At 33.4% G+C, this 279,144-nt stretch overlaps 7 protein-coding genes across 9 annotated transcripts; 4 read left to right on the top strand and 3 right to left on the bottom strand.

Annotated features, from left to right (window-relative positions):
• Positions 1-3,678: 3,678 nt before the first annotated feature.
• Positions 3,679-19,007, bottom strand: LOC114331103 (zinc finger protein OZF-like). The gene is made up of 4 exons (XM_028280571.2): positions 18,735-19,007; positions 13,002-13,127; positions 9,521-9,637; positions 3,679-5,956 (listed from the first exon to the last, which is right to left on the bottom strand). Exons 1-4 carry the CDS (start codon positions 18,847-18,849, stop codon positions 4,767-4,769), a joined length of 1,548 nt encoding a protein of 515 aa, XP_028136372.1. The 5' UTR covers positions 18,850-19,007; the 3' UTR covers positions 3,679-4,766.
• Positions 19,008-19,072: 65 nt separating this feature from the next.
• LOC114331104 (histone acetyltransferase type B catalytic subunit) lies at positions 19,073-21,538 on the top strand. Its single transcript, XM_028280573.2, has 2 exons — positions 19,073-19,319; positions 19,445-21,538. Exon 2 carries the CDS (start codon positions 19,445-19,447, stop codon positions 20,684-20,686), a length of 1,242 nt encoding a protein of 413 aa, XP_028136374.1. The 5' UTR covers positions 19,073-19,319; the 3' UTR covers positions 20,687-21,538.
• A 2,465-nt stretch (positions 21,539-24,003) lies between these two features.
• On the top strand, positions 24,004-44,196 carry LOC114331105 (probable serine hydrolase). 2 transcript variants are annotated; one of them, XM_050650915.1, is made up of 4 exons: positions 24,005-24,030; positions 24,121-24,292; positions 35,522-36,011; positions 43,579-44,196. In XM_050650915.1, exons 1-4 carry the CDS (start codon positions 24,020-24,022, stop codon positions 43,941-43,943), a joined length of 1,038 nt encoding a protein of 345 aa, XP_050506872.1. In that variant the 5' UTR covers positions 24,005-24,019; the 3' UTR covers positions 43,944-44,196. The 2 variants fall into 2 exon arrangements, with proteins under 2 accessions (XP_028136375.1, XP_050506872.1); XM_028280574.2 differs by having other exon boundaries at positions 24,004-24,292.
• A 2,114-nt stretch (positions 44,197-46,310) lies between these two features.
• LOC114331102 (major facilitator superfamily domain-containing protein 6-like) lies at positions 46,311-147,780 on the bottom strand. 2 transcript variants are annotated; one of them, XM_028280570.2, is made up of 7 exons: positions 147,645-147,780; positions 76,298-76,644; positions 69,862-70,201; positions 63,796-63,983; positions 56,162-56,377; positions 53,242-53,499; positions 46,311-47,640 (listed from the first exon to the last, which is right to left on the bottom strand). In XM_028280570.2, the coding sequence occupies exons 1-7, from the start codon at positions 147,655-147,657 to the stop codon at positions 47,458-47,460; spliced, it is 1,545 nt and encodes a 514-aa protein (XP_028136371.1). In that variant the 5' UTR covers positions 147,658-147,780; the 3' UTR covers positions 46,311-47,457. The 2 variants fall into 2 exon arrangements, with proteins under 2 accessions (XP_028136371.1, XP_028136370.1); XM_028280569.2 differs by lacking the exon at positions 147,645-147,780 and adding an exon at positions 91,763-91,915.
• LOC114331100 (neprilysin-1-like) lies at positions 108,905-152,290 on the top strand. Its single transcript, XM_028280568.1, has 14 exons — positions 108,905-109,204; positions 114,231-114,516; positions 114,576-114,620; positions 121,241-121,402; positions 128,566-128,649; positions 128,717-128,922; positions 129,461-129,640; positions 137,386-137,597; positions 142,353-142,569; positions 146,906-147,088; positions 148,061-148,223; positions 148,395-148,514; positions 150,551-150,747; positions 151,936-152,290. The coding sequence occupies exons 2-14, from the start codon at positions 114,249-114,251 to the stop codon at positions 152,206-152,208; spliced, it is 2,310 nt and encodes a 769-aa protein (XP_028136369.1). The 5' UTR covers positions 108,905-109,204; positions 114,231-114,248; the 3' UTR covers positions 152,209-152,290.
• A 1,773-nt stretch (positions 152,291-154,063) lies between these two features.
• LOC114331099 (actin-like protein 6B) lies at positions 154,064-166,537 on the top strand. Its single transcript, XM_028280567.2, has 7 exons — positions 154,064-154,390; positions 158,355-158,488; positions 158,544-158,733; positions 159,694-159,980; positions 161,621-161,774; positions 161,887-161,975; positions 166,184-166,537. Exons 1-7 carry the CDS (start codon positions 154,183-154,185, stop codon positions 166,397-166,399), a joined length of 1,278 nt encoding a protein of 425 aa, XP_028136368.1. The 5' UTR covers positions 154,064-154,182; the 3' UTR covers positions 166,400-166,537.
• Positions 166,538-168,277: 1,740 nt separating this feature from the next.
• On the bottom strand, positions 168,278-217,109 carry LOC114331098 (AP-2 complex subunit mu). Its single transcript, XM_028280566.2, has 8 exons — positions 216,955-217,109; positions 189,598-189,786; positions 184,455-184,617; positions 182,122-182,340; positions 181,382-181,507; positions 181,154-181,304; positions 180,743-180,976; positions 168,278-178,335 (listed from the first exon to the last, which is right to left on the bottom strand). Exons 2-8 carry the CDS (start codon positions 189,772-189,774, stop codon positions 178,089-178,091), a joined length of 1,317 nt encoding a protein of 438 aa, XP_028136367.1. The 5' UTR covers positions 189,775-189,786; positions 216,955-217,109; the 3' UTR covers positions 168,278-178,088.
• Between the last annotated feature and the right edge of the window lie 62,035 nt (positions 217,110-279,144).

Genomic DNA, 279,144 nt, shown 5'->3' with positions numbered 1-279,144 from the left:
TTTTGTCCTAAGTATATATATATATTCTTCAACTTTTTCTATAACTTTGTCGTTTATTATTGTCACGGTTTCTTCGGAGTGCATGACTTCTGTTTTGTTTAAATTCATTTTCAGTCCTATTTTAGAAGATTCTGTGTGTAGTTCTGAAAGCATGGTTTGCAGTTCTTGTAGGTCAGTAGGTAGCTATATCGGGATTATGTCATCCGCAAATCGTAGATTACTGAGGTAGCGGCCATTGATGTTTATTCCATTATATTTCCAATTTAGATTTTTAAAGACGTCCTCCAAAACTAAATTGAACAGTTTGGGTGACTGAGTGTCTCCCTGTTTAATGGTACAGGATTCGTGTACTCATTTTCATTTAGGTAGTATGTAGCTTGGTTCATAGTTTCTTTTATTAAGTTAATATATCTGCTGTCTATTCTACAACTTTGCATTGCGTTTATTACGGCCGTGTGTTCTATAGTGTCGAAAAAGCTTTTTCGTAGTCTACAAATGCTATAAAAACTGGAAACTTGTATTCGTTACATTTTTCTATTAATATTTTTGTGGTTAACAGGTGATCGGAAGTTGAATAATAGCCTTTTCTAAAACCTGCCTTTTCATATGGCTGGTATATTCATCTAATTTCCTTGTAGTCGGGTAGTTATGACTTTGGTGACTATTCTAAACGGGTGTGACAGTAGACTGATTGGCCTGTAGTTTTCCAACTTTCGATTATCACCTTTCTTATGTAATAAGATTACTTTAGAGTTGTTCCAGCGCTTAGGGACTTTGTCCTGGTGTAAACAACTGTCTATAAGCTTTGTTACAATTGCAATGAGTTCCTTACCTCCTTCTAATATCATATCTGTGGTAATCCTATCTTCCCATGCAGCGTTATTTCTCTTCATGTTTTCCAATGCTGTAGTTACCTCTGAAATTGTTAAAAGCGTCAATATTCTAAAAGTTTCTTTCTACATGACAAATATACCCGCCATGAATTAGAAATCTGTTGTAGCCGTACAACCTAAAATTCTTTTGAACCGATACCGTTAAACAGATGTTGTAATCGAAACGAACGTCGCTGATGCATTCTCTACGACTCCCTTATTGATGTCTAAAACCTATTCCCAGAAATCAGTTCAAGTTTCATTGCAAATCTGTTGCCCGGTCGTCCCGCAAAGTATGTATATTGAATTAATGCGGCGGCGCTGGAATCGAAACCGATGCCGTAGACGTTTTGTCACTAATGCGTGGAATAGACGATTAAAACCTATTCCGAGATACTCGCTTCAGTTCCATCATACCATCTCTGGCCAGTGTGACCTTTCGTATGCCTAACCAAAAAACTTTAAGTGTGCCAGTCTTCATTAATTTTAGTGTGTCGCCCCAGGTTTTTCTCCACTGTGCAATCTCAATATGTCTTTTTAAATTACTCGAATAAGTGAACTGCTTAAAACATATTTCACATTTGTAAGGGTTTTTGCCAGTGTGAACGTTCGTATGTATATCCAAAGAATGTTTATGAGCAAACTCCTTTAAACAAATTTTGCACTTGAATGGTTTTTCCCCTGTATGTAATCTCATATGTGCTTTTAAATTGTTCGAAAGAGTAAACGACTTAAAACAAATTTCACACTTATAAGGTTTTTACCCGGTATGCAATCTCAAATGTCTTATTAAATACACCGAATGACTAAACTCCTTAAAACAAATTTCACACTTGTAAGGTTTTTCTCCAGTGTACGATGTCAAATGTGTTTTTAAATTACTCGAATGATTAAACTGCTTAAGAAAAATTTCGCACTTGTGAGGTTTATCGCTAGTGTGAACCTTAGTATGTTGATCCAATGAACTTTTATAACTAAACTGCTTGGAACAGATTCCACACTTGTAATGTTGCTCTCCAGTGTGCAGTTTCAAATGTGTTTTCAAATTATTTTTTAGAGAAAACTGCTTAAAACAAATTTCGCTTTTGTAATGTTTTTCTCCACTGTGTGACTGAATATGAATTTTCAAATTATCTGCACGAGTGAACTGCTTTAAACAAGTTTCACACTTGTAAGGTTTTTCGCCAGTGTGTAACATCATATGCAATTTTAAATTTCTTAAATGAATAAACGACTTAAAACAGATTTCGCACTTGTGTGGTTTTTCGCCTGTATGAAGTCTCGTATGGTTATTCAAATTTCTTTCATCATAAAAATGCTTGAAACAAATCTCACACTTGTAAGGTTTTTCACCAGTGTGAACTTTTGTATGTCTAACCAAAAGACTTTTATAAATAAACAGTTTTAAACAAATTTCGCACTTATAAGGTTTTTCCCTTATAACCTTCGTATGGTTATTCAAATTTCTTTCTTCAGTAAACTGCTTTTCGCGCTTGTAAGGTTTTTCCCCGGAGTGCAATCTCAAATGCCTTTTTAAATTACTCAAACAAGTAAACTCCTTAAAACAAATTTCGCACTTGTAAGAGTTTTTGCCAGTGTGAACGTTCGTATGTACATCCAAAGAACTTTTATAAGAAAACTCCTTTAAACAAATTTCGCACTTATGTATAAGGTTTTTTCTCAGTGTGCAACCTCATATGTCCTTTTAAACTGCTCAAATGAGTAAACGACTTCATGCAAGTTTCGCACTTGTAAGGTTTTTCCCCGGTATGCAATCTCAAATGACTTTTTAAATACACCAAATGACTAAACTCCTTAAAGCAAATTTCACACTTGTAAGGTTTTTCACCAGTGTGCAATATCAAATGTGTTTTTAGATTACTCGAATGATTAAACTGCTTAAAACAAATTTCACACTTGTGAGATTTTTCGCCAGTGTGAACCTTAGTATGTTGATCCAATGAACTTTTATAAGTAAAGTGCTTGGAACACATTCCACACTTGTAATGTTGCTCTCCAGTATGTAGTTTCAAATGTGTTTTTAAATTATTTTTTAGAGAAAATTGCTTAAAACAAATTTCACACTTGTAATGTTTTTGTCCAGTATGTGACTTAATATGAATTTTCAAATTATCTGCACGAGTGAACTGCTTTAAACAAATTTCACACTTATAAGGTTTTTCGCCAGTGTGGAGCATCATATGCAATTTTAAATTTCTTAAATGAATAAACGCCTTAAAACAGATTTCGCTCTTGTGAGGTTTTTCGCCTGTATGAAGTCTCATATGGTTATTCAAATTTCTTTTATCATAAAAATTGAAACAAATCTCACACTTGTAAGGTTTTTCACCAGTGTGAACTTTCGTATGTCTAACCAAGACTTTTATAAATAAACCGTTTTAAACAAATTTCGCACTTATAAGGTGTTTTCATTATAACCTTCGTATGATTATTCAAATTTCTTTCTTCAGTAAACTGCTTTTCGCGCTTGTAAGGTTTTCCCCCGAGTGCAATCTCAAATGTCTTTTTAAATTACACGAACAAGTAAACTCCTTAAAACAAATTTCGCACTTGTAAGAGATTTTGCCAGTGTGAACGTTCGTATGTACATCCAAAGAACTTTTATAAGCAAACTCCTTTAAACAAATTTCGCACTTATGTATAAGGTTTTTTCTCAGTGTGCAACCTCATATGTCCTTTTAAACTGCTCAAATGAGTAAACGACTTTATGCAAGTTTCGCACTTATAAGGTTTTTCCCCGGTATGCAATCTCAAATGTCTTTTTAAATACACTGAATGACTAAACTCCTTTTTTTTTTTTTATTTATTAATGGCTTTGACATAGCCGATTAGCCAGACTATTTGTTTTTTTTGTATGGTATTACAATAACAATTTTAAGTTAATATCTAAGCCTACTTATTATCTAAATTTACAGGGTGTTATAATATATTAATGAATACATTTTTCAATTTTGTGTGATATTTTTACAATTTTTAATTTTATTATCTAATCCTATTTAAAATTTAAATTTACAGGACGTTACATATTCGTAAAGACATTTTAACGTCTGCTTATTTTTTGGAAAAAGAATTTCGTTTAAATTGACAGGTAAAGGACAATTTAGATCAATTAACTTTTCATACATCACTTTAATATTTTGTTAAAGTATTTTAATAGTTAATATTTTGACTAAACTCCTTAAAGCAAATTTCACACTTATAAGGTTTCTCACCAGTGTGCAATATCAAATGTGTTTTTAGATTACTCGTATGATTAAACTGCTTAAAACAAATTTCACACTTGTGAGGTTTTTCGCCAGTGTGAACTTTAGTATGTTGATTCAATGAACTTTTATAAGTAAACTGCTTGGAACAGATTCCACACTTGTAATGTTGCTCTCCAGTGTGCAGTTTCAAATGTGTTTTCAAATTATTTTTTAGAGAAAACTGCTTAAAACAAATTTCACACTTGTACTGTTTTTCTCCAGTGTGCGACTTAATATGAATTTTCAAATTATGTGCACGAGTGAACTGCTTTAAACAAATTTCACATTTATAAGGTTTTTCGCCAGTGTGGAATATCATATGCAATTTTAAATTTCTTAAATGAACAAACGCCTTAAAACAGATTTCGCACTTGTGAGGATTTTCGCCTGTATGAAGTCTCGTATGGTTATTCAAATTTCTTTTATCATAAAAATGCTTGAAACAAATCTCACACTTGTAAGGTTTTTCACCAGTGTGAACTTTCGTATGTCTAACCAAAAGACTTTTATAAATAAACCGTTTTAATCAAATTTCGCACTTATAAGGTTTTTCCCTTATAACCTTCGTATGATTATTCAAATTTCTTTCTTCAGTATACTGCTTTTCGCGCTTGTAAGGTTTTTCCCCTTAGTGCAATCTCAAATGTCTTTTTAAATTACTCGAACAAGTAAACTCCTTAAAACAAATTTCGCACTTGTAAGAGATTTTGCCAGTGTGAACGTTCGTATGTACATCCAAAGAACTTTTATGAGCAAACTCCTTTAAACAAATTTCGCACTTATAAGGTTTTTCCTCAGTGTGCAACCTCATATGTACTTTTAAAGTACTCAGATGAGTAAACGACTTTATACAAGATTCGCACTTATAAGGTTTTTCCCCTGTATGTAATCTTATATGTGCTTTTAAAGTGTTTAAAAGTGTAAACGACTTTAAGCAAATTTCGCACTTATGAGGTTTTTCCCCAGTGTGCAATGTCAAATGTGTTTTTAAATTACTCGAGTGAATAAATTGCTTGAAACAAATTTCACACTTGTGAGGTTTTTCGCCAGTGTGAACTTTGGTATGGTTATTCAAATTTCTTTTTTCAATAAACTGCTTGAAACAAATTTCACATTGATAAGGTCTTTCCCCAGTATGAACCATTGTGTGTTTAGCCAAAAAATTCTTATGAACAAACCGCTTTAAACAAATTTCACACTTGTAAGGTTTTTCGCCAGTGTGAACCATGGTATGTTTAACCAAAAAACTTTTATATATAAACCCCTTAAAACATATTTGGCACTTGTGAGGTTTTTCTCCAGTGTGCGACGTTAAATGTGTTTTTAAATTACTCAATTGAGTAAATTGCTTGAAACAAATTTCACACTTGTGAGGTTTTTCGCCAACGTGAATTTTCGTATGGTTACTCAAGTTTCTTTTATCAGTGAACTGCTTGAAACAAATCTCGCACTTGTAAGGTTTTTCGTCTGTATGCAAGTTCCTATGGTAATTCAAGTTTCTTTTATTAGTGAACTGCTTGAAACAAATTTCACACATGTAAGGTTTTTCACCAGTGTGAACTTTCATATGGGTGTTCACACTGCTTTTATTAGTAAACTGCTTTAGACAAATTTCACACTTGTAAGGCTTTTGTCCTGTGTGAACTAGCATGTGTTTGTTTAATGAACTTCTATTGGCAAGCTGCTTAAAACAAATATTACAATTTACTGTTTTTTCTTCTATGGGTTGGTTCGGTTGTCGGCACATAGGTTGTTCTGTATCACATGAGTGAACAATTGTTTTCGTAATTTCCGATGTGTTTTCCTCTTCAAGAAAGCCTAAAAAAATAAACTAGAATATATTTTTTTATTTCAGAAAAATTTAATGTAATAGAAAAGAAAGTTTGACTACTCATTATTAGGAGCAAACAACAACTGAGTGTGTTAAAGCCAAAGTGGTGTAAGTTATATTTTTTAAATATGTGTTATGTTTAAATATATGTATATGTAAGTGTTACTTTATAATCTCATTATCGATGCCTCAGAAGCCAATCGGTGTAAGTCAATAAATGTTTGAAATGAGATAATAAGATGTTTGTAAAAATAGTTGCGGAAAAATGACGAGCCATTAAAAATAAATTAATCGTCTTTATTGATCATAGTATTGTATTCATAAATATTCAAAAAACAAGGACAAGCTATTAGTCGGTGGTGGATTCTTTGGTGTTACACTTCATAATTCATTTTTAGGGAGAACTAGACTACTAGACTTACACTGTTTGACTTCTGAAGCATCCATATATTTATAGATTTCTTGCCATCGGGAAAATCAGGAAAAGTGGTGTAAGTTTTTACAGTAATACAGTAGGTAATTTAGTAAAAACTTACACCACTTTTACTATTAATCAGTCTATATATCAAGATTTTATAAAGCAAGACTTACATCACTTTGGTTTTAACACCCTCCCTCAACTAATGGAAGTCTTCAACAAAATTAATTCTGGGGCACTTACAAGAGGGCTTAAAATAAGCGAAACACAGCTAAGTAAGAGACAGAAAGAAAAAATCAGGCTTTGATATATCACGCTATGAGATGCACAGTGGCCTAATACACAATTTTACCAAAACGCGTTTATTACATTAAAGTTATCCTGTATTTAAAATTACATTATAACCTCTAATATTAACAGTGTAATTCCAGTTTGAAAATAGCAAAATTTCAAATCCGTTTTTCTCATTTGTTGCATTTTGGGCTTAGGCCACTTTGCATCTTATAGCGTCATATATGAAATACATTAAACTATTGAAAATTAATTGTGGAATACACAAAAGCTAAAAAACAAAAAGCATAGCACTTGCGGAGTGCCGACAGAAGTAAATTCTTCTTATATATTTCATTATATTCAATTCGATTTGTTTTATCTAATTTTATTTTCTATAATTTTATTTAATTATATTTAATTTTATACAGGGTGTCCCGAAAAGATTGGTGATAAATTATACCAAAATCACCATTGGTGATTCTGGGGTCAAAAATGGGTTGATTGAACCTCACTTACGTATGTACAATAGTTCACACAAAAAAAAGTTACAGCCCTTGGAAGTTACAAAATGAAAATCGATTTTTTTTTCATATATCGAAGACTCTTTAAGAGATTTTTTATTGAAAATGGACATGTGGCATTCTTATAGCATCAACACCTTATAAAAAAAATTAAAGTGAAATTTGTGCACCCCATAAAAATTTTATGGGGGTTTTGTTCCCTTAAACCCCCCAAACTTTTGTGTACGTTCCAATTAAATTATTATTGTGGCACCATTAGTTAAACACCATGTTTTTAAAACTTATTTGCCTCTTAGTACTATTTCTATAAGCCAGTGTGTATCGAGATATTTTGAATATTTGTCGAATCCAACACATATTTGTATATGGTTAAGTACGATTATAGAGACCTGTTAATAATCTGAAAATTTATTTGTAATTTACATTTTTAGGTATATTTTGAAAAAGAAGCCACATCTCGATAAAAGATGACTTATCAAAAAAAGATTAAGAGGAAAAAAATTTTTAAAACACTGTTTAACTAATGGTACCACAATAATAGTTTAATTGAAACGTACACAAACATTTGGGGGGTTTAAAGGAACAAAACCCCCATAAAATTTTTATGTAAACATATTAAAAAAGAAGCCGGATCTCGATAAAAACTGGCTTATGGAAAAAATACTAAGAGGCAAAAAAGTTTTAAAAACGTTGTGTTTAACTAATGGTACCACAATAATGAATTAATTGGAACATACAAGTCTGGGGGGGGGGGTTTAAGGGAACAAAACCCCCATAAAATTTTTATGGGGTGGAGAAATTTCACTATAATTTTGTTTTAAGATGTTCTTGCCATAAGAATGATACATGTTCATGTTCAATAAAAAATCGCTATTAGTTTTCGATATATTGAAAAAAATCGATTTTCATTTTGTAACTTGAAAGGCCTGTAACTTTTTTTATGAGCACATTTGTACTAATCGAATTATTTTTGACCCCAGAATGTGTGGTATAATTTATGATCAATCTTTTCGGGACACCCTGTATAATTTTATTTAGTGCCGGGACTTTATGTCCCGGTTAAACCTCGGTTAGTTAACCGGGGTTTACTGGGGACAGAAAAGTACCTCTTAGGGCCTCTTGCGTTGTAATAAATGCAATTATAATTATTATAATTATTTATGATTATAATAGGTAATAAGTATAATTGCGTTTATGTCTATGTTATGGTTATGCATATATTTCTGTCCCGATTAAACCCCGGTTAGCTAACCGAGGTTTAACCGGGACATAAAGTACAGGCCCTTAATCTTATCTAAGTTTATTTTTTTTATTGAATTTTATTTAATTTTACATATTTTAATTTTATTTTATACACATTTTATTTAATTTTGATTAATTGTATGTAATTTTGTTTAATTTATTTTTACTTAATTTTATTGAACTTGATTTAATTTTAATTTAATTTAATCAACACCTATAGGGTTAAAATCACCCCCTAAACCCAGTCAATAATAGAAATTTCGGCAATTACATTATATCTAATTTTATTACTTATAGAAAAATGTGTCACACTATATTTTTCGGAAAAACTGAACAAATCAATCCCTATATAGGGTTAAAATCAACCCCTATGTAGGGTTAAAATCACCCCGAACCCAGTCAATAATATCAAATTCAGGAGTCATACTTTATTTTAATAAAAACATTTGTCCCACTATTTTTTTTTAAATTGAACAAATCACACCTATTGGGTTCCAAACATCCTGAAGCCAGTCAATAATTTATAATTCGGGATTAATACTTGAAATCACCCTGAAACCAGTCAAACAATAGATATTTAATCAAACCGATTTGGGCTTCGAAACGTTAATAAAATTATTTTTTCAATTTAATTGTGGCTTGTTTCCCATCTAAATGGTTGATCATAAACAATAGATAATTCAGGATCTGTATTAAATACGATAGTAAAATAACTAGACTTCGATTTACCCAAGGTATTTAATAATAAATCAATTGGTTACAAGTTAGATTACAATGTGGGTAGATTCTAGGTTACCCCCTTGCTTGCAACTGTTCCCTGTCAATGCTGTCTTGACACCCTGTGAAGTTAGTTACATCAAGTTATAGGCAGTCTCTACCTAAATAAGATATACAATACAGGATCTGTACTTAGTTTACTAAGAAAGTTAAAATAAGTATATAAATATGTATATTATGGTATACCGCAAGGATACCACTCGTGTCACGATTTTTGAATGATGCCAAATACGATTTTAGTCCTGCTAAAATTTCATACCGAGTGATAAGAAGTATTCACTCAATAAATTTAACCTAAATATATTTATTTTTTATATCACCTGAGGTGTCTTCATCCTTGAAGTCTACCAGATCAAGGGAGGTGGATAGCTGACTCTCTGTATATCTTGGATCATCTTCAACCAACTCTTTCTTAATTTCTGCTTTTACTGCCCGATCTTAAAAAAATTTCAGTTACATCAAAGGGTTTAGTACTAACAAGCTGAAAATGCGAGCATTGTCATAACGAAAACTTTGTATATTTACGTATTTTAATTCATAATATGGAAAATTTCTATTATGAAAAGTAGTTTAGAATTAATAATTATGTTTTAATGTGCAATTATATCATTCTAATTTAAATGTTATGAACTATAAAGGTAGTTTACTCTTGATCGAAATTCATATTTTTTATATAACTCATATAAAATTAATAAAATTTTATACAAGGTGTCCCAAAAGTAGTGGAACGGTCGAATATTTCGCGAACTAAACATCGGATCGAAAAACTGAAAAATACGTGTTCAATCATTTTCAAAAATCTATCCAATGACATCAAACACCAACCTCCACTACACCCCCTGGAGGTGGGGTGGGGGGTAACTTTAAAATCTCAAATGGAAACCCCTATATTTTTTTGCAGATTTGGATTCGTTACGTAAAAGTAAGCAACTTTTATTCAAGACATTTTTTCGAACTGTGGATAGATGGCGCTATAATTGGGAAAAACGATTTATCCTGATACCATGGGTAAGTTATAGAAACGGTCTAATATCTCGAGAAATACACTTCCAAATGAGAAACCAAACAAATTTTTTTAATACTTTTCGAAAACCTATCGCATAACACTAAACAACCCTCCAACCCACCCCCTGGAGGTGGGGTGGGGGTATCTTTAAAATATTAAATAGCAACCCCCACTTTTTATTACAGATTCCAATTTGTCATGAAAAACTAAGCAACATTTATTCGAAACATTTTTTAGAATTGTTAATAGATGGCGCTTTAATTGGAAAAATACGATTTATTAGCGCCATCTATCAGCATTTTTAAAAAATGTTTCGAATAAATGTTGCTTAATTTTTCATGACGAATTCGAATCTGCAATAAAAAGTGGGGGTTGCTATTTAAGATTTTAAAGTTACCCCCCACCCCACCTCCAGGAGGTGGTTTGGAGGGTCATGTTTAGTGTTTATCGATAGGTTTTCGAAAAATATTAAAAACCTGTTTTTTGGTTTCTTATTTGGAAGTGTATTTCTCGATATATTAGACCGTTTCTATAATTTACCTATGGTATCAGGATAAATCGTTTTTCCCAATTATAGCGCCATCTATCCACAGTTCGAAAAAATGTCTTGGATAAAAGTTGCTTACTTTTACGTAACAAATGCAAATCTGCAAGAAAAACTAGGGGTTTCCATTTAAGATTTTAAAGTTACCCCCACCCCACCTCCAGGGGGTGTAGTGGGAGTTGGTGTTTCCAAATATTCGACCGTTCCCCTACTTTTGGGACACCCTATATATGATGGTTGCATCATAAATCTTACATGAAGAGCTTTTTATGAAGAATAACTTTTATTTGTCAAATTAAAAATAAAAGAGTTATAAATGAAAATGTTCTTGGTATCCATAATTTGAGAAAAATTTTCAAATATTTTTTTCCATTATAGGTCTGGATCCAGCGTATGAAAAAAAAGTTGATTAATAGCAAGCTGAAAATTTGTTAAAAGCTTAAGGGTGTCTAGTCGAATAAACTTTGATATGTGTGAACACTGGAACAGGGGTAGTTTTAATTGTGGAACAGGTTAAAAATTTGGAACGGTCACAGCACGAAAACGGCACATTTATTTTGTCCGACAGAACAGACTTAAACTCTCCGAACAGAGATTAAACTCTCATGAAAAAATCAGACTGCTATTTATTACCTGTCATAATTCCTGTCATTTGACATATTCTACATGTTCCACTCATTAAAACGCCCATTTGGTGATAAATAGCAGTCTGATTTTTGCATGAGAGTTTAATCTCTGTTCGAAGAGTTTAAGTCTGTTCTGTCGGACAAAATAAATGTACCGTTTTCGTGCTGTGGCCGTTCCAAATTTTTAACCTGTTCCACAATTAAAACTACCCCTGTTCCAGTGTTCACACATATCAAAGTTTATTCGACTAGACACCCTTAAGCTATTAACAAATTTTCAGCTTGCTATTAATCAACTTTTTTTTCATACGCGGGATCCAGACCTATTAGAAGGATGTACACAGACACAATACTGGCTAGTGATTTTAGTCAATAATTTTGCCAATTCGACAAAAAAATAATTTCTAAATAGTTAATAATTATTACTAAATAATTAGTAATTTTGCCAATTTCGGCAAAATTCTCAAAAAACAAAAAAATTACCTTCTACAATCACTAGCCAGTTGTGTCGAGTTTAGGGAAGGACTAGGTATACATATTTTAATTTTATAGCAAATGGAACAGTCCATTTATCATAAAGGGGAAGCCGTACTTATACTTTTATAAACCTATTTAAAACTGTTATAGTATATTAATAAATTATTGCTTTTAACATATTTATACTCAAATTGTATTTTTGAACATCTTATTTATTTTATATAATAATTAAATTCACTATCAAATGTCATTGATGGTTTATTAATACTTAATTTAAAATTTAGTTTGTCATTCACGAAGTGTCAAACTCAAATGTAAATAACCTATGCTTGGCAAATCGAGATTTAAAAAAAGTAGCCTACTTCCTAATCAACCATTTGAGCTGACGTTTAGTGCGTCTGTGGGAGATAACCGGATTGTGACGTCACATTTTAGACTTTGAGGTCGATTATCTCGAAGACGGTTAGATATATCGAAATGCCGTTTTCAGATTTGGATTCAGAAGGCAAAACTACATAAGAATCCATCGATACACCTGCTCTAAGTATTGCAGGAGCGGCAACGCAATAACACACAGACTTTTGCAAATTTATAAACGAAAAGTTTTCGTTGAAAATAATTATTACTTGTGCTAAAAAGTATGTGGCCTACCGTCGCGTTTATAAATCCATAAATAAGAAAAATACTTATTTTAATTTTACAAATAATTCTTTGTTATATCTCTATTTACTATTTTCGTTGGGAATAAACCATTTTTGTGGCTTATTCCCAATTAAAATAATAAATTGATATGACAAAGTATGAGTTTGTAGAAGTAAAATGGTAATTCTTCTGATTTACGCGTTTTATTCACTATGTAAAGATTTTCATTACAGGGTGCAAACCCTTCTGAGAAAAGATTTAAAAAATTATAGTATTGTTTAGCCACACTGGTAGGTATAGAGTGCCAGCAAAAAATCTTTACAAAGTGAATAAGGTGCATAAATCAGAAAAATTATTGTTTTAATTTGGCAAATTGATAAGTACTTTGTAATAACAATTTATTATTTTAGTTGGAAATAAGCCACAAAATTAGCTTATTTTGCACACTATGATAGATAGGGACAGGTAGACAGCATACTATAGTAGCATTTTATTACTTAACTTACCTGAGTTATACTCATCTGGCTCATCCTTTAAATGTCTCACATCAAGTAAGGTGGATACCTGACCCTCTATATATCTTGGATTACTTTCAAGGAACTCTTCCTTAAATTCGGCTTTTACTGCCCTAGCTAATAAAAGATAAGAATTACATTTCACTGTTTAGTATTATTTATTAGGGGAGAGGCTTGTACCTTGGTCCAGCTTGTACCATGGGCCACCCCATTTTTCTTTTGTTTTGCGCGCGAAGTGTCTATTTTTTTATCTTAAATTCTTCTACAATCCTCGTCATTTTTTAGTTAGTTGTTGAACGTGACTAGAAATCGTTTGCGGCTATCGTAAAAATATAGTGTTTTATTTCGTGAAAAGTAACTATTTATAGAATAGAGACAATTTTCTTTTCTAATTTTTGTGTTAACAGATATCGTAAATTAAATCACAAGGTGTGTATGTCTATACTAATAGGTAGTTAAACAACATGGTGAGAAATATAACATAACCGTTTTATTAGGTTAAATTCACATTTGTTTACTTTTTGACTGAGTCTTGTAGTCCGCTATCACGTAATCACGTCTTGTACGTTGGGTCGTACAAAACTAATGGGAAAAAAGGAAACACATTTTAATGTTGCACAAGTAACTGCTGTAAGTCACTATTTAACGGTCCAGTACCTGAAGAAAATTCTTAACAACAAATATTCTGGCCTAAGTGGTCAAACAATTTGACATTGACATTGAAGATGTGCTCAAACTTAAACCACCAAGTCAGGCTGGGTTGTCTGAAAGGCAAAAAGGAGTACATGTGTTTGACTTAGATTTTGAGAGGTTCAGTGTTGAATAACACCATTTTTTTGTATATATTTTTAAAGGTTTACAGGTGGATCAACGTACAAAACTATGTGGTTCAAGGTACAGTACCGGATTGTACCTTGGACCAAATTAGCTCTAATAAATAAAATTCTAAAAAATGTGTTTGGTTTTGTTTTATTAAAATGACCTTTTAATATACAGAGAGAGTCTGTAATTTGGAATAAATTCAATATCTCAAATACTAATTGTTTTTTTGAAAAATGCTCAGACCCGTGGATTAGTATTTAAAATTGTCGTTTTTGACATACAATAATAATGTATACAGGGTGTCCCAATTTAGAGATATGACGTCATCATTGATTTTCTTAAATGGCAACACTGTCATTTTGATAGCTATTTTGATAGGGTGTGTAAAGTTATATACAACTGCAAAATATCAAATTTTCATTCTCTACCATTTACAAGATAATAGAAAATAACAAAGTTATTTCTGTAATTTGGAATAAATTCAATAATTATAATACTAATTGTTTTTTTGAAAAATGCTTAGACCCGTCGATTAGTATTTCAAATTGTCATTTTTGACGTACAATAATAATGTATACAGGGTGTCCCAATTTAGAGATATGACGTCATCGTTGATTTTCATAAATGGCAACACTGTCATTTTAATAGCTATTTTGATAGGGTGTGTAAAGTTATACACAACTGCAAAATTTCAAATTTTTATTCCTTACCATATACAAGATAATAAAAAATAACAAAGTTATGAAAAACAAGTAATCAAATAGTAATTGAATTTAATTATTTCGAATAAGCAAATGCTCATAACGTTGCACATTGACAATCTGACAATAATTGAGGGCAACATTCTGAGTATTTGCTTAATTGAAATAATTAAATTCAATTATTATTTGATTACTTGTTTTTCATAACTTTGTTATTTTTTATTATCTTGGAAGTGGTAGGGAATAAAAATTTGCAACTTTGCAGTTGTATATAACTTTACACACCCTATTAAAATAGCTATCAAAATGATAGTGTTGCCATTTAAGAAAATCAACGATGACGTCATATCGCTAAATTGGGACACCCTGTATACATTATTATTGTAATGTAAAAAATGACAATTTGAAATAATAATCGACGCCTCTGAGCATTTTTCAAAAAAACAATTAGTATTTTAATTATTGAATTTATTCCAAATTACAGACATAAATATGTTATTTTCTATTATCTTGTAAATGGTAGAGAATAAAAATTTGATATTTTGCAGTTGTGTATAACTCTTCACACCCTATCAAAATAGCTATCAAAATGACAGTGTTGCCATTTAAGAAAATCAACGATGACGTCATATCTCTAAATTGGCACACCCTGTATACATTATTATTGTATGTCAAAAAGGATAATTTGAAATACTAATCGAAGGGTCTAAGCATTTAAAAAAAAACAATTAGTATTCGAGATATTGAATTTATTCCAAATTACAGACTCTCTCTGTAGTATACTATGGAGTGTAAACTAAACGTGGGTCCAAAAATTTTTCCTTAAAATTTAAAAACTTAAAAATAATTGAGCTTTGAAAAAATCCGATTCAAGGTACAAGCCTCTCCCCTACTCGAATTGGTCATTTCAGATACAATCTGAGTGAGAAATTATAGCTTGGAGTAAATTACAAAAAACGGTTTTTAAACCGCTGTAGAAAAAAACGCTTTTAAATAATTTTTAAATACACATTTTTTTGTAAAATTTTCTTTTCTTAACTCTTTAGCTGCGGATGAATCAAAAGATGCCGTTTGCCCATCTAAACCAAAATATCCGATAATCAATTCGGCTATATGCAGGGCAGATCGACAACAGATGCAATTTTCATTATAAAACAGATGATGGAAAAACACAGGCATAAAGAAACAAATAATCATATGATATTCATTGATCTTGAGATATAATTTGATCTTTTTTTTTCAAAAATCATTCATTTTAAACCCGTCCAACTTTTTGAACATAGAAATAACACTATAACAAAAGGTATTGTGGAAGGAAAACGATGCAGTTTTGTTTGCAGGATATCTCGCTTAGTTTTAACTTAATGGACCTTTAATACAGCTCATTTTAAAGGTCTTTTCAAGCACTGCAAAAGGTATTGATAGCATTATACACCTAAAATCGACCGTTTCTCTGTTATTTCAAGTTGAATACAGCAATCTGAGAATGTACCAAAAAACAAACTATTTTCACCTACCATATCTCTTTTTGTATTATAACTAGAAGATTTATGAAGGCAAGTGTCTCTTTGTTTTTTTATAACCTACAAAAATGTTTAATATAGTTTTTTTAGTTAGATGCATAGTTTTTAAGGTATTTGCAAAAAACCATTCGAAAAGGTATTATGTTTCAATGAAAATGGATAATTTTCAACCACGAATATCTCAAAAAGTATTTAGTTTTCAAAAAAAAATTATAGAACAGTTTTAGCTTAGAATTAGGTTCTCTAGCGAATTCCGTGGTAATTTTATCCAAAAAATTGTCCACCCCTAAGAACGGGTGGGAACCACCCCCAAGATAAAAGCACACATCAGCATAGGGTAGACTTTGAATTAGGAGATAAGTAGAGACTAGGCCCAAAATTTCATTAAAATCCATGCAGTAGGATAGAATTCGGAGGTAATATTATATTCTTGCTCCCATTGACTGGCGTACAAGGCTCAGTACTCAGTCCTTAATTATTTTCATTAGTTTTGGTACAGGTAATAGCGAAATTACAGGGTACCATTCCCTAGTGCTTAATGTATGCTGATAATGTGGTGTTGTTGGGAAATAGTGAAGGTGACTTCAAAATAGGTGAAGGTGAAAAAAAATTAGAATAGTGGGGACAAGCTCTTGAACAAAAAGTTTAACACTTATAGGACAGAGACAGAGTATTTGGACTATTAGTTTAAAGATGGAGTTACTACAAATATACAATGATATCTTTGGTTGGTCATATGATTATGAAAAAAAAAGAGTTATAAGTACCTAGGATCGATATTACAAAGTAATGGGGAACTAGATGGGAGATACATGCAATAGAATAATTCTATTATAACTAGGGTTACCATAATTTAGTAAGGGCAAATCCGGACAAAGGTAGTCCAAGGGGTTGTAGAAAATGTAAAATGTGAATTTGACTGTGTTGCTAACTCTACATTGTACCTACATATAGGCGAAATGCATATGGCACAATTAAAAGTACAGCTGTTTCGCTACAATATGCAACTAACATACTTGTTTTACTTGTACTATGTTTTAACATACTTTAGACTTAGACCTACAAAATAATATTTTACCTAGACCAACTTAACTAGGCGCTTCGCAAAATGAAATTTTCCACCGTTAAGCCAAGTGTTTTCCATTTTTTTTAGTAAAGAAAAAAATCCGGACGTTTCTCATATCCGGACATGTCCTTCAAATTAAGACTGCCGGACGAAATCCGGATGTATGGTAACCCTAATTATTAGGGTTTGATGGACGAAATGGAAGGAAGCAAGTGGTGTGGTGTGTGACAGAAAAATTCCAATAAAGCTGAAGGGAAAATTCTATAAAACAGCCATAAGACCAGCTATGATATCTGGAACTGAATGTTGGGCAGTTAAAAAAGAAGAGGAACAATGAATGCAGATGGCAGAAATGAGAATGCTTAGATGCATGAGTGGAGTAACAGAAAAGGATAAAATTGGGAATGAGTATATTCAAATACTATTGACTGTAATACATCCAACTCCCACAGAAATCTGGAAGCATGTTGCCACTATACTGGAGTCGCTTAAAAGATGGAATCCAAGGTCGCGTGCAAGCACCGACCGGTCGTTCGAAGCCAGACCTTCTAAGAACTGTTTACACTGTACTGTCACCGTTTGTGTTTCGCACTTCCGATGGTGAATTTCGCTAGGCAGTGCTTAAAATTCGGTTTTGTTTAACTGTGTAAACGTGGGAACAGTGGTGACATCGGGAAAGGAACGTTTAAGAGTGTGTGCTGTTCACGTGATCAGTCCATCTTTTCAGCGGCTAGACTATAGTACGCTAGCGTCACTGTTGGCTTGAAGTGTAACTACGTTTTAAAAATGTAAAATTTGACGTAAACATTCAAATTTAATTTTATAAATTTTTGAATAACGAGCTAATTTTGCTAAATTGAATTAAAATAATAATAGTTCAAACACTTATACAAAAACAATAATAAAGCAATTTTATAAATGTAAGGTTAGATTGCTCTGGTTATCACCGCACACCACTAGACGGCGCTGTATTGTTTGCTTCCTCAAATGTAATGGGAAATGTCAAGAGTTGTATGTATTACAGTCAATAGTATTTTTGGTATATTAGGGGAAGTCTAGGGGTGACACCAATGTTGATGTCAAAATGACGGAGCATAGGTGAAGATTGTTTGGTCATGTTCAATGTCATGACTTTAATCAACCAATAACAAGAATTGCTGAACTGTGGATTCCTGGCACTGGCGGATCCAGGGGGTGTCATGGGGGTCATAACCCCGCCCCCCCCCCCCAAAATTGTAAACCCACCTATCCTAGGGTTGGTAAGACTAAGTGACCTTGCATTAGAGACAAGTAATTAAATCTGGTTCCTGGAAGAAGTGGGAGAGAAAGACCAATGAAGATCTGGGGGAAATGCTTAGGCAGGGCATGTGGGTAAAGGGGATTGATGTTGATATAACCCAAGATAGAAACTTATGGAGAAATGCAATTAGGGAAGCTGACCATGCATAGGGATAATAGCAAAGGAAATGATGATGATAAACTGCAATTTATTACAAGTGGAGTCTGATGTTGTTTCTGCTTGGAGTCCGATTTATGAAGAAATTTCAACATTGACAAAAATTGACTCATGTTGTTTCTGAAATGAGGGATTCATTTGCCTTACTTAAATTACCTGCTGGTCCATTCTCTATGCCCTCAAGATCGGTTGATGTCAATAGCTGATGCTCTATGTAACTTTGGCCACATTCAACAGACTCTTCTTTAATTATTTCTATGTTAGATTCCATAGCTAACAAATAAAAAATAAACTGAACACTCAAAGACAAAATCACTGGGACTGGCCGGGGCGAAAAATACAAACTACAAAATTACAAAATACAAATAAATATCAAAAATCAAAATACAAACACAAAACAAAGCAAAAACCCAAAACAAACAAAACAAACGTCACTGAAACGTCAAAAAAAACTCTCCACTCCTCACTCCACCATTCTTGGGTGACAGAAATTATTTCGTATTCTGTGTTTCCCTTAATTTGATTTAACAGCTATTTGTGATTGGTGTTGTAAATTTACGGATTTTCAAACATCCAATCAAAGGATACAGTTCTGAAAAACATGGCGGAAAAGAATTCCTTGTAGCAGCAGATTAAAATTATCCCGCTTGAAAGTAAATTTTTAGGTTATAGTTTTGTATACTGAGAAGTTTTGTATTTAAAAATATTCAGTATTAATCATAATTAACTATTGTACTAAAGGTAAGTAACCGGCGTATTAATTACTAAATGAACAGACGTTCATAAAAAACAAAACACTGATTCTAAAATAAATCACTTCTTGCAATAATAAATATGACAAATCTTAAAGAATCTTTATTTTTTAGATGGCCGGTACAAGCAGTTCCAACGGGCATTTAGAATGTGAAGATGAAGAAATGAGTGTATACAGGAAGGATTCCAATGCTGTAGTCACCTTCAACATAGTTTTTAACGAGAGACACCTGACTGAACCCTGTTTAACATTTAAACCTATTATGTCTCATCAAGTATTCGAAAATGAATGTATATTTGGCTACAAATCTTTGGCCATTAAGCTTACTTATTTGCATAATTCAGCCAAGTGTTATGTAGATGTGGTCTCCTCAGGAATCATTGAAAGAGATGGTCATAAGCCAGATGATGTAATGGAATGCTTGAATCCTTGGTTGCCAGAAAACTACACGACAGATAGAGATGAGTTTACTCAATGGATAAGTAAAGAACAACATGATGTGATTTTTGGACATATCATACACGAACATGTTTTTAAAGGTGAATTTTTTGAAGATCCTTCAGTCGAAGTGCAATATACTTATAAAATCACTCAGTGTGACATTGCGGATGAGGATTTCAAGAAGTTTCATCAAGCATTTGAAACGTATGTAATTTGGTTCATAGATGGTGCAACTTTTATTGATCTCGATGATGAAAAGTGGGAAATATTTTACGTTTACGAAGAAGTTAAGCATCCCAAAACAGGTGAGATGTGCATTACTCCAGTTGGTTTTTGTACGGTATACAAATTTTATTCGTACCCAGCAAATATCAGAAGCCGAATTAGCCAGTTTTTCATTTTACCAACACACCAAAAAAGGGGTCTCGGAACAGCTCTCTATCAAGCAGTATTTAAAACGTTACAAAGTCTTAGTTCAGTAACTGACATTACAGTTGAGGAACCAACGCCTATTTTCCAAAAGATAAGAGATCGAAGTGATTGTCGATTAGTAAAGGAATCCTTAGAAAAAAATAAACTTGATATATCGTCTACACACATAAAAAAGATATTCGCACATCTCAAGGATCTTAAATTTGGTAAAAAGCAGATTCAACGTATTTATGATATTTTATGTGGATGTGAAGCATCGTTAGATAAATTTACTTACAATCAGTTTTTCAAAAATATTAATAAGCGAATTGAGTCGGAAGTAAACAATAGGATGAAGGTAGGAATGAAGAAAATGCGTCTTGTCACGGAGGGAAATGCAACACATGCTTTAGTAGATGAAGAAGCAGTGGCAAAGGCAGAATTTCAAAAGTATAAAGAAGATCTTGAATCGGCAGTTAATTATGTGAAAAATAAGTTATGAAAAGAAACTTAAGTAGGTTGTGTTTAATTTTGATACGTTTTTGTATTACTTTTATGAACTATTTATGGTAAAAATAAAATATTTTAAAATGTGGTACATGCAACAATTTTGAAAACATACTTAAGAGCATCAGCACAAAATTTCGGGCCAATGCTTTTTAAATGCATTAATTTTTTTCAAATCCTGAGAAAACTGATATGTATTTTTGAAATATTTAAATGCAGAATGAAAGATTACATCTTTACTGAGGTAGAAAGTCCCTTAGAATAAACAAAAAGTTTCTTTTGAATAAGATATTCAAAATTAAAAATCACACTCAATTCTCTTTTTTTGTCCCTGTAAGTTATTAAAATAAACATAGAAGTTTTCAGGTTTTCTTGGCCCTCAGTAATAATATAATCTTTCATTCTGCAATTAAATTTTTCAAAAATACTTATTAGTTTTCTCAGAATTCGAAAAAATAATGCATTTTAAGGCATTGGCCTGAAATTTTTTGACTACGCTCTTAAGAGTGACTGTGCCATTTATGAAATTTTTTTTATTGTAATCATTTATAAATTTGATTAACGTTTCTCTGATATCATGTTTCATGCACTCCTAAAATTAATTTGTGATGCATTTAGGAGATATTTACGTTTTATGTAACATGAGTTGCAGCTCCTAGAATGAACCATGACCGATGACAAACGCTGTCGTCGGTCATACACCCACCTAACCTTTACGCAGACAGGATTTCTCTCACCAGCCATAGTTCGGTCAGGGAGCTGTACCTAGATGTGTAAGATGAACAATATTTAAAGTAGAATTATTGTATAATTCAATGTTTTAAAAATAAATATACATTTATTCTTAGTGTTTTTATCTTTTAGTCAATACAAAATGCCATTGATAGTATTTCAGAGGAATTTAATTGAGCCAGGTAGTAGAATATAACCCAAAAAACATTTGATGTCAGGGAAAATCTTAGAATTAGTGGAAAAAAGAAGAGTTATGCTACAAAATATGTACTATAACAAGAAGCAACACTCACGAAATAGTGGAGCTAAGCAGGAAAATAAAATGTAGCAGCATCAAACATAGAAACAACCATATAAATAAAAATAACGTGTGTTAAGAATGATAAAAGATGCACAATAACTACTTTTTAAAACCCACCAAATTTCATTACAATGTTGCCAGTAGTTTCGGCAAAATCATAAAAAATGTGTAAAATGTTTTGTTCTTCAATGCCATGTATCTTCAAAACGGATGGTGTTACAAACGTTTTTTCTCAGCAAACCCCAATTATTTTTCAGTTTTTTACCTATCCTAGAGACAGCCTTTATTCCTTTAGATTTACCTTTTTCCGAAACACCCTGTTTAGATACATTTCAAGAGATGCATACCTAAGTCTCATAAGACAAGAAACTTGGTAGTCAGAGACAACAAATAATTTTAATAGCAGAAGTAGAGAGAGAACAGAGCGACACAGTAAAAGTAGAAGAAGAACTAACTGACTCAATTGAAGCTGGCAATGGGATAAGACGGAGATGCCCTGAGTCATTTATTGTTCAACTATTCATGGATGAAATAATAAAAAAAGTAAGAACCAAAAAAGGATACCAAATGGTACAAAAACAACTAAAAATAATCTGCTATGCAAACGATCGCTACGTTTTGAAGAACAAAATAATTTGTTTTTCAGGATGCGATCTGTGTAGCAATGTGCATGGCGAGGTGCGATGCTCCACTATATTTCTACGTTTTAAGTCTCATGACACATTCTCTTATAAAATTATGACATCATATCTCAGGTCTATTTCCACATTGAAATTAAATGTTGCTTGATTTTTGAAGTTATACTTTTTTAGGCGCGATTGAGAGTAAAATTTCATAATACTGCGCGCATGTGCACACAGACAGTATGGCGTTTAGTTGCTGAATCTTTCAAGTTATGTATAAATATATCAGTGCAAGAAAAGGTGTGAAAAGAATATATTAGTGTTTTTAGTAAATATATATTTATTATAATTTTTGTGTCTTTGGATTTGTCTTCCTCAGGAGTAAGATGAGTATTATTAAAACATTTTATTGTATATATATTTATTATTCTTGTCTGTTTGTTACCGTAAATTGTCATTAAGTACGTCATCCGAACCGATACAGACACAGTCCTCGTAGCGTATTTGGTACAGCATTCGGCCAGAGCTCGAGAGGTCTTGAGTTCGAGTCCGGAGCAATCCTATACTTTTTTTTATTTTTTTGAAAGCGGTAAGCACAAAATTAGTTTGGTGTTTAAAAAAATTAAAACAAACTGTTTTATAAAAGTATATTTATTTTTAAGAAATCATATAATAGAAGTATAACTTTTTACGTGCATACAAAGTACACACACATTCTTGTTTTTCTTTTATGAGACAAAAATCTCATTGTAGATTCGCACCTATGAATAATAATTATGAATAGGGCTTTTCATTCACAGTCATTTGTTTCGAGCTTCTGTCATATGTTATAGTTATATACGACATTTGACAGAAGCGCGAAACAAATGACAATCGATGAAAAGCCCTATAGATGGTAAAAAAAGCTCACCGGCCCGAGGGCCAGTCTGGGCTTGATACCTACTGCGTTTATAAAATTTAATAGATTGGTATAAATTATAACCGAAAGTTTTTTAATAAAAATGTCAAATATTAAAAACAAAATTTTATTGGGACCAATTTTCAGGTATAGTCCGGTTATAGATAAATGAGAAATTTAAAGAGATAGACGATAGACCAATTGGTGTATTACCACTTTAAATACACCAATTGGTCTATCTCTTTAAATTTTTCATTTATCTGTATTGGCCGGTTACAGATAAAAGATAAATTTAAAGAGATAGACCAATTGGTGTATTTAAAGTGGTAATACACTATTTGGTCTATCTCTTTAAATATCTCATTTATCTGTAACCAGACAATAACACCTTCCTGGTTTTTAAAATTTGCAAACCAATGAATTGCTGGAGCAAAGAAGGATGAGAGAGATCTAAGAGTTGCATCTGACTTCTAGCATGTCCAACGGGGTAAAATTCCAACGAAAAATTATTATTTTATTTATGGTAAATTATAGTTTTTTGCAAATATTAGGTACATACATTGTATAAACATGATAAAATATATTAGATGCATATAATTCTGACCTGACCAAAGTCCAGGTCCAGGGTTTATAGTGTGTCTAGACCTTGACCCTGTTTGAAGTTTTTAGAAAAAAACTTTGTAGTAATAGGTATTAGATAACATTAGTCATTTCGTCAATTATTGATACCACTTCATTTACGATTTAAGTAATATATTAACAAAGGTACATAAAATGTGCTCTATGTATGAATTACATTAAAAACTATTTCGTCACCTGACAGCAGTTATCAGTTCTTTTTTAAAAGTTAGGTTATAAGAAATGTTTTCTTCCAGATCTGCAGCAAGGCTGTTTAAAGTAAATAAATTTGGAAACATACATCGATATTCTTCATCGACGAAAAGGGAGTTCAAAGAAATAAAGATCAAGGTGCCGTGGGGATATGTAGCTGGAAAATGGTGGGAGCCCTATGATATACGACCTGTATTAACCATCCATGGCTGGCAAGTAAGTCACAGTCACTCATCTATGAAGTAAGTTGAATATTATGGAATTATTAAACAATGTTGTCATGAGAAATATACACAAAAAACGTTTAATAAATAGTAAATATTTTTAAAATCTACACAAACAAAAAACATTCTTATATACTCGTACATTGTAATTTATTCAGTACATAACTTTTTTTGAATGTTTGTGCTTTTTTGCTCATTATAGTTTGAACATTCAATTCTGAGAATTACAGATAATACACACAAAACAATAAATAATAATTACAAAAACCAAAAACACATTTTAATCAATATTTTAATTTAGTCTGGTTATAATAGGCAACTAACAATACAAAATTAAACATTTTCTACTCCTGCATAATGTTCATTAAAAAATTCTGTAGGTTATTTCTATATCGATTTAAAGTTAATTATTGTAAAATAAAATATAACAAAAGTGCAAAGAAACATTTTTTGTACATTTAAATCCATAATTAACTGTATAATCAAATATTTTTTAATAATCTATGCATAATAGGCAACTAACAGTACAATATAAAAAAGTATTGACTATACCCTGTTTTTAAACCAGGAGGAGTTAATTTAAAAGACAGATAAGAGACCCAATAATGTACAGACTTGTACAGACAATAATGTACATGCAAAGAAACATTTTTTGTACATTTAAATCCATAATTAACTGTATAATCAAATATTTTTTAATAATCTATGCATAATAGGCAACTAACAGTACAATATAAAAAAGTATTGACTATACCCTGTTTTTAAACCAGGAGGAGTTAATTTAAAAGACAGATAAGAGACCCAATAATGTACAGACTTGGCTAGGGATATGCCACTCAATGCATCAGGGTTTAACGTCGACATAGGATTGAGTGGTCTAGCCATCCTTGTCAGTAACATGCGCGGGATCGTTTGGTTAAAAGAGATAGATAGACCACCGATCGACTGTTTCCATGCTGTTTCCGCGTTACGCTTTTTTGGTGAGTATGCCGAGTCTACGCTTAATATGTCGATGGTAGACCGCTTTACAGCTTGCAAGAAAACTTGCTGCAATTTTTTGCATGCAAGACTTGCATGCAAGTCTATTGCATGGTCTTTTACAGCTTGCAACCCGGCTTGCATGCAATTTGAAAGTTTTACCCTTAACCTAACTTATAAACTTTTGTTTTTTTTAATTACTTTATTGCTGTTTATTTAACTTGGTAAATTTCGAAATGCCAAGACTATCAGAAATAATCAAATATAAAAGGAAAAAGGCGGTAGCAGCAACTTTAAGTATTATTATTGCTGCAGCCAGCCTTTTAGTCACTAATTTAGAACGCCGAGATCGGAGATGGTGAGTAAGATCTTAGTTGAACAAGAAGAGGGGTAATAATGTATCTCCAACAGAAGAATTTATCCAAGTAGATGATGAAAATGACTCTAATTTTCTAGGAATGAATGTACATTTTAATAAACCCTTGGGAAAAATTGAACAATTATAAAGAAATCTATATTTCGAAATACTATTTCTGCGAAACACAAATTAATTATTATCCTAAGGTACTTAGCTAGAGGAGAGAGAGCTTCCGTAACTTAATATACAATTTACAATAATTATAGAAAAGTGCATAATTATAGAAAAATGGCACTTTCTCAGAAAGTGCCATTTCATTATTCATTCATTTCCATCGTTGATATATTTCACAAACAGAAAACAGCTGATCGGCATGTATTCGTGAATCCGTGTCGTCAATGACATTTGATATTGTGGAAAAATCAAATTCACCTATTTAGACTTGCATGAAAACTTGCAGAAAAAATGGCACCAAACCGATTATCGCTCAATTGCAAGAAGTTGCATGCAATAATCAACTGACGACATACTGCGCATGCCTTTAGGCAACTTTCTTGCGTCTTGCAGGTAGAATTGCAAGCTGTAAAGCGCCCTAGGTAACATCTGACGGTTCTCTAAGTGTAGGGCTTTTCATTCACAGTCATTTGTTTCGAGCTTCTGTCATATGTCGTATAATATTAATATTCAGTCGTGTGATGGATGACCGAAGTTAAGTTTTAATAATATGAGTTAAAGTTAAGATAACTCTCAGGAATAACGTGCCCATAACTATATAGGTAAAATTTGGTGTGATGTATCGCTCGCAGTTATGAGATATATCATCAACGTTATATTAGAAAGAAGTTTTGAGGAACAAATTTTGAAGTAACAAAGAGAACCTATGTACAAATAGTACAAGTTGGAGTGAGCGCGAGAGATTGTTCCGAACATACCCGTCGTCGGCTACCGCCGATGACCGAACAGCAAACAGCTGTTTGGGTTCCTTGGTGTTTCTAAGTTGCTTTCAAACGGTAGATAGAAACAGGGTTGCCAGATTGGTGTATTTTCGAAAAATTTTGGGTTAAATTGAAAGCGTCTATTGAAATTTTTCTAAGCAGAAATTGTAGTGGGATTTTTTGGGGGCGGAAAATTATGGATGATTTTAAGGGGTCGTGGTAAATTAAATTTGCGAATGTACATAGAACTGTATATTATACTCCCATATAATCGAAGACGATAGGAACTATGAATTATTTCCATGGCCCTCGTTGATATTGTAGTATGAATTTTGCTTTACTGTTCTCTTCATTTGACTAATAATTTATTAAAATGCGGCAACAATTTAAATTTGGGGACTTTGGGGTATTTGAGCTTCAATTTCAGGGAATTTCAGTTTCTAAGTGGCGGATTTATAAAATATCATCTGGCAACTCTGGATAGAAAGCTCAGTAGGTACTATCCGACAAGCCAGAGGTGGCGCGTGACCTTGAGCGAAAATACACGGCGACAAATGCAGAATACGAGAAGGTCAGCCGCCAGTACTCGCTTGTCGCATTGTACTTAAAATAAAATTTCAACTTATATCGCTCGATTTGATTTTTGTATAATTTTTAAAATTGTATTACCCTTCTATTCTTAATTATTAAATTACTAGCTTCTAAATTCACTTGATTTCTGTCTAAAAACAAGTCAAAATATGAACCTAATCTTGCATAACTACAGAGTTATCTCATAACTTGAGGTTTAACGTCGCGTTATAAAGTGACCAGATAACTCAAGAACTGTCAAGAAATAACGCAAATAGTTAAGTTAAGTATGATACATCACACCAATTCGATGGTTATAACATAACTACAGGATAACTTTACGTTAACGATAACTTCGGTCATCCATCACAGGGCTGATTATATACAGAGTATACAACATATGACTGAAGCTCGAAACAAATGACAATCGATGAAAAGCCCTATTATTATGGTAGGCCGTCTGGCCATATTCTGTTCAGTCTTCTTTCAGCAAGTGGTTGGGTAAATAAACTATTTATCAATATGTTGGTGTGGTCAGTGGTGCGATTTTTATATTTTATTGAACGATTATGTTCTTGATTAGTGGGATGTCCAGCCAGACTCCAGACCATTGTGAAGTAATCTGGTTGGATACGTACCATGGAGCTTTACTTACCATACGGAGTATTTTGGATTGGAATGTTTGGAGTATCTTCGTATTTGAAGGTTTACTGCAGACCCATAATTCTATTCCGTATGACCAAACTGGCATGAAAATATCGCTTAGTAAAAGAGATAGATAGACCACCGATCGATGATTACCTGGTAATCATAGATATAATAAGGATAGACAGAGTGTCATGTTGAACGAAGTGACATCATCATTTTTTGGCTCAGTGCTGTTTCACTCTTACGCATAGTAAAGCTGCGACAGCAGGCCTCCGCTTCCGTGCTTATACCCCACTTAGTTTCATGTTAGTTTCTCGATACAATGTGCTAGAAAGAGAAACCGCAAACCTGTCCAAGAGATCTTGTCGTCAGGAAACGCGGAGTCTATGTTAATATACAGTATGGTGCAAATAGGGATTTTCATCGATTGTCATTTGTTTCGAGCTTGTGTCATGTGTCACATAATATTAATATATCTACGCCATACGTCTTTGGTTTGTATCATTGTTATATAGGGGTATATACCCATATACCCATAACGTATGATGTAGATATATTAATATTGTGTGACACATGACAGAGCTCGAAACAAATGACTGTGAATGAAAAACCCTATTAAAGGAATAAATTCGTTATTTTGTAAACTGGCGACTTTAAGGAAAAATCCCGAAACAGGCCGATTATTATTTTTTCCGTCGACCGTCCATTTATGATCAATAATTTTAACACCCTCAAAATCATTGATTAATGACCCCTATTAATGAATGATTTTCTTTTAATGAACGATTTCATTATAGGCAACACAACATACATTGCTTGCATAAATTAATTAAACGCTCTGTGATTGGCAGTGACCTGTGGTGTAGGCAACCAAACATATACCTATTTATATTCCCACTAAAAAATTTAAAATCAAGTAGCCGCTGTTAGTACTATCTGTCATTGTATGCCATTATTTACTTTATTGTTTAAAATTCTGTGTATTTGAAAAATCAAAAGATGGATATATCTTTGGCTTCGGAACTGAGAGTCATGGACCTAAAGAACAGTCGTCAACTGAAGTATTTCTGTCAGCAATGCTTGGAGGGCATGGCAGCTGTACCTAAATTATACAAAATCGTCAGCGAGTTACGCCTAGAGGTGAAACATCTTCAGGAAAGTATTGAAGCCAAACACACTTCTATACCACAATTAACTACTACACCGTCAATTTCGAATGATGAATCTATAATTAATGAAATTCAAGAGCGTAATGCTAGAGCTAGGAACATTATGATCTTTAATTTGCCAGAATCCCCAAATGACACTGCAACTGTGCGTTCAATCGTAAGTGAAGCCTCCAGTGATGAAATAAGTATTGTTAAGATAACCAGATTTGACAAGAAAAATAAAAATGGACATCGTTCTGTAAAGGTGGAGCTCTCAAGACCCCAGGATGTATTTGATGTGTTAAAAAATAAATATAATGTAAGCCGTGATAGACATATTTTCATAAGTGCCGACCTCACGCGTCTTCAACAAAACATCTTAAATAAGTTAAAAACTGAATTGGCAGAAAGGAAATCTAAAGGTGAGAAAGATCTAGTTATAAGGTATATTAATGGTGAGCCTAAAATAACCAAATATAATCAGCAAAAAAACTCGAAATGATCATTCCACAAGTTTCCAATACACTGAAAATCTACTGTCATAATGTAGGAGGTTTAAGGACAAAATTATCTGATTTCTCTGCAGCAGTTAATTGTTCTTGCTTTGATATATTTGTCATTATTGAAAGTTGGTTGAACGATGATTTCCTAGATAAGGAACTTTATTTGGTTAATTATCAGATATTCAGATGTGATAGATCTAATCTTTCAAGTACTCAAAGTAGAGGTGGAGGGATTTTGATACTTATTCATAGAAAAATAAAAGCTTTTAGAATGAGCCTCATAAACAATTCAGTGGACCAGTTATTTATATCTTGTTCTGTTTTAAATTTTAATTTTATCATTGGTGGCGTGTATATTCCTCCTAACAGTCCAAATAATTGCTATCTATCACATGTTGAAACGATCGAAGATTTGAGAATTCAGTATAATAAATGCAACTTTTATATTTTTGGTGATTTTAACTTGCCTAATATAACTTCCGATTTAAATAATATATCACCATCTCAGATGAATGAAAACATTTCTAGTGTAGCACAATGTTATGCTTTTCTTGATTTTAAACAGCATATTACTATTCCTAACTCTAATAATAAGTTTTTAAATCTACTATTTTCGAATGTGGATAGTATTCTAGTTTCATCTGCAATAGATCCTATTTTTTCTGAATCTAGCCATCACAAACCATACTCCTTTGATTTACCTATATCGGGCATTACAAATAATTTACTGTGCCAAGAATTTTACTATGATTTCAGAAACGCTGATTATATTAGCTTACAGAATTATTTGGGACCTATCAATTGGCACAAGTATTTAAATTTAAATGACATAAATACTGCAGTACACAATTTCTATCATATTCTGAGTATGGCATTAAATCTTTTTGTGCCCAAAAAGAAAAGTAAGGTATCAACTTTCCCAAAGTGGTTCAATGCTGAGTTGAGAAATTTAATCATCCAAAAGAAAATAGCTCACAAAAATTGCAAGAATACTGGCAATCGCTGTTATTACATAGAATTTTCAAAGTTACGTAGTCAATGTAATATTTTATCTAAAGAATGTTTTGTGAATTACAAAAAAGACCTTGAAAATAATTTTAATAACCGATCCCAGGTCATTTTGGAGATTTTTTAGCCGAAAAAATAATCTATAATGATGTTCCTAATAATATGTATCTAGCTGATAAAAAAGCTGTGAATGGTGATCAGATAAGTGAACTTTTTGCTGTTTACTTCTCTGAAGTTTATGTTTCTTCCCTGGATGTAAGTTATCATGACACATTTAATAATTATTCATCTATAAAGTGTGATTCTTTGACAGCGGAAGTTATTTTTGACGGTTTGTCAAAACTTTCTAATAATGTAACAGCTGGACCGGATGGTCTTCCCGATTTTTTCTTGAAAAACTGTGCTTACAGTCTAACTCAACCATTGTTTGTTCTATATAACTTATCCTTGAAATTAGGCATTCTTCCTGATAAATGGAAAACTAGCCATTTAATTTTAATTTTTAAATCTGGCGACAGAGAAAATATAGAAAATTACAGAGGTATATCTAAACAATCGACCATTCCTAAACTACTTGATAAGTTGATTTATAACCATATTAGTTTTACTTGTCAACAATTAATAAATAATTATCAACATGGCTTTATGCACAAGAAATCCACAACTACAAACTTACTATCTTATGAAACATCTATTATCAGAGATCTGGAAAGAAAATGTCAGGTAGATTGTGTATACACAGACTTTTCAAAAGCCTTTGATAGGATTGACCACTACTTACTGCTACATAAACTTAAGGCATATGGTTTCAGCGATCAGCTTTTAAAGTGGTTTGATAGCTATTTAATAGGTCGCACACAAAAAGTCAAACTGGGTTCATTTATGTCAGATGCAATACAAATAAAATCTGGAGTTCCACAAGGTGCTCATTGCTCGCCCCTTCTGTTCAATCTATTTATTAACGACATAGGTGAATGTTTTAATCACTCTAAGTACTTGCTATTTGCTGATGATTTGAAGATTTACAGATCTATCAAAGATCATGAAGATTGTAGTCTCCTTTAAAACGATCTCAATAATTTAGTTGAGTGGTGTAACAAAAACAGACTCTTTTTAAACATTAATAAATGTCATTTCATTAGCTTCCACAAAGTTGCAAAAAAATATCAATCATCATATGTCATCGACAGTAAAGCGCTCTCTTATGTTAAAACAGTAAAGGATTTAGGAGTAATATTCGATGAAAACTTAACGTTTGTGGATCACATTAACTATGTGACAGCAAAGGCTTCAAAAGTACTGGGTTATATACTTCGCAGTTGTGCTGATCTTTCCCTTAATACAATAAAGGCTGTTTACTCATCATTGGTTATATCTATATTAGAATTCTCCTCTATTGTCTGGTCACCATTTTATAATGTTCATGTTGTTTGTCTCGAGAGAGTTCAAAATAAGTTTTTAAGATTTGCAGCATACAGATTGGGATATAATGTTACTGAACTAAACCACAACTATACCATCATCCGTAGTGATCTCAATTTGCACTCCTTAAAAGACCGTAGAATTATAAATGATCTAGCTTTTATTTATAAACTATTAAATTAAATAGTGAAATCAATTGTCCTGATTTATTAAAATTAATAAACTTTAATATTCCAAACCATAATCTGAGAAATAATAACTTGTTCCATGTACCTCATCATTCAACAAACTATGGTCTTAACTCACCAATAGATAGAACTTTAAGTCGCCCGAATGATTTGGACATCGATTTATTCTCTTCTTCCAGTCGAGTATTTAAAAACCGACTAAAATCAATTTTTCCGTTCAGCACTTATGTTTAATATTTAATATTATATTTTCAGTGGATTTGTTAATTTTTGCCATGGATAATGCTTTTGTATTATGTAATGTGTTAATTTTTTATTGTCTGTAGTTAGTTGATTAATGTCAGTTTATATTATATTATTATGTATTGTCACTGCATAACGTGGATTGTGTGTATGTTAAATTTAGTTTTATTGTAATGTACTTACTACAGTTTTATGCTGTCACACTTTCATTTAATTCATTTAATTTTGTTTTTAGTTTTTTACTGTTTTACTGGACTTTACTAATACTACTTTTACTTCTACTTATTGTTTATATATGTATATTTTTTTTAAATTGGGGAAACCCGTAAATAAATAAATAAATAAATAAATAAATAAATAAATCTTTATTTCTGAAAAGTACGGTCGACGGAAAAGTTTTGTAACGAACTCGTGAATTAAAATGGCGATTAACAATCTCGAACATTAACGCGTGAGAGCGGAGCGAGCAGTATCTCAATTGTTAATCTCCCTTATTAATACACTTGTTGGTTAAATAACTATTAAATTACGATATTTTGGCATATATTTAAAACCAGTGACGTCATCCACCTGGGCGTGATGACGTAGTCGATGATTTTTTTTAAACAAGAATAGGGGTCGTGTGCTAGCTCATTTGAAAGGTTATTAATTCTCTATTCAGTAGTATAACCATTTACATAATTATTTATACAGCGTGTCCAAAAATGTTTTTAATTAAATTATTTGACAAAAAGAAGAAGAATATAATGTAATTTATTTAATTCAGAATACATTTTATTGCTGTCAGAAATCAGAAAAATATGTTTATTTCAGAAATAAACATTGCTTTTTGCTTATATTAAATGCTCAAACTTCCAAGAAGGAAGTTGCTAACGGGAGCTGGCTTGAACATTGAATTTAATCGAAAAGCAATGTTTATTTGTGAAATAAACAATTTTTTCTGTTTTGGGGCAACAGTAAAATGTATTTTGAATTAAATAAATAACATATTATTCTTCTAATTTTTGTCAAAAAATTTACTTAAAAATTATTTTCTGGACACCCTGTATAAATAATTATGTAAATATTTATATTAATGAATAGAGAATTGAATAACCTTTCAAATGAGCCAGCGCACGACCGCTATTCCTAGTTAAAAAAATCATCGATTACGTCATCTCGCCCAGATGGATGTCACTAGTATGACATATATGCCAAAAAATCCTAATTTAATCGACCTGTTGGTGACGTCACTAGTGTACTATATATGCCACAATATCATAACTTAAAAATAAAAACCGACCTGTTTTGGGATTTTTCCTTGTAGTCGCCGGTTTACGAAATAACGAATTTATTCCTTTCATTTGCACCATACTGTATATTGTTTATGGTAAGGATAGACACGATAGACAAGGCACACTGAGCAAAATACCGTAACGCGCGGGCAGTCGATCGGTGGTCTCTCTATCTCCTTTAACCAAGCGATCCCGCGCATGTGGCAGACAAAGATGGCTAGACCACTCCAAGTGAATATTGACCAATGACGTCCTTGATAAATATCGGCGTTACACCTCGATGCACAGAGCGGTCCATACCTTACCTAGTCTATTTTTATTATGTCTATGGGAGTAAACTTGCCTGATGTTGGACCAATTACGCGGTAAATTTGAATTACTCCTTCTTCTTCTTCTTCTTCTTCATGTGCCTTGTCCGTTGCGACGTTGGCTATCATCATAGCAATTTTAATTTTGTTTGCGGCGTTTCTTAGTCCAAACCATTGTCGTAAGTTTTAAAGGCATGAGTGTCTTCTTCTTCCGGGCCCGCGTTTGCTTTCTATTTTACCCTGTATTATCAGTTGAAGTATATGATATTTTATGTCTCATAATATGTCCCAGGTATTCAAGTTTCCGTTTCTTAATTGTGAAAGAGATTTCTTTTTGTTTTCCCATTCGGCGCAATACCTCCACGTTGGTGGTGTGAGTCGTCCAGGATCTTTTGAGGATACGTCGATACACCCACATACACCCCATAGTAGGAATAACTCCTACTAGTTTAAAAACAGGGTATTTATACAGGGTTCAAATGAAAACTAATGAGTTTACAATAGAATCGAATCGATGTACTTATAATATACAGTGAGCACGTAAAGGTTGGAATAAATTCATTTTCTCGAGAATGGACGATTTTGGAAAAATATCCCGAAACAGGTCAATTTTTATTTTTAAATTGCGACTTTTTGGCATATGTATCATACTAGTGACGTGACCCATCTGGGCGTGATAAAGTCATTTATATTTTTTTTAATGAGAATAGGGGCCGTGTGATAGCTCATTTGAAAGGTAATTCAATTCTCTATTCAGTAATATAAACATTAACATAATTATTTATACAAGGTGCCCAAAAATTTTTTTTTTAAATTAAATTCATTGACATAAAATGGAGACTGTGTGTAATTTATTTAACTCAAAATACATTTTACTGCTATCAGAAAACAGGAAATATTAGGTTTGTTCTAGCAAACAGTCAAACTAGTCAGAAACCGTCAGCAAACAGTTGGTCAGTGAGAGAACATAATACAGTCAGCAGTGCTATCCCCTCTACTCGCGCTGGTCCACTATTCGCTGATGGTTTCAAACCGTTTGAAACTGATGCTAGAACAAACCTAATGTTTAATTGACAAATAAATATTGTTTTTTGCTTAAATTAAATATTAAAGGCGCCACCCACCTTCCTCTTGACAGTTTGGACGTTTAATTTAGGCGAAAAGCAATGACTATTTTTCAAATAAACATTTTTTTTCTGTTTTCTGAGAGCAGTAAAATGTATTTTGAACTAAATAAATTACATGCATTCTTCTTTTTATGTCAATAAATTTAATTAAAAAAAATTTTTTTTGGACACTCGGTATAAATTATTATGTAAATGTTTATATTCCTGAATAGAGAATTAAATTACTTTTTAAATGAGCTATCACACAACACCTATTCCCATCTAAAAAAATCATCGATAACGTCATCACGCCCAGATGGGTGACGTCACTAGTATGATATTTATGCCAAAAAGTCGTAATTTAAAAATAAAAATTGACCTGTTTTGGGATTTTTTTCCAAAATCGTCCATTCTCGAGAAAATGAATTTATTCCAACCTTTACGTGCTCATTGTATATTTTGGAAGTGGTTTGCCGAATAAAATTTGATTTTTCTTTTCAATTAAGTGTTAGTTTATATAAATTAATTTTAGGATAATTGCCAGTCCTTCGACAGACTAATACCTCTGCTTAACAAAAATGTAGGCTTCTTAGCCATAGATTTACCAGGACATGGCTACTCATCAAAATTTCCGAACGGAATGCTTTATCATCTCGCAAATTACTTACTGATCATTAAAAGCCTATCAAAAACCTTTGAATGGCCGAACACATCATTGATGGGACACTCACTCGGTGCTGTCACGTCATACATCTATTCAATGCTCTACCCTTCGGAAGTAGACTATTTGATATGTTTAGATGCAGTTAAACCTATGGTCAGTAAAAAACAACACCAGCATTATGCGGCAGCACTCGAAAAATTTTTCAAATATAATAATTTCTTAACTAGTGGAGAACCCCCCAGTTATACCATAGAAGAAATATCGAAATTAGTTTCAACAGCCCATAGACATTCTATTTTGCCCGAAAATGCGAAATATATCTATGAAAGAAATATAGCTCCTTCTGAAGTCCATCCAGGTAAGATATAGGTGTACGTAGTATAGGTTTTTTTGTTTAAAGTGTTAGGTTCTTCTATATTATCAATAATAAAATGCATGATCTTCACTTTATGCACTGAGTCTTAGAAATAATTACGTGGTGCTAACTGCATTTTAGCAGCTAGGTATATACTCTTACCCAATGGCGCTACAGCGTTAAAGAGCAACGACCTGCCTCACGATATCTCTCCATGCTTCCCCGTTATTAATTCGCTACTCCACCATCATCGAGTTTCCAATCTCTTTAGGTCATTCTGTATGAGGTCTTCTATCTATCTGAGTAGGGATATTCTTCGTGGGTGTATTCCAAAGGGCAACTGCGGTTCCTTAACGTAAAATTGCTGAAAATTATCCACGCCAGAATACACTCTAAACTGGAGCTGGATATTAGTGACACTCAATATGGGTTCCGCGCAATGGTATGGGTACCAGAGAGGCATTATTCTCCTTCAACGTGCTGGCACAGAGATGTTTGGATGTTAACCGTCCTCTTTACTTCTGTTTTATAGACTACAATAAAGCGTTTGATAAAGTAAAACATGATCGACTCATGGAAATTCTGAAAACTATAAACGTAGATGAAAGAGATTTAAGACTAATAACACACCTCTATTGCAATCAGCGAGCAATAGTAAGAATTGAAAAAGAATCATCTGAAGAAATGGAAATAAAGAGAGGAGTCAGGCAAGGCTGCATACTATCACCTCTATTATTTAACGCTTAATCTGAAGAGGTAATGCGAGAAACTCTGGAAGATGAAACAGTCGGCATAAGAGTAAATGGAGTCTTAGTTAACAACATCAGATATGCAGATGATACAGTAATAATAGCCGATAGTTTACAAGACCTGCAAAGACTCATGAGTCATGAGTAAAATAGTAAGGTGTAGTAGGGAGTACGGACTCTCTCTTAATATCAAAAAGACGAAGTTTATGAAAATTAGTAAAAACAACCATAATACTAACGAAATCTTAATAGTAGAGGGCCAACAGATCGAAAGAGTAAAAAAGTACACTACCTAGGAACACTTATAACAGAAAATAATGATTACACTGCAGAAATCAAAGTCAGAATCGAAAAAGCACGTTCTAATTTTCTGAAAATGAAAAAGGTCCTATGTAGCCTAACAAAATGTTGCGTATACAGTGTACTATACTATGGAGTGGAATGATGGACATTAAATGTAGAGACAATGAGACGACTTAACGCCTTTGAAATGTGGACCTATAGAAGAATTATGAGGGTTTCCTGGGTAGATAGAGTTACGAACAACGAAGTACTGAGAAGAATAGGTAAAGAGAAGGAAGTTGAACTTACAATTAAAGAAAGAAAACTACAGTATCTCGGACATGTGATGCGGGGCGAGAAGTATGGCATCCTGCGAGTCATAATGCAAGGAAAGATAGATGGCAGAAGAAGCATAGGAAGAAGACGAATTTCATGGCTGAAGAACCTGAGAGAATGGTTTGGATGCAGCTCAAAACAACTATTTGGAGCTACTGCCTCAAAAATTAAACTAGCTATGATGATTTCCAACCTCCGTAGCGGAGATGGCGCCTGAAGAAGAAGAAGAAGAAGAACGTAAAATTAGGTATTCCGATGACATAGCGATAGTGGCAGATAATATCGGAGATGTCTTTTAAATCTAAATCATATCTCTCTCTCTCTCTCTCTCTCTCTCTCTCTCTCTCTCTCTCTCTCTCTCTCTCTCTCTCTTACAAGTGAAACTTTGGGTTTGAAAATAAATATCAAGGAGACAAAAACAATGATTATAGGTAAGAATAATTACCCAAAAGCAAATATATATGTAGCTGGAGAAGAAATTGAACAAGACAGGCAGTTTAAATACTTGGATTGTCTGCTAAACGATCGTTGGGACCCTGAGACTGCAATAAAGTTTAGAGTAGAACAAGCTAGACATGTTTTCTTGAAACTTCGTAAATTTGTAACTGTTGGATTGCAAGTTGGATTTCAACCTGAGATAAAAGATGCTATATTCTGTGTTAGGTTTACTCTGTTCTCTTGTAGGGAATGGAACATGGACGTTAAAGACCAGATCCATTAACAAACTTGAAGTTTTTGAAATGTGGTGTCTGTGTCGAATGCTTAAAATTTCATGGAAGGAGAGAGTCAGAAATGAGGAAGTATGAAGAAAAGCGGTCTCCAAATGATTGACTCACTCTTTTGTCTGGAGTATCCTGAGGTGATCTCCTGGTATATGATCTGTGAGAGTTTGAAGTAGGTATCAGTAATCACAAACTCTTGTTCTGCTGCAAATTCAGCCAGTTGGTCTGCTATCACCTATAGTCAAAGTTAGATCTTTTTTGGGGAGGTTATTAAGGTGACATTTCTCTACAGAATGCTTAATCTGGATCTGAATGCTTTAAACATTTGACCTGTTGATGACCGAAAAGATATTTCCGTCTCGTAGTTGTTCTTCTCAGTTAGATCTTGGTATACGATTCCTGTGATCAGTAACATCTTCTCTATGATCTGTCCCAGAATTTTACTGTGGGTACTTTTCTTCTTAAAGTGCCCTCTTCTCAATGGAGGTGGCTATTGCATGTGCAAACTCTTCTCTGTCTTCAGATGTTCTTATTATCTGTTCAAAATTTAGCCCTGTCCATTGTCGGATGTTTCTGAGCCACAATAGTCTTTTCCTTCCTAGTCCTCTTTTCCCTCGATTTTCCCTTTTACTATAAGTTGAGCACTTTCACTGTGTTGAAAAGTTCTCTTTCCTTGCCTATTTATTCTATGCAGCACTTCTTCGTTTGGTGTATGCGATGTCCATGAAATTTTGAGGATTTTCCGGTAGATCCACATTTTAAACGCCTCCAATTTATTTACGGCTGATGTTTTAACGGTCCATGTCTCAACTGCATAGAGAAGAGTCGACCAGACGTAGCATTTTGATAAACGTAGTCGAATTTCCAGTTTTATTCGAGAATCACAAAGCAGTTTTTTGATTTTTTCAACAAATTTTCTGGCCTGTTTTATTCTCGATTTTATTTCTAGATCAGGATTTAGGCTGCTATCGATCCAACATCCCAGGTACTTAAATCTATTGACCTGTTCTAAAATGTGCCCATTTATTGTGAAAGGTACATTTTGGTTTTTTAATGTTTATTTTCATACCAAATTGCTCACAGGTCGAGTTAGTCTTGTCGAGGAGCCGTTATAGACCCAAGTCGAAATCCGCAATCAACACCATATCATCGGCGTATCTGATGCTGTTGCTATTTACGCCATTCACCTTGACTCCATCTTTGGAATCCTCCAGTGCCTCTTTAAATACAAACTCGGAGTAAAGATTAAACAGCAGGGGCGACAGAACACATCCTTGTCTAACTCCCCTCCCAATTTCTACTTCTGCGGATGTGGAACCTTCGATCCTCACTCTGGCGTTGTGGTTCCAGTACCTACAAGTTTTTAAGTAATTTGATGTCTTTTCCATCTAAATCCACTTCTTGCAATCGTTCTAATAGTAGGTCGTGTCTTACTCTATCAAATGCTTTTTCGAAGTCTATAAAGCATATAAATATATCTTTCTGTTGATCGTAGCATTTCTGGGCGAGAACTAGTAAACTGAAGAGGGCTTCTCTCGTTCACATGCCGGCTCTGAATCCAAACTGATCGTCTCAGATGATTGTTTCGCACTTTCTATAGATTTGATTATGCTTATGCGCGACTTTTAATAGGACTTTTACTGCATGACTCATAAAGCTTATCAGACGTAACTCATTGCAGTGTAGTGGGTTTGCTGTGGAGTGAGTACTCTACGAGTCTTTAATGCAATGGTTTTCTGTGGTGGTCTTTGCATCCTTTTTTGAATTGTCAGTCTAAGCAGGGCCGCGTTTAGGTCAATTGCCGCCCTAGGCAATTCTCTAGTAGCCGCCCTTCAAAAATGTACCATTTTTGCGAAAAAAAAATGCAAGCAGAATTGTTTATTTAGGGAGCATTCAAGTATTACGTATCGCGATTTTTGAAGATTTTTGACGCCCCCTCCCCCCTACGTATCGCAATTTTTGAAGATTTTTGCCCCCCCCCCCAACCTGCGTTACGTAATACTTGAACGGGCCCTTAAATAAGAAATGTATTGCTTGGAAATGTATTAAAAATATTCTTTATTTTACATCAAGCGTAATGTTACATATTACTATTGTAAAAAGACGTCATGCATTTATTTTGACAATATTACTATATGACATGACAGTTCTTACAAAGGACAGAAACTTGTCACTCACTGCTGCCAACACAACATTTCAAAGGTTTGTTCCCACAGTTCAGTGTACTCTAACACCCTTCCTCAAACCTGTAAAATGCTTGCGGTGGTAAAATAAAAATATCGTTTGCTAAAAAGAAGTGTTTCAGGAATTCAATTCGGACTTTGCGGTTTGTTTTAGTTAAACGATAAAGTACCTTCGGTCTAATTACTGGACTGCGTACTCTCAATAGCTTTGGTATTAATTACTGGACTACACATATTTAAACCTTTTGTTTTGTTGAAAACTCGGAAGTGATTTAGTGCCAATTTGTTTCAAGGTTATATTTAATACAGTGTCTGCAGAAACTAAAGTCTTGGATGTATTTTATTTAAATTTGGACATACCAGCAACTTGGCAAGTATTTTCCAATTTTACTGCATGCAAAACCATTCGTATAATTTTCACTCTACGCAAAATAGAGACTTATAGAGACCTTCATGAACATTTGATGTCGACAAATAATTTCGAGTACCTAATCGAAATATTCCTCCCCACTTTTTTTAACACGCCCTGTATATACATATTATAATCATTTTATTTTGATACAGTAAAATCCAATATTTTCACCGAACATAAAATACAGGAAATTAAATATTTTTACTTTTCAAGCAATCGGAATTAAATATTAACGCCCCACTGTTGCACTGTTTGAGGTCCACTGATCATATCTTAATTACATATCGGCCGACATAGGGTAAAAGGACTTTAGTATAAATATAGGATAGGAATGTGTTGCGATAACAGTAGCCGTTATTTTTTAACTGTTATTTAACTGAAGCTGTTTCACACTGTTACATCATTTTCATAATAACTGAAATATTCAGGTATAGTCCGTTCGCTAAACTCAGACACAACTAGCTAGTGATTTTTGTACCTAACTTTGTCAATTTAGTAAAATTGGCAAAAAATAATTACTAAATAGTTAGTAACTTTGCCAATTTTGGCAAAATTGGCCAAAAAAAAATATGTACTAAAATAACTAGCCAGTTGTGTCTGAGTTTAGCGAACCGACTATAACTGACTACTTTTTTAGTTATTGTAGCCCTATAGGAAGAAAACCTACCCGTGTCCTGTCTAGAGTTCACCTCCGTTTTTTAATTATTAACAATTTAATTTGTATGTAATTTCTACATAGATTACATAAATATGCAATTTTATTATAAATGTATTAATTAATAAAGGGTTTACTTTGTTTAAACATTCCTTGAAAAAATTATTTTTTTCCAAATATCTATTTTCTTAATCATATCATTAATGATCATAGGAAAAGTTAAAGTATATTTTAATAAATAAATTATTTTTATTAAATAATAATTTATTGAACATAATTTACTAATTTATTCATTAAAATATACCTTAACTTTTTCTGTGATTAATAATGATAGTATCATTACCAAAAATGAATTTTTGAGATAAAGATTATTTTTTCAAAAATTGTTTAAAAAAATTAGACTGTTTATTAATTAATAATTGTCTAGACAAATTGCATATTTGTAATGTACACAAAAGTACATACAAATTGAAAGAAGAAATATCAAAATCCATTGAGTAGATCCCAAGATATAGAAAATGGTAGTAGTTTCAAGTTGCTTTTTTAGTTTTTGAACTCGTGCATTTTTCGGCTCCCGCCAGGTAGCTGACAACTGTTTTAATTTTTGACCTATAGGATGAAAACCTACATGTTTCCTGCCTAGAGTTTGCGTTCGTTTTTTAATTATTAACAATTTAGTGCAATCAACGCAGAAGCTCCCCCTTCACTTACTACGACTAGTCATCATTTGAACTACATTTTTAAAAATTCGAGTAAAATATCATCTTTCCGAATACCTATCTAAGAAGATGTTTTCTACGGACAAAGTTTTTAATGTTATTGTAAATGTTTATAAACTAATATTTTTTACTACATTAGATAATTTTTTATCTTTTGTTAATACATTTTGATAGTATCACTTTTCTACTTTCATTTGGCATACGCATCTTCATTATTTTCTGTCATTTGTTATTGCAAAATAAAGGTCTCTGGGATAAACAAATAGAATACCTAACTTTTAAACTAATTAATGGATCGGTTTCAAGTTTTGGGAGTTTGTTATGTACCCCAATACCCAACTTTGAGTAAAGTGAAACACTACAGTTCTAAGTTAGTTTTAGTCAAAGTTATTAATAAATAACGATTTTCAGTTATTTTGCAGTTTAGGAAGCAAGAAATTAACTTTTTGACTTTCAAAATCGTCATTTTGAAGGTTTTTCAATGTTATAAAAAAATAAATTTTGTAATTTTATGTCAACTATTTAGCTTTTTAATTGAGTGCAAAAAATGAAAAAAATCGCGTTGATTGCACTAAATTGTTAATAATTAAAAAACACGAACTCAGGAAAGGACACATGTAGGTTTTCATCCTATAGGTCAAGTCAACAATAACTAAAAAAGTCAGCTACCTTGATATTTCATTGTCCCGAACATGGTCTATTTCTTGCGTATTTCCCTGGCTGGAGTATTATATCAGTGCGACGACACGAATGTAATGTTATGTACTTGTAATAATACAGTTTGAAAATCCCAACTCTAACTCGATTTCCTACATAAATCTTTAGTTTCTGCAAATGTGTAATATTGCTGTGTTCTGTTCACTGTTCAGTCAATCATCGTCTTTGCCGAGCTTTTGGCGGCCCAATAATCACTAAATTTATGACTTCCGTTTTTTTGGATGAATAGTGTTAGGTTTAAGATAACATAATGCTATGTTTGTTTTATTTTTGATATGAATGCAATTTCTTTTATTTAAAAACGAATGCCCACTTCTATTTCATTGATGGATGAATGATGAATATACATATTTATTTGGTATTCGATTTTAATTTTTAAATACAAATATATTTTTGTACAGTATTTTTGCCGCCCCAGGGGCGTCATTTGATAGGGTTAGGGGAGGCAGTTGCCCCCCCTGAAACTGAAAATTACTGAAATTTACAAAAAATACTTTCAGTTTTTTTTTAACATTACATCATATCTAATGTATTGTATGACGCCCCTGTGCCGCCCCCTCACAATTTGCCGCCCTAGGCAGCTGCCTATATTGCCTAATGGATAAAGCAGCCCTGAGTCTAAGGACAAAAGAGTACCCTTAATAATTCGTTCTCCCGGCACATATTTGATTTTCATTTGTGTAGAAGATTGCTTGTTTTCTAAATGGCAAGGTTAACTATATTTATTATTACTCGTAATTTGTTATATTTTATATTATTCTTTGTATCTATTAACAGTAATTTATCGTTTTTAAGGCAAATACTATTTCACCAGAGATCCGAGACTGAAGACTGGTTCATTTACCACATATTGCCAAAGAGATTTGGTTGAATTAGCCCAACATATCACTATGCCTATTTTTATAGCAAAAGCTAAGGATTCAATCTATTACGAGGACAAGGAGAACTTTTATGAAGTCATCGATGTCATAAAAAGATCAAGTTCCGATTGTGATTTTCATTATGTTCCTGGTAGTCACCATGTGCATCTAAACCATCCAGAAAATGTTTCTGATTTAATCAATAATTTTATTAGGAAAAATAGTGTAAAAGATAGGACTAAGGGTGGCATTACTGAAGACATAATCGTGAATAATGAAAAAAGGATGGAGGGTACCTAGAAACACGATGTCAGAGATGCAGTTCCAAAAATGATACGCATGCAAAAATTATTTATCAACGAGACCATAAAAAGCTTCAACCGCCAATTTAAAAAGACATGATATCCTTCTTTAGTTGTTTTTGATTGGAAGAATGGTGTTAAATAACTAAAGAACAAGAAAAAATAAGAGACCATAATTTGTAAATAGTGAAAAAATAAATATAATTTATTAATAAACTATGTATTTTGAATTTATTAAATTTTTTGTTAAATCGGTTGTTTATTTTTGATAGTTTAATTACATAATTTCAATCAGAAAAAAAATTGAAGACCTATTTACAAAAACAACATAACTGTATTTTTAAGATTTCTTTAATTTGTTAGTGTAAAAGCCTAATTTCTATGAAAGAATTTGGAAATTTTAATGATAATTATTTATAATTATGATAGATATAATATCTATAAATAATATGTATAAATATTATCATTAAAATTTTCAACTGTTTCATAGAAATTGTATTTTTACACAAAAAATTACAGAAATCTTAAAAATGCAGTTATGTTGTTTTTGTAAATAGGTCTTCAATTGTCATTATAGGGGATTATAGGGGATTTATAATCTTTTCCATATATACGTTCAGTCCAGAACTTGCTGGTCTCTCCCATTCGAATTGAATAGGTATGTATATTAAGACAATACAAAGAAATATGCAAGTAGACTGTAGTAAACTCTACTTATAGAAATTGAAATAAAACAGAGATAATAAATCATATATACTGTTATGATCTGCTTCTTATTAATTTTATATTAATTATTATTTATTTGATTAATTATTTAATTGTCGCAAATCATACATAAAAAATGAATAAAAAATCTCAGGGTGCCTTTTTATAATATTAAAAAAATGTCTAAATTATCTTACGTTATACTTATCTTCTCTTGTGGTTTCAGTATCTCTTAGTTGATCCTAATCGGGATAAAATAGGAAAAATAAATAAAGCAAAAATATAAAATAAACATACAGAATTGTCTTTTATTTATCAAAATCAATACTCTAAAAATCTATCAAATCTAAAACCTGTGGACACAGATGTCCGAATGAAATTTTTACCACTTAAATTTATTCTAGTTAAAAAAAAACAATTTATTGGTTTGTTCCCGATGACTTTGGTAAAACAAACTAAACAAAACAAATTTATGTAATTGCAAAATTACCTAGACTTCCTATTTACCTTTTGAAATATTGGAATTTTAATTCATATGCTTTTTACTCAAACTTTTAGTTTCCGAACATAAAAATATCTTTCACATAAATTGACTTACCTTTTTCTTCACTCACTATGATGTCTTCTCGTGACCCAAAACAGCTCTCCCTCGTTGACTATGTTAAAGGCTACTCATCAAAGCCCTATCCGTTCTCCAGCTTCAAAACTATCAGCATACCAGCACCAATTCTCCAACGAGCCAAAGCCTCTTTTGACCAGTACTCGATTCACACAAACTCCAAAAATTCTCTGCTCTCCTTCTCACAATAATACAGAACCAAAGAGGTATTTCGTCTCAATTTGATCTGTCTCTCGTTCCACTTTTCAGCACTATTCTCCACTATCAAACAACCACTGGTACTTGCTAACTACTTATCCACGAAAACGTCGAACTGCTCCTCAGCCATGCCAATAACATACTGCCTTCTTTTTCAAATTCACTCAACATTCAAACCACTTTTCCCCTTCCAAATTGCCAAGAATCAGAAACATTTCTCTTTTCCATTCGACAAACAAACAGTCAATTTCAAAATTATTCTGACCCTCCTAATTACTTTCGGGGAACCCTACAACATTTACTCGGGTTGAAACAAAGATATTAAAATTCCAAACTTTCTTTTAAACCATTTTTCTAGAAAATGATAATTACCTCTACCTGTAGATTCTATAGTTCCCGTAATAAACAATCTTTTTCCATTTTAAAACTAAATACATCGTCCTTTTCACTTTAATTATTCACAAAAGTCTTTAATGGTTCATCGGAAAGCTCATTAAAAGAGAAATCTACTTACATCCAAACTAAATTCTAATAAATATTTACAGATCAATATACAGGGTATATCAAATTTATGTGCCCGCGTTATTTAAAAAAAATTTAATTTAATTTTCATTTTGCCTTTGATTGATAAATTGAAAACACAATAATACATTTAATTTTAAATCATTAATATCTACAAAATCAAAAAATATGTGACGTGACCCGTGCTAGAAATATTTATTTAAAGTTAAGGAAAGAGCTCAATGGAAAGAGGAAAACAAAAGATAGATAAGAACAAGTTTTATATGTTCCTTTTATATTTTTGATTAAACATCTAGGTAAAGGGATAAGAAAACTAAAAAATCCACGGATATACAGGGTGTCCCGAAAAGATTGGTCATAAATTATACCGCACATTCTGGGGTCAAAAATAGTTCGATTGAACCTAACTTACCTTAGTACAAATGTGCTCATAAAAAAGTTACAGCCCTTTGAAGTTACAAAATGAAAATCGATTTTTTTCAATATATCAAAAACTATTAGAGATGTTTTATTGAAAACGGACATGTATGATTCTTATGTCAGAAACATGTTAAAACAAAATTATAGTGAAATTTGTCCACCCCTTAAAAATTTTATGGGGGTTTTGTTCCCTTAAACCGCCCAAACTTTTGTGTACGTCCCAATTAATTCATTATTGTAGTACCATTAGTTAAACACAACGTTTTTAAAACTTTTTTGTCTCTTAATATTTTTTCGATAAGCCAGTTTTTATCGAGATGCGGCTTCTTTTTTAATATATTTACATAAACATTTTCTGTGGGTTTTGTTCCTTTAAACCCTCCAAATGTTTGTGTACGTTCCAATTAAACTATTATTGTGGCACCATTAGTTAAACACAGTGTTTTTAAAACTTTTTTGTCTCTTAGTCTTTTTTTGATAAGTCACCTTTTATCGAGATGTGGCTTCTTTTTCAAAATATACATAAAAATGTAAATTATAAATAAATTTTCAGATTATTAACAGGTCTCTATAATCGTACTTAACCATATACAAATATGTGGTGGATTCGACAAATATTCAAAATATCTCGATAAACACTAGCTTATCGAAAAAGTACTAAGAGGCAAAAAAGTTTTAAAAACATTGTTTTTAACTAATAGTAATACAATATTAATTTAATTCGAATGTACACAAAAGTTCGGGCGGGTTTAAGGGAACAAAACCCCCATAAAATTTTAATTTGTGCACAAATTTCACTTTAATTTTTTTTAAGATGTAGCTGCCATAATAATGCTACATGTCCACTTTCAATAAAAAATCTTTAAGAGTTTTTGATAATATGAAAAAAAATCGATTTTCATTTTGTAACTTCAAAGGGCTGTAACTTTTTTTGTGTGCACTATTGTATATAGGTAAGTGAGGTTCAATCAACCTATTTTTGACCCCAGAATCTGTAGTATAATTTATGACAAATCTCTTCGGGACACCCTGTATAAAGTTTTTTTATTTATTTACGTTTTTGAAAACATACTATAAAACATTGTACGAACATGTGACAAACTGTAACAGTAAGAGCAAAATAAGAAAAATATTTAAACGTGTTGATACCCCCGTAGTTTTTATAGAATATTCCACCAACTAAGCTACCCATTGATAGCCCGATTCCATCGTAAACGGCACCAACCAAGCCCTGGTGAAAAAAAAATAATAATAATGAAATGAGTGTCGATAACGATTCAAGTAAACTGTTTACCCAGGTATGAAAATACCAAACGAGCGACGCCTAGGAAAATATTCCACCAACGAGTCTCAGTTTACCCATCTGAATCGTTATCATTGTGTACTCTAATGTTCTATACTCTGTAGGTATTATACCAATGCGTCTCAGTTTACCCATCTGAATCGATATCATTGTGTACTCTAATATTAGGGTACACAACGATTCAGATGGGTAAACTGATACACGTTGGTGGAATATTTTCCTAAGAGTTGCCCGTTTGGTATTTTCAACCGACGCACGGAAGCGTTCCAGATTCTGTGAAGCGTTAGACAAAGATGTATACTTTCACCTATAATATTTAATCCGTATTCAGAGGAAATATTTAGTGAAGCCTAGGAAAATTGCAAACATGGAATACTGTTAAATGGAGAACGCCTAAACAACATCCGCTATGCAGACGACAACGTTATTTTTGCAGACAGTTTGAACAGTTTACAACAACTAATATCCGTACCTCAGAACAAAAGTGTATTAAGTCACAAAATGTAAATTTTACAGGAGAGCGAAAATAAAAATTATTTTTAGTTTTTTGTAACATTTTCCATTTAATACATTAAATTATATTTAACAAATTCTTATAAATGTGAATCATGATCATTGTTCTTTTTACCACTAAAAAGAAAATTTTTTGAAAATTACTGTTTTTGGAAAAAATGGACTTAACACATTTTCGCTCTGAAAAATAAATTTTAACTGTGACTTAATATTAATTTTGCTACCTATCCTATGGCAAAGATTGAGCTCTATTACGAAAAATATCATACCTATTTTACAAAATTAAGGAAATGTTTGGATATAGGTAAAGAACTAAAAATATTATACGGACGTATTTGTAACAAAACCATCAATACGAGTACCTACTAAAAAAGCTACTTAAAAATAAAAAGATGAATTAAAAAAAACAGAATTGGTTGTAACGGAACTGAATTTTTATTAACTAAAAAACTAAAAACAACTTTTTGAAGTACATTAAAAAATAATTAAAAACTTAACAAATGCAGGGCTACTGCCGCTATATCAGTAATTTGAATTGGGTCTTTATGCACTAGAGTCTGAAAAAAATCGTGAATCCTCGCTGGAACCCACTTTAGCAGAAGATCATTGAATTTTTTAGTACTTATCGGATTTAAGGTATCTCTCAACGAAATCAGAGAATCTTATACAGATTGATGATTTCTTCTACTAACTCTTCGGTTAAGTATACACTCTTAAATTCCAAATCGAAGTCTGTTTTAAAGTACAGAATCCCAGGATTTTCTTGTCTAAATTCTGAATTAAATACATACTGTTTGTGAAATTAAATTTTTTTCATTATTCTCAGTTTTATTTTGAAATGGAGAATCGTAAGAACTGCACAGTTTATTAAAGTCTTTAAGATTAGAAATTGTCATTTCATACACTTTAAAATATTTGTTTTTTTCTGAAAATTGTATCCAACTCTAACCAATCATATGGAGTAGATAATAATTTGAACATTAGGGCATTTTGTAGCCTCTTGTTCTATAACTGAGTGTATACTGTACACCTCCATGTGCGTATGCCCTCGAAAAAGGAATTTGTGAGTGATTTCTTTTATACGTGGATATCTCGAAAGTAGATAAAAGTAGCACATAATTTGTAAGTTCCGGTTTTGGGATGAGCAATTATTGGTCCAAATAACAATAGAAGTTGTGTTTTGAGGTAATGAATGAATGTACTGGACCAAGCATGAGTCCCATTTTGTTTCCACCTCAACCAGCAATTGATTCATCTCACATTAGACAGTTCGCCTGTTTTTCCGTTGAATCCTAAATTGTATAATTAAGACACCAGAGTTTTAGACTGTAAAAACTTTGAGGAACAGTTAGCTTTGGGCAAGGAAGACATTTTTGTAAATGTATCATTAAAACTTTTTGTCCAGGGCTATTGATGGACATCTCCCTGTCTATTTGTTTCCATTTGTACCATCACTTGTAATGTTTCTCACTCAGCTTCAGACGTTGACTGTCTTAGATTGATTGGAAATTCATCACATTTATCACAAGTGTCTTTTGAAGGAACAGCTAATGATAAATTCTGTATTACAAATGTGATTGTAAAGCCATTCTTTGTCTACTTCGTCTGAAGGAATGTTTTTCAAATCTCATTCTTCCTTAAACATCCTAAACATTGTAGAAATATTTTCGTGACCTCCTAAATATTTGTTCGCCGTCCTTCTTCGACTATAATGTGATTCTTCATATGGATATGGATAGGCCATTATAAGCTCATGAATCCTATCCTTTACCTCATTCTTTACTTTATTTTTAGATAGCTGCTTTCCTCTTTTGTCACATTCTGAAACTCCACTAGTTTGCATTTTTTCAAGTGAACATCTAACAATAGATTAAGAAATATCTAGAATCTAGAGTCTAGGTCTCTTTTCTTCAATGGTAAAAAAAATAGTTCCAGTTACAATGGCTAGCTTGAGCACCTGTTCGTTCTCTTTTTCTTTTGATACACGTTTTTTCAAGATAAGAACATAAAAAACTGTCTTTGTGGATCTACGGTTGTCTCATGATTCCAAAATTGTCAGTGAATTTGTGCTCTCTGAGGCACAAACTTGCCAAATTTTAAAAGGTTGTGGACTTAATGCTTTGCCTGAATTGCATTAAGTGGGACATAATACTTTTTGTTGGACATAATATGGTTTTGCTCTAGGAAACGTATACACCATTTTGGATCTAATGCATTTGAAGTGCAGAAGATACTGTTTTGCTCTAAGCGAAGTGTGGACTTAATACTGTTCATACAAGGCTATTTTGGCCAATTTCAGTCGAAACAGCGAATAAGAAACACCAGTGAATAGAGCGGAAAATTTTAAGCCCAGTGAGCTAAAAAGGTAGAAAACTGAAATTTTGGACTTAATACAGTTTTGCTCTGAGGTACGGATATAGTCCAAGTAATGAAGCTTAATAGGAAAAAACCTCGCAATTTTTAAGGAATGGATCGATTTGCTTGAAAATTTGAGAATAAGTAGTAGATCGTCCAAGGATCAAAATCTATATGACGCCGAAAGGCGCTTTTAGCATGGGGGTGGTTGCCACCCCATCTCGGGGTGGAAATTTTTTATTATATTTTGACTACAAAAGTTGGTAAAAACATTCATTCTAAGCAAAAACGTCCTATACATTTTTTTGGTAAAATTAATAGTTTTCGATTTATTCGCTATCGAAAGTGTTAGTTTTATATCGAAAAAATCAATGTTTTTAATCAGTTTTCTGATAACTCAAAAAGATTTCGTTGTATCAAAACAACTTTGCTTAACAAAAATGTACCTTTTGAAAAAATAAACAAAATCGTTTTCTTTAAGACCAATAGTAATCGATATATACTTTATTATCTATATGTTAGTTCTTTTTCGTCAAATGTTAAATATCGTAGTTTCAAAGTCAAAAGACGGGAAAACTATGTACTTTTCGAGGATAACTTGTTCAATCTAGTTTAAAGCATTTAAAAATATCTATCTGCAGAAATAAAAGAAGTATCTAGATCAAAAATTAAGTGACTTATAATGAAAATAATGTCAGTCCCTATTTTTATCAGTGAAAAAGTGATTGGAAGCAACCCCCTAATCACCACCCTAATTAAAATTAGTCATTGACCTTATTTGGTCTTCTTTATTTATGTATTACTAATAGGTTCTAGAAGTTTGACAGGCTTAGAATGATTAGTTTAAAAAAAATGGAGTTAAAAGCGAATAACGAATTTTTGGAGTTGGTAAAAAATGCCCTCTTCTTCAGAATATAAAGATTAGCATCAGAGATACGAAAAAATGTTTAAATATGAAATTGTAGTAGCTTAATTAATTCCCAAAAGCTCGTTTTGCAAAAATTTTTTCTACGGCAAAAATTGAGTAAGCTATTGACAATTAAAATTTGTAATAACAATCAAAAACTACCTTTACCAACCCTTTGAAAGTCACCACTTTTTGCGACTGAGGATTTTAAAAGAATTTAATATTAAAAGCCCTATAGATCTTGTAAAAACCTACAAAATTCTGTTTTACCAAGCTTTCTAAGATAAAAAATAAAAAAGTTACGGTTAAAAAATCAATATTTTTTTTTGAAAAAAAAGCGGTGTTTTTAGTCATTGGCCTTATTTATTCTTCTTTATTTATGTATTATTAATAGATTCTAGAAGTTTGATTGGCTTAGAATAATTATTAGTTTTTAAAAAACTGGAGATAAAAGCGAATAACGAATTTTTGTAGTTTGGTAAAAAATGCCATTTTCTTCAGAATAGAAAGATTAGCATCAGATATACGAAACAATATTTAAATATGAAATTGTAGGTTATTTAGTTCCCAAAAACTTGGTTTAACAAAAATTTTTCTATGGCAAAAATTGAGTGAATAGTAAATGAGTATATATCGAAAAACATTGATTTTTTCGATATAAAACTAACACTTTCGATAGCGAATAAATCGAAAACTATTAATTTTATCAAAAAAATCTGTAGAACATTTTTTGCTTAGAATGAATGTTTTTTCAACTTTTGCGGTCAAAATATAATAAAAAATTTCCACCCTAGAGACGGGGTGGAAACCACTACCATGGTAAAAGCGCCTTTCGGCATCATATAGATTTTGATCCTTGGAATATCCACTACTTATTCTCAAATTTTCACGCAAATCGATCCATTCTGTAAAAATTGCGAGGTGAAAAGCTTCTGTTCCTGGACTAATATACGAAGTAAATAAAGTAAGTGAAAGATTTGGACTATAAGTAGGTAAACATATCATAAATTAAATTTATGGTCATCAGCAAAAATAAAACTAGAGACGTCTAACTGCTTATCAAGGATTACACCAGTGGACCGAGTAAAAGGCTATACCAGTATATCTTGGAGCAATATTAAACGAACAATGGGATCACTCACAAGTAAATTGTAGAATAGAGAAGGATAGGAGTATATTCAACAACAGGGCCAAACTCTTTAAAAGTTACAACATTAATCTGGAGATAAAAGTAAGGCTCCTACGATGTTATATCTTCTAAATATTATTCCACGCAGTTGAATCCTGGACACTCACTGAAGCGATGGGGAAACACTTGAGGCCGTCGAGATGTGGCTATACAGGCGGATCCTAAGGATCTCATGGACGGACAAGATAACCAATGAAACCGTAGGTACTACGAATAATGGGGAAAGAAAGAGAAGTGATGTATACGATTAAAAGGAGAAAGTTAGAATATCTCGGACGCATAATGAGAAACGGCACTAAATACAGATTACTGAAAATAATCCTTCAGGGCAAAGTATTTGGAAAGCTAGGAATTTGGAAAAGAAGAATATCATGGTTAAAGAACCTGAGGAAATGGTTCTCTACAACTACAAATAATCTATTTAAAGCATCAGTTAATAAAATATTAATAGCCAGAATGATCGCCACTATTCGAAACGAATAGGCCCCAAAAGAAGAAGAAGATACAATAAAATAATTTCCAATTCTCTTAACTTCTTAGTTTATCGTAATAAATTAACACTTACTTGCATAGTAGCTTGAGTACCAGGTGGAGCTATAAAGCTAGCATAGGACGCCATGCATGCAAAACTTAATCCAACATCTATCCCATTGAACAGTTCAACAGGCAGGAACCACCAAGGGTTTGAGATCACCGTGTATAGGGTAAATCGTATTGCTATGCCCAATATAATCAACGACATAGCGTTGTTATGGCCTATAGAAGCGAAAATCTTTCCTGATATAAAGAAAAATGGAATCTCACCTAAGATGGTCTCGAATGTCTAAAAATGATAAAATTAGAAAATTATTTTCAAAATAAATGGTATTTATGTAATGAAATATTTACTTATTACAGTCGAACCCGCTTATTAGAATCCCTGTTATAGGAATATCCCGGTTTATGGAATATAAATTCAAGTTCCCGAAACGTTTCCATTTACTCCTTAATAAATTTATCCGTTTATTGGAATAGGATCTAACTAGACAATACCGCTTATTAGCATATTTTGCAGGTCAACGAATATTTTTTTTACAATTTACTAAAAATTTAAATTATGTTTGGTATTATGGTTTGTCGTCAACGGCTTGCAGTGCTGGATTAGATATTATTAGGGTAATAAATATTTATTACTTTGTTACTAGTACCAATTCGATCTTTAGCCGACAAATGCATGGGTCATAAAATAATTTTTATTTGTCTACACAGAGGCACTGTTGCCTGTTATAAAATTGTTAAAAGCAGTTTATTTGGAATTCACTCAGAGAGTACCTACTTGTTTGCAAGATGTGAATTATGGCTTTGTTAAATTCGAAAAGAACAGAAAAGAACAAGAATGTAACAATCCATTTCTTGACGCCAATAAAACTTCTATTCAACCAATAGATTAAGGATGACCACAAGGATTAACAACGAAAAAGCTATAATTACCAATAATTTCTAAAGAAAAAATAAGTAATTTTGTTATATATGCATTTTAATAAGAAAATATTTACATATCTACATATTGCATACATTTCATATTAATTACCTACTGTATTCATTCACATACATGTACCTAATGTAATTTGGTATTTAACACAAACATAGATAAGTAGTAGTTACACTACTGTATTATTGACGTAAAAAGACCTAAAACCATTTACATACACTGATTATGTAGGTACATATATGAAATACATATTGGCATAGTATGTAATAAAACTACATATTGGCATAGTATGTTAAACCACACATTGGCATAGTATGTTAAACCACACATTGGCATAGTATCTAAATAATATTATTACGTATATTCGGTAACACTTATTTCGACTAGCCACCAATGATCGGTTATTAGAATATCCCGGTTATAAGAATATTTTTGCCTTGCACAAAGGTTATTCCAATAAGCGGGTTCGACTGTATTTATTAAGCTCAACAGGCCTTGTAGGCCTATTGCTAAAACGTTTACATTTCTGATTACATTGTATTTTAGTCTTATACATTTTATTTAATTTCATTTCAGTCTTTTTATACTAAATGGTACTTTTCTTCAGGTCCATATACAGGTAATCAAATATGTATAGGGTGCAACAAAAAATGCAGGTCATAAATTAAATCACATATTCTGGGATCAAAAATAGTTCGATTGAACGTAACTTAACTTAGTACAATTGTGCATATAAAAAAAGTTACAGCCCTTTGAAGTTACAAAATGAAAATCAATGTTTTCCAATATATCCGAGGGCCGGAGTAGCTCAGGCGGTAGTATGTCTGACTTCTATGGAGGTAGTCCGGGATTCAAATCCCAGCGCCAGCGAGAATAGACATTTTAAAAATGCCTATAGGCCTTAGGTCGACTCAGCCTGAATAACATGAGTACCTTGGGTAAAACCAGGGGTAATAATAGGCGGTTGAAGCGTATAGCTTCTAGGCCCTATTACTTTCCTTGTATACCGTAGAGCCTAGATATATAGCAGACTACCTGCTATAATCCCAAAACCTCGTTAGCGGTATAAAACGGGAGACTATTATATCGAAAACTATTATTTTTTTAGATATTTTTTATTGAAAATGGACATGTGGCTTTCCAAGGGTGGATCAAGGACCGACCAAGGCATGACATTTTTGGAGGGAGAAGATACTGGGGGGTCTGTGGGAAAATAAAAAAATAGTGGGTTTTTAAGGCACTTAAAGTGGGTTCTCACACACTTTTGAGAGCCATAAAGAGCATTCAGTCTCGAAGCTATTAGACTTTTAAAAAAGGGTCAGGCTAGAGAATGTTATCTAGGTCTAGAGGACCACAACAGATATGAAAAATTCGCAGTGGGATAGACCAGAAGGCCACCTCTTAAATCCAGCTATCTATTCGTCTAGCAACGAAAAATCAGCAACACGGTGGTATGGCTTCCATGGCCCCCCTTTGGATCTGCCCTTGATGCTTTCTTATGACAGGAATTAATTTAAATAAATAATAGTTAAATTTGTGCACCCCATAAAAAATTTATGGCGATTTTTGTTCCCTTAAATCCCGCAAATATTTGTGTACGTTCCAATTAAATTATTGTAGTGGTCCCATTAGTTAAGTATATATAGTCGCTTCGCTAAACTAAGACACAATTGGCTAGTGATTGTATTAAATAATTTGGCCAATTTCGTAAAATTTTCAAAAAATTAATTACTAAATAGTTAATAATTAGGTACTAAATAGTTAGTAATTTTGCCAATTTTGGCAAAATTGGCCAGAAACAAAAACATTATCTACTAAAGTCACTAGCCAGTTGTGTCTGAGTTTAGCGAACCGACTATACCTATGTTGAATGTTTTTAAAACTTTTTGCCTTTTAGTACTTTTTCGATAAGCCAGTTTTTATTAAGATATTTTCAACATTCGTAAAATCCACCGCATATTTTTTGTAAATCGTTAAGTAAGATTATAGAATATCAAAATATATGTATCATTACCTGGACTAGTCCTTCTAGTGTCTTTACGTAATACTTCAAGTCACATTTTGTATTTACCAATAATAAATCTTCTATTAGCCAGTAAAGAAACTGCCAGATTACTGCTGAGTTAGCTCCCATGCATATGCACCATATGAAAAAGACGATTACTTTTATATCGAGAAATACTTCAGCTACATCTTTCAATAATTGTTTTGATGAGAGTGGTTGAACGTACTGAAATTTGTGTTAAAAGTTGTGTTAAAAGTGTTATAATAATAATGTGTTAAAAGAAAAGGAACCTTAAATATTCGGTGAATGTAGAAATACATGGTCTTATTTTTTAAACATCTGTGGGTTTATAACTATAATTTTGAGCGCGTTAGAGAATTTAAGTATCTTGGAACAACAATCTTCTTCTTCTTCAGGTGCCATCTCCGCTACGGAGGTTGGAAATCATCATAGCTATTTTAATTTTTGAGGCAGTAGCTCTAAATAGTTGTTTTGAGCTGCATCCAAACTATTCTGTAGGTCTTCTAACCAAATATTCTATAGGTCCACATTTCAAAGGCGTTAAGTCATCTCATTGTCTCTACATTTAACGTCGATGCTTCCACTCCATAGTATAGTACACTGTATACGTAACATTGTGTTAGGCGTACTTTAAGAGCTAATGTTAAATCTTTGCTACATAGGACCTTTTTCATTTTCATAAAATTAGAAGGTGCTTTTTCGATTCTGACTTGGACTTCTGCAGTGTAGTCATTATTTTCTGTTATAAGTGTTCCTAGGTAAGTGTACTTTTTTACTCTTTCGATCTGCTGGCCCTCTACTATCAAGATTTCGTTATTATTATGGCTGTTTTTACTAATTTTCATAAACTTCGTCTTTTTGATATTGAGAGAGAGTAGTACTCCCTACTACACCTTACTATTTTACTCATGAGTCTTTGCAGGTCTTGTAAACTATCGGCTATTATTACTGTATCATCTGCATATCTGATGTTGTTAACTAAGACTCCATTTACTTTTATGCCGGACTCATCTCTTTATTTCCATTTCTTCAGTGATGTTTCATTTTCAATTCTTACTACCGATCGCTGAGGTGTGTTATTAGTCTTAAAGCTCTTTCATCTAGGTTTTTAGTTTTCGGAATTTCCATGAGTCGATTATGTTTTACTTTATCAAACGCTTTATTGTAGTCTATAAAACAGACGTAAAGAGGACGGTTAACATCCAAACATCTCTGTATCAGCACGTTGAAGGAGAATAATGCCTCTCTGGTACCCATACCATTGCGGAACCCATATTGCGTGTCACTAATATCCAGCTCCAGTTTAGAGTGTATTCTGGCGTGGATAATTTTCAGCAGAATTTTCAAGGTATGTGACATTAAGCTTATGGTTCGGTAGTCACTGCATTCTTTGGCATTCACTTTCTTTGGCAAACACACAAATGCTGATGTCAATATGTCTCTAGGGATGATTCCCGTGGTATAGATAGCGTTGAACAGTTCTACTATTATGTCCAGGTTTTTCTCGTTGACCAACTTTATCAGATCGCTAGGTTATTCATCTGGACCTGCAGATTTATTGGTTTTCATAGAGTCTATTGCCTCTGATTTGGTTATCTCTGGGCCCACATCTCCGGTTTGACTATCTACGGATGTACTAGCTTCTCTCTGATCATGAAATAGTTCCTCGATGAACTCTTTCCATCGTCGTAGTTTTAATTCTGTCTCCATTTAGCCAAATAAACGACCGTTTTGTAGTGTAATTTCCAGGGGCAACTCCGAATTGCATGAAAATTTGGATTTAGGTTCTACTTACCCTCCACTTCAAAGTTGAATTTGTGCCGTTGGTTGCTTTTACTTGGGGGGTGACATTTACCCCTTCTCGGGGGGTGAAACACGCGTGTTTAAAGTAAGGTCGGAAATGGATAAACTGACTTATTTTAAGCACCTTTTGTTCTATAAAGTTTTTTACGTAAGTCAATACTTTTCGAGTTATTCGTGATTTAAAATGTTGATTTTTCGACAAAAAAACTAGGTTTTCAGACAGTTTTTCCCAAATAACTCAAAAAGTAAATATTTTATCGAAAAAGATATTTTTAGCAAAAGTGTAGCCTAAAAAAAACGAAAAATGGTGTACCAGTAAAGTCTACAAATTGAGTAGAAGCAAAGTTGTAGCTCATGAAAAATACATTCTTATTCGTCTAATTCCAAATCGAATAATTCAACGCGAAATCACCGAAGAAAGAAGCGTTTTTCGGGAAAACCTTATTAACATTTTTAAAGTATCGAAAAAAGCTTATTATTTGTTTTTTACAAAAGTTTACAGCATCAAAAATAAACGAGTTACACTGAAAAAAAAGTTGGCCCCTTTTTTTGGTAAAAAAAATCCTGAAAACCTCCCTCTATTTAGCACCCTAAATGAAATTAATCGTTTGGCTTTACCATTTATTTTAACTGTATGTGTATTGTTTATATGATCTGTAAGTTTGGTTGGTTTGAAGGGCTTATTTTTGAAAACATTTGGTTTTATAGTAAAATAAAATTTTCTAAAAATTTTTGAAAAATTTCATTTTTTCAAAATAACTTAAAAAGTATTAGTGATAAGAAAAATGTTAAAGAGTAAAAAAATGTAGATTTTACTATTATAAATATGCTAGTTTTATTTTGTTTCTCCGTAAGACAAAAATTGGTTAAGATATGGCTGTTCAAAATTTGCATACACTCGTGATTAGTGACCCATTCAAGCTATCTCAATTTAAACCCTTTCAAAAATAAACACTTTTAACCGGTGAGACTGAGAGACCATATAAAAAAGAGGTAGTTAAGTAAATTGTTTGTAAAGCGATAGCGATTAATTTCATTTGGGGAGCTAAACACGGCGAGATTTTCATGATGTTTTACAAAAAAAGAGGCCCAACTTTATTTTGAGCGTAACTCGCTTATTTTTAATGCTAAAACTTTTGTTTAAAAATTAAAACAAAGCTTTTTATAAACACTTTAAAAAAGTTTAAATGGGTTTTTCCCGAAAAGTGCTTAATTTTTCGGTGATTTCACCTTGAAATATTCGATTTGGAATTAGACGAATAAGAACGTATTTTTCATGAGCTACAACTTTGTTTTTATTCGATTGATAGACTTTACTTGTACACCATTTTTTGGAGTTTTTTATAAGCTACACTTTTGCTAAGGATATTTTTTCGATAAAATATTTACTTTTTGAGTTATTTGCGAAAAACCGTCTGAAAACGTAGTTCTTTTGTCGAAAAATCAACATTTTCAATGGCAAATAACTCGAGAAGTATTGACTTAAGTAAAAAACTCTATAGAACAAAATTTGCTTAAAATCAGTCAATTTATCAATTTCCGGTCTTATCTTGAACGTATGTTTTTTCACCCCCGAGAAGGGGTGACTATCACCCCCCAAGTAAAAGCAACCAACGGCAGAATTTCAACTTTGAAGTGGAGGGTAAGTAGAACCTAAATCCAAATTTTCATGCAATTCGGAGTTGCCCCTGAAAATTACACGGTATCGCCGAATTTCCCGTTCATTTACTGGTTTTGTCGAGTAATATATTTGAGGTTCTTTTATTTCCTATTCCGGCTAGTTCTTTGACTTTTTGATGTAGGTTGAAGTTGTCATATCTTGGAACAACAATGACTGAAGATAATGACGGATCATAAGAAACGAACAATAGGACACAAGCCGGCAACAGATATCTTTATGCCTTTTAAAACTTTATAAAATCGAAACAACTAACAAGACATACAAAGATAAATTATATAGATGAATCATATGACCCGTGATGTAAATCAGCGAAACGTGGACGATAACAAAGGCAAACGAAGGGAGACTACGTCTTTAGGAAAGAAAAATCCTAAGGAAGATCTTTAGGCCTGTGCTTGATGAAGCAGCAGGACAATATATGATAAGAACTAATAAGGAGCTGGAAGAACTATATGTAGACGCCAACATAATAAAGGAAGTAGCTAAAACCCAGAAGACTACAATGGGTAGAACACCTCAGAAGAAATTCTGACGAAAGAACAGTAAGGCTGGCATGGGAAGAAATCCCAACTGAAAGAATACCACATGGCTGCCCTCGACTCCCGTGACGAGATAATATAGCATGAGACTTGTAAGCTATGGGTGTGGAGAACTGGATGAAGATTGCTCAATACAGAGAAAAATGGAGACGTTGCCGAGTCGGCTAAAACCCACGAAGGGTTGTAACGCCACGGAGAAACTAAGTTAGTAAGGTCTATAAAGAAACCGTACACGAAGTCACAAAAGATAATGGAGGAAAAATCTGCAACTTAGCATCTGCAATAAACATATACCTATACAGCAGGGGTGGGCAAAAGCCGGCCCGCGGGCCACATCCGGCCCTTTAGCTTACTTTATGCGGCCCGTTGAAAAATCCCGCAAGCAATTTTTTTAACTCTTTTATGCGATTTGGTTGAAATCAACAGTATTGGTGTGCGTAGTGTTCATATAAATATTGAAATATACAAATAATGGAGAGTATTATAATTCTGAACAGCTGTAACCATATCCCTACTATACTACATATAATTTATTGAACATGCACTTTTCTCACTCTTCGAGGCAGTGATGTGTTGGTTTCAGCCAGCATATTTGTCGTCTACCAGGACCCCTGTTTCCTTTGATTTTACACTTCATAATCAGCAGCAACAACTTGTACTTATGGTGGTCAAAAGTTCTCTATCTCTTCCCATGCTATGCAACACTATTTCGTTCGTAATATGATCGGTCCATGGTATTTTCAAAATTCTCCTAAAAAGCCTCATCTCAAGAGCTTTCAGCTTTCTTATTAAGTCAACATTAACAGTCCCTGCTTCGGCACCATAAAGAAGAATAGAGTGGGTATAACATTTTACCATGGGATATCGGATTTGCAGATTGAGTCTTTGGTTACTTTGGAAATTTCCTCATCTTCAAAAAGGCTGCTCTTGATTTCCGAAATGATTTCCCTATTCTTGATCGAATTTCTGATTTCGGATTTAGCTCTTCCGTAATCCAGAATCCTTTTGTCCACTTGTTCAATATTGGATTTTGGGATTTGTGGACCAACTGAGTTGGTTCATGTGGCTTGACAATGACTACGGTATTTTCAAGGGACAAATAAACGTGACCATCTGTTCCATTCTTTGATCAGTCATATATTCATCATATATTCTTTGATAGTAGTAAGGACGGCGAGAGACGGTTCCCCAATAAGAAGACAACGAAAACGATGGAATGACAACTTACTGGAGGCACATTGAAAAAACAGAGTCATGTCTATACAAAAAGAAGAAGTATTTTTGTCAAAACAATTTTTGGGCAGAGAAAAAATTCTACCAAAAATATTCGCGTGTGCACAGCGCAGCGTACACGTACGTGATATAGTGTGATATAGTCCTCCGGCCCGGGAAACATTTTGAAAACTCCATTTGGCCCGCGCTTAAAAGTATTTGCCCACCCCTGCTATACAGGGTGTTTCATTAATAATTGTCCATATAGTAACTGTAGAAACCTTAGCACACAATACGAAGATTTAACCTAAAACACTTAAATAAAATGTGGTTCCTTATTGAGTTACAGGGTGTTTTATCTAAAAATTTAAAAATTATTTTTGCTCAGAATTTTAGAACTATTCGACGTATCCTTTTCATACTTGTCAGGAAGTATAGGTATTGTACAAACTACTAAATTATGTTAAACAAACGTTTCTGGCTATTACCAGAGGCGTACAACGGGGGAAAGTGAATGGTTGACCCTTTCCAAATTCTACGCCACTGGCGGAATTGCTATTTTAGTTCAATTTTTGGATTCTCCAATACTTTCTATGAAAATAATATAACCTTCATTCGTAACGATAAAGTCATTAATTTTCGAGATATTTGAAGTTAAAAATGAAACGTCACGGTTATTTTGATTAATGTATTGTGTCTCTTCATTTTTAATTTCAAATATCTCGAAAACTAATCATTTTATGGTTACGAATGAAGAGTATATTATTTCTATAAAAAGTATTGAAAAATCAAAAAATTACACTAAAATAGCAATTTCGTCAGTGGCGTAGAATTTGGGAAAGGTCAACCAGCCACTACCCCCTGTCGTACGCCTCTGGAAGTAGCTAGAAACGTTTGTTTATCTTAATTTAGTAGGGTGTACAGTACCTACACTTTCTACCAAGTATGATAAGGATACGCCAAATGGTTTTAAAGTACTGGGTACAAATAATTTTTAAATTTTAATCATATGAATCATAATATCGTAAATTAATCTAAATAACTGGGCCGTTTCATACTTAACTTCAAATATCTCGAAAATTAATGACTTTATCGTTACGAATGAAGAGTATATTATGTACGTAGAAAGTATTGGAGAATCTAAAAATGGCAATAAAATAGTAATTCCTCCAGTGGCGTAGAATTTGAAAAGAGTCAACCATTCACTATCCCCTGTCGTACGCCTCTGGTAGTAGCTATAAACGTTTGTTTATAATAATTTAGTAGTTTGTACAGTACCTATACTTCCTGTCAAGTATGAAAAGGATACGTCGAATAGTTTTAAAATGCTGAGCAAAAATAGTTTTTAAATTTTTAGATAAAACACCCTGTAACTCAGTAAGTAACCACATTTTATTTAAGTGTTTTAGGTTAAATCTTCGTATTTTGTGCTAAGGTTTCTCCAGTTACTATATGGACAATTATTAATGAAACACCCTGTATATGTAGTCAGTCAGTACAAAAAAACACAAAATAGAACACGAAATATCGTGGATGATAGCGGGAAGAACAGGTACACGACAATAATTAGACCGAAAGCAGTAGACCAAACTCATTAGACCGAAAAGCACTTTACCGAAACCCCACTAGACCGAACAGCATTAGACCGAAATGGTAAAGAAATTTAAAAAGTTTGCAGTAAATTATGCTAAGATTTTGTATATCTGTCTTTTTGTTTATTGTATTTTTTTGTATTATTTTATATACTGTGTATAGACGGTGTAAATTGTTACTCTGTACAGTCTGATATGAAATAATTTTCATCCGTTAAACAAATTAGAGAAGGTAAAAATAAATTAAGGGTAGAGTGACGTTAACACCATTTTAACTGTTTATAATAACCATCCAAATAACATTTAGTTGTAATTACATTAGTCTTATCTCTTTTACTTCGACAAGTAAAAAGAACTGCTTTTCGGTCTTCTGCTGTTCGGTCTAGTGAGGTTTCGGTAAAGTGCTTTTCGGTCTAATGAGTTCGGTCTACTGCTTTCGGTCTAATGATTTCGGTCTCTTTACAGTAAACCGGAAGAACAGATGACATTCAAATAGATCATGTGTTAATTTAGAAAAAGTGGACACAAATAGTATACTGAGTGGCCATTGATCACATACTACTAATAGCAAAATTAAAGATGAAAATAATCAAAACAAATATTAACAAGGGTACAAGGAAAGAAAAAGAAAAAATGGAACATATTTATATAAACTTAAGATATAAGAAATAAAACAACAGTACGCAGAAGAATTGGGACAAAAACTAAGAAGATACAACACTAAGGATATAGAAATGAATGAAACAATATAAAAAAAACAGCATAATAGAAATGCATCTTTAGATAATAACTTACCTCTATTCTATAACACACAATCAAATTGACGATAAATAAACTTATAGCTAAGAAAAATATAAAATAGTAATTTTTAACTAAACTTCCGCCTGTCAAAACGTCAGTTACATATCCTGACACTGCAGAAAATATTCCCCATCCTAGAGCACCGAACATTCTCTGTTCTCCATATTTTTCATGTTCGTCTTCTAAAACAGAAAAGTAAATATCAAAATATCTATTATTAATACCTTTTCATACTAGATAGGAAGTAATAATAGTAGAACACAATAATAGTACAAAACTAAGGGTATTTTAAAAGAAAATTGTAAGCAAATTAGTCCATGTCCAGCAGTGAATTTAAAAGAGGTAATGATGTAAAAGAAATGATGTAAAAATGAACTGACAGAGTCAGATTCGACGTGGGGTGCGTCACGGGTGTATTTTTTATTACAATTGTTGTTTAATTTATTCAGTGAAACCATTTCAAAATAAGCGTTGGCCGAAGTCAGTGAGGATCTAATAATAAACGGAAAGTCACTTAATAACATAAGATATACTGATAATTCCATCCTTCTGGCGGAAACACTAGAAGAACTGCAACACATTGTTCAACAACTAAATATACATTGCAGCGATTATGGACAAAAATAAATTTGAAGGAAACCAAGTTCAAGGCATTTAAAAAAGCACAAAATATCAATTTTAGGCTAGTACTAGGTATTACAGAAATTGATCAAATATCTTCGTAGAAATACCTTGGATCATGGATCACAGAAGAAATTGATCAGACAAAACAAATAAGACGTCCCATTAAAACTTCATTGTCGTATATAATATCACAAGAGAGAAAATTTTGCCGGCAATATTTTCGACTGGTATGAAAGTTTGTTGCCTGGCAATTTTCGCGAATTAAATTTTGACTTAAATCACGAGACGTCAGTCGAGTGATTTTGTCAAAATTTCATAAGCGAAAATTACCAAAAGGCAACGAATTTGAATGGAACCAGGAGAAAATTTTGCCGGTAAATAATTTTCTCTCGAATGATATTCGACAAGACTATTTCACGAGACAATTAATGCACCATATCAACGAAATATAATCTTTATTTCTTTATTTATTTATTTATCTTTATTTATTATCTGTCATAATTTTGTCGCTGAGATTTCACGTCGTTAAGGAGTTTTGTCAAAAGGAAACGAAGCGTTGCTATGCCGTTTTATCAGTTAAAAACAGTCTAGTGAAATAGTCAATTTTAAACAGAATGATAAAGTTTTCTGTAATGGCAATATCAATATACCGCTCCGGATAAGATGCTTCGATGTTATAATTTCTCCATCCTTTTGTATAGGGCTGAGGCCTGGACATTGAAACAATCCAAAATTAAAAACCTGGAAGCATTCGAAATGTGGTGTTTCCAACGTGTTCTAAAAATATCATGGATGGATCTCAAAACAAACGCACAAGTTCTCGAACAACTAGGGAAACAATGTGAAGTTTTAAATTCCATAAAAATCAGGAAGTTGGGACACGTTATGAGAGGTGAACAATATGAACTATTATAAGAATGTATGGCAAAATCAAAGGCAGAGGAAGCGTAGAAAGACGTAAAATATTTTGGCTATACGATTTCCGTGAATGGTTTGAATGCAGTTCAATTGAACTATCCAGGCGCGTAACCAACAAAATTATGATTACCAAGATAAGTCCAGGGCGCATCTGTTTTGAGATGGACGTTGAGAGGTGACTCAAATTTTTTTGCAGAAATTGCTTGAAAATAACTCAAATAATAATATTTGAGTTATCCTCCAACACAAAATGGTCCGGAACATTGTTTAAATAATCAAAATGTCAAAATATGAAGGAAAAATTCGATTTTTTTATTGGTTTTTTAATTATAACTTTAAAACCATTTATTTCTGAGAAAAGTTGTACTGACATAAAAGTTGCGTAATTAAATCTCCTATAACATAGAATTGTTTAAAAATTTAAAAAATAGTCACCCTTGTTGCAAAATAGCAATAATTGCGAAAAAAACCATGCAAAAACAAGTATTCGCATTTTACGTTTTTCAACCATTTATGCTACACTTAGAAGCTTTATATTTTACCCAGAAAAACTTTATGATATAGTAAAATAATACTGTATATTTCTTCAGATCGGTTTAACAGATTTTGCAAAATAAATTTTGAAATCCAGCTTCCGCAAAAAAAATTATTTTTTTAAAATGTTGCAGGACTAAAAATAAAGCAGATAGCAAGTTGAATTTTTTTTTGATTATAGAAGTGTACTGTACCTTTTATTTGCAATTTGTAAAATTAAAATCGATTAATTACTACGGCGTCAGGAAATTTTTTAAGTAAACATTAATTTTTGGTGCTACGCGCAGGACAGCGGTGTTCAATTCACACAAGTTGATTTCCACCAAAATTTCTTTCAATCTTTATCTAATATATTATTTTCTTACTCTATATTTTGTTGTACTTTAATATTTTAATTTCAAAAAAATCAAACTAATTTTATTATTGTTTATGAAATATTGTTTAAACAATTGTATATGTTTAAAAATAATAAACTTTTATTCTCTAAGTTAAAATATATGAACAAAGAAAGTTTTTGCTAAAAAAAGTGTTATTTCAAAGGATAGAGTATATGTGTTTTTATTTTGCAATAAACAAATTTATTTATTTATACCGAAATGTAATAAAAAATAAAATGTATCAATCATTATCAAAGGTCATTGGAATGCCCAATCAGAGCAAACTATCCGCTGTCCTGCGCGTAGCATCAATAATTAATGTTTATTTAAAAAAATTCCTGACGCCGTGGTGGTTAATCGATTTTAGTTTTGCAAATTGCAAATGAAAGGTACAATACACTTCTATCAGTAAAAAAAGAAACTCAACTTTCTATCTGCTTTATTTTCAGTCCTGAAACATTTTGAAAAAATGAATTTTTTTTACGAAAGCTGGATTGCAAAATTTATTTTGCAAAATCTGTTAAACCGATCTTAATGAAATTTACAGTACTATTTTACTGTATCATAAAGTTTTTCTGAGTGAAACATGAAGGTCCTAAGTGTAGCATAAATGGTTGAAAAACGTAAAATGCGAATACTTGTTTTTGTATGGTTTTTTCGAAATTATTGCTATTTTGCAACAAGGGTGACTATTTTTTAAAATTTTAAGCAATTCTATATTATAGGAAATTTAATTATGCAACTTTTATGTCAGTACAACTTTTCTCGCAAATGAATACTTTTAAAGTTATAATCAAGGAACGAAGAAAAAAATCGAATTTTTCCTTCATTTTTTGATATTTTGATTATTTAAACAATGTTCCGGACCTTTTTGAGAGGGACGATAACTCAAATATTATTATTTGAGCTATTTTCAAGCAATTTCTGCAAAAAAATTTGAGTCACCTCTCAACGTCCAAATGTACTAATATTTTTACAGATGCGCCCTGGTCTAGATGATTTCCAATCTTCGATAAGAGTGGAACTTGAAGTAAGATGATGTCCTAAAATGTACAAAAATGGTTGAATGATAATAATGACCATAATATAATTAACGGTAATAACATAATATGGTTCCGAAACCATAACTTTCACTAAACATTCTGCAAATAAATTGAGAATAACCCAAAGAAAATGCGAAGAGCAATGTTGAGAATAACAAAAAGAGATATGTTACCAAACAAGATAGCGAGAGAGGACCAAAGTGACAGATTTCATAGAAAAAATTGCACAAATCAAATGGAGATGGGCTGGACATGTAGCAAGTTTAAATGATAATAGGTGGACCAAAAGACACATAGAATGTAGACCTAGAGAAGATAAAAGACACCGAGGTAGACCATCAAAAAAATGGATGGATGCTTTGAGAAAAACAGTAGGAAATTGGATACAGAAGGCACAAGATAGAGAACAGTGGAAGAATATAGAGGAGACCTATATCCAACAGTGGATGGAAGAGGTTGAGGAATGATGATAACAATTATTTTATTGTTACATATAATGGTCAAATAACTTACCTAGCCGGCCCCAACAGCATAACCCACCAATCAAAGATGAGGCAAACACCTGGGCTAGGAACGACAAAGAAAAAGCTGATCTTTTTGACAAGCACCTTCAAAAAGTATTTACGCCATACCCTTCTACAGTATCTACAGAGGAAGAAACAGAACTAACCAGATTCCTAACAGCACCGTTTCAAATGGATCTGCCCCACACGAAATTTACAGTCAACCAAGTAAAACAAACAATAATAGATGAAATCAACATCAAAAAAGCTCCTGGATTTGACCTAATCTCTGGCAAGATTCTAAAAGAAGTCTCGGATAAGTGCATAAAACTAATAACCTTTATATTTAATGCAATTCTGCGCCTAAACTACTTCCCTAGTTCATGGAAAGTGGACAAATCTTAATGATCCTTAAACCCGGAAAAAGACCGGAAAATGCATCTTCATCCCGGCCTATAAGCCTTTTGCCTATGATTAGCAAAGTCTTTGAAAAAATGTACGTAAAAAGGTTGAAAACGATAATAGACGAAAACAAAATAATTCCAGAACACCAATTCGGTTTCCGAGACAAACACGGAACCATAGAACAAGTGCATAGGCTAGTCAACCAAATAAACAAGGATTTTAACTCCAAAAGATACTGTTCTGCTGCTTTCCTTGACATATCTCAGGCTTTTGACAAGGTATGGCACATAGGGCTACAAATAAAATTAAAGAAGCTCCTACCTTATCCTCACTTCCAGCTCTTAAAATTCGAAAATAGACACTTCCTTGTGAAGCACGGTACCGAGCACACTAAAATATATCCTATTCACTCAGGCATCCCACAAGGCAGCGTTCTTGGCCCAATTCTGTATCTTTTATACACAGCGGACATTCCAACATCTAGTACAACTACAGTTACAACGTATGCAGATGACACTGCTATCCTGGCATCCCACACAGATCCAACAACAGCATCAAGGAATCTTCAATCAAACATAAATAAAATTCAGCAATGGATGAAAGTATGGTGCATCAAATCTAATGGAACTAAATCATTACATGTAACATTCACGCTACGCAGAGAAACATGCCCCAATGTATATATTGATAATTGTCTAATTCCTCAATCCGAGGACGCCAAATATCTTGGCATGCACTTGGACCGCCGCCTTACTTGGAAAAAACATATTTTTACCAAACGAAAACAGCTTGGACTTAAATTGAGAAATATGTATTGGCTCATTGGACGCAATTCCAAACTATCTCTGGATAACAAAATTTTACTCTACAAGTCCATCCTCAAGCCCATATGGACTTATGGGATTCAGCTAAGGGGCACTGTTAAGGCCGCGTCTCACCATCAAATAATTTGATCAAACAGTTTGAGCAAACTCCGGAAGTACGTCAAAGTGACGTCACAATTGCAGTTTTTTTGAAATTCTAAAAATCTGTGCTCTCACTATCAGTCTAGTTTGATCAAATTTTTTGTATTGAGTTGTCTAACTTGTTTGTACTTTATTTAAAATTAAAATTTTTCATTATTATCCACAGTGAACACTCAGGATGTGACGTCACTAACTGTCACTTTCAGTTTGCTCAAACCAGTTTGATCAAATTATTTGATGGTGGGACGCGGCCTTTAGCGTCTCCAATACAAACATCTTACAGAGATTTCAAAACAAGGTGCTGCGTTCCATAGTCAATGCGCCATACTATGTATCCAACGAGGTGATTCAACACGACATCCCCCTAGAATCCGTGAAAGAAGTCATACAACGTTTTAGTGTTAAATACTGTGAACGAGTGTTAGTGCATCCTAATGCGTTTGCCAGACAATTAAATGTGCGGGACGTCTTTGAAGTGCGTAGACTAAAACGACAACTGCCGTCCGACTTAACCAACTGAATGTAATCAAAAGTGTATTCAGACTGATACAATTTTAGTTTTAGAATTTATTGTAAAGAGGTTACTCACTGGAGTAACTCTCTACATGTCTGTATTTTTTACCATAACAAATGCTTAATGCCCAATGGGCAGATTGTTGTACTCAATGGAGTTAATAAAAAAAAAACTTACCTAGCAAAGTAAAACATATAGCATCTGCGATTGTTAATACCACACTATTAGATATCCAAAAGGTTAACATAGCCGCAAAAAACAGCCAAGTCCAGTACTTATCTAATATTTGGTCATCTGGTATGGTAGGCCGTGGAATAATTTTATTCAAATTCTCTGTTTTTGTTAATTGGCACGAGAAATAGGAGTACTGATTAGTTGTTAAATCTATCGACTTGTTGTTTGTTAATATATCCTTTACTGGTAAAGTTAAAATGCCATCATAAAAAATTGATTCAGTTGGGAGAATATTTATATCTGCTTCAAAATCTGAAGAAGTGTCATTTTCTTTACATAGAATCTACAATTAAAAAATGTTGTTATAGTACATTGTTTTAACAGATTAAAACGTATTTTGTATTTTGATAACGATTTCCGAAGTGGAAATCGAAACGTCAAATAAATTTAATTTCAAACTTAAGAGGAACAGTAGCGATCAACAGGTAGCGAAAACGCTTTCCAAGATTGCGGCTGTAATTTTGAATATTTTTTCGAGATATTTTTTACACGTATTCGTAATATAATAAATAATGGCGGTACAGAGCCCAATTTGAAAAATATATTTATATGTAGAAATTACTCTGTAATTAAATACAATATTAAAAAAACGAGCCTGTACCGCCATTAAGAAGAACAAAAAAATACACTTTCTTCAAATAAACTTTTTTATCCGATGACTAGATTTTGTGTCATTTTGGAACTACTAATGAAATAAAAAATTTTAGTAGTTCAAAAATGACACAAAATCTAGGCATCGGATAAAAAAGTTTTATTTGAAGAAATTGTATTTTTTTGTTCTTCTTAATGGCGGTACAGGCTCGTGTTTTTAATATTGTATTTAATTACAGAGTAATTTCCACATATTAATATATTTTTCGGACCCCAATGCTCTATATGTCCAAATGTTCAATCTACCTACGGGCAAGCAATCCTATTGAGGTCGGGATTACTATTATGGCGGCACGCGGCACCACACTTCGCTATGTGTTATGTGTTATGCGGCTACGTTGTATGTGGCCAAATATTTGTCCTTTAAAGTGTGTAAAAACCGACAACTGGATGGATACACTTGCGTCTAGAGAAAACCAAATACTTTGCTTCGGAGCTTCTAGACAATTGACAGTTCTCTGGATTTGGCGGGCAATTTGAAAAGTATATATATTTTACCTATACTACTTATACATCATATACAACTTATACATCATTGAGTTTAAGACAGTAAATGAAAAACCTCACTTCGCTTGGTAGATTATCTATATAAATGTAAATGAAATTCAAAATATACTTATTAACCTAATTATATAGTACATATTAGCAATATTTTAAATAAAAAACTTTGTCATGTAGGTACCTTATAATAATATGTACCTAGGTATATGTATAGGAGTATAGGATATGTTACTTATAGTTCGGTACCTCTTGGGGACTTAGCAATTTTACCAGTAGGTATTTTGAATTTCTCTATAAAATAATTAACCATAGGAAAGTTATAAATTACAGTCAAATAATTAACCATATTATAAAAGTTATATTATTACCACATCAAAAACAGTAGGTACCTACTACCAAAGAAAAACATAAATATTTCACATAATAAAAATATTCTTAAAAAAAATGATTGTTTTCAATTAATAAGAAAAAACCTTTTAAGGGAAATTTAGGGTTTAAACAAATCATCTATTAGAGAAATTCAAAATACGGGTGTAAAATTTCTAAGTCCCCAATAATAATTATAACTGTCAATTGTCTAGAAGCTCCGAAGCCAAAGTATTTGGTTTTCGCTAACCGCAAGTGATGGATACGCGTATTTGTCATGCGTGCTTACTCGCCATGCGCGCGTATGAAATGAAACGAATATTGACGAAAGAACCATGATATAATGAAACCCGAAGATATGACACCACACGCAGCTCCTGTCAAATGTCAAGTGACGTTAATACGTGACGATTCCGACATTTTGTCATTTGTTGTTGTTTGTTTCCATGGTTTGTTTTTGCTATTTAGCTTTAAACGATTGTTACTAGTATTTAATGTGTCATCGGGTTTGTAAATACAACATAATTAACACATTTTTGTTTATTAACGTTAATAAAAAGTGTTTTGTTAAATATATTCTATTTTTTATTTAACCCAAAAACCTATTAAAGCTTGGAAAGGAAGTATTAAGTTTATGTTGAAATTTAGTATTAACAAGAGCTCTGGATAATAGGTAAGAGACATAGAATAAATCATCTAAGAATCATAGCTATACAACCTGTTATGCACAACTTCCAGTTCAAACAAGATAGAAAATTGACAAAAAGGCAATAAAACGTTATTTGATTATTTTAGATGAAGAAGATACCGAACTTTTGTTGAGGAAGAGAATAAGGTCACATTGGCAAGAGATGTTAAACATTTGGAAAAACTGGTTGTCAGAAACGAATTCAATTGCCTCTACAATACCTCCTTATAGAAAATAATTCTAAAAATGACCATGATTATATAGATATTTCTCAATTAGAATAAAATGAGATCGATAATGAAATAATCTAACAAAATGGTGAATATGGCCATAAAAGAATCGGTAGATATGGAAACAGGAAGATATAACCCAAGAAATTGTGATCAAACTAAAAAGCCTTCACACAAATTTCCACTGCAGAACAAGTTACAGATGTGATGACCAAACCTCTAACGAAAATAAGACTCCATATCCTCTCAAAGACGTGACTGATGTAGATGCGAAAAACCTTTTTAGTAACGGAAAGTGTTGAAATTTAGTAGGTATTAATAAGGTTTTTCTCATTGTATTCAGTGAGTGTCATAATTACGTTAGTGTGATAATAATTTTAATAAAAACATCACTATTTTAAGTGCATATTTGCTTATTTTATCTTCAATAAATCCATAATTTACAAAAGTTTATATCCATTACTTTATCACTACGTTTCGTAAAAAGAAATTTAACATAAATAATCCGTAATTTTGTTACGAGAATGCTTCCACTCTTCATGTTATCCATAGGGTATTTCAAATTGGCGCCGCTAACTAGTCACGTATTGACGTCATGCGCAGAACCGAACGAATTTGAAACACTTTTGTGTCATATCTGCTCGAAAGAACCCTACACACTTCGTCTATGCGGCCGAGTAAGGCGCATAACAGATACCTAACACATAGCGAAGTGTGGTGCCTTCATTTTCAGAGAAGAGTTCTCTTTCGGATACCATACCATATCTCCGTGTTATGTAAGCCCTTTTATCTAAAAGCTACTATTGCTAATCACTTTAAAATATAGCTAGAATTTATATCTTTGTTGCTACATTAAACAATGATATGGTGGGCAAAGATCGGATGCATTCTAGTTATTTACGAGAGCCCTTTGGTCAGCCGCGATAGTGTAGGAAACAAAGGTTGAACCTTGCAAAATGGACACAAGTCCGGTTTTATTTTTTTTCTGGTATATCAAGGGGTGCTTATTGTAAGACTAACTTTTTCTGAAAAAATTTCGCCCCGGAACCCCCCTTTTCACCCCTTTAAATGGGGTAATTTGTGGTTTTTGCGGAACGTAGCCCTTCCTGTACCTTTTACAAAAAATTTCTTTTATAGAAATATGAAGAGGACTATATTTTCTACGATTTATTTCCCGACAGCATCTGTCTACCGTTTAGCGGGGGTGGCGCCCCAAAATTGACAAGTTTTTAAAAAAGATGTTTTAAAAAAAATATTTTTCCCTAACTGTAACGGAAATTAAGAAGCAATCCTGCGGCAATTATTCACAAATAATTGATTGATTTTTTGTTATAGGTTTCACTTAAGAGTAATTGCCCTTTTTTTTAATTACAGTGTGTTACATTTTAAAAAACCTCTTTTTATACCCTCTCAACCGTTTATGCTAGAGTAAAAAGACTTTCAGCGATTACCCATGTTCTGGTGCTATTTACAAATTTGTATAATACACCCCCATTTTCTTCCCTGAACCACCCAAAAAAAAGAATTAATAAATAAAGTGATTTTCTTGGAATCCTTCACACCCCTTTACTAATATGCTTCATATATCATTTTGTGCACGTTATTAGTACCCATGCATGGACACCAAAAGCGATTTCCTAGTGCAACCCCTGTAGCAAAAAAATAATAAATAAAATGGGGGGTTGAAATTTTTGTTTTGTTTTTTGCTTTTTGATCCCTATGGGCATATGCTTCATCAATAGTGCTTTTTAAAAATATATATGGTTATTGCAACATCTCTGCGGAATCCACACCTATCCTTGAAAATATACTGCAGAAACTACCCCTATCCCTTGGCGAGCATGTTTTTACGATTTTCTCATTACCTATGCATTCTTTTTAATCAAAACTTATACAAGGTTAAACACCACTATTTACTCTAAAAATTAGGTCCCATCCATTTTTTTCGTATAAGCAACCGTTACGGCACAGTGGCGCCGTAAACCTCATATATGCTTTGGCGGGCTCCAGTTTTTGTTTTTTTTTCGTCATCCGTTCGTGTTATTGATAAAGTACTTATGTAAAATAAAACAACACAGTGTAACCTACAAATTATGACTTATGCACATTTTACAATCTTTGCGCCCCAAAGCCACAGTGGTGGCCCAAAATCAATTTTTGCATATTTTCGCCACCTACACGCATTTTATTGCATTAATGCTACCTTAATAGCACAATATTTACCCTTAGGTGGTCGCTAAGCAGTGGCGGATCCAGGGAGGAGTGATGGGGGTGATCATCTCCCCCCTCTCAAACCAAGTGATATTATATTCAAATAAATTCAGGTTATAAAAATATTCATTTATTTTTATAGAAATTTAGCCAATTGGCACCCCCTCTTAACGATGCTGGATCCGCCACTGTCGCTAAAGCATAAAAAGTCATTCTTATAAAAATAATATTAATATAATATAAGTATTTCTATAAAAATAAATGAATATTTTTATAATATTTAAATATAATATCACTTGGTTTGAGAGGGGTGGGGGTAATCGCCCCCATCATCCCTCCCTGGATCCGCCACTGCTTGGCGACCACTTAGGGGCCAATATTGTGCTATTAAGGTAGCATTAATGCAATAAAATGCGTGTAGGTTGCGAAAATATGCAAAAATTGATTTTGGGCCACCACTGTGGCTTTGGGGAGCAAAGAATGTAAAATGTACATAGGTCATAATTTGTAGGTTACACTGTGTTGTTTTATTTTACATAAGTACTTTAACAATAAAACGAACAGATGACGAAAAAAAAAACAAAAACTGGAGCCCGCCAAAGCATATATGAGGTTTACGGCGCCACTGTGCGTAACGGTTGCTTATACGAAAAAAATGAATAGGGTCGAATTTTTAGAGTACATAGTGGTCTTTAACCTTGTATAAGTTTTGTTTAAAAAGAATGCATAGGTAATGAGAAAATCGTAAAAACATCCTCTCCAAGGGATATGGGTAGTTTCTGCAGTATATTTTCAAGGATAGGGTTGGTTTCCGCAGGAATGTTGAAATAACCATATATATTTTTGAAAAGCATTATTGATGAATCATATGTCCATATGGATCAAAAAGCAAAAAACAAAAAAAAATCAACCCCATTTTATTTATTTTTTTTTTTGGCTACAGGGGTTGCACTAGGACATTGCTTTTGGCGTCCATGCATGGATAATAATAACGTGCACAAAATGATATATGAAGCATATTAATAAAGGGCATTGTGTGTGAAGGATTCCAAGAAAATCGCTTTATTTATTAATTCTTCTTTTTTTTTGGTGGTTCCGGGGAAAAATGGGGGTGCATTATACAAATTTGTAAATAGCACCAGTACATGGGTAATCACTTAAAGTCTTTTTACTCTAGTATAAACGGTTCAGATGGTATAAAAAGGAGTTTTTTTTTTAAATGTAACACCCTGTAAATAAAAATAGAGCAATTGCCATTAAATAAAACCTATACAAAAAAATCCGTCATTTATTTGTAAATAATTGCCGCATAATTTCTTCTAAATTTTCGTTTCAGTTAGGGAAAAATATATTTTTTTTAAAACATCTTTTTTAAAAACTTGTCAACTTTGGGGCGCCACCCCCGCTAAACGGTGGATGATAGACATATGCTGTCGCGAAATAAATCGTAGAAAATATTCTCTCTCTTCATATTTCTATAAAAAATTTTTTTGTAAAAGGTACAAGAAGGGCTACGTTCCGCAAAAACCACAAATTACCCCCTTTAAAGGGGTGAAAAGAGGGTTCCGGGGCGAAGTTTTTTCAGAAAAAGTTAGTCTTATAATAAGCACCCCTTGATATAACAGAAAAAAAAAATAAAACCGGACTTGTGTCCATTTTGCAAGGTTCAACCTCTGTTTCCTACACTACGAACCCAAAATGGTTATTGATGAGCATATGATATGTAACTTACCGTGTTCTGAAAGTCTTCATAAAGGCCCAGACTACACTGATGAATAGGACCAGCAGCATCAATTTCCAAGACAGCTGCACCGTTCGCCAAAATATTTACTTTCGAAGAAACAACTCGTGAATCTAATTTTGGAATGACCAAAATAGCCAGAGTAGATAATATAATTAACATTCCGGCTATAAAAAATATCCGTTTTTGGCAGCGGAATTTGTCAGCTATCATTCCTAGGAATGGCCTGGCTATAGTACTTACTATTGGCATAACGGTATATAGGAGACCAACAACCACACTAGAGAATCCCAATTCTCTAATATAGGCTGATAGGTTAGGCAAAATCGCACATAGCCCTAAAAATAATAGCGGTTAATATTAACTTACATCAAAATTAAAAAACAGCTATGTTTCAATTTGGTTCAGAATGAACTTTTTGTAGTGACTTTTTGTTTTTTTTTAATTACCGATCTATATTTATCTTTATTTTAGTAATAGTCTGTATGATGTTCAAGCTGTTTAATGTTGAGTCCATCAATCTCCTCAATAGCGCAAAAAGATCAAACACTTCAATAAAATACCTTTATAAAATATGTCCATCGGGAAAAGAGCCAGTTCCTAATAATTACATTGACACTAGGTACATGCCTACATACGTTTTGTATTAATGTTTTGATTTAACTTGTTTGCAACCCCCTCTGTGGCTCAGTGGTAAGAGCGCCTACTTTGGATCGAAAGGTCCGAATGGTCGTGAGTTCGAATCTCACCAAGTTCAGAAATTTTTCGTTTATTATAAATTAATAAATGAAAATAGTTTCTGTCCTTGTGGGATCGGTACTCGCCGGAGGGACCGCAGACGTTCGGCGCAATGACGTCGACATTGCAAAGTAACAAGACACTTACTCAATATACTCAACACACACACTACACATGACACTAGGTACCTAACTGCAAAAATTCACCTTACCTACCATGCCAATGGCCATTAGTTGTCAAGGCACCAGCTAAATAAAAAAAATCTTGTTTGCAAACCAATCATTACTTTGCAAATATCCAATGGAACAATTGTAGCAAATTTAGTATTACTGAATTTATTCCTATACTAAAAGTAATGGTACTTTTTAAATATTTTTCAGACATACTTTTGTATATTCATATTATTGTTAATATAACAACATAAGAATTTTTTTTAATGTTGTAATATTTACAATCTGTCCTCAACTAAGAACGTAAATTATTTGACAAAAATTGAAAATTTGACCTGTAGAGGGAGATCCAGTGATCACCCTCTTTACATAAATTAAATTAAAACAAATTAAAATAAGTTTAGTTATCACAGATTATTCGAATCTTCTTGCTAGGTCCACTACTTTGAATCTCTTCAGGCGTCGTACATCATTGTGGTCATCAGTGAGATTGCTGGCTAACTCGTTTGGATGAGATTCTAGTCTCTTGGAATATTTGTTGTAATATTCCGTTATTACAGTTTTTATGGATGGCACATTGAGGTCTTGCTCTATCACATAGTTTGGCACGTACCAAGGGGCATTCATCATTGTTCTAAGGACTTTGCTCTGGAATCTCTGCAATATTTCTAGGTTAGTTTGACTGGCTGTCCCCCAAAGTTGGACACCATAGGTCCACACTGGTTTTAATATAGTTTTATATATCAGCAGTTTGTTTTCAAGTGATAGTTGAGATTTACGACCGATGATCCAGTACATTTCTCGAAATTTTATTCCTAGTTGTTTTCTTTTTGTAAAAATGTGTTTTTGCCAAGTTATTCTCCTATCAAGATGGATTCCTAGGTACTTGACAGTATCGGTTTGTGGGAGTTGCGTTTCATTTAGTGTTACAGATGGACATGTTTGTCTTCTCATGGTGAAGGTTACATGGATGGATTTACTCTCATTCACCTTTATCTTCCATTTTTTAAGCCATATTTGTATATTATTAAGGTCTTTCTGAAGGGTTCTGGATGCTGTATTTGGATCATGGTGAGAGGCTAGTACAGCAGTGTCATCAGCAAAAGTTGCACACGTTGTTTTGTTACTTGTGGGTAGGTCAGCAGTGTAGAGCAAGAACAATATTGGTCCCAAGACACTTCCTTGTGGTACTCCGGCTTTTATTGGTCTTAGGCTTGTGTATTCATTATTCTGCTTGACTAGGAAATGTCGGTTGGAAATATAGCTATTTAGGATTTGATAAAAAGGATGAGGAAGGTTTTTCTTTAGTTTAAAGAGCATACCAGCATGCCGTACATTGTCGAAGGCCTGGCCAATGTCCAGGAATGCAGCAGAACAATACCTTTTATTTTCTAGATCACTTCTGATGTGTTTTACCAGTCTATGTAACTGTTCTATCGTTCCGTGTTGTGTTCTGAACCCAAATTGGTGTTGGGGAATTAGTTTCCTTTCTTCTATAACTGGGGATAATTGTTTAAGGAGAAGTTTTTCCAAAATTTTTGATAGCACAGGTAGCAGGCTTATTGGTCTGTATGAAGTCACCTGAGTTTTATTTTTCCCTGGCTTAGGTATGAGAATAATTTGAGCAACTTTCCATTGTTCTGGGTAGTAACCTAGCCTAAATATTGCATTAAATACTTGCGTTATCATTTTCAGACCTTTGCATGTCAATTGCTGCAGTACTTTCCCGTTGATCAGGTCATACCCTGGAGCTTTTTTTTGACTGATTTCATGCTGGATCATATTTCTAACTTCTTTAGTGGTGATTTTTTGTATAGGTAAGTCCATCTGGTAGGGCGATTCCAGGAAGTCATTTATTTCTTCCTCTGTGCCACCATCTTCCATGGGATGTGGCTGGAATACATTAGTGAGGTGATTTGCAAATGCTTCGGCTTTTTCCTTATTATTTCTACACCAGTTTCCCTCTTGGTTTCGTATTGGTGGTATTTGTTGTTTCGGGTGTTTTATTTTTCTCGTGGCCTTCCAAAGGGAATATTCACTATCTGCGTTTGCTGATAAACCTGTAAGATATTCTTGTATTTTGTTATTTTTGATATTATGCAATTGTAGTTTAATTTCCTTGGTGATTTTATTTAATTTCGTCTTGTTCTCAGGTGCTCTTTTTCTTCGCCACTCCTCCTTTATTTTTCTCTTTCTATCAATCATTTCCTTTATTACAGTTGGGCAATTCTCTTTAAATTCTGTTTGGTAGCAGTCAGGGGTAGCATACCAAGCAGCTTCTTGTATAGATTTCTGAAGATTTTCTACTGCTGCGTAGATGTCACTTTCTGTTTTCAATGGGATGTTTATGTCAATTAGTTCATCTAGTTTAGTCTTGAAAATGCTCCAGTCTGTAATGTTACTGTATAGTGATGGTTGTTTAGTACTGTTTGTTATTTGTGCATACCATGTCGCGATTACGCTAGAGTGGTCAGAGGGTAGATCGTAACAAGATTCTACTTTTGCCAATTTAACATTAATTCCTTTAACAATGTAGAAGTCGAGTAGATCAGGTATTTTTGCATTGTCGGTAGGCCAGTAAGTTGGTTCCCTTGTGGTGAGGTAATTTGCATTGGTCGCATTTATAGCTTTAAGAAGTTTTCTGCCTTTTGTGGTAATAATTCTGGATCCCCAGGTAGTATGCTTAGAATTAAAATCTCCTCCTGCTATAAATCTATTTCCTAATGTTTTAAAGAAATTTTCAAACTGTTCCGTTTTGTTATTGTGCTTTGGTGGACAGTATATAGCTGATACTGTTAGTGGGCCTAGTTGATCTTCCACAACAATGCTGGTGGCCTGTAGATAGTCGCATTCATGTTTTTGTATTTCGTAGTGCTTTAGTTTATTACTAACTATTATTGCGGTGCCTCCATGTGCTTTTTCGTTGGGATGTTGCGTATGATAAGTTGTAAATCGTGGAATATTAATGTGGTTTTTGGATGTAAAATGAGTTTCTGTAATCAGCATTATGTCAATTTTTTGTATGTTAATAAATAATTTTAATTCTTCTACATGTTGACTTAAGCCATTAGCGTTCCATAATACTAGCTTTAGTAACTGAGTCATTTCTGGTTGAGAATCATGGTCAGGAGGTTGAGCATAGTGCTCATTTGTTCCGTCAGTTTTTTTAACATGTCTTTCAGTTCTGACATGTCTGTGTGGTTATTAGTTTGATTTGGTATATGTTGTGTAGTAGTTTGGTTGGAGGCTTGCTGGTTAACTGCTTGCGTTGCTTGTGCGTATGTTATTCCAGGTTGCACGTAGTTGACTGTTGTAGTTCTATCTTGGTTTGTCCTCGAGTTATGTCGTCTCAAGTTAGGGAATTTAAGTTTTTGTAATTGTTTGTGAACTTCACACCCTCTATAATTTGCGGGGTGATTTTCACCACAGTTAGCACATTTAACATTACTGTCTCTGGTTTTCCTTGGACATTCTTTAGTGTAATGAGGTTCTGCGCATTTGACACAGCACGGTTGTTTATTGCAGAAGTTTTTTGTGTGGTTGTATTTTTGACATCTACTACATTGCGGAATTATTCTCTTGACATGCGGTGCTTCGAATTCTACTATGGAATGCATTACTTGTTTAATGTTATAGATGTCCTTGTTATTATCTTTTGTTTCTAGATCAATGTAGAACATAGGCAACGATTTTTTTGTTTGGTTATGTAGTATATTCCATATATTTATAACATTATGGTTTTTGGTTTTAAGATCTTCTTTTATCTCTTCTACATTTGTCGTGGGGTGCATGCCTTTAAGAACCACTCGGTAGTGTCTTTCACTTTTAGGTTTATAAGTGGGAAGTCCGTGTTTTTTGTTTTTAGAGCATTTATTTTGGCGGTGTATGCTTTGTCTGATTTTGGTTGAATTTTTATTTGTTCGCTGTTGATAGCTTTAGTGATAAAATCATTTTCTGCTACTTGTTGCAATAGATCGATAAGAGGCTTGCAGATCTGCACGCCTGATACAAATATTGGAGGTGGTTTTGGTTTTGCATCTGTATTTTTAACTGTGTCCTCCAAATTGTCAACTTCATCTATTGAACTTAGTGCTTCAAATTGATTTTGTGTTGTTATAGGTTTACTTAACCAGTACTCACCAAGTTTTGTTTGTCTTTTGTTACTTCTAAGCATCTCTGGACTGCTTCTAAATCTTTTTCCGGTAACCTCATTCCATTGCTGTTCTTCAATACTGGCTGTTTGTTCATTTGTTTGGTTTATTTGTAGTGAATCATTAGGTTGTTGGGAACAAGTGGGAATTTGTATAGTATTTTGGATCATTGGAGCCATGGTTTTTACATTTTGTTCATAATTTGGTTGGGAATAAAAGCCTGTTGAAAAGTTGTTCATGTTACCTGCTCGGTTGATACGCCACTGGAATCTCTAACATCATTGCTGACGATAACTCGCTGCTTAATTTTTAACGTTAAAATAAGAATTAAAAAAAATTATCTTGAATTTCATTTTAAAGTAGTAAAATTGCACAAGTTCTAAAAATACATGCAATTTACATTACTAGATTATATTTATTTTTAAAATACATTTCTCCACGAAATATGAAATAATGTACTAAAAATGTTTATCCTGATAAGTTAATTAAAATATGTATTATATAAAAAGAGAAAATCAATAGCAAGAACATACCACTATTCCTAAGTCAATAACGTATCGAGGATAGATACCTACCTACATTTTTATGTTTTAAAATAACATAGGTACATATAAAAGCAGAATTTGATGTAAATATTGAGAGTAATCTAAATATAAGACCAAATATGAGGTCAACTCTAGAATGTCAGCTCCAAACCCCTCTATAAAGAGTGAAGCATTACAATTACCTCGGCACCATAAGAAATAAAGAATGGACCAAAAACCAATAAATAAGAGCGCCCATCGGAAAAGCTACACTCAAAGAAAAATCATTGTAAAATCAAAAAAAAAAATAATGATTCAACTAAAATCCAATATGTTTTTGCTTCATTAGTGTTTTTATTTAAATTAATAACAGATCTTATGATTTTAAACGCATTTTTAAAATAAGCATGCTCATAGTCATTCTAATTGGTTAATCCTATTAAAACGTCGCACTGTGGTATTTGAAGTATCTATTTCAATGAACAGGAAACACTGTTATTTTTATAATAGTTCTGTATAGATTTAAATGCCGATAATAACATTTTAAAAGCAAATTTGATTTGAAATAAAAATGCTATCCCTTTGATTTAAAGAGAAAATGATTTTACTTCCTTGGCTTTCCTTTTGTTTTTAAATTACGTTCTTTTTGTTTTAAAATACGTTCCTTTTATTTCAAAACTTACAGCAATATTATAAGTTGTTTGTCAATTTAAATCAAATTGTTTTCTTTATGAATTAAAATGTTGTTGTTTATTTGGGTTTATATGACTATATATTTATATAATGAAATGTTTATTAATATATTAGTATTTTACTTTGTTTAAAGTTTGAGCCGACTTTAATTCAAGCGCATTAGTACTAACATTTTAAATAAAATCAACATTAAATTTATAACAAAAATATATATTTTAATAATTTTGCATATACAAAAATAACGTAAACCTATTATATCATCAGTCTAAAAATAATCCCTTTTCTACAGGAAACCGACTAGTTGGTAGGATAATGGAGTTTAATAATGTGGCCAACATATAATCTTCAACATCTAAAACAGAAACAAATTTGAATCATAATATAAAAAAGAAAAATAGAATGAAATTTTTTTTCAAAAGTTGTATATTTGCTACACTGTTCGCTAAAATGTATAATATTTATTTGGTATACCAAGACCAAGTTGGAAAAAAATCGACAAGACACTTAGAGACTAAGTAAAAATACCTAGTTTTTGTTAGAATAAAATTTGCTCTTAGCACAAGTAGCAACTAATTTATTATATTACAAAAAATCTTACTTGTTTCAGATTTGTCATTTAAAGATGAAAATAATAATGTGCAGAATTTATCATTTATATTTGTTCTATAAAATGATTTTATCTTCTTCTTAAAATCCGCCCATTTACTATATTCGCGGTGTGCAAGTACTAGGAAGGGAATTGAGAAACGATCATGCGCGAATAGCGGAGAAATATTGCAACTTTCTTAAATAATTCATATTGTCAATTGAAATTGTCAAATTGACGTACATTTCATATCTACTGCCATTGAAGAAGAAAAATTATATGTTGCTCCACAATATTGACATGATATGCAATTATTATATAAAGGTAAATTTAATTAATTGTATTTTGCTTGCAGTACTGCATTTTAATAACTAATTTTATTTACTACATACAATTGTTTACGTTTTAATAACATAACCTGAATCTTATTTTTTTCTTCTTATTATTTTTTTGGACTATTGCCTTGACAATTATCCAGTAACCAGGACTAATATAATTGGCCAGTATAATTAAAAGTGCGAATAAAGTTGCAGAGCGTAGAAATAGGGGTCGCTTTGGCGAACTTGCACGGTCCCAATAGCAAAATCTCTTTTCCAGGAAGTAGCAAGCGAAAATCAATGTCAATCTGAAAATAATAAAATAATATATTAGATGCCTTGGATATAAATGCATCGCACATGAAGCAAGTGATGCATATTATTATAGCAAGAAACTTACCAAGTCTTTGTATTGATACAAATTAAGTATATTTGTATCATGGCTAGAAGCTTTCAAGTCGCGATGTCGAAGGACAAAAGTTTTTTCCCATTTACCTTTCACTGCTTCCCAGGTTATACTCTAATTGATGCTGAAGTGACACTTAGTAAAACAAGAAAATATTTTAATTAAAACTAAAAATTCAAATATATTGACATTGATAGAAAGCGATCGGCGTGGCGATCGGCGTTAGCGATTGTACACAGAATCCCACCGCAGGATGGCGACATCGAGTTTCTATTGGACTGCTATTGGACAGTATTAGGTCACGCTGGTAAAATTCGCCGCAGTGTTTTTAAAATGTTAGCGAATCTTATAGAAACAATATCTTCTCGCTCTTAAAATAAAAATGTTCACATAAAATTAAAAGGATGTCTTATTGATATAAGCAGACGGGGAAAACATCTTCATATAATAATGCATTGCTGTTTGATTCGAATGTGGTTCTTTTAAATCATATATCTGCTAATAATTGATTTAAAGGGAAATACTAGTAAACATTTCAGAAAAGCAAATTAAAATAAACATGTGTACATTTGATTGTATCTCTGCCCTATTAATGTTAGTAGACAAGTAAAACAATTTAGCAATGCTGCTTTATTTTAAATGTGGTTCTTTTAAATTATATGTGATACTACTTAATTTAAAAAGAAGTAATATTAGATATCAAAGAAATTAGTCCTGTCGCCAGGGGGGGTACAACGGCCTCGTTAATTCAGATGGACTTACCCAAATTTTTTTTATGTATTTTGACCCGTAGAACACGAATTTTTTGGGTAACAGTTGATCCGGATGTCGATAAGATTGTTATAGACCAAGAACTTGAGGAATCAAATAACAGCGATTTTTGGCAAAACAAAACAATATTTTGTATTTTTTGGGTCATTTTAAGCAAAAAATATTTCTACAAGTTTTTTAGTAGGATGCACAGTTTTCGAGATAAACGCGGTTGAACTTTCAAAAAATCGAAAAACTGCAATTTTTAAACCCGAATAACTTTTGATTAAAAAATAAAATAGCAATTCTGCTTAGCGCCTTTGAAAGTTCAAGTCAAATTATGTCGGTTTTGATTATTTGCATTGCTAAAAATTTATTGTGTTATTGCTAAACAAAGCTACAAACAACTAGTGCGTGAGTGATGTTTCTATGATTTCTCATTTAAAATCGAACGAGTAGGTAGAATAGGTACTAGTGCAATCAAGACTATTTCTACGTTACATGCGTTAAAACGCATGTAAAAGCACGGGAAACCCTACGTGTTTATAGCTTTGTTAAACAATAAAAAAATAACTTTTTACCAATGCAAATAATCAAAACCGATATAATTTGACTTAAACTTTCAAATGCGGTAAGCAGACTTGCTATTTTATTTTTTAATCAAAAGTTATTCGGGTTCAAAAATTGCAATTTTTCGATTTTTTTAAAGTTCAACCGCGTTTATCTCGAAAACTGTGCATCCTACGAAAAAACTTGTAGAAATATTTTTTACTTAAAATGGCCCAAAAAATACAAAATATTGTTTTGTTTTGCCAAAAATCGCTGTTATTTGATTCCTCAAGTTCTTGGTCTATAACAATCTTATCGACATCCGGATCAACTGTTACCCAAAAAATTCGTGTTCTACGGGTCAAAATACATAAAAAAAACTTGAGTAAGTCCATCTGAATTAACGAGGCCGTTGTACCCCCCCTGGCGACAGGACTAAATGGAAATTCCCTTAATTTTAAATAATTACATTTTTATTATGTATTCTAATCAATGTCATATCACTAGCGAACGTTTATGAAATAAATACTTTTAATTAATTAAATTAAGCAGATCAACTTAATTATTTTAACGTGATTTGTTGTGCATTTTAAAACGCATAAATTTTCTGAGTGTAGATCCACCTTCAACCGGATTGGGGCCTTCTTCAAAAACTCCTCAAGAACTTTTCTCTTGGCATAAAAGTAAGAATGCTAAGAATTATCTGTTCTTTTTTATGGTGATGAATCGGGATCTTCAAAGAAGATATGTGTAGAAAATTAGAAGCATTAGAGATGTAGCAATATCGGAGAATACTTAAAATTCCGTGGGCTGGCAGAGCCACAAATGAGGACGTCCTCAGAAGAATAAAGAAGAACCCAGAGTCGAGAGGTACTGACCACCATCAAATCTCGAAAGTCACAATACTTCGGACACATTATGCGAAATGAATCCAGATATGCCCCCCTACAAGCCATCCTACAAAGAAAAATACTTGGAAAGCGGGGTCCAGGAAGAAGAAGAATATCCTGGTTAAAGAACCTCAGAACATGGTTCAACACAACATCTGTGATTGCTAACATTCGTCACGGATAGGCCCATCAAGAAGAAGAATACCAAATTATTATTAATCATGTCGGGACGCGAATTTACAAAAGCTATACTAAGTCAGTCACGTGGGCGACTGAATTCGAGTAGGTTTTGTATACAGAATATTAGTTACATATTCTCTTCTATTTCGGTCCAGAAATTAACTGTATTGGTGTAGGATTTGTAAGCGAAATTTTTGATTATTATTGAGTAAATGTCTATACTGTTTCGGTCATGTAAGTAAAACTAATCAAGTATTTACTTAAGTGGATTTAATATTATATCATAAAATTTAGATATGTTTTGAACATTAAAATGAATAATATATATTTGGATATGATTAAAAATTAAAAACAAATGAATAACTACTAATGTATTAGTATGTACAGTATGTTCCTGTAAGTTGGAACCATATGGAAATTTTTTTTATTATTGATTTTACGAAAAGTTATTCTTCATAAAAAGTTCTGCATGGTCTAAAACCTAAGATGCAATCATCTGATATCAAGTTTTATCAATAGTATACGAGGGAAGTCAAAAAATATGAATTTATCTCAAGTGTAAAGTACCTTTATATCAAGATTTTTTTGGCACAGGCAATTGCCATTCAGCCAGTCACAACTTATTAAGTTCTTCCTAAAGCAAAGAAAAGAAAGTAATTATCACAATACCTATTTGATTATCAGTAAGGAATAAACATGGTTACTCGCTTCTCGTCTAGAGACCCATCAAGACATTAAATTAATACACAAACTAGACTGAGTCACGGAAAGAAGGATTTCACAAGATTGAAAATTGTTTTTACGAAAATTTGTTTGGACTTAAAAATAGTGTTCTAATATCCAATAACATTCTTCTAATTGAAAAAAAAAAAAAAAATTGAAATTTCTTCTAAAAGTATCTCAAATCAATTTTCTCGATATTATTAGTTTTACGAAAAAAAGTTATTCTTTATAAAAAGTTTTGCACGTTCTACAAAATAGGATTCAATCATAATATTTCACATTTTATCAATTTTATACGGGGTATGTCAAAAAATAATATGAATTTCGCTCAAGAGTAAAGTACCTTTATTTTGCACAATATTGAAAAATTTTATTATAAAAAGTTGTTCAAAATTAAAAAACATTTATGAGTATACAATTACATCTTTTGAATTGAAATATTGTGAACTATAAAGGTAATTTACTCTTGAACAAAATTCATATTTTTTGACAAACCTCGTATAAAATTGAAAAAATTTTATAAACTATGGTTGTATCTTAGTTTCTAGACCATGAATATTTTTATAAAGAATAACTTTTTTTTCGTAAAACTAATAATATCGAGAAAATGATAATTTTATAAAGATAACTTTTATAATTTTTATAATAATATCGAGAAAATGATAATTTTTAAAAAGATAATTTGAGAAAAAATTTCAATACTTTTTCAATTAGAAGCTTGTAATTGCATATTAGAACATTTTTTTAAGTGCAAACAAATTTTCGTAAAAACAATTTTCAATCTTGTGAAATATATAAAAGTATGGTTCCAACTTACAGGGACATACTGGATATACTCGTACATTAGTTATTCATTTGTTTTTAATTTTTAATCGTATCCAAATATATATTATTTATTTTAATTTTCAAAAAATATTATGATATAATAAAAAATCCACTTAAGTAAATACTTGAGATAATTTCATATTTTTTGACTTCCCTCGTATACTATTGATAAAAATTGATATCAGGTGATTTCATCTTAGGTTTTAGATCACACGGAACTTTTTATGAAGAATAACTTGTTTTCGTAAAATCAATAATAAAAAAAGTTTTCCATATGGTTCCAACTTACAGGGATATACTGTATATACTCGTACATTAGTTATTCATTTGTTTTTAATTTTTAATCGTATCCAAATATATATTATTTATTTTAATTTTCAAAATATACCTAAATTTTATGATATAATAAAAAATCCACTTAAGTAAATACTTGAGATAATTTCATATTTTTTGACTTCCCTCGTATACTATTGATAAAAATTGATATCAGGTGATTTCATCTTAGGTTTTAGACCACACAGAACTTTTTATGAAGAATAACTTGTTTTCGTAAAATCAATAATAAAAAAGTTTTCCTTTCCATATGGTTCCAACTTACAGGGACATACTGTATATACTCGTACATTAGTTATTCATTTGTTTTTAATTTTTAATCGTATCCAAATATATATTATTTATTTTAATTTTCAAAATATACCTAAATTTTATGATATAATAAAAAATCCACTTAAGTAAATACTTGATTAGTTTTACTTACATGACTGAAACAGTATAGACATTTACTCAATAATAATCAAAAATTTCGCTTACAAATCCTACACCAATACAGTTAATTTCTGGACCACAATATAATAGAATATGTAACTAACATTCTGCATACAAAACCTACTCGAATTCAGTCGCCCCCATGACTGAATTAGTATAGTTTTTGTAAATTCGCTATCGGGACGAATATTTACAAATGCTCCTATACTACGGCACCAGAGTGCTGAAATCGGTTAGCCTTTGAAATACACTATTACGCTACAAACCCTCATTGATTTAGGCACCTTTTAAATTATAAGACATCTATTAAATTATGGTGCCTAAGTTTTTATTGCAATTAATGTTATTCTAAGTATTGTATATTTCAATTTGTTGTATTCAAATAGAAATGTCCACAATAAACCTAGCATACTTAAAGCGGCGTCCTCATTGAGTTGACATTGTCGATCGACTCTGTCTATCGACACTGTCGACCGACAAATCGAATTAGCTTCGATGTCCACACCAGGTAGGCAGAATATTTGTCGACAGTCGAAACGAAAATGTGTGACGAAGATGACGCCATTATTGTTTGTACCGAATTTTTTATTATCACAACTAAAAAACGTAAATCATCGCGTAAAAGAAGATTTTGGGTTCGACCAAGTCTTCAAAGTAGAAATCGGTATAGAGGTAGTAATCTGATGGAAGATTTGAAAAAGGTTGGTATCGATATACTGAACCTTGAATTCAGATGTAATGGAGGTTTCAGAAATTTTTTTCGAATGTCGGAAAGTGAATTTGAATATTTGTTGCAAAAAATCGGGCCAAAAATTTGTAAGCAAGACACCAATTGTAGAGCTGGTCTTATTGTTGTCACGTAAAAATCTTAAACTTTCATAAGCAAACCATTTACTTTTGTACACATCCTCCGTGCCACTGCCAGATTTATTGCCATCCTTTGTTTTTTTATTTCTCTTGCTAACTGGCTTTGAAGATTTTTTATTTTTTGTTCTACCACCTGCTTTTCTATATTAAATTCACTGGTAATTTCCATCAAAGCATCGTGTCTCACGTTTCGGTCTTTATAATATTTGCTTCTAGTGTTCCATAGATTTGTTTTTAATTTGTAAGCTTCAATAAATGCAATCACTTTTTCTCTTTTCCATTCCATTTTGCCGACAAGTACAAAACAAGAGACTTTAGATGAGGCAGACTACGCCGCACGCTGAATTATTTTTACTGTATTTTTAAATGTCAAAGGTCGAAGGTCGAATGCACATCCATAGTTCGGATTCGACTCGACTACCCTTTGATTTTACCGACAGAGCATGGAAATCCAGTCGACACGTCGATCGACATCTTTTGTCGATCGACAAAGTCGATTGCCGCGTACACACTCAGTCGAGAGTGTCGATAAACACAGTCGATCGGCAACGTCGACTCAATGAGGACGCCGCTTAAGAATGTGTTTTTCGACCCTAACCCGAGAAACAAATAAAACAAAAATTAAAAAAAAACGCCAATGAATAAAAAACAAATAAATATTTTTTATTTTTATTTATTTATAAGTACAGATATACAGATCATTTATATGTACAGTATACAGTGCGTCCATAAAATAACGGATAAATTCATTATTAACTAAATAAACAACATTATTAGAAATTACCGTAACAGGTCGATTTTTAATTCTAATTTATGATTTTTTGGCATATATATCATACTAGTGACGTCATCCGCCTGGACGTGATGACGTTATCGATGATTTTTTTAATAAAAATAGGGATCGTGTGATAGCTCATTTGAAAGACAATTAAATTATCTATTCAGTAATAGAAACATTAACATAATTATTTATACAGGGTGTCCAAAAATAATTTTTTAATTAAATTGATTGACACAAAAAGAAGACTTTGCGTAGTTTATTTAAATCAATATACATTTTACTGCTGTCAGAGCACACGACCCTATTCTCCTTTAAAAATCATCGATTACGTCATCACGTCCAGACGGATGACGTCACTAGTATGATATATATGCCAAATATCATAAATTAAAATCAAAAGTCGACCTGTTTCGGTAATTTCTAATAATGTTGTTTATTTAGCTAATAATGAATTTATGCGATACTTTATGGACGCACTGTATACGAGTAATATCTGTACCTATAAATAAATAAAAATACAAAATATTTATTTCTTTTTCATGCAATGGCGTTTTTTTATAATTTTTGTTTTATTTGTTTCTCGGGTTAGGGTCAAAAAACACATTCTTAAATATGCTAGATTTATTGCAGTTTAGACGTTTATATTAAAAATTTCGACATTTCTATAAAAAAAAATAAGTAAAGCAACAAAATGTACCTATGTATCTATAAAAATAATATTGTAGTACTTATGTTATGAAATAAGAAATTTATGACTATGTCTGCAATCAATCACAAACCAGTCTGGCTAATTGGCTCTGCCAAAGAGATTTTTCAGAAAAGAAAAGACATTTCTATCCCTGTTTTTCGAGCAATAAATTAAAATATAAATTATATACAATACTTACAATAATATTAATTGCAATAAAAACTTAAGCACCATAATTTAATACATGTCTTATAATTTAATAGGTGCCGAAATCAATGAGGGTTTGTAGCATAATAGTGTATTTCAAATGCTAACCGATTCCAGCACTCTGTTGCCGTAGTATAGGAGCATCTGTAAATATGCTGTCGGGACAGTATCATGAGGCTTTTTCCTGGTTTTTACTCATGATTTACTATGAGATTACTAACTGGTGAATTTTTGTGTCATCATTGCATATAGTTGTCTTTTTAAATATATTATGCATATCCTATGATTTTTCTGATTCTTAAGTTAAAATTGTCCCAGGAATACAACTTAAAAATATTGACAATATCATGTTAAAGTTATCTACTTTAAAATGTAGATATATAATATATGTCTGAATTTTTAATATGGATGAGTCAGATAAAGTTCAATTATTAGAAGAGTTTTTTACCAAGTAACAAAAACTAAATTTGTTTAATTTATTAATGTTTTGTATTTTGATACCGATTTCCGAAGTGGAAATCGAATCGTCAAATGAACTTACCTATTTTAAAGTAAAATTGTGATTCATTCCCAATAAAAATGTAACGTGTAAGTTATTATCGCAAGAAACTAGAACAATAATAATTTGACATTATTTCTAACTTACCTGCATGATAAAAAAAATAATGAAGTTTAATTGGAAATAATTTCCAATTAATGGCAAATCGTGATGGTACTTTTACAACTTTCATATTTTTAACAATATCACAACTAATGTTTAGAATCCATAAATTATTTTATTATTATATTTGGTTAAAAACTATTGTTTTAGGCCAGTCTTCATGTGTAAACAATTTTATCAATTTTGAAATTGATAAAATAGACAAAGCAAAAAGATCGGGTGTGTTCGGAATAATATTCTCATGAGATTTTTTGTATAATCACTTTTATGAGATACACCAGAATAAGGTTCAAGAGCTCGCCCATGTGAAAGGTGATCCTAAACAATTTTTTAAACTAATTTAGGGGAGTGCATTTAGATTTTCACTTCGGAAAAAATCAAACAAGATAGATCTTTTTGGAATTTTAATTAAGAAATCTTTAATAAACAACATATTAAAAAGTTCTACTCGAGAAGTGGGTGCTTCATTTTTTATTAAACAAATGAACTGCGAAATTAGATGTTTTTTTAAATAACTCCGAAAATATAAATTTTAGAAAAAAAACTGACTTGACCATTGAAAAGTTCAGAAAATTTTACAAAAAAAAACCTTATATAAAGATTTTTTTAAAATTAAATCTGTAGCTTTTATAATTTTTTATTTATTTATAACGCTAAAGTCACCCTTCTCACAAACATTGGCGCACTGTAGTTATTTTAATGTATTTCTTTAACTAATGGCTCAAATGAAATTTTACAAATTGGACATGCAAGAAGAATAACTAAGCTTGCTTATGGTTATAATAAAAAGAAATATGTATGGGCATAATTACGGTGTGGGCGGAAAGTGAGGCTTAGGTACATGAATTTTGTTTAAAAATGATTTAAAAATGTGTAACTAATACAATTTTCCTTATAAAACTCTCAAATTTGCAAAACTTACCTTTCAAACATCTTACTAAACGATGTTTCATTAAAAAAAATCAAAAATTTAATTCAAATGATACGACGTCTCAACAAATGTTATTTTTGAAAACTTCGTAGTTTTACAGAATTACCACCACTTTAAGACGGTATTACTCAAGTTTGAACAGATTTATTACAATTCTATATGTGCTTTTTTAAAGCTTATGATGTAATCTTTAAAATGCACTAAATTATTTTACTTGAGAAATGAAATAGACTATTTTATTTCTTTTTGAGAAAATTAAGAAAGAGTAACAAAAATGTAATACAAAAACCTACAATTACCAGCTAAAAAAATGTTTATACAACAGTGAAGGTTTAAGGCATCATGGGGCCCTAGGCGGCCATAAGAAGTGGGCCCCTATATAGCGACCATTTACTTAAAACAAATTTACAGATATTTATGTTGTTTTGGAAAGTAGTTACTCCAAAAATAAATTACGACAATGTAAAAAAGATCATTTTTCTTTTTTTTTACATTTCGCAACAACTTCTCATTAATAGTCCAGAGCTAATATGCCAAAGAAAAAAAGGGATATTGTGTCGATATGTGATTTTGCCCTGGGTATGAGTGCCACCGGGTGAAAAAACATACATTAAAAATAAGTGCGGAAATGGATAAACTGATTAATTCTAAGTAACTTTTGTTCTATCGAGTTTTTTCACTAAATCAATATGAGTTATTTGCGAGTGAATATGTTCATTTTTCAACAAACAAAAACACGTTCTTAGACGGATTTTCTCAAATAACTCCAAAATTAAGTATTTTATAAAAAAATATTCTTAGAAAAAATATAGCGTATACAAAATTTAAAAAAATGGTGTATGTATGAAGTATGTAGACCCAGTATAAGCAGAACTGGAGCTAATGAAAAGTAGATTCTTATTCGACAAATTCCAAATCAAATATTTCAACGTAAATAACCAAAAAATGAAGCACTTTTCGGTGAAAAATCATCACAACTTTTTTAGTATTAAAAAGTTTTATTTTTGTTTTTTAACAAGTTTTAAGTATCAAAATTAAGCAAGTAAAGCTTAAAATAATGTTGATTCCTTTTTTTGGCAAAAAAATCTTGAAAATTTATGAAAATCTTGAAAAAACTTTTAAGTATATTATTTAAATGATCTGTAAGTTTTACCGGTTCACAGTGCTTATATTTCAAAACATAAAGTAAAACAAATTTTTTGAAATTTTGAAAAAAAAATGTCTTTTTTTTCTGCTCTATTCTCTATATATAATTTCTAAAATTGCTCTATTCTTGATCGAATTTCTGATTTAGATCTTCCGTAATCCAGACTTCTTTCATTTTGTCCACTTTACATCTACCACAAAATCATCTACAATATTTTTTGATAAATAACAGATTATCGACACCTTTATACATGGATTGTACTATTAACAACTAATTAAGGCTTTAAAACTAATCTATTGTTCCTAATAGACACTGCTTTTTAATATTTGTGTATAATTATCAGCTATTTATATTTATTTTTATGTTAAAAAATTAAATCAGTATAGAAACAAAACTAAATATAACACCAAAAACTTTATACTTCTAAAAAGTATTAAAAAGTATATATTTATATTAGACCTAAGGTAAAATTTTGTTTGTATTACCAGAGAACAGCAGTTCTCGCCAGTGGCGCACACCCACACCCACACCCTCCTAGATGTGACACTATATTATATACACGAAATTTTCGATTTTCTAAATCTGACTGAATTGAAAAATGGGCCAACTCCCAACTTAAAGTTCAAGAAAAAAATCACCCATTCATATGTCAACCATCCATTTTGGTCCAAGGGTGTGGATTTTACGGCCCTTCCTATTTAGGGTCTGTTTTTCATTCTCGTCCCCAAAACTCCCAAAAACTTCAAAAATTTAAGTCCGACCTTTGCGGATTCTAATAGTACTGATTATCACCTTTCCAGCGCATGTCTAATTTTGAAAATCGGTTATACCATTCAAAAGTTACCGAGCTCAGAAATATGACTCCATTTCTATTTAAAAAGGGGAAAATGTTTGTGGATATGTATGTATGTGGAAAAGTTAAACCGATCTGAATTTTTTCTCTGTTTGAAGAGAAGGTCAGGGCCGATTCAGAACCGGTGTAGTTTGTGACTTTTGACCACCCATAAGCCAGTTATAGGACTTGGTAGGTATAAAACGGCATATTTTTTGGGGGTATATATCTTCGGTTCAAGAAGAGACAGGAGAACCGCAAATACACCAAATTAATAGTGTTAAGTTAAGCTTTCAAATGGTGTGTAAGCCGTTAAGGGCAGACATACACACGGCTCAGTAAAGCCGAAAAACTGAAAAACCAAACTTTGAAAATTTTGGTTTTTCGACAATTACATAAAATTTCAACCTATGAATTGCGCCAATAACTGAGCGTTTGTAGAAGGACTCTAGACGAATATAACGGTGTATATCTCATATCCATGAAAATTCTATTTTTTAAATTATAGGCTTCATAAATATGATCAAATCTATTATCTATGGGAAAACGGTTTTTCAAGCTCAATAATTCCTGTAATAGCTTCAGTTATCATACTTGGCCTTAGATGCATCAGATACTACTGGTCAATACGTTTCAAACTCATGTTTAGTGATCAAAATCGGTTAAGCCGTTTAGAAGTTATTAAGCTACAAAAGTATAATCCAATTAACGATTATTGCCCAAATGGTTTATGCAGTTGTAGTGGTTACGACGCTAAAGTTGATCTGGCAACGGGCAATCTGAGCTTATTTACCGTCCATCTCATTTTTTTTAAATCTATTTCGAATAGAAAAAAATCTAGTGTACATTCGATGTACACTAGAGCATTTGGGAGGTAATGCGATAAAGGCGACCATTTATAAAGCTTAACGTTTAATCGAGAAACATTGCATTCAACCTCATTCATTTAGTTTATAAATAACTTTGAAAAACTCCTGATACAAGAATAAAAAACCGCTAAACGCCGTAAAAAAGAGTGACGCATACAATATTCCAGCTACAAAAGATCTGATATGAATATTACGTGGCGCGAAAATGTGTTTTCATTTTGATGCAGAATAAAATTCTAGTTTTATTTTAAAAGATTTTTCCATAATATTTGCTAAATTTGAAGTAAACGCGCCACAAAACAGTTTCAAAATTCAAACTGTATCAAAGTTACTCTTTTGTGGCGCGTTTTACTTCAAATTGAGCAAATATTATGGAAAAATCTTTTTAAATAAAACTAGAATTTTGTTTTGCATCAAAATGAAAATACATTTTCGCGCCACGTAATATTCATATCAGATCTTTTGTAGCTGGAATTTTGGATGCGCCACTCATTTTCACGGCGTTTAGCGGTTTTTTATTCTTGTACAAAATAATATACAATAATAATTACGAATTACGATGGGTATAAACCAGAGCCGGACTGGCTAAAAAAAAGCGTTTTCCTTAGGAAACTCCCCCATTTTCCTACATACTTAAAGTTAAGTTAAAATTTCCATTCTATTGGGGACTTTCCAGTTTTTAATTTAATTTTCCATTTCCATCAATCGTTTTTCCGATTATAGCGCAATCTATCAATAATTCGAAAAAATGTACTATATTTTTCTAAAAGTTAATTATTTTTAAGTAAGGAATCCAAATCTGCAATAAAAATGGGGGCTCCTATTTAAGATTTTACAGTAACCCTCCATCGTACCTTCGTGGACTCACTTTGTGACTCACTTATTTTCTTACGTGCCGCTCAAATCATCAGATTTTTGAAATATTCACTGTTCTGCATGTACTTAACGTACTTTATCTTATTCTGACGATTTCCAGTTTTTCTAAGGAAAGATTTTTTTTTGGACCCCCATTAACGATCTCCCCTGTATTAAGAGCCAATATATGGTAGGGATACATATTTTATGTATGACTTGACTTAAATAGGTACTCTTTTGTTTAAACCTGTAAATTATGACAACTTTATCACGTTTATTTGATACATCTATGCAACATATTAATTTCTGAGATAGATAAAGATAAAGGCAGTTTTTGCTTTTATTTGATTCAGAGTTGGACCACCATATCCATATAGCTATTTCAGCATCTATGCATCCTCAGTGAAGCTATGCAGTCACAACTCTGAAACAAATATCAACAATCCTGCCTATTTAAGGGAAAACATCGCGATGCAATGTTTCCACCTTTTGAGACGCAAAACAGCGACAACTCTCGTAATACCAGGAAGACGAAAAGCCCCAGATACAAAGTTTGCTACTTTTATACAATTAGAATAATTGAAATAAAAATAATAGATAAACAATATTTTAAATCCAAGACTTTTCGTTAAGAAACTGCTTTCTGGCTGCATCCTGTATCCCCGGCTTTTACAATATATAAGCAAAAGAGACGACGAATATAGAAGAAAGCAAATAAAGGACACTTTGACCACGTATTTACCTTCTTTTTGTCTAGTAAAAGGACCGAAAGACAGTTTCAATTCAATTCAATTAATCTAATTGTATAAAAGTAGCAAACTTTGTATCTGGGGCTTTTTAGTCTAGGCGCCAGAGGGGTCACCGTGTCATATACAATTCTGATGGACAAACTCAACGGTTTCTTATAGATTTTTGGCTGCTGATTACGAATTTCGAGGGGGTATTTCAATCCGAGTGGTCAAAAAATTGTTATAAACAATTTAATTGTTTATAAATTGTTTATAATGCTCTGGCTCATAAAATAAAAGAGATAAGAAAAAATACTTCAAATAAAATTTGTTCCTTAATAAAAAACGAAGAAAAAACCGTTTACTAAACTTAAATCTAACAATTAGAACTCAAGATATTGTAAAATTAGTGCACAATGCAAATTGCAAAATAAGTATTTTTCGAAGCTTTATCGATCGTAACTCAGCTTCTACGCATGCAAATAAGTCTTAGAAGATGTCGTTTTAAAGCTTAATTAACAGGCTTCCAAACAAAGTTTGTTAAATTACTGTATCTTCATTTGTTTTAAAGTTATACCCGTTTGAAGTTACAATTTTCTTAAAAATATTGTACATTCATTTGTTTATAAGGGTTTCAAGCAAATTTGAGCTATAAACATTTATACTTTAATGAACAATAATGATAGAAAAACTCAAAAGGAACAATTTGAGGTTATGAAAATGTTCATAAGTTTATTTTTGGCCAAGATGTCGATATTTTAATGGCGCGCGCTATGAGGCGCAAGATCGGCTCACCGCGTAAAGGTTTTCGCGCTAACTTCTCGATGCAAATTATAATTTCTATGTATACATACATGATCTTCATTTTTCATTTTTGAAGATCCTAATAAAATTTTATCATATAATTCTTATAATTAAATCATCATACTGTACCTCGTATCACCTTTCATTCTATTTACATTGTCTTCTATTTTTTGCGCTAAATGAGAAAAAAACATTAAAAACTAATATTTCAGAAGTATAACTAAAAAGTAAGTTGATATTATTTATTAATACTATTTTTACAAACATTTTTTTCATGCATCTGCAAATCTGCATAGAGATATACAGGGAATATCAGCTTTTTTACATCTGCATAAGTTCTTAGCGAAATTTTAACATTTACATGGTGATACAAGTCTGTTCTTGTAGGCAGCAAAACTAAAACTTTTTGAGGCTTCAGAGTCTAATTATCTATATGATATCCATATAAAGTGGATCTAGTTCTTTTGCAGCATCATCAAGGCCCGTCAATAATTGTGTGTATGCCGCCACATCATAAATGCTCGTTTTATATGAAATAATGATGCTGCAAAAGAACTCGATCCATTTTTATATGGATATCACATATTGGCTCATTTTCATGCGTAGAAGCCGAGTTACGATCGATAAAGCGTCGAAGAATACATACTTACTTGACTGTGAGCCAATCTTGCGCCTCATAGCGCGCCATTAAAATATCGACATCTTAGCCAAAAATAAACTTACGAACATTTTCGTAAGCTCACATTGTTCCTTTTGAGTTGTTTTATCATTATTGTTAATAAAAGTATAAATGTTTATAGCTCAAGTTTGCTTGAAACCTTTATAAACAAATTAATGTACAATTTTTTTAAGAAAATTATAACTTCAAACGGGTATAACTTTAAAACAAATGAAGGTCAAATAATTTAACAAACTTTGTTTGGAAGCCTCTTAATTAGGCTTAAAAAGGACACCTTACAAGGCTCATTTGCATGCGTAGAAGTCGAGTTACGATCGGTAAAGCTTCGAAAAATACTTATTTTGCAATTTGCAATTTGCATTGTGCACTAATTTTACAATATCTTGAGTTCTAATTGTCGGATTTAAGTTTAGTAAACGGTTGTTTTTTAGTTTTTTATTAGGGAACAAATTTTATTTGAAACATTTTTTTCATCTCTTTTATTTTATGAGCCAGAGCCTTATAAACAATTAAATTGTGTATAACAATTTTTTGACCACTCGGATCGAAATCCCCCCTCGAAATTCGTAATCAGCAGCCCAAAATTCATAAGAAACCGTTGAGTTTGTCCATCAGAATTGCAAATGACACGGTGACCTCTATTTGGCGCCTAGACTATTTCGTATTACGAGAGATATCGCTGTTTTGCGTCTTAAGAGGATCGGTACGTATTTTTGGATGCAATGTTATTCAAATGGGGATTCCTTTTTTTCGAATCCTGAGAAAACTAATAAGTATTTTTGAAAAATTTAAACGCAGAATGAAAGATTACGTTATTAGCGAGGGCCGAAAGTCCCTGAGAACTTCTATTATGTTTATTTTAATAAGTTACAGGGGTGACAAACTAAGAGAAAATTTAGTGTGATTTTTAATTTCAAATAAATCATTCAAAATAAACTTTTTATTTATTCTAAGGGACTTTCGGCCCTCGGTAATAATTTAGTCTTTCATTCTGCGTTTAAATTTTTCAAAAATATTTATTGGTTTTTTCAGGATTCGAAAAAAATGAACACAATTCCGTGGTAATATTTTCCAAATCTATCTTTGTCTTACAACGCACTCAGCCGAATATAATATTGTCAGCATATATTGTCAGTCAGACACTGACAATCAGTGACAATTAAATATTTGACATTGCATCGGGAATATGTTGAGTTATTGATTAAATATTATTGATATTATAGTGTATTTGATAAATAATTGATTTAAGACGTGAACTTAATAAAAAGTTATTTATTGTGTATTATTTGTGGAAGATCCAAACAGAGAATACATCAGGATAATATATTCTGTGATCCAAGTATTTTGCTGTTAAAGATGTTCAAAATGTTAAGCGTTCCATAACAATATATTATTAAAAAATCACTTTAACACTTTTCCTCTTTTCTCGATTGAGTATTAGTCTTCGTTCACTCTGAATCGTATACAATCACTGAATACATAGTGAAAAAATTATCACATTTATTAACTGAATTAATAATTTGCAATTATAAAAATAACAGTTATCCAAGAACATTCAAAACCCATCTCTTTAAATTAATGATGACATTTTCAAGTAGAATGACATTCTAGTAATGTTTACATATCCGTACCAGTGTGAATTTTACTACACGTAATTTACCGTGTAAAGACAGAAAAAGTAGGGATACACGTAAAATATTTTCGAATTATGTACCCATAGCCTTAAAAGGTGGAAACATTGCATCGCAATGTTTTCCCTTAAATAGGCAGGATTGTTGATATTTGTTTCAGAGTCGTGACTGCATAGCTTCACTGAGGATGCATAGATGCTGAAATAGCTATATGGAGATGGTGGTCCAACTCTGAATCAAATAAAAGCAAAAACTGCCTTTATCTTTTTCATCTTTACTTAAGTACCTGAAACTGTCTTTCGGTAAACATGTCGGTCCTTTTCCTAGAAGAAAAGAAAGTAAATACGTGGCCAAAGTGTCCTTTATTTGCTTTCTTCTATATTCTTCGTCTCTTGTGCTTATATATTGTAAAAGTCGGAGATACAGGATGCAGCCGGAAAGCAGTTTCTTAACGAAAAGTCTTGGATTTAAAATATTGTTTATTGTTTTTATTTCAATTATTCTAATTGTATAAAAGTAGCAAATTTTGTATCTGGGGCTTTTCGTCTTCCTCGTATATTAATTTCTAATTGTTGCGAATGCCTTTTCACGTAAATTCAATTAAATGTTTTATTTAAATAGCTTCTTCTCCGTCCCTTTCTCTCTTTAGGTATTCTCTAGGATATACAGAACTGACATTGTGAATAGTTTCTATTCAATACTAATACCGAAATAGAACTCTTATCTTACCTAGGATCCTTGCCAATAAAACTTTCGGTATATACATATAAGGGGGTTGGAAATGCGTGCCGCCACCCCACAACAGCCGATTTAAACCGAATTTGAACGATCCTGACAGGTGGTTTCCTCTGGATATGGTCCAGGAGCTGCTGTGATCGATAGGAAAATTTTAGCAAATACAACGCAATAGTGATATAACCTTAAAATATTTCTATCAAACGTCCTGATACTCCTGTTTCTGAGATCCTATTGCATTTTATTTTGAGTAACTTAAACTATATAATTACTATGTTTTTATAATATTAAATTTGTATCTTAAAGTGCTATTCACAAGATATTTGAATGAGGAAGAAATCCCGAATAGTTGGAAAGAAGCATGGATTACTCCAATTCACAAAAAAGGTCCAAAAGATATCTTCGGAAACTACAGGTGTATCTCGGTCACTAGTATCTTTAGCAGGCTGTTTGGTAAAATCTTAAAAAACATGATTGAGTAAAAATACAAAACTCATGAAATTGAACAGCAAGCAGGTTTTAGAGCTGGAGGATCTTGAGTAGACCACATATTTACCCTAACACAACTTAATGAAAAGAAAGTTGCAAGAAGCCAGGAAATACATCTTTTATTTGTGCATCTCCCAAAAGCATGTGACATGATTCCTGTGAGAAAGCTGTGGGAGTCTCTTGAACGATCTTCCTTAAATAACTCGATCATCGCCGCGGTCAAACAACTATACAATAAAGCCACATCAAAAATCAAACTAAACAACACCTTATCAGAAGAATTTCCAGTATCAAGGATGCTGCCTCTCCCCAGTACTATTTAAGATCTATTTAAATGAAGCACTAAAACACTGGAGACGATCTTGTTCAGGGATGGGAATTCAACTTGACGATGATACAACTTTGTATACTCTACACTCTACATTTCGCGGATGACCAAGTCGTAGTAGCAGCGGATAAGGAAAATTTAGAATTCATGACGAGACGGTTATTTCAAACATATGAAGAGTGGGACCTTTCTGTAAATAGAAACAAAACGCAATACTTATGCATCGGGACTGATCTAATAGTTAAGAAGATCTAATAGTTAACGAACAAGAAACAATCAAGAACTGTGAGGAATATGTATATTTGGGAACAACAAACAACAAGAGTGGGCGCACCGAAAAAGAGATAGAGCAAAGGATCGTGAAAGGAAAAAGGGTGATTGGATGCTATGGTCAAAAGAATTATCTAATCAAAGAAAACATCTTAACTTTAACTTCATCTTTAAAAGTATAGTGCTCTATGGATGCGAAATATGGCAACTAACTAAATCCCTGGAACGACGCCTACTTGCATTGGAAATGGACTTCTGGAGAAGATCGGCTAGAATATCAAGTCTTGAAAGAATACAAAATGACCAAATCAGAAATATAATGGGAGTCAAGTCAACCATCATAGACGAAATTCAAAGAGGATAACAGCTTTGGTATGGCCATGTAAAAATAATGGATGACGACAGACTGCCAAAACAAATTCTAAAGTAGACGCCAAGGGAAAGAAGGAAGAGAGGAAGTCCGAAACAATCCTGGCTAGGCGGCATTCAGAAGGCAATGTCTGAAAGGAATCTTCACCCTGGTTAATGGAACGACCGACGAAGCTGGAAACTGGGAACCGGAAGGCGAAGAACGTTATAAATAACCGGGATAATAATAAAATAATACTATATTTTCAAGTAAACAAAGTAGCTATCAAAACTGGCAATAGAATATGCAATTCATTTAAGAGGATAAAGGGACTACTACACGACTTCTCATACCCTGGTCAAAATATTCCTGGACAATCCCCGAAACCATCGAAAAGAAAGTGGGAAGAAATCGTCATACCAGTAAGAAACGAATACATTATATGTTACAGTTCAAGTTGATTATTCAGTTGGAGTTGACTCCAACTAGTTGGAGTCAACTCTAACGGCTGGTTTCAGTAAAAGTTGATTATAAATATAAAATGATGATTTATATTCAACATTTACTAATAAAAGTAGACTCCAACTAGGAAAAGTATACTCTTCCCAATGCAATTTAGTAAAAGTTGATTCTGATTCACACAAATAGCCGATTCTAGAAATTAATGTTACTGAATATGTTCAAATTAGTCTAGAGGGTATCGTCGCCCCCGTTAGGTAAATTACTCCGATTCGAATTTTTTGCACAAACTTACTCAAAAAGAGGTCCTTATAACAAATCTACTGGGTGCCAGGCAGTACCTTGATCGATAAATTGTTTAAACAATTTTTTAGACAAATTCACAAAAATAATTTTTTCACTTCGAGTAATTTTTTTTAAATCATTTGGGTTATTCTGAGCAAAAAAGTTATTTTGTGATTTTTCTCTAAAATTGATTGTTGTCGAGTTATACGCGATTTAAAATTTGAAAAATGCGAAAATAGCCATTTTCAAGGCTTAATAACTCGTTAAAATCCATTATTATGAAAGTCAGAAAGTGACCAAATCAAAGTTTATAGCCCCCTCTACAAGATCCAGCAGAAATTTTTTGTCACTATTTTATTACTAAGCTTTATCTATAATTATTAACAATGAGCGCTAAGTGCGTATTAGGCGGCCGTCAATGGTGAGTGCTAAAGAGATGCACCATTCCGGCCGTTCAATGGTGAATCTCACTCGCACTCACATTGACGGCCGCCTCAATACACGCTTAGCGCTCATTGTTGATAATTAAAAATAATATCTTATTAATGAAATAATGACAAAAATTTCTTCAGGATCTTATAGAGGTAGCTTTAATCTTTGATTTTTTTTTAGTTTCTGACTTCACTAAAATCATTCATTATTGTACTCATTTGCCCTCATTTTCGGCAGTAAAGTAACACTTTGTTGTATTGAAAGAAGAATGTTACTTTACCTGCCGCGATTATTAATCAAATTAACCGAGATTGAATGTAAGTGGTCAATGGCAGCAATCGATTATTTATTTGAGTGAAATTAAAATTTATTTACTTTAATTATTAAAAATATTGAACAAAATTTATCTTATTATTAATTAAATTTATGTCAAAAAGTAAAATTCTGTAGTGTTTCGCAATTATATTCATACAAAATAGAATGTTACTTCAGACACACTTTAAACCCTTCATGTATGTACTGCTATCTATATTTACAATTTTCACACAATAAAACCTTTACATTGTAAAGGTGAAATTAAAATTTATTTACTTTAATTATTAAAAATATTGAACAAAATTTATCTTATTATTAATAAAATTTATGTCAAAAAGTAAAATTCTGTAGTGTTTAGCAATTATATTCATACAAAATAGAATGTTACTTCAGACACACTTTAAACCCTTCATGTATGTACTGCTATCTATATTTACAATTTTCACACAATAAAACCTTTACATTGTAAAGGTGAAATTAAAATTTATTTACTTTAATTATTAAAAATATTGAACAAAATTTATCTTATTATTAATAAAATTTATGTCAAAAAGTAAAATTCTGTAGTGTTTAGCAATTATATTCATACAAAATAGAATGTTACTTCAGACACACTTTAAACCCTTCATGTATGTACTGCTATCTATATTTACAATTTTCACACAATAAAACAATACAAACAATTTTACAATGTAAAGGTTTTATTGTGTGAAAATTGTAAATATAGATAGCAGTACATACATGAAGGGTTTAAAGTGTGTCTGAAGTAACATTCTATTTTGTATGAATATAATTGCGAAACACTACAGAATTTTACTTTTTGACATAAATTTTATTAATAATAAGATAAATTTTGTTCAATATTTTTAATAATTAAAGTAAATAAATTTTAATTTCACTCAAATAAATAATCAATTGCTGCCATTGACCACTTACATTCAATCTCGGTTAATTTGATTAATAATCGCGGCAGGTAAAGTAACATTCTTCTTTCAATACAACAAAGTGTTACTTTACTGCCGAAAATGAGGGCAAATGAGTACAATAATGAATGATTTTAGTGAAGTCAGAAACTTACATAATATGAGATAGAGTAGATAAAAATTATTTTTGTGAATTTGGTTAACAAAAATTGGTTAAACATTTTTTCGACCGCGGTACCGCGTGACACCCTGTGTATTTGTTATAAGGATTGTTATACGGATGTATTTCTTTCGAGTAAGTTTGTGCAAAAAATCGAATCGGAATAATTTACCTAACGGGGGCGACGTTACAGACTATACTAATAAGTAGTTGAAACGTTCAAAACAAAGAAACGCACACTCATCAAAAATGCACTTGAGATTCTCGTATAATCAACATTTACTGAATCGATCCAGGAAGAGTCAACTCCAACTAGTAAAAGTTGATTTAAATTTTTAAAATCAACTTTTACTGCTCGTTTCAGTTGGAGTTGACTCCAACTAGTAACTGAGAACAGTACTCCAACTAGTAACAAACTGAGAATCAACTTAAACTGTAACATATACACTAAATTTTGCTGACGACCAAACAGTGATCGCACAAGACGAAGATGACCTCAGTTTTGTGATGAAAAAACTGGAACGGGAATATACAAATAATGGGATTGAAATAAACCTAAAGAAAACTGAATATCTAACAACTTAGAATACAGAAATAAAACAGTAAAAAAGAGAAATATGCTTTGTTATCAAGCATTATCCGTTTCCGTATTTCTTCCTCCTCGCTGCCATTGTCATTTATTTGTACCTACACTCAGGTATGTGAGCTGTTCAACTACTTCTGTATTAGCGTCGTCTATTGTTAAATTCTGCAGGTTTCGTTGGTTCCTTGCTTGTATTAGGGCTTTAGTTTTACTTACGTTGATAGCCAGCCCTACTTCTTTCTTTCGCATTTTCTTCAAGCTCCACATATAGTTCTGTGACGTCTCTTGCGGTTCTTCCCATCAAGTTTACATCATCTGTTTACATTTACATCATTGCCATCTGCTTAGACTTATTAAACAGTACATTTTTTGGGTTTACGGACATTTTTCTTATGACAATATTATATTCCATACATACAATATATTAAACAGAGTCGGTGACAGCTCATCTCCCTGTTTTAGCCATTTAATTATCTGTAAGGTATCTGTCAATTCATTTTGAACTCGTACTTGCGCTTCTGTGTGGGTCATGGTGGCTTGAACTAACTTTAGGTACTAATTTCCTTGGTATACCAAATTCTTGCATAACTACATATTATATTTTATCTCTATGTACCTATGTATGTATGTTGTCTAAAATCTACAAAGATTTCCTCCTCTCACTTTCAATTGTATTTTGTCAATCATAGAGTATGTAAATTATACCAGCCACAAGTAGGTCTGGATCCCGCGTATGAAAAAAAAGTTGATTAATAGCAAGCTGAAAATTTGTTAATAGCTTAAGGGTGTCTAGTCGGATAAACTTTGATATATGGGAACACTGGAACAGGGGCAGATTTAATTGTGGAACAGGTTAAAAATTTGGAACGGTCACACCACGAAAACGGCACATTTATTTTGTCCGACAGAACAGACTTAAACTCTTCGAACAGAGATTAAACTCTCATGCAAAAATCAGACCGCTATTTATCACCAAATGGGCGTTTTAATGAGTGGAACATGTAGAATATGTCAAATGACAGGAATTATGACAGGTGATAAATAGCAGTCTGATTTTTGCATGAGAGTTTAATCTCTGTTCGGAGAGTTTAAGTCTGTTCTGTCGGACAAAATAAATGTGCCGTTTTCGTGGTGTGACCGTTCCAAATTTTTAACCTGTTCCACAATTAAAACTGCCCCTGTTCCAGTGTTCCCATATATCAAAGTTTATCCGAGTAGACGCCCTTAAGCTATTAACAAATTTTCAGCTTGCTATTATTCAACTTTTTTTTCATACGCGGGATCCAGACCTAAAGTACTTACTGTTTAAAATTGTACAATTGGATTGTACACCTTCAGGGATTAAGGTTACAATACAGGTATTAAGTTGCCTAGTGTGCTTTTTCCCTGAAGTGGGTGCATTATATTAAATATAATATTATTGTTAATTACAATGTACAAACTTCTTCTTTGAAAATAAAATAAATTGAAATTGAAATTTGGTAGATATCTATGTCGTGCTCCCAGGCCTTAGCTAATATTTGGTTTACGTTGAATACCAATGTTTAAGAAAATAGACAAAGAAGACTCCAACAATTATAACGGTATAAATATACTGAACACCGCACACCGCAGAAGCTAACCACAAAAGTCCTAACCAACAAAATCAATAAACTAACAACTTTATCAGATGAACAACAAGGATTCAGATCCGGAAGATCCTGCGTAGACGCCGTATTTATACTGAGACAAATCACAGAAAAGGCCATTGAGTACAATAAACCAGCCTATATATGTTTTATAGACCTGACAAAGGCTTTCGATCGCATCCAAGTCGAAGACGTCTTACATTTACTAACATCTACTTTCACAATCGAATACAGGTAAAGATAAATGGAAAACTAAAGCAGTTTATACCAGTACAAAGCGGAGTCAGACAAGGTGACTCATTAAGCCCACTGCTCTTTAATATAATAATGGACGAATAATAGAAGCAGTACGTAAAGGTTATGGTTACAGAATGGGGAACAAAGAAATCCAAATATTATATTATGCAGACGACGCCGCATTAATCGCCGAGACAGAAGACGATTTTCAAAGATCTTCAATACAACAGCCAAGAAATACAATATATTAGCAGAAAAAACCAAATGCATGACAACATCTAAATACCCACTACGATGTAAAATCGAAATTGATGGGAAAATAATAAAGCAGAAAGCAAGGTTTAGATATCTGGGAATAGATATAACCAGTTACGGAGATGTTGAAGAGGAAGTGCGACAATAAAATGTAAAAGAAAGTAAAGCGGCGGGATCTCTTAATGACACAGTTTTGAAGAACAAACATCTAAGACAAGACACAAAAGCAAGAATCTATAAAGCAGCAATTAGACCTATATTGACATACACGGAGGAGACAAGACCTGACACATCTAAAACGAGACGACTACTAGAAACAGCAGATATGAAATTACTCCGACGAATATCAGGGAAAAGCCTGTTGGATAGGGAGAGAAGCGAAAACATATGAAGATCATGCAATGTAGAAAACATAAATGGATGGGTGACAAAACGGAAAAAGGAGTGAAACGAACACATTCCTTTTCAATTCGTCGCCTTAATACTATAACTTGATAACTCGAAATTAGTAGTTTTGAGATAAACGAGTTTAAAGATATTAAAGATATTTGTGCCGCTACCATGATGTTGGTAAATACGGAATTCACTCTGCGGCTCTAAAATACTGTTCCTTAACTTTTTGGCAACTGATCTATTTAGGAATACGGTGCAAATTTGAACTTTTTAACACAACTAATATTTTAAACATTATTTTGTTGAAAATTAGCCCTCTGCCATGGGGGTTGCCAGGTTTACTAACGATTCTCGAATTCTGGCATTAAAATGAACCGAATAAACAGATAGCAATTATGTGGTAAGCTCAATGGTTTCAGAAAAACACGTGCTAGAACTAGATAACTCGAGTTATCTAGTTATAGCATTCAGTGTATGTCGTATTCACGATTATTTCGATTAAATAATAGCTTGATAACTTATCTTGTCAAGTTTTAGCACTGAATATTAGGAGCATTTGAGTTTTATCAACTTTCGTCAATCATAAATAAATACTTAACCCGTTTGGAGCGAGTTATCAAGTTTTTACACAATATGGAGGCAAATAAAATACATCTTGTGAACTAGTTATCTCAAAAACGTCAATTTTGGAGTTATCAAGTTATAGTACTAAGGCGACGATGATCCAGCTCGTAGACTAACAGCTCACCGCTGAATATTCCTGGAGTGTTTCGGCTCTCAGTGCAAAGTTTACGTTTATTTAGGTTGAGTGGATGATCGATCCTTCTTGCGCGCATCTAGAGGCCTTTTGAAGTGTGATGAAAAGCGGATTTGCCGATTTCCGACTATTTCGCAGAAGAAAATGAGGAAATGCTCATTGTACTGTGAAGTGCCGTGTGGGAACGATTGCGGTGAATATGCTTTGTTTTGCTCTATTGACCGAATACGGGCGGTGAATTGAGAAATCCGATTATAACCTATAAAAATGATCTGCATTGGAAAATCGGAGATGTTTGTTTATCATTAGCTTAAGTGTACTAGAACTAATAACGTGTTATGCAACAAGTGAGGGTAAGTGAGGGTTTCTTGTGAAGAAAACTTCGTTTTTTTATAATATCAATTGTTATAAATTATGTTATATGTGATGTAGGGTGATATCACATTTTTTTTTCGACGTTTAAAAGAAGTTAGTGGTATAGATATACAGAGTGAGTTTTATGTATGGAACTTCTGAATCATCTAGAAAACGGCTTGAATGATTTTTATAGATTTTGGTATGTAAAGGTCTTTTGATGCAGCCAATATTATGGTGGTATTTACGTTGTTGTCAGAGCTTTCGTTTCTATACAAATCTAATGAACTTTCTTATTGCAAATAGATCACCCTGTATATTTTTTGCCTTTTTTAAGTCCTTAAGAAATACTGATTATTTTTCATAGAATGTTCTCTATACCTAAACCATAATTTCGGAATTACTACTACATTTACATTATCTTTATCGAAGAAAAAATAATACATTTAAATGAATATTCTCGTTTAATTTTTTGAATATTATTCAATAATTTATGGTAGGGGTGCAAAGTATGCTAAATGTTCAGTGACTCGAGCATTTTGGGAACCTATTGGGTTGTGAAGAGTAGGTCCTAAATCCAAAAAAGTTTAAGTCAAGTTTTCCATTTTAGTGGGGACTTGTCCATTTTTAATTTAATTTTCCATTTCCAACAATCGTTTTTTTTTAGATTATAGCGGCATCTATCCCTAATTCGAAAAAATGTCTTGAATACAAGTTACTTATTTTTACGTAAGGGGCTGCAAAGGGTATATAAAGCTGCAATAAAAAATGGGGGCTCCCATTTAAATATGCCATGTTCGGGACTCTTGAGCAGCCAGGTTGCAAATAAGTTTTTTGGGTATTATAATATACCTAATAAATTATAAATACAAAAATGCCCGTCACAGTTCGGACGAGAATTTTAGTTATTAACAAATAAGTGTCAAAAATGGCAGTTTTTTCGTTTAAAACGCCACAGGTAAAAATACAGTAATAAAATATTTTAGTCACGGTTCTTAGACATTACTACGGTTGCCTAAATTGACTAACCAATGAACATTAAGGGTGAGATTACGTCACGAGAGTTTACTGTCATTTGAATCGTAATATGATTTTTTTCGTATCCTGAGAAAACCAATTATTTTAGAAAAATTTAAACGCAGGATGCAAGATTACATTACTACCGAGGGCGGAAAGCCCCTTAGAATAAACAAGCAGATTCTATTGAATGAAATATTTGAAATTAAATATCACACTTCTCTTTTATTTTCAGCCCTGTAACTTATTAAAATAAACATTATAGAAGTTTTCAGGGACTTTCATCCCTCGGTAATAATGTAGTCTTTCATTCTGAGTTTAAATTTTTCAAAAATATTTATTAGTTTTCGCAGGATTCGAAAAAAAAAATTAATACAATTAAAACACATTGAGAATTTTGACATGCGTCAAAGTTTTGCATTAACTCAATGTAAAATTATGAACTGTTGAATTCCAGCTTCCCTAATAATTATTTTACATCAAAAGACATTAGAAACTATTTGAAGAGGATTGAAATCTGTATTGGAAATAACTGTTAAAATTGGTCTACGTAATTAAACATATTCCAAAATTTTGTCAAAATGTAATACATTTTAGTTTTCAGCCCAAACTTAGGCCACACACAATGCAATAATGTTCACATTTTTGAATTGTCAATATTTTTATTTTATCATCTATTGTTTAAAAACAATACGGTTGATAAGATACCCTCAGTTGCGGAGAAAGGATTAATAATAAAGATTTTTTTATTCAGTCAATGGTGTGAGCACTGTCAGTTAAATAGTAACGTGTGGCCTTACTTTTACACGCATACCTATTGTGGCAAATGTATCATATTTTTCAAAATTTTGGAATGCATTTAAATCGTAGAACAATTTTAACTTTTGATTTTAATACAGATTTTAATTCTCTACAAATATTCTCTCATGACTTCTGATGTAGAATAATTAGGGAAGCAGGAATTCAACAATTCAGAATTTTACATTGAGTTTTCTATGGCCCTTTTTACGATTCACCACCCGGTATAAGATAAAATGTGTACTATTTGTCTTATTATTTCATAATAACACAAATATACACAATAACACACATTCAATGATCGAAAATAATTTAAAAATATAGGAATGTAAACTCTTGTGACGTAAAGTCAAAAATATAAGTCTCCCCACCACCGTCGGACAAGACAACCGTAATAAAGTCTAATAACCGTGGCGTATAGTATCCTTTAAAAGGTTAAAAATGGCAGTTTTTGAATTTTGGTCTGATCATTTATTGTTTCGGAAATGTCAAAATAAAACTAAAATTTCGAAAATAAAAAAATTGTTATAACTTTTGCAAAAATAGCCTTTAGACTTTCATATTGCATGAAAAGTTGAGTCAAACAGTCAATATAATGCACAAATAATAATTGTAACACGATTCGTCAATTAGTCTAAATTTTATTCAATTTGTTTATCCCAAAGAGAGTTTTTTTGCAATGTTATTTATTAATTATAGTTATATTTTCAAAGAATTAAAAAAATCAATAAAAAGTCACTTTTATCATTCCGAAAACATTTTACTAAAGTAGAGTAATTTTTGGCTTATAAACAATTTGAATAACTTTATTAATATTGACTCTAGATTAAAACTACTTTGGGATTTGAAAAGCTAGTATTTTTACACGAATTTTCAAAAAAAACCTTTCTGCCTGGATTAGTTACGGTCAAAGTTAGCCACTTTTTTTTTATTTAATTCACAGCTACTTTGTTTATAACAATTAAGCAACCTAACTAGCGCCATTTTGAAACTAAAGGTATATAGTTTATGTGTAAAAGTTTCAGTAAAGTTTGAACTTCAACAAAGTGGTCAACAAAGCTTTAAAAATTACGTCCTAACGAAATCGATTCGTGGACGGGGGAGGGGAGTTATTAAAATCCGTGCACTCAAAAAATGAAATTGATTCTTCAAACATATGCTGCGATTAATATCTCCGGAGCTTGTTGATTAATTTTGACCATAATTTTTTCAATTTGTATGTACTCGTAGTCTTGTAGAGTACGTTATGTACACATATCCCCACGTAACATTACAAAATGGAACTAGATAAGGGGGAACTAGATAAATGGAAGTGATAAGGGGGAACGCCCCTTATCACTCAGGGATATGAAAAATAGATTACGACTGATTCTAAGACCTACCGATTATTCATATATAATTTCATAAAAATCGGTCAAGCGGTCTCAGAGGAGTATGGCAACTAACACTGTGACAGGAGAATTTTATAGATGTAAATATATAGATGGCTATTGAAAAATGGGGGTTGGTGATAGAAGAATGAAAATTAAGGGTTGTATGTATTTTTTAATTCTACACCATATAAAATTAAGGTAGGCAATATTGTCTAAAAAAATATGAAAAATAGATTAAAACCTATTCTCAGTCCTACAGGATATACGTGTAAAATTTCATAAATATCGGTCCAGCCGTTTCGGAGTAGTATGGTAACTAACACTATTACAGGAGAATTTTATGTATATAAAAGTAACTGTGAATTAAATAATAAAAGTGGCTAACCTTGACCGCTTTTAACCTAGGCGAAAAGTTTTTTTTGAAAATTCGTGTAAAAATACTAGCTTTTGAAATCCCAAAGTAGATTTACTCTACAGTCAATATTAACAAATCTATTCAAATTGTTTTTAAGCCAAAAATGACTGTACTTTGGTAAAATGTTTTCGGAATGATGAAAATGACTTTTGATTGATTTTTTTTAATTCTTTTGAAAATATCAGTATTCTTCTTTCATGTAGTTTTCACAGAATTCCTGTATCATTATTATTTTCTGAACAATAACATTGCAAAAAAAGCTGTTTGGGATAAACAAATTGAATAAAATTTAAACTAATTGACGAATCGTCTTGAAATTTTTTGTGCATGATATGAGTTGTCTCAACTTTTCAGCAATATAAAAGTCTTAAGTTCGTTTTCGCAAAAGTTACAGCAAATTTTTTATTTTCGAAATTTTAGTCTTATTTTGCAATTAGCAAAGCAACAAATGATCAGACCAAAATTCAAAAACTGCCATTTTGAACCTTTGCTCATCTACTGAAAGATGAATTCTCTAAAAAAGATATTTAATTACCTTATTTTTACCTGTAGCGCTTTAAACGAAAAAAATGCTAATTTTTTTTAAAATGAATAACCATTTTCAATTTCGTTGCAACACGAAACTACAGCCGCATCATTATTCTTGTTCAATCAGAGAGTGCAGCAAGCACCTCTACCGGTTTCGAAACTTATTAGTCTCTCATCAGAAGGCACATATGCTGCACTCTAACCCAACTAGGACAAACCCCGGCGTGCAGTCACGGATTGCAACGAACGAAATGGCATGGATGCCCTAGCGGCAACTGCTATCAAAAAACTAAGTTTTCAATCTAATAGCACATAAAACAAAAACTAAAAATGTTATTCCACATCCTACCAGACTGAAAACAATGGAAACCTTCTCTGGTAACACCTCCGAGGCTTCTACAATTTGCAAGCCATAACGAATGCTGAGACTAAGGAAGATGAGGGAATTTTACAATTTATAATTCACGTCCCATCTCTTCAGCGCGGTAAAGTTCCAACGAGAATGGTTCCCTTCGTACTCCCATCGGAGTAAATGTAAATCAAAATGAATAACCATTATCAACTTCGTTGCAACACGAAACTACAGCCGCATCATTATTATTTTTTTTAATTTTTTTTTCTATGGAGTGTTTGGGTTATAGATATTGTATGGCTGCGATAGAGCTAAGAAAGTCGGTAAGAATAAGACCTCCTGGAATGTTAGAGGTACTTGCGTATTTTAGAGCTTGGTCTGTGGCATAAAGTTCTGCCGTGAAAATGGTTGTTTCTGAGGGAAGTGTAAATATAAGATTAAATGTTGGGGAAACTATATCTGAGCCTGCATCATCATTATAAATTTAGATGCGTCTGCGACCTTTAATTTATTTTGGTATAAACTAAAATTGTTTGTTACAGCGTGCAAAATAGAAAAACATGAGCAACAACCTTATAAATCAGAACAATACGTGGAAAGGGGTAAGCAGTAATAATGGAATCATCAGTTCAAAATACCAAGTGCCTGAAAACATGAACTCTCGGAATGCCGTAGTGGAGATTGCTCGGACAGGAACCAAAACCGTTGTAGTGCCTCGACATAGACCTGACAGAGAAAAACTTTTAGTGATATTGGTAGTTGCCCTTCTGGCGTTCTGCGGGATGCTCATGATTATGGTTTTTACTAGAAAGAATCAATCTTGTACTGGTAAGGTCTAATTCACGTAAGGTTATGATTGTAAAACTATTGTAAATTCCGATTTTTAGTGAAAAAGAAAACAATTTGTTTAACGGAGGAATGTGTTCGAACAGGTAAGATTTTTTGATTTTTAACACACTTTTTTATCTTTAACAATATTTCGTCAATATGACAAATAATATTTGACTCGACACTATTCTTTGTGGATCCTGGCTTGCTTTAAGATCTGTCGTCATTCAGTCACTGTTCAGTTTCTGGTGATCTGTTTCCATCTTACCTTCTGATTTTTAATATTGTAATGGCGATCCTGCTTCCACATGGCATCTCAGTCTAACTAACCTCAGAGTGGCCAAACGCGGTCAACAATTAAGTCGCAGGTAAAAGAGTCGAGAACTTTCTTACACAAATAGGTAGCTGTTCTAGAAAAGTCCTTGCCGATATCAGCATCCAGTTCCAGTCCCGACAAGGTTTCAAGGAGAACCATTTCTTAAGGAGGTGAAAATGTAATGCCTATCCCAATTCTGACACCAATATAGTACTTTTAACGGTCTTTTAATTTATTAATGAATTTTAACATCTAGTTTATCAGGTTTTTATTTTAATTTATTTACACTTGTGTAAATTGGTGTAGTGCTGTTATCTTAACACTGTCGTACGCGGAATTGAAGTCGACGAATAGGTGATGAGGTTCAATATTGAATTATAATTTTCCCGCCAGGATCTATTTTATTGAATGAATCTTGTTAATTGTTGATTTTTTGGAGTAAATCCGGCCTGGTATTTTCTTATTACACAATTGTGTAAATTTGTAACTTTTCTTAAGGAATATTTGCTAATTCGTGACGTGAAAATAATCTGGGAAAAATTGGCAAAGAACAATTTTGTAGAGTCAGACGATAACGGGCTGAGACTAATAAACTTTTCAACCACCAAAAACATGATAGTAGGAGGTACAAGATTTCCCATAAAATGATACACAGAGGAACATGAAAATCCACTTACAATGAAATCGTTATCCAGATAGATCATATCCTGATAGATGTGATAGATGCAAGCCATTCTTGCAATTACATGGACATCTGAAGCTACCGAGGTCAAATTCAAATTCAAATTCAAAATATCTTTTATTAAAAAAATTGTAAACACAATTATAGCAAATTACCACAATTGAAAAATAAGTGTAATATACGTACAAAATTACAATTACAACTACTATGAGTTAAAAGTTAAAAGAGTGGTGGGCACTCAATAAGAAAGGAGTCCCTAGTGAATATGTAAAGATTGTGAGGGATATGTATGAGGGAGTAACGACTAGTATTAGGACAGGTGTGGGAGAGACTGATAAATTTCATGTGAAAGTAGGATTGCACCAAGGCTCGGTGCTTAGTCCGTATTTATTCTCATTAGTTTTGGACCAGATAATAGCGAAACTACAGGGTAACATTCCATGGTGCTTAATGTATGCTGATGATGTCGTGTTAGTAGGAAATACTGAAAGAGACTTAGAACAAAAACTGGAACAGTGGAGACAAGCTCTGGAGGAAAAAGGTTTAAAACTTAGTAGGACAAAGACAGAGTATTTGCAATGTTCATTTAAAGATGGAGTTACTACAAATAAAATGGTATTTTGGGATAGTGAACTGTGAACTGATTGTAAAAAGCAATAGTTTTAAGTACCTGGGATCGGTATTACAGAGTAATGGAGAAATCGATGGAGATGCATGCAGTAGAATTAGGGCCGGATGGATGAAGTGGAAGGAAGTGAGTGGTGTGCTGTGTGACAGGAAAATTCCAATGAAGTTGAAGGGAAAATTCTATAAAACAGCCATAAGACCGGCTATGATGTACGGAACTGAATGTTGGGCAGTGAAAAAGAAAGAGGAACAACGAATGCATGTGGCGGAAATGAGAATGCTTAGATGGATAAGTGGAGTGACAAAAAAGGATAAAATAAAAATGAATATATTAGGGGAAGTCTAGGTGTGGCACCAATTGATGCCAAAATGAGAGAGCATAGGTTGAGATGGTTTGGTCATGTTCAACGTCGAGACGCTAATCACCCAATACGAATAATTGCTGAAGTGCAGATTCCTGGAAGGTGTAGGAGAGGAAGACCAAAGAAGACGTGGGGGAGACGATTAGGCAGGACATGTTGGTAAAGGGGATTAATATTGATATGACCCAAGATAGAATTGTATGGAGAAATGCAATTAGGGAAGCCGACCCCGCATAGGGATAAGGCAAAGAGAATGATGATGATGATGAGTTAAAAGTTAAAATGTGTGATTTAAAAACTCATACACAGAATATGGTTCTAAATCCAATAAAATGCTTTTAATTTCAATTCTAAATATATTAAAATTCTGTTACAATTTAATTCTAACAGGTAATTTGTAAAAAAAAAAATTATACACGAATATGTAGGTCCACCCATAGATGGTGTTTCTTCAAATGGAAGAAATTAGCCGAAGAATATCAAACCTATAGAATATAGAAGGATAGACATATGAAAAAACACAGTTAATGTGAGTAATGTGGATAACCGTTGAAACAGAAAACATTGAAACCATTACGAGAGAGTATAGAAAACCAAACCAGTTTAAAAATACAAATGGTTTGACAACGACTGCCAAGAAGTAATAATAATAAAAATAGAGCATATCTAAAAACATATCAAGCAGAATTAACAAGAAGAGTAAAGGAGGAATGCCTGGCCTTAAAAAGAGAAGAAAAATGATTACATTTGCTAATATCTCAATCACTCTTCGTCTTTAAGTGTCGTTTCCCAATCGGATGTTGGATATCATCATCACTAAGTATCTTTACTCTATTACTGCTGCTCCGAAGATTTCTATGGAGCTGCATTTAAACCAGTCCCTTAAATTCTTCAACCAGGATACTCTCCTTCTTCCGATACTTCTTTCTCCTGATATTTTCCCCTGTATTACCAGTCTTAGCAGTTCATATCGCTGCCCCCTCATTACGTGTCCCAGATATTGTAACTTTCTTATTTTTATTGTGTTTATTATTTCATATTTTTTGTCCATATCTCGCAATACTTCCGTGTTAGTTTTCTTCTCTGTCCATGCTATTCTAAGCATACTCCTATAACACCACATTTCAAAGGACTGTATTTTATTTATGTGTTCTTGCTTCAATGTCCAGCTTTCAAGTCCATATTGCAGTATCGAAAACACGTAGCATCTCAGAGCTCTTAGGGTAAGAACAGAACAAGTGGGTCGAGGTGGAGGTGTAGGTCGCGGTGGATGCTACTAGTTAAGTCGCGGACGATGTCGACAGCACATAGCAAGGAGGTCACCTGCGCTGTCAGTCGAGCTAAAACCACTATCAAGTGAAATAGTTTAATTAAATTTGAATGACAAAAAGACTCGTGCTTTTGCGATGTTGTGTCAGTCAAGTGATGATAGTGATGAAATATCAGCTGTAAATAATCAGATCCTCCTTCATATTTCAAAAATTTATTATATTTAATTACTTTATAAATTCAAAAATAAACTGAATACAAAAAAGGGATTATATAAAAAGTATCAACTCCACTAGCGAAGCGTCCATGTAACCACTGTTACCATTGGTAACAGTTAAAAATCTTGCAAATAAATATTTTATGACGATGAATAATTTTATTTACCAATATGTTTAAAATAGAAATATATTATTATGTGGTAATAGTACCTAACTCAGTAAATAGCCACTACTCGTAGACACGAAAATATTGGCGAGTTTATGTGACTCAGTTGCACTTTATTATACTCTGTTACCAGACTCATTTCTGGTTACAATGGTTATATACCCACGCTGGCGCTCGGGACCGGCTAGTGACTGAAAATTTTGAAGAAGCGAAGGCATAAACGCGCTGTGTATCAGTAGCGCTGTTACCAGATTTAAAATTGGTGACAGTACCTATAAAAAGTGTGCGTGCAGTTAACCATGGATGAGTGTCGCTTCTTAATCGATCAACTACTTGAAAAGTAATTCTCCTTGTATAATTTTGAAGAAAAAAATGAGATTAAAAATGAAAGACCTATTTTAAACAATTTAAAAAAGGAATCAACAAAAGTAGTTCGATATTTTAAATTTAGTTGGTACAGTGAAAATCCTTGGTTATATTATGGTTGCAAGAAAAATATACTTTATTGTTGGACATGTCTTCTGGGTTCTACAGAAAAATGGGTGGACCAGGTTCACGATTTAAATAGTGTTAGATTTTTAAAAAGGAGACATGAAATTTCTCCGTTACCTACATGTAAGTATACCCAATTTGATTCAGTTTGGCAAAACAAAAATCAAAAGTTCTCTTAACCAAGCTTTTATAGCAAATATTGCTAAACATAATGAGTTTGTTAAAAAAATAGATAGGTATATCCTTAGCACACTTATAATAGATACTGTATGTTTTTAGGCCAAACAAGAACTAGCGTTTCGTGGTCATTTTGAGTGCGACGACTCTGACAATCCAGGCAATTACAGGGAATTGTTAACATTAATTGCCAAAAAAGATCAAAAATTTTGTCAACATCTAGAAACATCTGTTTTTTCGAGAGTTTCAAGTGATATACAAAATGATATTATTGAAGCTACACTCACCGGCACAAAATTCCGCCACGCAAAATTTTTGATTAAGTTTGACAATTTATAACTTTATTATTTGTGCTCCGATTTTCAAGATTCTTACACCAGTTTGTAGGTACATGTATTCATGTTGTTTGGTATTATTCCGGTAACAACAAATTTTGCTTGCATGTCATTGTACAGGGGTTAAAGGAAGCGTTGTATTTTCTCCTAATTTTAAAAAATTCTGTGGAAAAATGGAATAGCTGATTTTGTTTCATAGTCCTGTCATATATTCCCGGAGGCATCACCAACATTTTATTTTTTGAATTATCCGAATATCTTTTTTTTGTATTTCTGTAAGATCTGTACCATTTTTTGTAAATAAAAACACTGATTGACTCATACAATTGAGGTTGGATTGATAAGATTAGAATGGACCGCATGCAGCCCAGATCTCAATCATATTGAGCATTTATGGGATGAATAAAAAAGCTATTTGCCGTCATCCTAGGCCTCCAGAAAATTTGATACAGTTATGGCCCTGGTAGAGGAATATCGGGCTATTCCCCAGACAAGGAAAACACATCTTTATTAGATGCTAAACAGATTGCGAGCAGTCGTTGCTGCAAGAGGTGGACATAACCGCTATTGAATTGTTTTGTTTTATTGTTAAATTTGTTTTGTTTTGTTAATTTTAGTTCGTTTGATATTTTTAATTAAATAAACCTTGAAAGCAATGTTTTTAATAACAGCTCTTACAAGAAAAGAGATATTCAGATAATTCAAAAAACAAGACTTTAGTGATACCTCCAGGATAATACAAAAGGAGTATGAAACAAAATCAGCCCTCCAATTTTTCCACAGAATTTTTTTAAGTTAGGAGAAAAAACAACGCTTATATTCACCCCCGTATAATGCCATCTTACCAAAAATTTTTGTTACCGGAATAATAGCAATTGACATCAATACATGTACCTACAAACTCGTGCAAGAATCTTTAAAATCGAAGTACAAATAATAAAGTTATAGATTGTCAAACTTAATAAAAAATTTTGGGTGGCGGAATTTTGTGCCGGTGAGTGAATATATACATTTTGTCATATCTTCATTTTTTTAAATAAGATTTTTTGCATCTGGTTTTGGTAACACTTCAGAAAAAGTCACGCGTCGCCACTGATCAACTCAGATAGCGCAGGTAATGACAACTTGGCTTCGAACAAACCAATCACAGGGAAGCATCCTTGTGGGTCGCGCAGTAGACATCCATGTAAAACAAACTCATTTTATTTTCAAAAGCATCGATGTAAACCTCCTGGATGGCATCGCGCTAAACCTCCACCGCGACTTACCTGCTCTGTTCTCTTCCATTCACAACAATGTGTTTGTTTTACATGGATATCGACATCGACCGCGACCTCCACCTCCACCGCGACCCACTTGTTCTGTTCTTACCCTTACTCTGAGTTCTATTCTAAGGTCTTTGTTGCAGAGAAATTGAGAAGTTGTTGTTTTAAATTGTTTTAAAGACAGTTTTACATTATGCTATTTTCATGCTAGGCAAGAGCCATGCAAGACCAATCACGCTACTGCGCATGCCCACGCGCTATTTCCATGCAATTCCTGTGCTAGACGAAAAATTAAAACATGTTCTATTTTTCATGCTATTTTGATGCAAGTCCTGTCAAAATTCATGTTGCCAATATGACAAAATGAATATATTTAATTATGTACTTAAATTTCCAAGTGAAATATCTAAAGTTAATATTTTGATATATTTCTTCTATTGGCAACAATGAAAGTGGTATCCAAAATTGCACAGAAATAGCTCTGATGTAAAAAGGTCAAGCTAGGCAAAAGATATGCCATGCAAGACGGACTTGCATAGCCTTGATGTAAAGCTGCTTTAAAGAAATTTTTACAAACGCATTTCTTGCTATTTGTATCCTGGCCCTTATTTCTGTTATTTGATCATTAATGTCTGAAAACCAGGTACCTAGGTATTTGTATTTATCAACCCTTTCTATCGGTACATTTCCCAAATGTACGAGTATGTTTGTTTGTATATTTGTTTTCTTTGTTATCATGTATTTGGTCTTTTTATATTCATTTTTAGTCCATTCTCAGCTACAACATGCCAAATAATACTAAGTTTTGATTTTAGCCTCTTCTTTATTAGCAGCAATGGATCACAATGTCGATCCATGTGTAGATTTCTTTCAGTATGCTTGTGGTACTTGGAACAAGGTTCATCTCATACCCGAAGATAAAAGTTCGATCAGCACGTTCGAAGTAATGGCTGATCAATTACAGGTAATTCTTAAAGGTAAGAATTTTTAAAATACTCTAATAATTTAAAGTTAAATTATTAACCATAGAGAGTGAGAGGTAAATACAACCATAAAACCACGTGCATTTCGAGCAGATATGTGTATATACATATGTGTATATCCTTATCAATTTTTATTTCCTTTAACATCGAATGTTCATCGTAATGTTAAAAATTTTAAATGATTAAATAATGTAGTTTAACGGCCTTTTGACCAATATCTGTGGCTCGTTTCAACTAGTGATGTTGAAAAAGTAACTATTCGTTACAAAGTACTCGTTACTTACGATTACTATACAGAGAGGCAAATCGTTACTTTGATTACTCTGATTACTTCATTATCTCGTACCAATCGTATCAGAGCGAGAACGACTATTGTATCTACAACCAGTACACTTGATTACTTTCTAGGCTGACCGGAAAAATGTGGAAATGATAATGTTTCTACAGTATGATCAACAACTTTAATTTTGTATGTATTGCATTGGTTTTATTAGGCCATGGCATTTAGGGGGGGCATACACAGGCCCGGCCCCAGGGGTGGGCGAACTGGGCGGCCGCCCAGGGCGGTAAATTTAGGGGCGGCAAATTTTAGAGGACGGCAAATTTTTGAAATTGAAGAAATAATAAATTATGTTTTTAATATTAAAAAAAAACAAATTTATGAACAAAAGCGGCGAAACCAACGACAGTCACCTAGGACTATCATCAACATCCACATCTGCTGCCGCCCCCTCTCAGTCCAACGACAGTCATCTAGGACAATCATCAGCATCTACGTCAGCTACTGATGACACTACTACTGTTTACTATCACAGGTAACCATGTTATTATTTATTATGATCCAGCAAAGTGACCCAATAAAATTAATGATTTTGTTAGAACAACTTTGCAAGAACTTAACAAGAAGCCCCCACCAAAATTATCCGTTGCAGAGGCTCAATTGTGCCCGAAAGATAATTCCGATTTCTAGACAGATGCCCGTAGATTTATTTACAACTAACTACTATAGTTACAAAATTTACAATGGTGAAACTCTTGAGAGAAAGTGGATAATTTATTCTAAGACAAATACTTCTGTGTATTGGTTTTTCTGTAAAATATTTTCTAATGTCAAAATTAAATTTAGTGAAAATGGATATAATAATTGGAAACATATGGCTGACTTTGTCCAGCCACTCTAAGTCTCCAGCTCATCGACAGTCACAGCGACAGTGCAAGAAGCGAACTAGCAGTTAGACAAAAATCGGACTGAAAAATTTGATTCTGTTTTACAAGAGCACATTAGGAGAACAACGAATGGTAGTAACAATCAGCATCACTACTTGGGAAAACGTATTCAAAACGAAATTATTGAGCTCCTCTATGACCAAATTAAAAAAAAATTTTAAACTTATTGAAATCAGCAAAGTATTATAGCATAATCTTAGATTGTACATCTTTATATTTCTGGAGTGGAGCAGATGACTATTATTGTACGTTTTGTCGATTTAGGTTCCTGTCCTTCACAAAGTGTAAAAATTGCAGAACATTTTCTTAGATTTGTGCCTGTACTTGCAACCACTGGTTTGGGACTTATAGAAGTTATTTTGCAAAAACTGAATGAACTGGGAATACCTTTGGAAGATATGAGAGGACAAGGGTATGATAATGGGGGGGGGGGAAACATGAAAGGGAAGAACTTGGGACTTCAAAACAAAAGTTTGAAAATAAATCCTAGAGCATTTTTTGTCCCATATTCTAGCCTAGCCGTTCACTCAATTTAGTCGTGAACGATGCTGCTAAAGCCTCACAGTTTGCAGTTTTTTTCTTTTCCTTAGTGACAAAAATTTACAACCTTTTCTCAGCATCTATTTATCATTGGGCTGTACTGAAAAATCATATTTCTAGCCTAAAATTGAAACCTTTCTCTGAAACTAGATGGGAAAGTAGAATTGATGCCATTACTCCCATCCGATACCAAATTGAAGAAATCTACAATGATTTTGTAGAAACGACTATCAATAAAAACAACGATAAAATGGTTGCCCATGAGGCAAGTTGTTTGGCAAATCAAATTCGTGATATTACTTTTCTTTGCTCTGTGCTAATATAACATGACGTTTTACTTCACACCAACGTAGTCTGCAAATCACTAAATAAGTATTGATATGGGAGTGTATCAAGCTGTAAGTTTATTAGAAAAAACGGAAATCCATTTTAGGTCTCTCAGAAGTGATTTAAAATTCCAGGGCTATTTGACAGACGCAAAAGAGCTATCATCAAAGTTAGAAATCGAGAATCCGAAAATCGGAGGCACGCAGTAATAGAAGAAAGAGAAAAGTGAAAAATGATATTAAGTTTAGTTCTATTTAAAAATTATAGACACAACTATTAATGCATTAAGTGATAGATTTCAGCAAATTAAGAGCCATGGTGAAATTTTTGAGTTTTTGGGTCTACCAAGGGGGCCGGCTGTCGCCGATCTTGCCCAGGGCGGCAAATTCCCTAGGGCCGGGCCTGGGCATACAAAATACCTACCTACTGAGAAATACGATTTTCGATATGATTACCGTTACTCAAATACAAAAGTAACAAAAGTAATCATAGTAATCAAAGTAACGAGTACTGTCAATGAATACTTGTTATATCGGAATACCTATACAAAATACCTACCTACTGAGAAATACGATTTTCGATATGATTACCGGTACTCAAATAAAATACAAAAGTAACAAAAGTAATCATAGTAATCAAAGTAGCAAATACTGTAAATGATTACTTGTTATATCGGAATACCTATACAAAATACCTACCTACTGAGAAATACGATTTTCGATAATATCATGATTACCTCATATTATGATTACCGGTACTCAAATACAAAAGTAACAAAAGTAATCATAGTAATCAAAGTAACGAATAATGTAAATGTTTACTTTATACAAAAGTAACGATTTGTAACGAATACTCGAAAGTAACTACATATAATCAACATCACTAGTTTCAACTACCGATGTACCGACATACTTAAACGATTGCACTGATGATGGCCTGATACGACCGAAAACGCTCTGTAATGGTCTTTACTAACCCATTTGGATAATTAAAAAAATAATAAAAATTTAATATACTATTTATTTACACTGAAAGTTTGTCACTTTATTAGTAAGTTTTTATAACTATGGTATACAGCCAACTACAGGGATTTCACTTTTAACACATTCGCTGCCGATCGAAGGAGATGGAACTCGGTTACGAGCTATTCTGTTGAACGGCACCTGACTGAAGTAACCATATCACGCGCTGGCACGTGATCGGCAAAGAATGGGTTAAATATTATTTTATATCCTGTGTTCAGCAAGCTATCTCTAAGTTTTTCCCAATTTTCTCTTTTTGTCATTTTGACTGCCCGTTTGCCTACGTTTCTCTTTGTAATATATACTTACTCCTTTTGATCGTTTTCTATAAATTTTTGGTTGCATTTGTTCCAGGTAATTCTTTTCCTTCATTACTATTTTGATTTCTTCATTCCACCATTATGTCCACCAATTTAATAAAAATATTATGCCTTTTGGTGATAAAAAACAAGTTTGATACGCCACACTTTTTGAGCCCCCTGTATATTAAAATAGTCTTAAAATATACTCCTTATTCACCCGCGTATCACTGAATATATAAAATGTTTACCCTTATCCATAATATACCATCGTGTCACCGGTGACACACTCTGTTTATACAAAATGGTCTTTCCCTGCGTTCATAAGTTCACTAGGTACTGGCATTATGTATTATTCAAGTTATTTTCTAATATCTCCTCAAAGCAACCGTGCCCTCAAATGCGTCTCCAGATGATGAAATATTCATTAAGGGAGGGTTGCGTATTCATCCCTTTACGATATTTCCGAATTTGGCTTCTTTTTATTTTGTACTCTGCATTTTTTTTTATTTTTTTACCTTTTTTCTTAAGTAAGGAGTAAGGAGAAACTTAAAAAAATATTCTAAACAGAAGCTATACAAATAAGTATTCTAAGTAAGTATATTCTAAAAGGTTTCACACAGAAAGTCTAAAAGATAACATTTTTAGAAATTACAATTAACAAAAAACAATAGTTTGAGGAATAAATCAGATGAATAAAACATGGAGATCCCACATTGACCGATTTATTTAATATAATGTTGGAAATATTAATCAAAGATTCTACAGACTTTATGTTAATAGACGGCAATGTAGAGGTTTTACAGAAGAGTAGTATGTACTAGAGTAGAGTACAATACTTCGTCCTGGACTGCGTTTGCCTGCTATTTTTCCTTGCATGATATTTTGTAGCAACCTATATTTGGTACCTCTCATTATATGTCCGAAATACTCCAGCTTTCTCTGCTTGATGCTTTTTATGATCTCGGTAGTCTTGCTGAGACGTTCTAGTATTGTGGAGTTTCGAATCTTCTCCACCCAGGAAACTTTTAAAATTCTTCTACAGCACCACATTTCGAAAGCCTCAAGGCAATTTAGATCGATTTTATTCACAGTCCAGGACTCGACACCATCAAGTAAGACCGAGAACACGTAGCAGCGAAGTATGCGGATCCTCAATGCCAATTTTAGGTCTCTGTTACATAACAGCTTGGACATCCTTCTAAAAGCGGCTCTAGCCTGCTCTATCCTAGATCTAATTTCGTCGTGACTTTCTGCCTTACAATTTAATTGCTGTCCAAAGTAAACGATTTTATCAACTTGTTTAACTTTGGTATTATTTACATATATACATGGTTTTATATGCTGTTGTTTACTTATTACGAGTATTTTGGTTTTCTGTATGTTCAGATCCAGACCTGCCTCCCTACAACTCTCAACGACACTATCAAGTAGTGTTTGCAGATCTTCTTGACTAGAATCTAGTACTACTGTATCGTCCGCATATCGCAAATTATTGATGACTTCACCGTTCACAAGTATTCCTTCTTGTTTTTCAGAAAGTTGTTTTATGAAAATTCTTCCGGAGTAAACGTTGAAAAGCAGGGGTGACAAGAGGCATCCCTGCCGTACTCCTCGTTTAATATTAAGAGCCTGTAATTCCACACCATATACTAAAGCTGATGTTTGATTCCAATATAAATTTGCAATTATTCGAACATCTCTGCCGTCCAAGTCAATGTCTTTTAGAGCTTCGATCAATATAGAGTGCATAGCACGATCAAATGCCTTTTGGAAGTCAATAAAACAACAGTATATGTCTACAGATATATCTCAACATCTTTGAGCAAGTACGTTCATTCCAAATAGTGCCTCTCTCGTTCCAAACCCGTTACGGAAACCAAACTGTGTGTCATCCAGGTATTTCTCGCATTTATTGTAGATACGACCATGTATTTACCTTCCGAAAAATTTTCAATAAATAGTTTAACAAACTGATGGTCCTATAATTAGCACAGGTTTTTGCTGCTGTCTTCTTATGTAGAGCTATAAACAGTGAATTAGACCAACTATTAGGTAGTTGTCCGCTGGTATAAATGGTATTGAAAAACGAAGTTATAGCCTCTAAAACATTGCTATCATATTTTTGTACCTTCGTTAACTCACAAATTGAGCACTAGGAATCAAATTAATTGGATTTTGACCTAGATCAATTGACGTGTCGTGAAATGCATATTGTAGATTCTCCCCGTCTAACCATTTATCGTCCATTTGCTTTGAAAACTGTGGAACACTCGGATTCAGGTTGTAACCAGAATTTGTTTTTCAGCGTAAGAAATCTTTAAATCGCAGGTTCTTTGTATTTCGTTTTGCTTGAAAGTACAGTCGAACCCGCTTATTAGAGTACCGGTTATAGGAATATCCCGGTTTATGGAATATAAATTCGAGTTCCCGAAACGTTTCCATTTACTCCTTAATAAATTTATCCGTTTATTGGAATACGTATTAATAAAGGAATACCGCTTATTAGAAGATTTTTCAGGTCAACGAATAAATTTTTACCTACAATTTCGAATTTCCTAAAAATTTCTCGCCAAGGGCTTCGAAGGCTTGTAGTGCTGTTTTATTTATATTATTTGGGTTTGTCAGATAGGTAATAAATATTTTATTGCGTTATTATGAGTACCAATTTAATCGTTTACCGACAAATTCAGTCGTAAAATAATTTCCTTTGTCTATAAACTATACATATTACCACCCACTTGCCTGTTATAAAATTTTTAAGAAACAGTTCTACCATCCTTGTCGCTTGTAAAGTTATAAAACGTTTTCGGGATGGTCAAACCATTATAAATTTTTTAATTTTTATAATTCAGAGCAACAAAAGTGACTAGTATTTTATGTAACACAAAACCAGCTACAATTACCGATTATTTTTTAAGACTAAATAAATAATTTTCTTATTAAGTATATTATGTATTTTAATACGAAAATATTTACATAATCTATATATTGCAAACATTTCATATTAATTACTGTATGCATCCACATAATATAATGTAATTTTCCGCAAATCGCCAGGAAATTTTGACATTCCTGTCAAAATTTCTTGAAGAAAAAGTCAGGACTTCCTTACTGTAAGGAAATGTCATTTCCTTACTGTAAGGAAATGATATTTCCGTACAGTTGTTAGTGTTAAATTTATAAGCGTCAAGTTTGACAATTCAACCTCAATACGTTTCCATAGTAACCCAAGTAATTTTATTAGGAATTTCAAAGCACCATTTATTTGGGAATAAAATTATCGCGTTTTTTTTTAAATCAATCAATATCTGTCGAATTTTAAACGATTTGCGGAAAAATAGTATGTTTACCTCGTAGGAAAAGCCACATTCCTGGACTCTGTGTTGCTAAGTCTCGGCTTGCGCCTCGACTTAGCAATCTTCACAGTCGTCCAGGAATGTTAAGCTTTTCCTACCCGGTAAACAATGTACTATTGGTTTGTTAATAAATACGTTACGCTGTTGTATTATTGACATAAAAAGACCTAAAACCATAATATGCATATACATATTAACATAGTATGTACTATTATTACGTATATTCGGTACACTTATTACGGCTAGCCACCAATGATCGGTTATTAGAATATCCCGGTTATAAGAATATTTTTGCTTGGCACAAAGGCTATTCCAATAAGCGGGTTCGACTGTAAATAAAAGTTTATTTATTATTTTTAGTTTATTTTTATTTCCATTTGCAGGTGTATTGGAAGAACCGTTGAATTTGAACGATAATGACGCGACCAGGAAAGCAAAAATTTTTTACAATACTTGCATGGATTTAAGTAAGTTACTTTATTACCCAAAATATTTTTTAAAATAAATCACTAACCATTGTTTATTGTTTAACAGACAATATAAGGAAGACTGGAGATAGGCCGATAAGAGAGGTGTTGAACCAGCTGGGAGGCTGGCCAGTTCTGAAACAAAACTGGACCGTGCCGTCATTCTCAGTTGAAATTCTAATCGGATTGATAAGAAGTTATTATAACGAAGGGTTACTTATCGAGCAATGGGTTGGACCCGATGATAAAAATAGTTCTGTGAACATTATTCAGGTAAAACAATCAACAATTTTTTAAATAAAAAATTAGAGAAGCCCATCCAGTAATGTAAGTGAACTGAGAAAAATTTAGAGTTTCACGCGGGACAGCGGAGCGCGGGGCAGGCATTTGTCCCGTCCCGTGTCACGCTCTTTTTCATCCTGTCCCGCAGCTATTTTCGTTGTCCTGTCTCGTGTCCCGCATACCGTAGGACATCCCGCTGTTAATCTATTAATTTTAATTATTTTTATGATATATGGTTTTATAAATTTTATTTTTGTACATATACCTACTTCTCGAGGTATTCCTTGATTTTAATTGTTTTGATAGAATCTAGTATCTGTTAGCAAGAATGATTCGTTTTTGTTGTTCACATCATATGCACATCGACAAGGGAGCGAAAATATATATTTTTGAATATTTTCGATGTTTTGTCCATTTATAATTAAGTTTTGCCGTTGATTGAATACACGAATCGTGTATTCAATCAACGGTTTTGTTTGCATATGTCTTTATAACAATATTAATTCAAGTTTCATTTTAATTTTTACAGATGGATCAGTCGATTTTAGCTCTACCAAGTAGAGACTATTATCTAAAGCCCAGCAGCAAGGGAGATCTTTTAGCATATCATAGATATATGACCAATATAGCAATACTTCTAGGTGCCAATAAAACTACAGCCGGTGATGAACTACAAAAAGTTATCGAATTCGAAAAACAACTCGCAAATGTATGTGTAATGTTATGACCTTAATAAATTAATTTTATGGTATTTTTATTAATAACTTTTATGTCCGACTGGTATATTATTTGACAAATAATGACATGATTTCGAAGTCAGTTAAGTATGATATAATGCCCTAGGGCGTTATTTGGAAAAATAACGCCCTAGGGCATTAAATTTAAATAACTAGTTAAATACTGTCAAGTTGACAAATAAAAACCTAAGTAAAACTATGGTTACCACAATTAGTCCATGTGGTGAGACCGCTCCCGCCTGAAAAAATTTCTGATTCGGTTTCTTTGTGGATTCCTATTCAAAAATGTCCCCTTTAAAAAAATCTGAAGGGTGCCGGGCGGAATTTTTGGGCAGAAATTGTTTAAACAATTTTTTTAAACAAATACAAAAGATCACGTTTTTTGCTATGGAACATATATTTTTAGATTTTTTGGGTTATTCTAAACAAGAAAGATATCTTGTAATTTTTCTTAAAAATTGATAGTTTTCGAGTTATAGGCGATTTAAAAATCTGAAAAATGCGAAAATACGTATTTTTGAGGCTTAAAAACTCATATTTAATTAGTATTTTTGAGGTTGCCAGATACTTAAATTGAAGAATAAACATTAAGCTTCAAGATTCTGAAAAGTAATCGTGTCTAACCTTAATTGTTGTTTTTTAATTGTTAAATATGCGTCTTTATCCGATTATTTTTGACGGTGCAGCGCGCTCTATTACAAAAATCTCCCATTTTCCTCCGAAAAATATTTTTTCTAGATTATTTGGATATTCTAAATAAAATAAGTTTCTTGATATTTTTCTCAAAAGTTAATAGTTTTAAAGTTATAAGCGATTTAAAATCCGAAAAATGACAAAAAACGCATTTTTATATTTTAAATCGCTTATAACTTTAAAACTGTTAACTTTTGAGAAAAATGTCAGGAAACTTATTTTATTTAGAATATCCTAAAGAATCTAGAAAAAAAAATATTCGGAGAAAAATTGGAGATTTTTGAAATAGAGTGCGCCGCACCGGCAAAAAATCGGATGGACATGCGTATTTAACAATTAAAAAACAACGGTTTAAATTAAGGTTAGACGCAATCACTCTTCAGAATCTTGAAGCTGAATGTTTAAACTGAAATTTCAATAAAAACTATCAATTTTTGAGAAAATTTACAAGATACCTTTCTTGTTTAGAATGTCGCACAAAACTTAAAAATATATGTTACGGAGCAAAAAAAGTGCTCTTTCGTATTTGTTTAAAAAAATTGTTTAAACAATTTCTTCCCAAAAATTCCGCCCGGCACCCTTCAGATTTGTTTAAAGGGGACATTTTTGAATAGGAATCCACAAAGAAACCAAATCAGAAATTTTTCCAGACGGGAGCGGTCTCACCACATGGACTAAATTACATTACGACTATTGCTGGTAAATGTACTTATTTGAAAACTAATTAATTCAAAATTCATTCAAATTTTTTGCATATAAAGAATAATTTAGTCAGACATTAAACGTTGAAGGCACTACGGGTATTATAGATAATAACGCTTTCGGTCAACTTATATCCCTCGGTCCAAAGGCCCTCGGTACATACACCATTGACCTCGCGTTATTATCCTTATAATACCATTGGTACCTTAATAACTATAACACTTCTAATTTACAATTAATTTTAACACTTAATTTATTTAGTTTATTTATTTTAATTTACTTACATTCACTATATACACTAAAATCTAAAAAATATTATAATGTATATACATTTATCTTCCGATAGGTACTCCCTTCTTTACTTTCATCTCCGGTATATGAGATTATTCGTATTAACCTCGATATTCTCATTTTTATTATGTTCTTTTTTGATAGGAAGTAAAATACTATACTGTTTATTTTAATTTATTTGCAGTCTTCTTACGTTAACACTAAAACACAATTATTTTATAAGATTTATTTACTTAATCGTACAAATTTATATTTTGGACTGAACCCTTAATTTGTAATCGCTCTGATTTATATATGTAGTGTGCTACAAAAGTTTCTAGAGCTTAAAGGTTTTTTTTTAATATTTGATCATAAAATATTTGAATTTACAAAACTACAATACCATAAAAAGATAGTAAAAAATCCTTTTTCCACCTACCTCTACCGAAAGTATACTTTTCGGGACCTGATTCTAGGGAGCAAAGTTGTACTTTTCCTCCCTAGGGAGGAAAATATTTTTCCTACCTAGGGAGGAAAAGTAAAAGTGACGTCATTCATGAAATATAACTTATTGACGCCCTGTACAATATCTATTTTCTATTACGTAAGTATCTATACATTTTAACGTTTATTTATAAAACACGCAGTATTTTGCAGAATGGTAAAAAACAGTAAATTGTTATTTTGATTTAACAATGTTTACATTAATAATTTGACTTATATTTGACAATTGACAGTTATATTGTACCTACTTGTTAGTTTTGGTTTTAATAAATTTTGTTGGTTAGTTACTAAAATAAATTAAGTAAAAATGAAAAATGACTTGATATTAATTTGAGGAAGGTGGAAAAACCATATGTATAACATGGGAGTAAAGTGCCTTTTCCTCCCTTGAATGATTACTGCCCTCTGCTACGCGTCGGGCAGTAAACTTTATTCTCGGGAGGAAAACTAGTACTTCCCTCCCTTGTTATACAAATAGCTATTCCCTTAAAATTCTTATAACAAAAGTCTGTTTACCTGCCTGAAAAGAACAGAAATATCTCGGGCTCAGTAGGACAGAGAATCGTTCAAACTCTCTATGTCTATGAAAAATATCTCGCCTTGTTTATCGCATACGATCACATGGGAATCCTCAATAAATCATATCGATTTAAAAGTTACAAATTGTATTCTGTTTTCACAGCATTTTGTTTAAATAAAAGTTCAGAGAAATAAGGGAAAAAATATCCTGTTGGTGACACAACCCCCTCCAGGCCGAAACTAAATTTTTTGAGAAGTATGGACATCTATAATAATAACTTATATGTTTTCTATAGCCGATTTTGATGATATACATAGTTATAAACAAATGAAAATCAAAAAACGGTAAATTTTCGCTTTTTTCGTCTATTACCAAAAAGTTAAGCATTTTAAACACATTTGAGAGTAAGAAACTCATAAATCGTATAAAATACTTCAATATAGCGTTCGCTGAAGTGAAAACTCGTCGTTTATACCCCGTTTAGGCTTAAGCCTCTTCAGGGTGAAGGTTCCTCCTTTTCAGGAGTGTGGGAGATTGCGTGAGATTGCGTCGATGATGTGGAGAAGCAGAATTGCTAGTGGATTGGGTTAAGAAGGTGGTTTTAGCGCAGAAGTTGTAGGAGCGAAAGATAGAAATTGCCATGCTCAGCAAGCGACCAGTCAGTGAGGGGGTTCCAAATCTGTCACCTTAGAGGAACGGCTCTTAGATCAGCGTGTGGGGATGCAGTTATTTATCTGCGATACATTAGGGGAGTTTGTTCAAGTATTTCGTAGTACTCATCGGGAAGTTCGTTTCTGGCCAATTGTAGAAGATTGGCCGGAGGGAATGGAACTTTGTTTTTGGGAGTCCCGGTGAGTATGTGCCCTCGCCGATTGCAAGGGGTGATTAGGACATTTTTAGCCCTTTGGTTGTTACCATTAATCGTTCGTATGACATATTTGTTGCTGAGAGAACGGATTCTCTCATTTATGGGGGGTAGTTTAGCGAGTGGGTGTACCAATACCGACGGATATCTCCAATGCTTCCTGAGGCACTTTCTGAGAATTCTACGCTCGCATCTGAGGATTTTGTTAGTATATTGTTGTTTTAGCGAAGCATAAAGGAGCGCTCTGTAGTCGATAATGGGCCTTATGAAGGTTTTATAGGTGTGCAGGAGAGTCTTGCTCGATGTACCTCCGAACGTTCCAGATAACGCTCCAAGGAGTTTAGCTCTGTTTCTTACCCTGTTTAGGGTGTGTTGGATGTCGATGTTCCAGTTGAGTGTCCTGCCAAAGTGGACTCCCAAGTAGACCACCGACGGACGATATTCAAGAGCTTCTACTTGAAGGGTTATTCTGGTTGTTTCGTACCTAGCACTGCGAGGGTGTCTGAAGGCAATCATTTGTGTTTTGGCTGGGTTGAGGGTGACTCTCCATTTATTGCACCACCTCACTACCTTGTCTAATAGAGTTTGGGCCCTATCGAAGGCAGAGTGTCGCCCTAGCGTGCCTCGCGCAGTGCCTGCAGTGAGCAGTGCAGTATCGTCGGCGTAAAGTAGGATTGACTCAGTTCGATTAATGGGATGGGGGATGTCACTGTTGTACGCTGTGTATAGTATAGGAGCTAATATGGATCCTTGTGGCACTCCTGCTTGAGGAGTAAATGGGGTGGATAATTGGTTAGCGACTTTGACGCGAATTGTTCGATTTGAGAGATAGGAATGAATAAGTTTGATAAATGTTATAGGCAGTCCAAATCGGTGGAGTTTTTCGATCAGGCCTGGGTGCCAGACCTGGTCGAAGGCCTTTTGGACGTCTAGGAAGATGCCTATAGCGTTCGCTGAATATGTCTATCCTTATTGGTTGCTTAGAAAATTGCAAAATAAATAATAAATTTTGAGTTTTTTTAAATGTTCATAACTTATGTAAAAATTAAGTTAGAACCTTCTTATTACACGGAATGCTGAGTCTTCTGGTGATCAAATCATACCCTAAATTTCAAAGCAATTGGTCAAATAGTTTACAAGTTATTTAATTTGTTTATCCCAAATTAATTTTTTTGCGACACTATAAGTCAGAAAACGATACTTTTCTTTGGATAGTTTATGAAAGAAGAAGATGTACACTACTGATTTAATTAAACAAAAATGACAAAAAATAATTCTAAATACTGCAAAATTATTTTGCAAGAACATGTGAACTAAAAAAGGGGAGGGGGCTAACTTCGTCCCTAATTGTCCTAGGACAATTAGGCCAGGGTAATAAGACAAAAATATACCCTGTTCGTGACACTTCAGCAGCCAGGGTACTGAAGCGTTTTTTCGACAAGTAATACCTATAGGAACAAATTGTAACTATTTCCTGCGTAGGATCTGGCGGCCATTTTTATTTATAAACAATTAACTGTCAAAAAATGGCATTTTTCCCTTTTTTTTTTTAAAATCAATGGAAAACAGTGGAACTTATGATTTTTTTAGTACAAATATCTTTGAGATTATGGAAAAATCTTTAAAATGACATATTACAAAGTTTGATATACTCATTTATTGTTAATATAATTGCGAAGAAAGGTCGGAATTGCAAAGAAAAATATTTTCGCTATAATTGTTGTAAAAATTAGTGTACATGTTTGAAATTTTTGTCAAATGAGGGTTCTTTGATGCTTAATATGTGATAAAAATTTCAAAGTGATTCATTCAATTGTTTAAATTTATTCGAATTGTTTATCTCAGAGAGCATTTTTTTTGCAATTACATAAGTCAGAAAAAAATGATGTTAGAACCATTCCACAGGTGTCAAATGGAAGAGCATGAGCTATATTTTCAACTTGGTTTAAAAAAACCGAATAAAAAATGCACTTACTAGTAATAAATAATTATGCAAAAGCATCGTAAATCTTTCCTTATAAATTTTTTGAATAACTTTTTCCAAAAAAATTAACTTCTTACCCTGTTTTAAGTGCACAACTACCAAGTAATGTTATTTATATCATAATTGATAAAAAATTGTAATAAATATATATAATTTCTTATATAACAAAATAAAAAGTTTATAAGGAAAGATTTACGATACTTTTTCATAATTATTTATTACTAATAAATGCATTTTTTAGTCGCTTTTTTTAAACCAAGTTGAAAATAGAGCTCATGCTCTTTCATTTGACCCCTGTGGAATGGTTCTAATGTCATTTTTTTCTGACTTATGTTATTGCAAAAAAATGCTCTCTGGTATAAACAATTTGAAAAAAAACTTAAACAATTGAATGAATCGCTTTGAAATTTTTATCACATATTAAGCACCAAAGAACCCTTATATGACCAAAATTTCAAAGCGTCACACTAATTTTTACAATAAATATTGCGAAATTATTTTTCTTTGCAATTCCGGCCTTTTTTCGCAATTATATTAACAATAAATGAGTATATCAAACTTTGTAATACGCCATTTTAAAGCTTTTTCCATAATCTTAAAGATATTTGTACTAAAAAACCATAAGTTTCACTGTTTTTCATTAATTTGAAAAAAAAGGGAAAATGCCATTTTTTGACACTTAATTGTTAATAAATAAAAATGGCCGCCAGATCCTACGCAGGAAATAGTTACAATTTGCTCTTATAGGTATTACCTGTCGAAAAAACGCTTCAGTACCCTGGCTGCTCGAGTGTCATGGAAAAAACCTTATTACCCTGGACTAAATTGTTTTTCTTTCTAAATGGGTATAAAAATTCAGTCTTTCTAAATATGAAATAATAATTTTTCTACGGGTAACTGTTATAAAGTTATTCTAATTGTTTATAAGTAAGCAAAAAATCGACAATTATTTTGCAAAATAATTTTACACTATTTAAAATTACTTTTTGTCATTTTTTTAAATTAAGTTAATAGTATAAATAGTATAAATAGGTCTTTCATAAACTGTCCGAAGTATTACTGTAACCTCATAATTTTCTGACTTATAGTGTTGTAAAAAAATGAATTTGGGATAAACAAATTAAATAATTTTTAAACTATTTGACCAATTGCTTTGAAATTTAAAATATAATTTTCCGTTAATATTTTAAATACAGCATTCCGTGTAATAAGAAGGTTCTAACTTAATTTTTACATAAGTTATGAACATTTAAAAAATCTCAAAATTTATGACTTATTTTGCAATTTTCTAAGCAACAAATAAGGATATACATATTCACCGAACGCCATATTGAAGTATTTTATATGATTTATGAGTTTCTTATTCTCAAATTTGTTTAGAATGCTTCACTTTTTAGTAATAGACGAAAAAAGCGAAAATTTACCGTTTTTTGATTTTCATTTGTTTATAACTATGTATGTCATCAAAATCGGCTGCAGGAAACATATAGGTTATAAGTATAAATGTCCATACTACTGAAATAATTTGGTTTCGGCCTGGAGGGGGATGTGTCACGAGAAAAATCTTATTTCTCTGGATTATAAATGGCGTTCATACACCCTAATGTAGAGTTACCCTTGGCGGTAAGTAACAATAACTTCCTTCCTCTACGACACTACAGCCCAAATTGAGCCTTGGCCTCCTTTATTTTTTGCCTCCACCCTTGCTTGTCTGTGGCTGCTTTTCTTTTTACACGGACTCCTAAAAGTTCTTGTGCGTCGCTGCTTACTGTGTCTTCCCAGCGCTTTCTTGGCTTTCCAACCGGTCTGTTTCCCTGCATTCTACCGTTCACTGCTCTTTTTGGTAGCCTATCTTCTCCCATTCTTATCACATGTCCTGTCCATTGCAATCTTTGTATTCTAATGAAGTCTGACAGGGGTGTTTCCTCATAAAGTTGATAAAGCTCATTGTTACATCGAGTTCTGAAGATTCCGTTTTCCTTCACAGATTTACCTCAAACGTTTGTTTTTGGATGTTTATTTCAGAACCCATGCTTCACTGCCATAGCATGCTATTGGTCGAATTAAGGTTTATAGATTCTCATCTTTGTATTTCGGTGGACACATTTAGATCTAAATATATGGGAGAGGGCAAAAGAAACAATAATTTACATCTACATAATCTGCGCTCGTGTTTTAGGCTTCGCTTCCAGAGCAAGACAGACATGATACTAGTATGATTTATAAGAAGATGTCTATCAAAGATCTAGCCAAGTTAGTGCCCAAATTTAACTGGCTGGAGTATTTTAGAACCATATTTGACATGAACATAAATGAGGACGAACAGATCGTAGCTTATGGAATATCTTATTTCGTCGAGTTGGGAAAGATTTTGTCTACCACAGATAGAAGGTAATTTAGAAATAAAATCTGTTAAAATATTTTACATATTTTATACTAAACTTACGTGCATAGAAATAATTTTGGTGATTTTTTTAATATGTTATAGCCTGATTCTTTTTCAATATCGCTGTAATAATATTGTTGCTAAACAGGTAAATTTTTATTGTATACCGGATGCACGAATCAAACCATGTTTTTTTCTCAAAGTTCGCATCACACTGTGGAATATTCTAGGATTTATAAAATACTGAAATTAAAACCCAACTATAGCCTCACGTTTTCTTAACATTCTGTTTTTTGATTCATTCGTTTATGTTGGATAATAAAAAAGTTAGGTACTTTAACAACTAGACAACTAGACATGTTCTTCATCAATACACGGTGTTTTTAACCAAGTGGGACAAACTTTAAAGGGTAATTCTGCATGAAAAAATAATGACAGTTTGCTTTATAAACGTATGTTTGCAAATATTTCGTTGAATAAATGTTGAATTTTTTCTTACAAACTGACGATTTATTTATTACTCTAAAACCAGGTGAGATATGCAAATGAAGTTTGGTGGATTCTAAGAGGTAGTTATTGCCGATTTTTTGACATATAATTAAAAATTTTATATTCACCATTAGCGTGCATACGGGTAATATGATTGGATTGATGAAGACCATGTCTAGTTGTTAAAGTACCTAACTTTTTTATTATTCCACATAAACGAATGAATAAAAAAAAAATAATATTAAAAAAACCTGAAACTGTAGCTGGGATTTAATTTCAGTATTTTATAAATGCTAGAATATTCCACAGGGTGATGAGAACTTTGAGAAAAAAACGCAGTTTGATTCATACACCCGGTATACAATAAAAGTTTACCTGTTCAGCAACAATATTATTACAGCGATATTTTTAAATAATCAGGCTATAACATACTAAAAAATGCCTTATATTGGCCAACAGGTTTAGGAAATACGAGACATCAAAATGACCAAATTTTTAAGTGGGCCGATTTCTATGCACGTAAGTTTATTATATTACATAAATATTAGTTTAGGTTTCTTATTTCGAAAATTACTTCTTCCAGTTTCAGTGAAAATTTTGTTGGAGTATATATTGAAAATGGTCAGTGACAGCACATAACACTGCCTTATTCCTCATGTGATCTTTACCTGGTTGGTCAATTTGTCTTCGACTTTGACTTGATCATGCTGGATTCAGTAAAAATTCTTGATTATTAGAATCTTCTTCACATAATATATTCCTATTCTTTTTAGGGTGGCGTTCACCTTCTGGTGTTGACAACTTCCAAACGCTTTGTGGTAATCAATAAAACTAACGTAGACGTCACAGCTGACGTCATGCCATCTCTGGAGCAGAAATTGTAAAGTGAAAATACTCTAGTACCATTATAATTACGAAATCCAAACTGCATTTTTTAGATATTATCTTCGCATTTTTTATAAATCCTGGAATATACAGAGTGAGTTTTATGTATGAAAACACTCAATTATCTCGAAAACGACTTGCACGATTTTTATAGATTTTGGTAGGCAGGGGCTTTCTAATTTGGCCGATATTAAAGTGCTAATTACATTGTTGTCAGATCTTCCGTTTTTCTGGAAATCTAATGAACTTTCTTATTTCAAATAGAACGCCCTGTATATTTTGTGCGTTTTGAAGTCCTTAAGAAATACTGATTATTTTTCATGTTATATTCCCTATACCTAGATGCCATAATTTCGGAGTTATTGTTACATTTATTAAAAAAAAAAATTTAAACAAATTATAAAACAAAAATTTTTTGCCCCAGGTAGACATTATTTTACGTTCTTTGGCTCATTGGGACCAAAAAAAGTCTTTTGTATTTTTTCTCTAAAGTTAATCGTTTGCGAGTAATAAACAATTTAAAACTGAGAAAAATCGAATAATGACGATTTTAAGGTTCAAAAACACAAGTAAAAAATATAATTTTTGAAATTACGAAGTACCTAAATTCCAGCTCAACTCTATTTCTAATAGAATGCCATAGGATTTTTTGGCTCGTTTTATTCTAAAATGTTGCTTTTTAATTGTCAATGTGAAGTACATATGAGAGGACGGGCGATCGGGCTTCATTAACAACTAAAAAACAATATTTTAAAATGAAACAAGCTCATAGGTATTAATCATCGGTAACTGATAAAATAAGGCCTGAACTTGAATTTGGGCACTTCGCAGTTTCAAAAATAATATTTTTATTTGTGTTTTTGAACCTTGAAAATCGTCATTATTCGATTTTTTTTTCAGTTTTAAATTGTTTATAATTCTTCTTCTTCTTCTTCTTTAAGTACCGTGCCCAAATTTTTAGGCGTGGGTAGCTTCCATAACAATTTGCCGACATCGTTCTCGATCCTGTGCGGTATGTAACAATTGATCTGCTGATAAGCCAGTCCCTTGACGAAGGTTTCGGAGCCATGAATATTTCTTTCGGCTAATTCCTCTTTTTCCGTCGATCTTTCCATTGAGTATTAACTACAGCATCCTGTATCTGCTACCTCTCATTATATGCCCCAGATATTCAAGTTTTCTCTTTTTTATCATCCTCATTCAGTCACCTTCGCCTTGACCTACTCTGTTTAAGACTTCTCTGTTTGAAATGCGTTGAACCCAAGATATTCTGAGCATTCTACGATACGACCACATCTCAAAGGCTTCTAATTTGTTCATCATGTTAACCTTCATGATCCAAGTTTCACATCCATATAGTAATACAGGATACACATAACATTTTAGGAACTTGATTCTTAGTTGTAAGTTCAGCTGAGAGTTGCTCAGAATAGATCTAAGTTTCATAAATGCTCCTCTTGCAATTTCTATACGAGTTTTAATTTCTTCATCCGGATTTAGTGTCTCGTTTATCCAACATCCTAGGTATTTAAAAGGGTTAACTTTTGTTATTGATTCATCACTGACAATTAGTTGCATAGGGCCGACGTCTTGTTTACTAACCACAAGTAACCTTGTTTTTGTTGCATTTATGTTAAGTCCGTTGTTGAAGCATTCTCTAGTGACTCGATCTATAATGAATTGAAGATCTTCGATATTTTCAGCCATGATCGCGGTGTCGTCTGCATATCTGATGTTGTTAATAGTTTCTCCCCCGATTCGAACTCCACTCCATATAATTCGGAAACGATTAATTTTAGAGAAAAATTACAAAAGATATTTTTTGTTCTCAATGATCTAAACAACCTAAAATAATGTTTACCCGGGCCGAAAAAACTGATTTTTATAATTTGTTTAAATTAAAAAAAAAATGTAGCAATAACTCCGAAATTATGGCATTTAGGAATACAATATGAGAAATAATCAGCATTTTTTAAGGACTTCAGAACGCAAAAAATATATGGGGTATTCCATTTGAAATAATAAAGTTCATTAGATTTCCAGAAAAACGGAAAATCTGACAACAATGTTATTAACACTATAATATCCGCCACATTAGAAAACCCTTACCCACAAAAATCTATGAAAATCGTGCAAGCCCTTTCCGATAAAATTGAGGGTTTCCATACATAAAACTCACTCTGTATGCTTTTAAGAAAAATTTTTAAGATTGATGGTCCTGAATTATTCGCACGCTTTCGCAAATAGTTTCCTTGATAATGCTACAAATATACAACAACAATTCCTCTGGAATGTTACCTCAATCCTAGATGGCTGAACAGTACACAACCATTCCTCTGAAATGTTACCTGAATCCTAGATGGCTGAACAGTACACTACCTGGGGATAGAATAACTTCATGGATGTGAAATTTGGGAAATGGTTTGCATGTACCACAAATGGGCTCTTTATATCAGCAGTAAATAAGGTCAAGATTGATACTGACATCCAAGTTACGATTGGAGTGACAAAAGTAGAAAAAACGAAGAGAAATTTATGTTTTTATGTTAAAGTATTTAATTTCTAAGTAAGTTACCAATCGAAGTAGCATAGAAAACGACAATCAATATCGTTCCTATACCACCAGATTGACAACAGGTGGAATACTTTCTTTGGTTACACCTCCTGAGATTTTCAAAATTTATAAATCATACAGGATGCCGAGGAAATTAAGATGAGAGAATTTTAAATAATTCACAACTTATCTGCTCAGCGTGGTAAAAGTTCCAACAAGAAAGATTCCTTAATGCTCCTACAAAAGAGTAAATTAATTAAAAATGTATAAACATTTTCAATTTCTTTGCAACACGAAAACGCAGCAGCTGCATAATGCTCTGGTTAAATCGGTGAGTGCAGGAAGAGTCTATACCGGTTTCGGAGGTCTTTTCCCCCTCATCAGTAGTCCCATATCCGCTGAGCAGATGAGTTGTGAATTATTTAAAATTCTCTCATCTTAATTTCCTCGGCATCCTGTATGATTTATAAATTTTGAAAATCTCAGGAGGTGTAACCAAAGAAAGTATTCCACCTGTGGTCAATCTGGTGGTATGGGAACGATATCTATTGTCTTTTTCTGTGCTACTTCGCTTGATAACTTACTTTGTTTTTCGGTAGATGGCTCTAGTTCATCCGTGACATTTCTTTCTTTGCAATTAGGGAATGCCCAAAGTGTGATGCCTGGAGAAATCGGAGAGAAGACGATATGGGACTACTGATGAGGGGGAAAAGACCTCCGAAACCGGTATAGACTCTTCCTGCACTCTCAGAGCATTATGCAGCTGCTGCATTTTCGTGTTGCAAAGAAATTCAAAATGTTTATACATATTTAATTTCTATTTATTTTGCAGAATAATCCACAATTATGTATTGTGGCGTCTAGTAATGTCGTTATCTACGCACTTGGTGGACGATTACCAGAAGGAGCGTGTAGAGTTTCGAAAAATTCTACAAGGTGTTTTATCCGAACGACACCGATGGGCGCAATGCGTAGAATGGACCAACAAGAAAATGGGCATGGCTGTAGGTGCCTTATATATTCGAGACAATTTCGATCATTTAAGTAAAGTAAGTATGATTTACTATCTTTCTTCTTCTTCTTGATGTGCCTATCTGTGACGAATGTTGGCGATCATCATGACAATCTTTATCTTATCTGTAGCAGCATGGAAAAGCTGCACAGATGTTGTGTTGAACCAGGTTCTGAGGCAGAGGTGTAACCAGGATGGTCCTAAGGGGGGGGGGTTACAACTACTTGATGGTCTCTCGGGTGTATGGAATAGTAATGGTGTTAAGCGTATAGAGCTCAAAGTACATCCAAATGGGGGGGGGGTTATGACCCCTCAAACGTCCCCTGGTTACGCATATGTTCTGAGGTTCTTTAACCAGGATGTTCCTCTTCTTCCTGGACCTCGCTTTCCAAATAGAGGATAGCTTATAGGAGCTGGATTCATTTCGCGTTATGTGGCCGAAGTATTCGAAACTTCGAGATTTGATGGTGGTCAGTACCTCTCGGTTCTTCATCATTCTTCCGAGGACCCCCTAATTTGTGACCCATTCAGTCCACGGGATTTTAAGAATTCTCCGATATAGCCACATCTCAAATGCTTTCAATTTTGTGCAAATATCACCGTTTAAGGTCCACGATTTAACACTCATAAAAAAGGACAGAGAATACGTAGTATAGCAGCATTATAACTTTTATGCCAAGACAGAGGTTGTGGCTCTTGAAGAAGACTCATATCCGGTTGAAGGTGGATCTAGCTTTTCCGATGAGCGCTCTTATCTCTTGGTTGCTGGTCTATTCTTTATTTAATATTCTTCTTTAATAGGAATTAAGCATAATTTCAGTTAATCATGTTTAAAAAAATTAAATAAATTATTTTGTTTTGTTACTTGGTAATTTATATTATTATTTATGTCCAGATTTAGCCATACGGCTCACACTCCCTCTAAGGGAAACATTGACATCCCAGATACCTTCGGTATCAAAAGGATTGAGCCCTGGTGGGACTCTTTCCGTGTTATCGAGCCCTAGGTGACTTGATATGCTGGACTATCTCCCAGAAATTTTCGTACACATCTGGCCGTCGCAAGTAGTACAGCTTTCTGCATGGTCTTATAAAGGTGTTCATTTAGACCCAGCTTTTTATGTTTTCGAGGAGGTTCTTCGGAATCACTCCAGTAGTAGACATAATAATAGGTATCGTCTGGGTACTTTGCATTCTCCATTGTCTTCGTATTTGACTTTCCAGATCTCTGTACTTGGCGATCTTTTCAGTAAATTTACTAAGTGGATTATTGTTGTTAGGTATCGCCACATCAATTACGTTGAGTCCGCGAGTCTTTACCCGTGCGTCATCATTTAAAGCATACGAATAAGTCGGAAATTTACTGAACGCAACGGCAAATGGATATTATTCCGATTACGGGTTATTATAAAATTTGACGTTATCAAATAAATAGAATGTCAAATTTAAGTTTTCCTTTAAAATTTTGGTGCATCATTACAGCTACATTTAAAGTAGCTTAATAAATTATTTTATTATCATTGATTAATAAATAAATAAGCAATTTATAAAAAAATTCAATAACATATTTTCTTTTTGATATTTTATTCACTTTGGCGGAACCTTAAACACAAGCATTCAACTGTGTCAACAATGAGGTTAGCTTTGTACGTCGTCAAAATTTATCTTAAAATAACATAAACTTATCACAAAATTTCTGACTCCAATATAAAATTAGTTGCGAAAACAACTCTTTGTATACTATAAAAAACTTCAAAATGCAAAAACTCGACAGAATAACAGCAAAACATTCAACAAATTGACAGCCACAAAACTAAACAAACCAAAGCGTCAGAAATTGTACTTAAAATATGTGAAGACATCCCAATCGTCTTTCTTTGTAACTATCTCTTTTCAATACACTGAGTCTTAATCGTTCATAAAAATAACATGTGCTTTTACTTAAATAACAGGCGGCAGCTGCATGGCAGCTGGTTTGTCATTAATTTCATCCGTGCAAGAGAATGATGCTAAATAAAAAGTATGTGTTTTATCTCACCAGGTATTAATGCCGCACGGGTAAAGACTCGCGGACTCAACTGTAGTGTTGTTTGTCTGGTTAATTTATTAACTAGAACGAGATCTGGTCTATTATGTGCCACTGTTTGGTCTGTGAGCACAGTGCGGTCCCAGTATAGCTTGTAGTTGCCATCCTCAAGCATACTCTCAGGGACGTATTGATAATATAGGAGATGGTCCGTTTGGAAAAGTTCCAGCTTGATAGATATCTCCTGATGAAAGATTTTTCCCACTGCGTCATGCCGTTCCTTGTATTCAGTTGCAGCAAATGCCTGGCAGGCCCCTGTAATATGTTGGATGGTTTCTTGGGCTTGACATCCATATCGGCATCTGTCGTTTTGAACCTGAAGGTCTTTGACGGTATATTTCAGGTAATTTCTGGTTAGTATAACCTGATCCTGAATGGCCAGTAATGAACCCTCCGTTTCAGGGAACATCTTTTCTGATGGCAACCAATAGTTCGACGCTGTATTGTCGACATAGTCTTAGCTGACCTCATTGGGATGTCGCCCGTGCAGAGGTTTACCCATAAAGGTGCGCATTTTTTCGTCTTTAGTGAGGTGGTTTATGCACATTTCTGGTTCCCTCAGTTTGATCGGTGTTGTGTCATCTTCTGCGCAGATAGCGCGATGTAGAGTAGATATCTCAGCTTGCATCTGAAAATAAGTTCTTAAATTAGCAATTTGTTTATCTAATTGCTCACCTATATCCATAAGTCCTCTTCCTCCTAGATTCCGTGGTAATGTCGTTCTTTCTACTACACTTTTAGGATGATGTTTTTGTGCCTTTGTGAGGTGTGTTCTTACTTTTCGCTGAAGATCCTCTATGTCCGTTTTTGTCCACTTAACAATGCCAAACGAATAGTTAAGCGCGGAACATGCGTAGGTGTTTAGTGCCTTAAACAAATTTCTACTGTTAAGGTGTGAACGAAGCAGCTGTTTTACCCTTCGTATAAACTCCGCAGTTATCTCAGTTTTCATTTGCTTATGGTCAATTTTCCGCGCTTGCTTTACTCCAAGATATTTATACATATCGTTTTCACCCATGGCCTCGATGTTCTGGCCCGGAATGGGACGTTTCGATGCCGCCGGTTCATCGCCGGCCGTTTCGATGCCGCCGGTTCATCGCCAGTCCATTTCATCGCCGTCATATCTCGCATTTCCTAGAATTCCTAATTAATACTAAAAATAACTAATAATTGTAACTGTCGAAAATTCGGAAATATATCAGATAGCGACTATTGACTGGCGATAAATCGGCCGACATCGGCATCGAACTGGCGGCATCGAAACGGCGGCGATGAAACGTCCTAGACCCTTCTGGCCATATCGAATCATCCGGGCTGTACTTTTCCTCTCACTATATTTAAAACACGGCACTTGTCTAGTCCGTAGTGCATACTAATGTCATTTGAAAATGATTCTACAGTTCTTAGCATCTCATCTAGTTGGTTTCGTGTGGAAGCCATTAATTTCAAATCATCCATATAAAACAGATGATTAAGCTTCACCACCACATTGTTGTTATTTTTGATGCTAAAACCTGAGTCAGTGGAGTTCAATAGCTGAGATAGTGGGTTCATAGCTAGACAGAACCACAGTGGATTTAAGGAATCTCCTTGGAACAGGCCCCGGCTGATTGCGATATTTTCAGTTTCGATGTTATTTTCACCAAGTATTTGAAGGTGAATTCTAGTCTTCCACTCTCTCATTATATGCTGTAAAAAGGTCACTATATTTTCATCGACTTTATATATTCTCAATATATCTATAAGCCATTCATGCGGCACGGATTCAAAGGCCTTCTTGTAATCAATGAAGGCAGTAAATAAGTTCCTCTTTTTGGAATATGCTTGATTAGAAATGACTGAGTCGATGATAAGTTGTTCTTTGCAACCCATGGAACAGTGTTGGTAGATACGCCGGGCTACACAGGATGTGACCAATTTATACAAAGTTGGAAGAAAAGAAATTGGGCGGTATTTGGCTGGATCTTGGGTGTTATTTTGATCCTTCGGTATTAAATAAGTGGTTCCCTGATTTAGAAATAATGGTGTTTCCTGCGGATTAGAAATAACATTATTAAAATTAGTGTTGATAAGCAATCATGAACACTCCAAAACTTCTTAAGCCAGAAGTTTTGAACTCCGTCTGGTCCAGGAGATTTCCAGTTATGAAGCTCTTTGATGATATTTGAGACTTCTTCAGTGGTGAAGGGTTCGTAGAGAGTAGTAGTGTAGTGTTGGTAGTTCTGTGTCATATCTTCTATCCATCCATTCCGTAATATTTATGTTATTATTATAATATCGGTTTTAGGAGACTGCATTGGAAATGATACACACCATTAGAGAAGCTTTTAATGAACTTTTAGCCGAAAACCACTGGATGGATGACGAGACTAGAACAGTGGCCAAAGAGAAAGCAGATGCAATAAATGAAAGAATAGGATATCCGAAATTGATAACAGACAAAGAAACACTTTGCAAGGAATACGATCAGGTTAGTTTCTTTCAAATAAAATAAAATAGGGATGGGAATTTTTAATTAAACACTGGTTTTTGGTTATACCGTTTTTTTTACTTACGGTTTAACCAGGCAGTTATAACCGGTCAAAAACCGGTTATTCCAAAAACCGTTGTTCGGTTACTTTTGTTTTCTTGACTACCTTGGTAGACGAACAAAAGCTCCGCTTCCTAGCTCCCCTTCCCTAGCTCCCCTTCTTCCTAAAAGGGAAAAAGGGGAGCTAGGATATGGGGGTGTTAAGAACTCAAGCTGATGCTGAACTCACCTCCACACAATAACCCCCTGTGCTCGGAGTGATATATCTAGAGTGCTCGGTAAAAGAAGTATAAGTTAATTTAGTCAACTTTTCAGGAGAAGCAAAAAATTATATCTAATTGATTAAAGAGATATGCCGATCCGACACATCGTTCCTTATTCAGCGGAATCACAATGTGTTTAACTCCTTCGATGTGAACGTGGATCTCCAATGGCTGGGATTTTGATTAAGAACAAGTCTTTTTGTGATACGTTTAATAGTAGCAAATGTACATACCTTGTCGTGACATGTAGTTAATGAACTTACACTAATACTAATATTTGCGCCGTTCCACCCACACATTTACACCTTGTTAAACTGCTCATTTTTAATATGCCGTTAGAACTATTTTTAACGATGTAAGCCGTTTGGCTTCATATCAGGCAATGCAATGAAATGATTTTGTACGCAACGCGAACAAGTAGTTTTGGCGCGATACAAGAAAAAATGTATTTTCGTTCAGAAAGGGAGAACAGTGGCGCAGCAGAAAACAAGAAAAATAGAGTTTTAGCAAAATCCTACACTAATAATATATTGTATATAATATTGAAAATACATCTTAAAATTAAATTTTTAAATTATTAAATCTTAAAATTTGAATATTACAGATAAAAGTATAAAGGATACTTCATTCCATATCATTTTATTTTTAGCTGAATATTACCAAAAATGAATTCATGTTAAATGTTCTTAACATTCTTAAATTTGAAGCCAAACAAAATTTGGAAAAACTACGCCAAGAAGTTGACAAAGAAAAGTGGTCAACGGAACCTGCCGTGGTCAATGCTTTTTATAATCCCAACAAGAACGACATTGGTAAGAAATATATAATTCAAGATATAAGTTGTATTACTTGATTTAACAAGCTAAAACGTTTAAAGGTAAGCGCGCATTTGATCGAATCGGCCGCCAACAGAACGCACGCCGGGAAGTGCGCGCTTATCTTAGCAGTTCATGAAGAAGAGATAATAAAATAGTATTTTGTAGTTTTTCCAGCAGGGATACTACAGCCTTTGTTTTACAGTCAACACTTCCCAAAATCCTTGAATTATGGAGGAATAGGTGTTGTAATTGGACATGAAATTACCCACGGATTTGATGATAAAGGTACGTACTTTATGAAAGATAGTGAAATGGTTTTTAGCAATTCAACACTACTATTTACTCTACTACTCTATCTTTTCAAGAAGTGTCCTATACTGCTTTTTCCTTTCGGTTTTTAATTTAATATTCGTTTAGTCCTTCTTCTACCTGCTCCTCTTATTTTTATGTAGACGTGATTCTACTTTTCAATATGCCTACGGTAAGTTTTCGTTCCATTGTTTTTATGTTCCTTCCACTGATTGCCTTCCTATTGGAGAACTACCTCTTCCACCTTTACTAGTCTATTTGTTGTCTTTCGGCTTATATGATACTTCCATTCTCTCTTTAGCCTAATCCTTGTTGTTCTCCACTTTGTATCTCCGTCAGTTATCTGCACTTCTAGCTCTGTCGCATACCACCGATTTTTCTCAGGATTTTCATCTCTGCTTCTGCATCTTAATGCTTCCTTTACTTCTTCCTTCCAAATTTGTATTTCTTTGTTTATCATCACTTCTAGTGTAGGTGGTTCATTATCGCCACCTTTAACAATTAAGGATCCAAGGTAATCTACCTACCTATCTATCTACCTATCTAGTCTACCTATCTACCTACCTATTTTAAGGTCTTCCCATGTTTCTTGTCGTCCCCCTTGGTTTTAAAACTACAATTTATTGTATGTTTATAAATATATTATATATCGTTGTTAGGCGTCAATGCCCTTCGGTAGGGATCTATGGAGGGATATCACCAAGCCGCAAGCCCTTATCCCTTGCCGTACTGCTCCTCCACAGGCCGATCAGGCACCAGTTTATTCCAGACCAAGTCGTAGACTCTATTGAATTTTATACTACCGACGTTGGCCTTTTATTAATTTCAAATGACCTGGCTGAAGCTCGAACCGCCGATCGCTAATCCACTAAACTTGTCGATCGACAAGTTTATAAAGCAGGCCACGCACTGAATCGGAGATTTTGTCAGGACGTTTTAAGATTTAGTCTTATGGGATTATTTTGTTAAACTTGAATATTTTATTTTGTAGTGATAATAACCGAATACAATTGTTAGAATTCATTAGTTATTAATTTATACTGTAATTTATAGTGCAACAAAAATATTTTCTTTTTCGTTAATAAAGATTTATTGACATAAACTGCGATAGTGAGGTTATGTATACAAAATCAAACTGATAATCAATATTGGAAATAGAAGAATTTATATCAGATTAAGTGCGTTTTTACTTGCTGTTTATATTAATACATGATATCACTAGCGTGACATGGCATTTTTGTTTAATGTCCCATTTAAACATACACAAAGCGTCCTGATAAAATTTCAAAAAACCGCCACCATGAGCAGGTCGGTCGATTTTGCTTTGACACTTTGTTAACGCTCAGAGCGAATACATGGAAATAAATGAGTTCGACAGTCGAACGTTCTTAGGCGATGCGCGGTTGCTTATTTATTTCCATGTATTCGCTCTGAGCGTTAACAAAGTGTCAAAGCAAAATCGACCGACCTGCTCATGGTGGCGGTTTTCTGAAATTTTATCAGGACGCTTTGTGTATGTTTAAATGAGACATTTAAAAAAAATGCCGTGTCACGCTAGTGATATTATGTATTAATATAAACAGAAAATAAAAACGCACTTAATCTGATATAAATTCTTCTATTTCCAATATTGATTATCAGTTTGATTTTGTATACATAACCTCACTATCGCAGTTTATGTCAATAAATCTTTATTAACGAGAAAGAAAATATTTTTGTTGCACTATAAATTACAGTATAAATTAATAACTAATGAATTCTAACAATTGTATTCGGTTATTATCACTACAAAATAAAATATTCAAGTTTAACAAAATAATCCCATAAGACTCAATGTTAAAACGTCCTGACAAAATCTGATAGCGTGTCACGTGACTGTAAGTAGAGGGGAGACGCACGGAGCCAATAGCAAAATCTGCCGATTGCTCTTAGCTGAGCCGATCGCTCTATGCCGATTCAGTGCGCGGCCTGCTTAAACATTACATAAGTAATTCAGTTAAGTCATTCCGTAGGTCGTCAATTCGACAAACACGGTAATATGATGCAATGGTGGAACAACGCCACGATCAAAGCATTCAGGGAAAGAACTCAATGTATCATAGATCAGTACTCCCGATACAAAGTAAACGAAGTTGGTCTTTACATCAATGGCAGAATGACCCAAGGTGAAAACATTGCAGATAACGGAGGACTTAAACAGTCTTTTAGGGTAAGTGTATTTTCTCTTTTATTAAAAAATCAATAAAAGAGTAGACCACCTTATAATGACTTCCTATCAACGAAAGACTATGCAGAATAAATATCAGGGGTAAATTCTTTAAACATTAAATAATAAATAAAGTAAAAAAAGGCAGACGTACTCACAATCATTTAATTATCACTTCGACGACCGGTTTCCATCTCTTCAGTATACAGATCATCTTCAGATCAGCGTTGATTAAATGATGCCGTTGCTAGGTAAAGGTTACCTAGTTATCCTGCTAGCATAATCTGGACTTAAAATTATGTTACTGATGACCTTACAAATCATTCCTTGTAACGGCATCATTTAATCACTTGTAACGCTGACCTGAAGATAATCTGTACATTCTAGAGATCGAAACCGGTCGTCGACGTGATAATTAAATGATTGTGAGTACGTCAGTCTTTTTTTTACTTCATTTAAAATTAACTCACATATGCAACCCATTCAACATTTCAATAATAAATGTTCAGGCACCAACTGATGAGAAAGAAGTCTGATGAAAAAAATGAAGGATTTTACGAACAACTTGAAAGCATTATTGACATTGAAAGCAACAAGGTTGTCCTAGAGATGACGTAATGGTATTAATAGGAGATTTTAATGCAAAGGCAGGCAAGGAGAGAGAATACGCGCCAGAGAGAATACAATTAGAAACCACAGTTTACACTGTTAGAGAAGAGTCAAACAACAACGGAACTCGCCTAATACACTTAGCCGCCTCAATGGACATAGTAGTTGCCAGCACATGCATTATGCACAAGATATACATAAGAGAACATGGAGAGGCCCTGATGGGGAATACAGTAAATTCATTATACATTTCATCAACATAATAGACGTATGTATAAGACGCAGGGACCATAACTCGGATGACTATCTTGTTCAAACTACAATAAGGGCTAGAATCTCAAACGCAAAGAAAGTCAAAGAAGTTAAAGAGGAAAGGTTTAACGTAGACGCGTTAAAAAACTCTGCGATAGCTAAGAAATTTGAGGAGAGGAATCTGCAATATGTGCACAGGTTTACCACTACAAAATCTGAAGTTTCTCATGCAGCTCTGCATTGCCCAATTAAGTAACACTTCTTGACAGATTTTAACTTTGAAATAGTTATAATAAAAATATATTTTACTATTAAAAAATTACATTTTAGGCCTACAAAAAATGGTCCTCCCTGCATGAAGAGGAATTCGATCTACCTGGCCTTAACCTAACGCACGATCAGTTATTTTTCCTAAACTATGCTCAAATATGGTGTGGATCCATGAGACCTGAAGATGCCCTGACCAAAATTAGATCCAGCGTTCATTCACCCGGCCCCATCAGAGTATTGGGTCCGCTGTCGAATTCAAAAGACTTTGCCCAAGCGTATGGTTGCCCCGTTGGTTCGCCGATGAACCCACCAGAAAAGTGTAACGTTTGGTAAGGTACCTTTATCTCATGCACAACTGTCAGTGCCTCGACATTAGAGCTATAACAATTATCAATAAATAAACAATAAAATAATCGGTTTGTTGTTTTATTTTTGACCTAGATTCGGAAACTAGCTGCAGTTTTTATTATACAGTTACACATCCTCTTGTACTGTTCCTGGAGCCACACCCAAACTCCAAGAAGCTCTTACTACTAAAGCCACGCTTCCCGAGAAGAAGATTCTGGAAGAAAAAGAAGACGTATACCCTGAAAAATAAGTTGCAACAAGACATATCTCTGTTAATTTCTCATAACTTGCGCAATGAAGGGGATCAAAATATATGTACAGATGGTTAAGCAGTCATGGGGGCTCTCATAAGCCCTAAGGTTGACTCATAAACTCCACAGACTGGTGGAACGTAACAGTGTTAGACTGGTATGGGTTCCAGGTCATCTTAGAATATATATGGCAATGAAAGAACTGATGCCCTTGCCAGAAAAGCATCATCACAAAAAACGTCGGTCCAGAGCCGGCCGTAGTAGAGCCAAAAAGCCTCGAGCAGAAACCAATATAACTCATACTGTGAAAATATACCCGGTCAAACACGTGGCAAGATGTATATTGGACGAACATGTGCCAATAGGGCTGAAGTAGATACTGCGTAAAACAAGCAGGAATCATCTCAGAATCATATAACAGACTTTCTTATTGGGCGTCTGAAAATTAAGAATCACCTGCAGACAATGAGACTGTTTCATGGGAACCTGAGCTGGAGACTCTGTAACAGAAAACCTGAAATAGTCAACTGTATCTTTTATGACTGGGGAGGCATTGGATTGCAAGCGGCAAACACTTTTTGGAGACAACGAAGTGACTCCAAATATTTGGTACCGATCCACTAGACCTAGACCTGTATAAGTTCTTGCAGAGTATCAGAATCCTGAAATGGGTATTATAAAGGAATAAAATATGTACAAGATGCCAATTATTGACTGCAGTACGACTGGTTTATAACACACGACTTGCGAAAAAAAGTAGATAATTTTGCATAGTACCACACCAGTTTGTGTTGGATAAGAAAACAAATTTCAAGGAGATATTTCGGGATGTTTATTGCATGCTGTGTTCGTAGTCTTTCCCACTCTGTGTCTCTATCTCTTTTCGAAAAAAAGAGTTAAAAAGAAAATGGATAAAAATCACAATATTTAAAATTTATATTTGAAGATATTATTTTTGACCATTACAATGACTCGGGAAGATTAAAGATAATAGATGAGTGTTAAAATAGCTGTATTAGAAAGCAGTGAACGAATATATTGAGATTTGTTCAATAGAGTTAGGCCCGGTCTTTTCACCTCCGAATAAATATTTATTAGGAAGTTTATCCGGCAGATTACATGTAAATCTGTCAAATAAACCTCCGAATAACTTTTATTCGGAGGTGAAAAGACCGGGCCTTAGAGTGGGATGGATGAAAAAAAAAAAATGGATGTGAGTGGTGTTTTCTGTAATATAAAATTTCAATTAAACTAAAAGATGAATTATATTACTTAAAACCTCCTATTTACATTGCAGGAAATGTAAAGATTTGTGGCCTATGACCTATGAGGGAAATACAAAGTCTTTATTAACTACAGTTTCAGCATCAAACAATTTTGAACATAATTTATTATTAATCAATACTAAAAGAGGTAATCTAGATTAAATAATTTATGCACATATACGCATTCCAAAAAGGCATAAAAGATCGGCAGTTTTTTTTATACGTATGACGTATGAAGTCACGATTATCAATTTTACTTCGAAACAACTTGCCTACACAAAATGTTCCGTTGTTTTCGTCACCACATCAACTGTCATTTTTATGTGTTCTGTGGTTAGCCGAATCCATAACAACCTAACCTTAAATTTCGAAATAAAAACATAATCGCGTTCACAACAAATCTAAAAAAATTGTAATTTTTGTTAGTTTACCATACATTCAATATGTCTGGTTCTTTGTTATATGGCGGTGACGAAATTGGCGCTTTGGTTTTTGATCCAGGACACCATTCTCTACGAGTAGGATACGCACAAGAAGACACACCGAAAGCTGAAATTCCGGCTATTGTGGGGGTAGCACCGGCACCAGAAGAAGTTAAATTAGATCCTGAGGTAAAACCAGATGATAGCAATGTATCATCAAATGCTCCGAGTAAGTAAAACCCTATTCACCATCATTTTTACCCTGTTAATTTGGTCCTAAATATAGATGTAAGTTGTAGGTTGCTTTATAAACGGTAATAGTTCTTTCGAACTATTTAAGCTGACAACTGGGTGATCTTGATCATATCTTTGTTGAATGTACTAAGTTTCAATGGCGTTCAAACTTCCTCTATAAAAAATTAATCAAATTTAACACGTTGACGGACAACAACGTCTATAGACGTCTAATTTCCATTAATGTAGCTTATACATTTGACGCAGTGTCCGTCAATGTGTTAATATGTATGCACTATTCAATATCCAGTCTCTGCTGGCCCACAACGAATATACAATATATTATAGATTTCTTGTCAAACAGATGCATGGTTCTATAAGATTTGTATGTGAGGGTGGAGTTTTTCATGATCATGTAGAAGGTTAGATTTTCATCCTTTGTTTATCCTAAATGCTGTAACACCTTATCTGTAGTCATATCGCCTGGTGAGAACAATAGTGACGAAACTTCAAAATGAACATTTTTTTTTATTAATGGCTTTGACATAGCCAATTAGCCAGACTATTTGTTTTTTTTTTATGGTATTACAATAAAAATTTTAAGTTAATATCTAAGCCTACTTATTATCTAAATTTACAGGGTGTTATAATATATTAATGGATACATTTTTCAATTTTGTGTGATAATTTTACAATTTTTAATTTTATTATCTAAGCCCATTTAAAATTTAAATTTACAGGACGTTACATATTCGTAAAGACATTTTAACGTCTGCTTATTTTTTGGAAAAAGAATTTCGTTTAAATTGACAGGTAAAGGACAATTTAGATCAATTAACTTTTCATACATCACTTTAATATTTTGTCTATACTGTCCACACTCCAATATGAGGTGCTGTAGATCTCCCATTCCACCACAGGCACAATATGGGTTATCACTGATACCTATGCTGGGGTTAGTGCGTGATTTGACCTCATTCTGTTTATTGTTTTTATAAATAGCCTATTTGATTCTTGTTTAAACCATCTCTCATTGGGAATTAGTGATGAACATTTAGAGATAATCTTATTTGAAGTTTTGATGAAACTTCTAAACAGTATAACTGACTAATAGGTAATCATTTTGCAGAATTTTTCTAATAATATGCTTCTAGTCATTTAAACCAATTAGTAGAAGTAATTTTATTTGAAGAAAAGTGGACATTGTATTTATTTTTGATTTTTTTTCTGCGTTACGCCATTATTGCATTATCGAGGATGTTTAATTTGATGTTTCGCCACTATACTTTACTACTACTATACTACAACAGTTTAGTTTCTGTTTTAAATAATTAAAAAATTTACTTTTAAAAATAAATTAAATGCACCAAATAAAATATTTTATTGTACACACCAAACAATTATTCGCAAAATGAAACTAAAGTACAATTGAAAAATAACAAAATAAGATCTTAAATAATTATTAACATTATGTCTGTTCAAGAAAACGATAAACATGATAAAAGATAAAAAGTAAGCAAAAGAACTATGAATAATAAAATTAAATTCATCATTTCACCCACGTATGTTTCGTATTTCAAACTACTAAAGACTTCTTTTTAGAAATGAATATTGGTTCTCGATAGTGTGGAATTAAACAATACTGATCCAAAGTGGATAGTCGCTTTCTTTATTTGCTATTTCTAAGTACCTAAAAATGATTGAAACTAAGTTTCTCTATAAGAAGTTTTATAAAAAAAACACAAAAGCAAAAACGACCACACAGACAAAAGTGCTCATTCGCCACTATTGCACATTGCACTACTATCTTTAATAAGATATCTAATTTTTCAAATACATGCAAACACGGCGTAATTACAGATTCACCAGTGTTGATATAAAGTTTGGTGTGCTTTCGTCATTAATGCATCAAAATATTTGACAAATTTACAATACCATAAAGACTTGTAGGCGCCCTCTAGCAATAAGGAAATTAAATAATGGTTAGCCGATATTGCACATAAAAGAGGGCATATTTAGATGTCGGTTGATGGACTTAACTCAAAAACGTTGATTTTCGTGTTTCGCCACTATTGTTCTCACTAGGCGATATATTGAGGTCAGTTAGTTCTTCTATTTTTAATTTTATTGTGTTGTTCTGGTAGATATTTTCAGTCATTTTAATTATTCCTAGAGCTAGGTACCTATCAGGTACCCTAATAAAAAATACCAAAGATCAAACAAGAACCCTTCAATATATAGTAGGATATAAAAACTTAAATGCAATAAAGATCAACTCCCTCCTATACACTGTTGATATACAGTGGAACTTGTTTATAGCGTCATTGAAGGGTCAAGTAAAAAAATGACGCTGTATAAGAGTGACGCTATACAAGAGGTAGAAAAAAATGAGATTTTAACGAGGCAAAATTTTATTACAGCATTATTGCTGCATTTAGTATAAAAAAAAATAAGAAATTAAACCTCTTATGTATATAAAACTTACATTTTATGAAAAGTTTTCTAATGCTGAAAAAAGTCAATTATTTTCTTCTGCACAACCATTTCCGAAAAATAAAGTTTGCAAACTGGAAACCCATTGCACTTTATCCTTCATAAAATAAAAAAAATGACAACCGTCTTTAAAATTTTATGGCACTATAGACGAGGGTTACCTTATTTTTAGCCGATAAAACCGGGTTTTTAATAATGTTATTAAATAGGTTTTGGCCGGACCTATTAAAAATTGATGTTAAAACTGAGATGACGTAACTACCGAGGCCGTAATATCCAAGTTCCACTGTAGTTTTCATCACAGATACAGTAGAGAAAATGCAGAAACTAATAGATATTTGTCAAAAGAGATACGGAATTTTAAAATGGAAGTGAATCTCTATGAAATAAAACTTATGATAATAAATAAAGATGAGAAAAAAGAAAGGAGTACTGATGTGATAGTAAGGGAACAAGTAATAGAACATGTAAGTATCTACTTTTGATTATTTGGGAAATGTAATAACAGATGATGGGAAAAGGGACAAGGGACATGGCAATAAGTAATAAACTGAAGAAGGCTACTAATGTGTATTACTGTTTAAATAATACAATTTTTGTATTATGATGAAATACATATGAGAAGAATAGCTGGAGTTACGAAGTTTGAAAGATACAGAAATGAAGATAAAAGGAGAGAACTGGAACAAGAAGCGATAATGAGTAAAATCGAAAACAAACAATTGAGCTGGTTTGGCCACATAGAATGAATGGAGCAAAATAGACTAACAAAGAGGGTACATGAAGCCAAAATGGGAAACAAAAGAAAAAAGGGAAGGCTGAGGAAAACATGGATCGACCAGATCCACTATATAGGTGAAAGGAGAGACATGAGTATAACAGATATGAAGAATTTGGCCACCAATAGAAGTGCAAGGAAGAAATGAATAAGAGGGGGAACCCGACATCTGATGCCCTGAAGGGCACTAAGGATTATGAGAAAGAAGAAAAAGAAGTTGTCACTTCAGATGTTGGTGGTTCATTATCATCACCCATAGCAAATAGAGATCAAAAATAGCCTATCATTGTTTCCTTTTGAATGTGTTTCGTGTTTATTAAGTAGTTCGTTCCATCTCTTTTCCTTGTTATCTGATAATTCTCCATATTTCTTTTTGTGTTGCCTAGAAGTTGTATTCCATCTATTTTGAGAAACTCTGCCAGTGTTCCCTTTTTATTTGTCTAACTAAAGTATTTGTTTCGTTTATAGTGGTTGTATGCCTGTTATGTTTGTTTTGTTCTGTATTGTAAAAAGGATTTTATCTTTTCTTCACTTCCGCTCTAAACCATGAGGTTTTTATTATTTAATATGTTGATATACTTATTCTAGGACAGTTTTTTCTGGTTCTTTTTGATTTTTTCTTACTATATTTTATGATCTTTTAAATGTACCTATTGCTATTATATTCTTATGTTTTTATGTGTTTTAGCTCACAAGTATTACATTGACACAGCTTATTTACATGGACCTAGAGCAAATATGGAGTTGCAGAGCTATATGAAAGATGGGATGATTGAGGATTGGGATTTGTTTGAAAAGATAATGGATTATTCATACAGCAAAGTAAGCATTCCAATCAAATTTCATAGTACCATCGTAATTACTTGTATTGTTTTAGGTTATTCAATCTGAATCTATGTACCATCCAGTACTATTCTCAGAATCTCCATGGAACCAAAGACAAAAAAGGGAAAAGCTTACAGAAATAATGTTTGAAAAGTACAAAGTGCCAGCGTTTTTCCTGGTGAAAAATGCAGCTCTGGCGGCATTTGCTAATGGCAGAGCCACTGCTTTAGTTATTGATAGTGGTAGGTTGTAGATATTTAATTAAATAAAATAAATTAGTATAGTGGACAATGTTCTTTATAATTTTTTCGTTGACTTCGCAGTATGAAGTACACTCACCAGCAAAATTAACTGCCTACCTTAATTTTTTTTAATGTTGTAATATTTACAATCTGTCCTTAACTAAGAACAGGTAAATTATTTGACAACAATTGAAAATTTGACCTGTAGAGGGAGATCCAGTGATCAGCCTCTTTACATTACCTTAAAAATGGGTTATTTTTGATGTGTCGAATTTCCTAAAGCTGGTGTCCGATTTAAGTGATTTTTTAATATGTTATAGCCTTTTTCTTTAACAATATCGCTGTAATAATATTGTTGCCAAACAGATAAATTTTCATTCTATATTGGGTATACCGGGTAATATGACCTATATGTGTGCGAATGGTGAATATAAAATTCTTAATTGTATGTCAAAAAACTGCGCAATAACTACGTCTTAAAACCCACCAAATTTCATTTGTATATCTTAACCAGTTTAAAAAAATAGAACTAATTTAAAAATAGAATTGTAATACACACTTTTAAAAATAGAAAAATTATACAAAAGACAAATCGAAGAGATACAACAATAAAGATGTTTTTAAATTTATAAACATCCAGGGATTTTACTGTTCTGTTTATCTACTTTTATGATATACCACTCACCAAACAGCTGTTCGGTGGGTATACCTTCTCCATTGTCTTTCTTGCTCCAACTAGTACTGTTTTTACATAAGGTTCTCTTTGTTAGACAAAAAAATACTTACTTCCTTTTTAATGTCTGGGAAATAACTCATCTCGTACCAGTGAGTGATACATCACATGGAATTGACGTTAAAAGTTATTGAGACATCTCTCAGAGATATTTTAACTTAATGCAAAATGTTAAAAATAGCTTTGGTGATACATCACATGGCTGATTGGGTTATTTTTGTTTTTAGGAGCAACTCATACAACTGCAGTACCTGTACTTGATGGCTATGTATTAGCAAATGCTGTCGTCAAGTCTCCTTTGGGTGGAGACCTATTAGTTTTAAGGGCAAGGGAACTATTAGAAAGCATGGGAATTGATCTTACACCCACTCCTATGATTGCCAGTAAAGAAGTGGTTCGTGAAAAGGAAGCACCTAAATTTACAAAAAAGAAGTTGAGTTTTCAACCTACGAATTCTTGGTTGAACTACATGATAAAGAAGACTATACAAGATTTCCAACAAACAGTATTACAGGTGAAGAAATCCATAATTTTAATTGATAATATTAACACCTTGGCTGCTAGTGATGTTGATTATAGTGACTTTCGAGTATTCGTTACAAATCGTTATTTTTGTATAAAGTAATCATTTACAGTATTCGTTACTTTGATTACTATGATTACTTTTGTATTTGAGTACCGTTAATCATATCGAGAATCGTATTTCTCAGTAGGTAGGTATTTTGTATAGGTATTCCGATATAACAACGACCTTCACCGATCTGTTTAAGGGATAAAAATGATTTGATTACTATGATTACTTTTGTTACTTTTATATCTGAGTACCGGTAATCATATCGAGAATCGTATTTCTCAGTAGTTAGGTATTTTGTATAGGTATTCCGATATAATAACGACCTTCACGAAGTGCGAAGTAATCAGAGTCATCAAAGTAGATACAATAGTCATGGTCGTTACTCGCTCTGATACGATTGGTACGAAGTAATCAGAGTAATCAAAGTAGATACAATAGTCGTTACTCGCTCTGAGGATTGGTATGAAATAACGAAGTAATCAGAGTAATCAAAGTAACGATTTGCCTCTCTGTGTAGTAATCGTTACTTTCGGTATTCGTAAGTAACGAGTACTTTGTAACAAATAGTTACTTTTTCAACATTACTATTGGCTGCATTTAGAGATATTTATAAACTTACGTTGAGAGCGTTACAAGGCATATATATGTTTCGTAGTGAACCTTTGCCACAGTGTGTTATGACACAGTCGACGCAGCTAATCTTCCAGCCATCTTCCAGCAATCTTCCTAACGCAGCCAAGGCGTTAACTATTATGTTAAGGGGTTACATAGGTCTTGCGGGTAAAAAAAGTGACTTTAAAAAAAATTATATCTTGAAAACTAAAAATTATTTTTATTTATACTTGGAACATGTAAAAGTATAGTACTTAAGCTACTCAAAATTTTCAACCAAAAATATTCATTTTTGTAGAGTTGACTGCAATTTTTCGACAACAGCCCTTTTTTGCAGTGGGCAGCATAACTAAGTCCAGTCTCATCTGAAATCAAAAAATCAAAAAGTTTCTTGTAGTTTATAACCCTGGCTAGTGAGTGAACGAAGGAATTAAAAAAAAAATTAAATTTGAAGATTTTTCATAAGTTTAAACACATTTTCAACCACAATTTTTCTCATTTTTTCAAAAATGACCATTTTTAAAGTAGTTTCTTTATAAAACAAAAACAATTTCACCTAATAAAAATTCCTTCGTTCATTCGCTAGCCAGAGGTATAAACTACAAGAAACTTTTTGATTTTTTGATTTCAGATGAGACTGGACTTAGTTATGCTGCCCACCGCAAAAAAAGGGCTGTTGTCGAAAAATTGCAGTCAACTCTACAAAAATGAATATTTTTGGCTGAAAATTTTTTTGAGAGTACCTTAAGTACTATACTTTTACATGTTCCAATTATAAATAAAAATAATTTTTAGTTTTCGAGATATAATTTTTTTAAAAAGTCACTTTTTTTACCCGCAAGACTTATGTAACCCCTTAACATCAGACTAAATAATATGTGTAAAAAAATTAAAGTAGGAACAATATTTCGATTATTTTTCTGTTTTACAGTTAACTGAAAATTTCAACCATACAATAATAATTTCAGGTGTCCGAAAATCCTTACGATGAAAGGGCTGCTACAAACATACCCGCAGTTCATTATGAGTTTCCAACTGGATATCATCAAGATTTTGGACCTGAACGTTTTAAGTTAGCTGAAGGTCTGTTTGATCATGCAATGCTTGGAGCTGGATATATAGGTAAATTTCATTGTTATACCGTATCTAATTTAGTGAGTTTTCAAAATTACGTTTGTTACATGCCAAATTTGCCTACCAAGATGTTGTAATTCATCATCATTTTTTGTTCTAGCTGCTACAAGTGCTGGTATGTGTGACGTCGATATTAGACCAGCACTCTACAGTGCAGTGGTTGTAACTGGTGGAAATTCTTTAGTACAGGTAAGCGGACAGTATGTTTTACTATAGCATTAGTCAAAGAAGACTTTGATTCATTATCATACAGCCTTCTGCGTTCAAAGTTGAACATAGCCCTCCCCCTTCTTCCAGTTCTGTCAGTTTTGAACTTCCTGTAGCCAATAGGGAACTTGCACATTTTTTTTACTACATAATAATGTTCAGTTTTGTATAAAAATGAGATTTCCAAAATTTCCCGCTTCAAAAACTTAAAGTCTCTAAAATTTAAAGTCTTCTGTATTTTAAAATAGTTCAAAAGACCCGTGACGTCACATAGTTTAACTATATGGTTCCGTTTATGGTTATTCGCGATGAAAAACAAAGTAGCTGACCTCTGGTGGAATAAATTTAAACTACTATAAGTGGTATAAACAAACCAGAAAATTGTTGATTTGAATGGAATTTGGTCAATATTAAGAAATTTTTAGTAAATTTCAGCATTAGGAGTACATTAAAATATTTTAAATCAAATCGGTATTGTTGTATTCCTCAATTGAATGTTTGTTTATACTATTTATATCGGCCATTTTCTTGCATTCGACCTGCCCTCTATATTCCGTTTCAATCGCGAATATTTAGGTATATTCTTCTGCTTCTTCTTTAGTTTATTGGCCTCCACCTACTTGGGTATTTGGCCAGCTCGTCGTCGCGGAATAAAGGAAAAATATTTATATTATAATGACATTTTTTGTATGCCATTGTAATAATATATACCAGTTACTTGAGATTGGAGTTTGATATAGTTATTGAAGGAAAGGAAAGAAGGTTTACTATGGAAAATAAAACCATTTTGTAAAAGTTCAAATGTTCTATCAATAGTTCAAACGATCAAAAACACTTGTAATGTCACATAACTGCATTTTCTACTGACGTTTATAATGTCTAATTTAAAATTATATACAATTTTGTTTACTTTGTTGGTTCAGAATGTAAACATATAGCCCGATGACGTCACGACGCGTTTTGGGCTGGCTGGTAGAATTTGAATTTTTAATCGTCGTTAGGGGCTAAAAGAAAAACAAACAAAACTTTTTTTATCTTTGATACGTTTTAAATTATGTTCTGTTGTGATTTATAACATTTTTTTCGAATTTAAAATTTTATGCAAGTTCCCAATTAACAGCGATTCTTTTGACGTTGTCTGTCCATCATGTAGGTGGTCTTCTTCTGCCGACTCATGGTCTCCACACTGCAATTTTTTATTGTGTCTTTCCAAAATTTATGTTCAAACCAACTTCCTTACAGACAGCATCTAATTCAGTAAGCATAGTTCTAACCTCTTTTAACTACTCTGTTATCAGTACTTTGTCATCCGTGAATTGTAGGTTTGAGAGAATTTCACCATAGAGAGTTTGGGAGGTAATATATCTCCTTGTCTAATTCTTCTTTTGATGTTTATACATTTTGTATCTTTGTAGTGTTACAGTCATCGTTGCATTATTGTATATGTTCGCGATCAGTTTTGAGTACTGATAATCTTACGACTTTCCTCCAACAGTCTCATTACACTGTTAATTTCTACCATATCGAATGATGTTCGAAAGTCTACGAAAGCCAGGACCAATGGTTGGTTGTATTCGATGGATTTTTCTAGAATCCGTTTTATGCAATGGAGATGATCGTTAGTGTCAATGTTTTTTTTTTGTAAAACCCGCCTCTTCCCTAGGTTGGTAAAAATCTAATTTTGTTTCCAATCTATTGTTGTGAATACCTGTAGGGTGGTTTAACCGGCTTATGAGTAGGTAATTCTTGAGGTCTGTTGGATTAGTTGGATCGCCCTTTTTGTGTAATAAAATGGCAAGTGTATTGTGCCATCTTGTAGGTATTTCACTTTGGTGCAGATATAAGTTGAACAGTCTCGTTATATTCTCTAAAAGTCTGTCTCTTTCAATATTTGCTGCTTCTATAACGATATTATCTTCTACCGGAGCTTTATTTCTTTTCATTTTCTTTAGTGTATTCCTTATTTCGGCTGTTGATATATCAGGTATCAGTTACAATCCTTGAGTGACTAATCTTTTTCCTGAATTTTCCAACTTTTTTGTTAGTTGTTCATCATGGTTTTGTCGACTGTTGTATAATTCTGTATAGAAATCTTCTACTACTTTTTCGTTATTTATTTTTTGCGATTTGTTCATTTTCTCCCGAGAACCTTGAGGCTCTTATTATCTACAATCGTTTGTTGGATTTGTCTTATGCTTTCGGTTGCCCGTCCTAATAAATTTTTGTATTCTTTCACTATTTTTCTAAGTATATGCTGTTCTTTGGTTCTATTACATTGCATTTTTCTCATCTCGTTCATTAATGCTTGTGTTTGGGGGCTCATTCGTTCGTTGTATGGTTTCTTTTGGTAGTGTATCTTCTGGCTTTCCTCTTTAGCTTCTATTATGTCATTCAGGGTGTTGACATTTAGGTCTGTATTCTTTTTGTTTTCGAGAATGCTGCTGTGTTCTTCAAATGCATTTATAAGGCTCTGTCCAGTTAGATGTAGATTTATTTTTTAATCATGTGGTTCTCTCTTTCCCAAGGTCTATTTCTATCAAGGTTTTTACCATTATGTGGTCGCTACCTGTTGAAAACTGATGTAGAACTGTAACATCTCTATACAGGGTGTCCTCGAAAATAGTGCGTTCCTTTAAGGTATGGATATAATACACAATTTAGAACAAAAAAGTCCTATAACATTTTTTTCTAAAGTTAACTGTTTCCAAGAAAAAAATTACATTGTTCTCCATATAAGTGAATTTTTATTTTCATGAATTTAAATGACATGGCAACGTGGCGTAGAAGAACTTGTGACTGTTGAAAATTTAACCTAATGGAACCCCTTGTTTATATTTGAGGTGTGATTTTTGGGGTTGTTGACATCGGTAGGTACCTACCTGCAAAATAATTATTTCTTGCTTTAATAATGTGGTAATTTTGCTATTATCTGAATTAATTAAGGTTTTATAATTAGGGCTCGAAATTTTACATAAATTATAACTTTTACTTGAGTAACTATGGTTTAATTACTAAAATGTAAATGTACCTAGGAAAAATTATTTGTACCTATACTAAATTTACAATCAAACAAACCAAGACACGTTAAATGCTACTAGGAGCACTCCCGAATCATAATTTACAATGTATCACATTGTAAATCCCAAATCATGATTTCCAAAGTTTATACATTGTAAATTATGATTCGGGAGTGCTCCTAGTAGAATTTAACGTGTCTTGGTTTGTTTATTTTTACTGCATCTTGATTGTAAAGTTAGTATACGTAATGTTTTTCTGACATCTATTGAAATCTGGAATAATTTTAAACGTGGTATCCAGAAGATTTTTCACAGCTCTGGGGCTCCTTCGTGACGAAACCACATTTCACGTCGTGTTTGCAAAGGCACTTCAAGAAGTACCGGCAAACCATTTTACAAGAAATTTATAGGCCTCTCCATTTAGTGTTCTGGGTAATTCATAAAATATTGCACACTTTACCTATTCTGTATCCTTCACAAAGTAATGGATATAATATTTGTTTAATACCCAAAATACCTACTTGTTAAGAAATAAGAAATACCCGTTCTTTTGGCACAGAATAAAACTAGATAACCAATTATGCCAAATATCCAATGTCAATAACATCAAACAAACCAAGTTCTTGGTTTGTTTGATGTGAGAGGACGACCACGGACAGGGTGAAAAAATGTAAACACTAGACCCCTGCAGAAGGTTTGGTTGATATTTACATTATTTTACCTACCAGATACAACTACTGACCTACAAGCCTACTATTGTGACTGTCTTTGACTTACACGTTGTTGCCAGACTTCAGTTTGAATATCAAAATGTATTTTCGTTTTTTGGCCAAACGGCTGAATTTAGAAAAAAATGTTATGAGACTTTTTTGCTCTACATTGTACCTTCTACCTATACCTTTAAGGAACGCACTATTTTCGAGGACACCCTGTAGATTTGCATCATGTTAGTGATCACAAGCTGATCTCGTGCCTAGTTTTTCCTAGAGTCTGATTATTAGTAGTTATTTGTGGTGAAGTACACTATCTTAAGTATCTCTGCGTTTACATTTCAGTATGTTTAGATGTGCCAGATTTATGAAATATTATTTTCTAGAAAAGTTAACTTTATATTTTACGTTGTTAATTGTCCTGCTAGAAATTTTATGTTTTTTAATATAATCTTCGTTTTAGGGTTTTAGCGATAGGCTCAGCAGAGACCTTTCATCCAGAACGCCAGGTTCTCTCAGAATGAAGATGATCGCAGCTAACGGTACCGTTGAACGCAGGTTTGGTGCCTGGGTTGGAGGTTCGATTCTAGCATCTATTGGAACATTCCAGCAAATGTGGATCTCGATGCAAGAGTACCAAGAGTGCGGAAAATCCCAGGTCGATCGAAAGTGCCCTTAAAATGTAGTTTTATCATAAGACTTTTATAATGTAAATGAATCAAAAGTTTGTTTAGACATGTTCGAGAGTTTAAATGTCTAATTGTATTGCGTATTTCTAAGTTTACAAATAACAATAAACCTATTTTTTCTATGAGTATTGAATGTTTTTTTTATATGTGAACTCAAATTACGGAAATACGGAGACCTTTTGACGGACCACCGTAGCATAAACGAAATAATATGTATGATAAAACATTTTTCCCTCATAAATAACAATACGTGTGTGTGTGTGTGTGTTTATGTTTTATTGGCACTGGTTTAAGCAACCAACTGGCCAAAATAACAATACAAAATACACCTTTGAAAACACTAGAGGACAAAGATCTATGATATACTATATTCTGTCGAATACAGAGATACACTCCTCTCAAATCTTGGATATCAGAGCACTAATGTCAGTATCTATTTTATTAGATGCTGATATTAGTGCTTATAATAAAATAAAATTAAGATCAAATCAAGCTGGCTTCCGAGCAAATAAGTCATGTATATACCAGATCTGCACGCTCAGAATGATCATCGAGCAGTCAGTGGAATAGCAAAGTAAACTCTATCTAAACTTCATTGACTTTAGAAAGGCGTTCGATATCCTACATAGAGAAAAATTATGGGAAATAGTAGAGAGTTATGGGATACCGGACAAATTCTTAAGAATGATGAAGTTGTTTTATAAAAACACCAAAGCAAAAGTATTATACGACGGGAATTTAACAGAACCCATGGACATTACCAGCGGTGTAAAGCAGGGTTGTATACTGTCTCCCACTCTGTTTATTATTGTCATGGACTGGCTTATATGAGAAAAAGCAGTAACGGTAAAACTTGGATCGCACCTCTACTAGTTTCATTTCTTTTTATTTCACAACGTATTGTTTTCCATCTTTTGCCGGTTATTAGCGCGCTCTGTATAGTCCTAAGCTGCAGTAACGGTGTAAATGGGGACTATTATTATTTCTTCTTTCCAGTTTAAGTATGATTCAGATTCAGAAATGTTTATTGTTTTAAAATACAGTAATGTTTAAAGTAATAGCTCTCCTAATAAAACAAACATTTTTCCCCCATGACCATTGTCGTCTGGGGAGTTGGCCAAAATATAAATCAACTTTTTATCCTATAAATAACAATAGTTAACAAAACATATAACTAATGAATATTAAAAAAAAGATAAATGTAGTTTCCCGTGAAATTCCCTACCTGAGATGAGCTTACACCAAACACCAAAATACATACTTAATGAATAGAGTATCATGGCCTAAAATAAACATAATTCAATTAAATATTAATTAAGATGTAATAAATAAGAAAAGGTCACTCATTAATAATTGATAAGTATAATCTGCAGTAAAAAAATAGATTAAATTTTACCCATTAGAATGTCATGAGGCTAATAGATATATTCCAACACTATATTGTATCCATGCATCCCTTGCGTATCCAACTAGTTCCCTCCAGCTCAAACCTCTCATTTCCAACAATTCTTTCCTATCCAATCTACTTTTTTCGAACCACTTCATTCTGTATTGACGTAGTATAGGGCATCGTTCCATGAAATGCAAAATATGTTCCACCTCCCTCTCATTACACAAAGCACACTTTTTACCAGACATATTTCTAATTAATGCAAATAATGCGATAATTAACGGTATTAGATGCTAGTGTGGTCCCAGTATTAAAATATAAGTAGAGCTTAACTAAGCTGGAGCTTAAGATCTGTTGGTGCAACCAGGCATAAAACTCACTTCATCCTTCATATAACCCATGTCAGCGCTGAGTCCAATTAACTCTATAATGATTGCAGAAATTTGATTCAGTTTAAGGATGAATAATACAATAAAACTTGTTTTAATAGCTTTTATTTGGCCTAAAATTATTACACATCTATTCGACAATGAAATTCAACAGTGCTTTTCTACATCCAATCTTACATAAAATCCAATCATATGTACTCATAATATTTTACAACAAAACAGAAAAAAGCAATGTTTTCTTTACAATTTAATATAATAAGATTATTGTAACGTTTTAGATTAATATCATATATCTAATATTCTAATATTTCTTTTAAAACAAAATATACAAAATTATAATGAATATTCAGCACATTTATGGCTTTTTTGATACATTCGTTTTAATCATAGAGTTTTTGTTCTTAATATACGTAGTACGCTGAATTCATTTTAAAACTTACTGATTTACTAAAGAAGAAAATTAATTTCTGAATAAGGTAAGTCAGTGTGAGGAAGATTTTCGGATATATACACACATCTGGCAACCCTGTGTCTAGTGTAAAATTTAGGTAAGCAACATATTTATGTGAGTTCCCACGAACATCCCACGGATGATTTTATTGCGAAATATTTAGGTACAGTGCAGAGATTCTAAAGGTGCCGGTGGGAAATGGCGTCTATGCGCTGTATTATATAGTCGGTGTATGAGAGACAAAAGTATTCGAAATAATGAAATAACAAATAATATCAAATTTGTTATTTCATTATTTCGAATACTTTCTCTCTCATACACCGACTATAATGCTGCGCATAGATGCCATCCTACAACGGCACCTCTAGAATCTGTGCACTGTAAGTTACTTTATTGGCTCCACGTTGGGCGCCGATGTGTAATGTTCTAACCAAGCGGGTGCCAACATTGTTTGTAATAGCGATTAGCCGAACTACCTTTGAGAAGAGTTAGCCAAGGTAGGGATCTACAGGATTGTCTTTGTGTTGGTGAAGAGGAGATACTTTAGCTAAGGTTGACCTCCTGACGAACCAAGTAAATCGTGGATTTCAAAATGGTACAACCCACGTAGTTAGAGGAACCTTACAAAGGACTAAAGCATTGTATTTTAGTACCTACATAAGATAGATGGCATCGAAAATGGGAGTTTTACTTCATGCAATGTACCACATAGCCTGAATATCATATTTGGTAAAGTACAGTATTGCACGATCAACATGCAATTTAATTTTTGGTGTGTTGGCGAAAGATGCCAGTTTGTAACATGAGGAACGATACCAAGTGGTGCCTTAGTCCACTTTAACTGAACACATGTTCAATGTTTTGAGTGTGTATTTTTTCTTTCAGCTAAAAAATATCTTGAAAGTACCACAGAAAATGTGATCGGGCTATTGGGATTGAATAAAATCTGGTGAATGTTGCAACTCAAATCAAAGACGGTCATACTATACAAGACGGTGCAAGAGGAAGATGGAACATGCAGACTCGGAAGAAACGATAAGATTAATGAAATGAGTGAAGGTCATGCTATTGTAAGATTTATTAAGTCAGAGACTGCCATGGCTGAGACAGGTCCAGAGGCAAGGAGATACAAAATTAACAAAGAAAATATTATAATGGAAGCGGATAGGAAGACGAAAAAAAGAAGACTTAGAAAGAGATGGTTGGAAGACGACCTGAAAACTATGAACGTAAGACAATTGACGAGAAAGGCACAGGATAGGTCTGAATGGAAGGCAATATCCAGAAAGGCGAAGACCCAACAGGGTTATGATGCATTGCAGACGTAAAACACCAAGAAAACTACCTAGTGACTCCAAAAACATTGGTGCTCATCCACTAAACCTGTACAAACTGGTACAGGGTTCTAGAACTGTGGTATAGGTATCATGAAGGAATGAAAGGTATATAATATGCCAAATGGCTCTAAGACGATTTCTGAAAAAAGATCCTACAGTGCACGATAATGAGTAAAAATAAAAAAAATAACATTTTGGTCCTAAATTATATAACAATAGTACGACAAGGAGCCTATTCTTTCGCTGCCTGAAGAACATTAAGAAATGTGTTAACGTGTTTTAAGAAAAATTACCTTACATCGGTCAGATAGCTTCACTGTGAGTTATGTGAGTTCAAATCCTGGCCCGGTGAACAGAAAAATAGAAGAAGTTAACACAGCAGTTTAAAATTCTAATGCAACTGAGGCTTAGAATGGAATACGCTGGTGTCTGATCGGCCTACGGGGGAGCAGCACGGCAAGGGATAAGGGCTTGCGGCTCAGTGATACTCCATAGATCCCTATTGGAAGGCCGTTGACACCTAATATACCTTAATATGTCCATACACCGACTTACCATATTATTGGTTACTTACCATGAGGGCACCTTCCGATGTGGCAGTTTTTAAGATAAAATAAAGAACGAAGTCAGTGCCCGTTCTTTTATCTGTCAAAATAGAGATCACAAGTTAATGCAAATAAATACGAATTAAGGAGGGGACGGTTATGTAGTTGAGTATTAATGAGGGATCAGCTACCAATTAGAGATACGTAGCAACACTAAAGGGATGATAGACATGTCATTTATAGCCTGGCGATAAACAAACATTGACTTTTACACATTTAAATGGTCAAATAACAACCAGTTTTGAATTTCTAGACTTGTTTCTGTAGAACAATAGTATACGCTTGTTCAATTGAAAGTCATCCTTGATCAGGTTAGCCCTGGAAATAATTTTAATCACTCAATTGACGTTCTGCAACGTTAGATATGTTTTTAACGTCACACTGATCAGTTCCTACCATACGTTTAGTTTTCGATTAGAGATAGGCGGCTGAAGGTAACGCTAAAATCGGCAACATTGTTTATGAGAATGAGATACATTGTCACTGTAGAATCGACAAATGCCTGAATAAATCCGCGCGACTCCGATGTAGGAAGCGGAGAAGCAATGTTGCCATGTATTGGGTGTACTGCTATATCTAATTAAAAGGTAAACACACGGTTTATGTCAACAATAAAGTTGTTGCTGCCTGCTGCCTTCTTGCAAGATGGATTGAACATTCTAGTCCATAACCCTTGTACAGTCGAACCCGCTTATTAGAGTACCGGTTATAGGAATATCCCGGTTTATGGAATATAAATCGAGGTCCCGAAACGTTTCCATTTACTCCTTAATAAATTTATTCGTTTATTGAAATACGTATTAATAAAACAATACCGCTTTTTAGAATATTTTTCAGGTCAACGAAGAAATTTTTACCTACAATTTCGAATTTCCTAAAAATTTAAATTATGTCTTGTATTATGGTTTCTCGCCAAGGGCTTCGAAGGCCTGTAGTGTTGTTTTATTTATATTATTTGGGTTTGTCAGGTAGGTAATAAATATTTTATTGCGTTTTTATGAGTACGAATTTAATTGTTTACCGACAAATTAAGTCGTAAAATAATTTCCTTTGTCTACAAACTATACAATATATGGCCACCCACTTGCCTGTTATAAAATTTTTAAGAAACAGTTCGCCCATCCTAATCCCTTGTAAAGTTATACAACGTTTTCGGGATGGCCAAACCATTGTAAATTTTTCTAATTTTTAAACAACAAAAAAAGTTGTGACTGGCTAAATGACACCCAAGTCTATGCCATAAAAAAAATAATTCATGGCAACAAAAGTGACTAAGTATTTTATGTAAAAAAAACAGGCTACAATTACCGATTATATTTCAAGACTAAATAAGTAATTTTCTTATTAAGTGTATTATGTATTTTAATACGAAAATATTTACATAATCTATATATTGCATACATTTCATATTAATTATTGTATGCATCCACATAATATAAAGTAATTTGGTTTTTTAATAAATACGTTACGCTATTGTATTATTGACATAAAAAGACATAAAACCATATACATATACATATTAACATAGTGTGAGCTATTATTACGTATAGTCGGTACACTTATTACGGCTAGCAACCAATGATCGGTTATTAGAATATCCCGGTTATAAGAATATTTTTGCTTGGCACGAAGGCTATTCCTATAAGCGGGTTCGAATGTATTAAATTTTATAATTTCTGCTGAATCTCCTTCGGATTCGAAGTTTCAGGATAAAAAGACCTGAATCACTGGTAAGTGTACACGTGGTGACTTAGATTCAAATAAACGGAAATTTAAACATGTATTTACATAAACAGAAGTGTTAACCCATTCCCTGCCTATCTAAGAGAATGCAACTCGGCTAGGAGCCATTTTGTTGAATGGCACCTGACTGAAGTAACCATATCACTCGCTGGTGCGTGAACGGCACCTGACTAAAGTAACCGTATCACGCGCTGGTGCGTGATCGGCAGCGAATGGGTTAACTCTATTCTCGCTTGTGATCTCTATTGAGAAGACTAAAAGATATTAAACCAACTTATACTCAAAAAAGTTGATGCACTAATTAATTTAGAAAGAAATAATTTCTTGTTTTAGTCTCTGGACCAGGCAAATGAGCAAACAAGGTGAAAAAAAGTTATCTAAAATTTTATGATCGATATTGGTAAGTGGGGGTATAATACACAAAAAAATACATTCTAAAAAGTTCCGGGGGTTATTTGGGGGGACGTTTGGAGGCAGCAGTTCACTTTCCTACAAATCTGACATTCCATCAAGAAAAATTTCAAATGCGAAAGACTACAAATTTTATTATATAATATTTTTAATCTATATTACAACATTAAAATTAGGTACTAAGAAAAATAAAGAAAATGGTCTTTATCAATGTTTTTGTTTTGAATTTTGATGAAACTTAGTGAAAATATACTTCTTAACTATTACAATTTTCTTTTACACATTGATTTTTTTACTTGTGTTAGAGCTCATTTTATTCATAGAAGAATCTACGTTTACATGAAATCAAAAACAATTTTTTGGTTCCAATTTTGATTTTCGAATTTGATTCGTCTTTTTCGAAAAAAAAAATACGAATATCTCAGGAACTTCCAAATTTTTTTTTAATTTGTGATAGCCAAGTTTCACCAAAATTGAATAATTTTGACAGAAATGAAAATAAAAACGAAAATATCGAAAAGAGACGATTTTCTTCATTTTTTTCTCGGTAACTTTGAGGTTTAAAAAAAATATATATAACGAAATTTGTAGATTCATATATTATCTACAACTTTCGTATTAGAAGGGTTTTGATAAGATGGCAATTTTCTAGGAAAATCAAAAAAAAATATTTTTTCACCCCCTTATAATCTTTTCCCTGGAACTTTTCAGCTATTTAATTCATTCTTATTGTGTGTATTCCCTCACCTACACATTCCATTATAAAACTTTAGATAACTTGTCTTTTAACTAACAATGAGGTATAGTTCTTCCAGTGTATCTTTGCACATGTATGGAATTATTCACGAATTACTTTGTATACTAGGTTTCTTTTACTCCCAGAAACTAGTATCGTAAAATAATCACAGAAACGAGTAGGTCTCGCAAAAAGCCGCTTGTCCATAGAAACCACAATAAGTTTGTTCCGTGGTGTGGGTTAACGGAATCAATTAAAATAAGTGTAAACAACGAACAATAATATATTTATTTATTCTTGGTTAAAAGGCGTGCTTATTCATCTCGTAAAAGGGTTTGATTGTTTGGCCCAGCGAGGGTTTGTTGACCGACCAACGCCTGCTGCGAGTGTGTGAAGCGACCCGTGGTCAACTGCTGTGGCTGAAAAGACCACAAACGCTAATATGCTTGTGTTTCTACCATCTGGCCAGAAAGGCGATAAATTATTTAGATCTGGCGTTTAAAATTTGAAATATTTCTGCAGTTTTAATAAACGTCTTCGAATGCATTTCCAAAGTGAGTTATTGACATAAGGTCTAATAAGGTAATTTTTATGGGGAATTCGGTTTGTTAAACTGAACACACCAAAAACATCTGGTTAGGGATACATTTCGTTTCGTAAAACTTAACGGGCCCTTCTTAGCATTTGGTTTGTATATTAAATGTGAATTTTACATGACCCATATTATTTCGTTTTGAGAAAAGTTACTAAAAATTAAAATTAGCAAAAATAGTAATTAAAGAGTGTTAACACAAGTTAAACAAGGATAAACAATACGGCATGTCTTTGATACCTTGTTTACTATGAATTTTGACGTTATCATTTTCAGTGACAGTGACATTTGCTCAGCGCATTTGCTGTATTGGTTTATTTGCATTTCTTGTTTATTTGTTTTTTCATATTATTTAAAAGTCTTTGTATATACACTCACCGGCAGAGAAAACGGGCACCCCAAAAAATGGGTCACTTTAATGTCTTGTATTTCCTAAACCTGATGTCCGCTTTAAGTAATTTTTTTAATATGTTATAGCCTTATTCTTTATCAATATCGCTGTAATAATATTGTTGCTAGACAGGTACATTGTCATTGTATACAGGGTGTACGAATCAAACTGTGTTTTTTTCTTAAACTTTGGAACACCCTGTGGAATGTTCTAGCTTTTATAAAATACTAAAATTAAAACCCAACTATAGCCACAGATTTTCTTAACATTCTGTTTTTTTATTCATTCGCTTATGTTGGATAATAAAAAAGTTAGGCACTTTAACAACTACCCCTGTTTTTCGTCAATACAGGGTGTTTTTCAATAAGTACGGCAAGCTTTAAGGGGTAATTCTGCATGATAAAATAATGACAGTTTGCTTTATAAACTTATGCCCGCAAGTACTTCGTTTCTGAGATAGGGAGTGTTGAAATTGTTCTTACAAACTGACGATTTATTTATTGCTCTAAAACGGTTTGTGATATGCAAATGAAATTTGGTAGATTTTAAGAGCTAGTTATTGCGCATTTTTTGGCATACAATTGAGAATTATATATTTACCATTGGCGTGCATACGGGATATATCTAAAATATTTATACCCGTATGCACGCCAATGGTGAATATAAAATTCTTAATTGTATGCCAAAAAATGCGCAATAACTACCTCTTAAAATCTACCAAATTTCATTTGCATATCACAAACCGTTTTACAGAAATAAATAAATCGTCAGTTTGTAAGAACAATTTCAACACCACCCCCTATCTCGGAAACGAAGCATTTGCGGGCATACGTTTATAAAGCAAACTGTCATTATTTTATCATGCAGAATTACCCCTTAAAGTTTGCCGTACTTATTTAAAAACACCCTGTATTAACGAAAAACAGGGGTAGTTGTTAAAGTGCTTAACTTTTTTATTATCCAACATAAGCGAATGAATCAAAAAACAGAATGTTAAGAAAACCTGAGGCTATAGTTTGGTTATAATTTCAGTATTTTATAAAAGCTAGAACATTCCACAGGGTGTTCCAAAGTTTGAGAAGAAAACACAGTTTGATTCGTACACCCTGTATACAATGACAGTGTACCTGTCTAGCAACAATATTATTACAGCGATATTGATAAAGAATAAGACTATAACATATTAAAAAATTACTTAAATCGGACATCAGGTTTAGGAAATACAAGACATTAAAAATGACCCATTTTTTGGGGTGCCCGTTTTCTCTGCCGGTGAGTGTATCATTGTGATTTTTATTTTCAAACATAATTATTAGAACGACTAATTGTTGCTCTCTTAATTTGATTACTTCCAGTAAGTATTTATTTTTACGCTAATGAGACAACTAATATTTTCTAAACTACAAATTGTCATTACATATCAATGATATTACATATCGACGTACGTTTCATTTAATGTTTTGATTTAACTTGTTTGCATATGAATCATGACGTTTGTGCAAAGATATAATAGAACAACTATAATTTGTCTGGCCTGTTGACAAATATAACGAATTTTCAATATAAGTTCGTTCAAAATCGGTTATTCTATATATGTCATGGCTACTTGCAATTCGATAACCTATTTTACAAACAATAAACTGTACAGGGTCTAAACGCTTGTGAGGATATCGGCAACATTTCTATTCTTACGTTTACGTACTTTTGAAAACAAATAAAATAAAGAGAATCGTTTAACACTTGATAAAACTGAAATTGTCGGAATCAGGAACAACTTCAAGATATACTTAGTTATAATAAGAAAACTATACAATGGTAAAATTAATCAATATAAAATTCGTAACATAGGAGGATAGATTGATATAAAACTAGCCTTTGGTAGATGGCGTTACTTGATATAGAATTCCTCTCGGTTTTGACATTTGCCATTCATGACATGACGTCTGTCAAAATTTTAAGCCACAAAACTATTAGATTGGTTTTTAAAGCAGTCAGAAGCAAACAACTTTTGTGTTTTCGGAAGAATGGAAAAATCGAGTATCGTATGGTGATAAGTTTCACAAAAAGGGGAGAACGATTGTGCAAATCAGAGCCGACCAGAACGAAGTTAACGAGGCTGCATCTTCGTTAACAACAGTAAAATTTTGGAAACGAGTACGAGTACGGGTACGAGTGTTTTTGACGATGAGCGTCCCGGGAGGCCAAATGAAGTCACCACGACGGAAATGATCAACAAAGTCCACGACATGATTATGGCAGATCGTCGAATCAAGCACTGTGAGTTAGTAGAGGCCCTAAACATTTCCTACGAACGCGTACACATTATTCATCATCATTTGGACATAAAAACGATGGGTGCCGCGTTTGCTGACAATCGACCAAATGCGAAAACGTGTGACCACTTCTGAGACGCTTTTGGCGATGATACGGGGCGATCCGAATGATTTTTTTCGCCGATTTATCACCGATGATGAAACCTGGGTGCATTATTACACACCGGAAACTAAGGAACAGTTGAAACAGTGGCGAAAACGCGGCGAAGCCCTACCGAAGAAGACAAAAAGTGCACATTCGGCCGGTAAAGTGATGGCGACTGTTTATCTGGGATGCGAAGGGCATCATCCACATCGACTACTTGAAAAATGGAGAAACAATAAATGGGGAGTACTACGCAGCATTATTGGATCTATTCTATGACGAATTACGTCGAACACGCTCCGGTTTGGCACGCAAAAAGTGCTCTTCTACCAAGACAACGCACCGGCTCACCGATCGGCACTCGCATTGGCAAAATTACACGAATTGGGCTATAAATCGGTTGAACACCCACCGTATTTCACAGATTTTGCCGCCAGCGACTTTTTCCCCTGGTTCCAAACCTAAACAATGTAACCGAGCTATAAGTGTATCGAGCTAAAAGGGGACTATGTTGAGAAATAAATCGATTTAATCACAAAAAAAAGAATGTGTGTGTACTTTGTACGCACGTAAGAAATTATACTTCTATTATATATGATTTCAACGAAATAAATATACTTTAAACAGTTTATTTTTATTTTATTTAAATATTAAACTAATTTTAATGTTTACCACTTTCCAAAAATAAAAAAAGAATAGGAATTTGAACCCAAGACTTATCGATCTCTAGCCGAATGCTCTACCAATAACGCTACGAGTTCTCTGTTTATATAGTTTCTCGAACATAATGACAATTCACGGTAACAAACAGACGAAGTGAAGTATAAATAAAAATGTTTTAATAATACTACTTATCTTACTCCCGAGGAAGACAAATCCAAAGACACAAAAATTATAATATATTTATAAATAATTATAATATATAAGATTTAGCAACTTAACGCCATACTGCATGTGCGCATGCGCGCAGGATAATAAAATTAACTCCCAATCGCGCCTAGAGAGAAGCATAACTTCAAAAACTTGTTTTTTCTATCAAAACCTAGTTTTATATCAATCCACCCTCGTATAAAATTCATACTTCTGCGAAAAATTCGTAACGTATTCCTCAGAAAAAACGTAGCACGTTCAGATCACTTGTAATACTGTCCCAAAACCCGATCATTTCAGTTTAATATATAGATATATCCACAAATATGTATCCTGGAGAAAAACTCTAACATCTGGTCTCATACAGTCCACTCCTACCGATATACCTGACCCATTTTATGACGTCGTGGTCGGAGTAGTTCAGTTTGGGCTCGAATACTTTCAAATAACGTACTTTAAAGCCAGAAGGAGCAAACGGAACTTCGAAGTTCATCGAAATTGGCGGGCGAGTCCATTTCTTTTTGGTATCAGTTTCGAGGAGTTCTATTTCTGCGGACAGTTGAGTTTCTTTCATGCCAGCCATTCGCTTTATTCTATAACAAAAAATAAAATTAAATACCCAGCCCTATTCTGTAACTTTTAACAAATCGAACAGAGATGATGAAGTCGAATGGTAATTACCCGAAATCGGAATATTGGATATCTATCGCGTCGTTTTCGTGTTTGGATTTTCATTCCGTAACTCACATCGTAATCATTGTAAATCGAAAACGTCAACTTCTATTTGATGCGCCCAGGAGGAGGTGGCAACACCGCACTGCAAATTGAAATAAGTGTTCTGTGCGAAGAATTCATCAAAAAAGAAAAAAATTTGGTTTATTTTGGATGGTTTTGGTAGTTTAACAAATTCAACGTAATAAGAATAAAAAATGGTAAGTGGAACACCGTTTGGGAACACAAACACCATAGAAAAAAACATCTTCTGAGCATTTAACTTACATAGTAGGGTTTATCTCTCAGCATAAAATATTATCGCACAATAAAAGTAAGTTTTTTTACTAAGAAAAATTTTGGTTTTTCGTTTGAAAGACACTAGATACGTTCAAATTTACACATTCTACCAATAAATTAATTAGGATAGCAATTCTTAAAATGTCTAATGATTTCTATTAACCTTGATGCCTGTATACTTATTGGTATATAAAATGAAATATACAATTATCTATATAAACAACAACACATACTAAAATCGCTAATTAATTTAACAAATAAACGTCAAAACAACAATAATAATGCCAATGCACAAGCGTCAAGACCAATTTCGATGTCAAGATGTGATCTCGACAGAGCTTGTCTAGTCGGAGTCAATTTCTACCCAACGTTCCGATGGTAGAGGTCGAGATGAGTTACAGAATACCAATTCCTACAAATTCCGATTCGATTTGACTCATTTCTATTCAATTTATAGTTACAGAATAGGTCTGATTATGTTTATGTTGTATTAAGCTACAATTGATTGTAATGAAAATTCCATTTTATAATTGTTATTTAAATTTTCGATTTCAACTCCAGAAATCGTTTTCAAAAATCGGCTTCTTCCAGAAATAATAAACTCACCACCACGTGTCTAGCCCGTAGTAATAGTATCTATCTTTAGTAAATATGGAATAACCATATAAGCTAAGTTCAGCATCAACAATTTCTTGGCAGAGCCACGTCTTCACCAAGATGATAACATCATACCCATTACGAGTAGAAGAAGTATTATTGCACAATAGATTAAATTTTGTTCTAAATCACCTAATATTTTGTTGATATAGAAAGAGCTTTTTCATGTTCATCTTTCCATTGTACCTTATGATCATTGTTCCAGGCATTTTTGCATATCTATAATTTGTCGAAGTCTTTGCTTGTAATATATGTTTCATGCTCATGTATCCTGATTGGTGTTGCGGTTTCTCTCACAAAAAATTGTTACTTTCACGCGGTATATTATAGATATTTCTTTGATCTCTCTTGTGTATTAGGTCTGGATCCCGCATATGAAAAAAAAGTTGATTAATAGCAAGCTGAAAATTTGTTAATAGCTTAAGGGTGTCTAATCGGACAAACTTTGATATATGGGAACACTGGAATAGGGGAAGTTTTAATTGTGGAACAGGTTAAAATTTGGAACGGTCAGACCACGAAAACGGCACATGTATTTTGTCCGACAAACAGACTTAAACTCTCCGAACAGAGATTAAACTCTCATGCAAAAATCAGACTGCTATTTATCACCAAATGGGCGTTTTAATGAGTGGAACATGTAGAATATGTCAAATGACAGGAATTATGTCAGGTGATAAATAGCAGTCTGATTTTTGCATGAGAGTTTAATCTCTGTTCGGAGAGTTTAAGTCTGTTCTGTCGGACAAAATAAATGTGCCGTTTTCGTGGTCTGACCGTTCCAAATTTTTAACTTGTTCCACAATTAAAACTGCCCCAGTTCCAGTGTTCCCATATATCAAAGTTTATCCGACTAGACACCCTTAAGCTATTAACAAAATTTCAGCTTGCTATTAATCAACTTTTTTTTCATACGCGGGATCCAGAGCTATATTGTTAGGTTTGGTTTTGGACAGAACAGATCTAAGTGTACTGGTTTTATTAATGTTGTATTCATAATAAGGCAGACTATGACTATGGAGCATACCATCTTAACACCGTCTTATTAGTGTCATCATCACCATTACTCTAAAGCCCTTCGTGAGCTTTGGCCTGCCTCAGGACATCTTTCCATTCGTCCCTATCAAATGTTTTTTTTCTCCATCCTCTAATGCCAACTGTTCTGAGATCCCCTTCTACGGATACACTAGATTAGACTATAAGAACCCGCATATAGTAAAAGTGAGTTGGACGAGTGTTAAGAATGAACCCTGGAAACCCCACCATAATATCTATCTTCCAAAACCCAATAGTAAGAAGGAAGACCTAGACGTAACAGTTTAATATACTTACTTCCACACAATGGCATTCTCCGATGCTTTATATTTCGCCTTTCCTTTCAAACAAATCAGCTGGACTCCGGAAGTATTTAGAGGAGTGGGAATCTTAACTTCGATCTTCTGCCCAAGCAGAGATGGCTTAAAGTTACTCTTCAGAACGACTTTAACTTCCATCTTGGTGCGCCCGACCTCGCGAACCAATGGTATAACACGGAAAGGAAGAGATATGTCTTTGGTGGTTCTATATCTGTAAGAAATAAGAATATTGAGTCAATAAAAACTTTATTTTATCTGTGTTTAAACAGCATTTCATTTAAATTTGTGCCACCACAAGTCTTCCTGATGAGAGGTTAAACCTCGAAACATGTGTAGGAGAATAGTTGAGCTCTACTTAAAAAGAAATGCAATTGTTTGTAACACTTACCTCATAAGTTCAAATTCTCCATCGGGAGGAATAAAGCTAATGGAATGTTCTGTTTCAAATTTACTTAATTTAACACATTGATGAAACTGACAATCATCAATAACAACAACTGGTTTTCCAGATCTAGCTGGATCTGAATCTGTAGTTGTTCCTAAAACGACAAAAGAAATGAATTAGACAATCGTGATAATCGAATAAATTATGAATGAACAATTGACTTTGACTTACCCAGGCTACCTTTGCCTTTAGCTTCCATAACGATCTTATCATTGATACCAAATTTACATTCAGGCATTCCAGACAGATATGACTTCATAACTACCTTGCCTGCCACATGAGCGGATAGCACCTGACCTATAATCGAAAGAAAAATGGAGGTTGTTAAATACATCGTTAACACTCAAACCAATTACAATGAGACAAGAGAAATTTTCTCTTTTCAATAGATTTTGAGAATTTATTCCTAGAAGTGAATATAATTTTTCAATTTCGTCAGAAAATGCAAGTTAATGTTACAATTGTTTCATAATGTAATATTATGTATATAATTATTGTATTTAATAGTTTTGTTTTGGTAGTGTAGTGAGACACATTCAACAGCTGTTCCCCTTGTCTTTTGTAATTACTCCGTGATTCAAAAACTTATTGCGGTGTGCATCACTTTACGATTTGAGAGACAAAAAAGAAATTGAAAATAAAAGTTGTCAAAACTTTGTGCGCGTTTTTCTCAAAACTGCTTTATTCAAGGTGGTGGACATTGTAACTCAAAAACTACTTAGCTGATCCACCTGAAATTTTGCATATATTTTCTATGCATGAAAAAAAAGTTGATTTCAAACCATACCCCCACTTAATTGTTTTTGTGACTCATACTTTTTAGAGAAAATATAGTCTGTTGCTCTGATTACAGAGTATACTAGTCTAGGTCTAATTAACTCATTAAACATAATTTTTATTTGTTGACATACCTTGAGGAGACATTAACAAGTTGACATACTCCAAAACATCCAAAAACAGCTCATTTCTACGATATTTGATTCCTTCTCGTCTCCACCCTATTTGTCCTGTCACTTGTGAAGTAATTTGTGCTTGTTCTTCTTTAGTGGCCGATTTTATACCCTGCTGGGTGATGAACGTTTTCAAAACACCTGTGTCCGTGTTTTGAGGGTAACCAAAGTCCAAAATTTCTACAAATATTAAATTTGTTATATTTTCTTAATGCGAGCTTACAATAAGTATAGTAGAAACGGAATTCTGTCGGAATGCGCAAAAAAGTGGCGATATCAATGTTTGGTGTCTATAAATGTTTAAGAAATTCGTGTAGCGCTTTAAAGATAAGCACTTGCCGGTATTTTAACATAGCATTAATCATTGTAGTCCAGAAAGCCACTGCGCATCCGTTAGGAAAAATATTCTAATTCGGATTTTTTGCACAATCTTACTCAAAAAGGACCCCTTTTAACAAATTTGCATGTTGCCAGGACCAAAAGCTGGTCAAAAATGTTTTAAACGTTTTTTTTTGTTTTTTTTTCCTAAAATTATTATTTTTTTTCCATTGAACAAAATTTTTAGGTTTTTGGATCATTCCAAACAGAAAAGGTCTTTAACGACTTTTCTCTAAAGTTGATAGTTTTTGACATAATATAAGCGATTAAAAATTGAAAAATTGCCAAATCGGCTATTTTTAACCCTCAAAAACTATGTGAAAAACTGAAAATTTGAATGTTGCCAAGGTAAGTAGATATTCTTTAAACATCGATTGATGAAATGCCGAAGAGTTTTTTGCAATACAATATTCAAAACTCTTTTGTTTTTTAGTTGCTAATCAAGCATGCGCGACACTATTTTCCACCGTTGCATGTGTGTACAGTTATGGTGCAAATGAAAGAAATAAATTAGTTATTTGATAAACCGGCGACTTTAAGGAAAAATCCCGAAACAGGTCGATTTTTATTTTTAAGTTATGATATTGTGGCATATATGGTATAATAGTGATGTCATCCATCTGGGCGTGACGACGTAATCGATGATTTTTTTAAATGAGAATAGGGGTCGTGTGCTAGCTCATTTGAAAGGTTCTTCAATTCTCTATTCAGTACTATAAACATTTACATAATTATTTATACAGGGTGTCCAATAATTTAATTTTTTGTCAATTTGTCAAATAATTTAATTTAATAAAAATTTTTTGGACACTCTGTATAATTGATTATGTAAATGTTTATATTACTGAATAGAGAATTGAAAAAAAATTCAAATGAGCTGTCACATGACCCCTATTTTCATTTAAAAAAATCATCGATTACGTCATCACGCCCAGATGGATGAAGTCACTAGTATACCATATATGCCAAAATATCATAATTTAAAAATAAAAATCGACCTGTTTCGGGATTGTTCTTTAAAGTCGCCGGTTTACGAAATAACTAATTTATTTCTTTCATTTGCACCAGACTGTATACACACATGCAACGGTGGAAAATAGTGTCGCGCACGCCTGATTAGCAATTAAAAACAAAGGAGTTTTGAATATTGTATTGCAAAAAACTCTTCGGCATTTCATCAATCGATGTTTAAAGAATATCTACTTACCTTGGCAACATTCAAATTTTCAGTTTTTCACATAGTTTTTGATGGTTAAACTGGGCCGATTTGGCAATTTTTCAATTTTTAATCGCTTATATGTCAAAAACTATCAACTTTAGAGAAAAGTCACTAAAGACCTTTTCTGTTTGGAATGATCCAAAAAACCTAAAAAAATTTTGTTGCATGCAAAAAAAATAATTTTAGGAAAAAAACAAAAAAAAACGTTAAAAAATTTTTGACCAACTTTTGGTCCTGGCAACATGCAAATTTTTTAAAAGGAGTCCTTTTTGAGTAAGATTATGCAAAAAATCCGAATTAGAATATTTTTCCTAGCGGATGCGCAGTGGCTTTCTGGACTATTGTAAATTAGTCATTTTAGAACTTACAGTAAACACTTTTGTATATTAGTATGTACAGGTAAAATTGTACAGGATAAATATTAAGCAAGATTAAACTGCAAAATTATTCTGCTCATCATATTTGAAACATTACATATTTGGTTAAAACATCTCATTTTTGTTGAGAAAAAAATTATTAATTTGTCTGGACTAAATTACGGCCCTGTTGAACCTGGTCTTCACAAAATGTTGCCAAACTGAATTTTGTCATTTTCGGTTTAAATTTTATGGCCAAATTCCGAGTCTACTATAACACATACAACAAAACTTTTGAGAAATACTTTATTTTAAAAAAGCAACTCACAAAATACACCTACCGTCTAAGAGCTCATATATTAAAACAAAGTTGTTCTTAATGTTTTCTTCTGAGATTTTGCCAAAGTATGACTGCATCACTTCAATGATTTTGAGAAGAAACTCGAATACCATAGCAGCATTAACATTTTGTTTGGTCACGGCAGCAATCCATATGTTAGCTCTCTAAAAAACAGAACATACAAAAATGGATAAGTTCACTGCATGTCATAACCATAGACGTATTTAACATAGACTGAGCTACCCTTTCTCTTCTAAGCCGGTATCTCTTTCTAGAACATTGTATCGAGAAACTAACACGAAACTAAGTGGGGGTATAGGCACAGAAGGGGTGGACTACTGTCGCAGCTTTACTATGCGTAAGAGTGAAACAGCATTGAGCCAAAAAAAAGATGGAGTCGTCACTTCGCTTAACATGACACTCTATCTATGTTAATATGTAGTTGCGTTCGCGGGTACAGTGGACAAATTGTCGCCGACAATTTCTAACCTCACTTAATATAAATGATACCGTTAATAGATAAATATACAAGAAACAAAAAACAGTAACATCCTGTATAAAAGGTATATTTAAAATCCCTCAAAAGGGCCACATCAAAATCACAACATTACTAGTTTTCGACTGGTTGACCAGTCATCATCAGTGTTTATGTGCAATGTACATTGTACCTACATGCTAACCACCAAGATATTGTTTGACAAAAATAGGTGGGTCAAAGCCCAGTAAAAGTTGGCCGTCAAGGAAACATTGGTTTAAAATGTTACATCAAACTAGGATGTTTAAAATATTTGGCTAATCTGCCCCGGCAGAGGGGCAGTATGACGGCACTTGTCGTCATACTTTTAACATGTGAACAAGTCATATCCAAAGCTCAGATGTTACCTGGGGCAGATTAGCCAAATATTTTAAACACCTTAGTTTGATGTAACATTTTAAACCAATGTTTCCTTGACGGACAACTTTTACTGGGCTTTGACCCACATCTTTTTGTCAAACAATATCTTGGTGGTTAGCATGTACATTGCACGTAAATACTGATGATGACTGGTAAACCAGTCGAAAACTAGTTATGTTGTGATTTTGATGTGGCCCTTTTGAGGGATTTTAAATATACCTGTTATACAGGATTTTATTGTTTTTTGTATTATATGGTTATACTGCCAACTACAGGAAAACTTTTTCCTTGTGGATTTTTAAATATACAAGGTATATTTACTTTTAATTAATATTAATAACTAATTATTAAATTAGACTAGGTAAATATAAATTGTACAGTAGAACCGCTCAAATCCGAACCCAGCTAATCCGAACGTTCGGCAAATCCGAACCAACGGAAAGTGAAAGAAATTAAAAAATTCAAGACAAAAACTTAAAAACATGTTTATTATAGAGAATTAAACCAGAAAATTGAACAATGTAGGATTAATAGGACTTTGACATTTTATAAAATTTCTTGAAAATGAATACGTACTTTATACGTACTTTATACATAGTGCTTATAATAATATAGTATATTACAGGTTAAACATAAACTTACTTCGATTCTATTGTAGTCAACTTGTCAAAAAATATTGTCCACAATCTTGTGAGAACGTTTTGTGACTCAAAATCAACGACAATGAAAGCTTTGAATTATTAGTTAGGCTCATTTTCGGATAATCCGAACTTTTCGGAATCCGAACAGGCAGTCCCCCTAATTAGTTCGGATTTGCGGGGTTCTACTGTATATTTACTATTAACGATATTATTTATATCATTTTAAAGTGCGCATGCGTTTTGCTGCTAATTTGTCGCCGACAGGCACCCGGGAACGCACTTATTATATACGTCTATGGTCATAACATGCATTCATTTTATGAATTACACCAAAGTATGAAAACAATAATTCAAATTTTATTGATATGACACCATTAGGCAATCATTTAGGAATAATATCACATAGCAGTAAACAAAATATTGCAATATTGTAATTCATAATGCTTAGATATTCAAATAACTCTGACATTGGTGGCTGAAATTTTAGGTTTTTAATATCGATTAACATCTCCCTGTCGCACTCCACTGTTTTCTTCTAAACTATTTTACATTAGCACCGGAAGATGTTTTCAAAACAATGGAACGGACAAACACGGGAATAAACATAAACGGAAAGAAACTAAACCACCTAAGATATACTGACGATGTAGTAATAAAGACATCAAGTTTTGAAGAACTACAAACCATGCTAACAGAACTAGCAAAGGAATCTGAACAAATAGGTATAAAAAAGAATTTTACCAAAACAAAAACAATGACAAACATACAAGGCAATAGAAACGTAATACTAAAGAAATCGTAGAAAAAATATGTTGGAACATGAAAGGAAGCCCTAACACAATTTGGAGAAAAATGGCCAATATTATTAGAGAGACGGCTATTGAAATACTTGGGAAAACGTCAGGAAAGAAGTTTGAAGATAAAGAGACTTGGTGGTGGTCAAATGAAGTACAAGGAAAAATAAAAGAGAAGAGAAAATTATATAAAAAGTGGCAAGAAGCCAGATCGGACATAGATCTTCAAAACTATATGGTCGCCAAAAAGGAAGCGAAAGTAGCAGTAGCAAAAGATAAAGCAGAAGCGTATTTAAACCTATACGATCAACTTGATACCAGGGAAGGCGAAGCAAAGATATATAAAATAGCCAAACAGAGAGCAAAGAAAGCAAGAGATTTTAATCGGATTGGATGTATCCGAGATGAAAATAATAAAATACTAATTCACGAAAAGGATGTCAAAAAGAGATGGAGAAAGTATTTTGACAGTTTATTAAATGAAAAATTTGACAGACAGCCTGTGGAGTTAACGGAGACAGTAACAGCCATGGTTACCAGAATAACAAACGAGGAAGTGGCTCAAGCGCTTCAAAAAATAAAGAAAGGAAAAGCAGTCGGACCAGATGATATTCCTGGGGAAGTATGGAGAGCATTGGGAGAGACAGGAATAAGTTGGCTAGCAGGTCTATTTAATAGAATTATGGAAGTTGGACAAATGCCAGACGAATGGAGAAGCAGTATATTAGTACCTGTCTACAAAAACAACGGAGACATACAACAATGCACAAACTACAGGGCTATAAAACTACTTAGCCACACCATGAAAATATGGGAGAGAGTAATTGATAGACGGATACGTGAAGAAACCGAAATATCCGATAATCAATTTGGCTTTATGCAGGGCAGATCAACAACAGATGCAATTTTCATTGTAAGGCAACTGATGGAAAAATACAGGAATAAAGAGACCAACGCTCATATGGTATTCATTGATCTTGAGAAAGCATATGATAGAGTTCCTCGAGAGATTCTGTGGTGGGCACTCAATAAGAAAGGAGTCCCTGGCGAATATGTAAAGATTGTGAGAGATATGTATGAGGGAGTAACGACTAGTGTTAGAACAGGTGTGGGAGAGACTGATAAATTTCAGGTGAAAGTAGGATTGCACCAAGGCTCGGTGCTTAGTCCTTATTTATTCTCATTAGTTTTGGACCAGATAACAGCGAAAATACAGGGTAGTATTCCATGGTGCCTAAAAGCATATGATAGAGTTCCTCGAGAGATTCTGTGGTGGGCACTCAATAAGAAAGGAGTCCCTGGCGAATATGTAAAGATTGTGAGAGATATGTATGAGGGAGTAACGACTAGTGTTAGAACAGGTGTGGGAGAGACTGATAAATTTCAGGTGAAAGTAGGATTGCACCAAGGCTCGGTGCTTAGTCCTTATTTATTCTCATTAGTTTTGGACCAGATAACAGCGAAAATACAGGGTAGTATTCCATGGTGCCTAATGTATGCTGATGATGTAGTGTTAATAGGAAATATTGAAAGAGACTTAGAACAAAAACTGGAACAGTGGAGACAAGCTCTGGAGGAAAAAAGTTTAAAACTTAGTAGGACAAAAACAGAGTATTTGGAATGTTCATTTAAAGATGGAGTTACTACAAATAAAATGGTATCTTTGGATGGTGAAATGATTGTGAAAAGCAATAGTTTTAAGTACCTAGGATCGGTATTACAGAGTAATGGAGAAATAGATGGAGATGCATGCAGTAGAATTAGGGCTGGATGGATGAAGTGGAAAGAAGCGAGTGGTGTGTTGTGTGACAGAAAAATTCCAATGAAGCTGAAGGGAAAATTCTATAAAACAGCCATAAGACCGGCTATGATGCACGGAACTGAATGTTGGGCAGTGAAAAAGAAAGAGGAACAACGAATGCATGTGGCGGAAATGAGAATGCTTAGATGGATGAGTGGAGTGATAAAGAAGGATAAAATTAGAAATGAGTATATTAGGGGAAGTCTAGGTGTGGCACCAATTGATGCCAAAATGAGAGAGCATAGGTTAAGATGGTTTGGTCATGTTCAACGTCGAGACGTTAATCACTCAATACGAAGAATAGCTGAAGTGCAGATTCCTGGAAGGAGTAGGAGAGGAAGACCAAAGAAGACCTGGGGGGAGACGATAAGGCAGGACATGTAGGTAAAGGGGATTAATATTGATATGACCCAAGATAGAATTGTGTGGAGAAATGCAATTAGGAAAGCCGACCCCGCATAGGGATAAGGCAAAGAGAATGATGATGATGATCTAGTACGAGTGAATAATTGTGATTAAATTTTGTAATAATTATATTGTAAATGGTTAAATGTCAATAAATATTTGATATATAATATGAACAAAATCTGCCCAAATCTTTTGATTAAATTTTTTGAAAACTTTCACACTTTACTGCTTCTTCTTTTGTAGCATTGTTAGATTATTACCCAGTGATTTTTTGCTTTTTAATGTTTTTTTTTTTAATTGAGTATGTAAGTAATATTTTTATTTTAGAATTTTTTAATTAAGTACATATTAATACTACAATAAACTTAATGACACTTGGATGTTATAGTTTATCTACTTGTGTAAATACTTTACTGTATAATTAAACAGCAATAAATTACATAATTATAATTCAAAAGTAAACAATAGACAGAAAAAAATAGCAAACAGGTTGAAGCCTTATTAATTCTGTTCATCTTACAGTTTTAACAAATAAAAATATTTCTAAGCAACAAATCTGCGGAGGAAAACAAAAAAACCTAAACATAGTCGAGGATTTTACTTACCTTAATGTGGAAAAACGATGTTCTAGCTATATTCGTCACTGGAGATCGTACTTGTTGGCGAGCATGTATAACATTGACTCTGAAGGCATCAACTGCATTTCTTCCAATATCATCTCTATATACTCTTGAAATGAGTACTTCACCCTTATGGTTGTACACAAACAACCCACCAATCATTTTTGTGTTAATCTGTAATTTTTAAAATAACAAATACAGTGGCGGCTCGTCAGAGGAGACAAGGGAGGCTCAGCGTACCCATAAATTTTTTACACACTCTACACTGTTTTATTAGCATTAGCAGTTTTATTACATATTATTGTAGACAGGACCCTGGGTTATCCCGAGATGCATGAACGGAGCACGGAGCCGAGAAGCCCAGCAGTCTCCGTTGCTAATGCTCCGTGCAGCGCAGCAGGCGTTTAAGGAGACCCGGTCTCCTAACAGTGGCATCTACGGTGCCATCACACGCTGCCCGGAGATATACCAAGGGAGGCAGAATAGCTTCTCGGCTCCATTGCGTGCGTCTCGGGACAACGAATTTTAGGGTCCTGACTAAAAATAATGAAAAATCTAAAAGTGCGAATTTTGTTATGAAATTTGGTATGTGGGGTTATAATAATATTTGGAACAATTTGCTCAAATAACTTTTTCCGATATCTCTAACTCAAAGCAAAATATCGGTAATTTATGGTGTTTTTGAATTCGCAGTAGGCCGCGTTTAGAATTAAACAAATTCAGTTGAGTATCTTAAAAAATTTGAAGCTTCATTATGTATGGACTGCAAAACTTCAAATCTGTATTTATTTTGATATGCGAGGTATCTATTTAGGTACAAATAGATGGAATTGTTAACAAATAAACGACACAAACTTTGGTATTAAACTTTTACAATTAGACTAACTATTTTTAAAATGATATGATATCATGAAATTATGAATTAGGATGATATTATGAAATGTAAATAAAAAATGGTCAAAAAATGGGGCCTTAAATTACATTTTTTGGCGCATTTTTTTGCTAGTGCAAATTTGTCTAGATATTTTACAGTTAGGTATAGCCTCCCCTATTGTAAAAATCACGAGCCGCCACTGAACAAATATCTTATTCATGATATATGCAGAATATAGGATATATTTATGATGAATTGAAGACAGTATGTCTTCAAAATGCATCTTACAAGAGCCTACATGTCCTACATATCACTCTGGGGTCATGCAGCTGACACTCACAGATTATTTGGTCTGTAGAGAAGGTCCTTGAGAAGGACCAGTGAGGGTCCTTGCTGGCGATTTAGGGAGGCCTGTTGCCAGGCTTATGAAAAACTGGTAATTCTTACTGTACCAACACAGTACATTCTAGAAAACCTTTTGATTCATGAAGAGGACTATCAATCTTTATAAAAGTCACAAAGATCAACAGAGTTATGGTACTAGGCACAAGCAGAATATGATACCAGCATATTAACATTTGAAAAGGTGTCAAAATGGACCAGGTTATTGGATAATAGAATACTAAGTTCTTAAATATCAAAATTGCTTGACCTCTTATCTCATCCATAATGGATTTTCTCCACGGTACACAGAGAACCGGTATGTTCGCACGCATGGAAGGCGAACGCGTGACGTCATAATATGGGAACCTTAATTTTCATCCGGCAATGCTAAATGAAGCGGTAATATTGTTCGAATTTTAAAATTATGTACCTATCATCGCTTTTTAAATAAGAAATTGTATTTTATATTCTTTTTACTGTCATTTTCCAATATGCATTTAATTTAAACATAAATTATTTCCATTGAAAAATAAAGATTTTAGGTATCTGTTGTCCAATATACATTTACCATAGTATATTAAAAAAAAATAAAACACAAATAATATAAACAGAATAGAATAGAATAGAAATATGCTTTATTGTCATGAAAAATTTAACAATTTTATAGACAAAGCTTACAAGAATCATAAATAAAAACAATAACAAATACAATTTACTAAAATTATACAAATCGTCAATATAAATAAAACATAATAAAGTCAAATAAAAATCAGTAACAATCTATTGCAAAATTAAAAAAAAATTGCAAATTGCGTAATCTACCTTAAGAAATTTAATAAGAAATTTAATAAGTTATGCTGCTGCATATGACACTCAAATATAGATTAAGATTCAACTTATACATAACAATACTGTAATTTCTTAGTTATTGGTTAAGAAACTCTGCTATTGAATAATATGGTCTTTCAGATAAATAGGCTTTAGTCATTTTACGGAACTTGGGGAAAGATGTTGCAGATTTAAGTTGTAGAGGGAGATGGTTGTATAGTTTTTTTGCAGAATATAATATAGATTTCTTTATTAACTCACTGGACGGGATCGGTAAATAGATGTCAAAAGTAGAATTTCTGGTGGAATAGTCATGTCTAGGTCTTTCTGGAAAAACATGTAGATGTTTACGAATTAAGCAAACAGTTTCTAAAATATATAAAGAAGGTAATGTTAGAATTCTGTGATCTTTGAAGTAGCTTCTGCAATGTGTTGTTCTTCTGAGGCCAAACAGATATCTGATTGCTCTTTTTTGCAATTTAAAAATAACATCGGATTGGGCAGCTGTACCAAAACCCCAAAAAGGCAGACCATATCGAAGATGGGACTCGAACAATGAAAAGTATGTTATTTTGGAAGAGGCTAAATCCATTTCCTTAGAGACAGATCTTATTGCAAAGCAAGCTGAGGATAGTTTCTTGCTTAACACATCGATATGAAGGGACCATTTAAGGTTGCTATCTAAAAAAATACCAAGAAACTTTACAGAATCAACGATACTGATCTGGCTGTTATGAAGAGGTAAGGGTTGAAGAGTTCCTTTGTAGGGTAATGCTACTGTTTTATCTACGTTAAAAGAGAGTAAATTAGAATCTGACCAGGATTTTATTGTGAGTAGATCAGAAGTTATAGTAGCATGAAGAGTTGCGATATTTGAGTTGCTCCAAGTGATACTGGTATCGTCAGCAAAAAGAAAAACTTTTCCATCGATTTTTAAACTAGTGATGTCATTAATAAAGATAAGGAAAAGTAGAGGACCCAATACTGAACCTTGCGGTACCCCACATATAACATTTTTGAGACTAGAGTCTGTATCATTTGCTCTAACCAGTTGTTTCCTATTTTCCAAATAAGATTGAAACCAGTTTAAAGAAATACCTCGAATTCCATAGAAATCTAGTTTTTTTATCAAAATGTCGTGATTTACACAATCAAAAGCTTTGGCATAATCACAAAAAACAGTGGCAGTGTGGAGATTATTGTTTAATGCTTGATAAACCTCATGTAGTACAGAAAACATGGCATCGGTGGTACATTTATTATTTAAAAATCCAAACTGATTTTGTGATAAAATCTTGTTATCAACGAGAAAGGACATAAGTCGGGCTTTTAGGAGTCTTTCAATAATTTTGGAGAGTACCGGTAGTAATGCAATAGGTCTATAATTGCAGGCAATAGATTTTTCACCACCCTTATGAAGAGGAATAATGATGGCCGTCTTTAGGCACTCTGGAAATTTACCTTTCTCAAAAGAATCATTTATTAGAGAGATGAGGACTCCCAACACATTGTCTGGGAGATTTGAGAAAATTTTTATAGATAGTCCATCGGTACTACAGGAAGATTTGCTTTTGATACTATTGATTGTTTGGATCAGTTCAGATTTATCAACCGGTCTTATAAAGAATGAATTCGAAACCTTTCCTGAATTAGGGAGATAGGAAATGGGATCTTGTTGTGACACAATAGTTGATGTTATATTTTTACTCACATTAACAAAATATTCATTTAGATTTTCTGGGTATGGAAGGGAAAATGTTTGAGCTGTGTGAGTTTTATTTTGAAGATCATTTATTATGGACCAAGTTTCTTTTGCAACACTTTTGGAGCTTCTGAGACGATTTTGATAATACAATTTTTTAGCCGATTTTATAAGTTTTAAATAGATTGCCCTGTACTTGGTGATATATTCAGTAACAGAGACGTTGGTAGTAAATTTCTTGATATACAGTAGTGAACGCATGTTTTTGGCTGATATGCGGACACCTTTGGTAGTCCAGGGTTTGCGATGTTTTTGCTTAATTGTGATTAAAGGAAATGCTTTATTGAAGATACAGACCAGCTTATTCAAAAAATCACTGAAATTATAATCGACGTCCATGGAAGGAAAGTGCCACTCAGAGGTTAAACATTCACTTTACTTCTGGGTCTGTAAAAATGTTTCACATAAAATTGTGTCTACTTACTGTTATTCTAAATTGTTGAAAAATATTTGACTAAAAATAAAAACTTAACCACAAATCAATTAAGAAATTTTAGATGAAGTACTTAGAACCAATTACTTGATGACTTTTAAATTTTATTTACAAAATAGAAAAAAGTTGATTTTAAGTTAAACCATGTTAGGAATCTAAACATTCCAAGTGCGAACATTTTATTAGACGGTAATATACATACATATACAGAGTGGGCCAAAGAAAACAGTCCACCTCGATATTTGGCAGTATTTATTAGATTTTAAGGAAATGACGAAACAGGTCGATTTTTGATCTAAGTGGGTCACATTTTTACGGTACACATACATTTATCATTTGTCAACCCCCTTCCTTCCACTTCCCCCACCCCTTATTTTTAAATAGGGAATAGGGGTCCTCTTCTAGCTCATTTAAAAGGTTACGCGATTATCTACTCAGTAATATAAACATTAACATAATTATTTATACAGGGTGTTCAAGAAAAAATATTTTAATTAAATTAATTGACACAAAAAGAAGAATGTATGTAATTTATTTAATTCAAAATACATTCTACTGCTGTCATAAAACAGAAAAATATATTTTTTTGATAAATAAACATTGCTCTTCGCTTAATTTCAATATTCAAGCTGCTACCCATCTGCCTCTTGGTAGGTGGAATATTGAATTTAACGACGTTCTACACCTTCGGCAAAGAATTAAGGATTTGCATGAAATTTTAGTATGTTATAGTTTACTTCAAAAAACTAAGACTTGATTTTTTAAAAATTGTTTTACCGTGCCGTTTAATTACTATTAAGGGTCAAAGTTAAGTTTTAATATGGGCTCTTATGGGAATTCTTAAAAAGTTAATAACTTTTGACCCAAATTTACGATTTTTAATTATTTGCGCTTAAACTAAAGGTTTTTTTGTAAGGAATAACATATTAAAAAATGAGGATTGTTTACCGTACCATTTATTTTTAATTTATTTATTATAATTAATTCCGTAATTTATTCCGTAATTTCCGTAATTTAATATAATTTATTTTTATAAAGTAGCAAGCAAGCAAGCAATTTGATTTAACCCGACCTGTGGGAATGTCCACCCTCTCGAAGGGGTACATTCGGGTGTAACAATTCATTGGGGCGAGGTGTTTTGACCCGAGTAAAAACAGGGATCACCCCACCTCGCTCCAATGCCCCAGGCCATCCCTTTCCCCCCCATAGCACGCTGATGCGCGATGGGGGCACAACTATCGTAGCCAAATGCTCTTCACAATGGAATCCTGGGTAATAAGATTCCAATGTGGTACCCTAATCGAATGCAAAAACTAGGCCAGCGTGATGCGCTCTATGCCTTTATCTTCTTTCTTACTTATCCGCGGAACTAAAAAATTGCTTGCTTGGGCCCCGAGTCATCGTGCTGAGCCCTAGTGGGCTCCGCCCGATGACTCGTTGCTCGAGTTTGTATGTGTTTTATGGTTTTTTTATAATTTTTTTGGGGGCTTTCGCCATTTTTTTATTTTATTTATATTTTTTTGGGGGCTTATGCCCTTCTGTAATTTTCTAAAATTCACTTACCTTAGAGGCGATCGTGGTACTTGATCTTCGTATGTAACGCTGTCCTCGGCACTTGTTTTCGAGCTACGAACTCACTACTATCACTTATCACTTTTATACTCTTATCCCACTATTTGTTGCTTCGGACGTCTGTGCTTCCATCGGTGGAACTCATCATACCTTAGCGTCTCTCGCAGTATGTAATTTGGGTGGTGCTCCAGTTCCGCGAATTTGGTCCTTGCCTTATCTGTCATGATTTCGGTGACTCTCACCTGTTGGAGTTCTCTGAACAGGAATCTTTCAGCTACATATCTTGGGACTCTGGCGGCCTCCCTCAAGCTGTTGTTGTGGGCTGCTTGGATCTTCTTCTTGTGTGTGTTACTTACATGTCCCCATGCGAGAGACGCGTATGTTAATACCGGTAGGATTATACTATTGATCAGTCTTAACCTTGTTTTCAGTCTTAGTTTGCTTTTCCTGCCTGTGAGTCCTCTTAATGTTGCTTTTGCTATGTTGGCCTTCCGGACTGTGGCTTCTACGTGTTGTTGGAAGGTTAATCCTTTGTCCATGATGACTCCTAGGTATTTAGCTTCGTTTTTCCACTCGATGGGTCTGTTCTGCACCGTCAGCTGTTCCTCTGGCTGTTGTCTTCCTTTCTTGTATAGAACCGCTTGCGTTTTATCTGAGTTGATGGCTATCTTCCATTTTATACTCCATTCTTCTATTTCTTCTAACGCTGTTTGCAGGTTGGTCACTGCTATATCTACATTTCTATGTTTGGCCGCTATCGCTGTGTCGTCGGCGTAGAGGCTCATGAGGGTACCTGGTGTTCTAGGTACATCAGCGGTGTATATCGTGTACAGCAGGGGTGACAGGACCGCTCCCTGGGGTACCCCAGCTTCCGGGTTTCCGAGCTCGGACAGGACTTGTCCTATCCGAATCCTGAAAGTCCGGCCGCCCAAGTACGACGAGATTAGTCTCGTCATCGCCCCGCTGTACCCGAAATCACGCATTTTGTATAAGAGCCCCTTGTGCCAGACTCTATCGAACGCTTTACTTACGTCCAGGAACGCTGCTCCAGTGTACTGCTTGTCGTTGAAACCAGCTGCTATGTACTCGGTTAGTCTGAGTACTTGTAGCTCGCTGGAGTGCTCTGCTCTGAATCCGAATTGAGCTTCTGGGATGATATTTAGTCTGTTCGTTTCCGCTTGCAGTCTGCTTAGAATGATTCTTTCCACTATCTTGCTGATCGCTGGAAGTAAGCTGATTGGCCTGTAGTTCTGCGGGAATGTGTGGTTCTTGCCAGGTTTTGGGATCATGATGACATGGGCCTCTTTCCATCTGTTTGGGAATATCTTGTATCTTAGTATTGCGTTCACTATATTTGTGAAGTACACTATAGCTTTTCTGGGCAAATATTTTAGGGCTCTATTTGTTATTTCGTCTAAGCCAGGCGCTTTTCTCGGCGAACTGTTTTTGATGTGTTCGTTGATTTCTTCCGGTGATGTTGGGGGAATGAAGTCCTCTGGGTCTTCTGGTCCTTCTTCTTGTTCTTCAACTTCTTCCAGGAAGTCGTCGTCTTCGTCTTGGTGGTAGTTTAGGTCGCATTCCCTTTCGAGTGTAGCCCTCATCGCTTCTGCTTTATCCGCTATGGTGTATACCATACCGTGTCTTCCATGTAGGGGGGGGATGGGTTTTCTGTCGCTTCTCAACATTTTCTGTAGTTTCCACACATTTTTCATGTTTGAGTCTTGTTCTTCCGTCTCTTGTACAAAGTTGTCCCATTTTTTACTACGGTGGAGTTGTAGGGCCGTTTTGACCTCTCTGTTTAAAATATTTGCCCAGGATTTGTCTACTCGATTTCTTGTTCTTCTTGCTGTTTGTTTTGCTCTATTTTTTTCCCTTATCAAATCTTGTGTTTCTTGTGGAATATCTTTGAACCTTCCCATGTAAATCTCGACTTCTTCCTCTGTTGTGCTGCTTCTGATTGCCTCTTGTATGATGTTTTCGAGCTCTAGGACTTTTCCTTCTATTTCTTCTGGATTGTTTATCACTGGCACTATATTTATTCCTTCACTTACTAGTCTTTTGTAGTTTGTCCACTTTATTTTCTTTTTTGTTCTTTTTGGTGGGTTTGTCTCTTCCCATGTTCCGATCTCTAGTAGGATGGGGTGGTGGTCAGTTGATCCTTCGTTCAGCGTAATTAATTCTGATTGCAGCCCTAGGTTTTTGGCCACAACTATGTCGATATGGGTTGGAAGTCCATTTCCTGGGTAGTGGGTAGGTTCTTCTGGGCCCATTGCTATTGTGTCTTCATTGTTTTCTATGTATCTATTTAGTAGTCGTCCGTTTCGGTTCGTAGCTCTGTCGTTCCAGATGGGGGATCTTGCATTCAGGTCTCCTATTATGATGGATGGTTCGGCGATGTTTAGGAACGCATCTAGGTCATCGTCCATTAAAGGGTCTTGTGGTCTTACGTAAGCTGATGTGATTCTTACTGCTCCTTGCCTCATTTTCACTTCTACTGTTGTAGCCTCCATGTTGACCAGTGGTGGAGTCGTGAATCTGGTGTGTCTGATTCCCTTTTTTACTAGGATGGCCGTTCCTCCTGATCTTCTGGTGTGGTCGTTCCTGTATACATCGTATCCAGGGAATTTTAAGTTAAAGTTGTTAGTTAACTTGGTTTCCTGGATTGCTACGATGTCCATCTCGTATCTACTTGCGATTTCATCCATGATGTTCTGGTTTGTTGATATTCCTCCTGGATTCCAGGAGCCTATCCTCAAGTATCCCCTGTCTGTCAGCATTACTTCTGCGCTTCCCTGGTGCCTTGTATAACTTCTCTAACTACCCTAGTCACTATTCTGACTATGTAGTCTTCATCAGGGATCGCTGTTTGGTGTTGGTTGTTTTGCGTGGCCTGGGCGTAGGTGGTGCCGGTGGCTTGTGGTCTTCTTGCCTGTGGTTGTTGTTGTTGCGGCCTCCTTGGTGGGGGTCCTCCCCACGTAGGGCATCTTGGGCATCCTCTGTAGCTGGCTGGATGGCTGCCTTTACAGTTGGCACATGTAGCTTTAACTTCTTTGGCCCTTTTGCACATCTTAGTGGGGTGATCCTCACCGCATTTGACACACCTGGGGTCCTTGTGGCACGCGTTCTGGGCGTGGTGGTAGCCTTGGCAGTTGAAACACTGCGTGGGTCCTGTCGCTTTTCGGAGATCCTCTACCACGACCTTCATGTGGCACAGGTTGGTTATGCGTCTCGCCGCCTCGACGTCCCCCTGATCCAGAGTTATGACGAACATAGGTAGCTGTCTTCTTGGGCCGGCTCTTGTCGACATATTCTTTGCTGCTTGGCAGTCAATGTTATATTGATCTGCCATGTCATTCTTGATCTCTTCCTCTTTGGTATTCGTTGGTAGCCCTCTTATTACCATTTTTGGTTTTACTTCTTCCTCGAATGGGAAGGCTATCCATTGTAGTCTCTTCTTGGGATCTTTTAGGGTCATGTTCTTTGCGTAATCCTCAATAATGTGTGTCATCTTTCGATAATCTTCCGGGCTTTTCGCCTGGATGAGGGTTTCCCTTCCGCTTCTGGAGATCTTATTTGTCGTGATTACGCCTTGTTTCTGGGCTATACTGAGGATAGCCCCTGTCTCGCTCACGCTCTGTAATTTAATTACAGGCGGCTTACGTTGACGGGTTACCTGTTGTTCAGGTAACGCGGCAGCTTCTTCTTGCTGGTTGGTCTCCATTTGGTTCGACTCTGAATCCTTGGGACGCCGTGCGGCAGGCGCATTTCCACCCGCGCTCGTAGAAGGTTTTTATAAAGTATTCAATACTGAAACATATGATTTGAGTATTCTGCTATAAATGCATTGTTACTAACTTTCGCTTGCATATAAGTTCCCCCCCCCCTTTCCTCTGAGAGGCATACCCCGCAACGAAGGTGTAGAACGTCGTTAATCGAAAAACAATATTTATTTGTCAAATAAACATTTTTCTCTGTTTTCTGTCAGTAGTAGAATGTATTTTGATTTAAATAAATTGCATACATTCTTCCTTTTGTGTCAATTAATTTATTTCAAAATAATTTTTCTTGGACACCCTGTGTAAATGATTATGTCAATGTTATTACTGAATAGAGAATTGACCTTCGAATGAGGTAGCACACGACCCGTTTTCCCTATTTAAAAATAAGGGGTGGGAGAAATGGATGGGAGGGGGTTGACAAATGGCAGATGTATGTACCGTAAAAATGTGTCCCCCTTAGATACAAAAATCGACCTGTTTCTTCATTTCCTTAAAATCTAATAAATACTAATGTAAAGACTGAAAAAATTTTGTACACACTTATGACAACAGGTAAAAGGGGGAGAAGTGTACTTTTGAAGTGTGTAAAATTAATAATTCTTAGCTGAGCGCTTTCGGCTTATAAAGCCATCTTCGGAGCTATGCTACAATAAAAGATCTCTAATGAATAATTGATCTTAGAATTCAAAGTATAACTTACGTCAAAAAGGTCAAAATACCACTATGAAGAGAGATGGGTTCCATTTATGATATGAAATACTTCTGTTTCTTATGTAGTTTTTTATTGGTTGGAAAAAACCTTGTCTATCTGTTTAAAAAATTGTTCAATTTGCTGCTGGTTATTTTTGTATCCAGAAAAGTTAAACATCAAGAACGAGCACAAAGGACTTTCACACGAAAATTACATTACAGTGGTACCTCGATTATCCGTCAGGGCACCGGACCAAGGGTATGACGGATAATCGAAAAGACGGTTAACAGAACGTTAAAAAAATTCATAGTACAACTCTCAAATTTTATTTCTATGGTCTGTTTAATAATATAAGAGGGATTTGTGTTCGTCCAATCCAATTAATTTGGTTTAGGATATTCTGAAACCTTGTTTGTTTTACTGTTAATTCAAATTTTGCAACGAAGAATTTCTTAATCCGCGTAAGATCATACAATCTACTTTATAGTCTTCTTCTTGTCGATAATTCCACTCAATGAATTGTTGCATGTGCAATGCACCTTCTCTGGCTTCTTTACACAAATATTTGTTTGTGCAAATGCAATGGTAGCATCACTGTACATTTCAACGAATTTCATTTGGCTCATCGCAATGCGCAATAATTGATGATGTAAGGACCCTGACGGTTAACAGAGGTGACGGTTAATGGAGACGGATAATCGAGGTTCCACTGTATATATAAAACGAATATTTGATCATGGTAAGGTCAAAAAGACCTTACCATTTGAATACTGCGGTGTCAGATAGCAGAATGGTCGCCTCGCATGGAGGATTTTTAATGACAGTCGATGTAGACAGGGTGTGCTCATTAAGGTGTCTTCACATTTTCTCATATAAAGTGACAGTTGACATATGACATTTTTAGCAATTGGATTGAACAACTTTTCAACAAAGTCTGTAGTTACCCCTAAAACCAGGTGGCTTAACCACATGAAGTAATACAAAGGGTGTCCCATTACCCAGGGCATCCAAAGTAACATTAAGATCAACGCCTCCCCATTCGGTATGTCCTTCGATGGGGAGGGGTGGAGGTATAGCTTGGGGGTCAGATAGGTACCACTCCATTACGGGGTGTGACCGGTTTGATCTTCGGACATGTGGGTTCCACTTTTCCATTGGAACACACATGTTCCCCGGGGCTGGGGTTGATACGAGCATGTGTGTGTGTGTGTGAGTTACATAAATCTGGTTTTTTAAAAAATAATGAAATACATATTGAAAAGAGACTTAAGGTCTAGGATAAACCAATTGACAAGTTATCCTTCACAAACCAAACTCGAATCGGTTTTGAAAATTAATACATGATGTAAAGAAACTTGATGGTGAAGTTTTTTAGGAAGATGGGAAATAAATTAACAATGAATTTTGTGAAATGTGATTTTTAAAGAATAAGCTGCCAAATGATTTATTACAAATATTGTTTTAAATGATGCTTTAGTAAAGAATTAAAAAATTTAAAAAATTATTTTTTGATTGCATGAGGTCAAACTTCTTCCTCCAGAGTCTCCCACAAGAGTCTGAACAAAGGTTTATAGTTGTAATTAAGATTGATTTGTGTATTCAAGCAAAAATCAGGATTAAGTTTCATTTCTTTAGTTATCTCTAGATCTTCTAAAAGGTTCATTTGTCTATAGTTTTTGATTGGGATGTTATGTAAAATTGTACTGTTTTCGGAAAAAGAGAAGGAATGGTTGCTAAATTTAACATGATAACCAAAATTTGATTTTTCTGGATTGCTGAGATGTTCTTTGATCCTCTGAGATAGGGTCCTCATGGTCCTGCCCACATAAGTCATGTTACAATCCCCACAAGACAGTTTGTAAATACCACTTTTATTTAGTTTGTCGATTTTATCTTTGGTGTGGCTGAAGATGGATTTGATGTTATTTTTCGTTTTGAAAGATATGTTAAGGTTACTGACTTTATTACAAAGTAATCTTGATACTTTTTCTGAAATTGGCCCTAAGTAGGATAAGGATCTATAAATAGCTGTAGTGTTGGGTTCGTTCTCTGTGTTAAACGCTTGGTTTAGTCTCTTTTTGAGTATTGATCTTCTAATGACCTTATCTACAGTAGAAGAGGGGAAACCATTGTTGTTTGCTATTTGTTTAATAATTGAAATTTCGTTGTTGTAATTGTCTTGGGACATGGGGATGTTAAGAAGTCTGTGGACATAACATTGAATAGCTGCCATCTTATGTTGAAAAGGCTGGTTAGATGATAGGGGTATAATATGGTCTGTTTGAGTAGGTTTTCTAAATACTGAGTATTCTAAAGTAGTAGACGATGAAGAAGTGGAAGATGTATTCTTTTTGATGGTTAGGTCTAGAAAATTGATCATGTTGTTGGTTTCTAACTCTAATGTGAACTTAATTGCTGGATGTAGGTTATTAATTATTGAAAGAATGTTGTTAGGTTCTGAAGGAGGACCTTCTATAAATGCTAAAATATCATCAACATATCTGTACCATAGGATTATTTGTGGATGTGAATGGACAAAATTATTTTCAAGAGAATCTAGGAAAAGATCTGCAAGTAGTGGGGATAATTTATCCCCACTACTTGCAGATCTTTTCCTAGATTCTCTTGAAAATAATTTTGTCCATTCACATCCACAAATAATCCTATGGTACAGATATGTTGATGATATTTTAGCATTTATAGAAGGTCCTCCTTCAGAACCTAACAACATTCTTTCAATAATTAATAACCTACATCCAGCAATTAAGTTCACATTAGAGTTAGAAACCAACAACATGATCAATTTTCTAGACCTAACCATCAAAAAGAATACATCTTCCACTTCTTCATCGTCTACTACTTTAGAATACTCAGTATTTAGAAAACCTACTCAAACAGACCATATTATACCCATATCATCTAACCATCCTTTTCAACATAAGATGGCAGCTATTCAATGTTATGTCCACAGACTTCTTAACATCCCCATGTCCCAACACAATTACAACAACGAAATTTCAATTATTAAACAAATAGCAAACAACAATGGTTTCCCCTCTTCTACTGTAGATAAGGTCATTAGAAGATCAATACTCAAAAAGAGACTAAACCAAGCGTTTAACACAGAGAACGAACCCAACACTACAGCTATTTATAGATCCTTATCCTACTTAGGGCCAATTTCAGAAAAAGTATCAAGATTACTTTGTAATAAAGTCAGTAACCTTAACATATCTTTCAAAACGAAAAATAACATCAAATCCATCTTCAGCCACACCAAAGATAAAATCGACAAACTAAATAAAAGTGGTATTTACAAACTGTCTTGTGGGGATTGTAACATGACTTATGTGGGCAGGACCATGAGGACCCTATCTCAGAGGATCAAAGAACATCTCAGCAATCCAGAAAAATCAAATTTTGGTTATCATGTTAAATTTAGCAACCATTCCTTCTCTCCTTCCGAAAACAGTACAATTTTACATAACATCCCAATCAAAAACTATAGACAAATGAACCTTTTAGAAGATCTAGAGATAACTAAAGAAATGAAACTTAATCCTGATTTTTGCTTGAATACACAAATCAATCTTAATTACAACTATAAACCTTTGTTCAGACTCTTGTGGGCGACTCTGGAGGAAGAAGTTTGACCTCATGCAATCAAAAAATAATTTTTTAAATTTTTTAATTCTTTACTAAAGCATCATTTAAAACAATATTTGTAATAAATCATTTGGCAGCTTATTCTTTAAAAATCACATTTCACAAAATTCATTATTAATTTATTTCCCATCTTCCTAAAAAACTTCACCATCAAGTTTCTTTACATCATGTATTAATTTTCAAAACCGATTCGAGTTTGGTTTGTGAAGGATAACTTGTCAATTGGTTTATCCTAGACCTTAAGTCTCTTTTCAATATGTATTTCATTATTTTTTAAAAAACCAGATTTATGTAACTACAGACTTTGTTGAAAAGTTGTTCAATCCAATTGCTAAAAATGTCATATGTCAACTGTCACTTTATATGAGAAAATGTGAAGACACCTTAATGAGCACACCCTGTCTACATCGACTGTCATTAAAAATCCTCCATGCGAGGCGACCATTCTGCTATCTGACACCGCAGTATTCAAATGGTAAGGTCTTTTTGACCTTACCATGATTAAATATTCGTTTTATATATAATGTAATTTTCGTGTGAAAGTCCTTTGTGCTCGTTCTTGATGTTTAACTTTTCTGGATACAAAAATAACCAGCAGCAAATTGAACAATTTTTTAAACAGACAGACAAGGTTTTTTCCAACCAATAAAAAACTACATAAGAAACAGAAGTATTTCATATCATAAATGGAACCCATCTCTCTTCATAGTGGTATTTTGACCTTTTTGACGTAAGTTATACTTTGAATTCTAAGATCAATTATTCATTAGAGATCTTTTATTGTAGCATAGCTCCGAAGATGGCTTTATAAGCCGAAAGCGCTCAGCTAAGAATTATTAATTTTACACACTTCAAAAGTACACTTCTCCCCCTTTTACCTGCTAATAAATACTGCCAAACATCGAGGTGGACTGTTTTCTTTGGCCCACTCTGTATATTATGTATGTATAAAATGTTCGCACTTTAAATTTTTAGATTCCTAACCTGGTTTAACTTTAAATCAATTATAAAGAGAAGAGATAACCCAGAAGAACAGCTAACATTGCAAGACAGACCCATCGAATGGCAAAACGAAGTTAAATATTTAGGAGTCACAATGGACCAAGGTCTTACATTCACATCACATGTCAACGCAACAGTCCAGAAAACAGCAGCGGCCAGATCGGCAATAAGAGGACTCACAGGAAGAAGAAGCAAATTAGCTATGAAAACAAAATTAAGACTGATATATAGCATTATACTGCCAATAATTACATACGCATCTCTTGCATGGGGTCACATAAGTCAAAGTAACAAAAAGAAGATACAAGCGGTACACAACAACTGCATCAGAGAAGCTGCAAACGTGCCCAGATACGTCGCCGAACGGTTCTTATTTAGAGACCTAAAACAAATAAGAGTACTGGATATTATGGAAGAAAAAGCCAGAACAAAATTTGCTGAGCTAGAAGACCACCCAAACCGAATCTTGCAAGAGATATTAAGGTATGATGTGTACCATAGATGGAAACATAGGAGACCCAAACAACAAATATTAGTAAATATATAATAAAGGCTAGATAATCGTAGCTCTATCAAAAGAAGACAACTTGCTCACCTTTGGCATCTCATTATATTTATTAATGTTGATTTTTATAATTTTCAGACATCCCTCAAAAAAAATATACAAAAAACTTCAAAACGGCTTCAGCCACTAAACAAATCAATAAAATATTAACAATAGGCGAAAGCCACAAAAAAATATTAGTAACAAAACCCAAAAAACGGGCATGAGGGGCCCACATCCTCGAGCGCCGAGTCGCCGAACTGGACATAGCCCAGAGCGGGGACTCGGCGCCCGAGCAAGCAAAACAGATCGAAGATAAGTCACTAGAGATAGCGGGAATAGAGCGCCTCACGCTGGCCTGCATTGATCGGGGTAGGATTTCATATGGGAGTCCGTGTATCCAAGACTCCCATATGATAAGCACTTTGCTGATTGAGAGCCGCTATAGCGCATCAGAGTGCTATCGGGGGGTAAGTGGATGGTCTGGAGCATTGAAGCGGGGTGGAGTGATTCCTGCTTACGGGAGTTAATCCTCCTCGCCCCAATGAATTGTATCACCCGAATGTCATTCTCTAGGGGTGAGCAAGTCTCTCAGGCTGGGTTAAATCACTATGCTTGCTTGCTTGTATATTAATACATATTTTATGTATAATACATATTATGTATATTATAATACTAAAACGAACGGATATGGTCCCCAGGTGGGTACGGTATGTTATGCCAAGTCCCACACCCAGAAAAGGGTCTGCCTCGTGGAATCTGGGGGAGGCAAGAATTCGCTTAGTACACACAAAATGCACATCGGAACATATAACATCAGAACGATGAGGACAGAAGATAACCTAGAAGAGTGGCAAGAAGAACTTAAGACCATAAAATGGGACGTAGTAGGCTTATGCGAGACAAGGCTTAAAGGCGAAGAAACGACTCTACTAAAATCAGGGCACACTTTGTACCAATACAATTCAGGAAATAACCAAGGTATAGGAGGCGTAGGCTTTTTGGTACATAAAAGAATTGAAAACTTGGTAACTAAATTCCAAGCGATTTCTAATAGAGTTATCTATCTGGTAATAAAACTAAATTGTAGATACAGCATTCAAATAATCCATTGTTATGCGCCAACTTCTTCTGCAGATGATGAAGAGGTAGAACAACTTTATAAAGACATTACAAGAGCCAGAAACCTAGAGAAAACATATTACGTAATAATTACGGGAGATTTCAACGCTAAAATAGGAAAGAACGAAAATAACAACGACAACGAATATATTGGAAATTTTGGACTGGGAAGTAGAAATCACAGGGGTGATATGCTCGCAAACTTCCTCAGCAAAGAAAAGCTATTCTGCTTAAACACATTCTACAAGAAAAAGATGCAGAGAAAATGGACGTGGCACAGCCCAGACGGCAAAGTAATGAATGAAATTGACTTTATACTCTCTAACTTCAAAAACATTGCTAAAGATGTTACTGTACTAAATTCTGTCGACACTGGTAGTGACCATCGATTAGTTAGGGTGCGAATAGAAGTAAATACGAAATTCGATAGAAGAAAATTATTAAGACAGGATAAATTACCAAACATAGAAGCACTCGAAATGAATCAAGAGGAATATCAAAGTGAACTAAAAAAGAAACTAGGACCTTTACCAGTATTCAACACGAAAGATATAAATGAAATAACACAAAAATTAACGAATGACATAACATCAACTACAAAAAAGATCTGTGGTAAAAATAAAAATCCGAGAAAAACGAAACTTAAACAAACAACACTGGATTTAATGGAAGAAAGAAGAAGAACATCTAAAGAATTACCAGAATATAAGGCTATCAACAATAAAGTTAAAAAGAGCATAAGGTCAGACTTGCGGGCTTATAAAACAAAACAAATATTGCAAACCATCGAAGACAATAGCAACATGAGAGTATTGAAATCAAATTTAACTAAAGGAAAATCGAAGATAACTAAAATCAAAAACCAACAGGGGAATACGGTGACAGAAAAAACTCAAATACTGAAGGAAATACAAACGTTCTACAAGAATCTTTATACATACACTATACAGAACCCCGGAACAGACCATAGAACAATTCTAAACGTCGGCTCGGAAACTCTCCCTAAAATAACTTCTTCGGAAATTAGACATGCCTTACAGCAAATGAAGAATAAAAAAGCTCCTGGCGAGGATCATATAACGCCTGAAATGTTAAAAATGGGTGGCAACACCGTTGTAGAGGTTGTGGAAGTCTTGCTGAATAGGTGTCTGATAGAGAAAAGAATACCCAATCTGTGGGAAAACGCCGAAATAATACTTTTACACAAGAAAGGAGACAATACTAATATTGAAAACTACAGGCCTATAAGTTTGTTGTCACATTTATACAAATTGCTAACAAGAATAATAACCAACCGCATAACACAAAAACTTGATTTATATCAACCGGTAGAACAGGCGGGATTTCGAAAAGGGTTTGGTACTAACGATCACTTACAAACCGTCAGAACACTGGTAGAAAAAACCACACAATATAATGTACCCTTACATATGGCATTTATTGACTTTCACAAGGCTTTCGATAGTATTGAAACCTGGTCCTTTTTGTCAGCCCTCAGGGATGCTCGAATAGACTCACGGTACACTACACTCATTAAAACATTTATGAACAGGCCACATTCCACATCAAAATCAATGAAGACCAAAAAACCGAAAAAATACGCCTTGGTAAAGGTATTAGACAAGGTGATACTATTTCACCAAAACTTTTTACCTTAGCATTGGAAAATGTATTCAAACAGCTCGACTGGGAGGAAAAGGTCTAAACATTGATGGTGTACATTTGAGTCATTTGAGGTTTGCGGACGACATAGTATTATTCAGTACACATATCAAGGAACTGGAGCAAATGATGAAGGAACTAAACCAGCAGTCAAATAAAATAGGTCTCAAAATGAATCTTCAGAAAACAAAAATAATGAGTAATGTACAAACTAATCTTGTTATTGACAACGTCAGTCTTGAAAATGTAGACCACTATATATATCTTGGAGATACCATTAAAATCGGCAAAGAAAACCAAATAGCCGAAATAAAAAGACGCATACAATTGTCTTGGGTAGCTTTCGGCAAGTTAAGCTTTATCTTGAAGAATAGAGATATACCAATGTGTCTAAAACGTAGAGTTTATGACAAATGTATCTTGCCTGTAACTACATATGGACTGGAGACCATGGCCTTTACAAAGAAAACCTTAGAGCAGCTCAGTACAACTCAAAGAGCGATGGAGAGGGCCATGCTAGGGATTAGTTTGAGAGACAAAATTCGAAATATCGACATTCGTGAAAGAACAAAGATTACTGATGTCGCAGAACGTATAGCAAGGCTCAAGTGGCAATGGGTCGGACATGTTGCCCGAGATAATCCCGAAAAATGGACACAGAGACTAACAAACTGGAGACCAAGAGAGAACAGGCGATTAGTAGGCAGACCGCAGAAGAGGTGGGCAGATGATATCAAACAAGTCGCGGGCAAGCAGTGGATGAGAATTGCCAAGAGTAGAAATCGATGGAAGCAAATGGAAGAGGCCTATGTCCAGCAGTGGACGAACACAGTCTGAAGAAGAAGAAGATGTATATTAATAAAAAACAAATTTGTGGGAAAGGTTTTTTTAATAATATTAGAATTAGTATAATTAAAATCATTTTTTAAAATTAGAAAATTTAGATATCTTTTTGTCAAGTGCTCTCTGGCAGTTTTTAAAACTTATTTTTCTGTTAATATCCCTCATTCTAATTCTGTTCGTGTTATCTGCACGTGCATATCACCTCAAATGGCATTATAGTCTCGGTTTTAATAAATTAGTATAAAACTAATAGTTATATTATAATAGTTTTAAAAATACACAGTTATGCACAACAATTTGTAACTTAAATTATATAGAATTACTTCAAACGTTAACAGCTTAATATTTTAAAACCGCCTCAATCTATTCACTTTCAACGCCACCACATACGAAATAATGCATCCAAACAATAAGCAAATACCTGTTGGTTCCCACGTGACGTGCTGCGCAGCCGAACCAAATTTAGCGACGACAATCGGCATACCGGTTCTCTGTGTACCGTGGATTTTCTCCAAGTTTGTGCTGAGCGACCTCTTTTTCTTTTTCCTTAAGGACTCCCCTCTGAGTCCAACTCTCAGAAGGGCAGTGTTTGAAATACTATAGCTATTTTTTTGGAGTGTGTGACTGATCCAACCTCACTTTCTGGACTTTATTTCATTTTCTATCCCCTTTGATTCAGTCAGGTGTAGCAGATCCTTGTGGGCCACAAAATACGAACAAGTCTAGGTAGGCATTTGGTAACAAAGACCTGCAGATTGTCTGTAAGGGTTTTTGCTTCTCTCCAGGTTTCACATCCTTAGAGTAGAACAGACATGTCATTTGACTGGAATATTCGGATCTCTGTCTTTATAGCATAGTGGCCAGACCTCCAAACAGGGTTGAGCATGCTGAATGCTTGTTGTGGATTTCATATCTTCATACATATACAGTGGAACCTCGCTAACTCGGATTAATCGGGACTGCGGCCGATCCGAGTTAGCCGGAGAATATGGTAAAAATTAATAAAATACGGTATACTTACAGATAAACTCTGTTATAATTGAAATAGCATGAAATATATATGCACAGTAGACATCTAAATTACGTATACTTAGTTTTATAGAGTATTGTTCATTTCTTGGTAAAAAATTATATTTAAAACTCTATAGAAAGTTCTATTTTTCTTCCAATCCGTAACTGTAGATGTATGACACCATATTATGATGCTACAATTGTTTTTAAAGAATCGCCTTTATCAATCCTACCTAATGCTTCTAGTTTCTTTTCCATTGGCACTACAACAATTTTACGTTTTGTTGCCATTACGCAGACAAAAAAACATGCAAACACAAACTTATCTGAAGCACGATTACAGAACAGACGCGAACAATATGACTGTAATACTACACTATGGGGTCACAATCAGAACGATGTTATTTTATTTAAGAACAGTAGAAACTAGAACCATTGTATAAAAAAATAATTTTTTAAATAGTCTTTTATAAACAATGCTAAGACAGTAAAGTTTGTCTACAGTAAAGTACTACAGGATAGTTTGAAATAAATAAAGGAATACAGGTGCCTGTTGTTTCCGATAATCCGAGACAATGAACGTTGAACAATGAACGTTGATCTGCCGCCGTGTGCCATGAGTCATTTTGACTATCGTATAGTTCAAATCACACAAATACATATTATCTCTCAAATATTATATTACACACATTTTTATTGTTGAAATGTTTGTCTGATGAAAGTCGATCCGGGTTAGCCGGACTTCCGGGTTATCGGGGTTCCACTGTACTGTCTTCTGTATCCCTGATTTCTGTTATGACACTTCCAAGATACGTAAAACTTTCCACATTTTCAATCTGCATGTTGTTAATAGTAAATAGCATGTTACATTTTTTAATCTCATGGATTTGGATTTATTAATATTGATTTTCAGACCTATTTCATTGGCTTCAATGGAAAGTGTTTTCAATTAGTTAGCCACATCTTGGAATCTTTGTCCCAAGAGGCAGATATCGCTGTCATATTCTAGATCGCTTAGGTGTGTGGTTAACATCCATTGTATCCCTCATGTGTTGGAGTCTAGTTTGGAGAGAACATAGTCTACAGTTATGTTAAAAAAATCGGAGAAAGCATACAACCCTGTCTAACTCCAGTATGTAAGTTAAATTCTTCACTGCTGATCCCATTGTGTCGCATTGCAGTTCGCCTCAGTCTACAGAGACTTTATAATGGAAATTATATTTTGCAGGACATTTTTTAGCTCTAAAATTTTCCATTTATCAGAATGAGATAGCTGTCAAAGGCACACTCAAAATAGACAAAAACCATGTATAAGGGTGTGTTCCATTTAAATGATGTTCCATTATTATCCTAACAGTATTGATGTGGTCTATGCAGGAGGATTCTAGTCTAAAGCCTGCTTGATTAGCTCGATATAGCAGCTTAATCCATAGCTATACTATACTCCGTCTACCGAACAGACGGAGTAATCGCGTGAATACCGATAGCAAGGTATTCGGTATTGATGTTATCGATATTGTGTACAAGGGCGTGAGTTAAGGTATTTTGAAGAAATATTGTGATTTATTCAAGTGATTACTCCGTCTCTTCGGTAGATGGAGTATAGGTATGTTATACTAACAGACAGCAAAGAAATATAAAGTAGATTTCAGTGTCCTCTCACTCTTTAAAATGCAGTATCAAAAAAATTATATGATTAAAAAAGTTTAAGAAAAATTGCCAAGAAGTATAGGTATAGATGGATCTAAAGAAATTTTAATACCAGTCATGAGATGAACACTTGTCAATATTATTTGAATGGAGAAGGAATTCTTAGAATAAATAGGACAAATCAAAATAAATCCTGAGATGATATTGATGAATGTTGGCAAAAGAAGTTCTAAGACTATGTTAATGAGTATATAGCTGAAATTTACTCAAAACGTGGTTCAATGAACGAGCATAGCATCAGCTTTATAGTAGTAGTAAAAGCATTATACATTTTATTAATATAAATTAACATACCAAGTCTTTCTGAGAATTAAGTAATCAATCAATTAAATGATGGTGGACCAATAATAACAAGTTCAATTACTAAAATTCATGTGATGTAGTTTTAGAATACATTTTGTCTCGAACAGAAGTTTAAATTAAACAATTTTAATACAATATTGAAGGAGGATATCGAGGGGTTATTATCAATCAATTAAATGATGGTATACCAATAGTAACAAGTTAACGTATTCAAACTCGTGTGCTGTACTTTTAAAATACATTTTATCACAAGCAAAAGTGGAAATTGAACAATCTTATTACAATATTGAAGGAGAATACAGTAAATTTACACTTCATCTGGTTTGATAGTCCCAGATCCACCCACTGTAAAGAGTCAATAGTACACAGATTATAAGTATGTACTACAGCTTCAGCGATATAGTCGAGGCATTGAAGGATTGAAGTGTCGATTTTTTTGCAGTAAGACGGATTTTAATGCGGATTGGTGCGTTGGATTCGTGAGAATGTCAGGAAATTTTGTGAACTAATGTAATGAATGTAATGTAATGTAATCTAAAGAAATCTCAAATTGCATTTGGGCATAAGAAAAATGCATTTCAAAAATGCATTTCGGTAAATAGTGGGAAAAATTGACTCAATTTTTTTACTCGGGGATTTTTGGTGTGGCTGAAAACGAATATGAGGTCGGCGAGAGTGTGCAAACTACCTGAGACCTGCAACGGGTGTAATAAACGTCTTCCTCTGGAGTCTGGAGTATTATGGTAATTTGTTAAATAATTGGCCCAAACTTGTAACTCGGGGGTTTTTGGGGTCGCTGAAAATGAATATGAGGTCGGCGAGAGTGTGCAAAGTACCTGGTGCCTGCAGCGGGTGTAATAAACCTTATAAACATCTTCCTCTGGAGTATTATGGTAATTTATCATATAATTAGTTTAAACTCGTTACTCGGGGGTTTTTAGGGTAATCTATTTTCTTCGATGTAAACATAGTGATCGAAAAGGGTGGTATTTTTATTATAAATAAACATAAATTTTTATTATTATAATATATTTATGGTTAGAAAAGTTCATTATACAAAATTTATCCTAATTTATCTTTAAAATTCATTTTCTTCATCATTATCATCTTCTTCTTCATTATTACCTTCCTCTCTCGAGTTTAATGCTATATTTGTGAAATGAGAGCTTGCACAATTTTTGCAGGATAAATTACAAACTAACCCATGCTTCCTGCATCCGCATGAGTTGCCGCAGTCTGACTTACAACTACAGAATATTAAATTTAAAATGTTTGGAGGACCAGGTGGCTGAGTCATTCTAACTGGAATTAATACATTATTTTGTAATTCCCATCCCCAATCGGTTGGGTTCATGTTTCTGTCCTCTCCATGCAACCAAATTTGTGTTTGTAAATATACCCTTTTTAAATGCTGGGTAAATGCATCAACAGACGAAACAATTTTTCCAATGACAATCTTTTTATTTTTGGCAATAGCCATAAAGTACATTCTGTATCTAGTAATTTTCTCTCAATGCAAGTCCACATCATCCACTTACGCCTTAATTCAAACTGCTTTAAATGATACGAAATTAGAATTTAGTCGTTGCGATATTTACTTTCAGTGACCCCAAAGACCTCCGAGTAACAAGTCCGGGCCAATTATTTAACAAATTACCATAATAGTCCACAGGAAGACGTTTATTACACCTGCTGCAGGCACCAGGTAGTTTGCACACTCTCGCCGACCTCATATTCATTTTCAGCTACCCCAAAAACTCCCCGAGTAATGAGTTTAAGCCAATTATATGATAAATTACCACAATACTCCAAAGGAAGACATTTATTACACCCGCTGCAGGCACCAGGTAGTTTGCACACTCTCGCCGACCTCATATTCATTTTCAGTGACCCCAAAAACCCCCGAGTTACAAGTTTGGGCCAATTATTTAACAAATTACCATAATACTCCAGAGGAAGACATTTATTACACCCGCTGCAGGCACCAGATAGTTTGCACACTCTCGCTGACCTCATATTCATTTTTAGCGACCCCAATACCCCTCGAGTAATGAGTTTAAGCCAATTATATGATAAGTTACCACAATACTCCAGAGGAAGACGTTTATTACACCCGCTGCAGGCACCAGGTAGTTTGCACACTCTCGCCGACCTCATATTCGTTTTCAGCTACCCCAAAAACCCCCGAGTAAGAAAATTGAGTCAATTTTTCCCACTATTTAGCGAAATGCATTTTTGAAATGCATTTTTCTTATGCACAAATGCAATTTGAGATTTCTTACTCATTACGTTAGTTCACAAAATTTCCTGACATTCTCACGAATCCAACGCACCTAACTGCATTAAAATCCGTCTTACTGCGCCAAAAATCGACAGTAAGGCCTTTTTTTTTGTGCTTCAATGCCTCAACTAATAATGCACCACTGAGTTCTATTTTGCGCTAAGGCCTTCACCTGATTATAATATTTTCCTTGACTTCTTATCTCATCCAAGATGGATCTTCTCTAAGTTTGTGCTGGGTGATCTTTTTTTCTTTTCCCTTGAGAGTTCCACTATAGGCCAGTCTTTGAAATACTAGAGGTATGTGTTCAGAGTGTGTGACTGATGCAACTCTACTTTCTGGAATTTATTTAATTTTCTACCCTCTTTCGTTTGGTCAGGTGTAGTAGACCTTCGTTTCTGATGATGTTCGGCCAGAAAATACGAACAATTCTATGTAGTCATTGATAACAAAGATCTCCAGTTTGTCTGTAAGGGTTTTGTCACTTTCCATGTTTCACATCCGTATAGTAGAACAGACATGACATTTGAATGGAATATTCGGATTTTTGGCTTTGTAGTATAATTGCCATATCTCCAAACAGAGACATGCATGTTGAATGCTTGTTGAGCTTTTTATATCTTCATATGAAGATCCTCATTTTCAATCCGCATGTTGTTAATAGTAAATAGTAGGTACAGTCGGAAAAATGAAAGAATACCCATGAACTAACATATAAAACACGCTGTATTTTCCTGTCGACGTGTCACAAAGAAAATTGCCCAGCGCAATTACATGTAATAATAATTATTACATGTACTTGCGCTGGCCAATTTTTTGTGTGACATGGTGACAGGAAAATACAGGGTGCTTTATATGTTCGTTCATGGGTATTCTTTAATTTTTCCTACTGTAAGTATGTAGTTTCTTGCATTTGCCGCAAATGCCAACTAATTGGGGGGACAGTCTGTTTGGATTCTGAAAAGTTCGGATTATCCGAAAGTTAGCCTAACTAACAATTCAAAGCTTTCGTTGTCGTTGATTTTGACTCACTGCACCTGTCTCACTCTCTCCCTCTTCCACCAGTGTCATTGTTTGTGTTTAGTTGCTAACACGCTGGCTAGATTTACAATTTTTCCACGCTCCATTACAAGATGGCCTAGAAGTAGTCCAACAGGATGAGAAAACGAAGAAGAAAGTGCAATTACAGAATGGATTGAAGCTGACTTAATTCAATCTAAAGGCAACCCTAATGAAGATGAAGAAAGCTAGTGAGAAGTTTCCCTGCCATATCGAGTGTAACACGCAGATGCCACTAAAGCTCTGGATGTGGCTCTACGTTATGTGGAGCAGAACTCTGCTGCGTTACTGGTCAATGTAATGTTTCTGCGTAAATGGTTGAAAATTGCTGTGTCAATTCGCTACACCTCCAGGCGTCAGAAAAAAATGAGCGAGTCAAAGACCTCTTGATCTTGATTGTTCAATTTTTGTGGTTTTATTCTGTATAATAAACATGTTTTTAAGTTTTTGTCTTGAATTTTTTAATTTTTTTCACTTTCTGTTGGTTTGGATTTGCCGAACGTTCGGATTAGCAGGGTTCGGATTTGCGGGGTTCTACTGTATTGATTTTCAAACCTATTTTATTGGCTTCAGTGTAAAATGTTTCCAATTGGTCAGCCACATCTTGCAACATTTGTCCTAAGCGACAGATATTGTCAGTATATTCTAGATTGCTTAGGTGTATGGTTAACATCCACTGTATCCCACTACTTGTGCTGGAGTCTAATTTGGAGAGAACATAGTCTACAGGTATGTTAAAAAGAAACAGAGAAAGCATGCATTGCTGTCTGACTCCAGTAAGTATATTAAATGAGTCAGTGTTGATCCCATTGTGTGTCACACCACATTTCGTTTCAGTGAATAGTGACTTTATATAGAAGAATGAGATAAGCTGTCAAAGGCACACTTGAAATCAACAAAGACCATGTATAAGGGTGTGTTCCATTCAATAGATTGTTCCATTATTACCCTCAATGTATTGATGTGGTTTATGCAGGATTTTGGTCTACAGCCTGCTTGATTTAGCTTGATAAAGCAGCTTAATTCTCAGCCATACAACGTTTCACACAGAAATATAAAGTCGATTTCAGTCTTTCCTCACTCTTCAAAATGCTGTACCAAAGGAAATTATATGATCAGAGAAAGATTTAACACATTAACTGCCAATCTATTGTGGGTAGGTTTTGACCAAGAGCAGCTTACTGTTTTTGTAATATAAAAGACCCTATCTAAACGCGCGAGAGCATCCTCAGCATGTAGTGATGCACCAGCAAGTTATCGGCAAGGAATGTGTAAAGAGATAGTGCCAAAAGTAGATAAAGACAGATCTCAATAAATTTGAATACTAGTCATAAATGAACACTGCTGACATTGTTTGAATGAAGAAGGAATCGTTAGAAATAATAAATAAACAAATCAACATGATTCATGAGATAATATTGATGAATGTAGGTAAAAGAGAGTTGATTAGGAAGCTGAAATTAACTGAAAACGTGGTTCAATGAACGAACATAGCATCAGCTTTATAGTAGTAGTAAAAGCATTATAAATTTTATTAATATAAATTAACATACCAAGTCTTTCTGAGAATTAAGTAATCAATCAATTAAATGATGGTGGACCAATAATAACAATTTCAAGTACTAAAATTCATGTGATGTAGTTTTAGAATACATTTTGTCTCGAACAAAAGTTTAAATTGAACAATTTTAATACAATATTGAAGGAGGATACAGTAAGATTACACTTGATCTGGTTTGATAGTGCCCAGATCCGCCCACTGTAAAGGGTCAATAGTATACAGATTTAAGGTCCTAGAAACAATTAAATACCTCACCTTAAGTTAACATGGCCCAGATACTAAAATCTATTCAAAACTTCTCAGCCTCCAAGAATTTAACTAATGATCTATTGAAGTTTCACTTCTCCATTTTCGCCTCTTTTGACGTTGCTCATCACTGACTCGGTTGCTATCTATCTGTCACGAAAGTGTCAGTGTCAGGTCCGAGATATCGAATAATTTGACATGATAAAAATGTGTTATGGACTCATCGCCCACGATAATAGAAGGTGATAACAAAAATATTTTACCAGTTAATAACAACCATAAATTGAGAATTTAAATAATGTTGATATTAAATCATATTTCTTATAGAGTTCAATACGCCGGAATCCAGGCAATTAACAGTGCATGTAGTCAAAATACTGGTTGTGTGTATAATAGTTCAGTCACTGAAGGTTTTCACCTCCTCCATCGATTTTCATGAAAATTGGTGAGAAGTTAGAGGATACATCAAGAAACAAAAGTGACATAGTGCCAACTTGCGCTTTTACCCTGAGGTAGATGCCACCTCTTCTCGAGGTGAAAATTATTTTATTATAAAAATGACCCCATAAATTGATAGAGGGAAAACTTATAAGCAACATTTGTTACATAAATGTATTATATTATTCCAGATTTAGCCATACGGCTCACACTCCCACTAAGGGGAAAATTGACTCATCCCAGATACCTACGGTATCAAAAGGATTGAGCTCTGGTGGGACTCTTTCCGTGTTATCAAGCCCTAGGTGACTTGGAATGCAGGTGATATCTCCCAAAAATTTTCGTAAACTTCTGGCCGTCGCGAGTAGTACCTACATCTTTCTGCATGGTCTTATAAAGATGTTCATTCAGACCCAGCTTTATTTTTATGCTTTCGAGGAGGGCAGGGCCGGATTTAAGCGGGGGCAGGCTGGGCAGCTGCCCGGGGCCCCCACATTTCGGGGGCCCCCACACAGCCCCAAACATAAGAGGTTCATTTAAATAGATATTGACAGGAGATAAAGGAACTCGACAATGTATGACAAGTATAAAATGAAGGAGCGTAAAAGTGATAATATAACTGTTCATGGTTATGTTTTTCACCTTCCACCGGGTGAGTGTATTGCTTCGTTTGTAAATTGTTATCTAGTGTTCGTACACATTTTAGACACAGAGGATTTTGTGATTGCCCCTAATAGCACACGACGTCCAATGGACGTCCAAAATAGGTCCATTTTTGGTCCTAACGTCCATGGACTATAAATGGACGTCCTTTGGACGTCCCATGTTGGACGTCCTTCGGAAGGAATAAATATGGACGTCCTTTGGACGTCCGACGTTGGACGTCCTTCGGACGGAATAAAAATGGACGTCCTTTGGACGTCCTTCGGAAGGAATAAATATGGACGTCCTTTGGACGTCCGACGTTGGACGTCCTTCGGACGGAATAAAAATGGACGTCCTTTGGACGTCCGACGTTGGACGTCCTTTGGACGTCCGACGTTGGACGTCCTTCGGAAGGAATAAATATGGACGTCCGACGTTGGACGTCCTTCGGAAGGAATAAATATGGACGTCCTTTGGACGTCCGACGTTGGACATTCTTCGGACGGAATAAAAATGGACGTCCGACGTTGGACGTCCTTCGGATGGAACAAATATGGACGTATATATACTGGACGAAATACGGACAATTCCCTAATAGCACACGACGTCATTTGGACGTCCAAAATAGGTCCATTTTTGGTCCTAACGTCCATGGACTATAAACGGACGTCCCATGTTGGACGTCCTTCGGAAGGAATAAATATGGACGTCCTTCGGACGGAATAAATATGGACGTCCTTTGGACGTCCGACTTTGGACGTCCATACTGGACGAAATACGGACGTTTTATGAACGCTTATATTGGACACATTATACCAATTACGAGATCAAATAGCAAAATAATTCAATAAAATATTAACTTGCGTTAACTTTACGTTAATGAAATACAGTCAAACCTGTCACTAACGGCCACTAAAATGAAAGAACTATTGGCCGATATAGAAAAGTGGTCGTTATTGCCAGTTTTTGTAGCCTAGATATACAGTACAACCTGTGTTACTGGCCACCTGTACTAACGGCCAGTTTAAAAATTCCCCAAACCAATTATATCTAGACTACAAAAACTGGCAATACCGGTCACCTTTCTATATCGGCCAATAGCTTTTTCATTTTTAGCGGCCGTTACTGACAGGTTTTACTGTAATTAGTGTGGGGAATTTTTAAACTGGCCGTTAGTACAGGTGGCCGGTGTTGGCAGGGGGCCGGTAACACAAGTTTTACTGTAGTTTAAATCGATTAGATCGAAAGATTAAATCTTAATTCAAAATTGTATACTAAATTATTACAATTATAAAACTATATAGTTTAATATCCAAAACATGTTTTGATTTCATGTAATGTAATGAAAATCTTATTTGTAAATTATTGGTTACAATGTTTAACAACAGGAAATATTCAAGAATAAATAAAATAAAAGTTTCCCCTAACAACAAAACATTCCAGGAATTCTACTATCAAAGTTCTATTCCGTGAACATCTGATTAAATTATGGCTGGAAAGTTACCACAAGATATTCTATGAAAAGAGTACAATGTCCTCCTGGAGGGGTAAAATTTTCCATACTCTAAAGAGAGGCCATTTACTATTCAATTTGCGTTCATTTTCAAATTTGCCGCGCGAGTATCTATGTAGCGTCGCGTGGTCATTGGTCATCAAGTCATCAATTATTTCATTTTCATCATAAGATAACCTAAAAATTTAGTAAAAATTTTGATTGGAAAAAAATGCATCGATAAGGGGGTGAAAAATGGAAATTAGTGGCTTTTTTTGCTGTACTCAACTGTACTGTTTAGTATGCTAATAGTTTTGGCTATGGCTGGATCTCTTAAACAATTATGTAAGTATTATAAAATCCGTTTTCAATTTTCTTTATGAAACGAATCATTTATGCATGTATTACCTGTAAATATTTTGATTTTTAATTGTAAAGAATAGAAAAATTACCGTTCATTTTAATTTTTTTTAGAATCAGCTGAAAGTGGTCTACAAAAAACCAGATATAACCAAAATAAAGATATAAAAAGTGTATTGGCTAATTGGAAGAAACAACATTGTCCATGCATAATAAGTTATTACTTTATAAACAAATATTAATACCTAGGAATGGAACCTGGATATAATCATCAAGAAGATAGCAGGAATCCCGACAAACAACTTAAATAAGTACAAGAATATTGAGGAAATCCTCCTCGATACTACTGGGCAAACTAGAAGATTGAAGAGGACAAAGCCTTTTGAACTAGTTTGAGTGATAGGTGATAGTGAAAAGCAGAGCATAGTGCGTGATGTGGCTGTGTATGTTAGAATAGTGCACGATCTTGTTAGATTAGATAAGAGACGCTATCGGGTAAGCTCTTCATTTTAAGAAACATTAGTAATTTAGGTTAAATTAAAATTGCTCATTGGTCAGTTATGACCAGATTGCTTTTTTTATGTTTGGCAAAAAGGGCGTAAGTCAGAATTGCACATTGCTAATGTTTTGATGATTTCTGGACCAGCAAAAAACTGTTGTAGACGTAAACTGTATGTACCAATAAAAAGAGCCGATTTTTCTGGTCCAGAAATCATCAAAACATTATCGATGTGCATTTCTGACTTAAGCCCTTTTTCCCAAACATCAGAGAATTGTAATGTACAAATTCTCCTATCTGATTTTTCATGAATTTTGTAGGAGACGAAAAACCATTTTTAGGATCATCTCCTGCTTTCACATGTAAATTTTGACATGTCTTGTAGTAAATAGATAGTTGAATTTACTACAAAACATGTCAAAAAATATATGAAAACAGGAGGTAACCATAAAAAAGTTTTTAGTCTCTCTTACAAAACTCATGAAAAAACAAATCGGAGGTATGTCACATCAGTGACTATATCCAGGGAATGTCTAAAAAATATACTTTGATGTCCCAAGAACCAAATATAACCTTTATATATATACAGGGTGTAACAAAAATACAGGTCATAAATTTAATCACATATCCTGGGACCAAAAATAGTTTGATTGGACCTAACTTACCTTAGTACAAATGTGCACAAAAGAAAAGTTACAGCCCTTTGAAGTTATATATTAATAGCACCAAGGGCCTTAGAGGCCCATGGCTTGAAAAGTTTGTTTTTTCTTCATTTTCACGTTTCTTTATGTACTGAGATCTTCTCTGGCTTGATATGTGATTTTTCTCCATTCCTTCCTCTTATTCATTTTTCTTTTCTGACCCTGTAACACCATTCTTTCCAAATCTTTTTCGACCTCTTGCTTCCATCTATTTTCCGGTCTTCCTCTTCTCTTTCTTGAAGCTATAGTGTAGTTTAGTACCCTTTTCGGAGTCCTCGTTTTTGGCATCCTTTCAATGTGACCTCGTGATCTAAGTCTCTGTGCCTTTATCACTCATTTGAAGTTACAAAATGAAAAGTGATTTTTTCCAATGTATCGAAAACAATGTGCTTTTGTGCACGTTTCAATTTAATTATTATTGTAGTACCTACCATTTAAACAACGTTTTAAAAACTTTTTTGCCTCTTATTGCTTTTTCGAAAAGTCAATTTTTATCGAAATATTGTGAATATTTGTCAAATCCACCACATATTTGTATATGGTTAAGTACGATTATGGAGACTTGGTAATAATATGCAAAATTATTTATGCTTTACATTTTTAGGTATATTTTGAACCATATTAAAAAAGAAGCCAGACTCGATAAAACGTGCCTTATCGAAAAAATACAAAGAGGCAAAAAAGTTTTGAAAACACTCTGTTTAACTAATGGTACCTCAGTAATAGTTTAATTGGAACATACAACATTTGGGGGGTTTAAAGGAACAAAACCCCCATAAAATTTTTACGTGGACATATTAAAAAAGAAGTCGCAACTCGATAAAAACTGCCTTATCTGAAAAATACTAAGAAACAAAAATATTGAATTTAACTAATGGTACCACAATAATAAAATTGAATTGGAACATACACAAAAGTTTGGGAGGATTTAAGGGATCAAAACCCCCATAAAATTTTTATGGGGTGCACAAATTTCACCATAATTTTTCTTTAAGATATTCCTGCCATAATAATGCCACATGTCACATGTCCATTTTCAATAAAAAATCGCTAATAGTTTTCGATATAATCGAAAAAATCCATTTTCATTTTGTAATTTCAAAGGGCTGTAACTTTTTATGTGCATATTTGTACAAGGTAAGTTAGGTTCATTTGAACTATTTTTGGTCCCAGAATAATGTGATTTAATTTATGACCTGTATTTTTGTTACACCCTGTATATACAGCCCATTACGCACCACCTTAAAAATTGGGCATTTTTGATGTCTCGAATTTCCTAAACCTGTTGTTGCATCTAAGTGATTTTTTTTATAATATTCTAGCCTAGGCCCTAGAATATGTTACCTCCTTATGCTTGTCATGCACAGGGAGCTATACTGTAATATATATTATATCACATTACTATAGAGAGCGATATGATATAATATACATATATTACAGCATGACAAGCTTAAGGAGGTAACCTATAGCCTAGGCTATAATATTATAAAAACATCACTTAGATGGGACAACAGGTTTAGGAAATACGAGACATCAAATATACCCCATATTTAAGGTGGTGCGTTAATTTCTTGGAGAAGTGTATTGTAATTTAATGTAAATACTGTAATATCCAATAATTGTAATTTGATATAAGATGAAATATAAGTTCCTTAAAAAATATATTTTTTATTTCCCACAATACATTCTCCACAGGTCTAAATATCGTCGCTAGACGTCCACCGAATGACCTTCCAGGACGTTAGATGGATGTTCAGCAGCAAGACATTGGACCAAACTGGGACATCCTATGAATGCCCAAATGACGTCCACCGAACGTCCCCTCCGACGTTAGGTGGACCTCCATTGGACGTTTAACAACTTGGCCTTTGGACCAAAATTGGACGTCCTGTTAAGGTCCAATTCACGTCCCCTAGGACGTCCGATTAAGGTCCAATTTACGTCCGATTAAGGTACAATTTACGTCCGCTTAAGGTCCCATTTACGTCCGATTAAAGTCCAATTTACGTCCGATTAAGGTCCAATTTACGTCCGATTAAGGTCCAATTTACGTCCGATTAAGGTCCAATTTACGTCCGATTAAGGTCAAATTTACGTCCTATTAAGGTCCAATTTATGTCCGATTAAGGTCCAATTTACGTCCGATTAAGGTCCAATTTACGTCCGATTAAGGTCCAATTTACGTCCCCTAGGACGTCCGATTAAGGTCCAATTTATGTCCGATTAAGGTCCAATTTACGTCCGATTAAGGTCCAATTTACGTCCCCTAGGACGTCCGATTAAGGTCCAATTTGCGTCCGATTAAGTTCCAATATACCTCCCCTCGGACCTTAGATGGACGTCCAATGGACGTTCGGTAGCGCGACATTTGGACCAAAATAGGACGTATAAAGGACGTTCCTCGGACGAAAACGGACGTCCAAAGGACGTCCCTAAAGTCCGTGAAGGACGTCCAATGGACGTCCATTGGACGTCCTTGTGCTATTAGGGTGGAAACATGCAGATAGTAGGCTTATGGATCACGAAATGTCTAAAGCACACGAAAGAATTGGGCGTATTGATACTGAAATAGCAAAACAGGCCAAAGAAATAAAGAATTATTGGAAAATGGTAACTCAAAGACTAATTTTAGTGTTATAAAGTTTATTTGTGAACGAAATTTAGCATTTTGCAGCGAAAATGAATTGTCAAGTTCATCACAAAATGAAAATTAATTGGAAATACTCCAGTTATTAGCTGAATATGATCAGTTTTTGAAGCACCATATTTTAAAAAGATATTTAAATCCTAGAAGCGGGCTGTCAACTCCCTTTCATCAACCATATGTGAGGAAATTGTACATCCGATGGATCAAAACGTATTAAATGAAATATAAGCCAAGAACTTCAAATGTACCAACTGCAGTGGTTAGAGATCATAAGTTAATTAAAAATCGACTTCGGTCTATGATGCGCCAAGAGTGTCTGAATCATCTCTCTACAATGAGCATTGGTCACGATGTCTTAATGCAACTAGATATGTCCCACATAATCAAGAAATTTTCAATTAAAATATCTCGAAAAGTTCCCGGACTTTAACCATACATCTTACTATTATTTTGAATATATTACTGTAACAAGTTACAGCTCGTGTACTTTTTATGATTTAAAATTATATTTATAAAAGTAGATCAACATTTTTTAATGGTAGGAGGTAGGGCCCCCACACCAATTCTACCCAGGGGCCCCCACTGCCTTAAATCCGGCCCTGGAGGAGGGTCTTCGAAATGACTCCAGTAGCAGACGTAATAATCGGTATCGTCTGGGTACTTTGCATTCTCCATTGCCTTCGTATTTGAATTTCCAGATCTCTGTACTTGGTGATCTTTTCAGTAAATTTACTAGGTAGATTATTGTTGTTAGGTATCGCCACATCAATTAGTGTTATTTGTCTTGTTAATTGATTAACTAGTACGAGATCTAGTCTATTATGGGCCACTGTTTGGTCTGTGAGCACAGTGCGGTCCCAGTATAGCTTGTAGTTGCCATCCTCAAGCATAATCTCAGGGAAGTATTGATAATACGGAAGATGGTCCGTTTGGAGAAGTCCCAGCTTGATAGCTATCCCTTGATGAAGGATTTTTCCAACTGCGTCATGCCGTTTCTTGTATTCAGTTGCAGCAAATGCCTGGCAATCCCCTGTAAGATGTTGGATGGTTTCTTGGGCTTGACATCCATATCGGTATCTGTCGTTTTGAACCTGAGGGTATTTGATGATATATTTCAGGTAATTCCTGGTTGGTATAACCTGATCCTGAATGGCCAGTAATGAACCCTCCGATTCAGGGAACATCTTTCCTGATGTCAACCAATAGTTCGACGCTGTATTGTCGACATAGTCTTGGCTGACCTCATTGGGATGTCGCCCGTGCAGAGGTTTACCCATCCAGGTGCGCATTTTTTCGTCTTTAGTGAGGTGGTTTATGCGCATTTCTGGGTTTTCCGGCGCATTTCTGGCGCATTTCCCTCAGTTTGATCGGTGTTGTGGTACTCTCTTCCTAGATTCCGTGGTAATGTCGTTCTTTCTACTGCACTTTTAGGATGGTGTTTTTGTGCCTTTGTGAGGTGTGTTCGTACTTTTCGCTGAAGATTTTCTATATCTGTTTTTGTCCACTTAACAATACCAAATGAATAGCTAAGCGCGGAACAAGCGTAGGTGTTTAGTGCCTTAAACAAATTTTTACTGTTAAGCTGTGAACGAAACAGCTGTTTTATCCTTCGTATAAACTCAGTAATTAGCTCAGTTTTCATTTGCTTATGGTCAATTTTCCGCGCCTGCTTTACTCCAGGATATTTGTATATATCGTTTTCACCCATGGCCTCGATGTTCTGGCCATTTTGCATATCGAATCCACCGGGCTGTATCTTTCCTCTGACTATATTTAAGGCGGGTTCTCATTAGTCAACCTCATTGATCAATAGCGTTGATTCTATGCAACTGAACATAGAATTCAAATTCACACTATTTCAAGGATATCGAATTCCGTCTACAAAAAGCTAACTTTAATAATGGCTGTAAAGAAGAAAATTGTGATGCTGGCGTTCGCATTGGTTGTGAATATTTAAAAAACGTACTTAAAAATAGGAAAACAAGAACATCTCTGACTCTCTTTTGCAACGGAAACACCTCTTAAACCTTTTGGTTTATGATGATGGTTTATGTTTACACAGATCATCTGTTGCTGTACCACTTTTATTTGCTTTTAATATTTTATTCAGTTCAACTTTATAGGTTGTCCGGGTACTTTTAATTTTATTTTTAATATCGTTTAGAGTCAGGGTTTCTATTTCCATTCCAAAACGATTAGCTTCGTAGCTTTTTTCCCGCTTTATTATGTTTTTTTATTGTTCACTCCTAATTATCCATAGCACTCCTCTCTCTGGTATAGTTCTAGAAACTTGCAGATATGGTTGTCTCTCCATTTAAAATTTGACATTGTTCACGAAATTATAATATGTCTATGGTTTTCACAAAGAAATATGCTTACTATTTATCTCCACAAAATACAAATCAACGCAACTGAACGCTAGTTCTCATTATCAAGCATTGTTCTATTTGATAGAATCATTTCCATTGATCTATCAAAAGTAGGAAGGCTTTTCACTTTTATTGAAATACCATATGATAGAACAATATCGCTGAATCGACGTTCATATAAATCTATTTTTCTTCTATAGCATAGAATCAAGGATATTGATCAATGAGATTGACTAATGAGAACCCGCCTTAAATCGCGGCACTTGTCTAGTCCAAAGTGCATATTAATATCATTATAGAATGTTTCCACTGTTTTTAGCATCTGTTCTAGATTGTCTCGAGTATAAGCCATTAATTTCAAATCATCCATATACAACAGATGATATTAAGCTTAGCTACTACAATAACAATATTGTTGTTTTTAATGCTAAAACCTGAGTCAGTGGAGTTTAATAGCTGTGATAGGGGGTTAATATAGCCAAACAGAACTACAACGGACTCAGCGAGTCTCCTTGAAACAGGCCCCGGTTTATTGCGATATTTTCCGTTTCGATATTGTTTTCACCAGGTATTTGGAGGTGAATTTTAGTCTTCCAACTTGTCATTATATGCCTTAAAAAAGTCACTATGTTATCATCGACTTTGTATATTCTTAATATATCTATAAGCCATTCATGCGACACTGAATCAAAGGGCCTTTTTGTAGTCAATAAAGGTGAATGCATGGTTAGAGATGACTGAGTCGATAATAAGTTGTTCTTTGCAACCCATAGAACCCTTAGCGCATCCTTTCTGTTGAGGCTCTATGATATTGTTTAGAGCACAGTGTTGGTAGATACGCCGGGTTATACAGGATGTGACCAATTTATACAAAGTTGGAAGACAAGTAATTGGGCGGTACTTGGCTGGATCTTGGGTGTTATTTTGATCCTTCGGTATTAAATAAGTGGTTCCCTGAGTTATAAATGATGGTATTTCCTGCGGGTTAGAAATAACATGATTAATTAATGTTGATAAGCACTCATGAATACTCCAAAACTTCTTAAGCCAGAAGTTCTGAACTCCATCTGGTCCTGGAGATTTCCAGTTATGAAGCTCTTTTATGATATTTAAGACCTCTTCGGTAGTGAATGGTTCGTAGTTAGTTGTGACGTAGTGGTGACAGTTGTGCGTCGTATCTTCTATCCAGCCAGCATTGTTGTTAATAGCAGTTGGTGTGGAAAGTTGATTTCCCCAAAACTCATGAATCTCTTCTTGGCTTGGGTAAGACTTGTCGACGCTTTCTACGGTGGAATTGAGTTTTCGGTAGAACGCTTTCTCAGAGTTCTCAAAAAGTGCATTGTCACATTTTCGGTTGTAACTAACTTTATACCTTCTTAATCGTTCTGAATAGATGGAGAGCTTTTGTTTTAATGTATCCAGACACTGTTGGGCTGTGTTATTTTCTGGGTCGTATCTCGAGTGTCTTGCAGTGCTCCGCATTATTTCTCCAGCTCTCTTAATGACTCTTCTACTTGTTACACCTCTTATATATTCTGTGAATTGACCAATATCCCTACGCAGCAATTCAATTTTTCCGAGAAGTCTTTTTTCCCAGGGTGCAATTCTGTTACCAGTCCTTCCGTTATTAGTATCCCGTCTTGTTTTGATCTTAACGCCCATTACATTAGCAATTGCTGTTGCTGCACAGTAGATTAGCATATGCAGATATTTCAATGTGTGGGCTTCTACGACATAATTGGGTAGGACTTCAGTGTTCACAATTTGTAACAGCGCACCTAGTTTCTTACAAGAGTTTATTCGTGGTAGCGGTGATCTGCTAAGTGGTTTTGTTCCATTAAACTCTTGTATGGCACGAGCCATTTCGTTTGCTAGAATATTGCGCAACTCGTTGTTTTCCTGCTGTGTATTGTCAGGTTGAGTTTCTGGTATGGAAATCTCAGGAATCTGCTCATCAAGGATTTCATTAGGGACTTGATCTAAAACTAGCTCTTGGTTATTAATCTCCCGTTCGACTTCGCTTTTGATCGTATATTATTTATTATTATTATATTATTGTAATTGCGAGCTGTTTCCAATAAATAGCTTCTATAATTTGAGAATCTCTTTTGTCGATTCCGATGTCGTTCAATTTTCCTATCAAAGTCCTGTGTTGCACCCGGCCTTTTATATAAATACAGTCCATCTAATTTACTTACCGTTGCACGTCATTATCTACGCCAGAGATCTAAGTTGACATAGTTGCCAAAGTATAAAAAAATCCTGAATCCATTTTAAATCAAATAGATCACATAATTATTGTAAACGTGGATTATACAACAAAACAAATTAATATTCAATGTAAATAAGTAAAAACTTAAGAAATAGCGAACAAGAATTAAATTATAATCTTTAAGATTTGCAGTGCAAGCGTTTTTGCACTGCATTGTTAATACATACTTATTAAAAAACGGCTCCGAACTCTTGGAAGAAGCCGATAGGTTTCTTTGTATACGTCTACAATAACAACTACAAAAGTTGTCAGATACCTCGATTATTCCAAGTCGTGATAAAATTAGGTGAAATTTATATTTTTATATAGAGGATGTTTTTATAGTAAAATAAATAATAAAAACAGTAAATATAATAAAACAGATATAGGTCTGGATCCCGCGTATGAAAAAAAAGTTGATTAATAGCAAGCTGAAAATTTGTTAATAGCTTAAGGGTGTCTAGTCGAATAAACTTTGATATGTGTGAACACTGGAACAGGGGTAGTTTTAATTGTGGAACAGGTTAAAAATTTGGAACGGTCACAGCACGAAAACGGCACATTTATTTTGTCCGACAGAACAGACTTAAACTCTTCGAACAGAGATTAAACTCTTATGCAAAAATCAGACTGCTATTTATCACCAAATGGGCGTTTTAATGAGTGGAACATGTAGAATATGTCAAATGACAGGAATTATGACAGGTAATAAATAGCAGTCTGATTTTTTCATGAGAGTTTAATCTCCCCAGCTAACAGTGTTCGTATATATAACGTCAAACAAACGTCAACATTTTGGGAGAAGTTACGACAAAAGTTACGTCAAATTTTACCTAAAATATACGTAAAAAAGTCACAGCGATGTTACGTAACAATTTTACGTTATTTCTACTTAACCTTTTCAACGTCACTTTTTAGGAGAATTTTCGGTATAAATGATATTTATAAATAGGACTTAAAATTATTGTGTAAATAAAACCACATACATGATGCTGACACATTTATTAAATATTTGAAATAAACATTTATTATAATATATTTGACGTTTATGTGAGAGAAAGAGACAAAATTATTAATAGCTACTTTATATTACAATACATAAACATACCCTTGAAGTAATCTTCATTAGTAAACTGCACACTTTCATATAAGGACTAGGCTGCTTCCCCATTTTTAGAAGATATTTCCATACATTTCGTTTTTCAACTAAACTGCCATTGAATAGAATTCTATTTTGTTTATCCTATTTAGGGAAAGAATGAAACGATAAATTACTATTAGGTACGCTTTATCCAAGAATCACATTGAGGCACACAACAATAATAATTCGATTTTTTTTACATAACTCCATACTCCATAAAAACAAACACGATTTTAATCACGGAAATGTAAGGTTAGGTATTAATGAAAGGTTCAAAATAAATACGCGATGGCGCTGCAATCTCAAACGAGATCTTATACGTGTCTATAACTACCAAAAATCCACGTGATAAATTACAACGTGATAATTACACTACATGATTTATCATGTGATTTGTCATATGATTTTTCCCATGACGAGCCGCATGACAATGCTTATGACAAAACGAGCCGTATAACAATGCAAAATCATATGACAAATCACACAGTGTAAACATGTAAATTTCACTCCATGACCAAATCATATGACAAATCACATGATAAATCATGCAATGTAAAGTCGGAATAAATTCATACACATTAAAACCTATCAAAGAGCCACGTTTCAGAAACGAATAAATTCATACATATAATATACGTATTAAAATTTCGTATCAGTAACGTAATTTTTTGATAGATGTTACGTAACAATACAAAAAAACCTAAATTTAACGTTAATGTAACGTTATCTTGCTAGCTGGGTCTGTTCGGAGAGTTTAAGTCTGTTCTGTCGGACAAAATAAATGTGCCGTTTTCGTGCTGTGACCGTTCCAAATTTTTAACCTGTTCCACAATTAAAACTACCCCTGTTTCAGTGTTCCCATATATCAAAGTTTATTCGACTAGACACCCTTAAGCTATTAACAAATTTTCAGCTTGCTATTAATCAACTTTTTTTTCATACGCGGGATCCAGACCTAATACTTATAGTAAAGAATATAAACAAATATGAAGTGTCATCACCGCAACTGTCAAATAAATGTTACCAATTTATTCTAAAATGTCACCTTCGTTCGATTACAGTTACAGTGTGTTCTGAACAAAATGTGCTTCATAAAAACGCTTTATAATCCATTTATACAATTTAAATGAAACATATTATTGTGTATTTCTTTAGGTTAACATTAATAGAAACCTTCAAATATTATTTCTACGCGTATATAATAAAATATGTCCAGTGGCTGTAATTCCAGTGTATTCGGCAAAGTGATTCTAAAAAAGAACACACCTACCGCCTAAATATTTCGTGTTGGTATCATGCGACGTCACAGGCTATGACGCGGATGACGTGCAACGGTTAGTAACTTAGATGAAGTATATATAATCTATAAAATAGACAAAGAGATCTGCTTGTTGATATTTGCACCTTTGTGCCAGACTTTGAAAACAGAATCTTGTTTTTGTCTTCTGTCTAAAATATAGTCTAAAATATAGTTTTAACTAAAATTATTGATTTAGTAATTAGTATTTTAGTAAATAGTATTTTACGATATTTCAACAACGTATAATATTTTTTAGTGTCTTCGCTGTACAAGCAGTTAGTATTTTACACCCTATTAAAATGGTCTTTGTCATCTATTTAGTCCATTAGCGAATTAAAATAGGGGACAACCCTATCTATCTCTACGTAATCTTGGTAAATCGGACGTGCATTAAACATTACGATAATAGACGTGTACAGCTCTACAGCTGTAGTTAGTGTACGAAATTACAATCGATTTTGATTTTTTGTATGTTGGTCCACCCCTTGTTTCTTTCCCGGTTTTGTTTAGAGAAAGATTGTGTGATTTGAGTAGCTTTTATGTGACTGCAAAATTGTTTTAAGTACACCATTTACTAATTATTTAGATAATGTGATATTTAATACGAATTTTTTTAATAATAGTTCACCAATTGATATAAGTATACTATGATCTATTATACAGGGTGTTTCACTAATAATTGGAAATATTTTAACAGTAGATTTTTGGGCTCAAAATCCAAGTTTAACCCAAATAATCTAGTCCGAAAATGCTTCCTAAGGGAGCTAGAGCTCTTTGAAAATGGCAACTTTTAATTAGTTTTTTTTAATACCTCCAGAACTCTTCTATTTAGAAAAACGAAAATCGGTAGGACTATTTATCTTCCAGAGATAAATCGATTCCACATATCTAGTAGGTACCGGTCATAGGCGTCCCGATTGGGTAGGGCAACGGTTATTTTATCGCATAACTTAAATTGTGAGGTATCCTTCCACTAAAAGATACTCTTTTACGGTAGAAAATGGTGTACTAAAAGTACACCGTATTCTAAAAAAATCAATTAGAAAGTTTTTTGTTTTTTGAATTTGAAAACAATTTTCCAAAAAAAAACTAGTTAGAAAAACGAAAATTGGTACGTCTATTTTTATCTTCCAGAGATGAATCGGTTTCATCAATTTCAAATTTATAGTAATGGTGATATGCGTTTCGGGTAGATCAGCGGCTATTTTATTGCATAAATTGAAAATTTAAATGGTCATAATAACACAATATCTGACGCATTAGAAAATTTGAGACGAAGATATTACTTGTGCATTGATAACAAATAGAGGGCACTTTGAGCATCTATTGTAATCTTAAATGTAGTATTGTAAGTCATTAATTTTGTTGACTTTCTAAATATATTTTTTTCTCATCTTAGTATAGTATAGTAGTACCATACGCCATTATAAAACAAAATTAATACTACACTATGTTATATATTAGTAATCAGGAAATGCAGGGCTACTCAAAACTATAAAAAATACAGGGTGTCCCATTTGAAATATTGAAGATGCATTTTATTGGGCACTCCCTGTATACAAAATTTGGTATGTTGCTACACTGTTGGTCGGTACAGATAAAATAATACAACTTTTATTTGAAACTTTTTTTTTGTATTCCCGAAATTAAGGAAAATAAGTGAGGGTCAAAATATAATGGGAAACCCTGTACCTATACTAATATCACTAATATCACCTATACTAATACCTATACTAAAATCACAATAAAGGGACCGTTCAAGTATTACACGTAAAGCAGGTTGAGGGAGGGGGGGGGGTCAAAAATCTTCCAAAATCGCCTTAACCGCTCTCAAAGGTGCAATAAAAATAAACAAACCAAGACACGTTAAGTGTTACAAGGAGCACTCCCAAATCATGATTTACAAAGTTAATACATCGTAAATTATGATTCGGTTGTGCTCCTCGTAACTTTCAAAGTGTTTTGGTTTGTTTATTTTTATTGCATCTTTATTGTGATTTTAGTAGAGGTATTTTGTTTTTGATATGGGTCAATTTCTTATCATATCTCTTAATATATTTTGTAGCATATTTTCGGTTTCCTATCTCGGATCTAATTTTAGCAATTCTAAAAATCTTTTTGGTTATGGTTTTTTGTGACGGTTTTAATCGCTTATGTCATTACCGCTCTTACTATTTTTGTCGTTTTGCTCTTTGTGGTTATATTGATGGAAATGAAGGTACCTATATCCTGAGTAGCCGGATAACAATGTGGTCTGATTGGTTCCTGCACCAATTTTATATTTGGTAATAATTAAATTTAGTTGAATATAAAATCGCTTTTTGACTAAAATTTATTTGTTGGACCTCAAGAAGGACTGAAAAATTTGACTTGATTGAAATTTTTTTTATTTATTAATCAGCTTTGTATTTTCGTTCCTTAATTTGAAATATTAATTCCTGGAGTCCTGAAAAAAAACTGGTATTACTCAACCCCCCATTCTATTAAAGATTTTGTGAGTTGTGTTCGCCTCCGCTAGAGGGTTGATGTAATTTAATTGAAAACTGGTCTACAAAACGTCGTTCAACTACCTTTTCAAAAATACCACATACAGGGTGATTGATTAGTGAGGTAAAGCTCAATAGATCCGTTATAGTAATAGATAGCAATAAAAGTTAATAACAAAAATTTTAGCCACCTTTGATCTTCACATTACAAAATTAGTTAGAATGTTACAGGGTGTTCGATAACACAGTGGCATACCAATACCAAACTTATGATTTTTTAAACGGAATACCCTGTATTTTATTTTATATTCGAAATCTCCTTAACTGTCCCATCATAAAATATAAAGACCCGTGTTGAGCTGCCCCCCCCCACTTGCAAAAATTAAAAAACAAATAGCCCTGATTTATGAGCTATTTATGAGCTCTCATATTCCGCAAACTAAAAATTTTGAGCTCGTTCCACTGAGCAGAAATTTAATACCCCAGTGGGGGGGGGGGCTGAGTCAGCCCCCCCCACTACTTAAAAATAGGAATATTGAATCGGTTTTTGCGGCAGAATTACGAGCTATTTATGAGCTCTTGAAATTATATAGTTTCGATTTTTGAGCTCATCCCCTTCACCCCCAAACAACCCTTTAATTGATTTAACTTAAGAGAAAGATGCTGAGAAAACTTAAAATATATCGTATTGCGGATATAATTCCTATAGCTTATATACTCTAAGAATAAGAAAATCTACAAAGCATAAGAAAAGTAAGAAAAATAAGAAAAGCTACAACCCCTTCGCAAGAAAACCACCCTATCTTCCCGGCTTAAGAGAAAGTTGTACTTAAAATGCGTTAAACTAATTATTTGGCGACTACATATCATTTAATAATTTATAAGCTTCCAAATTACGCGCATTTAGATCAGTAAATTGCAATTTATTTTGTATAGTGCAGTCACTGAAGGTAAAAATCAACGATTACCTTCAATTTAGGTGAACCGTCATCGATTTTCACGAAAATTGGTCAGTGGTTAGAGGATACGTCAAGAAACAAAGGTGACATGGTACCACCTTGCGCCTTTACCCTGAGGGTGGATACGGCCCCTTCTCGGGGGTGAAAATTATTTTATAAAAAATAACTGCACAAATCAATAAAAGAACAAATTAAAAGCAAAATTTATTATATAAAGTTTATAAAATAAGTCAATACTTTTTAAGTTATTAAAGATCAAAGATTTTAATTATTTGTGAAAAAAAATGAATGTTTTGAAGAGGTTTTTTGTAAATCACTGAAAAACTGTAAGTTTTTACAAAAAAGTTAATAGTAGTTTAATTCGTATAGCTTATATTCTAAGAATAAACTCTAAAATCACGCGCCTTTCGATTATTGAACTACAACCCCTTCGCAAGAAAACCATCCCATATTCCCGGCTTAAGAGAGGGTTGTACATAAAATAATTTAAATTAATTATTTGTCGACTATATATTGTTTAATAATTTATGAGCTCGCAAAATATACGCATCTCAATTATTGAATTGCCATTTTCTTTCTATAGTGCAGTCACTGAAGGTAAAAATCAACTATTACCTTCGATTTCGGTAAATCTCCATTCATTTTCACGAAAATTGGTGAGCGGATTTTGATACTATCAACTTTTTCTGGATCTTATTTTTGATGGGTATTTCTAAGTACTTTGACAAGTATTTAATACCTAAGTGTTATAAAATGCATCTTTTTCCCGTTATTTAAGCGTGAACCCTTAGATTTGAACAGTCGCGGAAAAAAATATACATTTAATTACCAATAACTTACTTTAAATTAACATTAAAGGTTTTTCAAATAAGCAATTTATTATATTTTTTATTAGCTTCAATTTTAGTGATGAAAACTTTTTTGTAAAAACTTACAGTTTTTGAGTCATTTATGAAAAATCGCTCTAAAGCATGCATTTTCTTTCCAAAAATTAAAATATTTGATCTTTAATAACTCAAAAAGTATTGATTTATTTTAATCACATTATATAACAAATTTTGCTTACAATTTGTCCCTCTCTCGATTTGTGGGGTTATTTTTAATAAAGTAATTTTCACTCCCGAGAAGGGGTGACATATACCCCAGGCTAAAACCACAAGTTGTTATTGTCAATTCGTGAAAATAAATGGAGATTTACCGAAATCGAAGGTAATAGTTGATTTTTACCTTCAGTGACTGCACTATAGAAAGAAAATGGCAATTCAATAACTGAAATGCGTGTATTTTGCAAGCTAATAAATTATTAAACGATATGTAGTCGCCAAATAATCAATTTAAATTATTTTAAGAACAACTCTCTCTTAAGCCGGGAAAATGGGGTCGTTTTCTTGCGAAGGGGTTGTAGCTATATAATCGAAAGGTGCGTGATTTAAAAGTTTATTCTTAGAATATAAGCTATACGAATTAAACTACTATTAACTTTTTTGTAAAAACTTACAGTTTTTCAGTGATTTACAAAAAACCTCTTCAAAACATGCATTTTTTTCACAAATAATTAAAATCTTTGATCTTTAATAACTTAAAAAGTATTGACTTATTTTATTAACTTTATATAATAAATTTTGCTTTTAATTTGTTCTTTTATTGATTTGTGCAGTTATTTTTTATAAAATAATTTTCACCCCCGAGAAGGGGCGGTATCCACCCTCAGGGTAAATGCGCAAGGTGGTACCATGTCACCTTTGTTTCTTGACGTATCCTCTAACCACTGACCAATTTTCGTGAAAATCGATAAAGGTTCACCGAACTTGAAGGTAATCGTTGATTTTTACCTTCAGTGACTGCACTATATAAAATAAATTGCAATTTACTGATCTAAATGCGCGTAATTTGGAAGCTTATAAATTATTAAATGATATGTAGTCGCCAAATAATTAGTTTAACGCATTTTAAGTACAACTTTCTGTTAAGCCGGGAAGATAGGGTGGTTTTCTTGCGAAGGGGTTGTAGCTCAATAATCGAAATGCCCTTGATTTAATAGTTTATTCTTAGAGTATATAAGCTATAGGAATTATATCCGCAATACGATATATTTTAAGTTTTCTCAGCATCTTTCTCTTAAGTTAAATCAATTAAAGGTTTGTTTGGGGGTGAAGGGGATGAGCTCAAAAATCGAAACTATATAATTTCAAGAGCTCATAAATAGCTCGTAATTCTGCCGCAAAAACCGATTCAATATTCCTATTTTTAAGTAGTGGGGGGGGGGCTGACTCAGCCCCCCCCCACTAGGGTATTAAATTCCTGCTCAGTGGAACGAGCTCAAAATTTTTAGTTTGCGGAATATGAGAGCTCATAAATAGTTCATAAATCAGGGCTATTTGTTTTTTAATTTTTGCAAGTGGGGGGGGGGGGAGGGCCAGCTCAACACGGGTAATATAAAGGTTTGTTATGTTATACAATGTATGTACAAATAGTATGGTATAACTAGACCCAAACCTAGACATCTAAAGTGAAAGTTATCCTCCAACACTAAATTGTTCTAAATGGTCCACATAATGTTCAAAAAAAAGTCACACCATTTTGAGCGTCGGGTTTGGGGGGGGGGAGAGGGGGGATAAATTGGTAAATTCGTAGTTTTTTACGTTTTTCGTCAATATTTCCAAAACTATGCGGTTTAGCATGAACAACCTTCTTTACAAAAATGTTCTACATTAAATTTGAAATAAAAAAGGTCCGATGCATAATCCTTCTAAAATGAACGGTTCAAAAGTTACGGAGGTAGTATAGTATAATTGGTCCAAAAAAATGCCTAACACAGACATCCAAAGTAAAAGTTTTCCTTCAACAGCAAATTGTTCTATATGGTCCACATATTGTTCAGTAAAAAGTTACACCATTTGAGCGTCCGGTTTGGGAGGGGAGATGGGGGAAAAGTCGGTAAATTAGTAGTTTTTTTAAGTTTTTAGTCAATATTTCTAAAATTATGCTTCAGCGTAAACAATGTTCTATACAAAAATGTTCTATGTGTTCTATACATAATTGTTACAAAATCAACGGTTCCAGAGTTACGGAGAGTAAAAAGTGGAGGTTTTCAATACTTTTTATATTCTTTGGGCAATTTATAGAAATTTTCTTAAAAAGGATGGTGTTTTGTAAATAAAATTTGCTATTTCAGTAGCCGATGATATGTTAGTGATAAGCCCTTGAAGAAACGTCAACCTCACCACCCAAAATGATCAATTGCCCAGATAATACAAAAAGTATCGAAAAACTCCACTTTTCACCCTCCGTAACTCTGGAACCGTTGATTTTATAACAATTATGTATAGGACCTTTTTTGTTTTAAATTTTATGTGGAACATTTCTGTATAGACCATTATTTACGCTAAAGCATAGTTTTAGAAATATTGACTAAAAACTTAAAAAAACTACTAATTTACCAACTTCTCCCCCATCTCCCCCCCAAACCGGACGCTCAAAATGGTGTAACTTTTTACTGAACAATAGGTGGACCATATAGAACAATTTGGCGTTGGAGGAAAACTTTTACTTTAGATGTCTGGGTTAGGCCTTTTTTGGACCAATTATACTATACTACCTCCGTAACTTTGGAACCGTTCATTTTAGAAGGATTATGCATAGAATCTTTTTTTTTTGTAAATTTAATGTTGAACATTTTTGTATAGAAAGTTGTTCATGCTAAACCGCATAGTTTTAGAAGTATTGACGAAAAACCTAAAAAACTACAAATTTACCGATTTCTCCCCCCTCTATCCCCCAAACCTGACGCTCAAAATGGTGTGACTTTTTTCTGAACATTATGTGGACCATATAGAACAATTTGGTGTTGGAGGATAACTTTCACTTTGGATGTCTGGGTTATGGCATTATTTGGATCAATTATATCATACTAAAAGTTATAACCAATTTTATATGAAAGTCGTAACAAGTTCAACTCAATGTACAAATAAAAATAAGCACAACAGCAAGGGATTATTGACGCCATATTTTTTTTTCTAAATTTTCAAAAATGATTAATATTGCTAATTTTGTTTATATTGAATACATGGTGAGTCAACACGCAACTACAACATTTTCTCAGTAATTTTAAATAGAACACCCTGTATTTTATATCACTATCGAAAAGTACGATTACCGTAATTTAATTTTTATATAACATACCCCATGTGTAAATTTATTAGTTTTCGAGATATTTTTACTTTTCAGAGGAAATTATTAATTAGGTGTCTGAATTTTTCCAAATTTTAAGTAAGCCATAACTGAATTGTCTAAAACGATTACGATTACTGATTATAAATCCGGTAATCAATGTAAAAATGTAGCAATTAAAGAAAGAAATATAATTCATTGGAAAGAAATTTTAGAAAAAAAACAACCACATTTTTGAAACAATTAAGAACCACTTTTTTACGTAAATGTAACAAATAAAGCAAGAATAATAATTTATTAGTAACAAATTTTACAAAAAAACACAAACACAAAATACATTTGGGGAAAATAATTAAAAACTCGTTGTGTATGTAAATGAAAAAATGTAACAAATATATATGAAAAATATTTGATCGTAATAAATTTTATAAAAAAAACCTTAACACAAAATACAGTCGAACCCGCTTATTAGAATATCGGTTATAGGAATATCCCGGTTTAAGGAATAGAAAATTTGAGGTCCCGAAATGTTTCTACTAGTCACCAATGATCGGGACCACTGATCTATTTTTTATATCATCCCTTGTTTTTGGAGGTATTTTATAAACTTCATTCTTAACGTAACTCCAAAAACTGAGTCCAGTCTATTAAATTCTGATGATCTGGGTGGCCACGGTACTGGTCCATTTAAAAATGAAAATATCGTGAAAACTAATAAATTTAGACATAGGAAATGTTAAATAAAACTTAAAGTACGGTAATAGTACTTTTCAATAGTGATATATAATACAGGGTGTTCTATTTAAAATTACTGAGAAAATAATGCAATTGCGTTTTGACTCACCCTGTATTCGATATAAATAAAATTATCAATTACAATAATTTTTGGAAATTTTAACAATAAATAAAAAATATGGCATCAATAAACCATTGCTGTTGCGCTTATCTTTAGTTATACAGGGAGTTAAACTTGTTACGATTTTCATATAAAATTGGTTATAACTTTGTAAATACCCTGTATAACGTGACAAACCTTTATATTTTTGTGATGGGACAGTTAAGGAGATTTCGAATATAAAATAAAATACAGGATCTTCCATTCAAATAACACAAGTTTGGTCTGCCACTAGGTTACCAAACACCCTGTAACATTCTAACTAATTTTGTAATATGAACCTCAAAGTTGTCTACAATTTTTGTTTTTAACTTTTCTTGCTATCTATTACTATAGCGGATCTATTGAGCTTTACCCCACTAATCAATCACCCTATATAAGCTGAGTTGGGCAAAGCCGGGGCTAAGATTTTGTTGGTGCAACCAGACATTACCTATAGACCTGTAAAAATATTAGTACATTTGGACGTTGAGAGGTGACTCAAATTTTTTTGCAGAAATTGCTTGAAAATAACTCAAATAATAATATTTGAGTTATCCTCCCTTTCAAAAAGGTCCGGTACATTGTTTAAATAATCAAAATGTCAAAAAATGAAGGAAAAATTCGATTTTTTTCTTCGTTTTTTGATTATAACTTTAAAAGTATTCTTTTCTGAGAAAAGTTGTACTAACATAAAAGTTGCGTAATTAGATTTCCTACAATATATAATCGTCTAAAAATTTAAAAAATAGTCACCCTTGTTGCAAAATAACAATAATTGCGAAAAAACCATACAAAAACAAGTATTCGCATTTTACGTTTTTCAGCCATTTATGCTACACTTAGGACCTTCATATTTAACCCAGAAAAACTTTATAATACAGAAAATCAACACTGTATTAAGATCAGTTCAATAATTTTTGCAAAATAAATTTTGCAATCCAGTTATCGCAAAAAAAATTCATTTTTTCAAAATGTTACAGGACTAAAAATAAAGCAGATAGCAAGTTGATTTTTTTTTCTTATAGAAGTGTACCGTACCTTTTATATGCAATTTGCAAAACTAAAATCGATTAACTACCACGGCGTCAGAATTTTTTTAAATAAACATTAATTATTGGTGCTACGCGCAGGACAGCGGATAGTTTGCTCTGATTGGGTATTCCAATGACCTTTGATAATGATTGATACATTTTAATTTTTACTGCATTTCGATATAAATAAATAAATTTGTTTATTGCAAAATAAAAACACGTATTCTATCCTTTGAAATAACACTTTTTTAGCAAAAAACTTTCTTTGTTCATATATTTTAACTTAGAGAATAAAAGTTTATTATTTTTAAACATATGCAATTGTTTAAACAATATTTCACAAACAATAATAAAATTAGTTTGATTTTTGTGGAATTAAAATATTAAAATACAACAAAATATAGAGTAAGAAAATAATATATTAGATAAAGATTGGAAGAAATTTTGGTGGAAATCAACTTGTGTGAATCGAACACCGCTGTCCTGCGCGCAGCACCAAAAATTAATGTTTATTTATAAAAATTTTTGACGCCGTGGTAATTAATCGATTTTAATATTGCAAATTTCAAATGAAAGGCACCGTACACTTCTATAAGCAAAAAAAATTCAACTTACTATCTGCTTTATTTTCAGTACTGCGACATTTTAAAAAAATTAAATTTTTTTTGCGAATGCTGGATTGCAAAATTTATTTTGCAAAATCTGTTAAACCCAACGAACTGTCAACACTGATGGAATCGCCATAAAACGAAGTTAATGGCGCCAGGATGAGATAGAAGATAATCAGGTAAAGGAGGGAAGATAATCGGACAGTGTTAGTCAGGTAGGTTGTAGTTGTTACAAAATTTTACCTGAAAATTCTCTGTCTCTCTCATGTCTCTCTAGAAGTGCTAGAACCTCTCTCTTGTATGTTGGCGCCTATCTCGCTTCACTGTTGGAATGGGACGGGGCCATTCCATCAGTGTTGACAGTTCATTGGTTAAACCGATCTTAATGAAATTTGCAGTGTTGTTTTACTATATCATAAAGTTTTTCTGGGTAAAATATAAAGGTCCTAAATGTAGCATAAATGGTTGGAAAACGTAAAATGCGAATACTTGTTTTTGTATGGTTTTGTTCTCAATTATTGCTATTTTGCAACAAGGGTGACTATTTTTTAAATTTTTGACCAATTCTATATTGTAGAAAATTTAATTACGCAACTTTTATGTCTATACAACTTTTCTCAAAAATGAACAGTTTTAAAGTTATAATCAAAAAACCAATAAAAAAATCGAATTTTTCCTTCATATTTTGACATTTTGATTATTTAAACAATGTTCCGGACCATTTTGAGTGGGAGGATAACTCAAATATTATTATTTGAGTTATTTTCAAGCAATTTCTGCAAAAAAATTTGATTCACCTTTTAACGTCCATCTCAAAACAGATGTGCCCTGGACTATTTCTCTTCACTACTTTTGGAAAAATCAAGTAAAAACGTAAAGATATTAAGTAAATAGTTCAGAAATTCAAAATTTTTTTGGAATATGGAATTTCAAATTGAATTTATTTTGGAGTATTGGAATATTTTTAGAATTCTTTAAGTATTTTTTTTTTTGGAAAAATCATCTAAACCGTAACGATATTAAGTATAGAGTTCAGAACTCCAATTTTTTTTTTGAGTGTTGAGTCCAATATTTTTCCAAAAGTATTGAAATGAAATATAATATATAGATATTTTTGAAAAGGTAGTTAAACGACTTTTAAAATTAAGTATCACTCAACTCCCTTTTCATTAAGGATTTTGGTGGTTGTGTCCGCCCCCGCTAGAGGGTTGATGTAATTTAGTTGAAGCTGGTCAACAAAATGTCCCCCTCCCAAATAAATACGTGTTTTTGTATATTTTTAGATTTTATATAGGGACCAAATTATAGAGAGTGGCACCTCTTTAAATTGACACACTGTATGCATAATCCAAAAAGTAAAATATTTGTTTGTTAAAAATAAAATACCATTCGCAGAAGTAATTGCTACACTAGGTACGTATGTATATCCAAATTGGTCACATAAATAGCTGGTTTGTTATCTTTACGATCGATATATCAGTTTAAAGCAGGTACATATTTACCGATTGGAATTTATGTAAACATTGTCACTTTCCATATATACAAAATTGTATTTTGCAGATGTGTGCAATATCCATGCTGTATAAAAAATTGTTTCTCAATTTCTAGATTATAGCCCGATCAAAGAACAATCTGACCCCAAAAAAATAAAGGAAGGATGAAAATTTGGGAATAGGTAGTTGAAATTGTCTATAAGAAAAAGTTTACAAGTCTACATCCCCTCCATTTTTCAAAAATAGAGAGGAAAACCCCCTCTCGAAGGTGAAAAGTATACATTCAAAATAAGTCCGGAATTGGATAAAATGACTAATTCTAAGCAACTTTTGTTCTATAGAGTTTTTTCCCTAAGTCAATACTTTTCGAGTTATTTGCAAGTGAATTCATATTTCAGCGAAAAAATATTCTTAGCAAAAATATAGCTTATAAAAAACTGAAAAAAAATGGTGTATCCTTGAGGTCTGTAGACCCAGTAGAAGCAGAGTTGTAGCTAATGAAAAGTAGATTTTTCTTCATAAAATTCCAAGTCGAATATTTCAATGTGAAATAACCCAAAAACGGAGCACTTTTCGGGGAAATTCATTTCAACTTTTTTAAAGTGTTTAAAAAAAGGATTATTTTTGTTTTTAAAAAAAACTTGTAACATTAAAAGTAAGTGAGTTACGCTCAAAACATTGTTGGTCCCTTTTATTTTTTGGTAAAAAAAAATCGCGAAAATCACCCCCTAATTAGCATCACAAATAGATTTTATCATTACCACTTTACAAGTTGCTTTGCTTAGGTATTATTTATATGATCTGTAGTTTCATCGGTTTTTTGAAAAAGCTGTACTTAAAATGGCTTGAACGAGTAACTAATCACGAGTTTAGGCAAATTTTGAACAGCCATAGCATAATCAATTTTAGTATAACAAGACAACAAAAAAGGAAACTTATTCAGAAAAGCAAAACGTACATTTTATTACTCTTTAAGATTTTTGGTATTACTAATAATTTTTAAGTTAATTCCATGAACAATTCCATTTTTTTCAAAATAATTTATTTTTATTTTAAACCCAATTTTTTTCAAAACTGAGCACTTTGAACCAATAAAACTTATAGATAATATAAAAAATACATAAGTAAAGTAACTTGTGAAGCGGTTACGATTAATTTTATTTGGGAAGCTAATTAGGGGGTGATTTTCGCGATTTTTTTACCAAAAAATAAAAGGGACCAACAATATTTTGAGCGTAACTCACTTATTTTTAATGTTAGAAATTTTTTTAAGAAACAAAAATAAACCTTTTCTTAAATACTTTAAAAAAGTTGTAATGAATTTTCCCCGAAAAGTGCTCTGTTTTTTGGATATTTCACATTGAATGGAATTTGACGAAGAAGAACCTACTTTTCATTAGCTACAACTATGCTTATACTGGGTCCGCAGACCTCACGAGTACACCATTTTTTTCAATTTTTTATAAGCTATATTTGTACTAAGAATATTTTTTTCGCTAGAGTACTTACTTTTTGAGTTATCTGCGAAAAACCGTCCATAAACATGTTTTTTTTTGTTAAAAATGAACATATTCACTAGCAAATAACTCGAAAAGTATTGACTTAGTGAAAAAACTCTATAGAACAAAAGTTGCTTAGAATTAGTAATTTTATCCAATTCCTATTTTGAACGTATATTTTTTCACTCACGAGAAAATATTTTTCACCCCGTATTTCCCAATTTTTGTAAAATGGAGGGGATGTAGAATTGTAAACTTTTTCTTATATAATAATAGACAAATTCAACCAGTGCCGCGCCAGCACGTGGTAGCGCCTGTGTGCAGAACATTTAATAGCGTCCAAAATGAACAATTATTTTATTGTAACCAAAAAAAAATAACTAAAAATTCATACACATGCAACAGAAAAATAAAGTAAGTTAAAATAATTAAGTAAAAATAAATATTTGCCAACAGCATAAAAAGCTAAAGATAAGTACAGTCGGAAAAATGAAAGGTTACCCACGAACGATCACATCAATCACTTATTTTCTATTTGTTGTCTTTTTCTATGAAAAACGTTTCTTATTTATAAAAAAAGACAGCAAATACAAAATAAGTGATTGATGTGATCGTTCATGGGTAATCTTTCATTTTTCCGACTGTATAGGTATGAAAACATGAAATAGTTAGCTATTTTACAAAAAATTAACTTTTAATTTAATTAAAATTAATTTGATTTAATACTGACGACTCTATAGAGATCGTAGATAAATTTATCAACCGCCCTTGACTGATGGTCGATCTCAAATAATTTTTTAAGTTTCAGTTTATAAAAAGATCACTCAGCAGTGGCATCAGATATGGGCAGAGTGAGCAGAATGCGAAGAGCTATTGCTAAATTTGTGTAAACTGCAGTAAATTCGTTTAAAAATATAAATTTTAAAATTTTACAAACAATATTTAATTCTTTTAAGAAAGGCTTAAGCTGTATAATTTATTTAATTAAATCGTCTCCCCTATATCTAGATGATCATTAAATCTCATTTTTTTACAAATTTCTACACAAAAGTTTTAATTGTGAGTGTTCTGTACTGTCGTTTAAATTATATAAAAATTTGAAAGAATCAACAGGATTTTCCAATATAGAAAATCGTTCATTTACTGAAATGAATGCTTGGTTGAGAACACCTTGAGAACACAATAAAAGAAATGAACTTTGTATGACATTTTAGGATACAAAATCGGTTCGTCTTTATGTCCGTAATCGAACTGTTTGCTTTTATTCCGACGCCGAACTGTGTGTCTGGTTGAAAACTGGGCTCCACATCCAGTTTCTCTGCAGCTTCATTTGCTGTAGTAATAACATCATTAAATTTGCTATCTATCCGAAACTAAATCAAGAATTGTTTTAAGGGCGTAGGCGCAAAATTTCGCTCCAATGTATTTTATATGAATTATTTTTTTCGAATTCTGAGAAAAATAATAAGGATTTTAAAATTTTAAAATAATTTAAACGCAGAATGAAATATTACATTATTACCGAGTGCAGAAAGTCCGTTAGAATAACCAAAAAGTTTGAGATATTTGAAATTAAAAATCACACTAATTTTTTTTACCCCTGTAACCTAATAAAATAAACATTATAGATGTTTTCAGGGACTGCTTCTAGATTAAAATTTTTCAAAAACGCCTATTAGTTTTTTTTCAGAATTTGAAAAAATAAGTAATTGAATTTAAACACATTGGCGCGAAATTTTGCGCCGACGTCCTTAACTCTTGTAAAGCAATTATTTAAGGTAGGCTGCATATTAATTGTTTTTGATTGTAAAACTTTGCTAACGAAACGAAGTTAACTTTCATCAGAACTTCATACCATACCATACCTATATGTGGATTGAGCATATTAATGTAAATGTTGATATTTTATCTCCCAAATATCTAGCTTGATATTTTGAATTAAGATCAAATTATATCACATAAATCATACATTTCTATCAAATTTTTGTGCAATGGCTTTAAAGCATAAATTCTGCTAGACCGGTGGCTGCATGTCTTTACAGGATTTTCCTTGTTTATGCAGATTGTATAAATCAATACGTAATTTACCTGCCTTTGAAGTTAAGATATGCAAGGTCGTTAAATGGGTAAGTGTTTTGACCTGCGTAAATTTTTTGTAACAACTCTAGTGGCGCCCCTTAACTGCTGGCGCCTGTGTGCGCTGCACAAATTGCACACGTGGACGGCGCGGCCCTGAATTCAACTACCTATTTCCAAATTTTCATCCTTCCTTTATTTTTTGAGGTTTTCGTAAAATTTTGTGTTCCATGATCGGGATATTATCCAAATATAAAATAGTGCGTCTAAATTATGTTCTAGATTTCAGATGCAACCTTTCCGTAGGACGCGATCTGAAAGATTTTTACTGTTAATGGTGGTCTCCAATAGACGCTGTAGGCAGAGGCGGCTCTAGCCCATGTAGCGCCCGTGTGCAGTCGATGCCCTGGCGCCCTTTGGTCAGTGCCGCGCCAGCAAGTGTTAGCGCCTGTGTGCAAAACATTTAATGGCGCCCAAAAATACGATTTTTTTTTAAATCGTCTCGTTAAATTAAATAATGTGAAAATGAACAATTATTTATTGTAACCAAACAAAACTAACTAAAAATTCTCATATATGCAACAGGAAAATAAACAAAGCTAAAATAATTAAGTAAAAATAAATCTTTGGCGTAACAATATAAATAAAGATACAGGTGAAAATAAATATCTATTTCAGAAAAAAATCACTTTTTGAGCCTTCCAGCACTTACTGGAATCAAACTGCAAATCCCAGAGTTGCAGGTGAACACACCGAATACTTGAACATCATGCGTGGAGTGAGGCAAGGCTGTATTTTATACAATCTAATTTTCAATCTCTACTCTGAAAGAATATTTATCAAAGCTTTGAACGAAACTGAAAAAGGAATTCTACTAAACGAGTACTTGCCTGCTAAATAACATAAGGTATGCAGATGACACCATAATAATTGCGGACAACCTAGAAGTCCTTATAAACAAAATCACATATTACAGTCGACAATATGGACTTATATAAACATAATGAAGATAAAGCTTATGTTTATTAACAAGAAAAGGATAACAGAAGGGCAACTCTAAATCAATCAAACCCCTGTAGAAAGAGTGACGCACACAACTACCTCGGCACCATAATAAATAAAGAATGGACTAACAACCAAGAAATAAGAGCGCGCATTGGAAAAGCTAAATCCACATTCAACCGTATGGGGGCCTTCTTCAAGAGTCACAACCTCTCTCTTGGTATAAAAGTAAGAATGCTGCGATGCTACGTCTTATCTGTCCTTTTTTATTGTGTTGAATCGTGGACGTTGAACGAAGATATATGCAGAAAATTGAAAGATTTAAGATGTTGCTATACCGTAGAATTCTTAAAATTCCGTGGACTGACCGGGTCACAAATGGTAAGGTCCTCAGAAAAATGAAGAAGAACCGAGAGGTACTGGCCACCATCAAATCTCGAAGTTAGAATACTTATTTGTACACATTATGCGAAATGAATCTAGATATGCCCCACTACAAGCCATCTTACAAGAAAAAAGGTCCAGCAAGAAAAAAACATAATAATAATAGTCTCCCGTTTTATACCGATCACGTGGCTTTGGGAGTATAGCAGGGTAGTCTGCTATATCTAGAGCATACGGTATACAAGGAAGGTAACAGGGCCAGTGCTACGCTTCAACCGCCTATTATTACCCCTGGTTTTACCCAAGGTACTAATTTTATTCAGGCTGAGTCTACCTGGGGCCTATAAACATTTAAAAATGTCTGGTTGTTCTTGCCGGCGGTAGGATTTGAACTCCGGCCTACAGCAGGCGAGCCAAGCACACTATTGCTTAGCTACGCCGGCCCTAAGAAAAAAACATCCTGGTTAAAATACCTCAGAACCTGGTTCAAGACACCATCTGGCCAAGATAGCCATGATGATCGCCAACATTCGTTACAGATAGGCACATTAAGAAGAAAAAACAGTTAATACCTTTAAAAATATATATTTTAAAATTTTACAAACATCATTATTTAATTCTTTTATCAAAGGCTGAAGTTGTATAATTCTTATAATTCTTTAAACAAATCGTCTCCCTCTATTATACATATGTATGTAGATGGTCATTGACTCTCAGTTTTTTCCAAATTTCCAAATTACTGCTTGCTCGAGAACACAATGAAAGAAATTAACTTTGTATGACATTTTAGGACCCAAAATCGGTTCGTCTTTATGTTCGTAATCGAACTGTCAGCTTTTTTCCGAAGCCGTAACTGTGTGGCAGGTTGATAACTGGGCTCCACATCCAGTTTCTCTGCAGTTTCATTTGCTGTACTTAGTAATAACATCATTAAATTTGATATGTGTCCGAAACCCTATTGTTTTATCTCTTGTAAACCATTTAAGGCCAGCTGCATATTCATTGTTTTTGATTAAAAAATTTTGCTAACGAAGTTAACTTTCATCAGAACTTTATATACCATAGGTATGTTGAACAACTGAGCATATTATGAATGTAAATATTGATATTTTATCTCCTAAACATCTAGCTTGATAATTTCAATCACGAACTTTATCCTAATGCGTTATATTACATAGAGCATAATGAATTTTTGACAAATTTTTGTATAATGGCTTTAAAGCATCAATTCTGCTGGACCAGCGTGTATTAGATAAATGTTTTAAAGCCAGACTTACAAAGTGTTGTTTTATGATATCCCAACGTTTGGTAGAAGCTGCAAAAAAGTGTTATTTTGGTCCGCCTGATTTTTGTGAAAACTCTAGTGGCGCCCCTAAATTGCTGGCGCCTGTGTGCGCCGCACACATTGCACACGTGGACGGCGCGGCCCTGCCTTTGGTAGACGCACAGTCAAAATGAAATAGTCGAATAGGTACCTAACTGGTACTTGTACATAGGGTATTAGGTACTCTTATAATGTAAACAAAAATCCAGATGCAAATAGTGCAATATTAAATTATGTCGGGAGCCAATAGATATTCACGGCGTCAGAACAACCTACCCAAATCTGTTGAAAATATTTAATTAAAAATGAACTTTTTATCTATGAGGTAAGGTTGAAAATTGGTTGAGGTTGATAAAATGATGAACTTCATACTACGTATTTTCAGTATTACTTAAAAAACCAACAACAAATTGTTAATATGGATCATTTTTGAGGAGCTCTGACTCCGCTGAAAGTCGCAATAATTGTGGTCGTTTTCTTCTTAGGGTGCCTGTCCGTTCCGAACGTTGGCGAACATTCTGGCTATGATGACTTTGTTGGTTGCTATACGGAATAGTTGTGTTGAGGTCTTTCTATACCATGCTCTCAGGTTAGCAAGCCAGGATATTCTTCTTCGTCCTGGGGCCCTTTTTCCTTAAAGTTTACCTTGTAAAATGCATTGGAGTAGCTAGTATCTGCCTCGATTTCTCATTATATGTCCCAAGTACTGCAGCTTACGGACCTTCACGATGTTGACTAAATCTGCGATTGTGTTCATCCTCCGTAGTACTTCTTCATTGGTGACTTTGTCTGAACATGGTATCTTCAGGATCCTTGTCTGTACAACCACAGCTCGTAAGCCTGAAGTTTCGATAGAGTTTCTGCCTTCAATGTCCACGTTTCTACTCCGTATAGACGCACTGAGTACACGTAACATTTAAGGAGTCTTATTTTTGTTTTTAGGGTGAGGTCATGGCTCTTGAACACGGAGCTCATAGTCAAGAATGCACTTTTTGCCTTTCCGATGCGACATCTAATCTCTTGAGTATTGTCTCATGACTCATTGATTATAGTTCCCAAGTAGTTGTATTGTGAGACACGTTCAATTCTCATTTGGTTCACATACAGATTTGCTCCAGTTATGTTTTGCTTGCTGATGATCATTAGTTTGAATTTGCTAGTGTTTATATCTAGTCCACATGTTCTACTTGTTTCCGTTATTTTGTTCATTAAGTTTTGCAGCCCTTCTATGGTATTGGAAAACACTATTGTATCATCTGCATACCGCAGGTTACTGAGCTTGAATCCATTTTTATTGAGATGCCTTCATAAATATCTATTAGAGTTTAGAGCCTCTTTAATAATGTGCTTTGAGTACAGATTAAACATCATCGGTGAAATTATGCATCCCTGTCTCACTCCCCTTAAGATTTTAACCCGATCTGTATATTCTCTATCTATTCGGAGCACTGCTGATTGATTCCAATACAGGTTAGCTATTATTTTCAGGTCTCTTCCGTCAATCCCTGTCCTTTTCAGCACTTCCATCATTTGTTCATGCCTGACTCTATCGAAAGCCTTCTTGTAGTCAATCAGGCATGCAAAAACATCACAGCTGACATCTCTACATTTCTGAAACAACACCTGCACGCTAAATAAAGCCTCTCTCGTACCAACAGATTGATGTAACAACAAATCCAAACTGATTGGGCGCAATTTGTTATTTTTCGGTAAATTGTGGTAGTAATAAAAGAAAATCTTCCCTTTAAATAATTTTAATCAAATGAAAAGCCGCTTTACTTTATATTTACATGTTAACTTAAATAAAATACTTAATCCAAGCTATTTCACCTTTATAGGTTCCACAACAGATTTCGGAACCATTGTCGGTATGTCTTCAAATGAATCAAAAGATCGCCGTCCGTCCGTTGGACGGACAGCCGGGCGGGAGGCAATCTATAAATCGCGCTTAAGTGCCAATGTAATTTTTCATTAATCATTTTAAAGCATATTTTGTGTCGAAACAAAATAAAGGGCCCGCTCTTTGGCGTTCGGCGCCCCCAACATCCAGGCGCCCGTGTGCACCGCACACCCTGCACAATAGGTAAAGACGCCTCTGGCTGTAGGCTGCGTACAACGTCACGCCGTAGGAAAATTGTTAATTTTCGTTACTTTTAATAAACTTTGAAGGACAAAAACTATCTCACAATCGAAAATAGTTAAAAAAGAATAATTCTAAAACAAATTCAAATTATGAGGTGAATTGAAGTAACCACTGACTTGGGCGGTTATCTCCAATAGACGCCGTAGGCTGCGTACAGCGTGTTGGAGACAATCGTCTTAGACCAGGGCATTTAGAAAAAAAACACTCGAATAAATCGATTTTTAAATACGGCAGCTATCGACTTTTTATCGGCAACTTTTTGAGGAGCACACACTCTTCAGGTATGGGTCTAGGACGTTTCATCGCCGCCGTTTCGATGCCGCCAGTTCGATGCCGATGCCGGCCGATTCATCGCCAGTCAATTAATCGCTATCTGAGATATTTCCGAATTTTCGACAGTTACAATTATTAGTTATTTTTAGTATTAATAAGGAATTCTAGGAAATGCGAGATATGACGGCGATGAAATGGACTGGCGATGAACCGGCGGCATCGAAACGGCCGGCGATGAACCGGCGGCATCGAAACGTCCCATTCCGTCAGGTATACCTGACAAATTTCTCAGTTTAGGCATGGATTCTCCAGAAGATGATCTGCATCTTGATGAATTAAGACATGGACCATATAAGTTAATTATTATGTTTATACGGGATGGTCACAATTGATTGTAATGAAAATTACATTTTTAATTAATGTTTGACGTTTCGATTTTCACTCCTGGACCCTGATTCTAATTCCAATTTCGACTCAAAACAAGTCGCAATCAATATGGCGACGTTGAAATGCGACTGTGCGAGCCTTGTGGATTTTAGTTAAACTAACGAAATGATGTCATAAAATAGCGACTTATCGAAACTAATAGCGACTCCAAAAAAGTGGTTGATATTATAATTTCGAGTCGAAATTATTGTGACAAAGACATGAATGAATGGCCGAAAGCGAGGTTAGGTTTAGTTTAGGAGATGTGTTTTGTTTGTTTCTTGAACTAAAGCAAAAGGTATTAAAGGTATATAAAGCAAAAGGCAAAAGCAAAGGTATAAAGACATCGGAGCACACTAGTTCGCTCCCATGGTCAAAAAACCCTCTTAATTACATACTAGTTCGCTCCGAAAACCATCACCCAGTTCGCTCCCGTGGTTAAGCGGATTAAGTATTTATCTATTCTATTCTAGGAAAATTAATATCAGGAAAATTGGTACTGTGACTTTTGTATTTTATATTAGAAATTATATCAAATATTGGTGGTTACCTATTTATATAAATACAGTGATAAGCGCGCTAATAACCGGCAAAATAACGCAAACGATGGAAAACATATGAAGTTGTAAGATAAAAGAAATGAAACTAGTAGAGATGAGAAATTTAGAGGTAGAAACCTATAAATTTACATTATAATGATTGTTTCTCATCTTCAGACGTTTGGCGACTATATAAGGAGACAGTGATATTAGATAATTTAGATTTAGCCCAATAAATGACTATTTTGGATTGTAGTTTTCGGCATTACTACGGATTTGGTTGAAAATTTGGTTTTAGGTTCTACCTATCCTCCACTTCAAAGTTGGACTTGTGCCGTTGGTTTTCTCGAGGGCGAAAAATCATACGTTTCAAATAAGTCCAGAAATGGATAAGTTGACTACTTCTAAGTAAGTTTTGTTCTATGTAGTTTTTTAAAGAAGTCAATAATTGTTTGACTTCTTGTTTGATTTGAATAACATCAAAAATGTTTATTTTTAAATAACAAAAAATAACACGTTTTCAGACGGTTTTTCTCAAATAACTGAAAAAATAAGTATTTTATAATTTTATCGAAAAAAAAAAGAAAATTCTTAGCGAAAATATAGCCTATAATAAAACGAAAAACAGTATATTCATGAAGTGTAGGTACAGACCCAGCAAAAGAAGAGTTGCAGGTAACTCATGAAAAATATGTTCCTATGAAAAATGTTTTCCAAAAATACATTTTTGCTGAGAATATTTTTTTCCATAAAATATTTACTTTCTGGTTATTTGCGAAATATCGTCCAAAAATGTGTTTTCTTGTTGAACAATAATAAAATAAACATTTTCACTCGCAGATAACTCGAAAAATATTGACTAAAAAACTCTATAGAACAACAGTTGCTTAGAATTAGTCAATTTATCTATTTCCGGCCATATTTTAAATGTATGTTTTTTCACCCCCCAAGTAAAAGCAACCAACGGCATAAGTCCAACTTCGCGGTGGTAAGTAGAACGAAAATTCAAATGTTCATGCAATTCAGTGGTGACACTAAAAATTACACGGTACCTATCGCCGGATTTCACGTTCCTTTACTGGGCTAATAATAATTATTTTATTTACACTAAATTTTTTTCTATACAGTGATGAGCGCGCTAATAACCGGCAAAATAATGCAAAAGATGGAAAACATATTAAGTTGTGAGATAAAAAGAAGCGAAACCAATATAATTGGGAAATTTAGCGATAAAAACCTATAAATTTACATTCGATTCACTGTTTCCCACCTTTAGACGTATTAGAGGAGGATGTCAGCTAAAACTATCACTGTCACAGCGGTAGTTGCCAAACTCGTCTGATACGTCTAAAGGTGGGAAATAATAAATGTAATGTAAATTTATAGGTTCTATCGCTAAATTTCCCATCTCGACTAGTTTCATTTCTATTTATCTCACAATTTAATATTTCCATCTTTTGCGTTATTTTGCCGGTTATTAGCGGCCTCATTACTATATTTTGAAAAATGTTAATGATTGAATTAGAAATTCGATTAGAAATTTTGAATTGTTTTTAAAAATTACTTGAAATAATTTTTGGGCTTATTCTAAAATATAGATATAATAAGAAAGCAATACAAGTGTAAAAACTAACATAATAGGTATGGGATATCCTCTACCATTACAAAATTAAACAAATATAAATTAAAACGAGGCATTTATTTTGCTAGAAATCTAAGTGAAATACATTTGACAAAATCAAATCTACTAATTTTATTTTGCTTTAATTCCGCTATTTTGTGATCAACAAATTTTTGGCGCTCTAGAAGTACTTTTCGGTACACTTTTTTTGGTTTCACCGAACTTCGTATTTTTACATGTGTCAATTTGAATATCTTATAAGTTATATCTTATCGTTATAAGTTTAATATATTTTTAAGTAAGAAGTAGTGTTATATAGTAGCATTGTTTAAAAAGACTCATTCTTTTAAACAATGATAGTATTGTCGTATTAGAAAAATACAAAGTTTGAGAAATATTTATTAAAAATTTTATTAATAAAATGTATCAAAGTACCTGCTTTATGAAGGCAACATTATCTATTTAAGCTGACCCTGGCTATTCATTATTATTCATTGTGTACCCAGTAAAGACATTATTCAACTATTTTTTCTAAGAAATATATGGCCGGAGCGAACTTACCTATGCCCCTTTTCTGTGGGGTATTAAAATCTGACCGCCGGAGCGAACTAGTATACGCCCAAAGACATGAATGAATGGCCGAAAGCGAGGTTAGGTTTAGTTTAGGAGATGTGTTTTGTTTGTTTCTTGAACTAAAGCAAAAGGTATTCATATGGCTGGGTTTATGGAAATTTGCTGGTTTTGGATATAAATAAGAAATAAGATTATTGAATTAAATAAGAAATATTGAGAATGTTCACAACGTGAATTATCAACTCAATGAAAATGAAAGATGTAAGGTAATAATCTGGGAAAATTAGTATAAAAGAAGGAAAATTATGTACCAGCTATTTTATTGCTAGACATGCTGGAATCAAATCTTAAGATTTTATATATTAGTAATATAGCTATGCAAAGTCCGCAGAAAGTGTGCTATTTGGTTTATAAACAAATTAGCGCAAATCTTAGCACCGAAATCTTTTTTTTCAATTATTGCTCTGTAACTAAGAAGATTTTAACGTTAAATCAAAAACACTCACATACAAATTTACTGTAATTTAATTCGCCACATAGATATTTTTTTCGATTTCTTTCGGCGGAAATTTTCCTTGGAAAATTCGGGTTTTCAAAACAAAATCTTTAATTTTCAACTAAAATTTTAGGCAAGTAATTATTTATCAATAATTAAATAACTTGGTGACATAAATCTTTTTTGTTATGAGTGTCTTGAAGATATGAAAATTTGTATGTACAAAGCTGACCGGAATAAAAAGGTAACGGTTCAAAGATTGAAATCCTGTTGTTTATAACTCTGTCGCAAATGCCGGTCAAATTTGACCGGTTATACCTGGAATCACTCAATTCGATTTTTTTTCTTCCAAGAAAAAGCCGTGTCTTTTTCAACAGCGTTAACTTAATTTAATTTAATCTGATATTTTCTGAGGGGTTCCATCTGTTTATAAGCCAAAAATTGTTTATAACATTCCTGAGACCGCTCAAATAGTCCAATTCCAATTCTGTAAATTAAGTTGAATAGATATAGAGCTTTTTTATACGAAAATCATAGTTATTCTGGTGTATTATAATCTTTCTGGTTATTATTTCGACCGAAATTTTTTAATTAACATTTTAATTATTGCTAAACTATTGGTTAGATTATCGCTGGCCTCCTGATATATAATCTACTAGGTATAAAAAATCTTTCATTTCACCAATTTATTTATTTATTGATAAATAATTACTTTCCTAAAATTTTAATTGAAAAATGCAGATTTTTTTGGGAAAACTCGGATTTTCCGAATTAAATTTTTGTTGAAGGAAATCGAAAAAAAATAACATTGTGCAGAACTAAATTGCGGTGAATTTTTATTTGAGTGTTTTTGGTTTAAAGGAAGTATCTTATAGGTCTGGATCCCGCATATGAAAAAAAAGTTGATTAATAGCAAGCTGAAAATTTGTTAATAGCTTAAGGGTGTCTAGTCGGATAAACTTTGATATATGGGAACACTGGAACAGGGGCAGTTTTAATTGTGGAACAGGTTAAAAATTTGGAACGGTCAGACCACGAAAACGGCACATTTATTTTGTCCGACAGAATAGATTTAAACTCTCCGAACAGAGATTAAACTCTCATGCAAAAATCAGACTGATATTTATCACCAAATGGGCGTTTTAATGAGTGGAACATGTAGAATATGCCAAATGACAGGAATTATGAAAGCTGATAAATAGCGGTCTGATTTTTGCATGAGAGTTTAATCTCTGTTCGGAGAGTTTAAGTCTATTCTGTCGGACAAAATAAATGTGCCGCTTTCGTGCTATGACCGTTCCAAATTTTTAACCTGTTCCACAATTAAAACTTATCGCCCCTGTTCCAGTGTTCCCATATACCAAAGTTTATCCGACTAGACACCCTTAAACTATTAACAAATTTTCAGCTTGCTATTAATCAACTTTGTTTTCATACGCGGGATCCAGACCTATTAGGAGTTACAGAGCACTAATTGAAAAAAAGAAGATATATGAGTGCTAATTTGTTTATAAATAAAATAACACACTTTCTTCGGACTTGCCATACCGCATATTACTAATATATGCAATCTTAAGATTCGATTTTAGCAATAAATATCTGGTAAATAACTTTTCCCAAAAATGACATTTTTTCTATAATTTGCCCAGACTACCAACAAACGTTGCGGTGGTTGCCTAGCCAATAAATCCAATAAACAGGAGGACCAACCCAAATTCTGAGCAGTCTCAAAATGATAACGTTAATATCCCCAGTTGGAACTAATATCGAAATGAATAAGAATCGCTATAAATTACATCTGTCATGGCGGAGTCGAAATTAAACTGCGACATCGAAATGAATTAAAATCAGGCTCCTTAAATCGTTTGTTTTTTCAATAAAAAAATCCTAAAGACTATTGTAAAGTGCATTAACATCTCTCGCTCTTTTTCTCCTTCAAGTTCAATCTTCTATCGACAGTTGAATATCATCATAGCTATGCGGACTTTGTTGACTATAGTTCTGTGCTACTGCATTCAAACCATTCCCTCAAGTTCTTAAGCCAGGATATTCTTCCCACATTTCGCTTTCCTTAAATTTTTCTTTGCAGTTATAATAATGAGAATTTTTTCTCCCTCATTTTGCCTAAGTATTCAAGTTTTGGTCTTTTGATAGTTAATATTATTTCCTCTTTATTTTCTACTCTTCTAGTTACATTCACGTTTGACATTTTTTAAATCCATGAAATTCGTACAATTCTTCTGTAACATTAAAATTAAAAGGGTGCCGACTTTTTCAGATACACTTGCTTTACTGTCCATAAAGAAGAGTAGAGAACACCGAAGCATCCTTTTAGAATAGTTTCACATTATAAGAATTTAAACGTACGAGGGTTAGAACGCACGACGACATTCCAATGGTGGCGCATGTAATCATGGCGCCCCGTATTCATAGTCGGTACTCAAGTCTGAGTCTATGGTTAAGGTCGACCTTGAAAAAATTTGTATACTTTGTATAAGAATTTGTTCAAGGTTGACCTTAAGCATCGACTCAGACTTGAGTACCGACTATGAATACGGGCCTTAATCCCTCCTTTCATATGATACTGTCGTTCAGTCGCATAAAGGTAGTTTATTTGGTTGTTTGGTGCATTATTTTCATTTACACTTTGTGACTATTTGAAGTAGGTGCATATATTTTATATTATGATGTCTCAGATTGATAGTGAAATAATAATAACATTAATTGAAGCGAGACCTGATCTTTGGGACAAAACAATAGAAATATACAGTTTATTTAAAGACAGAAACTTGACGAGAAACGCTTGGAATGGTGTATGCCGTGCACTTAACAGTGAATTTGACGAATTAAGTGATAAAGATAAGTGATAAAGAAAAAAGCACATTTTAAAAGTACAGCAAAATTAATTATAATATGTTACTGATAAGAACAGTAATTAAAACTGCTAAGTATATTATAATAAACTTTATTTTACATAGTTGCAATTAACGTTGAGTATAGAGGGTGTTCCATCAATATGTGTGAATATAAAAAGATATAAATCGTATCTTTATGCGTTAATAGGATGGACACCATGAATTATATACCTATACCCATAAATATACCTTTTATTCTACGAAATTATAATTAGTTTTATAGGGTAAACGACTCGGTGAAGACTGGAGTATGGCGGCGGTCACGTCTTGCGTGAAATTATCTAAAAACAACATTTATAACGAGGGGAACAACATTTTGAAAATGAATGATGACTTTTAAATTCCGTACATGGAAAACATATATTGTAATGTTGGTCTGAAGCTGTTTCCTTGTGGAATTTTTGTAATAAACTATTCTAAATGGGAAATAAGCCACAATTTAACTAAAAAAATTATTTTATTAACGTTTCGACGCCCAAATCGGATGTCGAAACGTTAATAAAATCATTATTTTAGTTCAATTGTGGCTTATTTCCCATTTAGAATAGTTTATTACATAGATTGTATGAGATAATTAGATGAGCTAATCCAAGATCTCACAAATAACTTAGAAGAACAACGATTATAAAAACAAATTAAGACTTTTAATTAAAAACATAAGAAATAATAACTGACAAAATAGAAATTGCAAATGAATTAAATACGCATTACAGTACATAGTACTAAAGTATGGACAAAAAATACCCATTGATACCCATTACATCGTAATGATACATATATCAGACATCGTATCATGTACTTACCTCAGCCACAAAGTATAAATAAAAGTAATATACCAAACAACAAAGCAAAATATGTTCGTGCGACTCAATTCTTCTGTGTGAAAAGGACAAATGCGTCAAAACTACCGCACGAGAAAACCCTCGCACATTCAAAATTCTTATAATGTGAAACAGCCCAGGCGTAGTTGTAGCCTTATATCCCAACAACAATGAAACATTTCAAGTGTAATGAATTATGCACGTGCTATTTCAATGTTTGTCTTAATTTCTTTGGTTTGGTCTACATTTGATGCTATCCATGTTCCTAAGTATTTGAAGGCATCTACAATCTGAATTACAGTATCTTCGATAATTAATAGAATGTTTCCATCTACTGATTTAGTTATGATAATGCATTTAGTTTTTTTCAAATTTATCTTTAGTCCATATGCATAGCAGCATTCATTAAAGCGTTGCATTACGTTATGTAAATCATTGTTGTTATCTATTATTATTACTGCAGATATCGTCTGCAAAACATACGTTAGTTATTCAAAGTAGAAATTGAAGAGTAGTGGGGACAACATGCAACCCTGGCGAACTCCTCTCTATATTTTGATATCTCGGGTATTCTAGTTGTTAACTCTTAATTTGGCAGTTTGATTCCAATATAGTTTAGATATGATTTTCATATCGCGACTGTCAATATTCTTACTTTTCAATATATCTACAGCCTTATAAAATGCTATTTCAATGTCTACAAAACTGTAGATCTGATTCATGTCCATGCATCTCTGGGCCAGCACATTCAAACCGAATAAAGCATCTCATGTGCCCATACCATTTCAAAAACCAAATTGTGTGTGACAGTTATGACCAAATTGTGAGAGTTTTAACAATTATGCTGTGTATTATTTCCAAAAATGTTTTAAGTGTGTGAATTGTTGCACTTGACTTTTTGGGAATTGCTACAAAGGTAGATTGCAGCCATTGTCTGTCGTAAAATCAAAGGAAAAATGGGTTCTGGTAGATGACAAATATATCCTGAAAAACGTACGCGACTGGACCGGGTTAAACTCCGGGTTAAACACAGACGCTTTTAATAAAATTAGAAGATAAAGACGAATTTGCAATGGTTATATTATCTAACCTTCATTAGTGGAGTTGGCACTAGAAGAAGATTGTGTCAGTCTGATATATTAGATTAAAGAGTTCAACCATTACAACAATAACATCTTTATCAATGAGTTTTAATAATTCAATGGGCACATACTCTGGTCCAGTAACTTTGTTCTCTTTTGTATTTTTGATGGCATAGACGACTTCTTGTCGGTGGTCCGGTATCTTCTGTGGTTTCTAATGACAGTGCATTTCTTTCACCATTAAAAATTAGTTACTTACTTACTTAATCCAGAACTCGTCTACCTTTCGGTGTGAGTTATTACGGAGTTAGGTTCTCCGTCGTTTTCTTCCACATTTCCTTCCATTTCCTTCTATCCATGGCCAATGCTTTTGTTTCCTCCCATTTTATTCCTCTTTTGTCGACCGCTTCCCTCACTTCTTCTGTCCACGTCTTTCTTGGTCTTCCTCTCTTCTTTCTTCCCATATCTCTCGCTTCATATATTTGTCTTACTATTTTCTCTTCTCCTCTTCTCAGTACATGTCCGAGCCATCTAAGTTGTCCTTGTTCGATTGTTATTGTAACTGGGTGTATTTTCAGATTTTCTCTAAAGGTTTGATTTCTAATTTTATCTTTCCTTGTTTTCCCTCTATTGTTCTCAAAAATCTCATTTCTGTGCATTAGTATATTCTTTTGCCTTTTTGTTAATGCCCAAGATTCACAGGCATAGACTAGAGTGGGTTTCACAATCTTTTTTACTATTTCCGTTTTTATATTCTTAGGTATTTCTTTCTTTTTTTAAAAAGTTACTCTTAATAATCAATCAATCTTTTTTTTTTAAAAACACATTAAATGTGATATTTTAGACATTCAAGGGGTTTTACCCCGACCAGTGGTTAGATCCTTGGGTTGCTTTAAATAATAGAATGTGTTTGTTCGAAGTTTTCTCTTCATTTGAGGTATTTACACCTATAAGACGTAAGTTTCACTATATAATTTTTTATGAATAAGATTCTTCAACTTAGTCTTTTTATAGGATAGCTCTGATGATGGCATTAAAAATGCTGAAAGTACTTAGCTGATTTTAATAAATTTATTTACACACTATCAGTCTTTTAAAAACATACACCAGTTCCCGTTTTGATTTATATAGAAGTGTGTACAAGTCAAACAGTCTTTTTCTACTCTTAATAATATTGTACAGCTTACCACTCTTTGCAATTCTTTCATTTATCTCATCTTCTAATTTTCCATCCCGGCTTATGATTACCCGCAAATACTTATATCTGTCTACCTGTTCAAGTTGTTTTCCATCTACTTCTATTTTATGATTTCCTTTTTGTCTTCCAATTATCATTGTTTTTGATTTTTCTTTGTTTATTTTCATGTTTCTGATTTTTTAGCTCTTCATACAATATGTTTGTAACGTATGTATGTATGTAAAAAATAGTTGTTGGATCTAATTGGTCCAGTGACATGATCTCTCCTTCACACCAGTAATAATATCCTCTTTACCACCAACTTGCATAAATGATAAAAAATATCATTTATAGCTTACAATCTAAACATATTATCTACTCTGCCCCTAGTAAAAATATTTTTCTACGACCGTTTAATAACATGCTCATTATTCGCTACTTTTTCATAGATAATAGCACCCATTATTGTACCCGTGAGTAATAATTCATTACTCACGGGCTGAAGTTACTCACGGGTCATTACTCACGGGCTGAAGTTAGATTCAAGTGGCGCATGCCACTTTTAATATTAATCGTATATAAACTGCAAATAAAATTACTTAAACTTGTTTATTTATTACAATAATTATTGTAATTTATACCAATAATTAACTTCGAAAAATTTTTAAAGCAATTTTAACTGTAACAATGTCAGTATATTTTTTACGTTTATATCTTGTTTACTAAAAATTTTGACGTTTATAATTTAATTTAGTGACAGTGACATTAGCGCATTTTGTTTATGTTAATGGGAATTTATAACTAATATTGTGTTTGTTATTCAAGTTATATTGTGTTAAATGTTATAACATATGTATAGTTATATTATTATATAATATATAATAAAATGTAAATATACATTATAACTATATAAATGAAATACGTCCACCGACAACAGCCATTTCCTATTTATTAGATTCACTGACAGTAGGTACAGATTTAAGCTTATAATTTTTCGGAAATGAATAGAACTTATATTGACTAATTCTAGTTGTATTTTTACAATAAATAAGAATTTAGTAATAGTAGGTAACCAATTATTCAGTCACGTACTAGGGGTAAATAGCATTTAGGTATTTTTGTAAATTATTATAATTTAAATCTCGAGTAGTTGTTAATTAAATTTTTTACTAATTAAAATAAAAAGAGGTCGTAGAAAAAGTATAGTATTCTACTCGCATGTAATGGCTATTAATCACTCTGATGAATTACGACACTCGCCTACGGCTCGTGTCGCAAACTTCATCATCGTGAGTAATAGCCACCATTACATGCTCGTTGAATAATATACTATTATTTTGGTTAATATTCAAGAATATGACCTATATTTATGTCAGTCCCCCTATAAATCTCGAAATATTTCGGAAGCAATAAATTATTGTTTCGTAGTTTTCTTATTAGAGACGATTTTAAATCGTAGTTGGCCTCCTCTTTAAGTAGCAAAAATGTAAAAAAATAGTCCGATATTGCCAATCTGAAGAATCCTACTTAAAGAAATATTATCCTTTCGAGAAATAATCGTCCTAAGAAATTACAATTTCGCCGAACAATTTTCCCATTTTCCCAGTTCTAGTGCTGCAGCGGCGGCTACCCACACCCCGGCATACGCACAAAATTCCTGCGATTCCTGCAAGCGAAGCAGGAAAAGGGGCGGGAGCGTGCAGTCGCCGCCCCCGTGCGTTGCCCGCCCATTCCTGGATAGCCGTTCCCGGGTCGGGAGCGGCAGATTTGCCGTGGCTTGCGACCGACTCGAACCTCAGCAGGTATGCGAGCATTTAACTTTATGGGCCGAGGTGAAATTTTTGATTTCTCTTGAATAACCTACTTCTTCTGTTGGTTGTTTGATTGGTAACCGATGCACGTTCTGTTGCCGGTGTTCTTGTAATCACTGATATCAGTGGTTTCACTTTTGTAATGAATGTTTGGTTGAGATTTTTACATTTCCGCTCGGTTTGAGGAAGTTATATGCTTGTTTTACCTGTTTCAGACGCGGCTGTGCTCTTGATGGTTTTTCTTGTGTTTTGTTGTGATATGTGTCTTGCGATACAGAGTGCGCTTGCAAAAAGTAGGTACCATTCTTTTTATTAGTGTACCAATAACTATAAATGTTAAGTAAGATCTCAGTATTTCTTTTTAACTTCTATTTCTTCTTTTGCCTGTCCTAAACGTTGAACACACTATTTCTCAATCAATTATGGTACTTGCAATTTTTTTTAAATTGTTATAAAATTTAATTTTTATTTAACCAATGTTTAGAATTTTAGAATCTAAAAATTCCTTGTTTGCATAGATATTTTTCCTATTTTTTCAACTATGCATCTAGTTGTTTTAATAGTGTTGAAAACTTTTTAAAATCTTTAGTAAGATAGGATGGTACAATCGGTACTCTGCATAAAATCGAAAACCCCTTTAGTCAAATTTTTAGCTCCCTAGGCGACTCCAGGTGTCCCCTATCGCAAAAATGTGTTTTTTCGAAAAAAAAACTTCCTCAGCGATCATTTCATTTTGTTTAAAAAATCTAAAAAAAAAAATCGTGAACATAGATACCTTTTATAATGCCCAAAACACTCCGATTTTTTCAGAATTTTTGATCAAAATTGAGCTCAGAAAAAAATATTTGAATTTTTTTAAAAAATTTCAGGTTACGTATTTAATTTTTGGCAAACATGTAAATAATTATTGTTTGTGTATTCTTTTTCCGTTGTTTTAAATGGTGGGGTTAGATTTACCATTTTCTTACCGAAATATCCTCAAAATTCGAAAAAACCAATTTTTTCTGTGTTTTCCCCATGTTTTAGCATATAAACTGACTGAATTACATGTCAAGAACGATTTTAGATATATTTTTCACTATTTCTAATAGTAGGATCAGCTTTGTAATTTTCACACCAAAACATGCTCAAAATACGACAAACAATTTTTTGATATTATTTCCCATGTTTTTAGCACATATCCTTAACTACATAAATGACCAAACAAGTTTTTCTTGCTTCACCATAAAAATAAGGTAGATTGTAAAGGCCATTCATGACATTTTTAGCAAAAAATCCAAACTTCTTCAACAGTAATAATGGATAAACTTATACCAAAAGCTGGTTCATATGCTTAGATTGCATGTTGTCTCATAACACTTTTGGTAAACGCTTAAATAGTGATAAAGACGACGAGACGTTGGGTTACAGAAGATAATAATTCGAAGAATGTTGGACTCTAAATCGAACAAAAATGTATTAAATGACATTAGAAGCTGAGATAGCTAGATGGTCCTGGCGGCCCACTACTGCGGTAAAACTAACTGCTCATGAAATTGAAGATTTTCCATTATAAAAATAGGAAGACTAAGATGGGCAGGACATCTAGCAAGATCACAGCAGAACAACCTTCTTAGAAGAATCCTTATGTCACAACTTGTGAGAAGTAGAAATAGGGGTAGGCCAAAACTCAGATGGAAGGATGGCGTAGATGAGGATGGGAGAAAAATAGGCGCAGCAAACTGGCAACGGTTGGCAGTGGATAGGACTGACTGGCATAATAGACTTGGGAAGGTCGAGGCTCTTTCATAGGGCTGTAGCACCATTGATGATGATGAACCTAACCTACTTCTTCCGTTGTTTGTTTGATTGGTAACCGATTCTGTTGCCGGTGTTCTTGTAATCATTGATATCAGTGGTTTCGCTTTTGTAATCAATGTTTGGTTGAGATTTTTACATTTCCGCTCGGTTTGGGGAAGTTATATGCTTGCTTTACCTGTTTTAGACGCGGCTGTGCTCTTGATGGTTTTTCTTGTGTTTTGTTGTGATATGTGTCTTGCGATACGAGATGCGCTTGCAAAAAGTAGGTACCCTTCTTTTTATTAGTGTACTAATAACTATAAATGTTCAGTAAGAAATCTGTATTTCTTTTTAACTCCTTGTTCTTTTTTTCATGTCCTAAACGTTGAAGATACACACTATTTCTCAATCAATTATGGCATTTGCAATTTTTTTAAATTGCTATTAAATTTAATTTTTATTTAACCAATGTTTAGAATCTAAAAATTCCTTGTTTGCATGGATATTTTTCCTATTTTTTTAACTATGTATCTAGTTGTTTTATTAACGTTGAAAACTTTTTAAAAGCTATAGTAAGATAAGATGGTAGAATCGGAACTCTGTCTATAAGCTAAAACCAGTTTAGTTAATTTTTTAGCTCCCTAGGTGACTCCAGGTGTCCCCTATCGTAAAAATGAGTTTTTTCGAAAAAATACTTCCTGAGCGATCATTTTGTTTAAAAAATATAAAACAATTCGTGAATATAGATACATTTTTATGCCCAAAACACCCTGATTTTTTTCAGATTTTTATGATCAAAATTGAGCTCAGAAAAGTATTTGAATTTTTCAAAAAAAATTTAGGTTACGTATTTGATTTTTGGCAAACATGTAAATAATTATTGTTTGTGTATTTTTTTCCGTTGTTTTAAATGGTGGAGTTAGATTTACCATTTTCTTCCCGGAATATCCGCAAAATTCGAAAAACCAATTTTTTTGGTGTTTTCCCCCATGTTTTAGCATATAAACTGACTAAATTACATGTCGATAAATAACGATTTTAGATATATTTTTTAATTATTTCTAATAGTAGGATCAGCTTTGCCATTTTCACACCAAAACATGCTCAAAATACGACAAATCATTTTTTTTATATTATTCCCATGTTTTTAGCACATCTACATAATATGATCACACAAGTATTCCTTGCTTCACAATAAAAATAAGGTAGGTTGTAGAGGCTATTTATGACATTCTCAGCAAAAAATCTAATCTTCTTCAAGAGCAATATTGGATAATAAACTTATACCAAAACCTGGTTCATATGCTAATATTGCATGTTGTCTCAATAACACTTTTGGTAAACGCTTAAATAGTTATACAGACAACGTTGGGTTACAGAAGATAATAATTCGATGAATTTTTGACTCGAAATCGAACGAAAATGTATTAATTGCCATTAGAAGCTGAGATAGCTAGATTGTCCAAGAGGCCCACTACTGCGGTAAAATTAACTGCTCATGAAATTGTAGATTTTCCATTATAAGAATAGAAAGACTAATATGGGCAGGACATCTAGCAAGATCAAAGCAGAACAACTTCCTAGAAGAATCCTTTTGTCACAACCTGTGGGAAGTAGAAATAGAGGTAGGCCAAAACTCAGATGGAAGGATGGTGTAGATGAGGATGGGAGAAAAATAGGCGCAGCAAACTTACAACGGTTGGCAGTGGATAGAACTGACTGGCGTAATAGACTTGAAAAGGTCGAGGCTCTTTCATAGGGCTGTAGCACCATCGATGATGATGAACCTAACCTACTTCTTCCGTTGTTTGTTTGATTGGTAACCGATTCTGTTGCCGGTGTTCTTGTAGTTACTGATATCAATGGTTTCACTTTTGTAATGAATGTTTGGTTGAGATTTTTACATTTCCGCTCGGTTTGAGGAAGTTATATGCTTGCTTTACCTGTTTCAGACGCGGTTGTGCTCTTGATGGTTTTTCTTGTGTTTTGTTGTGATATGTGTCTTGCGATACGAGGTGCGCTTGCAAAAAGTAGGTACCTATTATTCATTTTATTAGAGGAAAGTCGCCAATTATGGAATACCATTTTGTTTTGAGGATGTAAAATAATACCTTTATAAAAATGAAAACAATTTAATGTTATGACACATCTGTCATACATTTTTATGTAGTAATTAAAAGCCTTCTATTAAATATCTTAATTAACAAAAAAAAATCGAACAAAAAAACAAAATCCCAAATGAGTAACCAAATATGGAATAGGTACCCATATATGGAATATAGGCATAAACCAACATATCAATAACAAAAATAGACATAAACATCTGAGATCAAATAAATTTAAATAAGAAAATTGTGAAAAATGAAAGAATTCACTTGCAGACATTACAGATCCATGTATGAAACTCTGGACCAGCACAATCATAATGAGCCCACCTACACTTAATCCACTATTCCATAATTAGGCACCAGCGACTGTCCATATTTGGATTTATACATTAGTTCAAACTAGTATCAACATTTTTCAAGTAGTAATGTTTTAATTACAGAAGGTCATAAAATATCAAAATAAAGGTACTATTGATATACGCAATAACATAACAAGTCTGTATTCACGCACAATAACCAATACAATAATACTCGTTGAATATAATATTTACCTTTGAAATTTTCTGCAAGACGATAAAACAAAACGCGCCTGTCAGACACATATCGTTCGCGCATCTGACACAGAGGTGTGAATACGATAATAAAGAGAGCGACTGAAATAGAGGATGATCTTGCAGTGCGGTTCCAATTTATATTTTCGGAGAAATCACGGAATTCCATATTAGGGCACTATTCCATATTTGGTTACTTTCCTCTAGTGTACCACTAACTACAAAAAATGTTAAGTGTCACCTCTGTATTACTTTTTAACTTTTTGTTTCCTTTTGTCCAATTTTTTAAATGTAAATAACCTTTCATCCAATTTTTATTTTATTTATTTATTTTATTTCTTATTTATCCAATATTTTCATCTATCTAGTTTTTATAACCAATTAGTGTTCAAAACAAACGTTTGCATAGCTAGAGGGATAAGATGATAAAATCTGCACTGTGAATAAAATCTAAATCCACTTTAGCCAAATTTTTAGCTCATCAGTTGACTCCAGGTGTCCCCTATTGTAAAAAATGAGCTTTTTTTCGAACAGAAAAATTACTGAGCAATCTTTTAATTTAAAGAATCTGAAAAAATTCATGAACATAAATTTTCGTGCCCAAAAATACTCTGATTTCTTCAGATTTTTAGGATCAAAATTGAGCTCAGGAATAATATTTGAATTTTTCAAAGATTTTTTAGGTAGTTAATTTTTGACAAACACCTAAATAATTATTGTTGGCGTATTTTTTTTGTTCTTCTGAATGGCGGGGTTAGATTTGCCATTTTCTCTCCAGAACATCCTCAAAATTCGAAAAAAGCTAATTTTGTTTTTGTTTTCCCCCATGGTTTAGCACATAAACTGAACTACATGTCAATAAACAACTATTTTTGATATATTCTTTCGTTATTTCTAATAGCGGGAACAGGTTTATCATTTTCAGTCCAGAACATGTTTAAAAAACGACAAACTCCCTTTTTTGATATTTTTTACCGTGTTTTTTGCACATAACTTTAACTACATAAGACCAAACAAGTTTTTCTTGCTTCACCGTAAAAACTGAGCTGGGTGGTTTCCACTTGCATTCTTCTTCCTAGATCTTCCCAGGCAACCAAGTGACGTCAATAACGTCGAGGAAACGTCAGCTTTTGGTTGAATATATACACGTGTTTGAACATTACGTCGTATAAGCGTCTTTTGTAGGTGATTTTAAATACGTAAGATTAATGACGTTAAAATACGTTTAAAAATACGTTTTCATTTCAGACAGCCCAAGTCTGGCGTCACAAAATTGGGAGGAGCTTAATTTTTCATTTGTTGTTTACGTGCTTTGTGTGGTAAAAAAGGACTTTTCATTTAGATATTTAGTTGAAGAAACGTATTAATTAAGAGATTTTTATTGTTTTTCCCAAAAGTGAGTAGTGAGTAAGCTTAATGCAATAGTTCTTGAAAACGGTTTGAGGTTATGTGTTTTATTTTGGTAAAGATTTTCTGTTAATGAACTAATTATGTGTTATCGAGTTTAATTAAATTAATTTGTTAATAAATTATTTATTAGTTTATATGTTGTTTCAGTTTTGACACAGTAAGTATACCTTAGCCTATCAGCTAACTTTAAAACAGTTAAATGAAAAATTGCAATACCAAAAATACACATACGAATAATCATTATTGTGTATTTTTAAAACCATAAAATAAAAAATAATCTAAAAAAACGACATAAAAACTACGTTTTTTATATCATCTATTTAAAACGTGATAAAAATGACGTCAGTTATGGTGGGACATATTCACGTGCTTTTCGACGTCGAAAAAACGTGACAAACTGACGTGGTTCGGTGATAATTATGACGCCTTTTCAACGTTTTGTAAACGTTATTTGGTTGCCTGGGTCATTTGGTATTCAGTTTTTTCTGGTCAGACCACAGCATCTTCTCCAGTATTAGATATATTTCAGTTGCCAGAAGGCTTCTTTGGTTTTTTTGTTTATGACCCACATTTCTGCGGCATGTGTTATCATACTTCGGACTATCCTTTGGTATATCTTTTTTTGTTTTGTTTTTTCCTTAATGTTTTTGTTTCAGATTACACTACGGAGTTGTCTAGTTGTCTGATGCAAGATCTAGTTTGTACCAATCTGTTTTTTATCTCTTCGTCCGTTGTTCCGTTTTTCGACATTATAAAATCCAAATATTTAAAATTTTTAGTTCCTTCTATTTTTGCTTGTTCTTCTATTTTCAAATTATTGACGTCTTCTTCTGATATTGCTAAGTATTCCGATTTCTTCATATTTATTTTCAGGCCCACCTTTATTCCTCTTGTAGTTTTTTTACCATGTAACTGATTATTTGATTAATTTAATCCATAAATGTTAAACAATATTTAAATAGTATCTAGAGGGTATTTAAATAGTATCTAGTATCTAAACTATTCTACTCGAATAAAGGGGGAAACAAAAATCGGCACTTAAATGAGGTTATGTGAAAAATTCAGTTTTTTCGATTTTAGAATACCTATCTTTTGCTCTGAAAATGGATAACAGGACTCTGGTACTAAAGAACGAAAAAAAATTTTTTGAGAATTTTTGAGAACGATTTCCGAAGTAGCCCTTTAGTAGCACTTTAGCCAAATTTTTAGCTCATCAGGTGACTCCAGGTGTCCCCTATTGTAAAAAATGAGCTTTTTTTCGAACAGAAAAATTACTGAGCAATCTTATAATTTAAAGAATCTGAAAAAATTCATGAACATAAATTTTCATGCCCAAAAATACTCTGATTTCTTCAGATTTTTAGGATCAAAATTGAGCTCAGGAATAATATTTGAATTTTTCAAAGATTTTTTAGGTAGTTAATTTTTGACAAACACCTAAATAATTATTGTTGGCGTATTTTTTTTGTTCTTCTGAATGGCGGGGTTAGATTTGCCATTTTCTCTCCAGAACATCCTCAAAATTCGAAAAAAGCTAATTTTGTTTTTGTTTTCCCCCATGGTTTAGCACATAAACTGAACTACATGTCAATAAACAACTATTTTTGATATATTCTTTCGTTATTTCTAATAGCGGGAACAGGTTTATCATTTTCAGACCAGAACATGTTTAAAAAACGACAAACTCCCTTTTTTGATATTTTTTACCGTGTTTTTTGCACATAACTTTAACTACATAAGACCAAACAAGTTTTTCTTGCTTCACCGTAAAAACTGAGCTGGGTGGTTTCCACTTGCATTCTTCTTCCTAGCTCTTATCATTTGGTATTCAGTTTTTTCTGGTCAGACCACAGCATCTTCTCCAGTATTAGATATATTTCAGTTGCCAGAAGGCTTCTTTGGTTTTTTTGTTTATGACCCACATTTCTGCGGCATGTGTTATCATACTTCGGACTATTCTTTGGTATATCTTTTTTTTTGTTTTTTCCTTAATGTTTTTGTTTCAGAATTACACTACGGAGTTGTCTAGTTGTCTGATGCAAGATCTAGTTTGTACCAATCTGTTTTTTATCTCTTCTTCTGTTGTTCCGTTTTTCGACATTATAAAATCCAAATATTTAAAATTCTTAGTTCCTTTTATTTTTGCTTGTTCTTCTATTTTCAAATTATTGACGTCTTCTTCCGATATTGCTAAGTATTCCGATTTCTTCATATTTATTTTCAGGCCCACCTTTATTCCTCTTGTAGTTTTTTTACCACGTAACTGATTATTTGATTAATTTAATCCATAAATGTTAAACAATATTTAAATAGTATCTAGAGGGTATTTAAATAGTATCTAGTATCTAAACTATTCTACTCGAATAAAGGGGGAAACAAAAATCGGCATTTAAATGAGGTTATGTGAAAAATTCAGTTTTTTCGATTTTAGAATACCTATCTTTTGCTCTGAAAATGGATAACAGGACTCTGGTACTAAAGAACGAAAAAAAAAATGTTTGAGAATTTTTGAGAACGATTTCCGAAGTAGAAGTCGAAACGTCAAGAAATAGTTATTTAAAAATGTAAATTTTATTACACTAATAATTGTGGGTTATTCCCGTATAAAGATAATATTTACATTATAAAGTAGTTTCAGAATAAAGTTTATTCTGTTGTTTATAACATAAAGATATGGTTATCACATAAGTTGTAAAAATGCTTTAAAATGTTTTTAATTTAATGGAAAGAAAAACAGAAAGCACATTAATTATATTTTTTATGTAAAATATTGGTTCGATGATTAACGATTTCAAGACCAATTTATCTACATACAATATTACTAGGTGAGCAATGGAGGCCAGAATGGGTGAACCCATTTATTGTAACTAATAATGACATATGAGGAAAAAAATATACCTTATAATTGTTGCCTGTCACATAAACCTTCATAAATCATAAAAAATATGTTTGAGTTCTCACAAATACCCCGCTCCCATTGTCTGGCATCTCCGCAATTAGTTTCATATATGTCGAATTCGTCTTCTTCTTTTTGTGTAGACATAATTCTATCAATGCGCCTCCAGTAGGTCCGTGGTGCCGCCATCGATTTCGTGGTCTCCCACTGATCGTCTTTCTATCGGGGAACCGTCTCTCGCCTTCCTTACTACTCTTCTCTTCTTCTACGGCACTACAGCCCAAATTGAGCCTTGGTCTCCTTTATTTTTTGCCTCCACCCTTGCTTGTCTGTGGCTGCTCTTCTCCATACACGGACTCCTAAAACGGCTTGTGCGTCGCTGTTTACTGTGTCTTCCCAGCGCTTTCTTGGCTTTCCAACCGGTCTCTTTCCCTGCATTCTAGCATTCAGTGCTCTTTTTGGTAGCCTATCCTCTCCTATTCTTATCAAATGTCCGGCCCATTGCAGTCTTTGTATTCTAATGAAGTCTGACAGGGGTGCTTCCTTATAAAGTTGATAAAGCTCGTTGTTGTTTCGGCTTCTGAAGATTCCGTTTTCCCTCACAGGTCCTAGTATTCTCCTCAGTATTTTCCTTTCGAATGTGTCGAGTTTGTTTTTGGATGTTTCTTTCAGGACCCAGGCTTCACTGCGATAGCATGTAATAGCATAGCATCTTTGTATTTCGGTGGACACTTTTAGACCGAAATATATGGGAGAGGGCAAAATAAGCTCTGTTTGCCTGCGTTATTCTCTTCCGTATTTCTCCATCTTGTGATCCGTCGGCATATATTTCTACTCCCAGATATGTAAACTTTCCAACCGTTTCAATATCATCTTCATGTATAATGTATTGTGGGACTATATTTCTTCTCGTCTGAGACATTATTTTTGTTTTTCTGTGTTAATTTCCAGACCTAGCAATTTTGTTTGTGTTTTTAACTCTGCGTTTCCTGTGCTCCTGTTGATGTTCTACTCATAATATTAATGTCATCGGCATAAGCGGCCAGTTGAACCGTTCGGTTGGTCAGTAGGTTTCCTCGTCCAGTTTGCATTTGCCTAACCGCATACTCCAGTGCCAGGTTAAACAATGTTGGGGCTATCTCCCTGCTTTAGTCCCTGCGAAATTTTGAAAAAGTCTGTCCGGTGGTTTTTTATTCGTACACATGCCTGAGTTTCATCCATTGTGGCTTTAACAGAGGTGTAACCAGGATGATCCTAAGGGGGGGGGGGTTACATCTACTTGAAGGTCTTTGGAGGGTATGGAATAATAATGGTGTTAAGCGTATAGAGATCAAAGTACATCCAAAAGGGGCTTATAACCCCCAAAACCACCCCCTGGTTACGCCTATGGGCTTTAATGAGTCTTATTAGCTTGTGTGGTATTGCCAATTCAGCCAATATATAGTATAGTTCCTTACTACTCTACTTTTCTGTTTTTTACCCAGTTAATAATGTTCTCCACCTTGCATCTCCGTTATACAGGGTGTCCCAAAAAATAGTGCGTTCTTTTAAGGTATGAATAGAATACACAATTTAGAACAAAAAAGTCCTATACCATTTTTTTCTAAAGTTAACCGTTTAAAAAAAAACATTACATTGTTTTCCATATACTTGTATTTTAATGTTCAGAAATTTAAATCACCTGGCAACATCGTACGCACTACTAGTGTAGAGCATAGAGATATAAAAACAGGGTTTTTATTTCTCTATGGTCCAGAGAAATAAGGATTTTCTCGTGACACTCAAAGATCCAGGTAGCTGACTACTTTTTTAGTTATTGCAGACCTACAGGAAGATAACCTACCTGTTTCCTGCGTGGAGTCCGCGTCCGTTTTTTAATTATTAACAATTTAGTGCAAAAATCGCGATTTTTTCGATTTCTTGCACCCCATTCAAAAGATAAATAGTTGATATAAAATTGCAAAACTTAATTTTTTAGAACATTGAAAAACCTTCAAAATGCCGATTTTTGAAAGTTAAAAAGTTAATTTGTTGCTACGCAAACTGCAAAATAAGTGAAAATCGTTATTTGTTAATAACTTTTACTAAAACTACCTTAGAACTTTAGTGTTTTACTAAAAGTTAGGTATTGGGGTACTTACCAAATACTCAAAATGTGAGACCGATGCATTAATCAGTTTAAGAGTTATGCTATTTGTTTATCCCAGAGACCTTTATTTTGCAATAACATAAGACAGAAAATAATAAAGATAGGGCAATTCTGAGTATGCCAAATGAATAGTGACAGTATCAACATGTGTTAAAAAAGATAAAAGAATTAATTAGTATAGTCAAAAATCCTAATGCCAAATTTTTGAAAGATTGTAGTTTATAAACATTTAGAATACCTTTCAAAATGTTGTCCGTAGAAACAATCTTTTTATAAATTATAAAAGCTAGTATTTTAACACGAATTTTCAAATAAAAAATTTAGCCTGGGTTTATTTGGGACAAAGTTAGCTATGTGTTTTTTTCATTCACAGCTAATTTGTTTATAATAATTAAGGAATCTCAGTAATGTCATTTTAAAGAATGGGATTTGAATTTTTTCTTAAAAAATTTGTACACACATTGTACCTTCACAGCACCCTCTACGATTTTTTAAAAATGTTGTTCAAACGAATACATACTGGGGGGAACCTAAAAATCCACTGAGTTAAAATACCGAAAAAGCAATTTCAAACTAATACAATTTTCTGTATCCCCGGATCAACTCAATGGATTTTGATCTTTCTGTTTTTAATTTGTATGTAGATTCTACGTACATTACAAATATGCAATTTGTTTATAAATTTATTAATTAATAAACAGTCTAATTTGTTTAAAAAATCACTTGAAAAAATATTTTTTTACAAAAATCTATCTTTTTAATCATACTATCAATAATGATAATAGAAAAAGTTAAAGTACACTTTAATAAATAAATTATTTTTATTAGATAATTATTTATTGAAGATAATTTATTTATAAAAGTATACCTTAACTTTTTCTATGATTAATAATAATAGTATGATTAGAAACATGGATTTTTGGGAAAAAAATATTTTTTCAAAAATTATTGTTTAAACAAATTAGACTGTTAGACTGTGTAGAATGATAGTAGTTTTAAGTTGCCTTTTTTAGTTTTTGAACTCGTGCATTTTTCGGCTCCCAGCAACCCCTTCACTTACAACTACATTTTTAATAATTCGTGTAAAACACCAAATTTTCTAAAATGTAAAAGTATTTTTTCTACGGACAATATTTTTAAAGTTATTCTAAATGTTTATAAACTACAAAATTTCAAAAATTTGGCATTAGAATTTTTGACTATATTAGATAATTTTTTTATCTTTTTTTAGTACATTTTGATAGCATCAGTTTTCTACTTTTATTTGATATACGCAGAATTGCCATAATATCTTCATTATTTTCTGTCTTATGTTATTGTAAAATAAAGGTCTCTGGGATAAACAAATATAATAACTCTTAAACTAATTAATGGATCGGTCTCAAATTTTGATGGATTGTTAAGTACCCCAATATCCAACTTTTGATGAAACACTAAAGTTCTAAGGTAGTTTTAGTATCAGTTATTAACAAATAACGATTTTCACTTATTTTGCAGTTTGCGTAGCAACAAATTAACTTATTAACTTTCAAAAATCGGCATTTTGAAGGTTTTTTTAATGTTTTAAAACATTAAATTTTGTAATTTTATATCAACTATTTATCTTTTGAATGGGGTGCAAAAAATCAAAAAAATCGCGTTTTTTGCACTTAATTGTTATTAATTAAAAAACGGACGCGAACTCTAGGCAGGAAACAGGTAGGTTTTCTTCCTATAGGTCTACAATAACTAAAAAGTAGTCAGCTACCTGGATCTTTGAGTGTCCCGTACATGGTCTATTTCTAGCTTATTTCCCTCGAGTATACGGAATAATAACAGATAAATAAGAACTCATTTGTTATTTACAAGTAGGTATTTAAAATAATTCAACCTAATAGTACTTACGTATTTACTATTTGTTTACTAAAATTATTTTTTGTTAAATGTATTGAAATACCTATTGCATAATTTTAAACGAATTATACGTCTTTTAACGTAAAAACACAATGAACTGGTATTACGTATTTAGTAAGCTTTGCATGTGTTGAATGCTGAGGGCTTTAACTGAATTACATTGAAGTTTACAGTGGAACTTAAATACACCAGATAATGTATCAGTAATTTGTTTACTTATGAACTAAAATAATTAAGTTTTACTTACCTGAAAATAATTATTATACCTAATAGATATTCAAAGTAAGCCACTTTCACGAACACATTCATATGACGAGAAATACAAGCGAAACATTTTGAAAGAAATAATTATATAGTATGCCTCTCCATTTAGTGATCTGCCATAAATAATCAACATAATAACATCATAGGTAATGCACTCACGATTCGAAAACATTTTCGGCATTGACACTAAATAGGATTTTTCCAAATTTTCTGTTTACTAAACATGGGACTGTTTACGTTTAAATTCTCGTACCTCACATAGTTGCCACATTTTAATTTGCACACCAAAATGTATTTTAATTTTTTGGTCAAACGGTTGCATTTAGAAAAAAAATGTTATGAGTTTTTTGTTCTACATGGTGCTCCCTACCTATACCTTTAAGGAACGCACTATTTTTCGGGACACCCTGTATATCTGTACTTCTAGCTCCGTCCCGTAGTGTCTTATCATTGAGTTTTGAAGTATTTTTATCTCTGCTGTTTCTAACATTCATTTTGTCCTCTGTGTCACGTCGTGTTGCCGCGTATTTCATTATTGGTCTGAAAAATCATTTGAATACAACAATCCGACATATTTATGTCTCGTGGACCTTAAGAAGGCATTTGACAGGGTTAAATTAAAAGACGTTATCATCCATTTTAAGAATTTCGTGGTTGGATCTTGTAACTTGTTGAGGTCCTACGTAGAATGGCTAAGGAATGCGAGATAAATAACATTATCAAAGAGAACAAACTAGAATATATTGGCTATGTTATGATGAATGAACAGAGATATGACTTGTTGCAACTCATTCTTCAGGACAAGGTATTTGGAAAGAGAGGACCAGGGAGAAGAAGAATATCTTGGCTTCAAAAGCTGAGAAACTTGTTCAATACATCGATAACCGGACTATTTAGAATAGCAGCAAGCAAAGTTAGGATAGCCATGCTGATCGCCAACGTCTGGAACGGATAGGCACCATAAGAAGAAGAATAATTCATTTATTGTACTCAAGAGAGGATAAAGGATAAATAAATAGATATCTAGGATAAATAAATAAATATATACCGATCCTCGAAAGATCGAAAATATCTACCATAACTACACAATAAAAGTAAAAGTAGAAGATGAACTAACTGACCCAATTGAAGCTGGAAATGGGATAAGCCAGGGGGATTCCTTGAGTCCTTTATTGTTCAACCTGATCATGGATGAAATAATAAGAAAAGTAAGAACTAGAAAAGGATACAAAATGGGATAAAACGAAATTAAAATAATCTGCTATGCAGAAGATGTAATATTAATCTCTCAAAGTGAAGATAATTATTTACAACTTATGCTGCACCAATTTGATATAACCTCCAGAAAATTTAACATGTTAATTTACCCAAAAAAGACAAAATGCATGTTTTTAACAGCAAATCAAGTAAGATGTAAATTAGAGCTAGACGATCAGATAATAGAACAAGTGATGGTGTTTAAATATCTAGGCATCACACTATCTATTAGCTACGGAAAACTCAATATGTCAAATTCTAGAGAAAATATCCACTTTTTTTATGCTAAAAACATTGACTTTGAGATTTGACGGCATATAGTCCTGTCGCCAGTGGGGGTACAACGGCCTCCTTAATTCATATGGACTTACCCAAGTGTTTTTATGTATTTTGACCCGTAGAACACGAATTCTTTGGGTAACAGTCGATCCGGATGTCGATAAGATTGTTATAAACAAAGAACTTGAGGAATCACATAACAGCGATTTTTCGCAAAACAAAACATTTTTTTGTATTCTTTGGGTCATTCTAAGCAAAAAATGTTTTACAAGTTTTTTCGTAGGATGCATAGTTTTCGACATAAACGCGGTTGAACTTTAAAAAAATCGAAAAATTGCAATTTTTGAACCCGAAGAACTTTTGATTGAAAAATAAAATAGCAATTCTGCTTACCGCATTTGAAAGTTCAAGTCAAATTATATCGGTTTTGATTACTTTCATTGCTAAAAATTAATTTTTTCTACGGCCGTGCTAAAACAACCACTTTCGCGAACGCATTTCGTTTCCGAAAGTTTCACTTTCCTGCACGGCGTGCGGGAAAGTAGAATACCTTTTAATATGTCATAATATACTATAATAATGCAATAAACTAATATTTAGACATTATTTACTAATTTATTTTAAATGTATCTTATTGTTTTCATGTTTTAATGAAATTAACGCAATAATTCGATGAAATAAAATTATTTTGACATAATTTAATTAAAAGTCGAATCAGCAGACAATTACAATGGTTTTGAATTGTCGCCACGGAAACCAATATCGTCGTAGTGGTAGCCCATTATCACGGGCCATTATATTGAAAGTTTGGTTTTGACAACTTTTTCAAAACATTAATTTGTGTATTTTCACTCCTAAATAAAAATTGAATTGTCTATTTTTTGTGGCTTTTTTCCAAACGTACGGCCCTAGAAAAAATATTGTTCCTAATTCATGCGGAAAGCGTCTTCCCTGCACTCGACTGCTTGCCTGAACTCCGCTACCGCGTCGTTCGGGTCAACGGCAGTCTCGTGCGGGAAAGTGTCACTTTCCGCACTAGTTAGGAAAATAACTATTTTTATTGTTAAACAAAAAACAAAGCTATAAACACATAGTGATTGAATGATGTTTTCAATGCATTTCTCATTTGAAATCCAACGAGTAGGCGCGCATACAGACAATTTCTACGTAGATTACGTACCTACATTAAAACGCATGCATTGGGCACGGGAAACACTATGTGTTTATGGCTTTGTTTAACAAATAAAAATTTAATTTTTAGCATTGCAAATAATCAAAACCGATAGAATTTGACTTGAACTTTCAAATGCAGTAAGCAAAATTGCTATTTTATTTTTTAATCAAAAGTTATTCAGGTTCAAAAATTGCTCTTTTTCGATTTTTTGAAAGTTCACCCGCATTTATCTCGAAAACTACGCATCCTACGAAAAAACATGTAGGATCATTTTTTGCTGAGATTCACCCAAAAAATACAAAAAAATGTTTTGTTTTGCGAAAAATCGCTGTTATGTAATTCCTCAAGATCTTTGTTTATAACAATCTTATCGACATCCGGATCAACTGTTACCCAAAAAATTTGTGTTCTACTGGTCAAAATACATAAAAAAAAAACTAAGTCCATCTGAATTAAGGAGGCCGTTGTACCCCCCTGGCGACAGGACTAATACTCTTGGGACCAATTTTTTTTGTCCCTTAGTAGTTAAATCTGAAGGAAAAATAGTGCCGCCACCCGGAACGAGGGTAATCATGTTTTTTTGCGAAATTTCAAAATAAAAATTGAATGAGCGAACTAAGTGATTTTGGAATGTAAAAATGTCGATTTAAAATGAGTAGTTTTAAAAAACAAAAATGAAGCCCTTTTTGTATACTTTTAAAATAACGCTTTTCTTTTCCTCTGTGCTCTTAACCTACAGGGTGAGTTTTAAGTTTTTTTGAACATATTTCACAGTGATTTTAAGTCGCGATAATTTTAAACTCCAAAATC

This window comes from Diabrotica virgifera, chromosome 5, assembly GCF_917563875.1.
Source record: "Diabrotica virgifera virgifera chromosome 5, PGI_DIABVI_V3a".
Taxonomy (NCBI): domain Eukaryota; kingdom Metazoa; phylum Arthropoda; class Insecta; order Coleoptera; family Chrysomelidae; genus Diabrotica; species Diabrotica virgifera.
The sequence above is the reverse complement of the archived record's forward strand: the minus strand, read 5'-3'. Positions and strand labels throughout refer to the sequence as shown.

What these genes read in the sequence shown, in the direction of transcription:
- LOC114331103 (XM_028280571.2), bottom strand. Translation starts at nt 18,849, where the DNA reads ATGGAATCTAACATAGAAATAATTAAAGAAGAGTCTGTTGAATGTGGC. An exon ending in GCCAGATGAGTATAACTCAG is followed by an intron (nt 9,638 to 13,001) that starts GTAAGTTAAGTA and finishes AATTTTTTTAAG; the next exon opens with ATCGGGCAGTAAAAGCAGAA. An exon ending in CAAGGATGAAGACACCTCAG is followed by an intron (nt 5,957 to 9,520) that starts GTGATATAAAAA and finishes TTATTTTTTTAG; the next exon opens with GCTTTCTTGAAGAGGAAAAC.
- LOC114331104 (XM_028280573.2), top strand. Translation starts at nt 19,445, where the DNA reads ATGGCCGGTACAAGCAGTTCCAACGGGCATTTAGAATGTGAAGATGAA.
- LOC114331105 (XM_028280574.2), top strand. Translation starts at nt 24,107, where the DNA reads ATGTTTTCTTCCAGATCTGCAGCAAGGCTGTTTAAAGTAAATAAATTT. An exon ending in TAACCATCCATGGCTGGCAA is followed by an intron (nt 24,293 to 35,521) that starts GTAAGTCACAGT and finishes AATTAATTTTAG; the next exon opens with GATAATTGCCAGTCCTTCGA. An exon ending in TCCTTCTGAAGTCCATCCAG is followed by an intron (nt 36,012 to 43,578) that starts GTAAGATATAGG and finishes ATCGTTTTTAAG; the next exon opens with GCAAATACTATTTCACCAGA.
- LOC114331102 (XM_028280569.2), bottom strand. Translation starts at nt 91,847, where the DNA reads ATGAAAGTTGTAAAAGTACCATCACGATTTGCCATTAATTGGAAATTA. An exon ending in TATATGTTTTACTTTGCTAG is followed by an intron (nt 63,984 to 69,861) that starts GTAAGTTTTTTT and finishes TTTCTGTTTTAG; the next exon opens with AAGACGAACATGAAAAATAT. An exon ending in TTGTGTGTTATAGAATAGAG is followed by an intron (nt 56,378 to 63,795) that starts GTAAGTTATTAT and finishes CACAAATTTCAG; the next exon opens with TACGTTCAACCACTCTCATC.
- LOC114331100 (XM_028280568.1), top strand. Translation starts at nt 114,249, where the DNA reads ATGAGCAACAACCTTATAAATCAGAACAATACGTGGAAAGGGGTAAGC. An exon ending in AAAGAATCAATCTTGTACTG is followed by an intron (nt 114,517 to 114,575) that starts GTAAGGTCTAAT and finishes TCCGATTTTTAG; the next exon opens with TGAAAAAGAAAACAATTTGT. An exon ending in TCCCAACAAGAACGACATTG is followed by an intron (nt 148,224 to 148,394) that starts GTAAGAAATATA and finishes AGTATTTTGTAG; the next exon opens with TTTTTCCAGCAGGGATACTA.
- LOC114331099 (XM_028280567.2), top strand. Translation starts at nt 154,183, where the DNA reads ATGTCTGGTTCTTTGTTATATGGCGGTGACGAAATTGGCGCTTTGGTT. An exon ending in TGGATTATTCATACAGCAAA is followed by an intron (nt 158,489 to 158,543) that starts GTAAGCATTCCA and finishes GTATTGTTTTAG; the next exon opens with GTTATTCAATCTGAATCTAT. An exon ending in TGCTTTAGTTATTGATAGTG is followed by an intron (nt 158,734 to 159,693) that starts GTAGGTTGTAGA and finishes TTTTGTTTTTAG; the next exon opens with GAGCAACTCATACAACTGCA.
- LOC114331098 (XM_028280566.2), bottom strand. Translation starts at nt 189,774, where the DNA reads ATGATTGGTGGGTTGTTTGTGTACAACCATAAGGGTGAAGTACTCATT. An exon ending in CTTGTTAATGTCTCCTCAAG is followed by an intron (nt 181,508 to 182,121) that starts GTATGTCAACAA and finishes TTTCGATTATAG; the next exon opens with GTCAGGTGCTATCCGCTCAT. An exon ending in GAGAATGCCATTGTGTGGAA is followed by an intron (nt 178,336 to 180,742) that starts GTAAGTATATTA and finishes TTTTTGTTATAG; the next exon opens with AATAAAGCGAATGGCTGGCA.